This window comes from Hypanus sabinus, unplaced genomic scaffold, assembly GCF_030144855.1.
Source record: "Hypanus sabinus isolate sHypSab1 unplaced genomic scaffold, sHypSab1.hap1 scaffold_126, whole genome shotgun sequence".
Taxonomy (NCBI): Eukaryota; Metazoa; Chordata; class Chondrichthyes; order Myliobatiformes; family Dasyatidae; genus Hypanus; species Hypanus sabinus.
Window position 1 is genome coordinate 62,840 of NW_026779325.1, and position 288,358 is coordinate 351,197.

Genomic DNA, 288,358 nt, shown 5'->3' on the forward strand with positions numbered 1-288,358 from the left:
ACTCGGCAGAGGATGGTGCTCGGAGAAGCTGTGCCGGAGGGGATGGTCTTTGGCTCAGAGGTTCGACGGACTCGGCGCATTCGGTGTGCGCTGCGTCTGCGAGGCTGAGTCGGGCGGCGCCGTGGGGGCCAATAGCGGGGGTATTCCCTTCTGCCGCCGGCGTGGGATGGCGAGTCTGTCGGGACCCTGGGGACTTGTGGAAACTGTGTAGTGATTTCTTTTGAATTTACAGTCTTTTAACATCTTGGACTATTTTTACTGTGGCCATAGTCTGTTTATTTTAATCAATTATGCTATTGTTTGCAGTGTTGTAACGATGAGGTTTTGTGCAGGTCTTGTAGCTTTAGTTTTTGGTCTTGTTTTGTCTGGTGGATTTGGAGCTCCTTTCCGGGGAACGCGCTAAGATGGTAGCGCGATATTAATACACAGCAGCCGCTCCGGACTCTGGATTGGGGATTGCCAAACGTTATGTGGATTTTCTGGTGTACTCTGTTTTGTCCTGTGCTTTTGTGATATAATTCTGGAGAACATTGCCTCATTTTTTAACTGCATTGCATTTGTGGTTTCTAAATGACAATAAACAATCTGAATCTGAAGTGTGTTACGAAGGTGAAGCAACTCTGAGGGGCCGAAGGGTACAAAGTCGCCCCCTCCTTTTGGAGAATCGCAAGATCGCTATTAATTCGAGTCTGGGACCCAGGAAATGAGAGAGAGACACGCAGAATACACAGGGTTTGGAATGTGTCCTGGCCTCAGCGAAACGGAGCCACTGATAATGGCCATTGTCTCTGGGAGACGGAATTGTGTATTGAGTACTGTACTATTCTTTGAAAACACTCAGGAGACAACCAGAGTGGTCTGGTTGAGGGATTGCATCATCCCAACCTGATTGACATCTGAGACCCCGTGAGTGAGGATAAAAGAGGGTCTGGGGAACAACCCCTTTAGACGCACCAGGAGAAACGCTAGGAATCCCGTGACAGCCTTTAATAGCGACAGCCGGTGGGGCTCGTGTGCGTCCTTTCCCTTGCCTGGGATTGGCGGCCTCACCACGGAAGAACGGCTTAGCTAAAGGAGAGGCCACAAGTGAACGGCCACCCCCCAACGAGACTCCCGAAGGATCAAAATCATAAAGGTTGGAAAACCCGTAGCGGTAACTATTCCATTCTATTCGTATTTCTCTCTCTCTCCAACAAAGTGCACCACAGCGACAACCAAAAGACGACAGCTTGTGGAACTGCAGTGAACTGTATATTTCCATTGGACAAATTCGTTATCCCCTAGACAACGATAGAGCTTATTTCTTATTGATTATTAATATACCCGCACTTTTAGATTTAGTATTGACGACGTATATTATCTGTATATTTGCATTGATATTATTTTTGTGTATTTTTACTAATAAATACTGTTAAAAATAGTATCGTCAGACTTCAACAGACATCTCTATCTTTGCTGGTAAGTGACCCAGTTACGGGGTTCGTAACAAGTGCTACACCTGCCCTTACACTTCCTCCCTCACCACCACTCAGGGCCCCAGACAGTCCATCCAGGTGAGGCGACACTTCACCTGTGAGTCGGCCGGTGTGGTATACTGCGTCCGGTGCTCCCGGTGTGGCCTTTTATATATTGGTGAGACCCGATGCAGACTGGGAGACCGTTTCGCTGAACACCTACGCGCGGTCCGCCAGAAAAAGCAGCATCTCCCAGTGGCAGCACATTTTAATTCCACGTCCCATTCCCATTCTGATATGTCTATCCATGGCCTCTACTGTCAAGATGAAGCCACACTCAGGTTGGAGGAACAACACCTTATATCAGGCTGGGTAGCCCCCAACCTGATGGCATGAACATTGACTTCTCTAACTTCTGTTAATGCCCTTCCTCCCCTTCTTACCCCATCCCTGACATATTTAGTTTTTTTGCCACCCTCCTCCTTTTTTCTCTCTTTCTGCCCGTCACTCTGCCTGTTCTCCATCTCCCTCTGGTGCCCCCTCCCTCTTTCTTTCTCCCGAGGCCTCCCATCCCCTGATCCTTTCCCTTCTCCAGCTCTGTATCAATTTCGCCAATCACCTTTCCAGCTCTTGGCTTCTCCTCACACCCTCCGGTCTTCTTCTATCATTTCGCACTTTCCCCTCCCCTCGTACTTTCAAATCTCTTACTATCTTTCCTTTCCGTTAGTCCTGACGATGCGTCTCGGCCCGAAACGTCGACAGAGCTTCTCCCTGTAGATGCTGCCTGGCCTGCTGTGTGCCACCGGCATTTTGTGTGTGTGTGTGTGTTGTCTGGAGAAGGGAAGGTCTGATTGGGGAAAGAGGTAAAAAGCTGGAGAACAACACACACAAAATGCTGGTGGACGTCCTGACGAAGGGTCTCGGCCCGAAACGTTGACAGTGCTTCTCCCTGTAGATGCTGCCTGGCCTGCTGTGTTCCGCCGGCATTTTGTGTGTGCTGCAGACGCTGCGGATCCGCGGTAAAACGGGATCACGTGACGGGTGGAGGGTCTCCCACGTGACCCGGTGACTCCACTCCTCGCCCCTCACACGCTGCCCGACCTCCCCACCGCATCTCCCACATTATCCCATATTTACACCGGGTACATGTTTCACATTTTCCCTCCGTATATTCCGGTCCCATCCCTCCACCTCCCTGGGTCACTGTTATGGGTTCGAATCCCATGCCGGTCCGACTAACATTTTAGATCCAAAACAGGATTGTGCAGGTTTCATGTAAATCAGTCGATGTTTATAAACACTAATTTGTATTCACATTCCTCCGGCCTCACTGGACAGGAACACTGAAACATCAAGTGAGAAACAGCAGTAGGTGGCCATTTAGCCCCTCTAACTATCAACAAGATGGCGGCTGCTCTCCCATCTCAGACACATGTTTCTGTCCGATCCTAATTTCCTCAATCCCTTCGGTCTCCACACATGAGTCAGCCTCTGTTTTACGTGGGGACGATCACTGAGTCTTCAACAACCTCTGTGGTGGGGATTTACAGACATTCACCACCCTCGGAGTGGAGACATTTCCCCTCATCTCAGTCCCGGACAGACCACTCCTTTTTTCAGAGACTGGGATCCCTGGTTCAGCCGGTAATGATGTTGTACATTTCAATGTGTCTCAATCCTCGATTCTCTAAATGAAAGGGTTATCACATTTGATCTTTATTCATATGATGACCCCACCACCCCAGGGATCAGTCTGGTGAATCTTCATTGCACTCTCTCTAACAAATACTCTCTAACTTCTTTGTTAATCCTCTTTGGAATTACTTTCCATCTTCTTCAGCCTCGTGTTGCCCCGATCACTCACCTCCCACCCCGTCACTATTTCCACCTTCCCACCTCCCCCTCACCTGGATCCACCTCTCACTCCCCAGCTCTTGCCCCATCCCCACCCCTCACCTCTTTTCTCTGACTATTTCACGTCCACTCTCGGTCCAGAGGGAGGGTCTCGGCCCGAAATGTTGACGGTCCATTTCCCTCCACAGATGCTGCCCGACACACTGAGTTCCTCCGGCAGTCTGTTCTTTGGTCTGTATAACCCGTGTCAGTATGGGGAGCGGGATTTTACACCATATTCCAGGTACAATCCCAACAAAGCACAAATAATTGTCACTCTGCCCGGACCATTGGCCCCGCTTGCAGGGCAACAGTCTGCCGGTGTTTGTCCCCAATGTGGTGAATCCCTCTGCTCGGCACCACCGTGGGCTCAGACATTTCCACAGATGAGCCCCTCCTGTCCCCACCGGGACAAACATCCTGTCCGCCCCCTCTCTCACCATCTTCATCCTTTCAATACAATCCCTCCCTCCCCGGGGAACCGGCATCGAACCGACGGGCCGAGCGGTCTCCTCCTGCCTCTCAGCGATACATCAGACTCCGGCCGCAGGAGACGCTTCACAAACGCCCCAACTTCCCTCGGAGGGAAATGGAAATAAATCAGAAAGCGGACATTTACTTTGAGGTTTTCTCCGCTCTGAGGATGCGCTCGGCGCTTGAGCGGGGTAACGCCCACTCGGCTTGTCCGCCTCCGCGATTGGTTGTAACCAGTGACTGACATCGCTTAGCACCAATAGGAATAGCGTAGCTCCTGAATCCTCTGTTGACAGCGGTGGGGGAGGGGCTGGTCACGTGATTATTAGCCCAGCCGTTAAACCGATAAAGCTCGAGCACAGCAGCGCGTGGGTGACGTAAGACACCGCGCACGTGAGGGCAGATCCCGGTGTGGGGAGCCCATGTGTGACGTCAGGCGCGTGGGAACTGTGTCTGACGTCACCTGTGGGCGAGCGCTGGCATTCAAAAGCACCTTAATGGACTTTTCAGTGGGACAACAACATTAATGACGGGTTTCATCACTGAATCCAGTGTTGTGGGATGTAAAGTCCCCTGTTATGTGTCCGGCTGTGCCGTGTTGTTGGTGGAGTGGACAGCGTGGTGTTTGTCTCGATTCGGGTCACAACACCAGAATTGCCAGCGGGGTCCACACACAGTGTATTAGTCAACAGAATACACTGTGTGTATTCTCAAGTGAGGAGTCTGTGTGGAGATGCAGCTTCCCTGGAGGTGGACGAAAGAGGACACACCAACAGGTGGAACCAGCTGCGGGAAGACATGATTTTTCAGGTCTGATGACGAGCTGAATGTACCATAACCTTCAGACTGAATCAGAAAACCATTCTGAGGGTATTTGAAACGTCAGAAGCAGAGGAGATGTGATCCTATGTCTCCATCAGACCTCAGTGAGATGGTTCCAGTTATAACGTGCAGGGATGAAAGCACAGTGTTTGGGGTCTGATTTAATCACTGATTCTGACACAGTGAGAGGGTTAGTTTTGCTGTAAGGAAGCAACATTAATGCAAGAAGACGCAGGAACTTCATCAGTTGCCAGTTGTTTAGCAGAAGTGACCAATCTCTATGCTACTTTGACAGAAACAGATATTCCCAGAGGTGAGAAAGGGGTGCAGTCTGGTTTATTTCAGGTTGGAGAGGGGTGTGGAGTTTTGAAATCAATTCCTTGTGGTGCCACCATCGTTAATTTATCATGTCCGGAGTGGTGGATCACACAGCACGGAAACAGGCCTTTGGTCGGACATACCTGTTCTGACCATCCACTCACTGTCTACACTGGTCCCATTTATCAGCACTTGGTTCACAGCCGACTGTATCTCGGCAGTTTCAATGCTCATCCTCTTCGTAAATGTTGTGAAGGGACCACCACCTCGGGCAGTGAGTTCCAGATTTCAGCTACCCTGGTGACACCGGCTCCTCCGCTGTTCTGCGGGGTAGGGTTGTTTCCTTTGGGGGGGGGGGGGCTCGATGTTATTGTTCCCTTTTGTCCAGAGGGGTGGGGTTTGTAGATTGATGATCGGGATGCCGTTTTTTTTTAAGCTGGGGTTGGGGTGGGAGTTTGATTTTTCTCTCTGAACGACTTTCATGCTGGGACTCACAAACACAACAGCTCGTTAGTTCCGCTGTATCTGTCAGTTCACCGGCGCTTGAATGTCGCCGATCCTTGAATGTGGAGGCGGAGATGCTGGAGAAGACAGCGCCCCACTCGCGACAAGGAGAGCCCGAACACGTGACCATGTCCGTGATCTGATTGGATACATCGCCATGACGTTCCGAGCAGTGAGATATCATTCCCTGGATCTCATTTTGGAAGGGATTCAGTCGGCCATCGCAGATACACCAACAGCTTCGCACTGGGAAGCGGCCGTTCACCTGTTCCGTGTGTGCGAAGAGACTCATTCAGTTAACCCACCTTGTGATGCTCCGGTGAGTTCACAATAAATAGAGGCCACATTTCTGTCCGGAGTGAGCATAGAGTTTTACTCAACTATCCCAGATGCTGCAACACCAGCAACTTCACATCAGGGAGGAAGTTCAAATCAGCTCCGTGTTAAATGTTTAACCATCACGGTGACTGAAGGCAGCTGTGGGTTCATGAGGGACTGTTACTGTCAGATTCTGCAGTTCTTGCGGCTGCTCATCGCACCCAGGACTGAACCCTGGTCACTGAGCATTGGAGGAGTCCGTTCTGCTGATGTTAGTCTTAAACTAGACTGGTGTTTAATATTGTGGAGCTGTGATAGATAAATCAGCTCTGTATCAAATCCCGTGTCTCAGGTTCTTATCGTCTCTAACACACTCACAATGTACACTAGAGTGGCCACTCTGTCCATCTGGTCCCTGCCCATGTTTCTGTTCCATATCAGTATATTAAAATCTACCCCTGCCGTTCCCCTCTCACTCTCCCTGTGATGACAGGTTACAACTAGTCACCGCTCCGTGGGATAGGAGATTTCTCTTGAATTTCAGAGAATCATAGAAATCTACAACACATTACAGACGCTTTGGCCCACAATGTTGCGCCGACCATGTAACTTACACTAGAAACTGCTTTAAAATTACCCTACCGCATAGCCACTTATTTTCCTAAGCTCCGTGTACCTATCTAAGAGACTCTTAAAATACTCTATTGTATTCGCTTCTGCCACCATCGCTGGCAATGCATTCTACACAAACACACCACTCTTTGCTTTAAAACCTTAGCTCTGACATCTCCTCTGTACCTACTTCCAAGCAGCTTAAACCTATTCCCCCTCGTGTTAGCCGTTTCTGCCCTGGGAAAAAGCCTCTGGCTATCCACACGACCAATGCCTCTCATCATCTTAGACACCTGCATGAATTTCCTGCATGATTTTCTCCGGGCTGAACAAGACGATGAGCTCACTGTGGTTGTGACGTTGTTCAGGGCTCCGGACGAAGTTGGTTAAACTCCTTCTCCGCTCTTTTCAATGTTTTGTGTCATTTTCACCTATTTTAAAGGACTGTGCTTCAGACAGCCGGGTTGTTGCAATTGTTATGTACCAGCAGCAATAGATCACTAACGGAGTCAGGTTTCGATGTTAAAACCACTCTCTTCATTAGTATCTACTCCAAATCTAAAAGATTGAACGAAATAAACAGCAATTAACGGTGTTGTACGTATTCCAAACTATCAAACTTGGGAAACAATGCTTAAAGTCTTAAGATGGTAAAGTGGGAAAGTTCAGTAATCTACGGAACAAGTGAGTGAGAGGAGAGATTTGTAAATCCACACGAAGATGTAGAGAGAAGGCAATTACGAAGAATTCCACACACATTCCACGCTGGGTGAACGGAATAACAGTCGCCGAAGATCTTATCCGTCGATTAGTTCCGAAATACACTTAGAAATATCACCAGGTGACAGTCACAAGAATATCGTCTTCATGTGGTTACCACAAAACACCCCGATTCCGGGTAAGGGAAATCCACACATATGGATGATACGAAGTGACAGTCACACATCCGTTGTGCACTGCGTGCCGATGATCAACCCAATCTTTTGGGCATAGCAGTGACAAGCTGAAGTCTCTCTCACTCTTCCTCTCCTCCCCCCTCTGTCTCTGCTGCAGCGCCTGTGTGACGTCACAGACCCGCCTCACTCAGGCACTCAAAGCGACACTCACAGTAAACGAACCTGCGGTCTCGTAACACAACGCACCTCTAAAGTCTGACAGCAGACTAGCGAGTGAATCTTCGATGGAGCAGAGTCAGAAACCAAAGAGTTGCCAGCCTGAGTCAGGCTTTGGGGCTCCAGACAGAGATGGGGTCTGGAGTTTACGAGGAGGAGGAGGAATCAGACCAGCAGGATATGGCTACAAAGGGAAGATCAGAAAAATTTGGAAACTGGTTGACCGAAAAAAAAGATGGTTAGTTTCTGCAAAATACGAGTGGGAATCAAAAGATCAGGCAGCAATTGTGGAAAGGAATAAATAAACAACTTTTAGACCGAGCCTCTTCAGCATGCCTAGACTGTGGACTCCCCTGCTTAGTTGCTACCTGAACTGCAGAGCTCCTCCAGCATTTTGTGTGTGTGCGCGTCTCTGTATGTCCAGCCACTGCAGAATCTCTTGTGTTTTATATCCACATTTTACTTTGGCATTAAATACACGTTGATATTGAGTATATTGCTCATGTGAGCCGCTTCCTGCGTTAAAAAAGCTGCAGACTTTTTCTATATACCCGAAAAAAAATGAGATATGGACATTGAACCGGTACTTCAAGAACTGTTTAATGGCACCGGTATTACCCAAAAGGGCCTGCGCAAATAAATCTTATCAGGCGCTGAAGCACTGATGAACTGCGCAAGCGTCAGGCTGATGACATCCCCGAGTATCACGCATGCGCGCAGCACACGAGGCCTTGAAAATGTCGGTTGCAGGTAAGAGCGATTCTCCGTGTTTTTATCTTAAACACCGACTTCGGGATAATTCCTCTGAATTTCGGACACCGTGACCAGCAACCCCGGGACAGTCCTGCCCTCTTCCCTCTCTCTCAGCTCCACGATCCGTACACGGGCCCCGGGGAGCTCCCGGCTGATGAGGGAATGGGAACCGATGGATCTCTCAGACAGAGCTGAGCTCCAGCTATCTAAATGAAAGGATTAGGAACTCGGAGAAAGGGAACAAAACCCGTCTGTGGACACTCTCTGGAGGTCCAAGATTCGTATGTTACACGACCGCTGGACTAAGTGTGTAAATGTAGGAGTGGACTATGCTGAAAAATAGATGTGCTGGATTTTCTAAAATTGTCTCCTTCTACCTTAGGCCACAAACTTATCTATCACCACTTTTATTTATATATAGCAGTATAACATTAGATGATCATCACCATAAGATGAAAGTTTAAATCTTAGCCTTTGTTTTAAATTAGTACTTAGTCTTTCCTGTGATTAGAAAATAGGGATAAAGTATGGGGAGGTACAGTGCTAGTATTGTAGATTAGCAAAGATTCTACTTTGGATTGGACTTCCAGAGCACAGTTACTGGATATCCACAGGACAGTACTGTCGAAGACTAAGACAGTACTTTCAAATAGAATTGGAAAGGAAATGAGAGTGAATTTTTGAGTGATGCAGAGCAAGAGAAAAGGATTGGAATTGAGAGGATAGTTCTGGTTGATGATCTCCTTTCATGCCAACAATAATTTTATAATAATTATTCTGTGATTCTGTGTGAAGCTTTCCCTGGTCATTTGCCACCTCTTCTTGTGATTCTGCTCCTAAATGTGAAAACTTGGAGAAGTGAGTTTAAAATTATGCCATTGAACTGGTAAGAATGGATCACACCTATTGGTCCTCATTTGCTTTATTCAGAGCCTTGTCAATAGCATAAATAACTGAATAAACATTTCATTAGAACGGGGTGGATTAAACTGAATATATAGGATCTTTAAATTATACCCCTTCCCACTTATTATTTTCACTGGAAGAGAGATGTTGAAATTCTAAGTAATCCTGACTAAAGTGTAATATGGTTTTTAAAAAAAAAGCTCAAGGTCAAATAAGTGTGAACCATCTGTCGAGCATTTTATAGGAAGGGACATTAAAGACATTCATCATTCATGCTGATTTTTCCTCCCAGCACTGCTGCAAATACACAAACCACTCCACCTCCCTTCAGATCTACTCCATGCTGTGCCTGATGAACCAGCCAAGATTAGCAGTTCACCATCTGTGGGAAAACTTGAGTACAAATACCTAATAAGGTTGGGATGTGTACATTTGTCTCCCAATTTATGATGTAGGAGCATTGATATTATGCTGCTTTGTGCGTAAAATATACAATCCTCTTTGTTCAATTCTTTATTAGCTAGTGAACTTGCAAGTTTGCTTCATGGAGTTAAGCAATTTAATTTTAAACAACAGCATGAATTGATAAATGTTACCAATTTTAAATAGCAAAAAGTTTATAGTATTTTTTTCCTGGGAAAAAATAGAAGGGGGAAAAAGAAGACTTTTGGTGTGAAGTTTGAATAGTGTTATGATGTGACTGCATTTTTCGAAAGAAAAGAACAAAGATTGTAGTCATCCAAATGCAGAAAGGTTGATCCTACATTAAATGTGAATTACCATTAAGAGATCCAAGATAATGTTAATTTAATAAAATAATTTAAATCCAATTAATGCTTTAAATCTACATTATACGTTCAAGAATGCATTTTAGGTAGCTCAACACCTCATGCAGGTCAGTCAGGTATCTCTGCTCCCTTTAAACTTGCACGTTTCTGTTTCCGAGATGCCTTTGAAACTTACTTTGACCTTATTTTCTGAGCTTCTTTTAAACTTGCAGGTTATGTGGAACGCATCATTCTGTAATGTGATGTCTAAAAACAGTGATTTGGAAGTGAGGTATGATGTATTAATATGAGAACATCTAATAATACAGAAAATCTGCTGGTCCGACACCCAAGACCCAACCATGGCAGGTTCACTAAGTTTTACTGTGGTTCGTCACATGTTTGGAGGGCTGTCGCCTGAAAGTAATGATCATTAATCACCATCAATGTCACATAGTTCACACTAAAAATAAAAGCACAAGGGAGAAATCGGCCTCTGCCGCACCTTTTTTTCAGAGTGCTCAGTGGTTCATTTGAAATCAGGTCCAGAATTTTCCTGCACTTCTGATGGGAAATCTGTTGGATGTGTTTCTGACAAACATACACCCAAAAAATGTAATGAGTCAATGCACCAAGTGGATTGAACGCCAGCACTTTTGAACAGTGTGTTTCAGCCTATTCTGTTTCAATCTTTATGAAATGTGAAATAATATGAAAGGTCTAGAACAAGGGTGGGCAAACTTTTTGACATGTGGGCCACAAAGGGTTCTAAAATTTGACAGGGGGGCCAGACCAGGAGCAGATGGACGGAGTGTTTTGGTAATACACCTCATAAGAGAAAATAAAATATCATGGGATATGTAGAAAACATGTGCTTTAATTTCAATTGAAAATGAACAAATGCATTACAACAAAATATCTGTCTTTGAAGTCCCATGGTATTTAGCTATTTATTGAAATGACTTTTAAAACACTGAAAATTAAATGAATAAAATACAGCTTTTTTAAATAGTAACAGTTATTATTTTAAAGCACTGAAAATTCTGTTATCCTTCAGGATATTATCATCATCACTCTCCTCCTGACTGTCTTTATTTCAAAACCGGTAGGAGATGCAGGTCTACTTGTCCTCCTCCTTCTTATTCAATAGTCCCCTGTGCCAAAACTCAACAACGACCAGCACAAAGACAGAACAATGCCAGCGTGCCAGTATGCGGAGCGCGTTATTTGATCTGGAGCGCATTTTTTATTTTGAGAACGTACGTGCACCTGCGCACTACTCGTGTCCATCACTTAATAGCAATGACATGTAACATGTAAGGCTTATTGAAAAAAATATTTTCAAATGCATTTTTTACATAACACAACGAAGAAACTTATTTTTAATTTCAGTGGGAACAGTGTTGTTGGTCTCCCTTTTTAGCCAGCGCATCAAAGTCTGGATTTAGTTTTGTTGTGGCGATTCTCAGGATGGATCTGAGGTGTTGGTCAGTTAACTTGGATCTGTGGCTGGCTTTGTTGATGTTCATGTCGCTGAACGCCTGTTCACACAAATAGGTCGAGCTGAACAAAGAGTAAAGCGCAAATGTGGAGTAATACGCTGCACCTCAACAAAGGTCAATGTATATAGAGTGCGTCATCTATTGGGAAAACACCAGAATTGCGGGGAAAAGACGTTAACAAGGTTTATTAATATAATTTCATCAAGTTCTGCGGGCCGGATTAAAAAGCTTAACGGGCCGCATATGGCCCGTGGGCCGTAGTTTGACCATGCCTGGTCAAGAACTTGATAGAGGGCTAAAAGATTACGAGAGGCATAGACAGGGTGGATAGTCAGTACCCGTTTCCCAGGGCACCAACAGCAAACACCAGAGGGCATATGTATAAAATTAAGGGAGGGAAGTTTAGGGGAGACATCAGGGGTAAGTTTTTTTTTTTCACAGAGGGTTGTGAGTGACTGGAATGACTTGCCAGGGATGGTGGTGGAGGCTAAAACATTAGGGGTATTTAACATCCTCTTGGACAGGCACATGGATGAAAGAAAAATGGAGGGTTACGGGGTAGTGTGGGTTTAGTTCTTTTTTTTTAAGGTTTATATGGGTTGGCACAACATGGAGGGCTGAAGGGCTTGTACTGTGCTGCAGTGTTCTATTCTATGGCTCTAAAATCTTTTACATCACCAGTTGAGAAAATCATCTTTGTTCTACCTCCAATCACAAAGAGGAAATCTGCAGATGCTGGAAATCCAAGCTACACACACAAATTGCTGGAGGAATTCAGCATTAGTACTCTTTTCCATAGATACTGCCTGGCCTGCTGAGTTCCTCCAGCATTTTGTGTGTGTTGCTTGTTCTACCTCCTCTCGGTCTGCATTTTTCTACCAGTGAGAACATGTAGCCAGACAGAACCAATTCTGTCTGGCTACATAATGATATCAAACACCTTTGCCCTGGCCAACGAGTAGCTTTCACATCACAAATGCCAGACTCCAGGGAGACAGACTACCACCCTTAAAGGCAGTATTCCTTGGCATTACCATCACTGACTTCACCACTTTCAGTCACCTGGGTGAGACTTCAGGGGAAATACTTATGTACAATACTGTGTGTATTGTGGTGATGCAAGAGTTGCTGGAGAATTTTCAAGTGGGAAGAAGTGGAGTGATATTTGGAAATCTGAAATTGAAAGCATCATTTAGCAAGAAAATCACAAATAGGTGGTTTGCAAAAGCAGCGGCGAGTAAATCCTTCATTAACCTGTTACATAGGTTGTGTGAGAGTGCAGATGAACTCAATCAAGACTCAACCAGAGGAGATTAAAGTTCTTACTGACAGTGACTTGCTCGCTGTTGAAATGAATACCTCTCTATATAAAATTCAGTTTGCACATGTTGTTGTCACTGGGTAAAAATTGTACAGTACAAGGTTTTTGCACACACTGGTCATTACAAATTGGAGGGGACATTGGTGGGAAGGTGGGGAGACCTCCAGTGTCCCTGACGCCCTCACGTAGAAGGTGTATATCCAGCTGCACTTTAAGGAGTTGGAGCTGGAAATGGATGAATTGTGCATCATCCAAGCGTCAGAGGGTGTGATAGGTATGATGTGCAGAGAGGTGAGTTGTACCCAGGGTGCAGGACACAGGAAACTGGGTGAGAGTCAGGAAGGGGAATGAGGTTAAATAGCCATCGCCGAGTACTCTTGTTGCTATCCCACACAACAACAGGTGGACACTTTAGAAACTGTTGGGGGGAATTACCTGGCAGAGGAAAGTCAAAGGGGTGATAGGGGATTTGTTAGTTAGTGGAACAGAAGTAGAAAGGGACGAATATCCTAGTGGCAAGGTTTGCTAGTGCTCCCCTGTGGGGTGGGTGGTTAAACTAAAGTTGCAGGGAGGATTGGAGCCAGAATGACAGAATAGATAGTGGAGAGGGTGAATTGAATCGAATTGACTTTATTACTTACATTCTTCATACATGAGTTGCAGAAATCTTTATGTTACGTCTCTGTCTAAATGTGCAATGTGAAATTAATAATAGTTTATAATAAATAGTATGTACAACAGGACAGTCAGGATAAATAAAAGTACAATTGTATCAGCATGAATTAATCAATCAGAGGGCCTGGTGGAAGAAGCTGTCCCTGGGCCTGTTGATCCGGGCTTTCAGGCTGTGCTACCGTTTCCCAGATGGTAGCAGCTGGAACAGTTTGTGGTTGGGGTGACTCTGGTCCCCAATGATCCTTTTTACACAGTGGCCCTTTTTACACGCCTGTTTTTGTCAATGTCCTAAATAGTGAGAAGTTCACATCTACATATGCGCTGGGCTGTCTGCACCACTCTCTGCAGAGTCCTGCAACTGAGTGAAGTACAGCACCCATACCAGGCAGTCATGCAGCCAGTCAGGATGCTCTCAATTGTGCCCCTGTAGAAAGTTGTTAGTATTTGGGGCCCCGTCCCACACTTCCTGAACCGCCTGCGGTGAAAGTGGTGCTGTTGTGCCTTTTTCACCACACAGCCAGTATGTACAGACCCGGTGAGATCCTCAGTGTTGTGTGTGCCAGGGAACTTAAAGCTGTTCACCCTCTCAGCCCCAGATCCTGGGTCAGCCTGTCTCCATTTCTCCTGTAGTCTACAGCCAGCTCCTTTGTTTCAGTGACATTGAGGGCAAGGTTCTTTTTTTGACATCAAACAGATGTCATTCAGACCTCAGGACATGAAATTATGATATTGTAGTCATTACTTGGACTTGCTTGCGCCCAACAGTCTGATGGATTTCAAGGAACAAATCTGTAGAGAGATTGCGGACTATGCCAAGAAACAAAGGTTGATAAAGTGAATGATTTTAACTTTCCGTTTATTGACTGGAATCCTAGGCTGTAAAAGGACTAGATGGGGTAGAGCTTATCAAATCTACCTTAATCAGTATGTAAAATTCCCTATGTAGAAGTGTGCAATAAGCTATTGGGAAGTGATCTAGGGCTAGTGACAGAAATTAGTGTATGGGAACACTTTGTATCTACTGATCATGAGATTCCAAGTAAATACAGAAAAGCAGAGGCCTAGACCTCTCTTGAGATTCTAAATTGGAGAAAGGCCAATTTTTTTATGATATTTGCAAGGATTTGACAAGCGTTAATTGGGACAGGATGTTTTTTAGCAAAGGAGTACTTGGTAAGTGGGAGTTCTTCAGAAGTGAAATTTTAAGGGTGTAGAGTTTGTATGTGTCTGACAAAATAAAAGTTGAATGGTAACGAGTGCAGGGAATCTTGGTTTTCAAGAGATATTGAGGCCCTGGATATCTCGTTCCTCTAAATGCTGCGGACTGTTGGGTGCAACCAGAACTCATTAATGACAGCCATTTCATAATTCCACTCCCAAACTCATTTGAGTTTCCTTTAGTTGTCTTCTGTTGGATTCTAAAAGCTTCCTAATGGTCTTTTGCTCTTTTGTTTGCCCTCTCCTCTGCTTTTATGTTGGTTTTGGTTTCTCATTTAACCCACGTTGTGCCCTGCTGCCATTCCAATGCTTCCACGTCTTTGGGATGTATCGATTACTCAGCTCTCGAATTGCTCCCAGAAACTCCAGCCATTGCTGCTCCATTGTCACTCCTACCTTTTCCCTTCCAAACAAGTTTGGCCAGCTTCTCTGTCACAGAAACATGGAGAAGTTCAGTACAGAAACAGGCTATTTGGCCCATCTAGTCAATGCCAAAAACATTTAATCTCTCTAATGCAAATACCTGCACCGGGATCATCACCCTCCGTACCCCTACCATCCAGGTACCTGTCAAACTTCTCTTAATGGTGAAATCGAGCTCATATTCTCCACTAGTGCTGACATCTCATTCTGCACTCTCACGACCATTTCAGCAAAGAACTTTTCCAAATGTTCCCATTAAACTTTCACCTTCCCCACTTACCCATGACCTCTGGTTGTCATCCCACCCAACCTCAGTGGAAAAAGCTGCTTGCATTTACCCTATCTATACCCTCATAATTTTGTTTACTTCTAACAAATCCTCAGAGCAATGTAAAATTTCCTTGTTTATGTTTGGAGCCTTTTTTAGGTGTATAAGATGATGAGGGGCATTGAGTGTGTGGATAGACAGAGGTTTTTTCCCAGCATTAAGATGGCTAACAGGATGGGGCATAGTTTGAAGGTGCTTGGAAATATATGCGGAGGGGATGTCAGGGGTAGGTTTTTTACACAGAGGGTGTTGGATGTGTCGAATGCACTGCCAGCAGCGGTTGTCGAGGCGGATACAACAGGCACTTTTAACACTCTCTTAGATAGTTACATGGAGCTCAGAAAAATAGAGGACTATGCGCTAGGGAAACTCCCGGCAGCTTCTAGAGTAAGTTACATAGTCGGCACAGCACTGTGGGCCAAAGGGTCTGTAATGTGCTATAGATTTCTATCATTCTATGAAATTCAAGGGAAATCTCCAAACCCACGGAGTGGTGACTAGTAGTGAATAGTGGGGAAGTTACTGGAACTTATGTGCAGGAACCGGAAATATAAGTATTTGGCTAGATGTGGACTGATTAAGGATAGACAGCATGGCTTTTTGCATGGTAGGTCATGTCTAACCAGTCTTACAGAGTCTCTTGAGGAAGTTATCAGGAAAGTGGCTGAAGACAAGGCAGTGGATGTTGTCTACATGGACGTTAGCAAGGCACTTGACACAGTCTCATATGGGAGGTTGGTCAAGAAGGTTCAGTCACTCAGCATTCTAGGTGAGATAGTAAATTGGATGAGACACTGTCTTTGGCAGAAGCCAGAGTGTGGTAGCAGATGGTTGCCTCTCTGACTGGAGGCCTGTGACTAGTGGTTGCCACAGGGATCAGTGCTAGATCTGTTGTGGTTTGTCATCTAGATCAGTAATCTGGATGATAGTGTGGTCAACTGGATTAGCAGATTTATGACCACCAAGACTGGTGGTGTAGTGGACAGCGAGGAAGACTATCATGGCTTGCAGTGCAATCTGGACCCCCTGGGAAAATGGTTTGAGAAATGGAAAATGGAATTTAATTCAGACCAGTGTGAGCTGTTGCACTTTGGTATGACCTACCAAGGGAGGTCTTTCACAGTGACTGGTCGGGCACGGAGGAGTGTTGTAGAAGAAAGGGACCTGGGAATACAAGTCCTTAATTCACTGAAAGTGGTATCACAGTTAGATAGTGACGGAAAGAAAGATTTTAGCCCATTGGCTTTCGTGAAACAAATCCTGACAATAGATGGATATTATGTTGACTTGTAAAAGAGGCCTAATTTGGAGTATTGTGTGATGTTTTGGTCACCTACTGACAGGAAAGATTTAAAAGAGATTCAAAGATTTCAGAGAAAATTCACAAGGCTGTTGTCAAGTTTGGAGGACTTGGGTTATAAGGAAAGATTGAACAGGTCAGGACTTTATTCTTTGGAATGTAGAAGATTGAGGTGAAATTTGATTGTGGTAGAGGGGCATAGATAGTGTAAATGCAAGCTGGCTTTCTCCACTGAGATTGGGTAGGACTTCAACCAGTGGCCAGGGGTTAAGGGTGAAAGGTGAAATGTTGAGGGGAACATGAGGGGAAACTTCTGCAGACAGATTGTCATCTAGGTTTGGAATGAGCAGCCAGCACAAGTGGTGCACGCGAGCTCGATTTCAACATTTAGGAAGTTCGTGTAGGTACCTGGATTGTAGGAGTGTGGGAGAGGCAATTTAAATAGTTCAGCACAATACTAGATGGCCCAAAGGACCTGTTTCTGTGTTGTACTTTTCTACAAGAACTTGAAATATTACAAAAATTCACTCTAACCCCTTTTACCAGCTGTGCGGACCAACCAGTCATCTCAGCAGGAATTTTTTTATATGGTGTTAAAGCTGTAGCACTTTAAGTTAATAATACATAAAAGAATTCCCAGATGCACATCCACAAAGACAATTTGCGTGAGACTGTTTCAGTTACTGTGGGGCCAGGCACCCATGCAGCTCAGCAGGAACAGGGAATAATACCAACGGAGAGAGTCAGACTGAGCCAGGTCACAGATTGGAGACGGCAGAAATGCCCCATTCTTATAGAGACAGGAGGAGCTTCAGGGAATTGATGGTCATTCCAGATACCAGCACTCTGCCCAGTCAGAAGATGATTTCTCTGTCCAACTTGGGTTGAACCTCACTGTAACAGTGTGATACCAAGTCAAACCATGGCAACTCAAGTAATCTCATCTGAAATGTTGTCCTAAACCCATTGATGGATTTTGTAAATCTTTTCACAGGTTAAAAACGAGAAGGAATTTGTCGCCGGGGATCTCAAACAGAAAACGCCAGTTTTGCTGTCTCTGTCTGGATATTTAAGAAGTGGAGCAAGGGATTCAATCGACTATCCTTCCTGCTCAGACTGTGGAGAGGGATTCAATTGATCATTTGACCAAATAGCAAGCCAGTCATCTTACACAGGAGAAAGGCTGTTCACCCGCTCAGACAGTGGGAATAGATTCACTCAGTTATCACAATTGAAGGTACATCAGCAAGTTCACACTGGGCAAGGCCATTCATCTGTTCTGTGTGTGAGAAAGGATTCAGTTGGACCTGTGGACACACCAGTCAGTTCACACCACACCTGGTAGAGGCTGGTGATCTGCTGAATTTCTGGGAAAGGATTCACTCAGTCATTTGACCTTATGGCTCACCAGCGAGTTCACACTGGGGAGAAGCCATTCACCTGTTCAGTCTGTGGGAAGGGATTCACTCAGTCATCCAACCTACGGAGTCCCCAGCGAGTTCACACTGGGGAGAGGCCGTTCACCTGTTCAGAATGTGAGAAGAGATTCACTCAGTCATCCAACCTACGGAGTCCCCAGCGAGTTCACACTGGAGAGAGGCGCTTCACCTGCTCAGTCTGTGGGAAGAGATTCACTCGGTCATCCAACCTACTGGTACATCAGCGAGTTCACACTGGGGAGAAGCCATTCACCTGCTCAGAATGTGGGAAAGGATTCAGTGATTTATCCAACCTACTGGTACATCAGCGAGTTCACACTGGGGAGAAGCCATTCACCTGCTCAGAATGTGGGAAAGGATTCAGTGCTTTATCCAGCCAACTGAGACATCAGCGAGTTCACACTGGGGAGAAGCCATTCACATGCTCAGAATGTGGGAAAGGATTCAGTGAGTTATCCACCCTACTGGTACATCAGCGAATTCACACTGGGGAGAAGCCGTTCACCTGCTCAGTCTGTGGGAAGGGATTCACTCAGTCATCCCACCTACAGAGTCACCAGCGAGCTCACACTGGGGAGAGGCCATTCACCTGCTCAGAATGTGGGAAGAGATTCACTGAGTTATCCACCCTACAGAGTCACCAGCGAGCTCACACTGGGGAGAAGCCGTTCATCTGCTCAGAATGTGGGAAGAGATTCACTCAATCATCCCAACTACAGAGACACCAGCGAGCTCACACTGGGGAGAGGCCATTCACCTGCTCAGAATGTGGGAAGGGATTCACTCAGTCATCCTACCTACTGAGACATGAGAGAGCTCACACCGGTGAAAAGCCGTTCAATTGCACAGAATGTGGGAAACGGTTCACTCTGTCATCCAACCTTCTGAAACACCAGCGAGTTCACACTGGGGAGAAGCCATTCACCTGTTCAGTCTGTGGGAAGGGATTCACTCAGTCATCCAACCTACGGAGTCCCCAGCGAGTTCACACTGGGGAGAGGCCGTTCACCTGTTCAGAATGTGAGAAGAGATTCACTCAGTCATCCAACCTACGGAGTCCCCAGCGAGTTCACACTGGAGAGAGGCGCTTCACCTGCTCAGTCTGTGGGAAGAGATTCACTCGGTCATCCAACCTACTGGTACATCAGCGAGTTCACACTGGGGAGAAGCCATTCACCTGCTCAGAATGTGGGAAAGGATTCAGTGATTTATCCAACCTACTGGTACATCAGCGAGTTCACACTGGGGAGAAGCCATTCACCTGCTCAGAATGTGGGAAAGGATTCAGTGCTTTTTCCAGCCAACTGAGACATCAGCGAGTTCACACTGGGGAGAAGCCATTCACATGCTCAGAATGTGGGAAAGGATTCAGTGAGTTATCCACCCTACTGGTACATCAGCGAATTCACACTGGGGAGAAGCCGTTCACCTGCTCAGTCTGTGGGAAGGGATTCACTCAGTCATCCCACCTACAGAGTCACCAGCGAGCTCACACTGGGGAGAGGCCATTCACCTGCTCAGAATGTGGGAAGAGATTCACTGAGTTATCCACCCTACAGAGTCACCAGCGAGCTCACACTGGGGAGAAGCCGTTCATCTGCTCAGAATGTGGGAAGAGATTCACTCAATCATCCCAACTACAGAGACACCAGCGAGCTCACACTGGGGAGAGGCCATTCACCTGCTCAGAATGTGGGAAGGGATTCACTCAGTCATCCTACCTACTGAGACATGAGAGAGCTCACACCGGTGAAAAGCCGTTCAATTGCACAGAATGTGGGAAACGGTTCACTCTGTCATCCAACCTTCTGAAACACCAGCGAGTTCACACTGGGGAGAAGCCGTTCCTCTGCTCAGAATGTGGGAAGAGATTCACTCGCTCATCCGACCTGCAGAATCATCAGCGAGTTCACACTGGAGAGAAGCCATTCCCCTGCTCAGAATGTGGGAAGAGATTCAGTCACTCATCCACCCTACTGGTACATCAGCGAGTTCACACTGGGGAGAAGCCGTTCATCTGTTTAGTCTGTGGGAAGAGATTCACTGAGTCATCCAGATTGCTGGAACATCAGCGAGCTCACACTGGAGAGAGGCCATTCACCTGCTCAAAATGTGGGAAGAGATTCACTCGCTCTTCCACACTACAGAGACATCAGCGAGTTCACACTGGAGAGGAACCATTTACCTGCTGAGAATGTGGGAAAGGATTCACTCAGTCATCCCAACTACTGGCACACCAGTCAGTTGTTATGAATCCCTAGGTTTTGTTTGCTGTGGACTGTCATTTTAAGAGAGAGAGATTAGGAAGGTGAATCAGTTTGACTTGCAGCTTGTTTACATCACTCACAGCTTGTTCAGTTTTAACTGAGGACACAGACACTCAGAGTCAGACGGAGATGAAGGAGGAAAAATGGAAAGATCGATACAAGGGAAATAGGTGCCAAGGGTCACTGTTTGGAATTTTCCTATGCCCACAAGTGTGGGTTAATTATCGATTCATCATACATCGAATGTGTGGTTGTCACCTCGTTTGATCCATAGGAGTGGATCTGATTTGGGGTATCCTGTGAAGACCACTGATGTGTTACCCCTTGCCTGGGTGTGGTGTGGTAATTCACTTGAAGACAATATGCCTTGTGACAAGTCACTTTGGGTGATAATTAGTATGTGGATTTGGAAGGATGACAGATAAAATCTACAGTGACTGTTCTCTTGTTTTACCACCATGGAACCTGCGGAATTCGACATAATTGCCTTCTATCGACATTTACCCTGGATTACAAATATCTCTCTCATCAGTTATTCCGTGGTTGAACTGAACTTTCATAATTTACCATCTGAAGACTCCAAGCCTTGTTTCCCCCTAGCTCAATAGTTTTGGATTTATATTTACACACATATATACACATAACACTGTTAACTTTTGTTTATCTTGCTTAAGTTACTATATTATAAGTAGATTCTAATAAAGATAGTTTTAAGATCAAAAACAGACTCCTGGTGTAGTCTCCACGAGGAAATCTGCAGATGCTGGAAATTCAAACACATACAAAATGCTGGTGGAGCACAGCAGGCCAGGCAGCATCTATAAGGAGAAGCACTGTCAACGTTTCAGGCCGCGAACCTTCGTCAGGCAGTCTCAGGCAGTCCTGATGAATGGTCTCGGCCTGAAACGTCGACTGTGCTTCTCCTTATAGATGCTGCCTGGCCTGCTGTGTTCCACCAGTATTTTATGTGTGTTGTTCCAGGTGTAGTCTATTGGTGCTGATTCGTTTCTAAAGCTTTACGATTCATAACAAAATTGGGGCCTGCATCTGGGATATGAACAGCTATGAGGGCGTAGTCATTAATTATCGATTTCATTGGGGAAGTCCCTTCTGATTTATTTGTGTGTGGAAAATCAGCAGCGGATGCTGATTATTGTTTGGAAGCGGGAACCTCTGAGGCATTAGAGGATGCCAGACGGATTGAGTTGTTGAGTCTTGCTAGAAGGTTAAAACTTGCTATGTTGAAATTGACAATGAGGAGGGCACAGATGCAGAGGGTGACAGCTGAACATTATGTATCTGAGGGTGTGTTTAAAGTGGAGGACTTGGAGGTGTTTCCTGAAAGTAAACCTCGTGAACTTGAGCTCCAGTACGAGTCAGAAAAATTAAAGATGGAGGCTGCAGAAAGGCAGAGACAGTTTGAGGCTATAGAGGCAGAAAATCAGAGAGGAGGCAGAAAAACAGAAGGAGGAAGCAGAAAGACAGAGGCTATTCGAGCTGGAAAAGATACAGTGGTTTCAGCAAAGGGGTCTAGCTTTAGACTGGTGATAAGTTTGAGGCTAGTCAGGAAATTAAATTGGTACCTCCATTTGATCAGAAAGAGGTTGATAAATACTTACAGCATTTTGAGAAGGTTGCTTAGAATTGAAAGTGGCCAAAAGAGGGTTGGTTCTCTTACAAAGGGGGAGGCTCAGCAAGCCTATTCTGCTTTGACAGTTGATGAAGCAGCTGATAGTGACATAGTGAAACAGGCTGTGCTCAAAGCTTACGAGTTGGTCCCAGAATCATACAGGCAAAAGTTTTGAAATTTGTGGAAATCTGTGAACCGGACATATGTAATTTGCTTATGAGAAGTCTGTGTGTTTTGATCGCTGGTGCACATATATGATGATTTTAATAGCTTGAAAGAGTTAGTTTTAATTGAAGAATTCAAAAGGTGTGCTCCTGACGACATAAAGACATATTTAGATGAAAAGGATACTGCCAATTTGCAGGAGTCTGATAGAATAGCAGATGAGTTTGCTTTTACTCATAAGGTTAAGATTATCCCAAATAAGAGCTTCCAAAAGAGTGCCAGAGATCACCAGGGTAAACCAGAAATTACAGCTGGGACTAGTGACAAGAGTAAGGATGAAGGGAAGCAGTTGAAAGAGAAATATTCTGGTCTTGCTCGTTACTATTGTAAGAAAGCTGGTCATGTGATGGCTAATTGTTCTATCCTGAATAAGAAAAATGAAAAGAAGCCAGTCCCAAATGCCGGTGTTCAGTTTGTTGACGCACCTATAAACCCACAGGGTTCTGAACATTCTGTTGAGGCTCAGTTATGGACTGAGAACTCTGACTGAATTAAGAAGGCTTTTGATCATTTTATGTCAAATGGGTTTGTATTAGTAAAGGAAGGGTCAACCCAACTACCAAAAATTCTTCGAGTTACTGGGGATTCTCAGTCACTTATATTAGACAGCATTCTAAAGTTTGGTGATGAGACGAACACTGATGAAGTAAATCTTATTAAAGGCTTTGGGGGTAGCATGTTTTCTGTGCCATTGTACAAGGTAAATTTACTGTCAGGGTTGCTTTTGGGACCTGTTAAAATTGGATTATACTCCATTTTACCATTGGAAGATGTTAGTTTGCTGTTAGGGAATGACCTAAAATTGTTCCTGCAGCGCTGTTGACAACTAAGACAACCGCTGACGACCCACAGATGGATTTTAACATTTATCCTTCCTGCGCAGGAACTCAAAGTATGGCTAAAAGTATGCCGACGCAGACGAATCTGTGCAGCATGATTCTGATACCCATGATAGCCAAAATCGGGATTCAGGTTATGATGACTTGTCAGGGAATTTCTGCCTTCATTGTTTCAACAGGATTCAGTCGTAAGTCTGATGAGAAAGATTTATCCCTGTCTAGGAAGGAGTTTATAGCAGAACAGAACCGAGACCCTGAGATTGAAGCTTTAAAAGAAACAGCCCTCTCAGATGATGAGATTAAGAATGTGCCAGTAGGGTATTATCTCATGATGAAGTGTCAATGAGGAAGTGGAGGCCACCTGCTATACCAGCGAGTGAGGAATGGGAAATTGTTCACCAAGTTGTAGTTCCTAAAGTTATATGGCTGAAATTTTAACTTTGGCCCACAGTATGCCATTAGGTCGACATTTTGGAGTGAATAAAACTGTAAACAGTTATGTAATAATTCTACTGGCCTAATTTGAGGAAAGATGTTGTGACCTTTTGCAGAAGCTGTCACACTTGTCAAGTTGTGGGTAAACCGAATCAGGTCACCCCAGTGGCCCCACTCTGCCCTATAACTGCATTCGGTGAACCCTTTTTAAAATTTATAGTGAGGGGAACTTTGTCCTTGTTAAAGGAACAGTGGATTGATGGGGATGTACATGTTAACTTGTTAGACTCTGTTTAGAAGTTCAAGAATAAACTACACCAAGTCTGTAGTCTAGTGAGACAAAACTTAAAGATCTCTCAAAACAAAATGAAGTGTTGGTTTGATAAGTGGGCTTGAGAAAGAAAATACCAGGTGGGAGATAAGGTGCTTGAAATAGTCTCTCAAATTAATGATCTGAATAATGCTATTAAAACACCCGACCAACGTAAACTAACACAGGTGGTACACATAAATATAATAAAGCCGTATTTTGACAAGCAGGCACCGTCTGTGAGTGTTGTTGTCAAAACATATTGAGAATGAAACAATCGACTCGTCTGAGAATTTTCACAAGCCAAACATGGTCCCAGTTAGGCTAATGAACTCGGTTGTTCCAGAAAACATTGATAACAAGTTGGCTCATCTGCAGCCAAAGCAACAACAACAGTTGAAGGAAGTAATCCTGATGTTTAAAGATTTATTTCACGATGTTCCCAAGCAAACCACAGTCGCAGTACATGATGTAGATATTGGTCAAGCCAAACCGATTAAACAACACCCATATTGCATGAACGTCGAAAAGTGTAAATTGGCTGAGCAAGGAATTGAATATATGATGAAAATGGTATTATTAGTCCTTTGGCATCAGATTGGAGCTCACCCTGCGTTATTGTGCCTTAACCTGATGGTGGTGTTAGATTTTGCACTGATTATGGGAAGGTAAATGCAGTAACAAAAACAGAATCCTCTCTTATCCCTAGGGAGGATGATTGCATCAATAAGTCTGGAAAAGCTAAATTTCTTACAAAGATTGATCTGTTGAAAGGGTATTGGTGTGATCCATTGACGGACAGAGGTAGAGAAATTTCTGCATTTGTGACACCTTCTGGGTTGTATGAACACAATGTTTTCTCTTTTGGAAGAAAAAATGGTCCAGGATCATTCCAGAGAATGATTGATTCTGTAATTCCAGGGTTAGAACACACAGATGCCTTTATTGATGACTTAGCCACAGGGAGTGACACTTGGGAAGAGCATATCTCTGCAGCAGAGAAGCCGTTTGACAGGCTTTCTCAGGACGACCTTACAGTTAGCTAAGAGTGAATTTGGCCATGCCACTGTGACCTGTCTTGGCTATGTTGTTGGTCAAAGCAAGTTGGCTCCTGTTCGGGCAAAAGTCCAGGCAATTTCTCAAGTTCCTATTCTGACTGATAAGAAGGCTCTTAGAAGGTTTCTGGGAATGGATGGATATTTTCGTAAGAACTTTGCTGCTATCGCTCTTTCTCTGACCAATCTCCTGAAGAAGCGTGAAAAGTATGTTTGGACCGAACCTTGTCGGGAGGCATTTGATCGATTGAAAGTTATTATTTGAGGTTAGGCCAATCAATGTAGTGCTGTCAGCCAATTTCATTAGCAGGTTGAAGGTGTGGGTGGCAACACAAGTCATGGGTGCACAGAGAGTAAAGGAGGGCGCCAAAGAGACAGCCCTGTGGGTTATGTGTCCTGAGGGTCAGAGAGACAGGAGATGGAGCCCACTCTTACCACCTGCCGGCGATCTGACAGGAAGTCCACGATCCAGCTACACAAGGCAGGGTGAAGGCCTAGGTCTCTGAGCTTCTTGTCGATACTTCACGCCTTTGTATGGCTACTGCTCTGCCCATGACTGCAAGGAACTGCAGAGAACTTTGGAGAGCAGAGAACATCAGAGAAACAAGCTTCCCCTCCATGGACTCTCCGTACACTTCCTCTCCCTCAGAAAAGCAGGCCTTGTACACAAAGAACCTCATAACCTGGACATTCTTCCTGCAAACCCGCTCCCCCATCGGGGAAGAGATACAAAAGCCTTAAAGCGAACCACCCGGCTCAAGGACGGCTTCCTGTCTGCAGTTATAAGCCAAATGAATGATAAAATGGACTCGACCTCACAATGTAACTGGAAGTGACCCTGCACCATATGTCTATCTGCACTGCACTTTCTCTGCAGCCATAATGTTTGTTACAGTTATTGTTTTATCGTATATCAGCTCGATGTACCGTTGTAATGTATCGATCTGTGTGGATGGTACGTCAGGGAAGATTTTCACTGTCGTTCAGTACATGATGATAATAAACAAATTCCCCATTTTAATTGTGTGCAAATATTAGACAGACTGAGCTTCTGCTCTGGAACCACAGAAGGAAACTGAACTGTTGTCTTTCTGAGGAACGCAAATAAATAGAAAAGGCTTTAATCTCTCATTACGATCTGCGGTAAGTGGGATCAGGTGACTGGTGGTGGGTCTCCCATATCAATATCAGAATCAAGTTTAAAAGCACCGGCATATGTCATGAAATTCGTTCAGAAGTAGAACCTAATTTTTGACCATAGATTTTAACAATTGTGATTTAATATAAGAATATAACTATCACATTGTTAAATTATATAAATAGTACAAAATGAAAAAAAGATGTAATAAACTATTTTAATTGTGTGGAACTATTTGACTGACTGGGTTGTTGCTTTGGAAGTAGTGGAGTGAAGCTTAACTGAACTGCACACATTTATGAGAAGCTCAGATAATTATAAAAAGCTAAATTCTCACATAAGTGGGTCAGACACCCAGAAACATCGGCAGCACTTCAGCAGGTAAAAACAGTGGAATGAAACATGCTGAAAATATTGCAGAAAAAAAAACCATATTGTCCACCACAACGAGAGGACGTGACAGATCCGGATCTCACTGCCTTGTCTGAACGGGGAAAGATAAAGCTCCACGTATAGGTAGAGCAGTGACCCGCAGATGCTGCAGATCTGCAGAGAAACGTGAACAGGAAACGGGATCACGTGGCCGCTTTGGTCTCTCACCCCCAGACAGATGTCCGTTTACCCACTACTCTGTGGAAAGAAGCAAACGCCGCTCACATCTCCACTCACCTTAAATGTATTAGACATTTCAACCCCCAGGAAAAATATATCGTCTATCCACTCTATCTATTCCTCTCGTAATCTTATAAACGTCCATCCAGTCTCACCCCAGCCTACGCCGCTCTGGAGAAAACAACACAAGTTTGTCCAAACTCTCGTTATAGCTCATGTCCTCTAATCCAGGCAGTGTCCTGGTAAACCTCTTCTGTGCCCTCTCCAAAGACCCGACATCCTTCCGAGAATCGGGGCGACCAGAACAGTATGAAACACTCCAGATGTGGTCTAACTAGTTCTATAAAACTGTGTTCCAAACTGTGGCGTTTTAGAAACGAACCAGCAGCACTAGAGTTCACAGTGGAGTCTGGTTTTGATGTTAAAACCATTATCTTTAGTAGTATCGACTTATAATATAGTAACTTAACGAAATGAAGGGAAATTAACAGTGTTATGTGTATATGTGTGTAAATATAACCCACAGATTATCGAGCCTGAGGGAACAAAGCTTAGAGTCCTGAGATGGTAAAGTAGGAAAGTTCAGTAATCCACGGAATAAATGATGGGAGAGAGATATTTGTAATCCAGGGTGAAACGTAGAGAAACGGCCGTTACTTCAACCAACCGCCGTCGAAGTTCTTATCCGCTGAATCCGTCCACAGACGAGTTACCGTCTTCCAGGGGTTACCACACAACATACCCAGGTAAGGGTTAACACAAGATATTCCAAAACCCACTCCTATGGATTATACGAAGTGACAGCCACACACATTCGTTGTGGTTCCGTGTACCGATGATCAACCCACTCTTGTGGGCACAGGAGAGTTCCAAGCCTCAGCTGCGACTAACTGAAGCGATCAGCTTTTTTCTCTTTCTCTCTCTCTCTCTCTCTCTCACTCTCTCACTCTCTCACTCTCTCACTCTCTCTCTCACTCTCTCTCTCTCTCCCTCTCTCTCTTTAGACTGGCCGACTGCCTGTCTGCAGATCGCTCTCTCTCTCTCTCTCTCTCTTTAGACTGGCCGACTGCCTGTCTGCAGATCGCTCTCTCTCTCTCTCTCTTATGGTTCAGTCCACAGTCAGCGCTGTCAGCCTGTGACTGACGTCATAGCCCCGCCTCCTCACGCCGGCGCTCTTAAAGAAACAGTCACAGTCCGACCGCAGGCTCGTAACAGCCGCAACACAACTTCCCGACTTTTGAACTCAGTGCTTCAACTAATAAGGACAACCATGTCATTTGCCTTCTTAACCACCGGATCAATCTGTGCAGTCTCTTTCAGGGAGCGATGAACTTGGAGTCTAAGATCCCTCTGATCATCGACACTGTTCAGGGTTTTGCATTTAACAGTGTACTGTCGCATACATTCGACCTACCGAGCTGCCAAGATGATCATCACTAATCAAATCTCACTGAGATTTCTCAGGTCCTGTTGAATTTATTGCCAAGTGCTCAAGTACGGGAAGGTACAGGAACAGAGAAACACTGACTTGTGGCAGCATCACAGGCAAGTACATTCAGATAATACGCGGAACAGAAGTTATACGGTTCTCTGTCAGTAACAATCTGTAAATATGTTTTATGTCATTAACAATATTTAAAATACATTGTGTCATGATCAATACTAAAATGTGCATGTGTGTCAATAACAGACTTGGAAATGTTGAATTTGTTCCCTGTCTCCATTCCTCCTGTAATCCACAACCAGCTCCTTTGTTTTCGTTACAATGAGGGAGAGGTTGTTTTCTTGACATGACTGTGTCGGGGTGATGACTTCTTCTCTATACGCTGCCTCGTTATTATTTGGGATCCGGCGGATCAATGTACCGTGGTCAGCAAATCTAATTAGCAGATTGGAACCCGCCACTGCAGCCCCACAGTGCACTATGTACTGATTGCAAAGCTACGAAATTGCATGTGAATAGCCTCCCCTCCCTCAACTCCACTCTTTCTGCGTCACCAGCAGACTGGGGCATCTCACATCTCGCTGCCTCCGCCAGGACATTAAATTGTGAACAACTGTGGTCAGGGACTGCTCTCTGGGGTACTCCAAACGCTACCTCCTTCCAGTCTGAAAATGACCCACTCATCCAGACACACACTAACGGCAGTTTATCGATCTCCAACGAAAAAGCCTAATCACCTACTCCTGAGGGTCAATACCATTGCTGACTCGGAGTTTACAACCGTCAAATCCCGGGAGGGACATAATAATCAGAAAGTCTCTAGTCACAGCCGTGTAAATAAAATGTGATCTCAGTGGGTGTGTGGCGCATGCTCAGAATGCGAAGGAGACAGACAGACTGAGCCAAGTCACAGACTGATGAAGGGGAGGAATGATCCATTTTGATACAGAGAGGGAAGCGGAGAGTTTGATATTGTTCCTGATGCCGGAACTGTAGCCTGTTAGAAGATGAAGTCTTGTTCCTCCAACTTGTTCTGAGCTGTGACAGTTTTTTTCAGAAGGCACCATGGAGAGTAAAATTACCTGAGTTGAAATGTTGTCCTTCACCCTCCAACGTGCTTTGTAAGCTTTTAACAGTGTAGAAAAGGCAAAGGAATTGTCTATGGGACTCACAAACACGTTAGTCTGCTGTATCTGTCAGGTCACCATCGCTTGAATGCCGCCGGTCCTTGAATGTGGAGGCGGAGATGTTGGAGAAGACAGCGCCCCACTCGCGACAAGGAGAGCCCGAACACGTGTCCATGTCCGTGATCTGATTGGATACATCGCCATGACGTTATAGCACTGTGACGTCATTCACTGGCTCTCATTTTGGAAGGGATTCAGTCGGCCATCGCAGATACACCAACAGCTTCGCTCTGGGAAGCGGCCGTTCACCTGCTCCGTGTGTGTGAAGAGACTCATTCAGTTAACCCACCTTGTGATGCTCCGGTGAGTTCACAATCAATAGAGGCCACATTTCTGTCCGGAGTGAGCAAAGAGTTTTACTCAATCATCCCAGCTGCTGCAACACCAGAAACTTCACATCAGGGAGGAAGTTCAAATCAGCTCCGTGTTAAATGTTTAACCATCACGGTGACTGAAAGCAGCTGCAGGTTCATGAGGGACTGTCACTGTCAGATTCTGCAGTTTTTGCGGCTGCTCATCGCACCCAGGACTGAACCCTGGTCACTGAGCATTGGAGGAGTCCGTTCTGCTGATGGTAGCCTTAAACTAGACTGGCGTTTAATATTGTGGAGCTGTGAAAGATAAATCCCGTGAAAGATAAATCCTGTATCAAATCCCGTGTCTCGCTTGAGAGGCCACTCAGCCCAGCTGGTCCCTGCCCATGTTTCTGTTCCATATCAGTATATGAAAATCTACCCCCGCCGTTTCCCTCTCACTCTCCCTGAGATGACAGGTTGCATCTAGTCACCACTCCGTGGGATAGGAGATTTCCCTTGAATGTCATAGAATCACAGAAATCTACAACATATTATCGATACTTTGTCCCACAATGTTGTACCGACCATGTAACTTACTCTAGAAATTGCTTAGAATTACCCTACCGCATAGCCATCTATTTTCCTAAGCTCCATGTACCTATCTTAACAGACCTTTTTGTATCCGCCTCTACTACCGTCGCTGGCGGTGCATTCCACACACACGCCACTCTTTGTTTAAAAAACTTAGCTCTGACATGTCCTCTATACCTACTTCCAAGCAGCTTAAACCTATTCACCCTCGTGTTAGCCGTTTCTGCCCTGGGAAAAAGCCTCTGACTATCCACACGACCAATGCCTCTCATCATCTTATACACCTGCATGAATTTCCTGCATGATTGTCTCCGGGCTGAACAAGACGATGAGCTCACTGTGGTTGTGACGTTGTTCAGGGCTCCGGACGAAGTTGGTTAAACTCCTTCTCCGCTCTTTTCAATGTTTTGTGTCATTTTCACCTATTTTAAAGGACTGTGCCTCAGACAGCTGGGTTGTTGCAATTGTTACGTGCCAGCAGCAATAGATCACTAACGGAGTCTGGTTTCGATGTTAAAACCACTCTCTTCATTATTATAGTGACGGGGTCCTGAATTACCCTTATGAACTGTATTTTTGAAAAGAGAGAGGGAGATGTTCAACACCGGACACAGAGAGAGGGAGGGAGGGAAGGTGGACAGAGAGTGAGAGAGAGAGAGAGAGAGTTAGAGAGGAAGACTGCTCGGAGATGATGTTATGGTTTCTCTGCAAGCTTGTTGACACTTTTACAAGGACACTGTCAGCTTCTGTGTTCTTACAGAGAGAGAAGGGAGGAACTGTTTGATGGACAGCTGGGGCTCAGCACGATGAGATAAGTAGGAGGTCCGCTGATAGACCTCCAGACACATGGTTTTGGACACTGAATGAGCTTTGTTGTGTCCACAGAAAAAGTTGGGCTTTGGAAGATCGATCCGGAGCATCGATCAGTGGCTCTCGCAGTGTGAAAAGGCTGTGACCGGTGGGGAGTTATTCGTGTGTCCATCCCTCGCCTGGGTTAATAACTCCACCACTGAAGAACGGTCCCATTTATAGTGGTCACAGTCGGTGACTTCCAAAGGATTTCGGAGGACGAAGGGACTATCGACGGCGTCAGCTTACCTGAAGACTCAAAACTCTCCCTCTCTCTCTCTCCATCACTCCCCGACTCAATCCCACGAACTGAACCGAACTTCACTCATCACCGGAAGACGGTATCCATTCACCCCGAGGCGTGAAGAAGCTTGGCTTTCCTATTTACACACACACACACACACACACACACACACACACACACACACACACACACACACACACACACACACATAATCATTGCTAACCTGTTCGATATATCTGCATTTATATTGTTGTATAGCGTAGTTACTAATAAAGGGAATGTAGAGAGAAGGCAATTACGAAGAATTCCACACACATTCCACGCTGGGTAAACGAAATAACAGTCGCCGAAGATCTTATCCGTCGATTAGCTCCGAAATCCACTTAGAAATATCACCAGGTGACAGTAACAGGAATATCGTCTTCAAGTGATTACCACAGAACACCCCGATTCCAGGTAAGGGCCAACAAAAGTGATACCACAGGATACTCCAGCAAATCCACACATATGGATGATACGAAGTGACAGTCACACATCCGTTCTGCACTGCGTGTCGATGATCAGATCAACACAACCTTTTGGGCATGGAAGAGTTGCAGCCTATAGCAGTCACACGCTGAAGTTCCAACAGCTTGTCTCCCTCTCCCTCTCCCTCTCCCGCTCCCTCAGGCTGCCGCAGCCTGTGTCTGACGTCACAGCCCCGCCTCACTCAGCCACTTAAAGCGACACTCACAGTAAACGAACCTGCGGTCTCGTAACACAATGCACCTCTAAAGTCTGACAGCAGACTAACGAGTGAATCTCCGATGGTGCAGAGTCAGAAACCGAAGATTTGCCAGCCTGAGTCAGGGGCTCCAGAGAGAGATGGGGTCCAGAGGAGAAGGACGAATAAGACCAGCACGATGTGGTTAAAAGTGAAAGATTAGAAGCATTTGGAAACTGGTTGATCGAAAAAAAAAGGTGGTTAATTTCTGCAAAACACAGGTGGAAATCAACAGATAAGGCAGAAATTTTGGAGAGGAATACTTAGAAAATGTTTTCTCAGTATTTCCAGCAACTGCAGAATCTCCTATGTTTTATATCTGCATTTTACTTTGGCATTAGATACACGTTGACATTGAGTATATTGCTTATGGGAGCCGCTTTCTGCGTTAAAACAGCTGCAGATTTTTTCTATACCCAAGATAAAAAAAAATGAGGTATGGACATTGAACCGGTGCTTGCAGAAATGTTTAATGGCACCGTGATTACCCATAGGGCAATTCGTTAAGAATTTCGCCGGTGCTGAAGCGCCGATGAAATGCGCAGGCGTCAGGCTGAGGACGTCCCTGAGTTTCACGCATGCGCGCAGTGCACAGAAGGCTTTGAAAATGTCGGTTGCAGGTAAGAGCGATTAATTGTGTTTTTATCTTAAATACCGACTTCAGGATAATTCCTCTGAATTTCGGACACCGTGGGCAGCAATCCCGGGACAGTCCTGCCCTCTTCCCTCTCTCTCAGCTCCACGATCCGTACACGGGCCCCGGGGAGCTTCCGGCTGATGAGGGAATGGGAACCGATGGATCTCTCAGACAGAGCTGAGCTCCAGCTATCTAAATGCAAGGATTAGGAACTGGGAGAAAGGGAACAAAATCTTTTACATCAGCAGTTGAGAAAATCACCTTTGTTCTCCCTCCAACACAAACAAGAGAAAATCTGCAGATGCTGGAATTCCAAGCAACACACACAAAATGCCGGAGGAACTCAGCATTAGGACTCTTTTCCGTAGATGCTGCCTGGCCTGCTGAGTTCCTCCAGTATTTTGTGTGTGTTGCTTCCTCTACCTCCTCTAGTTCTGCACTTTTCTACCGGTGAGAACATGTTTTGTCCCATTCTCTCTGGGTACATTATGATATCAAACACCTTTGCCCTGGGCAACAAGTAGCTTTCACTTCACAAATGTGCCAGACTCCAGTGAGACAGACTACTGCCCTTCCCTTCATATTCATTGGGATTTCATTCACTGAGTTCACCACCGTCAGTCATTGGGGACGGGTTCAGGGGGAATATTTATGTAGAACACAGAAACTAGTGATGCCTGTTTGCATTTTGGTGATGCAAAAGTTGCTGGAGAATTTGCAAGTGGGAAGAAGTGGAGTGATATTTGGAAATCTGACTTCTTAAAGTGTAATTTAGCAAGCAAACCACATATGGACAATGTGTAAAAGCTTTGGTGAGAAACTCCTGCATTTCCTGTTACAGGCCTGCTACATAGGTTGTGTGAGAGTGCAGATGAACTCGATCAAACCCAGAGGAGATCAAAGTTCCTATTGACAGTGATTTGCTAGCCGTGAAAATGAATACCTCTCTATATAAAATTCACTGTGCACATCTTGTCACTGGGTAAAAAATACACAGTACAAGATTTATCTGCACACTGGTTATTACAAAGTAGAAGGGTATTCGAGGGAAGGAGGGGAGACCTGCAGTGTCCCTGATGCCCTCCCCTACAAGATGTGCATCCAGCTGCAACTTGTAACCCTGCACTTCAATGAGCTGCTTGAAATGGGTGAATTCCATATCATCCAGCAGTTGGAGGGGGTGATAGATATGACATGAAGGGAGGTGAGCTACTCCCAAGGTGCAGGACACAGGAAACTGGGTGAGAGTCAGGAAGGGGAATGAGGTTAAATAGGCATCGCAGAGTACTCTTGTGGCCATTTCACACAACAACAGGTGGACCACTTCAGAAGCTGTGGGGGGAATTACCTGGCAGAGGAAAGTCAAAAGACTGATAGGGGATTCGTTAGTTAGAGGAACAGAACAAGAGGGGACGAATATCCTAGTGGTAAGACTTGCTAGTGGTAGTGAGCAGGGGAGGGGGTGATGTGGTTAAAATAAGTTGTAGGGGGAATGGGAGCCAGAATGACAGAACAGATAGTGGAGAGGGTGAATTGAATTGACTTTATTAGATACATATTTCATAAACATAAGGAGTAGAAATATTTACCTTACATCATCTAAATGTGCAATGTGTAATTTATAGTAATTTATAATAGATAGTTTGTACATAGGACAGTCAATATAACATCGAAATGCAATTGTATCAGCATGAATTAATCAGTCTGATGGCCTGGTAGAAGATGATGTCCCGAAGCCTGTTGGCCCTTTTGCTGTGGTACCGTGTCCTGGATGATAGCAGCAGGAACAGTTTGTGGTTCTGGTGAATTGGGCCTTTTTGTTGCTGATATTCGTTGGGCCCTTTTTACACACCTGTCTGTGTAAATGTACTGAATCGTGGAAAGTAGATTGTGCAATGTATAATTTCCTTGTTTATATTTAGAGACATTTTTTGGTGTATAAAATGATGAGGGGTATTGAGCGTGTGAGTGGCCAGAGGAGTGTTTTTTCCCCCAGGGTTGAAATGGTTAATGCCGCTTTTCCACACTCCCAAAGACCCTTTGTCCATCTCCTGAGTTAAGAGAGATGGAAAAATATTTAAGATCTCCCCCATCTGCTTTGGTTCCACACGTGGATTGCCATTCCGGTCTTCCAGAGGACCAACTTTGTGCCTTGCAATCCTTTTGCTCTTAATCTATCACTAGAATCCCTGAGGATTATCCTTCACCTTTTCTGTGTCAGCAACCTCATGCCATCTTTTAGCCATCCTGATTGATTTCTTATGTGTTCTCTTGCATTTCTTATACTCCATAAGAAACTGACTGCCTATCCCTGTTATGCAATTCCATTTTGTGCTTTACCAGGGTCTCAATATCTCGTGCAATCCAAGTTTCCCTACAGTTTCTATCTTTACCTTTTATTCTGACATACCCGCTTACTACTTTCAAAATTTTGCTTTGAAGCCTCCCATTTACCAAGCACACCTTTGCCATAAAGCAGCCTGTCCCAATCCACAGTTGCCAGGTCCTAGTGTTGATTCTAGGTGTTGATCCATGCACTGAACTCATCCACCTTTCCTGCACTGCTCCCTGTATTGAAATATACAGGGCTCAGCATATTCACTGCACCATGCTCAACTTTTTCATTCCTGAAATTTGTCTGAGGCCTGAACAACATCTTTCTCCACAACCCCACCACCATCTGTTCTGTTATTCAGGCTCCCATTCCCCCTGCAACTTTAGTTTAACACTCCTTACCCCCACCTCCCTCCATGCAGATCTATCACCTCTTTGGCTTTCCTCTCCCAGATCAATAAAAAGGAGGTGCATACCAGGTACAGGCAGATAGGAGCAAATGGGGTACTTATGAAATACAGGAAATTCAAGTGAACACTTATGAAAGAAATAAAAGAAGGCATGAGGTTGCCCCAGCAGACAAGGTGAAGGAGAATCCTCAGGGATTCTGCAGATATGTTAAGAGCAAAAAAGATTGCAAGGGAAAAAAAATTAATCCTCTGGAAGATCAAAATGGTAATCCACATGAAGGATAGCCTAGACTTGGGGAGATTTTTTTTGCATCCGTATTTACTCAAGAGATGGACACAGAGTCTAGAGAAGTGAGGCAAAGCCGCATTAACTTCATGGACGCTGTACAGATTACAGAGGTGGAGGGGTTTGCTGTCTTGAGGCAAATTAGTGTGGATCAATCCCCAGGGCCTGACAAGTTGTTCACTTGGACCCTGCGGAAGACAAGTGCAGAAATTATTGGGGTCCAAGCACAGATATTTAAATCATCCTTAGTGACAGGTGAGGTACTGGAGGATTGGAGGACAGACAATGTTGTTCTGCTGTTCAAGAAAGGCTGTAAAATAAACTAGGAAGTTATCCATTGGTGAGCTTGACATCAGAACTGGGAAAGTTATTGGAATGTGGGTGCAGGAACCAAGTATATACTGTAAGTATTTGGATAGATGTGGACTGATAAAGGATAGACAGTATGGCTCTAGCCAATCTTTCAGAGTCTCTCGAGGAAGTTATCAGGGAAGTGGATGAAGGCAAGGCAGTAGATGTTGTCTACATGGACTTTAGCAAGGCACTTGATAAAGTCTCATATGGGAGGTTGGTCAAGAAGGTTCAGTCACTCAGCATTCTAGATGAGACAGTAGATTGGATGAGACACTGTCTTTGGGAGAAGCCACAGTGTAGTAGCAGATGGTTGCCTCTATAACTGTAATCCTGTGATTAGTTGTGTGCCAAAGGGATCAGTGCTGGATCTGTTGTTGTTTGTCATCTATATCTGTAATCTGGATGATAGTGTGGTTAACTGGATCAGAAAATTTGTGGATGACAACAAGACTGGGGGTTTAGCAGCTGCAAGAAGACTTTCATGGCTTGCAGTGTGATCTGGGCCAGGTGGGAAAATGGTTTGAGAAATGGAAAATGGAATTTAATGCAGACCAGTGTGAGTCGTGGCACTTTGGTCTGACCTACCAAGGGAGGTCTTTCACAGTGACTGATCGGGCACGGAGGAGTGTTGTAGAAGAAAGGGACCTGGGAATACAAGTCCTTATTTCACTGAAAGTGGTATCACAGTTAGATAGGGATGGAAGGAAATATTTTAGCCCATTGCCCTTCATGAACCACAGTAGTGACAACAATAGATGGATGTTATGTTGACTTGTAGAAGACATTGGTGAGGCCTTATTTGGAGTATTATGTGCAGTTTTGGTCACCTACCGACAGGAAAGATGTAAAAGAAGTTCAGAGATTTCAGAGAAAATACACAAGGATGTTGCCATGTCTGGAGGACTTGGATTATAAGGAAAGATTGAACAAATCAGGGCATTATTCTTGGGAATGTAGAAGATTGAGGGGAGATTTGATTGTGATAGAGAGGCACACATAGTGTTAATGCAAGCTGGCTTTCTCCACTGAGATTGGGTGGGACTACAACCAGAGGCCATGGGTTATGGGTGAAAGGTGAAATGTTAATGGGAGCATGAGAGGAACTTCTTCACATAGAGGGTCATCCGGCTGTGGAATGAGCAGCCAGCACAAGTGGTGCATGCGAGCTCGATTTTAACGTTTAAGAGGTTTGTGTAGATACCTGGATGGTAGGGGTGTGGGAGTGGGCTGTTTAAATAGTTCAGCACAAACTAGATGGCCCAAAGGGCCTGTTTCTGTGTTGAAATTTTCTATGATTGCGACAAGAACCTGAAATAATACAAAAATTCACTCTAAGTCCTTTTAACAGATGTGCGGCCAACCAGTCATTTCAGCAGGAATTTTTTAAATGGCGTTAAAATTGTGGCATTTTGTTAATAATACACAAGAGAAGATCCCAGCTGCATGTCAAGAAAGACAATTTGCATGAGAGTGTTTCAGTCACTGTGGGACAAGGAACACGTGCCGCTCAGCAGGAGCCAGGAATAATACCAATGGAGGGAGTCAAAATGAGCCAGGTCACAGATTGGAGACGACAGAAATGCTCCATTGTTATTGAGACAGGAAGAGTATCAGGGAATTGATGGTCATTCCAGCTTCCAGCACTCTACCCAGTCAGGAGATGATTTCTCTGTCCAACTTAGGGTGAACCTCACTGTAACCGTGTGATACCAGATCAAACCTTGGCAACTCAAGTAATCTCATCTGAAATGTTGTCCTAAACCCATTGATGGATTTTGTAAATTTTTTTACAGGTTAAAAATGAGAAGGAATTCATCTCCAGGAAGCTCAAAAACGACACGCCAGTTTTGTTGTCTCTGCCTAGATACTTAAGAAGTGGAGCAAGGGATCCAATTGTCCACCCTTCCTGCTCAGACTGTGGGGAGGAATTCACTCTGTGATTTTGACCAACTGGCACGCCCATCATTTTACACAGGAAAAAGGACATTCACCTGCCCAGACAGTGGGAATGGATTCACTCGGTCATCTCAACTAAAGGTACATCAGCAAGTTCACACTGGACAAGGCCATTCACCTGTTCTGTGTGTGAGAAGGGGTTCAGTCGGTCATCCACCCTACTGGTACATCAGCGAATTCACACTGGGGAGAAGCTGTTCACCTGCTCAGACTGTGGAAAGGGATTCACACTGTCATCCCGCCTACTGGTACATCAGCAAATTCACACTGAGGAGAAGCCGTTCACCTGCTCAGTCTGTGAGAAGAGATTTACTCAGTTATCCAACCTACAGAGTCACCAGCGAGTTCACACTGGGGAGAAGCCATTCACCTGCTCAGTCTGTGGGAAAGGATTCACTCTGTCATCCACCCTACAGAGACACCAGCGAGTTCACACTGAGGTGAAGCCATTCACCTGCTCAGTCTGTGAGAAGGGATTCACTCTGTCATCCAACCTACAGAGACACCAGCGAGTTCACACTGAGGTGAAGCCATTCACCTGCTCAGTCTGTGGGAAAGGATTCACTCAGTCATCCAACCTACAGAGACACCAGCGAGTTCACACTGGGGTGAAGCCATTCACCTGCTCAGTCTGTGGAAAAGGATTCACTGTGTCATCCATCCTACTGGTACATCAGCGAATTCACACTGGGGAGAAGCTGTTCACCTGCTCAGACTGTGGGAAGAGATTCACTGACTCTTCCACCCTACGGAGGCACCAGCGAGTTCACACTGGGGAGAAGCCGTTCACCTGCTCAGAATGTGGGAAGCGATTCACTCGGTCATCCGACCTACAGAGACACCAGCGAGTTCACAGTGGGGAGATGCCGTTCACCTGCTCAGTGTGTGGGAAAGGATTCACTGACTCTTCCACCCTGCAGAGACACCAGCGACTTCACACTGGGGAGAAGCCGTTCACCTGCTTATTCTGTCGGAAGAGATTCACTCAGTCATCCACCCTACAGAGTCATCAGCGAGTTCACACTAGAGAGAGGCTCAGAATGTGGGAAAGGATTCACTCAGTCATCCCACCTCTTGGCACACCAGTCAGTTCACAGTAAGGAGAGGCCATTGTTATGAATCCTTTGGTTTTGTTTGCTGTAGACTGTCATTTTAAGAGAGAGAGAGAGAGAGATTAAGAAGGTGAATCAGTCTGACTTGCAGCTTGTTTACATCGCTCGCAGCTTGTTTAGTTTTAACTGAGGACACAGACACTCAGAGTCAGACGGAGACAAAGGAGGAAAAATGGAAGGATCAAAACCAGGGAACTAGTGGCCAAGGGTCACTGTTTGGAACTTTCCTTCACTCACAAGGGTGGGCTAATTATCGATTCACCGTACATCGAATGTGTGGTTGTCACCTCATTTGATCCACAGGAGTGGATCTGATTTGGGATATCCTGTGGAGACATGTGTTAACCCTTGCCTGGCTGTGGCGTAGTCATTTATTTGATGATACCCCTTATGACAATTCATTTTAGGTGATAATTCGTATGTACATTTGTAAAGATGATGGATAAAATGTAGAGTGACTGTTCTCTCTTTTTACCACCATGGAACCTGTGGAATACAACATAATTGCCTTCTCTCAACATTTACCCTGGATTACAAAAATATCTCTCTCACATCACCTATTCTGTGAATGAATTGAACTTTAATACTTTAACATCTCCAGACTCCAAGCCTTGTTTCCCCTGAGCTCAGAAGTTTGGGAGTTATATTTACACACATACATACACATAACACTCACGAGGAAATCTGCAGATGCTGGAAATACAAACACAAAAAAAATGCTGATAGAACACAGCAGGCCAGGCAACATCTATAGGGAGAAGCACTGTCGACGTTGTGGGCCAAGACCCTTCGACAGTACTAACTGAAAGATAGTAAGAGATTTGAAAGTAATGGGGGGAGGGTGAAATGCAAATGATAGGAGAAGGCCTGAGGGGGTGGGGGTGAAGCTGAGAGCTGGAAAGGTGATTGGCGAAAGTGATGCAGAGCTGGTGAAGGGAAAGGATCATGGGACGGGAGGCCTTGGGAGAAAGAAAAGGGTGGGGGTGGAAGTACCAGAGGGAGGGGGAGAACAGGTAAACAACTAAATATGTCAGGGATGGGGTAAGAAGGGGAGGACGGGCATTAACAGAAGTTAGAGAAGTCAGTGTTCATGCCATCATGTTGGAGGCTACTCGGCCGGTATATAAGGTGTTGTTCCTCCAACCTGAGTTTGGATTCATTTTGACAGTAGAGGAGGCCATGGATAGACATATCAGCATGGGAATGGGATGTGGAATTAAAATGTGTGGCCACTGGGAGTAGTCTTTTGCTGTTGGTTCATTTCTAAAGCATTATGGTTTGTAACAAAATGGGGCTGTGTCTGGGATATGACAAATTTAAGGATTGATTAATTATCAATTTCACTGGGGAAATCCCTTTTGATTTACTTGTGTGCGGAAAACCAGCAGCAATGGATGTTGATAGATATCTGGAAGTGTGAACCTCTCAGGCATTAGAGGACACCAGAAGGATTGAGTTGTTGAGTATTGCTAGAATGTTAATACTTGCTAAGGTGAAATTGACAATGAGGAGGGCACAGATGCAGAAGATAATAGCTGAGCATTACGTATCTGAGGATGTGTTTAAAGTGAAGGAGTTGGAGGTGTTTCCTGAATGTAAACCTCGTGAGCTTGAGCTCCAGTAGAAGTTAGAAATATTAAAGATGGAGGCTCCAGAAAGGCAGAGGCAGTTTCAGGCTAAAGAGGCAGAAAAGCAGACAGAAAATTCTCTTACATAGTGTACTTAAGGGGAAGGCTTAGCAACCCTATTCTGCTTTGACTGTTGCTGAAGCAGCTTATTATTTACTTATTTATGCTGCCCCAATCATCGCCACTGGGCTATAAATGTGCAGGAGCTGTGTGTGGTTCAGTGTTTTGCTCAAGGACACACAAGCTGCCTCGGCTGAGGCTCGAACTCATGACCTTCAGATCGCTAGTTCAACACCTTAACCACATGGCCACGCATTATGACCACATATTATGATGTAGTGAAACAGGCTGTGCTCAAAGCTTATGGGTTGGTCCCAGAAGCAGACAGGCAAAAGTTTAGAAATTTGAAGAAATCTGTGAACCAGATATACGGAATTTGCTTATGAGAAATTTGTGTCTATTGACCACTGGTGCACATCTGAACATATAAATGATGATTTTAACAGCTTGAGAGATTTGGTTTTAATTGAAGAATTCCAAAGGTGCGTCCCTGATGACATAAAGGCGTATTTAGATGGAAATGATGCTGCCACTCCGCAGGAATCTGCTGGATTAGCAGATCAGTTTGCTTTAACTCATGAAGTTATGTTTACCCTGAATAAGAGTTTCCAAAAGGCACTTGTCAAGTTGTGGGTAAACCTAATGAGCTCACCCCAGTGGCATGTACCTGCATTCGGTGAACCCTTTTCTAAAGTTATAGTGAATTGTGTTGGCCCATTGCCAAAGTCTAAAGCTGGCCATCAGTATCTGCTAACTATTATGTGTACTACATCCAGATTCCCAGAGGCAATGCCTCTCAGAAATATTAAAGCTAAAACTGTGGTGAAGGCTCTTACCAAGATTTTCACTTTATTCGATTTGTCTAAAGAAATACAGTCTGATCAAGGATGTATTTGTATATCTGCATTATTCAAGCAGGTAGTTTATGAATTGGGAGCAAAACAGATTGCATCATTTGCATACCATCCGGAACCAGAAGGGGCTTTAGAAAGATTTCAATGATTAAGACATATTGTGTTGAAAATGGAAAAGACTGGGATGAAGGGATACTTTTGCTTTTGTCCAGATGAAGGAATACATTTGATTTTGTCCACAGAAAGAGAGTCAGTTCAGGAATCACTGGGCTTTACTCCATTTGAACTTGTATTTGGTCGCAGAGTGACCTTTGACCTTGTTAAAAGGAACCGTGGATTGATGGGGATGTACATGTTAACTCGTTAGACTATGTTTTGAATTTCAAAAATAAACTACACCAAGCCTGTAGTCTAGCGAGACAAAACTTAAAGATTTCTCAAAACAAAATGAAGTGTTGGTTTGATAACAGGGCTCGCGAAAGAAAATACCAGGTGGGAGATAAGGTGCTTGCCTTATGTTGACGAATCCACTTCAGGCGAAATTCAATAGACCGTATGAGATAGTCTCTCAAATTAATAATGTGAATTCTGTTATTAAAACACCCGACTGACGTAAACTAACACAGGTGGTGCACATAAATATGATAAAGCCTTTTTTGACAAGCAGGCACCATCTGTGAGTATTGTTGTCAAAACAAATGAATCTGGTAACCCTGAGAATGAAACAATTGACTCGTCTGAGACTTTTCACAAGCCAAACATGGTCCCAGTTAGGCTAATGAACTCGGTTGTTCTAGAAAACATTGATAACGAGTTGGCTCATCTGCAGCCAAAGCAACAACAACAGCTGAAGGAATTAATTCTGAAGTACAAAGATTTATTTCCCGATGTTCCCAAGCAAACCACGGTCGCAGTACATGATGTAGATGTTGGTCAAGCCAAACCGATTAAACAACACCCACTTCGCATGAACGTCGAAAAGTGTAAATTGGCTGACCAGGGAATTGAGTATATGCTGGAGAATGGTATTATTAGGCCTTCAAAATGAGATTGGAGTCACTCTGCATTATTGTGCCCAAACATGATGGTAGTGTTAGATTTTGCACTGATTGTAGAAAGGTAAATGCAGTAACAAAAACTGATGCCTATCCTATCCCTAGGGTGGATGATTGCATCGATAAGGTTGGAATGGCTAATATCTTACAAAGATTGATCTGTTGAAAGGGTATTGGTGTGTTCCATTGACGGACAGAGGTAGAGACATTTCTGTGTTTGTGACAGCATCTGGGTTGTATGAATACAATGTTTTGCCTTTTGGAAGGAAAAATGCTCCAGGAACATCCCAGAGAATGATTGATTTTGTAATTCGAGGGTGAGAACACACAGATACCTATATTGATGACTTAGTTACAGGGAGTGGCACTTGGGAAGAGCATATCTCTGCAGTAGAAAAGCTATTTGACAGGCTTTCCTAGGGCAACCTTACAGTTAACTTGGCTAAGAGTGAATTTGGCCATGCCAGTGTGACCTGTCTTGGCTATGTTGTAGGTCAAAGGAAGTTGGCTCCTGTTCGGGCAAAAGTCCAGGCAATTTCTCAAGTTCCTATTCTGACTGCAAAGAAGGCTGTTAGAAGGTTTCTGGGAATGGATGGATATTATCGTAAGAACTCTGCTGCTATCGCTCTTCCTCTGACCAATCTCCTGAAGAAGGGTGAAAAGTTTGTTTGGACCGAGCCTTGTCAGAAGGCATTTGATTGATTGTTATCAGTATTTCAGATTAGGCCAATCAATGTAGTGCTGTCAGCAAATTTAATTATCAGATTGGAGCTGTGGGTGGCAACACAAGTCATGGGTGCACAGAGAGTAAAGGAGGGCGCCAAAGAGACAGCCCTGTGGGGTATGTGTGCTGAGGGTCAGAGAGACAGAGGAGATGGAGCCTACTCTTACCACCTGCCGGTAATCTGACAGGAAGTCCAGGATCCAGCTACACAAGGCAGGGTGAAGGCCGAGGTCTCTGAGCTCCTTGTCGACACTTCACGCCTTCGTCTAGCTACTGCTCTGCCCATGACTGCAAGGAACTGCAGAGAACATCAGAGAAACAAGCCTCCCCTCCATGGACTCTTCCTATACTTCCCCTGCCTCGGAAAAACAGGCCACGGACTCAAAGATCCTCACAACCACAGACATTCTTGCTGCAAACCTGCTATCCCATTGGGAAGAGATACAAAAGCCTTAAAGTGCGTAACACCAGGCTGAAGGACGGCTTCCTGTCTGCAGTTATAAGCCAAATGAATGATAAAATGGACTCAACCTCACAATGTAACTGGACGTGACCCTTCACCATATGTCTATCTGCACCGCACTTTCTCTGCAGCCATAATGCTTTGTTACAGTGATTATTTTGATGTATATCAGCTCAATGTACTGTTGAAATGTATCCATCTGTCTGGATGGTACATCAGGCAAGATTTTCACTGTAGCTCAGTACATGATGATAATAAACAAATTTCCCATTTTAATTGTGTGGAAATATTAGACAGACTGAGCTTCTGCTCTGGAACCACAGAAGGAAACTGAACTGTTGTCATTTCTGTGGAAAGCAAATATATGGAAAATACTTCAATCTCACATTACGATCTGCGGTAACTGGGATCAGGTAACCGGTGGTTGGTCTCCCATATCAATATCAGAATCAGGTTTAATAGCACCGGCATGTGTCATGAAATTTGTCCCTGCGGTAGCAGCAGAACCTAATTGATAACAATAGTTTTGAAAAATTGTGATTTAAAATAAGAATATACATATATATAGTACAAAAATAGAGAAAAAAGTAATAAGCTATTTTAATTGTGTGGAGCAATTTGACTGACTGGGTGTTGTTTTGGAAATTCTGAAGTGAAGCTGAACTAAACTTTACACATTTATGAGAAGCTCAGATAAATACAAATGGCTAAATTCTCACATAAACGGGTCAGACACCCAGAAACATTGGCAGCACTTCAGCACCTCAAAACAGTGAATGAAACAACAGAAAGTATTGCAGGGAAAAAAGACATTGTCCACCCACAACGAGAGGACGTGACAGATCCGGATCTCACTGCCTTGTCTGAACGGGGAAAGATGAAGCTACACGGACACATAGAACAGTGACCCGCAGATGCTGCAGATCTGCAGAAATATGTGAACAGGAACCGGGATCAGGTGACGGGTGGAGGGACTCCCTCCTGAACTGTTGACTCTGCTCCTCGCCCCTCACATGCTGCCCGACCCATCCACCGCATTCCCCACATTATTCCATATTTACCCCAGATACATGATTATTTTTCCACACCATATCTTCCCCGATCCTTTTCCCTCCACGTCCAGGTCACAGAGTCACCGGCTCAATTCCCATCCAGGTCCAAAACATAATTCAGACGCAAAAAGGAAATGTTCACGTTTCATTTAAATCAGTTTTGTGTTTCTAAACACTAATTTCTATTCACATTCCTCCAGAGCCTTGCTGGACAGGAACACTGAAACATCAAGTGAGAAACAGCAGGAGGCAATTCAGCCCCTCTAACCATCAGCAAGATGGCGGCTGCTCACCCATCTCAGCCATGTGTTTCTGCCCGATCCTCATTTCCTCGATCCCTTCGGTCTCCACACATCTGTTTTACGTGCGGACAATCACTGAGTCTTCACCGCACTCTGTGGTGGGGATTTATAAACATTCACCACCCTCGGAATGGAGACATTTCCCCTCATTTCAGTCCCGCACAGTCTATCCCTGTTTCAGAGACTGAGATCCCTGGTTCAACCGGTAATGATGTTGTGCATTTCAGTGTGTTCACCTCTCAGTCCTCGATTCTCTAAAAGAAAGGGTTATCACATTTGATCTTTCTCCATATGATGACCCCACCACCCCAGGGATCAGTCTGGTGTATCTTCATTGCACTCTCTCTAACAAATACTCTCTAACCTCTTTGTTAATCCTCTATAGAATTAATTACCATCTTCTGCAGCCCCGTGTTGCCCCGATCACTCACCTCCCACCCGTCACTATTTCCACCTTCCCACCTCCCCCCTCACCTGGATCCACCTCTCACTCCCCGGCTCTTGCCCCATCCCCACCCCTCACCTCCTTTCTCTGACTATTTCCCGTCCACTCTCAGTCCAGACGGAGGGTCTCGGCACGAAATGTTGACGGTCCATTTCCCTCCACAGATGCTGCCCGACCCACTGAGTACCTCCAGCAGTTTGTTCTTTGGTCTGTTCAACCCGTGTTAGTATGGGGAGCGGGATTTTACATCATATTCCAGGTACAATCTCAACAAAGCACAGATAATTATCACTTTACCCGGACCATTGGCCCCGCTTGCAGGGCAACAGTCTGCCGGTGTTTGCCCCCAATGTGGTGAATCCCTCTGCTCGACACCACCGTGGGCTCAGACATTTCCACAGATGAGCCCCTCCTGTCCCCACCGGGACAAACATCCTGTCCGCCCCGTCTCTCAGCATCTTCATCCTTTCAATACAATCCCTCCCTCCCCGGGGAACCGGCATCAAACCGACGGGCCGAGCGGTCTCCTCCTACCTCTCAGCGATACATCAGACTCCGGCCGCGGGAGACGCTTCACAAACGCCCCAACTTCCCTCGGAGGGAAATGGAAATAAATCAGAGAGCGGACATTTACTTTGAGGTTTTCTCCGCTCTGAGGAGGCGGTTGGCGCTTGAGCGGGAGACGTACTCAGCGGGGTAACGCCCACTCGGCTTGTCCGCCTCCGTGACTGGTTGTAACCAGTGATTGACATCGCTTCGCACCAATGGGAATAACGTAGCTCCTGAATCCTCTGTTGACAGCGATGGGGGAATGGGCTGGTCACGTGATTATTAGCCCAGCCGTTGTACCGATGAAGCTCGTGGGTGACGTAAGACACCGCGCACGTGAGGGCAGATCCCGGTGTGGGGAGCCCATGTGTGACGTCAGGCGCGTGGGGGGGTAGGAGCTTTGTGACGTCACCTGTGGGAGAGCGCAGGCATTTAAAAGCACCTTAATGGACTTTTCAGTGGGACAACAACATTAATCACGGGTTTCATCACTGAATCCAGTGTTGTGGGATGTAAAGTCCCCTGTTATGTGTCCGGCTGTGCCGTGTTGTTGGTGGAGTGGGCAGCGTGGTGTTTGTCCCGATTCGGGTCACAACACCAGAATTGCCAGCGGGGTCCACACACAGTGTATTAGCCAACAGAAAACCTTTCGTCCCTGCAGTCTTTGTCTCCTGGTAAACTCAACAACCTGACAGTGTGGACCATAGATACCCCTTCCTCTCAGAGTAAGGGAATCATTCAGACAGCTGATCGATATATATTGGTCATTAAAATTCACCCAGATTCGTTTGGACGGATTTGACGTGGAGTTCGGGGTGTCACAATGAATGGGCCGGATGGCCGAACTCTCTCCGTTGTCCAAACATCCTTCCAGGTGAGGCGACACTTCACCTGTGAATCTTCCGGGGTCGCCCGTTGTGTCCGCTGCTCCCGATGCGGCCGCCTCTACACTGGTGACACCGGCTCCACCGCAGTTGTGCGGGGTAGGAGTGTTTTTTTTTGTGGGGGGCTCGATGTTATTGTTCCCTTTTGTGCGGAGGGGTGGGTTTTGGGGTTTGATGATTGGGATCCCGTTCTTCTTGATCCGGGGGGTGGGGTGGGAGTTTGATTTTTCTCCCTGAGCGACTTTCATGCTCTTTCTTTGTTTCGTGGTTCTATGGAGAAACAGAAACTAGTGTTATTTATGGATAGCTGCTCTAATAATAAACTAACCTTTGCACTATCCGCTCCGTGCGGGAGTTCCCGGTGTCCAAACATTTTCATTCTGATTTCCATTCCCGCTGCTACCCGGCCTGCTGTGTTCGGCCAGCGTTTTGTTTGTGTTGCTTTGGATTTCCAGAATCTACAGACTTTGTCGTGTTTGTGATTTACCTCTCCGTTGTCCTTCCGGCCCCCGACCATGGGTGGCGCTGTATAGATCTCCAGCCACTGGTGGCGCTGTGCAGATCTCCGGCCTTCGGAGACGATGTGCAGACCTCCGGCCATCGGTGGCGCTGCGGAGAAACGCCTGCTGAACGCATGCGCGGTGCCGAGTGCCGCTGTTGTTGGCGGTTCTCCGATTCGAGCAGGGGTGAGTCGGGAATGATCCCGGTGTTGTGTAACTCGGGGGCCAGTTGCATTGGGAAAGGGCCGGGCCCGAGCTCTGCCGGACGGCTGAGGAGCAGGGCTGAAGAGGTAATTTTTTAGCTGCCGAAGCTGTGGGGGGGGGGGGGGGGGTGGGTGGTGGTTTGATTGATAAGTTCGTGGCCTAAGTTGGAAGGCCTGAAGTTATACAGCGCTCGGTGCCTGCACGTGTCGTTCAACTCTTTGAGTGATTATGCAGTAAGTTTGAAGTTAATAACTTTTGTGGTATTTCTGTTTCAGATAATTGAAAATGGCTAGGTTTTGTAAAATTGATCGGTTTTGTAAAATTGACTCCTTCCACCTTAGGCCATGAACTTATCAATCACTTCCAGTTTGTGATATCCAATTTGTGTACATGCTCATTTCATTTACTGGGCAACTGCCTTGCCCCATACGTGCAATGAGCAGGTGCACAAATTGGATGTGACATATATAGGGCTTCCTATAATGGCAAGCAGTAAACCAAGGTGAAAGAAATATATGAATTCCAGAGCTCCACAGCTAAGACATTAACAAGATGACAGCCTATCATTACATTTCAGTGTTTAACTGGTAAAATTAAACATATAATACTTAATTTAATAATATGACAAAATATTGCATTGTTGCACTTAACCGATTATCATAAAATATAATTATCAAGCAAGTAAAATAACTTTGTTTGCTTAGAAGCCAAAGGGTTGTTACTGAGAAAAATTTACTTTAGGATTAGCGAGTTATCCACGGACCACCATAGATGTAGCCTTACTAATACGACTGAGTCAGAGCAGACGGCAGGGCCCGCAGCGCTTAGCAGTGTTCCTCAGAGGTATAAAAATAACAGAAATAAAGCAATTCATTTTTTACGATTTTAGCCACCTAAATTGGAACCAAGTAATCAAGTATGAAAAAATAAACTCTGATGAACTATTGCAAAAGCCACGAATATTGCTGAATGTTATTCTCAAAAGTGGTTGGTTGGCAAATCTGCCTCGTACCATTTCTCTCGCAGAAATGGTTGGACGGGAAGTGTATCTGTGAGTGTCGATACAATCTCCTCACACGTCGGGTGTTACATAGTTCAACCTTTACAGATCCTGTTTAGTCTTTAAATATATAAAAAGTTAAAGAAGTTTGAATCTTTACATAAATTATTATCGCATTTATACAAATAGAAAATATCGTTGTTTGGAAGTGAAAAATGTTAACGGGAGGACAGCAACCATTTGGGAGTTTTGGAAATGCATTTCATCTCATTCATTGCCTCACTAAATTACTCTTTTTCCTATCAACACAAAGAGAAAAAGAGCCTCTTTCCCATCAGCTACAGTTGGTGGAGCGAGGCCAAGGGGTTGATCCGCTATTAATGATAGTTGAAATGACGTAAAACTACCTTATAGCCCAGAAATGTTTTTTTTTTCCATTTAGCTTGTAAAACAAAACTAAATTTATCCAGGTGTAGAAGAGGATTTTGGATGATTAGCTTGTGTATTTGATCAAAATCAGGAAGAAGATGAGCGAGCAGTGAATTTTTCTTTCATTGTTTTCAACTTCTAAACTTGGGTTTCTATGTTCATTCCTTGCTTACTATAGCTCCTTCCTGGAATCCAATGGTACCCGTTGGAAAGAGCAGGAAAATGCTTACACTTCTGTGCAGGTATTTCCCAGCTTCCTTGGACAATGGGTCGAGCGAGAAGGAATTTCACAAATACCTAAATAAAAAACAGTCACAGCTCCAGGACTAAACCAAAAACGATCAAATATCCTAATGTTTATTAGTGGTACTTTTTCCTACCAGCCAACACCCCCACTTCCCAACCCCCTGCTTCCGTAGAATTCCCTCTATTTAATATGTGGCTGCTGTTAAATTACCCGCTTGTTTATTTTGACTTTTTTACAGAGGTATCGGAGCAGTTGTCCGGTGAGCTCTGGTAGCACTGCACCTCTGAATGTATGATCCCTTCTCCCATCTGGTTCCATCTGCTTATCTCTGCTCATCTTGTTCAATCTCTGTGCAGTCTCCTAAACCCATCTTCCTGCTTCAGTGATTTACATCTCCCATCTGGGTCATCTTCGGTCCACCCTGTATCCCACCTCCTCAATGTTATATATCAGCAAACTTTCTTCCAACCTCTGTCTTCATTGCGAAGTGTTCTTTTGAACCTTTGGCCTCGCTGAGTCATTTCCAGAATCGGCTTTTGTTAGCTGGAATGCCGGAGGGTCATCAGGTCCCAGTTCTGTTGTGCATTGGTGTGGAGGTGCTCGTTTATCAACAGTGACTGGCTGACACACTGCAGCATTTTACTGGCAGCAAAGAGTACTGGGAGAGTTGGTGCTTGGGCTCTAATCCTGTGATCGGCTTTCCAGGCAAATGGAACTGCTGGTGTTTTGGCTTTGACTTTGGTTTGAGCTTCTACAGATGGGGCTGGATGGTCATCCTGCAATGAAGCAGAAATTTCGAGCAGCTGGCCATTGGCTGTGGGGAAATCTCAGATTGCACTACCCAGTGTGAGATGTGGGGACGATGTGTGAGACTCTCAGGGTCAGTGAGTGGCAGATTCAGCTGTGTGAGTCTGTGAGGTTGGGTTCTGGGATATCATAGTTTTTGATCCAGCTAAAGTGGAATCAGGGATCGATCTGTTTGGGCTTGTGAGGTGTTGATCGAGTATTTCTGGTCTGGGATCAGATGTTTGTTTCTGGAGTTCCTTTGGAAGCAATGACTGCCAGTCTGAGGAGAGGATGAGTTCCCATTCCATCCTCACAGGGAGAGGCTGTGAGTAAATGGGCTGTTCCATGTTTACAACAGTAGAAATAGACCCTGAGTCTGGTGTTCAAACTGTGTTTGGAAATCACACAGTGGAAATCAGGCAGCTGTGCTGGAGATCTGCACTAAAAACTGAAAATGTTTGAAGTCATTCTGATGAAATGTTATTAATTGAATTGTATTGTAAGCTGTTCCTTACCTGCAGAGTGTTTCTGGTAATTCCAGTTTCTTTTTATTTCTTGGCTTATATTTCATGAAATGGACCTGTTTTAACCTGGAAATGAAAATGGGTGTGATAGTTTGTAGGCCTCTTTGAGAGTCTCTGCAGGTCTCCCCTCTCAACGCAAGCGATGTTGTCCAAGGGAAGGGCATTAGGACCCATACAGCATGGCACCGGTGTCGTCGCTCAAGGACACACAGGCAGCCTCTGCCAAGGCTCGAACTAGCAACCTTCAGATCACTAGACCAACGCCTTAACCACTTGGCCACGCGCCAGCACATGTGATAGTAGAACAGTAATGAAAGCACAACATTTCCCTGTCAATTATCCTGGTTCCAATTTTACTGTTTTTCCTGGAAATGTGTTCAGTGCAGTTGTTGCTAACATGGTTTACATGAATAATCTCAGGAACGATCGGTGTTATGTATGAGGAGCATTTGATGGTTCTGGACCTGTGCTCAATGGAGTTCAGAGGGACGGTTGGGGTGGTGGAGGGATGTATGGTTAAGTAAACCTACCGAATGCTGATAAGTCTGGATACAGTGGACATGGAGAGGATGTTTCCATTAGACAGAGTCTGTGATCTGACAGGATGGTCTCAGAATAAAGATGCTTCCCCTTAAACTCAGATGAGAAAAATTTTTTGGCCAAAAGATGTCTGATCTGTGGAATTTGTTGCCACAGAGGTTGGTTGAGGCTGCCATTTGGGTATATTTATGACAGAGATTAATATATTCATGATTGCTGAGTAGCTTCAGGGTTACAGGATGAAGGCAGGAATATGGTGTTGGAATAAAAAATCAGCCCTGATTGAATGGTGGGCAGACCAGATGGATCGAATCACCTGATTCTGTTCCTGTGTCTTGTGTCTTACCATGATTGAATGATGGCTCCTTCTTATCCCATATCATTCTGTGACATGTGAGGGACAATTAAAGATTGTTCACTGAGATCGTTAAATCTGTCTTCAGTGTTTAAATTTCAGTGAGCTTTGTTCTTAGTAACATTACGCAGAAATGTTTGGTTCTCCTTTTCATTATTAATGTGCTTCATTGTCTTTCATGTTAAAGTTAGACCTGCAGTGAGAGATTTATTGGAAGAAAAACCACGACTGAAGACGAGGGAACAGCAACAAGTGAACCAGCCCGAGGACTGAGAGCACCGACTGGAGAGAACCCATCTGACTCGGAGATTCCAGTGATTCAGTCAGGAGAAAGTTTGGTGAGTCTCATTCACTCAAACACTGGTCCTTTAGACAGTACATACCTGTACAAAGGAAGGTACATAATAGTGGGGAGTGAGACTGAATGTGCCCAGAAGGACCAGTTATGCCTCTGTCAGACCCAGTTGCAATCACTCTAGGTCTGGTAATGTGCTTCCAGCAGCCCAGCCCTTTGAAACCACTCCCATTCCCTCACAGTGGTCACTCAGTTCAAGATCTTGCATCCTCTGATGTAGCTTTTGGTCAGATCTGAGTGGGGAGAGGGAAAGAGAGGGGAGTGTTTATACTGACTGTCTTTCAAAAACAGTATTTCTTTGAACTTGCTGCAAACTCTCTCCCCATACCCTGTACTTTCTCAACCAAATTATTGACATAGATGACAAGTATGAATGGGCGTAACCTCAGAGAACGTCACTAAGCACTGGACTCGAGTCCAAGAAACAGCCTCTCACCATCACCCTCTGCCTCCTACCACCCAGCCATTCCCAGACTCTGGGGCTCTGTAACCAACTCAATGTTATCAGGAAGATTAGTCAGTGATTAAGATGATGAGAGAATTGTGGCCTCCTGAAAGGACATGCGAGCTGAGCTGTCTGATTCATTGGACCAGATCCGCCCTCGTTGACAACGTAATTTACCCCTTGCCCATCCACCCAGGTCATGTTACTTCCGATAACCCACAGTACCCCAACCACTCTCCGTCCCGCCAGTGGCCCCAGACCCTTCTGACCATTCATCCCACACCGACACATAGACAGGCCCCCTTCACCCACGTCCACCCTCCCAGCTTGGGAAACCAGAGCAAACTGATACCGCGATCTCGACACAGTGCAAAACTAAAACCAGGGATGCAAGACTGGAGAGCCCGGAGCCTCCTGCTGTCCGGCTCGGTCTCAGCCCTTTCTCACTGCAACCGGCCCTGGATTTACACAAACCTGAGATTAACACCTTCCTCACCGTCACCTGAACAGTAGAAACACCCGCATCAGCTGGGGTTGAGCTGCAGTTGGTCCCCGTATGTGTTAAAACTCCCCGCTGTCGGATATGGAGACCAGAATCGTACGCAGTAAAACCACATAACGATTACAGCACAGGAACAGGCCATCTTGGCCCTTTTAGTCCGTGCCGAATGCTTACTCTCACCCAGTCACACCAACCCGCACTCAGCCCATAACCCTCCATACCTTTCCTGTCCGTATACCTATCCAATTTTTTTAAAATGTCAAAATCGAACCTGTCTCTACCACTTCCACTGGAAGCTCGTTCCACACAGTTACCACTCTCTGAGTAAAGAAGTTACCCCTCATGTTACCCCTAAACTTTTGCCCCTTAACTCTCAACTCATGTCCTCTTGTTTGAATCTCCCCTGCACTCAATGGAAAAAGCCTATCTACGTCAACTTTATCTATCCCCCTCATAATTTTAAATACCTCTATCAAGTTCCCCCTCAACCTTCTACGCTCCAAAGAATAAAGACCTAACTTGTTCAACCTTTCTCTGTAACTTAGGTGCTGAAACCCAGGTAACATTCTAGTAAATCTCTGTTCTCTGTTGACATCTTATGTATAATTTGGTGACCAGAACTGTATACAATGCTCCAATTCTGGCCTCACCAATGCCTTGTACAATTTTAACATTACATCCCAACTTCTGTACTCAATGCTCTGATTTATAAAGGTCAGCATACCAAAAGCTTTCTTCACCACCCTATCCAAATGAGATTCCACCTTCAGGGAAATATGCACCATTATTCCTAGATTTCCTCACACTGTCTTCAAGCTTTCTCTATTTGTGAACTAACCTCCTCTCTCCCAGTCTCTTCAGTTTGATTCCCACTCCCCCCACAATCATCCTAGTTTAAAGTCTCCCCAGTAGCCTCCACAGATCTCCCCGCCAGGATATTGGTCCCACTAGGTTTCAAGTGCAACCCGTCCTTTTTGTACAGGTCACACCTGCTCCAAAAGAGGTTGGAATGATCCAGAATCTTGAATCCCTGCCCCCTGCTCCAATCTCTCAGCCACGCATTTATCCTCCACCTCATTCCATTGCTACTGTCACTGCCGTGTGGCACAAGCAGTATTCCCGAGATTACTACCTTTGCAGACCTTCTTCTCAACTCCCTTCCAAGATCCCTATATTTTCCTTTCAGGACCTCTTCCCTTTTCCTACCTATGTCATTGGTACCTATATGTACCACAACCTCTGGCTCCTCACCCTCCCACTTCAGGATATCTTGGACGCGATCAGAAGTATCCCGGACCCTGGCACCAGGGAGGCAAACTACCATCCAGATCTCCTGACTGCGTCCACAGAATCGCTTGTCTGACTCCCTAACTATCGAGTCCCCTATTACTACTGCCTTCCTCTTCCTTTCCCTCCCCTTCTGAGCCACAGGGCTGGACTCTGTGCCAGAGGCACGGCCACAGTTGCTTCCCCCAGGTAGGCTGTTCACCCCCCCCAACCCCCGCAACAGTATTCAAACAGGAGTACTTAATTGTCAAGGGGTACAGCCACTGGGGTACTCTCTAGTACCTGACTCTTCCCCTTCCCCCTCCTAACCATGACCCACCTGTCTGCCTCCCGTGGCCCCGGTGTGACCACCTGCCTGTAACTCCTCTCTATCACCTCCTCACTCTCCCTGACCAGACGAAGGTCATCGAGCTGCAGCTCCAGTTCCCTGGCACAGACCCTGAGGAACTGCAGCTCGACACACCAGGCGCAAATCTGAACGTCCGGGAGGCTAGGAGACTCCAGGACCTCCCACATCCGACACCGAGAACAGCAAGCTGCCCTCACACTCATAATTCCCAGCATGGAACCGTAATCGCATGGTGGATTTGTTCCGTGACTTGTGAACATACGTGATTAATGACCCTGCAACTGGGGACTGAGTAAATAGTTCATCTAACAATTCAGATCATACACACCAATCTCCTTGCCTTTCTCACTCACCCCTAGCTACTTACCCCATTTCCCTCACCACACCCTCCTCACAGTTCCTCTTCCTCATAGGGCCCTCTACTCCAGCCCTTCCTTCTTGCTCCCTCTCTCCCTCACCCCTTCCTTATCATCGCCCCCTCAATCATCCTTGCTTCCTCACCGCCTCTCTCCCTCCCGCTTCTTTCCCTATCCCTGTTGCACTGCTACTTGACCAGTCTCCCACTCTTTCACCCCTTTCCTCGCGCTCTCCTTTTTTGCCACTCTCTCTACCCCTCAAGTAATAAATCATACTCCTCTCTCTTGTTTCTCTTCATCTCCTCACTCTGTCATGACTCTTTTCATTTCTCTCACTCTCTCCCTCTTTCTCTCCATCTCTCCATCTATTTCTCTTACTGTTCCATTCTCTCTCCCATTCCACAATCCCTGTCCCTACCCCTATCACCCGCCATCCCACTCTCAATCTCAGTTACCCTCTGTCTTCCCCTCTCCATCTCCTCCTCTCTCACGCACCTCAATCAAACTTGTCTCTCACTCACTCACCTCCGCCACTCTGTAACCACCTCCATTTCCAGCTCTCAACCTCTCTCTCTCTCTCCCTACATCCCACCCTCTCCCCTCTCTCAAACACTCCCTGCTGTCTCCCGTATCCCACATTGTCTTCCCCTCTTTCTCATCGTCTAAATCTACCACTCACCCCACGCGTTCTCCCTCTTCGCTCCCTGTCAGTCCTCCTTCTCCTCCCCCTTTCTCCCGTCACACCCCGCACTCTCCACCCCATCCCATACAGTGGTATGCAAACGGCTGGGCACCAGTGGTCAAACTTCCTGTTACTGTGAATAGTTAAGTGAGCAGAAGGTGAACTGGTCTCCAAAAGTCAGAAAATTAAAGACAAAACATTCAACATTTTAAGCAAGATGAGTGTATTATTAAAAACACAAAATGCTGGCAGAACTCAGCAGGCCTGACAGCATCTATGGGAGGAGGTAGTGACAACGTTTCGGGCCGAAACCCTTCATCAGGAGTTTAGTGTATTATTTCTGTTTTGTACAATTTTAGAGTGGGAGAAAAAAGGGAAAGGAGCACCATGGAAAAGTTCGGGCACCCCAAGAGATTTGAGCTCTCAGTTAAATTTTACCGAGGTCTCAGATCTGAATTAGCTTGTTAGGGCTATGGCTTGTTTGCAATCATCATTAGGACAGGCCAGGCTGTACAAATTGCAAAGCCTTATAAATACCCTGACTCCTCCAACCTTGTCCCAACAATCAGCAGCCAGGGGCTCTTCTAAGCAGCCGCTGAGCACTCTGAAAGTTAAAATAAATGATGCCCACAAAGCAGGAGAAGGCTCTAAGAAGATAGCAAAGCATTTTCAGGTAGCCGTTTCCTCAGAACATAATGTAAGTAAGAACTGGCATTTAACAGGAATGGTGGAGGTCAAGTTGATGTCTGGAAGACCAAGAAAACTTTTTGGGAGAACTACTCGTAGGATTGCTAGAAAGGCAAATCAAAACCCCTGTTTGACTGTAAAAAACATTCAGGAAGATTTAGCAGACTCTGGAGTGGTGGTGCACTGTTCTACTGTGCAGTGACACCTGCACAAATATGACCTGCATGGAGAGTCATCAGAAGAAAACCTTTCCTGCATCCTCACCACAAAATTCAGCGTCAGATGTTTTCCTGACATTGAGGGACAGGTTGCTTTCTTGACACCAGACAGATGTTGTTCAGAGCTCAGATAGAGTCAGTAATCAAATGCTTCAGCCTGGTGCGATGAATGCATGGAGCTGTGGAAATCATGATGCAAGAAGCATCGCAGGAAAGCCAGATGAGCCCAGGGCATGGAATTGTGATATCGTGGGCATTACTGGGAATTGGTTGCACCCAACAGTCTGAGGGATCTAGAGGAACAAATTTTTAGAGAGTTCACAGACTATACCAAGAAACAATAGTTGATATAGTAAGTGATTTTAACTTTCCATATATTGACTGGGACTCCCATACTGTAAAAGGACTAGATGGGGTAGAGTTTGTCAAATGCTCCTTAATCAGTACGTAAAACATCCGGCGTAGAAGTGTACAATAAGCTGTTGGGAACTGATCCAGGGCTGGTGACAGAAATTAGTGAATGGGAACACTTTGTGTCTAGTGATCATAATGCCATGAGATTCCAAGTAAGTACGGAAAAACAGAGGTCTGGACCTCTCTTGAGATTCTAAATTGGAGCAACATCAATGTTTATGGTATTTGCAAGGATTTGAAAAGTGTGGACTGGGACAGGCTGTTTTCTGCAAAGGAGTACTTGGTAAGTGGGGGTTCTTCAGAAGTGAAATTTTGAGGGTGCAGAGTTTGTATGTGCCTACCAAAATAAAAGTTGAAAGGTAACTGGTGCAGGGAACCTTGGTTTTCAAGAGATATGGTGGCCCCGGATATTTTGTTCCTCTAAATTCCTCAGGCTGTTGGGTGCTACCAAGATGCATTAATGACTACAATATCATACTTCCACACCCTGAGCTCATCTGACTTGCTTTAGTTGCCTTCTGTTGGTTTCTAAAAGCTTCCCAATGTTTTTTGCTCTATTATTTGCCCTCTCTTTGGCTTTTATGTTGGCTTAGGCTTCTCAGTTCAGCCACAGTTGTGTCCTCCTGCCTTTCCAATGCTTCCACTTCTTTGGGATGTGTCTATCACTCAGCTCCCGAGTTGCTCCCAGAAACTCCAGCCATTGCTGCTCCATCGTCATTCCTACCAGATTCCCCTTCCAGTCAGGTTTGGCCAGCTTCTCTGTCACAGAAACATGGAGAAGGTCAGAACAGAAACATGCCCACTCTGGACGATCAGAATGGTAATCTGTATGGGAGACAAAATAGATGGGGGAGGTTTTAAATAGTAGTTTTACATCCTTATTTACTCAGGAGATGGACACAGAGTCGACAAAGGTGAGGCAAAGCAGCATCAACTTCAGAGACCCTGGACAGATTAGAGAGGTGGAGGTTTTGCTGCCTTAAGGCAAATTAGCATGGATAAATCCCCAGGACCTGACAAGTTGTTCCCAAGGACCCTGCGGAAGACAAGTGCAGAAATTGTCAGGGTCCAAGCAGAGATATTGAAATAATCCTTAGTGCCAGGTGAGGTACTGGAGGATTGGAGGACAGACAATGTTGTTCCACTGTTCGAGAGGGGCTGTAAGGAGAAACGAGAAAATGTTACGTTATTGAGCTTGACATCAGTTGTGGGAAAGTTATTAGAACATAAGTGCAGAAACTGGATATATAAGTATTTGGGTCGATGTGGACTGATTAAGGATAGACAGCATGGCTTTTTGCATGGTAGGTGATGTCTAACCAGTCTTACAGAGTCTCTCGAGGAAGTTATCAGGGAAGTGGATGAAGGCAAGGCAGTGGATGTTGTCTACATGGACTTTAGCAAGGCACTTGACAAAGTCTCATATGGGAGGTTTGTCAAGAAGGTTCAGTCACTCAGCATTCAAGATGAGACAGTAAATTGGATGAGACACTGTCTTTGGGAGAAGCCAGAGTTTGGTAGCAGATGGTTGCCTCTCTGACTGGAACCTGTGTCTAGTGGTTGCCACAGGGATCAGTGCTGGATCTGTTATTGTTTGTCATCTATATCAGTAATCTGGATGATCAGATGGTTTGGGATCAGCAAATTTGTGGATGAAACTGAGACTGGGGATTCAGCGGACTGTGAGAAGACTATCATGGCTTGCAGTGCGATCTGGACCAGGTGGAAATATGGCTTGAGAAATGGAAAATGGAATTCAATGCAGACAAATGCGAGGTGTTGCATGTTGGTAGGACCTACCAGGGTGGGTGTTACGCAGTGACTGGTCAGACATGGAGGAGTGTTGTTGAAGAATGGGATCTGGGAATACAGGTCGAAATTTCACTAAAACTTTTGACACATTTCGATAGGGACGGAAAGAAAGATTTTGGCACATTCGCCTTCATAATCCGAAGTACTGAATTATATGTTATGTTGACTTTGTACAAGACATTGGTGAGGCCTAATTTGGAGTATTGTGTGCAGTTTTGGTCACCAACCTACAGGAAAGATGTAAAGACTTTGAAAGCGTTTGGAGAAAATTCACAAGGATGTTGCCAGATCTGGAGGACTTGTGTTATAAGGAGAGATTGAACAGGTCAGGACTTTATTCCTTGGAATGTGGAAGATTGAGGGGAGATTTGATGGAGGTATACTACAATTATGAGGGTTAGAGATAGGGTAAAAGCAAGCTGGCTTTTACCACTGAGGTGGGGTGTGACGATAACCAGAGGCCATGGGTTAAGGGTGAAAGGTGAAACATTCAGGGGACCATGAGGGGAAACTTCTGCCAGGTGAGTTTCCAAAGAGATCACCAGCTCGTAAGTCAGCACGGATGGAAAGCGTGCAGGGGAGCCGGCCGGATTCGAACTCGGGACCTTTCGTCCCGAAGTCTGGCACTGATGCCACTATGCCACCAGCCAGGACAGGACATGGCAATGACATGGCATTGAAACTGTGGAACTTTATATTAACATTACATAAAGGGAAACCCCAGCTGCACGTCAACAAAGGCTATTTACGTGAGAGGGTTTAGTTACCGTGGGGCCAGACACCCTTTCAGCTCAGTGGGAAGAGGGACTAATTCAATAGGACAGAGTCAAACAGAGCCAAGTCACAGATTGGAGATGGCATAAGTGCCCCATTCTTATAGAGCATCAGAGAGTTTGATGGTCGTTCCAGATACCAGCACTGTGCCCAGTTAGAAGGTGATTTCTCTCTCCAACTTGTGTTGAGCTTCACTGTAACAGTGTGATGTCGGATCACACCTTGGCAACTCAAGTGATCTCATCTCAAATGTTGTCCTTCACCGACTGATGGATTTTTAAATCTTTTTGCAGGTTAAAATCGACAAGGAATTTGTCTATGTGAATTCAAACGCAACACACCAGTTGTGCTGTCGCTGTCTAGATATTTAAGGAGCAAGGGATTCAATCAGCCATCCTTCCTGTTCAGACTGTGCGGAGGGATTCGCTCGGTCATCTGACCAACTGACACGTCTGTCATTTTACACAGGGGAGAACCGTTCTCCTGCTCAGACAGTGGGAATGGATTCACTCGGTCATCTCAACTGAAGGTTCACACTGGGCAAGGCCATTCATCTATTCTGTGTGTGGGAAGGGATTCAGTTGGTCTTCCCACCTGTGGACACACCAGTCAGTTCACACTGGGCAGAGGCTGGTCATCTGCTGAATTTGTGCGGAAGGATTCACTCGGTCATCTGATCTAATGGCTCACCAGCGCGTTCACACTGAGGAACGGCCGTTCACCTGCTCGGACTGTGGGAAGGGATTCACGTTGTCAGCTCACCTACTGAGACACCAGTCAGTTCACACTGGGGAGAGGCCGTTCACCTGCTCAGACTGTGGGAAGAGATTCACTCGATCATCTGACCTGCTGGCGCACCGACGTGTTCACACTGGAGAGAGGCCATTCACCTGCTCAGACTGTGGGAAGGGATGCAGTCAGTTATCTGCACTGAAGGTACATCAGCGAGTTCACACTGGAGAGAGGCCGTTCACCTGCTCAGACTGTGGGATGGGATTTACTCAGTCATCTCACCTACTGAGACACCAGCGAGTTCACACTGGGAAGAGGCCATTCACCTGCTCAGATTGTGGGAAGAGATTTACTCAGTTATACAACCTACAGAGTCACCAGCGAGTTCACACTGGAGAGAGGCCATTCATCTGCTCAGAATGTGGGATGGGATTTGCTCAGTCATCTCACCTCCTGAGACACCAGTCAGTTCACACTGGGGAGTGGCCATTGAACTGCTCATATTGTGGGAAGGGATTCCCTCGGTTATCCCAACTACTGGGACACCAGAAAGTTCACACTGGGGACAGGCCTTTCACCTGCTCAGAATGTGGGAAGGGATTCAGTAATTCATCCCACCTACAGAGACATCTGCGAGTTCACACTGGGGAGAAGCCATTCACCTGCTCGAACTGTGGGAAGGGATTCATTCAATTATCTGATCTACAAAATCACCAGCGAGTTCACACTGGGGAGAGGCCATTCACCTGCTCAAACTGTGGGAAGGGATTCACTCAGTTATCCACCCTACACAGTCACCAACGAGTTCACACTGGGGAGAAGCCATTCACCTGCTCAGTCTGTGGGAACGGATTCAGTGATTCATCCGCCCTACACCGTCACCAACGAATTCACACTGGGGAGAAGCCATTCACCTGTTCAGAATGTGGGAGGGGATTCACACAGTTATCCAGCCTACACAGTCACCAACGAGTTCACACTGGGGAGAAGCCATTCACCTGTTCAGAATGTGGGAGGGGATTCACACAGTTATCCAGCCTACACAGTCACCAACGAGTTCACACTGGAGAGAAGCCATTCACCTGCTCAGTCTGTGGGAAGGGATTCACACAGTTATCAAGCCTACACAGTCACCAACGAGTTCACACTGGGGAGAGGCCATTCACCTGTTCAGAATGTGGGAAGGGATTCACACAGTCATCAAGCCTACACAGTCACCAACGAATTCACACTGGGGAGAAGCCGTTCACCTGCTCAGACTGTGGGAAGGGATTCACGCTGTCATCTAATCTACTGAGACACCAGCGAGTTCACACTGGGTAGAGGCTGATCACCTGCTCAGTCTTTGGTCAGAGATTTTCTCGGCCATCTCCACCAAATGTGCATGATTGTCAAGTCAAACTTGAGTTTCAGGAAGGTATCAAGGAAGAGCAAGAATTCACTGGCAGAGAGGACGGAACCTACTGCCTGAGGGCGGTTTCTGCCCAGAACATTTGGGCGGACCCCGCAGCGTCACAGTGGCAGTCCGAGAGCAGCGTCACATCGGCAGCCAGGAGCAGCGTCACAACCCGCGGTAAGATGCCGAACTTTAAATAATTGTTGAGACTGTTTCAGGGAAAGGAGCACTGCTGTCACTGCGTTTGGGTGAACTCCGCCACCGGGATCATCGCATGCAGGGAATTCTTGAAACCGGTGCGAGGCTTAAGAAGAGCTTGCGAACCTTCGAGAGAGTTCACCCAGTTTGGAACCATAACGGTCCAGTAGAGAAACAGAGGTGCAGGTCCGAAATCGTCTCCAAAGTCTGAGAGGCAGCCAGTTTTTCACCTAATCCTAATGCTAATGCTACTGCTACTGCCTTATGACTATCCTTGACTAGACTAATGACTGACTTACCGCTGATTATTTATGACTACTGACTAATAATTACCAACTGCCACACTTGCGAAAATAAAAATAAAAAAGGAAGAAGAAAGAAAGTTGTTTGGTCATTGAGTGGAATCCGGTTAAAACCTTCAGGTAGGCGTATTCTGTCCCTTTCAGGTGGGGAAGCTGCACATGGGAGCAAGAACTCCGACTTGACAGTGAAAGTACTGCTTGACAACACTGTTTGACCAGGAAAAAGAAATCTGGGAGCTTTGAGCTGGAACAGCAAGAGCAATAACCTGGAGTCCTGAAATAGGAAGGAAATCAAGTTCAGATAAAACAACATCAAAGCATCACTAAAAAGTTGTACTCTCCCCAGCAGAGGGAATCAAACATGTCTGATCAAGCTATTGGGAAATCAGTTGAGCAACTCAAGCTAGAGAGAATGACAGCAAAAAGATTGTTTTCTTGTCTGGCCAGCAGCATTACCAGGACCTATGAAGACATGTCTGAAGAGGAGCTCAGAGTGAGTTTCAATAAACTCACAATAGAAGCCGAGAAAGTCATGGAAGCCAATGACGATGTGGAGGCTGGACTCACTGCAGAATGGGAGGTGGGGCTGAACACAGAGAAAGAAGCTGTGTTAACTGAACAGCAAAAAGCTGACCTGGCAAAGACGGCAAATGAGTGTGAGTTGAAACTGAAGGAAATCAGAAGGTTGATCCGGGAGACTCTTTGGACCAACTTTGGAAATGTTGAGTTGCTCACAGTACTACAAGCAGCAGAGGATGAATGTGAAGACGTCACTGCTGTACAACCTGATGGCCACCAGGAGGCGGACGGCTTCATGCTTACCCACCTGCAAGGACTGGTAAAGACAGCGAAGGAGGTGGGAACGATGGAACCGGCCAGGGGATCGGAAGCACCTTCAGAGTCGCCTAAAGGGGCTCGAACTCCACGTCCCCAAGCTGGTTTCCAAGAAGGCCCACTTCATACAGGCAAGGAGAAAGGAGGATGCTGAAAGACTAACACTGACGGCATTGGGCTTTTCCTCCAATTTTCCCACGCCAGCCATCAGACTGAAACCGACGGCCCTTCCCAAGTTTACTGGCAGCAGACGTGATTTTCACAGGTGGAGAAAGGACTGGGAAGCAATCCAGAGGCAGCGAGAGCTGACCGGTTCAAGAGAGGTGAAAAAGATTCAACTGCTGGACAGTCTTGACGACAAAGTCAGAAGAGACCTTCGCCTCAAAACTTATAAAACTGCAGATGTCATCTTCTGTGTTCTAGAAAACCGCTATGGAAATGGAGCATGGAAATCGGAAGTGGGATAGTATTGGCGCAGCATGCGAGCAAAAATGCGGGGGTTGTGGAAACTGCCAGCCGGGCGGTAAAGGAATGACTCTTGCTGAAGAGAGGGAACTTGTATACAAATTCATATACAAAAAAAAATCAAAGCAATAGTGATAAGGGAGAAAGAAAGGCATGAATATTGACTTCTCTAACTTCCGTTAATGCCCCTCCTCCCCTTCTTACCCCATCCCTGACATGCTTAGTTGCCCATCACTCCACTTGTTCTCCATCTCCCTCTGGTGCTCCCCTCCACCTTTCTTTCTCCCTAGGCCTCCTGTCCCATGATCCTTTCCCTTCTCCAGCTCTGTATCACTTTTGCCAATCACCTTTCCAGCTTTCAGCTTCACTCCACCCGCTCCGGTCCTCTCCTATCATTTCGCATTTCCCCCTCCCCCACCTACTTTCAAATCTCTTAGTATCTTTCCTTTCTGTTAGTTCTGACGAATGGTCTCGGCCAGAGACGTTGACAGTGCTCCTCCCAAAAGATGCTGCCTGGCCTGCTGTGTTCCACCAGCATTGTGTGTGTGTTTGAATTTCCAGCATCTGCAGATTTCCTCGTGTTTGCACAATATACGAAGGATACTTCACATTATGGATCATATATACAAAAAAATAAAATCAAAGCAATAGTGATAAGCGTGGACGCTGAAAAGGCATTTGATTCGGTTAATTAGAATTTTCTTTACAGAGTTTTACATAGATTTGGTTTCCATAACAATTATTAAAACTATACAGGCACTATATGACAACCCTACCGCTGGATTAAAATCAATGGATATTTAATCAAATAGTCTTACCCTAGAAAGGGGCACAAGACAGGGTTTTGCATGGTCAGCACTACTCTTCGCATTATATCTGGAACCATTAGCTCAATACATGAGACAAAGTGGGGAATTACTAGTAAAGGGGCAGAGCATAAATTGGCTTGTTACGTGGATGACATTTTGATCTATCTAAGGCAACCAACATACTCTTTACCTGATTGATGCAATCCTTTGAACAATATGGTCAATTATCAGGATACATTATCAACATAGATAAAACCCAATTACTTTCATATTACTACAGCCCAGCAAGAGAAATTGAAAGTAGATAACCCCGGGCATGGCAAACAGAGTCTTTCAAATATTTGGGCATCATTATGCTAAAAGATTAGGCAACATTATCAGAATGTAATTATCAGCCTTTATATAAAAAGAACATTAAGGAATATATAGCAAGATGGAACCTGATTCCTTTCTTTAAGTTTCAGTTCAAGGAGTGAGTCTATTATAATGAATACACTGCCCAGACTGATATAGCTCTTTCAGACCCTACCAATAGAGATTAATCAAAATCAATTCAATGAATGGAACAAGATGTTATCAAGGTATATTTGGCAAGGTAAAAGGCCTATAGTTCATCTCAAAACTTTGCAATTAGCAAAGGAAAAGGGTGGATGCGGCCTAACTTCTCTTCGAGGTTATTATTTTGCAGCACAGTTGAGAGCTGTGATATGCTGGAGCAACCCATCGTATGACGCACAAAGGAAAAACATTGAGGAGCGGGTACTTCCCATCCCCATACAAGCAGTTTTGGCTGATAATAACTTGCAAAGGTACATAAATACTATTGATAATCCATGGGTGAAATAGACTCAATATGGAAAACTATTATAAAAGAATATAATCTCGAGGGAGATACTGCAATTCTTCAATGGTGTGCATATAACTCAGATTTTACACCAAATAAATTGGATGCTAGATTTAAGGACTGGACAGCTAAAGGAATAACAGTTCTTTGCAACATAATGAAAGAAGGAATACTGTTCAGCTTTGAAATGCTGAAAGAGAAACATTTAGAAAAACAAGATTTTTATCAGTATTTATAGATGCGACAGTATGTTAATAGGATGCTTAAAATTGTATCCAAGGCAAGCACATGCATGATAGAGCTATTTAGAAAAGCATATAATTCAGATAACGGTAGTAGAATTATCACAAGCATGCATAAGAGTTTGTCAAATCTTAAAACATATTTGACTTCAAACATTAAAACAAAATGGGAGAAGGAAGGAGGGATAATTATATCTGAGGAAGAATGGACAATAATATGGAGGTATCAATGGAAGTGTACCAGTTCTCAGAAATGGAGGGAGTTCGGATGGAAAAACTTGATAAGATATTTCATTACACCCTCCCAGAAATCCCATTATGATAGTAACATCACTGTTTGCTGGAGAAACTGTGGAAATCGAAATGCAAATCATTATTATATTTTTTGTGACTGCCCTGTTATCAAAAGCTATTGGAGGGGGATACACAATGCCCTACATGGCATCGTTAGATGTGAAATACCCTTGGGGAGTAAGACCATATATTTTGGATGTATACCTCAAGAATGGTTGAAAAAAGATAAATATTTAATGAATATATTGTTGGCAGCTGGTAAAAAGACTGTTACTAGGAAATGGTTATCACAGGAGAGCCTGTAGCGGTGTGCTACAAGCAGCGCTAAAATTACGACACGGAGTCGGTAACTGCAGTCGAAGGAAAAAACTTTATTCGAAAACTTCAGCCTCACTTTTAAGCCTCTGTCAACCGGCCCCCCATGGCGAAGAGGCTCCAAAGCTCTGTGCTCGCAAACCCCCGTAGGCTATCTAATTGTGAGTCGGTTCGCATACGCTAGGAAATGAGCCGCCACATAACCCCCCCCCCCCCCCCAGAACCGGCGATACACCCCCCAATGTCCACAGCCTGGGCCAGAACCTGCTTGGGAGGTCGGCCTCTGCGCCGAGGCGCCGGAAACTCGGCCGGTTGCGCCAGGTCCACATGGGCCGGCTTGAGGCGGTCCACCGTGAAAACCTCCTCCTTCCCCCCAACGTCCAGCACGAACGTGGACCCGTTGTTCCGGAGCACCGTAAACGGCCCCTCGTATGGCCGCTGCAGCGGTGGCCGATGCCCGCCCCTTTGTACAAACACAAACTTACAGTTCCGTAGGTCTTTGGGTACGCAGGTCGGGTGCCGCCCATGCTGTGAAGTGGGTATGGGGGCCAGGTTACCGAGCTTCTCGCGAAGTCTGCCCAGGACTGCAGCGGGTTCTTCCTCTTGCCCCCTCGGGGCTGGTAGGAACTCCCCGGGGACGGCCAGGGGCGCGCCGTATACCAACTCGGCCGACGAGGCGTGCAGGTCGTCCTTGGGCGCTGTGCGGATGCCGAGAAGGACCCAGGGAAGCTCGTCCGCCCAGTTGGCTCCTCGCAGGCGGGCCATGAGGGCCGACTTCAGGTGACGGTGGAAACGCTCCACTAGCCCGTTCGACTGTGGGTGGTAGGCAGTGGTGTGGTGCAGCTGAGTCCCCAAAAGGCTGGCCATAGCTGACCACAGGCTGGAGGTGAACTGGGCGCCTCTGTCGGAGGTAATGTGGGCTGGTACACCAAAGCGGGATATCCAGGTGGCGATCAGGGCTCGGGCGCAAGATTCGGAGGTGGTGTCGGTGAGCGGGACCGCCTCTGGCCATCTTGTGAACCGGTCCACGATAGTCAGGAGGTAACGCGCTCCGCGCGACACTGGCAGGGGGCCCACGATATCCACATGAATGTGGTCGAAACGCCGGTGGGCGGGATGGAACTGCTGCGGTGGGGCTTTGGTGTGCCGCTGAACCTTGGCCGTCTGGCAGTGCATGCACGTCCTGGCCCATTCACTGACCTGTTTGCGGAGTCCGTGCCAAACGAACCTGCTGGAAACCATCCGGACAGTTGTCCGGATGGAGGGATGCGCCAAGTTATGAATGGAGTCGAAAACACGTCGCCGCCAGGCTGCGGGGACGACCGGACGGGGCTGGCTGGTGGCGACGTCACAGAGTAGGGTCCTCTCACCTGGGCCCACGGGGAGGTCCTGGAGCTGCAAACCAGAGACTGCAGTCCTGTAACTCGGAATCTCCTCATCTACCTGCTGTGCCTCTGCCAGTGCCTCAAAGTCTACCCCTTGGGAAAGGGCATGAACGGTAGGGCGAGAGAGCGCATCCGCCACGACATTGTCCTTACCCGAGACGTGCCGGACATCCGTTGTGTATTCAGAGATGTAGGACAGGTGGCGTTGCTGGCGGGATGACCAGGGGTCGGATGCTTTCGTAAACGCAAAGGTAAGCGGTTTGTGGTCCGTGAACGCGGTGAAGGGCCGACCTTCTAGGAAGTACCTGAAATGCCGGATTGCCAGGTAGAGCGCCAACAGTTCCCGGTCAAAAGCACTGTACTTGAGCTCGGGTGGCCGCAGGTGTTTGCTGAAAAACGCCAGGGGTTGCCAGCGACCTGCGATGAGCTGCTCCAGCACCCCACCGACTGCCGTGTTTGATGCGTCCACTGTGAGGGCGGTAGGGGTGTCCATTCTGGGATGTACTAGCATTGCGGCGTCAGCCAAAGCTTCCTTCGTTTGAACGAAAGCGGCGGCGGACTCCTCGTCCCAGGTAATGTCCTTGCTCGGACCCGACATCAGGGCGAACAGGGGGCGCATGATCCGGGCAGCTGAAGGGAGGAAGCGGCGGTAGAAATTGACCATACCTACGAATTCCTGAAGGCCTTTGATCGTGGTGGGTCGGGGGAAGTGGCGGACCGCATCTACCTTAGCGGGCAGAGGGGTTGCCCCGTCTTTAGTAATCCTGTGGCCCAGGAAGTCAATGGTATCGTCCGAACTGGCATTTGGCAGGGTTGATTGTAAGACCGTACTCACTCAGTCGGGCGCAGAGTTGACGGAGGTGGGACAGATGCTCCTGACGACTGCCGCTGGCTATGAGGATGTCATCCAAATAGATGAACGCGAAGTCCAGGTCCCGTCCCACCGCGTCCATTAACCGCTGGAACGTCTGTGCGGCATTCTTCAGGCCGAACGGCATGCGGAGGAACTCGAAGAGGCCAAACGGGGTGATGAGAGCCGTCTTGGGGACGTCGTCAGGATGCATCGGGATTTGATGGTACCCTCGGACAAGGTCGACCTTGGAGAAGATCCGGGCGCCGTGCAGGTTTGCCGCAAAGTCCTGAATGTGCGGCACAGGGTAGCGGTCCGGTGTGGTAGCCTCGTTCAGCCTGCGGTAGTCGCCGCACGGTCTCCAGCCCCCCGTCGCTTTGGGCACCATGTGCAGGGGGGAAGCCCAGGGGCTGTCGGACCGCCGGATGATCCCCAATTCCTCCATTCTCTGGAACTCCTCCTTCGCCAGTCGGAGCTTGTCCGGGGGAAGCCGCCGAGCACGGGCATGGAGGGGTGGTCCCTGTGTCGGGATGTGGTGCTGTACGCCGTGCCTGGGCATGGCTGCTGTGAACTGCGGTGCCAGAACCGATGGGAACTCCGCCAGGACCCTGGTGAAGTCGTTGTCGGACAGCGTGATGGAGCCGAGGTGAGGGGCTGGCAACTGGGCCGCGCCCAGGGAGAACGTCTGAAAGGTCTCGGCGTGTACCAGTCTCTTCCTGGGCAGGTCAACCAGCAGGCTGTGAGCTCGCAAAAAATCCGCACCCAGAAGCGGTTGGGCTACGGCGGCCAGTGTGAAGTCCCACGTGAACTGGCTGGGGCCGAACAGTAGCTGCACCTGACGGGTGCCATAGGTCCTTACTGTGCTGCCATTCACGGCCCTCAGGGGGGGACCCGGTGCCCTGCTGCGGGTGTCGTAACTTGTCGGAGGTAAAACGCTGATCTCAGCCCCAGTATCGACCAAAAACCGGCGTCCCGACCTTCTATCCCACACATACAGGAGGCTATCCCGATGGCCAGCCGCCGTAGCCATCAGCGGCGGCTGGCCCTGGCGTTTCCCGGGAACTTGCAGGGTGGGCGACAACGGCGGGCTTCTGCGCCCCACCGCTGGTGGTAGAAGCACCAGTGGTCATTGGGCCGGGGGTTAGCGGGCTCTGCGGCCGGGCCTGGACTGGTTTGCTGCCGGGAGCGTGGCTGGGAGATCTGCGCGATGGACGCCCCGCTCACCTTTTTGGCATTCCACAGCAAGTCCGCCCGGGCTGCCACCTTCCGGGGGTCACTGAAATCCGCGTCGGACAGCAGCAGGCGTATGTCCTCGGGCAGCTGCTCCAGGAATGCCTGCTCAAACATGAGGCCTGTGTGTCCCTCGGCCAGAGACAACATCTCATTCATTAAAGCCGATGGAGGTCTGTCGCCCAAGCCATCCAGGTGCAGTAAACGGGCAGCCCGCTCGCGCCGTGAGAGTCCGAAAGTCCTGAGGAGCAGGGCTTTGAATTCCGTGTACTTGCCGTCTGCCGGGGGCGACTGTACGAACTCCGCGACCTGGGCAGCTGTGTCCTGGTCGAGGGAGCCCACCACGTAGTAGTAGCGGGTGTCTTCTGAGGTGATCCGGCGAACGTGGAATTGGGCTTCGGCTTGCTGGAACCATAGGTCCGGGCGCTGTGTCCAGAAACCCGGCAGTTTCAACGAAACTGCATGAACAGAGGCGGCGTCGGTCATTTCTGGTCCAAAAATCGTTTGGACCGTCGGGGTCACCAATTGTAGCGGTGTGCTACAAGCAGCGCTAAAATTACGACACGGAGTCGGTAACTGCAGTCGAAGGAAAAAACTTTATTCGAAAACTTCAGCCTCACTTTTAAGCCTCTGTCAACCGGCCCCCCATGGCGAAGAGGCTCCAAAGCTCTGTGCTCGCAAACCCCCGTAGGCTATCTAATTGTGAGTCGGTTCGCATACGCTAGGAAATGAGCCGCCACAAGCCCAACTTTAAATGCATGGATGGAAATTACAATGGACAAGATGGAGAAGATTGATTCATACTGGGAAAAATGGTTTAACTACATAATCCCTCTAGGCCTGCTTTTATTCTCACAAATCAATGAATATGTTGTAAAAAAAAGATCACTCCCTACTTGTACATAGTTTTTTTTTCCCTTTTGCTTGTTTTTTCTTTCACACTTATAGAAGTGTATACCTCAGATAAATTCTATGTGGGGATTTGTGGCATATATGATTATATGATATATATTTACAATGTCTGAAATACATCTTCTGGAAATGTTTGTTTTATGATGAACTTCAATAAAAAAAAAACAAGAAAAAACAGTCAGATAAAACTTTTAAGTATATATTTTCATCAAAAATGAACAGGATTCAGCACTCCATGTGTGTATTTGCAATCGTGATAAGAAATACAGACCAGAAAACCTAAATGATAGGCCAACTCAGAACAATCAATCATCACTCCGGAAGAAAACTTTAACCAGTGAAATGAGTATGACCCTCCATGCAAGACATCCCAACAATCTGAGTAGACTAGATGGTGACAAGGAAGCCTTGAGCACCTGACTGAGAGTTCAAGAACTCCCCCTAAAAAAACAAAGGAGTTCCTTGCAGAAATACAGGACAAGTTGTTTGACAAAAGGGGGGAAACATCAAAAATACATGAAATATTAACAAATAAGGAAGTTAGTGCAGAAAATGCCAGAGAAATCAGACACAATCCAACACATTCCAGGATCCTGCAGCAGATTTACTCAATCTGATTACTTACAAAGTTACAAAGAAATGGCAAATATCATTCACTAAAATCTTGCTTTAAAATACAAACTCATGAATGCCCTCCATCACTTCATAAAGGTACAATAAATTCAAGCCCAATACAGTTTTAGTGTCAAAATCTAGCAAATTAGATGATAATCAATACATTATTTCAGATAGGACAATCCATAAGAACCATCCAGATATAATATTACAGGATAAACAAACAGGAACACCTCCCCCAACAGATAAAACCATTCCCAACACACACGTGTTCCTCAACCAGTGGAGCACCGCACCCCAGGTGTTGTTTGTGTCATCAGTCAGACAACCAAATTATTTTCTCTGTCAATCAGCTTCCAAATGTTGCTACTCTGTCATTCATTGCCTCATTCTGCTGCTGATCCCCTTCTCATCATATGTTCTTACGACAACTATCATCCAGACCCCCAAACTCTGCCCTGTGCAGACTCGCCTCTGGTTTCTGACCCTGCTTCATTGAGCATTCAACTAATCGTTTCCCATTCTGCTTTCAGTTTTTAGAGAACAGTGGTGTTCTCTAACAACACTTTAGAAGCAGGGAAAGTGAACCATAATGTGGAAATGAGATGTGATTAAGGAGTTTAACTCCCAATGTCATTCTTCCTCATCCAGAGATTAGAGGGGTGAAGAACATCTCAGACAGAACTGCAGTCAGCTCGACTTCTTCAGTCAGCAGAAAATTCAAGGGAAACCTTTTCACCCACAGAGTGGTGACTGTTAGGAACCCATCACCACAGGGAGAGTGAGAGGGGGAAAACCGGAGGATTTACAAGGACTGTTGTGGACAGAATCACAGGGTCCAGCTGGCCCGAGTTGACTCTCTACTGTACACTAGGTGTGTTGTAAATTCACCAAGACAGAGTTTAACATAGAACTGATTTATTTGTCTTAGACCCAGAATATTAAACTCCCGTCCCATTAAAGGTGAATGTGCAGCAGAAAAAACTCCTCCCATGCCCAGTGACCAGGGTGCAGGACTGGGTGTGGTGAGCAGCAGCAATAATTGCAGAGTTCAGCACCGACAGTCAGTCTCAAACTTGCATTCAGCAATGGTGATGGACAAATATCCAGCATGCAGCCTATTGAAACTTTCTCCCCAGTGTGAAACTGGTAGTCTGTCACAAGTATAACAATGTTTAGGTTATGACTAGAGGTGACAGAGTTTTGGAGTGCGAGGCTATCCAATGAGAGAAATGTTCTTTCTTGTGAGTTTGGAAGAAAGATTTTGTGCTCTTTTGCTGGGGAGAGATGAGAAGACGTGAATGGAGAGACTGGACCCTTTTTCTTTTTTTTTTGTTTTCTTTACTAACCCTGGGGTCAAAGTAAGAATTATAAAGCTCAATCATTTAATCACATATTGTGTACTGTTTTGTATTTCAGGGTACTGATTTACTACAGGGGACACAACACACAGCATCCACCAAAACGAGATTTCTTAAGTTTGGCCGGGCTGCGGGTCTATCACCCCCTATATTAAGCTGAGGGCCAAAGCGAGAGTTACATGTGGTTAGATTAAAGAACACTGGGGCTGTCTACAAGAAGGGTCAGAGCCGTCTCTATTTCCTGAGGAGACTGAGGTCCTTTAACATCTGCCGGACGATGCTGAGGATGTTCTATGAGTCTGTGGTGCCCAGTGCTATCGTGTTTGCTGTTGCGTGCTGGGGCAGCAGGCTGAGGGTAGCAGACACCAACTGAAACAACAAACTCATTCGTAAGGCCAGTGATGTTGTGGAGGTGGAACTGGGCTCTCTGATGGTGGTGTCTGAAAAGAGGATGTTGTCCAAGTTGCATGCCATCTTGGACAATGTCTCCCATCCACTCCATAAAGTACTGGTTAGGCATAGGAGTACACTCAGCCAGAGACTCATTCCACTGAGATGTAAACCTGAGCGTCATAGGAAGTCATTCCTGCCTGTGGCCATCAAACTTTACAACTCCTCCCTCAGAGTTTCAGACACCCTGAGCCAATAGGCTGGTCTTGGACTGGTTTCCACTTAACCCTAGACATTGATAGAGCTTGTTTCTTATTATTGATTATTATTCCTACACTTCTATGTTTATTTTTGTTAACCTGCTTTATATGTGTATTTGTATTATTGATACTGTTTTGCTTATTTTACTAATAAACGCCTTTGGTTAAAATGATAGATTTCCCTTATCTGATCTGGTTGTGTGAGAAACCAGAAAGACAGGCAGCAGAAATGGATGTTGACGAGTTTCTGTTAAGTCCAGACTTTGTGGCATTAAAGAAGGCTAAAAAGTCTGAGTTTTGGGAAATGGTGGAGTCCTTGGAATTCAAGGAGGTTAAGAAAGGGACGACAATGGCAGAGATACAACGTAAGATGGCTGAACATTATCTCATGATGCAGATATTCAAGGAAGAGTTGTTAGAACACTTTCCTGTAGGGAAAAAAGTGGCTGTGAACCAGAAGTGGCCTAGAGATAAGTGGGTGGTGTTGTTACAAAGTGTACTTAAAAGGAAGGCTCAACGTGCATATGCAGCATTGTCTGTGGAGGCTGCAGAGGATTATGAGGAAGCAAAACTGGCTATCCTTCGGGCCTATGAGCTGGTACCCGAAGCCTATAGACAAGAGTTCAGGGACTTAAGGAAGCAGTGGAATCAGACGTTCACAGAGGTTACATACGACAAGTGTGTGTACTTTGACCGCTGGTGCGCTGCAGAAGGGGTTGAGGAGGATTTCTACCGCCTACGAAAGATGATCCTGATCGAAGAATTAAAAGATTGTGTTCCGGATAATGTCCGGAGATACCTGAACGAGAAGAAGAATAAGTCCATATCAGAATCTGCCAAGCTAGCAGATGAATATGCCTTAACCCATCAAATGAAATTTTCCCCAAATAAGTGCTACCACAGGAGTAGTAGGGGTGGTAGAGAAAGCCTAACGGCTAAGTCTGAGACTAAGCCAGGGTCTACCGGAAAAGACAAGGAGGAAAAGCCGTCTGGCAGGTCTCCTAGCGTTGTGTGTTATAACAGTGGGAAATCTGGCCACGTAGCATCTAAGTGCTTTGCTCCAAAGAAGGAGACGGGGAAAGGAAAGGCGACCGCGCCGACGGGCTGTGTTAAGCCGGTTGAAATGCTGTTAAAAGAGGAGCTAAACCGAGTTCAGGAGGGATGTGAGAAATCCCTTTCAACCGGGTTGGTATCTGTGAGGGAGGGGTCACCCCCAGTGCCAGTAAGAATCTAGAGAGACACTGGGGCTTTTTAGTCCTTAATCCTAAGCAGAGCATTGGAATTCAATAGTGAGGCAGATACTGGTGACGTGCACGTGATAGAAGGGGTTGGAAAAGGAACTGAGGCCATACTGTTACATAAAGTATTTCTGAAGAGTGACCTGGTATCTGGACCAGTCACGACAGGGGTACGGGCTGCACTCCCGATACCCCATGTAGATGTCTTACTCGGGAAAGACCTGGCTGGGGGGGATGTGTTCTCTGCAGTTCAGCTCATGAGTAAGCCTGCCAGGACTGAGCCCCCGCCCATAGTTTCTGAATTTAATCCCGCAGGTGCAGTCACCAGAAGAATGTCGAGGAAAGCTGTTAGGACAACCCCTGATTTAGCCGAGTCCAACCTTGATTTAGCAGAGACGTTTTTACCAGCCTTGTACCAGGAGAGGTTGGAGGGTGGTAAAACGGAGAATAGTGGGGCTAAGGAAAGTAAGGGAGACAAAGCAGAGTCAGTGTTGTCAAGGAACAGAATCTTGAAATTGGCCCGTAAGATACCCCTGGGTGGACATTTTGGAGTGAGCAAGGAATTTATGGAGGCACAGAGCCAAGATGAGGAACAGATGTGGCAGTTAGAAGGTCCAGGGTTGGACACGGATGATGTATCTGGATTGACAGAGCTGGTTGTAGTTGAAGAATTTAAGTGTGTTCTCAATAATGCAAAGGCTTTCTGAGATAATAAGGATGCCGCTACCTTGAGGGAGTCCGCTGGGTTAGCAGACGAGGTTGTTTTAGCCTGCAAGGTTGAGTTTACTCCAGATGGGAGTTGCCCAGAGAGTAACTGGGAGGATCAGGGGAACTTGGAATTTGAAACTGGGACTGGTATTGAAAGCCAAGAAGAGGCAGTTGTCCCATTGGCCTGTGTTCAGGTTACTGATCCTTGTGTGGAGACTCAGGAAAGGTCTGAAATGTCTGATTTGGTTAAAAAGGAATGCTATCCTTTTGGGTCAGATGCACTTGGTTCAGTGAAGAAAGGGTTAACCTTGGCACCAGTAGAGTGTGAGGATTCTCAGTCACTTGTATTAAAAGTCAGTGATGAGATAAAAGCTGGTGAGATGGATGTTATTGAAGATACTGAGCGAAAAAGTGTTACTCGACTTTTGAATAAAGTAAATGTAAAGTCGGGTTTGGTTCCAGGACTGTTGTGCAAAGGGAAGGGACCGTTAACTAAACAATGGTTTGTTAACAAGATGTTTGTTTTGAAATTTAAGGATAAACAACTTGGTGGTGTTGCTCAAGTATGTGATTTGGAAAGGCAGAACTTAAAGTGTTGTTTTGGCCCAGAGAGACCATCTGCTAGTGTCATCAAGGAAACTAATCAAATTAAATATCCTGAAGATAAAATTAATGACCTGCTTAAAATTAATGAGTGGTATGGAAGTTCAGAAAATGGGCTTAGTTTAGAAAACATCGGTGATAAGCTTTGTTTTTCTGGACGAAGCTTGTGAAAGTTAAAGATGATATCATAGTAGGTTGACTGAAAGTTAGGTTTAGAAGTAAAATAGAGATTACTATTTGCGCAATCTTCTGTAATGTACTACATTATAATCACACATGTAGTGGTTCACTCTTTGTGATATACACCTAAGCTAAGAACTAACTCCACTGTAGAAAAAGAATTACTGTCACTTACCCTGGCATTACAGCAATTTGAGGTCTACATTTGACCAGCATAGAAACCAGTGATAGTTTATACTGATCACAACCCCTTGGTATTTTTGACAAACATGAAGAATAAAAATAGATGGTTATTAAGTTGGAGTCTGTTGTTACAAGAATTTGATATTAAAATACAAAATGTAAAGGGAAATGACAATGTAATTGCTGATTGTTTATCCAGGTGATAATTTGAAAGTATACCTGTGTTATCCTTGTAGTTAAAGACAACTTCTGTATTAGATTAGACTCTGTAATGTGCTTTACTAGTGAATTTTCAACCCGGTGAAGATTCTTTGAAGGGTGGGGGTGTTATGTGTGCTGAACAGACCTGATGGAAATGGGGTCCAGAGCTGACCCTTTCCCCCCCCCCCCCCTTTGAGGACTATGCAGCTAATGAGAGCGAAAGAGAGATGAAGAACAGAGCTAGAGATATCTGCTACAGATAAGAGAGAGACAACTGATTTAGGTATTATGGCTGCTTCACTGATGGACAGGTAAATGAAACCTTTTGCTGCAGGGACACTTCTTTGCTCGTTAACATTCCTGAAGAGACAGCAGGAGTGGCCTAGTTCAATGGACATAGACATATTGAGTTGATGGATGGCTGATACCCCGTCAGTGGGGATAAAAGACGGGTCTGGGGAGACACTCCTCAGACACATCAGTGGACACTGACCGAGTGTTGTGCATCCACAGGAAGGTGGGGGCTTAGAGGACCAAATCAGAAGATCGGTCACAAAGGCTCAGAGTGTGACGGCAGGGCTGGTGGGGACTTGTGTGTGTGTCCAGTCATGCCAGGGTGATGAGTCCACCACTGAAGAACAGTCTAGCTGAGAACGGAGGGGTCATAACCGAATGACCACAATGGTACAACGGAATAAGAAGACAACAGAAGGTTTGCCTGCTGCAGCTGCCCAATCTCTTGGTCGCTTTCTCCCCCCCTCTCTCTCTCTCCAATTGCAGCACAGCAACAGCTACCTCAGCATGGACGAACTGAACTGAACTTTATATTCTCTTATGACTATTCATTTACCCCTAGATATTGATAGAGCTTGTTTATTATTGCTAACCTGTTTTATATGTATATTTGCATTATTGATGCTCTTTGGTTTATTTTACTAATAAACACCTTTAGTTAAAGAACCACCAGACACCAACGTATCTGCTGGTCTGTAAACCCAGTTACTGGGTACGTAACAGCACACTTTACTTAGTATTATTTAATTATTTATGGTTTCCTATTGCTATATTTCCTGTTCTTGGTTGGTGCGACTGTCACGAAACCCAATTTCCCTTGAGAACAATAAAGTATGTCTGTGTCTGATTACTGAGTTAATTGCTTACCACATTCACAGCAGGTGAACGGACACTCCCCGGTAAGAACTCAATGATGCACACTTGGTTGATTTGGCTGAGAAAATCTTTTCCCAAAGTCTGAGCAGGTGATCAGCCTCTACCCAGTGTGAATTCGCTGGTGTGCTAGTAGGTCGGATGACCGAGTGAATCCCTTCCCACAGTCTGAGCAGGTGAATGGCCGCCCCCCGGTGTGAAATCGTTGGTGTGCCAGTAGGTCGGATGACCGAGTGAATCCCTTCCCACAGTCCGAGCAGGTGAACGGCCTCTCCCCAGTGTGAACTGACTGGTGTACCTTCAGATGGGATGATTCAGTGAATCCCTTCCCACAGTCTGAGCAGGTGAACAGCCAGTCACCAGTGTGAACTGACTGGTGTCTCAGTAACTGAGATGACCGGGTGAATCCCTTCCCACAGTCTGAGCAGGTGAACGGCCTCTCCCCAGTGTGAACTGACTGGTGTACCTTCAGATGGGATGAGCAAATGAATCCTTTCCCACAGTCCGAGCAGATGAACGGCCTCTCTCCAGTGTGAACTCTCTGATGTACCTTCATTTGGGATGACCGAGTGAATCCCTTCCCACAGTCTGAGCAGGTGAATGGCCGCTCCCCGGTGTGAAATCGTTGGTGTGCCAGTAGGTCGGATGACCGAGTGAATCCCTTCCCACAGTCCGAGCAGGTGAACGGCCTCTCCCCGGTGTGAACTCGCTGATGCACCTTCAGTTGGGATAAGCAAGTGAATCCCTTCCCACAGTCTGAACAGGTGAACGGCCTCTCTCCGGTGTGAACTCGCTGATGTTCCTTCAGATGGGATGACCGAGTGAATCCCTTCCCACAGTCTGAGCAGGTGAACGGCCTCTCTCCGGTGTGAACTCGCTGATGTACCTTCAGTTGGGATGACCGAGTGAATCCCTTCCCACAGTCTGAGCAGGTGAATGGCCTTTCGCCAGTGTGAACTGACTGGTGTGTGAGTAGGTCGGATGACTGAGTGAATCCCTTCCCACAGTCTGAGCAAGTGAGTGGTCTCTCTCCAGTGTGAACTCTCTGATGTGCCTTCATTTGGAATGACCAAGTGAATCTCTTCCCACAGTCTGAGCAGGTGAATGGCCGCTCTCTGGTGTGAACTCGCTGGTGAACCATTAGGTTAGATGACAAAATGAATCTTTCCCCACAAATTCAGCAGATGAAGAGCTTCTGCCCAGTGTGATCTGACTAGTGTGTCCACAGGTGGGAAGACGACTGAATCCTTTCTCACAAACAGAACTGGTGAATGGCCTTGTCCCAGTGCGAACTTGCTGATGTACCTTCAATTGAAATGACCGAGTAAATCCCTCGCCACAGTCTGAGCAGGAAGGATAATCGAGTGAATCCCTTGCTCCACTTCTTAAATATCAAAAGAGACAGCAAAACGTGTGTGTTATGTTAGACATTCCCGTAGACAAATTCCTTGTCATTTTTAACCTGTGAAAAGATTTACAAAATCCATCATTTGGTGTAGAACAACATTTCAGCTGAGATCACTTGAGTTGTCAAGGTGTGTTCTGACATCACACTGTTACAGTGAAGTTTAACCCAATTTGGAGAGAGAAATCACCTTCTAACTGGGCACAGTGCTGGTATCTGGAATGACCATTAAACTCTCTGACGCTCTTCCTGTCTCTATAAGAATGGGTCATCTCTGCCATCTCCAATCTGTGACCTGCCTCAGTTTGACTCTCTCGATTGGTATTATTCCCTGTTCCCACTGAGCTGCATGGGTTCCTCCCCCACAGTAACTGAAACACTCTCACACAAATAGCCGGCAGTGCATTCCACGCACCCACCACTCTCTGTGTAAAAAAACTTACCCCTCACATCCCCTCGGTATATATTTCCAAGCACCTTAAAACTATGTCCCCTCGTGTTAGTGATTTCAGCCCTGGGAATAAACCTGTGGATATCCACATGATCAATACCCCTCATCAGCTTATACACCTAAAAATGCTCTAAACATAAAGAATTAAATTATACATTGCTTTGAGTATTTGTCAGAAGTATACAACATTATGAGGGTAAAGATAGGTTAAATGGAAGGAGGATTTTCCACTGAGGTTGGGTGCAATGATAACCAGAAGTCATAGGTAAGTGGAGAAGGTGAAAATTTAATGGGAACATTTGGAAAAGCTCTTTACTGAAATGGTTGTGAGAGGGTGGAATGAGATGTCAGCACAAGTGGTGAATATGAGCTCGGTTTCACCATTTAAAAGAAGTTTGGATGGGAGTGTGGATGGTAGGGGTATGGAGGGCGATGGTCCCAGTGCAGGTAGTTGCACAGCTTAAATGTTTTTTTCAGCATTGACTAGATGGGCCAAATAGCCTATTTCTCTACTGAACTTCTCCATGTTTCTGTGACAGAGAAGCTGTTGAAGCTTGTTTGGAAGGGAAAAGGGAGGAGTGACAACGGAGCAGCAATGGCTGGAGTTTCTGGGAGCATTTTGGAAGCTGAGTCATCGATGCATCCCAAAGAAGTGGAAGCATTGGAAAGGCAGGAGGACACAACCGTGGCTGAAATGAGAAGCCAAAGACAACATAAAAGCCAAAGAGAGGGGAAAACAAAAGAGCAAACATTATTTGGAAGCTTTTAGAACCTAACAGAAGACAACTAAAAAAAAGTCAGATGAGCGCAGGAAGTGGAATTATGATTTGTAGTCATTAATGAGTCTTGGCAGCACCCAACAGTCTGAGGCATTTAGAGGAACAAAATATCCGGGGCCTCAATATTTCCTGAAAATCAAGGTTCCCTGCACTGGTTACGTTTCAACTTTTATGTTTTTAGGCACATACAAACTCTACACTCTCAAAATTTCACTTCTCAATGCCTCCCACATACCAAGTACTCCTTTGCCAGGAAACAGACTGTCCCAAGCCACACTTGTCAGATCCTTCCTGATACCATCAAAATTGACTTTTCTCCATTTTGGAATCTCAACCCGTGGTCCAGACCTCTCTTTCTCTATCTTTATTTTGAATTTCATGGCATTATGATCACTAATTTCTGTCACAAGCCCTGATCATTTCCTAACAGCTTATTGCACACTTCTACGTCAGGAATTTTACATACTGATTAAGGGCACATTTGAGAAACTCTACCCCATCTACCCCTTTTACACTATTCGAGTCCCAATCAATACAGGTAGTCCCTGAGTTACAAATGTCCGACTTAAGAGCAACTTGTACTTACGAACCGAGGAAGGAGAACGCAGTCCACCATTTTAAGTCATTGCCTCTAACACTGTGTTGAGTGTTTAACTTTGTATTGGGCTTAAATCTTTCTTAGTAAGATTTACCCTGACACCACAAACCCCTCCCACCATTCCTGTCAGCTGGTGGCGCAGTCAGCTCAGCACTGGGCTAGAGAACGGAGGTTCTCAAGTTTGTTTTAGTGACAGACTGCTCCCGTGCCGGGTTGATGTCGATCCAGTGACTCCCGTACCCTCCATGCAGGGTTGATGTTGAGCTCGCGACTCAACCTTGTAAAAAAAACACTGCCACCTCCAGTTTAAATTCCCACACAGAACATTGTGGAGGATCAAATACCCAAACCGAGCACAGCCCCCACTTGTCCCATTTAACCTGACTCAGTGTACAGTTTAGGACCTGGGGAATTTAGTGTTGCAGTTCTTTGGACCCAGTGGAGCTCTGGAGCTGGCAGAGGTTAGCACCCACCGCCTGCAGTGTTTCTGTTCCACTGACAGGAAGCAATCGCACTTGAAAATAAAGTGTGAATAAGAAAGCATTTGGAAAGAGGTGAAATGCCATCCGTCACTGGAAAAGCATTAGGCTACAGTCGGTCAACTATTGTAACAATTTTAAATGATAATGGATAAAGTGAGTATAATGGAGCATGTGAAAGTCCCTGCCCTGATGAAAGCTACAATTATTACTAAGCAACATAATAGTTTAATTATTGGAATACATACTTATAAGTGTTTTATATACATAGAAAAGTAAAATATATACTATATACTAAGACAAACGTTTGACTAACTGACACTAAATAATACCGGATGTACTTGTTCCAACATACGTACAAATCTGGCTTAAAGATGGACTCAGGAACGGAACTCATATGTAACCTGGGGACTGCCTGTATATGGAAAGTCAAAATCGCTTATTGAATCAACTTTTGTTTCTTGGCATGGTCTCCAATCTGTCTACAAATTTGTTCCTCTAAATCCCTAAGACTGTTGGGTGCAAACAAACTCCAATAATGTCTACAATAACATAATTCCCTGTCCTGAGCTCATTGGGCTTTCCTACGATGCTCCTTGCATTGTGATATACACAGCTCAGCACATTCATCGCACCATACTCAACCATGACCTCAATGTTTGACTAAATGAGACTCACCAAACTTTCTCCTGACTGAATCAATGGGAACAATGAGTCAGGAGCATTCTCTCTAGTTGATGCTCTCAGTCCTCGGGCTGGTTCACTTGTTGCTGTTCCCGTCTTCAGCTGTGGTTTGCTTCCAATTGGGGTATTTCTTCCAATAGACCTTTCACTGCAGGTTGAACTTTAACCAGAGAGAAAATAAAGCACATTAACAATAAAACGGAGAAGCAAACATTTCTGCTTAATGTTACTAAGAACAAAACTCACTGAAAGTTAGAAGTTGAATGCAGATATAATGATCTCAGTAAACAATCTTTTATTGTCCCTCACACGTCACAAAATGATATGGGATAAAGAGGATCCATCATTCAGTCAGGAACAGAAGTAGATGATTCAATCCATCTGGTCTGCCCCACCATTCAACCATGGTTAATTTTTATTCAAACACAATATTCCTGCCTTCCTCCTGTAACCCTGCAGCTACTTAGCAATCTGGAATATATTAATATCTGTCATCAATATACCTCAACCAACCTCTGCTGCAACAAATTCCACAGATCAGACATCTTTTGGACAAAACGTTTTTCTCAGTTTTAAAGGGAAACATCTTTATTCTGAGTGTGCTGTGAGATCACAGACTCTCTGTCTAATGGAAACATCCTCTGCATGTCCACTGTATCCAGGCTTTTCAGCATTCAGTAGGTTTACTTAACCAAACATCCCCCACCACCCCCACCGTCCCTCTGAACTCCATTGAGCACAGGTCCAGAACCATCAAATGCTCCTCATACATAAAGCCGATCATTCCTGAGATTATTCATGTGAACCTTGTTGGCAACAACTGCACTGAACACATTTCCAGGAAAAACAGACAAATTGGTACCAGGTTAATTGATAGGGAAAGTTGTGCTTTCTTCACTGTTGTACCAGCACAGAAAGAGCCATTTTAGCACAGAAAGAGCACAGAAAGACCAGGTTAAACCAGGTCAATTTCAGGAAATATAAACCAGTCCAGGATGAATGTAATATAAAGAAGCTGGATTTACCAGAAACGCTCAGCAGGTAAGGAACAGCTGTGGGGAGAGGAACAAACTCTACAATTCAAGTTAATAACGTTTCATCAGAATGACTTCAAACGTTTTCAGTTTTTAGTGCAGATCTCCAGCAACTTGAGATTCTGCTTGACTTGCACCGAGTGGCCAACAGATGACAGTGAGTGGGGGGGATTTCTAAACACAGTTTGAACACCAAACTCGCAAGTCTATTTTTCCTGTTGTAAACACAGAACAGCCCATTTACTCATAGCCACTCCTCAGATTAGCAGTCAATGCTTCCAAAGGAACTCCAGAAACTAACATCTGATCCTACAACAGAAGTACTTGCTCAACACCCCATAAGCCCAAGCAGCTCGATTCCTGGGACCATTTTACCTGGATCAAAAACTGTAATATCCCAGGACCCAACCTCACAGATCTCACACTGGGTAGTTCAGTCCGGGATTTCCCCACAACCAATGTGCAGCTGCTCGAAATTTCTGCTTCATTGCAGAAGGAGGACCATCCAGCCCCTTCTGTAGAAGCACTAACTGAAGTCAAAGCCATCACAGGACTAGGGTCCAAGCACCAACTCTCCCAGTACTCCTTGCTGACTGTAATACAATGAAGTGTGTCAGCCAGTCACAGTTCAAAAACTAGACCCTCCATACCAATGCACAACAGAAATGGGACCTGATGACCCTCTGGCATTCCAGCTAATAAAAAGTGATTTTGGAAATAACTCAGTGAGGTCAAAGGTGTAAAAGAATAGTTCACAATGAAGACTATGTTTAGAAGGATTGCTGATATATATCACTGAAATGGTGTGATACAGGGTGGACCAAGGTTGACCCAGATAGTTGATGCATATCACTGAAGCTGGGGTCAGAGAGACTGGACAGAGGTTGAACAAGTTGGGCAGGGAATGAGCAGATGTAACCAGATGGGAGAAGAGATCAAGGACAATCACTGATGGTTCTCCAGCAATATGCAGATACTGAATTAATGGTACATACTACTGTATAAAGGATTCCAAAATGACAAAGTTAGAACAAGCAGTAAAAACATTGCCAGATATACTTTGATCCTCACCGTAGTTTTATCAACAAGCTTTCCATCCGGACACTTCATGCTTTTTATGGTCACTACTCTGCCTCTGACTGTGAGGATCTGCAGAGACTTTTGGATCCAGAACAGCACATCACAGAAACCACTCTACCCTAGACATCCCAGTCCCTCGGTAAAGCAGGCAGTGAAATCAAAGATCCCCACAACCTGGGACGTTCTCCTTTCTCACCCACCCCAGTCCGGGAGAAGACAATAGCCACAAAGCTCACGGACAAATGTGAGGAGCCTCAGCAAGCTTGGCGACTTGGGGAAAGTTAACGGGACTCAGTGGCCAACATCAGATTTCCCCAACACAACATGTGATCTTGCATCACAAACCGGAGGGCGGGAGAGTTCTGCAAGAAAAAGCCGTATGTGACCTGTCTGTGGGTCACCCATTTCAACTCTACAGAAATAGACAGCCTCGGCTCCTGGTTTGGATCGTTCAATGCAGATTAAGTGAAGGGGACACATTTTTGACCAGCCCAGATAATCGGAAAATAAATGAGTAATTGGCCCTCAGTTCGGGGCTCACGGCCCACATTGGATCTCCCCACTCGGGATCGGTCTCAGTACTCACCGATAGGACAGCAATATCTTTGGCCCACAGACTGTGATCTGACCCCTGGCTCCCCGACCCAGGAGGCGAGGACACCTTCCCCGATCCCAGACATTCCTCTTCAGTACGGAGCAGAAAGGAAAACACCGCCCACCCGGAGTCTGTGAGCATGAGCGAAGGGATTGTTACATCTGTGGTTAAATGGGAGAGGCAAACGGGATCACGTGGCTGGTGGGATCTCCTACCCCAGGCAGAGAGTCCAGCTGCCAACCACTTCTGTGGAAAGAGCCAAACTTGCCACTTACATCTCCTCTCACCTTAAGTGTATTAGACATTTCAACCCCCAGGAAAAATATATCATCTGTCCACTCAGATTCAGTTTTATTATCACTGGCGTGCATCATGAAATTTGTTAACTTTGCAGCAGCAGTTCAATGCAATACGCAATATAGAAGAAAAATAATCCTAAAAATAAATAACTAAATCAATTACAGTATCCATATATCTGGGAACATTGCTCATTGTGATTTTTATAAAATGACCTGGATGAGGAAGTGAAGGGATATGTTAGTAAATTTGCTGATGACACAAAGCTTGGGGGTGTTGTGGATAGTGCGGAAAGTGTTAGCACTTACAGCGGGCACCGAAAGCATGCAAAACCAGGCTGAGGGGTCGCAATTGGAGTTCAACCCGGATAAGTTTGAAGTTGTTCATTTTGTTTGGTCAAATGTGATGGTAGAATATAGCATTAATGGTAAGGCTCATGGCAGTGTGGAGGATCCGCGGGATCTTGGGGTCCGAGTCCATAGGACACTCAAAGCTGTGACGCAGGTTGACTCTCTGTTTAAGACGATGTATATTGCATTGACCTTTATTAATCGTGGGAATGTGTTTAGAAGCGAGAGGTAATGTTGCAGCCATACAGGACCCTGGTCACACACCACTGTGCTCAATTCTGGTCACCTTACTACAGGAAGAATGTGGAAACCTTAGAAAGAGTGCAAAGGAGGTTTACAAGGATGTTGCCTGGATTGGGGAGCATGCCTTATAAGAATAGATAGAGTGAACTCGACCATTTCTTCTTGGAGTGATGGAGGATAAGAGGTGACCTGATAGAGATGTATAAGATTATGAGAGGCATAGGTTGTGTTCAAAGGTTCAATGTCCATTTGGCAATCAGATGGCAGAGGGGAAGAAACTGTTTCTGAATCACTGAGTGTGTGCCTTCAGGCTTCTGTACCTCGCTATCTGATGGCAAAATTGAGAAAAGGGCAGCCCTGGATGCTGGAATTCCTTAACAATGGACGCTGCCTTCTGAGACACTGCTTCTAATCCTCTGGTAATCATATAAACATCTATCCAGAGAAAACAACATGAGATTGTCCAACCTCCCGTTACAGCTCATGCCCTTTAATCCAGACACTATCCTGGTAAACCTCTTCTGCGCTCTCTCCAAAGTCCCGACATCCTTCCGAGAATGGGGGCGACCAGAACTATATGAAACACTCCAGATGTGCTCTAACTAGTTTTATAAAGCTGCAACACAACTTCCCGACTTTTGAACTCAGTGCTTCAACTAATAAAGACAACCATGCCATTTGCCTTCTTAACCACCCGATCAATCTGTGCAGTCTCTTTCAGGGAGCGATGAACTTGGAGTCTAAGATCCCTCTGATCATCGACACTGTTCAGGGTTTTGCATTTTACAGTGTACTGTCATAAATTTAACCTACCGAGCTGCCAAGATGATCATCACGAATCAAATCTCACTGAGATTTCTCAGGTCCTGTTGAATCTATTGCCAAGTGCACAAGTACGGGAAGGTACAGGTACAAAGAAACACTGACTTGTGGCAGCATCACAGGCAAGTACATTCAGAAAACACACGGAACGTAAATTGTACAATTCTCTGTCAGTAACAATATGGAAGCATGTTTTACTTCATCCTGCTAATAGGACCAGAACAGGGGCTGAGCGGCGGCTCATCTCAGACGGTTCGGTGAGAAGGTCTCACAACCCGGACCGACCCCGGCAGATTCTGTGAAGGAAGCGAGGCGAGGCCGCCAGTTCGGGAAAGTTCATCCCCTCCCCCATCAGGTTGCACCGATCACCTTGTGTTTCTCTCTCCCTCCCCACCCCCACGTTTTATTCTCCAGTCCAGCCGAAGGGTTTCGGCTGCTAATGCCGACTGTATTCTTCCCCTAGATGCTGCCCGGCCTGCTGAGTTCCTCCAGCATTTTGTGCGCTTTGCTCCCATTCCCAACATCTGCAGGCTTTATCTTGCTTGAGTTCTGGAAAGTTAACTCACTACCCACCGTCAGACTTCCCCGCTCGGAACCGGCTTCAATACTCACCGAAGGAAAATTGTTGGTGTTGCCCCACAGAGAATAATCCGCCTCCGGCTCCCCGTCCAAAGGGGCGAGAACCCCCTCCCAATCCCGAACACACCGCCAACCAACTTTCACAAAGAACGAAAAATCAACACTGCCTTTCCCGGGACTGTGAGCATGCGCATTGTGCTCATTGCGTCACGGGCGTTGGGCGGAGCATCGGAATCAAACCCGCAGATGCTACCGATCTGCGGTGAAACATGATCACGTGACTCGGTGACTGTTTCTTCCCCCTTCACATATTGCCCTACCCACCGCCGCATTTCCCAAAATATTTCATTATTTCCCTATATTATTTCCATCAGACAAGTATTTAGTTTTTCCCTCCATATCTTCCCCGATCCCTTTTCAGCCACCCCCAGGTCATAGAGTTCTCAGAGTTATAATTTCGATTCCCATCCCGTCCCGACACACAATTCAGAACCACCCCGGAAATGTGCGGGTTTCATTTAAATCAGTCTATGTTCATAAACACTTATTTCTATTTACATTCCTCTGGCTTCATTCAACAGGAACACTGAAACATCAAGTGAGAAACAGCAGGATGTGGCCATTCAGCCCCTCTAACCGTCAGCAAGATGGCGGCTGCTCTTCCATCTCAGCCACATGTTTCTGCCCGATCGTCATTTCCTCGATCCCTTCGGTCTCCACACATCTGCCGGCCTCTTTTGTACGTGAGGACGATCACTGAGTCTCCACCGCTCTCTGTGGTGGGGATTGTTGTGGTTACATGATATGAACAGGAGACGCAGACAGTTCTTCGAGATGTTTAAACCTTTATTTGAAAACAAAGGCTGAGGCAATCAATGATCTTGTCACCGAAAGCCCGCCGAGCTCCGGTGTACAACATTCTTTATAGTAATTTCTTATCTCAGTTACATTTCGGTTTCATCACCATACCCAATCAATTTTTAGTTGCATATCATCTATACATGAACTAATCAAACGCTCTTGCCCAGCTCTCGGTGCGCCACCAGTATTTCTTTCCAGTTCACATCTTGTGCCTCATTCCTGGCCACGGTTGTTTCTCAGTCAGCCTCCCTTAACCTCCCTCACATTTCCTGCTCATACCATCCTCCCTGTTATCTCTTCAGAAGCCATGCTGTTGTATATATGTACATTTCTGCTCATTAGTGTTGCTAATGCGAAACAGGTGTTCTTTAACTGCCACAGTATGTAGCTAAGAGAATACAAGGTATCTAGTAAAAAATACATAGCAAAATGTGTCTAGTAAAATAATACATAGTAATATTCGGTACACAAGAGTGATTACATTGTATAGTAAATAGCTACACATAGTGATTATATTTCAGGTATATATTGTGATTATGTCAGGTATATTTCTCAATAGGATTTACAGACATTCACCACCCTCGGAGTGGAGACATCTCAGTCCCGGACAGTCCATTCCTGTTTCAGAGACTGGGATCCCTGGTTCAACCAGTAATGATGTTGTGCATTTCAATGTGTTCTCCTCTCAGACCTCGATTCTCTAAATGAAAGGGTTATCACATTTGATCTTTCTTCGTATGATGACCCCACCACTGCAGGGATCAGTCTGGTGAATCTTCATTGCCCTCTCTATAACAAATACTCTCTAACCTCTTTGTTAATCCTCTATGGAATTAATTTCCATCCGCTGCAGTCCCGTGTTGCCCCAACCCCTCACCTCCCACCCCTGTCACTATTTCCACCTTCCCACCACCCCCCTCACCTGGATCCCCCCTCACTCCCCAGCTCTTGCCCCATCCCCACCCCTCACCACTTTTCTCTGACTATTTCCCGTCCACTCTCACTTCAGAGGGAGGATCTCGGCCCGAAATGTTGACGGTCCATTTCCCTCCACAGTTGCTGTCCGACCCACTGAGTTCCTCCGGCAGTTTGTTCTTTGGTCTGTATAACCCGTGTTAGTATGGGGAGCGGGATTTTACACCATATTCCAGGTACAATCTCAACAAAGCACAAATAATTGTCACTTTGTCCTGAACATCAGCCCCGCTTGCAGGGCAACAGTCGGCTGGTGTTTGCCCCCAAGGTGGTGAATCCCTCTGCTCAACACCACCGTGGGCTCAGACATTTCAACAGATGAGCCCTCCCCGTCCGCACCGGGACAAACATCCTGTCCGCCCCCTCTCACACCATCTTCACCTTTTCAATAAAATCCCCCCCCCCTCCCTCCCTCCGCGGGATGACGTAAAACGCCGCGCACCTGAGGGCAGATCCCGCTGTGGGGAGCCCGTGTGTGACGTCAGACGCGTGTGGGGTGTGTCCGACGTCACCTGCGGAAGAGCGCTCGTATTTAAAGCACATTAATGGACGTTTCTTATGATTTCGGTGGGACAACATTAATCACGGGTTTCATCACTGAATCCAGGGTTGTGGGATGTAAAGTCCCCTGTTATGTGTCCGGCGGTGCCGTGTTGTTGGTGGAGTGGGCAGCGTGGTGTTTGTCTCGATTCGGGTCACAACACCAGAATTGCCAGCGGGGTCTACACAGAGTGTATTAGTCAACAGAAAACCTCTCGTCCCTGCAGTCTTTGTCTCCTGGTAAACTCAACACCCTGACAGTGTGGACCATAGATACCCCTTCCTCTCAGAGTCAGGGAATCACTCAGACAGCTGATCGCTGAGAGGAATTATATTTATTGGTCATTAAAGTTCGCCCAGATTCGTTTGGACGGATTTGATGTGGAGTTCGGGGTGTCACAGTGACAGGCCCGGACGGTCAAACTCTCTCCGTTGTCCAAACATCCTTCCAGGTGAGGCGACACTTCACCTGTGAATCTTCCGGGGTCGCCTGTTGTGTCCGCTGCTCCCGATGCGGCCGCCCCCACACTGGTGACACCGCATCCTCCGCAGTTGTGCGGGGTAGGGTTTTTTTATGGGGGCGGGTGATCGATGATAATATTCCCTTTTGTGCAGGAGGGGTGGGTCTGGGGGTTGATGATCGCAATGCCGTTTTTTTATGCGGGTGGTGGGGTGGGAGTGTGATTTTTCTCTCTGATAGATGCTGCCCGGCCTGCTGAGTTCCGCCAGCATTTTGTTTGTGTTGCTCTGAATTTCCAGCATCACGACTTTGTCGTGTTTGTGATTTAACTCTCCGTTGTCCCTCCCGCCTCCGGCCACGGCTGGTGCTGAAGAAGTGTCTGATTTTGGGTTTGTGGAAATCGGGGCCGGTTGGCGTGGAATTTCAACTTGGTAGGCCGAAGGGCCTGTATTGTGCTGTCGGTTTTCCATGTTTCTATGAAAAGTGTCGGGAACGAGCTCTGCCGGACGGCTGGAGGCTCCGGGCTCCCCCGATCCCGCAGCCCCGGTTTTAGCTTTGCACCCGAGTCCGGGCTGTGGGATCAGTTAGTTGTGGTTCCCGGGCTTGGAGGGGGATTGGGGTGAAGGGGATCTGTCTGTGTGTGCGTGGGTAGAGGTTGTGTGTGTACTTGGCCGTGGGGTGAGTGCATGGAAGGTGTGGGACCATAGTCGGGGACGGGGGTGGGTGGGGTTGCTGTTGTGAGAAAGTGGGATGATCGAACGTTCCGTGACCCGGATCAAATAAAGTTGTAAACAGGGGAGGATCTGCTCCGTTGTATCGGACGCTCGCGTGTCCTTTCAGGAAGCAGCAATTCTCTCTTCAAACGAATCGCTGTTTAATCTTGCTGTTAACATTGTGTTTGTTACAAAGCCCCAGTGTCTGGAAGAGCGACATGGGGGCTGTTGGTGCAGACTGGGATGGTGGTGGGGTGTCAGTGACCTCTGTATCAGAGAACAACACGGGTTTCTACATCCTCCTGTGAGATATAAATGTCCTCACAGTGGATTCGGATCAGCTGGCATATCTGGAGTTTTCTAAAGGGAAAGGGAATAGCGAAGGGGCTGAGGAGAGAGAGTTTTAATCAGCAAACCGTCGTCCACGGTGGAGGGATACAGGAGCTGTCTGATAGATCGTTTTACAGTAATTGTGTTTTTATATAATCTCACAGATAGTGACTGAGGAAGGAGCTTGTTGAGGGAGGAGACCCGGTGAGCAGGTCAGACACGGTATCAGGAGAGTGACAGAGATGTGATTTCCTATGTCACGGGTACAGACAGTCGTCTCAAGTGAGGAGTTTGTGTGGAGATGCAGCTTCCCTGGAGGTGGAGGAAAGAGGACACACCAACAGGTGGAACCAGCTGTGGGAAGACATGGTTTGTCAGGTCTGACGACGAGCTGAATGTACCATAACCTTCAGACTGAATCAGAAAACCATTCTGAGGGTATTTGAATTGCCAGAAGCAGGGGAGATGTGATCACAGCGGTTGTGTCTCCATCAGACCCACAGTGAGATGGTTCAAGGTACAATGTGCAGGGGTGAAATCACAGTGTTTGGGGCCGGATTTAATCACTGATTCTGACACAGTGAGAGGGTTAGTTTTGCTGTAAGGCTGCAACATTAATGGAAGAAGACACAGGAACTTCATCAATTGCCAGTTGTTTAGCAGAAGTGATCAATCTCGATGTTACCTTGACAGAAAAAGATACTCCCAGTGGTGACAAAGGGGTGCAGTCTGGTTTATTTCAGGTTGGAGAGGGGTGTGGAGTTTTGAAATCAATGCCTTGCGGTGCCACCATCGTTAATTTACCATGTCCGGAGCGGTGGATCACACAGCACGGAAACAGGCCTTTGGCCAGCCATACCTGTTCTGACCATCCACTCACTGTCTACACTGGTCCTATTTATCAGCACTTGGTTCACAGCCGACTGTATCTCGGCAGTTTCAATGCTCATCCACTTCGTAAATGTTGTGAAGGGACCTGCCTCCACCACCACCTCGGGCAGTGAGTTCCTGATTTCAGCTACCCTCTGAGTGAGAAATCTCCCCCTCAGATCCCTCTAAACCTCTACATCCTCTGCTTAAATCCTTGCCCTCTGATCGGTGACATCTCTGTCCCAGGATCGTGGCTGATATGGGCATCAGTGAGGCCTTTCATACGGTTCAGCATGGTAAGTTCCTGTGGAAAGTCAGATCACATGGGATCCAGGGAAGCTGGATAATTGGATGCACAGTTGTCTTGATGGTAGGAAGCAGAGAGTGATGGTGGGAGGCTGTTTATTGGACTTGAGGCCCGGGCCTAGTGAGGCGCCCCAGGGTTACACCACATTGCTCTCATTATTCATTCATATTTAATTATATTTGCATTTGCAGTTTGTTGAATTCTATGCTCCACTTGATCTTTCATTGATCCTGTTACTATTCTATAGATTTGCTAAGCATTCCAGTAGGAAAAACAATCTCAGGGTTGTACGTGGTGACATATATGTACTCTGATAAAAACATTTACTTTGAACATCAACCATTATTGTCATCTAGATCAATAATTTGGTTAAGAATGTACAGGATATGGAGAGTAGGTTTGCAGCAAGTTCAATTACTTTTTCTGAAAGATATTCAGTATAAACTCTCTGCTCTGTTTTCTTCTCTGCATTTGACCACACACTCACCTTACCGTCTTCCCTCTCTGCCCCGTCCTCCCTCTCACCCTGACACTGGACATATGTTCAGGGTGAAAGTGAATTATTTTTGGGGAATCTGAAGGGGAATTCTTCACTTAGAGGTTGGTGAGAGTGTGGAATGAGCTGCCAGTGGAAGTGGAGGATGTGGGTTTGATTTAGACACTAAAAAGGAATTTGTGTGAGGACGTGGATGGGAGGTGTATGGAGGCTCTGCTGCAGGTAGCTGGAACTGGGCAGCAACAACAAAAACAGGTCGGCATGGACTAGAAGGGCCAAGCGGCCTGTTTCTGAGCTGCTGCTCTCTGTGACTCTAATAATATTCTGATTTGTAATTTCCATAGTCAGTACTTTGCTACTTATGACTGAACCCAGACATTTACCCAAACAAGAACCGAAAGACTCTTGGCTGGCTACAGAAAGTGTTTACAAGCTGTGATACTTGCCAAAGGGGGTGTTACTCAGTACTGACAATGCAGGGCACACAAACTTTTGCTTCTGGCCTTTTTTCTTGTTTATTATTTTGAGATTGTAAAAGATGGAACTAAAAATGTAATCTTTCTTAAAATATTAAAGAAATGTGTCATCTTTAACTTTATGCCTTTTGTAATCAGGTCATCTTTTACTCGCTTAGCTATTCACAGGAATAGAAATTTTGACCGAGGTGCCCAAACTTTTGTATGCCCCTGTATATATCCTGTGCCTTCCAAATTGCTTTCAGAAATTCCAGCCATTGCTGTTCTGTTTTCGTCCCTGCCAATGTTCTTTTAAAATCAATTTTGACCAATTTTTAATCTCATGCCTCTCTAATACTCTTTATTCCATATCTGACTTTAGCTTCTCCTTCTCTAATGTCGGGGTGAATTTGATCATATTAAGAGCACTTACCCCTAAGGGTTCTTTGGACTTAAATGACCTAACTAATTCCAGTTCATTACAATAATCCAGTATATCTGATCCCCAAGCGGGCTCAACCACGAGCTGCTCTAAAAAACCATCTCGTAGGCATTCCAGGAATTCCTCCTCTTGAGACCAATACCATCCTAATTTTTGCTAATCACCTGAATGACAATCCCCCATGACTCTGGTAACATCGCCCGTATGGCACACATTTTCTATTTCCCATTGTAATTTGTGGACCTCATTCTTACTATTGTTTGGAAGTCTCTGCACAATTCCCATCAGGGTTTTTCTTAACATTTGCTGTTCCTTAATGCTACCCACAGATTCTACACCTTCCAACCCTTTACTACCTCTTGCTAATGATTTTATTTAATATTTCACCAACAGAGCCACAGAACCCCACTACTCGCTTGTTCTTGGCTTGTTCTTTCAAGAAACATAGGTATCTGGGAAACAAGAGGACCTGCAGATGCTAGAAATCTAGAGAACTACACACAAAGTGCTGGAGGAGCTCAGCATGTGAGGCAGCATCTATGGATGGGAATCAACATTTCAGGCCAAGACCCTTCACCGGGACTCTTGATACCCTCGTATCTGGAATATCAACAAGCAAAGAAAATAGAAAGTAGTGCGGAATAGGGAAAACCTTTGACAAAATTTAGTCCAAGGCTTTAAAAAAACTACCAAATAGAGCTCAATAATTAACAAATACAATACAGGCAATAAACATTTTCATCAATACCGACATTGAATTTTTTTTAATTAAAAATATCTTGGTCCCATTTCAATCAGTAAAATTTAGAATGATAAACAAGAACTTAAGAAAGAAAAGACCATTTACACTCAAACCCACTTAGATTAACACTACCTTGGACAGGGCGAGGAAGAGAAATAACACACATGAAATAAAACGAAATCACACAACAGTCAGATTAAGCTTCTAGTTATATGTATTTTCATCAAAAATGAACTGGATTCAGCACTCCATGTGTGTATATGCAATCGTGATAAGAAATACAGAGCAGAAAACTTAAATGAGAGGCCAACTCAGAAAATTGAATCATCACTCTGGAAGAAAACATGAACCAGTGGAACGAGTATGACCCTCCATGGGAGACATCCCAACGATCTGAGAAGACTCGATGGTGACAAGGAAGCACCGAGCACCTGACTGAGAGTTGGAGACCTCTTCCCAGAAACAGAGGAGTTCCTTGCGGAAATACAGTACAAGGTGTTTAAGAAAAAGAAAAAAATCTGAAATACATGCAATACAAGCAAACAAGACACTAAATGCAGAAAATGCCAAGAGAAACCAGACACAATCCAACACATTCCAGGATCCTGCAGTAGTTGAACTCAATCTGATTAATTATGCAAGTAAAATCAAGTGGCAAAAATCATTCACCAAAATCTTGCTTTAAAACACAAACTGATGAATGACCACGGTAACTTCATTAAGGCACCATGACTTCAAGCCTGATTCAGTTAAGGACATAATCTCACAAATTATATGATAATCAATACATTGTTTCAGATAGGATCATCTCAAATAACCATTCAGATATAATATTACAGGATAAACAAGCAGGAATAACTCCCTCAATAGGTATAACCATTCTCAACACACACATGTGCCTCGACCAATGGGGCCCCTCACCACAGGCATTTTTCGTCAGTCAAATAACCAAGTTATTTCGTCTGCCAATTAGCGTCCACATGTTGCTACTCTGTCATCCATTGCCACGCCCCACTGTTGAATCCTTTTTCCTCATCATACGTTCTTAGCCGATCCATCGTCCAGAGTCCCAAACTCTGCCCTGTGCAGACCCGCCTCTGGTTTCTGACCCTGCTCCTTTGAACATCCAACTTATGGGTTCCCATTCCAATTTAAGTCTTTAGAGGACAGTGGTGTTTCCAACAACAACCCTTTAAAAGCAGGGAAAATGAGTCATAATGTGGAAATAAGTTGTGATTAAGGAGGTTAACGAACAATGTCATTCTTCATCAGCCCAGAGATTAGAACTGCAGTCATCTCGACTTCCTCAGTCTGCAGAGAATTCAAGGGAAACAACATGGGGGGGGGGGGATTTAGATGGACTGATGTGGAACAGATTCACTGGCCGGGTTCAGCAGGCCTGAGTACACCAGTTGTGTTATAAATTCACTATGTACCAAATAAAAAAAAAATTTATTAGTTTTTTGAAGAACATTGATACAGTGCAAAAATAAACATACAATAATAATATGATACGAAGAAAGATAATTGAGAAAGCAGCCAAATTGAAGACATGTAAAATTAGTAACCTCCCCAAGCCCCGCAACAAAAAAAAAACTCCAGACCAACCACAACACAATATAGAGAATATAAATCAGGACAATCAAACCCCCGAACTGTGAATACACTTAGCAACAGAAGGTATTAATGCCTACTTCAAAAAAAAAGCTGAAAGCAATGGACCGAGAAAAAAACCTTAGTCAAGAGGAAGGTTATGAAAGTACTCAATAAAAGGTCCCCAGACCTTATGGAACTTCAAATCCGAATTAAGGACTAAATAATGAATTTTTTTTCAAGGTCTGCTTAGGCCATAATATCGTTAAGCCATTGAGCATGTGTGGGCGGGGCAACATCTCTCCATCTAAGGAAGATTAAACGCATAGCCAGGAGAGAGGCAAAAGATAATATTCGACACTTCATCAAACTCAGACGTAAATCTGTCTCACCCCAGAAACCAAACAAGGTAATTAAAGGGTTAGGTTCTTGGTGGTGTTTCAGAATATACGATAACGTTATGAAGACATCTTTCCAAAATTTCTCCAAGCTAGGACAAAGCCAGTACATATGAATGAGAGAGGCCTCGCCCCTTTTGCATTTATCACAAAGCGGACTAATGTTGGAGTAAAACCGAGATTATTTGGATTTAGACATATGGGCTCTATGAACAATCTTAAACTATAAAAGGCAATGGCGAGCACACAGAGAGGTTGAGTTAACCGATTTGAGAATCGAGTCCCAAGTCATCGGATAAGGAGGTACTTAAATCATGCTCCCATGCCGTTTTAATTTTATCCACAGGGGCACGTCGTAGGGCTGCTAATTTATCACGAATAAATGATATTAAACCTTTACCTAGTGGATTAATAGAAAGAAATAAGTCCATAACATTTTTCTCAGACATTTCAGGGAGGGATTAAAGGAGTAATAAAGAGTCTAATTTGGAGATATCTAAAAAAAAAATTAGCATTAGGCATATTAAAATTAGCAGAGAGCTGTTGAAAAAAGGCCAAGCGATTATCAATAAAAAGATCTTCAAAATGTCTAATGCCCTTCCTATACCAATCATGGAATGCTGAGTCATACGTAGTAGGTAAAAAAAGGTGATTATGTCAGATAGGGCTAGAAAAGGAAAAACCATGGAACCAATAAAATTTCCTAAACTGAGCCCATATACGCAAAATGTGTCTGACAAGAGGATTAACTACTAATCTGGACAAACTACTAGGGAGTACGAAGCCGAGAAGTGCAGAGATAGATAATTCTTAAGTGGAGCTCAACTCCATCGCCACCCAGTTAGGGCACTCGGGTTGGCCATGGAAAAAAGACCAAAAGGTAGCACCATGTATATTGGCTGCCCAATAATATAAACGAAAGTTAGGTAAAGCCATGCCACCTTCTTCTTTAGATTTTTGGAGATAAACTTTGTTAATTCTAAAGCAGTTATTCTTCCACAGATATGACAAAATAATAGAGTCTAAGAAATCAAACAAGGATTTAGGAATAAAAATTGGGATTGATTGAAATAAATATAAAAGTTTAGGGAGAACATACATTTTAACAACATTAATATGACCTACCAAAGAGATAAATAGAGGTGACCATTGTAACAGACTCTGTTTAATAGTATATGAAAGTGTGCTGTCTTTACGACAGTTATTTAGTTTATAATATTTTCGCTTAGTAATTCATTCAATAGTATTTTCTAGTTAGAATTAGAAGTGTTTAAAGTATATTCATTGCATGTAAAATATATCGGCATGCGATGACGTCACATCCGGTTTCGCTGCGTCTTGTGGGAAAACACCGGTTTGAAATTAGCGCGAGGGTGGGGGCTTTCCACGAGGCTCACCTGAGCAGAAGTAGTTTGCAGGCATGAGAAATCACAGTGAGAGCAACGCTGTAAGTTAATAGATAATCGATATATTGAACTAAGATGTTAATGCTGATCCTGTTAGAGGTAACGACGGTAGATAATGTTTATGCTTTCGTTAGTTAAAGAGTCGCGGATAGTTTGCATGGAAGTGTATTTAAAGTAGTCAATGGAGCAGGTAAACTCTCCCTGTATACTGCACCTTAGTGTAATGTAGTTATAGTCACCTTTGCAAGTATTTACACTTGAAATGTGATATTAAGGAAGGAACAAATACTGTATCAATCTTGTATTGTTTTATCAACAGTTTTCACCATATGTTAATGTGAAGAGTGAACAGTAAATGGTTAATCTTACTGCGATCTGGTTTGCATTGGCTGTGGTTTATCCGGACGTTAAATTCGGCGTTTCGTTACACCCGAAGGAGAACGTTACAGTGAAAAAGCGGCATTATCAGGTGTTTCAAGTGCTGCAATGTCAGCTCAATCCAGCATCAAGTCGACGCCGCCCAGCGACAAGGGCAGTAAACCGACATCAAGTAAGCCTACCCAGGCGTTATCAGGTGTTCCAAGTGCTGCAATGTCCGCTCGATCCGGGATCAAGTCGATGGCGCCCAGCGACAAGGGCAGTAGAACGACATCAAGTAAGTCCACACAGGCAAGAGCCAAGGCAGAAGCCGCCAAGGTGCGACTGCATTACGCCAAACAAGAGGCAGTTTTGAAAATGAAACTGGCCACCAAAGAAGCCGAAAGGGCCGCCAGACAAAGAGAAGAGGCTGCCAGACAAAGAGAAGAGGCTGCCAGACAAAGAGAAGAGGCTGCCAGACAAAGAGAAGAGGCTGCCAGACAAAGAGAAGAGGCTGCCAGACAAAGAGAAGAGGCCGCCAGAGAAGCCGAAACCCAGTTGGAAATGACAAAAATATCGACAGAGTTGCATGTGCTGCAGCTAGAAGGAGAAGGAGAAGCTGCCAGGGTGGAAGCAGAGTACATAGAAGAAGCTGAAGGGTCGCGTGATCTGACCGAAACAAGTTCTGCTTTGGAAAGGACCAGACTGGAACGCACGAACGACTATGTACAATATCAAGCAGACAGGCAGGCTCGTCTCCCCTCTCCATACCTATTCGATAACTTCCCCAGCTACGAGGAAGAGAATTTACCCTCGCGGCCCCGCGATGAAGTCAAGAATGAAAGAGCTGACAACCGATATACTTTGACACCAAAGTTACAAAGTTCGATGCGAAGAGACGCGGAGGTTGAATCCAGGATGGCAAATTCCATGAGAAACGTGCGTTCTCAGTCATATAGGCGCCAACGTACTTCTCCAGCCCGCATGCCGCTTGCAGCCGATCCCACGCTGCAGTATTTAGCACGACGGGATCTCGTCACTTCGGGACTGTACCAGTTTGACGATAAACCCGAAAATTACCGTGCTTGGCTCTCCACATTCACCAACGTGATTGACGGGGTCCAGCTCAGTGCAACCCAAAGGTTGGACCTTATGGCGAAATGGCTGGGAAAAGAATCACGCGACCAGGTGAGACGCATGCGTTCAGTGTACATCAACAAACCTGAGCTAGCCTTAAGCGAAGCGTGGGAGAGACTTTGGGAGAGATATGGGGCCCCCGACATTATTGAAGCGGCGCTATATCGACATCTGGAAAACTTTCCTAAGGTGTCAGCCAAAGATCACTTTAAGTTAAGAGAATTCGGAGATTTACTCATGGAGATCCAAGGCGCCAAAGAAGATGGCTATTCGGCTGGTTTAGTATTCCTAGATACTCCATCCGGGATTAGACCAATTGTGGACAAACTTCCATTTGGGCTGCAGGACAAGTGGCTGACTGTTGCCTCAGAGTACAAGGAAGACCACGATGGTCGATTTCCTCCCTTTGAGCTCCTCACTAGGTTTGTGTGCAAGGAGGCGAAGAGGCGAAACGACCCTAGCCTTGTAGGTCCAGGAAGCAGTTCGATTTACACCAAGCCAGGCAGATCCGTTTCGAATGTTTTCAACATTGATAAACCCGTGTCAGTGCTCAAGACCGAAGCCCTTACGACTAACAACGACCCTGGCAAGTATTGTCCATTGCATAACAAACCTCACCCCCTGAAAGCATGCAGAATGTTTAGGGAAAAACCCCTTGAAGAGAGGACGGCTCTTCTCAAGGAGAAAAGAATATGTTTTAGATGCTGTTCCTCAACCTCTCACCTCGCCAGAGAGTGTACGATCGCCGTGAAGTGTCCGGAATGTGGCAGCCCAGATCACGTCGAGGCCATGCATCCCGACCTGTCACCACAAACCGAGAGCGCTCCTTCACCCCCACAACAGGACTGCGGGGAGGGAGAGGCTCATTCTAGGTCAATAGCTGTCAGCACGAACTGTACAGAAGTTTGCGGTCAAGCTCAGTCAAGTCGTTCTTGTTCCAAGATCTGCCTCACTAAGGTGTACCCTAAAGGAGCCAAAGACAAGGCCATCAAAGCCTATGTGATTCTGGACGATCAGAGCAATCGTTCACTAGTCAGTCCAGAGTTCTTTAAATTGTTCAACATTGAGAGTGAGCGGTTCCCATACTACCTCAAAACTTGCTCAGGCAACATGAAAACCCAAGGAAGGAAGGCAGAAGGCATCCAGATCGAGTCCCTGGATGGTAAAGTCGTCATCTGTCTCCCTCCGCTCTTAGAGTGCAATGAAATCATGAATAACCGCGCTGGGATCCCGACACCAAGTGCGGTGCTACACCAGCCGCATCTCCACCACATCGCCAAACACATCCCAGAACTGGATCCGAAAGCGGAAATACTCCTGCTATTAGGAAGAGATGTTATCCAGGTACACAAGGTTAGGCAGCAGATCAATGGACCACTCAACGCCCCCTTCGCGCAACGTCTGGATCTGGGCTGGGTGGTGATAGGAGAGGTGTGTCTCGGTGATGTACACAAACCGATGGTTAACACACTCAAGACCAATGTGCTAGAGAGTGGCCGCCATTCAATCTTTCAACCCTGCCCGAGTGTCCCGTGCATCAAGGAAGCACAACAAGGCGTTAACAAGCGCGAGGCAAGCGACGAGTCGCTGGGCCAGTCAGTCTTCGCTCTAACGAAGTATGACGACAAACTTGCACAATCAGCTCAAGATACCATTTCTTTAAAAACCGAAGACACCAAGGTCTTCAGAGATGAAGCAAATAATGGGATTGCCCCATTGCCAATCAGAGAACCACGCCAGCGCTCACCAGATAACAAAGAGCAGGCAGTCAAACGGTTCACGTCCTTACGGAAAACCCGGAAAAGGAAACCTGAGATGCAGCAACACACCCGATTGGCTCACGAGGTACTGTGCACCCTAATGGCAGAGGTCACAGCCATTATAAACGCACAATCATTCCTACCTGTGTCTTCTGACCCAGAAAACCCCTTTATACTTTCGCCATCAACGCTCCTTACGCAGAAGGCAGGAGCACCTCCTCCACCAGGAGACTTCTCAGACAAGGATTTGTACACAAAGCAATGGAGACAAGTCCAGGCTCTGGCAAATCAGTTCTGGTCCCGCTGGAGACAGGAATATCTACCCTCGTTGCAACAGAGACGAAAGTGGACAGAACCCCGCAGGAATCTTCAAGTCGGAGACCTAGTCCTGCTCAGGGACAAGCAGATCACCCGCAACAGCTGGCCAATGGCCAGAATCACTGCTACATTCCCTAGCGAGGATGGACATGTCAGGAAGATCGAATTGAAGACTACCGACCAAGGCGATGTGAAAATTTACCAAAGGTCAGTTACAGAAGTTATTCTACTTCTACCCAATGACTGATTAAGAGACTAAGTTTTGTACTCTGCTCATTGTGACCTTACGAAGGTCAAGCGGGGAGTGTGCTGTCTTTACGACAGTTATTTAGTTTATAATATTTTCGCTTAGTAATTCATTCAATAGTATTTTCTAGTTAGAATTAGAAGTGTTTAAAGTATATTCATTGCATGTAAAATATATCGGCATGCGATGACGTCACATCCGGTTTCGCTGCGTCTTGTGGGAAAACACCGGTTTGAAATTAGCGCGAGGGTGGGGGCTTTCCACGAGGCTCACCTGAGCAGAAGTAGTTTGCAGGCATGAGAAATCACAGTGAGAGCAACGCTGTAAGTTAATAGATAATCGATATATTGAACTAAGATGTTAATGCTGATCCTGTTAGAGGTAACGACGGTAGATAATGTTTATGCTTTCGTTAGTTAAAGAGTCGCGGATAGTTTGCATGGAAGTGTATTTAAAGTAGTCAATGGAGCAGGTAAACTCTCCCTGTATACTGCACCTTAGTGTAATGTAGTTATAGTCACCTTTGCAAGTATTTACACTTGAAATGTGATATTAAGGAAGGAACAAATACTGTATCAATCTTGTATTGTTTTATCAACAGTTTTCACCATATGTTAATGTGAAGAGTGAACAGTAAATGGTTAATCTTACTGCGATCTGGTTTGCATTGGCTGTGGTTTATCCGGACGTTAAATTCGGCGTTTCGTTACACCCGAAGGAGAACGTTACAGAAAGATTGGCAAATTTTTCACGAAAGAGATCTTTAAACTTCCTTGTGACTATAATCCCAAGATAAGTAAATTGATTGTGGACTACTTTAAAGGGGAGATCACGAAATGCTAATTCTTGTGCTTCTTTATTAATTGGGAAAATTTCGTTCTTATGTAAATTAAGTTTATATCCCGAGAACTGGCTAAACTGGTCAAGAAGTGAAAACATTGGAGGCAAGGATGTAGATTTGAAAGAAAAAGTAATAAGTCATCAGCATAAAGAGAAACTTTATGCTCAACACCCCCTCTCCAAATCCCGGTCAGTTCAGGACAGTTTCGAAAAGCTATCGCCAAAGGTTCTATAGCCAAATCAAAGAGAAAGGGGCTTGAAGGTCATCCCTGACGGGTGCCACGTTTGAGGGTAAATAACTGGGATTTCTGAGAATTAGTTAAAACAGAGGCAGTCGGACACAAATACAGCAATTTGATCCAAGAGATAAAACTTTGACCGAAGTCAAATTTTTCTAAAACTGCAAAAAGGTAGTTCCACTCTATACGATCAAATGCTTTCTCCGCATCAAGGGAAATAACACATTCAGGAATCCCAGTTGGAGGTGAATATAAAATGTTAAATAAATGCCGAATGTTAAAAAAAGGAAGACGGTTTTTAATAAAACCAGTTTGATCATCAGAAATCATAGAGGGGATAACAGTTTCTAATCTATAAGCCAAATATTTGGCCAAGATTTTAACATCAACATTAAGCAATGAAATCAGCCTATACGAGGAACACTCTGTTGTGTCTTTACCCTTTTTTAATAGAAGAATAATAGAAGCCTCATTGAAAGAGGGTGGCAATTTGCTGTAGTTAAACGAGTCAGATAATACTGAAAGTAACTGAGGGGAGGGAAGTGAAGAAAATGATTTATAAACTCTACGGGGAACCCATCGGGTCCAGGAGATTTCCCTGAGGACAATGCAGAATATATTTCTTCTAATTATATAGGTGCAGTAAGTTTGGCTTTAAAATCAGATGAAAGTGAAGGAATATTCAGATTATTTAAAAAATGATCAATAGAGATATTGTCATTCAAAGATTCAGAGGAATAAAGTCGAGAAAAGAAATTTTTAAATGCGTCATTGATTTTTAAGTGATCTGGTCTCCATTCAACTTTACTATCGGATCTCCATTCTCCTTCCGGATCTTGTAATATGTTGCTTGGCTTTGGAATGCCTCAGCTGATTGGCTAGAAATTTACCAGATTTGTCACCATGAATATAAAAACGACTCTTACTTTCAAGAAGTTGGCGTTCGACAGATTGAGTGGACAGAAGATTAAATTTAGTTTGAAGTTCTACATGTTTCTTGTATAGTTCAAGATTCTTAGTTTGCGCATAGAGTTGATCCAATTCTTTAATCTGATTAATGAGGTCTAATCGATCTGCACAGGACTTTCTATTAAGATTTGCTGTATAGGAGATTATTTGACCCCTCAGATATGCTTTCATGGCATCCCAGACAATCTGGGATGACACTTCAGGTGATGTATTGGTGTTGAAATAAAAGGTTATCTGATCCTTGATAATTTTTAGAAAATCATCATCCGATAGTAAAGTTGAATCAAACCGCCAGTGTTTATTCCTCTGAGGAAGGCCAGGAAAATTTAAGGACAGAGTAATTGGGGCATGGTCAGAAATCAGTATACTCTGATAATCACAAGAATAGACAAATGGAATGAGTTGATTGTCGAGTAAGAACTAGTCAATTCTAGTAAAGGTATGGTGAACATGTGAAAAAAAAAAGAATAATCTCTCTCAGTAGGATGAAGGAAACACCATATATCAGAGATACCATAATTAGAGAGAAACGATTGAATAGCTGAGGCAGATTTAGTCAGTGGAAGACAGAGTTTAAAATAGAACTGGTTTATTTGTCTCAGATCCAGAATATTAAACTGCAGTTCCATTAAAGGTGAATGTGCAGCAGAAGAAACTCCTCCAATGCCCAGTGACCATGGTGCAGAACTGGGTGTGGTGAGCAGCAGCAATAATTGCAGGGTTCAGCACCGACAGTCACTCCCAAAATTGCATTCAGCAACGGTGATGGACTAATATCCAGCATGCAGCCTATTGAAACTTTCTCCCCAGTGTGAACCCGGTAGTGTGTCACAAGTGTAACACACTGTAAGGATTCATTGCTGATGTAATGGCCTCTCTGTAATGTTTCACTGCTGAGGTAATGGTTACTCTGCAGCAGCAATGTTTAGGTTACGACTTGAGATAACAGGGTTTTGGAGTGCAAAGCTATCTAATGACAGAAATGTTCTTCCTTGTGAGTCTGGAAGAGAGATTTTCATGGCCTTTTGCTGGGGAGAGATGAGAAGACGTGAATGGAGAGAGTGGGCCCCTTTTCATTTTTTTTTGTTTTCTTTACTGACCCTTTATTCAAAGTAAGAATTATAAATCTTAATAGTGTAATCACATATCATGTACAATTTGTTACTTCAGGTGTCACACAGGCACAAACCTATAAAACTACCAGCAACAATTGAACACACTTGGGAGTAGGGTTTTGCAGTGAAAAAACACTATTTTAGTGGTAACTACTAATAATAGTGAACTTAAACCAGATAATCCAAGGGTTAGCAATGTTATGCATATATAGGTGTAAATACAGGTTTCCCCCTGTATCTAAAGCTAGAGCGTTCCTATGAAACCATTTGTAAGCCGAAATGTCATGAAGCGAAGAAGCAATCACCATTAATTTAAATGGGAAAAGATTGTGGATGTTCCCAGGCCCAAAGAATAACCCACCAAATCATACCAAATAGCACATAAAACCTAAAATAACACTAACCTATAGTAAAAGTAGGAATGATATGATAAGTATACACACTATATAAAGTAGAAATATTGTATGTACGGTGTAGTTTCACTGAAAATCCAGAAGATAGTGAACTGAAATTGATTTGGAGAGAAAAAAAATCGGCACGTGCACGCATGCGTACACAACTGCCGCACAAGGCTTCACGGTCACGGTAGTCTTTCTCGGGGTAAACTCACGTATAAAGCAGGCATCATCTTTATCATAAAAGCGAAAATCCTATTTGGTTAGAAAAAACAGGTACTAACGTAGGTCTTTCATAACAGTGAGCTGTTGTAAATCGAACGTCCGAAAAACAGGAGCCACCTGTATATAAAATCCAAAACCTAGGTGGTAAACGATATAGTCAATAGACAATAGGAAATAGGTGCAGAAGTCGACCATTCTGCCCCTCGGGTCTGCACCGCCAGTCTTACGATGATGTGGTAGATTCAATTTAGTTCACAAGATTGGACGGGGATGGAGGGAGGGAAGGAGAGGGCGAGGGTGAGGGAGATGTAATCCAAGTAAACAGGTGTTGTCGACCTTTTCCAATGCCCATCAAATCTTCCAAGTTAGCCAGACGTGACCAACTCAAGAGCACCTTCTTCAAGAGAAAGTCTCCCAACCCAGGCAAGGGTTAGACTCACCGGTAGATCCCACAGGGTCGCTCTTACACGCACTAACAGCCACAGATCGATTCTTCTTTATCAATCCTCAAATCCCACCCTTGTGGGTACAAGAATGTCCAACTAGCAGAAACTTTCATCACTAGCCTTTGAGCGTCTGCGTGCCCTGCGAGAAAAGCAGTTACGTGTGTTTAAATACCGTTGTGCTGAACACCATCTGTCCATCACGTAGCTCCGCCCCCTCTCTCTGTAAGAAGTCGCTTGCTTGTTCTGTGTTGGTAGAGGATCATTCTGACCTTGCTTAACCACACAGAACATAAACATTAGCTGGTCACCATAGCAACCCAGCACTTCTGCAGAAATCCAACAGCGTGTCCAAAGTCAGTCTCGGTTCTCTTTGCACTTTAAAGAGACAGTTCACAGAAAGGGGACACATCACTCAGTATCCACCCAAACGAGATTCTTCAGTTTGGCCAGACTGGGGTGGGCAGGCTATAACCCCCTCTGTTAAGCTGCCAGCAGAACTGAGAGCTACATAAGATTAGATGACTGAGTGAATCGCTTCCTACATTCACAGCCGGTGAATGGCCTCTCCCCAGTGTGAACTCAGTGATGCACACTGGTTGATTTGGCTGAGAGAATCTTTTCCCAAAGTCTGAGCAGATCAGTCTCTACCCAGTGTGAAGTCGCTGGTGTGCCTTTAGGATGGATGACTGAGTGAATCCTTTCCCACAGTCTGAGCAGGTGAACGGCCCCTCACCAGTGTGAACTCGCTGATGTATCTTCAGATGGGATGATGAAGTGAATCCCTTCCCACAGTCTGAGCAGGTGAACGGCCTCTCACCAGTGTGAACTCGCTGATGTATCTTCAGATGGGATGATGAAGTGAATCCCTTCCCACAGTCTGAGCAGGTGAACGGCCTCTCCCCAGTGTGAACTCGCTGATGTATCTTCAGATGGGATGATGAAATGAATCCCTTCCCACAGTCTGAGCAGGTGAACGGCCTCTCACCAGTGTGAACTCGCTGATGTATCTTCAGATGGGATGACGAAGTGAATCCCTTTCCACAGTCCGAGCAGGTGATTGCCCACTCTCCGGTGTGAACTCCCTGGTGTGCCTTCAGTTGAGATGTCTGAGTGAATCCTTTCCCACAGTCTGAGCAGGTGAACGGCCTCTCTCCAGTGTGAACTCGCTGATGTACCTTCAGATGGGATGAGCAAGTAAATCCCTTCCCACAGTCCGAGCAGGTGATTGCCCACTCTCCGGTGTGAACTCCCTGGTGTGCCTTCAGTTGAGATGTCTGAGTGAATCCTTTCCCACAGTCTGAGCAGGTGAACGGCCTCTCTCCAGTGTGAACTCGCTGATGTATCTTCAGATGGGATGACGAAGCAAATCCCTTCCCACAGTCTGAGCAGGTGAATGGCCTCTCTCCGGTGTGAACTCGCTGATGTACCTTAAGTTGAGGTAATTCGGAGAATCCCTTCCCGCAGTATGAGCAGGTGAATGGCCACTCTCCAGTGTGAACTGACTGGTGTTTCAGTAACTTATATGACGAAGTGAATCCTTTCCCACAGTCTGAGCAGGTGAATGGCCTCTCCCCAGTGTGAACTGACTGGTGTCTCAGTAAGTGAGCTGATGAAGTGAATGCCTTGCCACAGTCCGAACAGGTGAACGGCTTCTCCCCAGTGTGAATTCTTTGGTGTACCTTCAGTTGAGATGACTGAGCGAATCCCTTCCCACAGTCTGAGCAGTTGAATGGCCTCTCTCCGGAGTGAACTCGCTGATGTATCTTCAGTCGAGATAATTCAGTGAATCGCTTCCCACAGTCTGAGCAGGTGAACAGCCACACTCCGGTGTGAACTGACTGGTGTCTCAGTAACTGATATGATGAAATGAATCCTTTCCCACAGTCTGAGCAGGTGAATGGCCGCTCCCGAGTGTGAACTCGCTGGTGAGCCATTAGGTCAGATGACCGAGTGAATCCTTCCCCACAAATTCAGCAGTTGACCAGCCTCTGCCCAGGGTGAACTGACTGGTGTGTCCACAGGTGGGAAGACCAACTGAATCCCTTCTCACTCACAGGACAGGTGAATGGCCTTGCCCAGTGTGAACTTGCTGATGTACCTTCAGTTGAGATGACCGAGTGAATTCATTCCCACTGTCTGAGAAGATGAATGGGCTCCCCTCCATGTAAACTAACGGTCATGCCAGTTGGTCAGATGATCGAATAAATCCCTCCCCACAGTCTGAGTAGGAAGGATGGTCGATTGAATCCCTCGCTCCACTTCTTAAATATCTGGACAGAGACAGCAAAACTGCTGTGTTGTGTTTGAGATTCCCGTAGTCAAATTCCTTGCCATTTTTAACCTGTAAAAAGATTTACAAAATCCATCAATGGATATAGGACAACATTTCAGATGAGATTACTTGAGTGTCAAGGTGGGAGCTGGCATCACACTGTTACAGTGAAGTTTAACCCAAGTCGGAGAGAGAATTCACCTCCTGACTGGGCAGAGTGCTGGTATCTGGAATGACCATCAAACTCTCTGATGCTCTTCCTGTCTCTATAAGAATGGGGCATTTCTGCCATCTCCAATCTGTGACCTGGCTCAGTTTGACTCTCTCTGTTGGTATTGTTCCCTGTTCCCACTGAGCTGCATGGGTTCCTGGCCCCACAGTAACTGAAACACTCTCACACAAGTAGCCTGCAATCCGTTCCATGCACCCACAACTCTCAGTGTAAATAAAGTTACCCCTGACATCCCCTCCGTATCAACTTTCAAGCACCTTAAAACTATACCCCTTCACGTTAGCCATTTGAGCCCTGGGGTAAAAACCTCCGGCTATCCACACGATCAGTGTCCCTCATCATCCTATACATCTGAAAAAGGCTCTAAACATAAACAAAGATATTATACATTTCTTTGAGGATTTGTTGGGAATAGACAACATTATGACAGTATAGGTAGGGTACAGGTAAGCAGCTTTTTCCACTGAGGATGGGTGCGATGACAACCATAGGTCATGGGTAAGTGGGGAAGTGAAAATTTAATGGGAACATTTGGAAAAGCTCTTTTCTGAAATGGTCGTGAGAGCGTGCAGTGAGATGCCAGCACAAGTGGTGAATATGAGTTCGGTTTCATCATTGAAAAGAAGTTTGGATGGGAGCCTGGATGGTAGGGGTATGGCGGGCGATGGTCCCGGTGCAGTTAGTTGCATTAGACAGTTTAAATGTTTCTTTGGCATTGACTGGATTGGGCAAATAGCCTGTTTCCATACTGAACTTCTCCATGTTTCTGTGACGGAGAAGCTGGCTAAACTTGCTTGGAAGGGAAAGATAGGAGTGACAACAGAGCAACAATGGCTGGAGTTTCTGGGAGCAATTCAGGAGCTGAGTGATGGATACATCCCAAAGAAGTGGAAGCTTTGTAAAGGTAGGAAGACACAGCTGTGGCTGAAATGAGAAGCCAAAGCCAACATAAAAGTCAAACAGAGGGCAAACAAAAGAGCAAAAACTATTGGAAGCTTTTAGAAACCAACAGAAGACGACAAAAAATAAGTCCGATGAGCTCGGGAGTGGAATTATGATACTGTTGTCATTAATGAGTCTTGGTAGCACCCAACAGTCTGAGGCATTTAGAGGAACAAAATATCGGGGGCCTCAATATCTCTTGAAAACCAAGGCTCCCTGCACCAGTTACCTTTCAGCATACGAACTCTACACTCCCAAAAATGTCTCTTCTGAAGGCCTCCCGCTTACCAAGTACTGCTTTGCCAGAAAACAGCCTATCCCAAACCACACTTGTCAGGTCCTTTTGACACCATCAAAACTGACCTTTCATCCCCTCTGTTCTGTTCTCCTAACTAATGAATCCCCTATCACCCGTTTGACTTTCCTCTGCCAGGTAATCCCTCCCTCCCCAACAGTTTGTAAAGCGGCCCACCTGGCTGTTGTGTGGGATGGCAACAAGAGTACTCCGCGATGGCTATTTAACTTCATTCCCCTTCATGTCTCTCACCTAGTTTCCTGTCTCCTGCACCTTGGGTGTAACTCACCTCTCTTCATGTCATATCTATCACCCCCTCCAACTGCTGGATGATCCAAAATTCATCCATTTTCAGCTCCAACTCCTCAAAGTGCAGCTGGGTGCACATCTTGTAGGTGAGGGTGTCAGGGACACTGGAGTTCTCCACACCAATGTCCCCTCTAATTTGTAATGACCAGTGTGCACAGAAATCTTGTACTGTGCATTATTTTACCCAGTGACGACATGTGCACTGCGAATTTTATATAGAGAGGTATTCATTTTAACAGCCAGCAAACACTGTCTGTAAGAACTGTGATCTCCTCTGGGCTCGATCCAGTTCATCTGCCCTCTCACACCATGTCACAGGCCTGTAACGGGTAATGAAGGATTTTCTCTCCAGTGCTTTTGCACTTTGTCCATAAGTGGTTTGCTTGCTAAATTACGCTTTAAAAAGTCAGATTTTCAAATATCACTCCAATTCTTCCCTCTTGTAAACTCTCCAACAACTTTTGCATCACCACAATACACACAGGTATCACCAGTTTCTGTATTGTACATAAATATTTCCCCTGAAGTCTCCCCCAATGACTGACGGTGGTGAACTCAGTGAATGAAATCCCAATGAATATGAAGGGAAGGGCAGTAGTCTGTCTCATTGGAGTCTGGCACATTTGTGATGTGAAAGCTACTTGTTGCCCAGGGCAAAGGTGTTTGATATCATTATCTTCCAGAGAGAATGGTACAAAACATGTCGTCACGGGTTGAAAAGTCCAGAACAAGAGGAGGTAGAGGAAGCAACACACACAAAATGCTGGAGGAACTCAGCAGGCCGGGCAGTATCTACGGAAAAGAGTACTAATGCTGAGTTCCTCCGGCATTTTGTGTGTGTTGCTTGGATTTCCAGCATCTGCAGATTTTCTCTTGTCAGTGATCGGAGGTAGAACAAAGGCGAATTTCTCAACTGGTGATGTAAAAGATTTTGTTCCCTTTCTCCCGAGTTCCTAATCCTTGCATTTAGATAGCTGGAGCTCAGCTGTGTCTGAGTGATCCATCGGTTCCCATTCCCTCATCAGCCGGAAGCTCCCCGGGGCCCGTGTACGGATCGTGGGGCTGAGAGAGAGGGAAGAGAGCAGGACTGTCCCGGGATTGCGGACTGTGATGTCCGGATTTCACAGGAATCGTTCTGGTCGGTGTTTCAGAGAAAAACACGGAGAATCACTCTTACCTCCATCCGACATTTTCAAGGCCTTCAGTGTACTATGCGCATGCGTGACACTCGGGGACGTCCTCAGCCTGACGCCTGCGCATTTCATCGGTGCCTCAACGACGGCGAAATTTTTAACTCATGGCCCTATGGGTAATCACGGTGCCATTAAAGATTTGAGCAGTTACCGGTTCAAGGTCCATACCTTATTTTTTTCGTGTGTATCGAAAAATCTGCAGCTGTTTTAACGCAGAAAGCGGCTCCCATAAGCAATATACTCAATATCAACGCGTATCTAATGCCAAAGTAAAATGCAGTTATAAAACACAGGAGATTCTGCAGTTGCTTGGAATACAGAGACGCACACACACAAAATGCTGGAGGAACTCTGCAGTTCAAGCAGCAACTAAGCAGCGGAGTACACAGGCTAGGCATGCTGAAAGGGCTCGGTGTAAACGTTGTCTTTTTATTCCTCTTCACAATTGCTGTCTGTTGATTTCCACCAGTATTTTGCAGAAATTAACCCACCCTTTTTTTCGATCAACTAGTTTCCAAGTGCTTCTAATCTTTCTTTTGTAGCCAATTCCAGCTGCTCTGATTCCTCCTCCTCGTAAACTCTGGACCCCATCTCTCTTTGCACCCCCAAAGCCTGACTCAATCTGGCAACTCTCTGGTTTTTGACTCTGCACCATCGAAGATTCACTCGCTAGTCTGCTGTCAGACTTCAGAGGTGCATTGTGTTACGAGACCGCAGGTTCGTTTACTGTGAGTGTCATGTTGAGTGCCTGAGTGAGGCGGGTCAGTGACGTGAAACACATAGGGGGAGGGAGGGAGGGAGGGAGAGGGGAAAGGGTAGAGGACGGAGGGGGAGGGAGAAGAGGGAGAGGAGAGATGGGGAGGAAAGGGGGGAGGGAATGTCAAAACCACAGTGAGCTCATCGTCTTATTCAGACTGGAGAAAATCATGCGGGTGTATAAGATGATGAGAGGCATTGGTCGTGTGGATAGCCAGAGGCTTTTTCCCAGGCTGAAACGGCTAACACGAGGGGGAATAGGTTTAAACTGCTTGGAAGTAGGTACAGAGGAGATATCAGAGCTAAGGTTTTTTTTTAAGCAAACAGTGGTGTATGTTTGTGTGGAATGCACTGTCAGCAATGGTGGTAGAGGCGGATACAATAGGGTCTTTTAAGAGACTCTGAGATAGGTACATGGGGCTTAGGAAAATAGATTTCTATGATTCTGTGAAATTCAACGGAAATCTCCTATTCCACGGAGTGGTGACTAGTTGCAACCTGACACCTCAGGGAGTGTGAGAGGGGAACGGCAGGGGTAGATTTTGATATCCGGATATGGAACAGAAACATGGGCAGGAACCAGATGGGCCGACTGGACTTTGTAGCGTCCATAGTGAGTGCAGTGGAGACAGTAAGTACCTGAAACAAAACTGATCTATCTTTCACAGATCCACAATATTAAACACCAGTCTAGTTTAAGGCTAACATCAGCCTTACAGACTCCTCCAAGGCTCAGTGACCAGGGTTCAGTCCTGGGTGCGATGAGCAGCCGTAAAAACTGCAGAATTTGACAGTAACAGTCCCTCGTGAACCTGCAGCTGCCTTCAGTTACTGTGATGGTTAAACATTTAACACAGATATGATTTGAACTTCCTCCCTGATGTAGGAGGGTTCATACCGAAGATGTAGGGGAGAAGGAAAACAAAAAGATAATAAAGTTGTGCGCACCATTAGGGATAAGCAGAGAGGAAGAGGTGGAGAGTTTCTTAAATGCATTTATTTTAATGCTAGGAGCATTGTAAGAAAGGTGGATGAGGTTAGAGCATGGATTGATACCTGGAAATATGATGTTGTAGCTATTAGTGAAACATGTTTGCAGAAGGGGTGTGATTGGCAACTAAATATTCCTAGATTTCGTTGCTTCAGGTGTGATAGAATCGGAGGGGCAAGAGGGGAAGGCGTTGCATTGCTTGTCCAAGAAAATATCAGGGCGGTGTTTTCACTGGATAGATTAGAGGGCTCGTCCAGGGGGACTATTTGGGAGGAATTAAGGAATGGGAAAGGTGTAGTAACACTTATATGGGTGTATTATAGACCACCTAATGGGGAGCGAGAATTGGATGAGCAAATTTGTAAGGAGATAGTAGTTATTTGTAGTAAGCACAAGGTTGTGATTGTGGCAGATTTTAATTTTCCACACATAGACTGGGAAGCCCATTCTGTAAAACGGCTGCATGGTTTTGAGTTTGTAAAATGTGTGCAGGATAGTTGTTTGCAGCAATACATAGAGATACCAACTAGAGAAGTGGCAGTGTTGGATCTCCTGCTGGGAATGAGATAGCTCAGGTGACGGAGGTATGTGTTGGGGACCACATAGTGTCCAGTGATCACAATACCATTTGTTCCAAAATAATTATGGAGAAGGATAGGACTGAAACCAGGGTTGAGATTTTTGATTGGAGAAAGGCTAACTTTCAGGAGATGCAAAAAGATTTAGGAGTGGATTGGGACAATTTGTTAATGGGAAGGATATAATAGAGAAATGGGGGTCATTTAAAGGTGAATTTTTGAGGGTACAGAATCTTTATGTTCCTATTAGGTTGAATGGAAAGGTTAAAAGTTCGAGAGGGCCATGGTTTTCAAGGGATATTGGAAACTTGGTTTGGAAAATGAGAGAGATCTATAATAAATATAGGCAGCATGGAGCAATTGTGGTGCTCGGGGAATATAAAGAATAAAAAGAATCTAATATAAAGAATGTAAAAATGTAAAAATAAATTAGAAAAGCTAAAAGAGGATATGAGGCTACTTTGGCAAGTAAGGTGAAAATGAATCCAGAGGGTTTCTACAGTTAAGTTAATAGCAAAAGGATAATGAGGGATAAAATTGGTCCCTTAGAGAATCAGAGTGGACAGCTATGTGTGTAGCCAAAAGGAGTGGGGGAGGTTTTGAAAATTTTATTTTCATCAGTATTCACTTAGGAGAATTATATTGAATTGTGTAAGGTAAGGGAAACAAGTAGGGTAGTTATGGAAACTAAGATGATTAACGAAGAGGAAGTACTAAAGCTTTTAAAGAATATAAAAGTGGACAAGTCTCCGGTCCTGATAGGATATTTCCTAGAACCTTGAGGGAAGTTAGTGTAGAAATAGCAGGGACTCTGACAAAAATATTCCTAATGTCATTTGAAAGGGGGATGGTGCCAGAGAATTGGCGTATTGTTGTTCTATTGTTTAAAAAGGTATCTCAGAGTAAACCTAGCAATGATGGGCCTGTAATTTGACATCAGTGGTGGGTAAATTAATGGAAAATATTCTTAGATATGGTATATATAACTATCTGATTAGACAGGGTCTGTTTTGGAACAGTCAACATGGATTTGTGTGTGGAAGGTCATGTTTGATAAAACATATTGAACTTTTTGAAGTGGTTACTAGGAAAGTTGACAAGGATAAAGCAGTGGATGTTGTCTATATGGACTTCAGTAAGGCCTTTGACATGATTCCACATGGAAGGTTAGTTAGGAAGGTTCAATCGTTAGGTATTAATTTTGAAGTAGTAAAATGGATTTATCAGTGGCTAGATGGGAGAGTAATGGTGGATAATTGTTTGTCCGGTTAGAGGCCGGTGACTAGTGGTGTGTCTCTGGGATCTGTACTGGGTCTAATGTTGTTTGTTATATACATTAATGATCTGGATGATGGGGCGGTAAATTGGATTAGAAAGTATGCAGATGATACTAAGATAGGTGGCGTTGTGGATAATGAAGCAGGTTTTTAAAGCTTGCAGAGAGAATTAAGCCAGTTAGAAGAGTGGACAGAAAGATGTCAGATGGAGGTTAATGCTGATGTGTGAGGTGCAACATTTTGGTAGGTCTAATCAAAATAGGACATACATAGTAAACAGTAAGACATTGAAGAATGTAGTAGAACAGAGTGATCTGTGGGGCATAGATAATAGAATGATGGTGAATAGTCCCCTGAAGGTGGAATCTCATGTGGATAGGGTTGTGAAGAAAGATTTTGGTATGCTGGCCTTTATAAATCAGAGCATTGAGTATAGCAGTTGGGATGTAATGTTAAAAATATACAAAGCATTGTTCAAGCCGAATTTAGAGTACTGTGTACAGTTCTGTTCACCGAATTATAGGAAAGGTGTCAATATAATAGAGTACAGAGAAAATTTACCAGAATGTTACGTGGGTTGCAGCACCTAAGTTACAGAGAAAGGTTGAACAAGTTAGGTCTTTATTCTTTGGAGCATAGAAGATTGAGTGGGGACTTGATAGAGGTATTTAAAAATATGACGGAGATAGATGAAGTTGATGCGGATAGACTTTTTCCATTGACAGTCGGGGAGATTCAAACAAGAGGACATGATTTGAGAGTTAGGGGGCAAAAGTTTAGAGGTAACACAAGTGGGAACTTCTTTACTCAGAGAGTGGTAGCTGTGTGGAGGAGCTTCCAGTAGAAGTGGTAGAAGCAGGTTCGATATTTTTTAAAAAATGGATAGGTACATGGACGGGAAAGGAATGGAGGGTTATGGGCTGAGTGCAGGTCGGTGGGATTAGGTGAGAGTAAGCTTTCAGCACGGACTAGAAGGGCCGAGATGGCCTGTTTCCGTGCTGTAATTATTATATGGTTATATAATAACCATCCAGAAATTATATTACAGGATGAACAAGCAGGACTAACTCCCTCAATAGTTATAACCATTCCCAACACCCACATCTCCATCGACCAATGGAGCACCTCACAACAGGTATTGTTTCTGTCATCAGTCAGACAACCCAATTATTTTCTGTCAATCAGCTTCAAAATGTTCCTATTTTGTTATTTGTTTCCACTTCCTGCTGCTGATTCCCTTCTCATAATACGTTCTTACCCCAACCATCTTCCAGAGCCACAAACTCTACCCTGTGCAGACCTGCCTCTGGCTTCTGACCATGATTCTTTGAACATCCAACTGATGGCTTCCGATTTTAATTCCAGTCTTTAAACGACACTTGTGTTTTCAACTATCCTTTGTTAGTAGGAAAAATGACCCATAAAATGGAAATGAGTCGTGATTATTGAGGTTAACTACCAATGTCATTCTTCCTCATCCAGAGATCTGAGGGGCGAAGAACATCTCAGACAGAACTGCAGTCAGCTCAACTTCTTCAGTCCACAGAGAATTCAAGGGAAACCTCTTCACCCACAGAGTGATGACTGTTTGGAACCCATCACCACAGGGAGAGTGAGAGGTGAATAACAGGGGATGATTTAAAAGGACTGTCGTGGAATTGAATCTCAGCAAAGTCCAGGCGGCCTGAGTTGACTCTCTACATTGCACTACGTGTGTTATAATTTCACTAAGTACCAGAGACAGAGTTTAAAATAGAACTGATTTATTTGTCACAGATGCAGAATATTAAACTCCAGTCCTATTAAAGGTGAATGTGCAGCAGAAGAAACTCCTCCCATGCCCATTGACCAGGATGCAGAACTGGGTGTGGTGAGCAACAGCAATAATTGCAGAGTTCAGCACCGACAGTCACTCTCGAAATTGCATTCAGCAACGGTGATTGACACACATCCAGTGAACGGTCTCTCCAGTGTGAACTCAATGATGCACATTTGGTTGATTTGACTGAGAGAATCTCTTCCCAAAGTCCGAGCAGGTGTCTGGAGTCTCCCCGGTGTGAACTGAGTAGTGTGCTCGCAGGTGGGATGACTGAGTGAATCCTTTTCCATAGTCTGAGCAGGTGAATGGCCTCTCCCCAGTGTGAACTCGCTGATGTACCTTAAGTTGAGATGACAAAGTGAATCTTTTCCCACATTCTGAGCAGGTGAACGGCCTCTCTCCAGTGTGAACTCGCTGATGTGCTTGTAGGTGGGATGACTGAGTGAATCCCTTCCCACAGTCTAAGCAGGTGAATGGCCTCTCCCCAGTGTGAACTCGCTGATGTGCTCGCAGGTGGGATGACTGAGTGAATCCTTTCCCACAGTCCGAGCAGGTGAATGGCCTCTCCCCAGTGTGAACTCGCTGATGTGCTTGTAGGTGGGATGACTGAGTGAATCCTTTCCCACAGTCTGAGCAGGTGAATGGCCTCTCCCCAGTGTGAACTCGCTGATGTGCTTGTAGGTGGGATGACTGAGTGAATCCTTTCCCACAGTCTGAGCAGGTGAACGGCCTCTCCCCAGTGTGAACTTGCTGATGAATCTCCAGTTGAGATGACGAAGTGAATCTTTTCCCACAGTCTGAGCAGGTGAATGGCCTCTCCCCCATGTGAACTCGCTGATGTACCTTACGTTTATATGATGAAGTGAATCCTTTCCCACAGTCTGAGCAGGTGAACGGCCTCTCACCAGTGTGTACTAACTGATGTCTCAGTAGGTGAGATGACAACGCAAATCCCTTCCCACAGTCTAAGCAGGAGAATGGCTTCTCCCCAGTGTGAACTCGCTGATGTACCTTAAGCTTATATGACGAAGTGAATCCTTTCCCACAGTCTGAGCAGGTGAACGGCCTCTCCCCAGTGTGAACTGACCAGTGTGCTTGTAGGGTAGCAAACTGTGTGAATGCCTTCCCACAGTCTAAGCAGGTGAATGGCCTCTCCCCAGTGTGAACTCGCTGATGTGCTTCTAGGTGGGATGACTGAGTGAATCCTTTTCCACAGTCCGAGCAGGTGAACGGCCTCTCACCAGTGTGAACTCGCTGATGTACCTTAAGTTGAGATGATAAAGTGAATCTTTTCCCACAGTCTGAGCAGGTGAACGGCCTCTCACCAGTGTGTACTAATTGATGTCTCAGTAGGTGAGATGACAACGCGAATCCCTTCCCACACTCTGAGCAGGTGAACGACCTCTCCCCAGTGTGAACTCGCTGATGTGCTTGTAGGTGGGATGACTGAGTGAATCCTTTTCCACAGTCTGAGCAGGTGAACGGCCTCTCCCCAGTGTGAACTCGCTGATGTACCTTAAGTTGAGATGACGAAGTGAATCTTTTCCCACATTCTGAGCAGGTGAACAGCCTCTCACCAGTGTGTGCTAACTGATGTCTCAGTAGGTGGGAAGACAACGCCAATCCCTTCCCACAGTCTGAGCAGGTGAACGGCCTCTCCCCAGAGTGAACTCGCTGATGTAGCTTAAGATTAGATGACAAAGAGAATCCTTTCCCACAGTCAGAGCAGGTGAATGGCCTCTCACCCGTGTGAACTGACTGATGACTCAGTAGGTGAGCTGACAACGTGAATCCCTTCCCACAGTCTGAGCAGGTGAATGGCCGCACCCCGGTGTGAACTCGCTGGTGAGCCATTAGGGTGGATGACTGAGCAGATAAATGGATTCCCCCCGTGTAAATTGACTGCATGTCAGTCGGTCAGATGATCGATGAATCTCTCCCACAGTCTGAATAGGAATAATGATTGAGTGAATCACTCCCCACAGCCTGAATAGGAATAACGATCGAGTGAAACTCTCCCCCAGTCTGAATAGGAATAATGATCGAGTGAATCACTCCCCACAGCCTGAGTAGGAATGATGATCGAGTGAATCCCTTGTTCCACTTCTTAAATATCTGGACATAGACAACAAAACAGCGTGTTGTGTTTGACCTCCCCGTAGATAATTTCCTTGTTGTTTTTAACCTGAAAAAGATTTATAGTACATCAATGGGTGAAGGACAATATGTCAGACGAGATTACTTGAGGTGTCAAGGTGTGATCTGGCATCACACTGTTACAGTGAGGTTCAACCCAAGTTGGAGAGAGAAGTCATCTTCCAGCTGGGCACAGTGCAGGTATCTGGAATGACCATCAAACTCTCTGATGATCTTCCTGTCTCTATAAGAATGGAGCATTTCTGCCGTCACCAATCTGTGACCTGGCTCAGTTTGACTCTCTCCATTGGTATTGTTCCCTGTTCCCACTGAGCTGCAAGAGTGCCTGGCCCCACAGTAACTGAAACAGACTCACACAAATACCCTTTGTTGACGTGCAGCTGGGATTTTCTTTTATCTATTGTCAATGTGAAGTGCCACAGTTTTGAAGCCATGCAAACGTTTCCTGCCCAGATGAATAGTTGGTCCGCACAGCTGTTAAAAGTTATTAAATGAATAATCATATTATTTCAGGTTCTTGTCACAATCATAGAAAAGCACAACACAGAATCAGGCCCTTTGGCCCATCTAGTTTGTGTTGAATTACTTAAACTGTCTGTTCCTGTACCCCTGCCCTCCAGGTGCCTATACAACCCTCTTAGAAGTTGAAACTGAGCTCGCATGGACCAGCTGGGTTTTCTGCTCATTCCACACCCGGATGACCGTCAGTGGAAGAAGTTTCCCCTCATGTCCCCTTAACATTTCACCTTTCACCCTAAACCCATGGCCTCTGGTTGTAGTCTCACCCAATCTCAGTGGAAAAAGCCAGCTTGCATTTACCCCATCTATAACCCTCATGATTTTGGTATGCCTCCGTCAAATCTCCTCTCAATCTTCTACATTCCAAGGAATTCCAATTTTGGGGGATATTAACATGCGAGAGGATTGGGAAAATCAGGTCAGCACTGGATTTCAAGAGAGAGAATTTGTAGAATGTCTATGAGATGGCTTTATTAGAGCCCACTCGGGGATCAGCTGTACTGGATTGGGTATTATGTGATGAAACAGAGGTAATTAGAGAGATGGAAGTGAAGGAACCCTTAGGAGGCAGTGATCACAACATGACTGCGTTCCTGTGAAATTTGAGAAAGAGAAGCTGAAATCCGATGTGTCACTATTTCAGTGGAGTAAAGGAAATTACAGTGGCATGAGAGAGGAACTGGCCAAGGTTGACTGGAAAGGGACACTAGCAGGAAGGACGGCAGAGCAGCAGTGGCTGGAGTTCATGTGAGAAGTGAGGAAGGTGCAGGACAGATATATTCCAAAGAAGAAGAAATTTTCAAATGGAAAAAGGATGCAACTGTGGCTGACAAGAGAAGTCAAAGCCAAAGTAAAAGCAGAGGGCATAGAAGGAAGCAAAAATTAGTGGGAAGACAGAGGATTGTGAAGTTTTTCAAAGCTTACAGAAGGAAACTAAGAAGGTCATTAAGAGGGAAAAGAATAACTACGAAAGGAAGCTAGCAAATAATATCAAAGAGTATACTAAAAGCTTTCTCAAGTATATAAAGAGTAAAAGACAGGTGTGAGTAGATATAGGACTAATAAAAATGATGCTGGAGAAATTGTAATGGGAGATAAGGAGATGGCGGAGGAACTGAACGAGTATTATGCATTAGTCTTCACTGAGGAAGACATCAGCAATATACCAGACATTCAAGAGTGTCAGGGAAGAGAAATGTGCGCAGTCACAATTCCGACAGAGGAAGTACTCAGGAAGCTGAATAGTCTAAGGGTAGATAGATCTCCTGGACCAGATGGAATGCACCCTCGGGTTCTGAAGCGGAGGCATTAGCAATGATCTTTCAAATGTCAATAGACTCTGGCATGGTTCCAGAGGACTGGAAGACTGCAAATGTCACACTGCTACTTAAGAAAGGGGCAAGGAAGCAAAAAGGAAATTATAGACCTGTTATCTTGACATCGGTGGTTGGGAAGTTGTTGGAGTCCATTGTCAAGGATGAGGTTACGGAGTACCTGGAGGCATATGACAAGATAGGCTGAACTCAGCATGGTTTCCTTAAAGGAAAATCCTGCCTGACAAACCTAGTGCAAATTTTTGAGGAAATCACAAGTAGGCTAGACAAGGGAGATGCAGTGGATGTTGTGTATTTGGATTTTCAGAAGGCCTTTGACAAGGTGCCACACGAGGCTGCTAAACAAGATAAGAGTCCATGGAATTAGAGGAAAGTTACATACGTGGATAGAGCGTTAGTTGATTGGCGGGAAACAGAGAGTGGGAATAAAGGAATCCCCATTGAGTCCTGACGAAGGGTCTCGGCCTGAAACGTCGACAGTACTTCTCCTTATAGATGCTGCTTGGCCTGCTGTGTTCCACCAGCATTTTGTGTGTGTTGTTTTATAAAGGCATCCCATGCTGGTTGGCTGCCAGTTATCTGTGGTGTTCCACAGGGGTCCGTGTTGGGGCCGCTTCTTTTTATGTTGTATATCAACGATTTGGATTATGGAATAGATGGCTTTGTGGCAAAGTTTGCTGATGATACAAAGATAGGTGGAGGGGCCCGTCGTGCTGAGGAAACAGAGAGTCTGCAGGGAGACTTGGATAGATTGGGGGAATGGGCAAAGAAGTGGCAATTGAATTACAATGTCGGAAAGTGTATGGTCATGCACTTCGGTAGAAGAAATAAACGGGCAGTCTGCTATTTGAATGGGGAGAGAATTCAAAGTTCTGAAATGCAATGGGACTTGGGAGTCCTCGTGCAGGATACCCTTAAGGTTAACCTCCATATTGAGTCGGTGGTGAAGAAGGCGAATGCAATATTGGCATTCATTTCTAGAGGAATAGAGTATAGCAGCAGGGATGTGATGTTGAGGCTCTGTAAGGCACTGGTAAGACGTCACTTGGAATACTGTGTGCAGTTTTGGGCTCCTTATTTATGAAAGGATGTGCTGACATTGGAGAGGGTTCAGAGAAGATTCACTAGAATGATTCTGGGAATGAGAGGGTTAACATATGAGGAATGTTTGACCGCTCTTGGACTGTACTCATTGGAGTTTAGAAGAATGCATTTAGAAGAATAGAAATATTTTGAATGCTGAAAGGCATGGACAGAGTGGATGTGGCAAAGTTGTTTCCCATGGTGGGCAAGTCCAGTACAAGAGGACATGACTTGAGGATTGCAGGGCACCCATTCAGAACGGAGATGCAAAAAAAAATTTTTAGCCAGAGGGTGGTGAATCTATGGAATTTGTTGCCACGGGCGGCAGTGGAGGCCGGGTCATCGGGTGTATTTGCATTGTATTTATAGTGCAGGTCAAGTCGTTGGGTGTATTTAAGGCAGAGATTGATAGGTATCTGAGTAGTCAGGGCATCAAAGGTTATGGTGAGACAGTGGGGGAATGGGAGTCGAGGGGAGATTGGATCAGCTCATGTTGAAATGGCGGAGCAGACTCAATGGGCTGAATGGTCGACTGCTGCTCCTTTGTCTTATGGTGATTCCTGTGTATGTACCCTGGAAGCCTCAAGAAATGATCATGATCATAAATCAGGCCCCAGATAGAAAAGAAAAACCAGCACAGTTTGCTCAGTGTGTCCACAGTACTACACAAATGTTCAACACGACCCTGCAAGATTTATTCGGTCTCTCCTGCATGATTCTCTCAGCTGATGAAGGGCAGAAATGGAAGACAGAATTGAGATCCAAACCTATCAGGAGTTACAGGTGGGAAACCATAATGAGAATGAACAGACAGACCAGATTATTCAAGCCTTGGAAAGTGCTCTCCAGCAACCTGTGAACATCACTAAAGTACCTGAATGCAAACCTGAGCCTGGGGAATCGGGACCAGACTATTGAGAGTGATTTGTGGCCTGCTACGGCACCTTCGCAGGAGACCAAGCCTTTAATGATGGGAATCTGTCCCCCCAGTTCAATGCCCTACTGCTCCAATGCTTACCAACTAAGTTAGCTAACATGATTAAAACAAATAATATGGCCTGGCCTGGGAATGACCAAAATCGAATGCGACGAGCTTTGACATATCATTAGGACCCAACTTTCGAATCCCGATCAACCCCGAAGGGAACTAATATTAAAGGTGAATATGCTCAGCGGGAAGGACGCGAGCGGGCTATATCTGAGGAACAGAAATGGGAGCAAAAACTGGCCATGGGGCAGGTGGGGACAACAACCCGTTTAGAAACTGACAAGAAGATGCTTCCAACCATGAGTTCCAACCCTCAGGAAGAGCCCAATGTAATATTGCAAGTTGCTGGAAATCCAGTTCCATTTATGATTGATATGAGGGCAACCACAACCACTCTCGATCAGGAAATAGTATCGGAAAAGGGATTCCAGCTATCAGACGCTACAATCACTCTGTCTGGGTTCGAAGGCACGGAACGTACGTATTCACGTACCCAGCCACTGCAGGTGGAATTCCAGGATAACCAGTGTGAGGTTTCATTTACAGTCACCACCAGTCGGGGGTGTAATCTCGTAGGGAGAGACGTGCTCTGTCCGTTGGAAGTCAAGATTCTATGCACAGACAAAGCTGCCTGGTTTAGAGAGTATGGAGTATGATCAGAGATTAAGGGAGCTAGGGCTTTACTCTCTGGAGAGGAGGAAGATAGAAGGAGACATGATAGAGGTATAGAAGATATTAAGAGGAATAGATAGACTGGACAGTAAGAGGCTTCCGAGGGGCACCACAGCTCAATAAAAGAGGTTGTGGCTTTTAGGTAAGGGGTGGGAGTTTCAAGGGGGATATTAGAGGAAGGTTTTTCACTCAGAGAGTGGTTGGTGCGTGGAATGCACTGCCTGAGTCAGTGGTGGGTGCAGATACACTAGTGAAATTTAAGAGAATACTAGACAGGTATATGGAGGAATTTAAGGTGGAGGGTGATATGGGAGGCAGGGTTTGAGGGTCAGCACAACATTGTTCTATGTACTTCTGGTTGGGTGGCGATGATCACAGGTTTACGTAAATCGAAGGTCGGTTGCAGTTGGAAAGGGCCAGGACTGAGCCAGACGGCTGCATAGTCTGGGCCAGGAGTATAGGTTCAGATAGTTCTGGTCCCCCAACCTGTGAGAGTGGATGTCAGTGATGTGCATCTGTTTACGTGTATGGGTGTGGAGTAAATAGTGGGGAAGGTTATGGGTCTACTGGCGGGGTGGAGGGAGGTTGGAGATGTGGGTTATCAGACACAGTCTGACCCGGGAGGATGGGTCCTAGGGCAGATTATGTTGTAAGCAAGGGAGGATCTCGTCCGGGAACAGCTCGATGGTGGGAAGCAGATGGTGATGACGGGAGGCTGTTTATTGGAGTCAAGGCCCGTGCCTCCTGGAGCTCCCCAGGGTGACACCCATTGCTACTTGTCATCGATGTCAATAATCTGGTTGAGAATGTACAGGGTATGGGTAGTGAGTTTGCAGCAAGTAATTGTAAACAATTACTTCTTTTTGCAAGATAGTAAATATGAACAACCCCCTTTCTCTCTCCACACTCAGAACGGACCAAAAGCTACTTCAGAAGATGAACGTTCTTCAAATGAGCAAACACTGAGGGAATGTGAGTGACTTTAAAGAGCTGGGACACTGACAGTACATTACCAGACCTGGAGCGATTGCAACTGGGTCTGATAGACATAACTGACAGCTCTGGGCACATTCAGTCTCACCTCAACTATTCCCTACCTTCCTTTGTACAGGTATGTAAAGTCTAATGGACCAGTGTCTGAGTAAGTGAGACTCACCAAACTTTCTCCTGACTGAATCACTGGAATCTCCGAGTCAGATTGGTTTCTCTCCAGTCGGTGCTCTCAGTCCTCGGGCTGGTTCACTTGTTGCTGTTCCCTCATCTTCAGTTGTGGTTTGCTTCCAGTTGTGGGTTTTTCTTCAAATAAATCTCTCACAGCAGGTCTAACTTTAACATGGAAGATAATGAATCACGTTATCAATACAAAGGAGAACAAAACACTTCTTTTCACTGAAACCTAAACATTGAAGACAAATGTAATGATCTCAGTGAACAAATCGGTAACTGTCCTTGACACGTCACAGAACCTGATACGGGATAGGAAGGAGTCATCGTTCAGTCATGGTCAGATATAAGATGCAGGAACAGATTTAGGGGATTCGATTCATCGAGTCTGCTCCACCACTCAACCATGACTGAGATTTATTCCAACACCATATTCCTGCCTTCCTCCTGTAACCCTGAAGCTTCTTAGCAATCATGAATATAGTAATCTCTGCCATAAATATACCCAAATGACAGCCTCAAACCAACCTCTGTGGCAACAAATTCCACAGATCAGCCATCTTTTGGCTGAAGAAATTTTTCTCATCTCAGTTTTAAAGGGAAGCATCTTTATTCTAAGACAGTGCTGTCAGATCACAGACTCTCCGTCTAATGGAAACATCCACTCCATGTCAAGTCAAGTCAACTTTTTATGTCATTTCGACCATAACTGCTGGTACAGTACATAGTAAAAATGAGACGACGTTTTTCAGGACCATGGTGTTAATTTCAAAAACTAGACTGAACTACGAAATAAAAAAACACAGAGAATGCTACACTAGACTACAGACCGACACTGGACAGCATAAAATGCACAAAAACAGTATTGGCCTTACAATAAATAATAAACAGGTCAGTCGAGCAAGGTGTCAGTCCAGGCTGCGGGTATTGAGGAGTCTGATAGCTTGTGGGGAGAAACTGTTATATAGTCTCGTCGTAAGAGCCTGAATGCTTCGGAGCCTTTTCCCAGATGGCAGGAGGGAGAAGAGATTGTATGACGTGTGCATGGTGTCCTTCATAATGCTGCTTCCTTTGCGGATGCAGCGTGTAGTGTAAATGTCCGTGATGGCGGGAAGAGAGACCCTGATGATCTTCTCAGCTGACCTCACCATCCGCTGCAGGGTTTTGCGATCCGAGACGGTGCAATTTCCGAACCAAGCAGTGATGCAGCTGCTCAGAATGCTCTCAATACAACTCCTGTAGAATGTGATGAGGATGTGGGTGGGGTGGGGGGGGAGATGGACTTTCCTCAGCCTTCGCAAAAAGCAGAAACACTGCTGGGCTTTCTTTGCTATAGAGCTGGTGTTGAGGGACCAGGTGAGATTCTCCGTCAGGTGAGCACCAAGAAACTTGGTGCTCTTTACGATCTCTACCGAGGAGCAGAGTGAGCAGCAGTGGACTGAGCACAGCCCTGGGGATTGCCCTCCCGATCCGGACTGACTGAGGTCTCCCAGTCAGGAAGTCCAGGATCCAGTTGCAGAGGGAGGTGTTCAGGCCCAGTAGGCTCAGCTTTCCAATCAGTTTCTGAGTGATGATTGTGTTGAATGCTGAACTGAAGTCTATGAACAGCATCTGAACGTATGTGTCTTTATTGTCCAGATGGGTTAGGGCCAGGTGGAGGGTGGTGGCAATGGCGTCATCTGTTGAGCGGTTGGGACGGTACACAAACTGCAGGGGGTCCAGTGAGGGGGACAGCAGGGTCTTGATATGCCTCATGACGAACCTCTCGAAGCACTTCATGATAAAGGATGTAAGTGCAACAGGATGGTAGTCATTTAGGCAGGACACTGGAGACTTCTTCGGCATGGGGACGATGGTGGCGGCCTTGAAGCACATTGGAATGGTGGCGCTGCTCAGGGAGATGTTGAAGATGTCAGTGAGAACATCTGCCAGCTGGTCTGCACATCCTCTGAGCACTCTACCAGGGATGTTGACTGGTCCAGCAGCCTTCCGTGGGTTGACCCTGCACAGGGTTCTTCTCACATTGGCCACGGAGAGTCACAGCACCGGGTCATTCGCAGGAGGGGTGGACTTCCTCACCATCACGTCATTTTCCGCCTCAAACCAAGCGTATAAGTTATTCAGCGTGTTTGGGAGGAAGGCATCACCTGCACAGTCAGGTGATGTTGTCCTGTAATTGGTGATGTCCTGGATGCCCTTCCACATGCGCCGCGCATCACCGCTGTCCTGGAAGCAATTGTGGATTAGCTGGGCATGTGCACGCTTTGCCCCTCTGATGGCTCAGGACAGATTGGCCCTTGCTGTTGTTAGAGCCGCCATGTCACCTGCTCTGAAGGCGGAGTCGCGGGACCTCAGCAGCGCACGCACCTCTGCGGTCATTCCGTGGCTTCTGATTGTCCATGTCCACTGCACCCAGGTTTTTCAGCCTTTGGTAGGTTTACTTAACCACCCCCACCCCTTTCACTCCATCGAGCACAGCCCCATAACTATCAAGTGCTCCTCATACATAAAGCCGATCAGTCCTGAGATTATTCATGTGAACCTTGTTAGCAACAACTGCACCGAACACATTCCCAAGTTTAAATCAGGAAATTTAAACCATTCCAGAGTGAATGTAATAAAAACAAACTGGAATCACCAGAATCGCTCAACAGGTAAGGAACTGCTGTGGGAAGAGCAACAAATTTAACGATTCAGGTTCACAACCTTTTATCAGAATGGATTCAGAATTTCTCATTTTTAGTGCAGATCTCCAGCAACTTGAGTTTCTGTTTGATTTCCACTGTCTAACAGACAGGTGACAGCGAGGAGGAACTTCAAAACACAGTTTGAACACTGAACCCCCTGAGTCTATTTCTACTGGTTCAAACACAGAACAGCCCATTTACTCATAGCCTCTCCTTGTGAGGGATGGAATGGGAACTCATTCCCTCCTCAGACTGGCAGTCATTGCTTCCAAAGGAACTCCAGAAACAAACATCTGATCCCAGACCAGAAATACTCGATCATCACCTCATAAACCCGGGCACATTGATCCCTGGGTCCAGTTTACTTGGATCTAACAGGGGTGCAGTGCACCTCCGGAGCTCACTGGAGCACCACTCCAGCACCTCTGTAAAAAACACTAGATCCCAGACCAGAAATACTCGCTCAACACCTCATAAACCGGGACAGCTTGATCCCCGGGTCCAGTTTACTTGGATCTAACAGGGGTGCAGTGCTGTCGGAGCTCACCGGAGCACCACTCCAGCACCTCTGTAAAACACAGTCAAAATAAACAAGCGGGGAATTTAACAGCGGCTGCATATTAAATAGAGGGAATCATACGGAAGTGGAGAGGGGAGAGGGGTTGGCAGCTGGTGGGGAAACTACCACTAATAACATTAGGATAGGTTATTTGATTGTTTTTGGTGAAATCCTGGAGCTGTGACTGTGGTGATCCGTGGATTAGTTGCTAATACAAAACTAAATTTATCTCACAAACAACCCTAAGCAAACAACGTTAACTTGCTTGATAATTATATTTTGTGATAAGTAGTGAATGCAACCGTGCGATACTTTGTCATTCATATTAGTAAATTAAATATTATATGTTTTATTGTACTAGTTATATACCGAAATGCAGTGATTGGCTATAATCTTAACTTATGTCTTAACTATCACTATATGTCTGTGGAGCTCTGGAATTCATATATATTTCTTTCATCTTGGTATAGTGCTTGACATTATAAAAAGCCATATTCTCATATGTGTGTGTGTGTGTGTGTGTGTGTGTGTGTGTGTGTGTGTGTGTGTGTGTGTGTGTGTGTGTGTGAGAGAGAGAGACACCCAATTTGTCTAACTGCTCATTACATATGTGTTACGTGAATGGGGCAAGGAAGTTGTTCAGTACATGAAATGAGCAGGTACAAAAATTGGGTGTGACATACAAGGGGTGATCGATAAGTTCGTGGTTGAAGGTGGAAGAAGTCAATTTTACAAAACCTTTCCAGCGTCTGCAGATTTCCTTGTGTTTACAAATCCTAGCTATTTTCAATTAACTGAAACAGAAATACCACAAAAGTTATTAATTTCAAACTTTCTGCATTATCACACAAAGAGTTGAACTACACGTGCAGGTACCGAGAGCTGTATAACTTCAGGCCTTCTAACTTAGGCCACGAGCTTATCAATCACCCCTCGTACAGCTCCGGCAGCAAAAACTTGGCAATGCACCACTGCTCCAGCCGCAGAGCGCAATGCAACCGGCCCAGATTCACACAATCTCGGGCTCAAATCCGACTCACCCCCGCTCGAATCGGAGAACCGCTAACAGATGCAGTGAGAAACCGCATGCCTTTAGCCGGAGGTTCTCCGCAGCGCCACCGGTGGCCGGAGGTCTTCACATCGTCGCCAGTGGCCGGAGGTACGCACAGCGCCACCGGTGGCTGTAGGTCTGCACATAGTCGCCGGTGGGCGGAGGTACACACAGCGCCACCCGTGGCCGGAGGCCCATGCAGCGCGAACAGTCTCTGGAGGTCCATGCAGAGCCACCACTGGCCGGAGGCGGGAGGGGCAACGGAGAGGTAAATCACAAACACGACGAAGTCCCCAGATGCTAGAAATTCAGAGCAACACAAACAAAATGCTGGCGGAACTCAGCAGGCCGGGCAGCATCTACCGGAAAGAATCAACAGTCGAAGTTTCCAGTTGAACCCTGCTTCAGGATTGAGATGGAATGGGGGAAAAATCTGAATAAAGTCGGGGAGGGCGCGAAATGTCCAGCAGGAAGGTGATAGGTGATGCCAGGTAGGTGGGATAGCTCAAGGACAGAAGAAAATAGAGCCTAATAGGAGAGGAGAGTGGAGAACAGGAGAAAGGGATGGAGCAGTGGACCCAGAGAGAAGAGATAAGCAGGTGAGAGGACGGGAAAAGTCTGGGAGGGAGGGGTGTGAGGGAAATTTGTTCACAGGAAGGAGAAATCGATACTTATGCTATCAAGTTGGGGAAGGGGATACCCAGACGGAATATGAGATGTGATCCTGGTTCCTGAGGGTGGCCTCATCTTGGCACAAGAGGACACGATGGGTTGACAAGTTGGAACTGGAATGGGCATCGGAATGAAAATGCTTGTACACCGGGAAGTCCTGCTTGGAGTGGAGAGTTCAACGGTTAATTTATTATCAAATCAGGTATCCATAAACAACTGCAAGTTTTTTTTTTCTTCTCCAGAGAGCCATGAAAGAACGAAAAAGCATGAAAGTCGTTCAGAGAAAAAATCAAACTCTCACCCCACCCCCGCATCAAGAAGAACAGCATCCCAATCATCAACCCCAAAAATCACCCCTACCCCGCACAACTGTGGAGGAGCCGGTGTCACCAGTGTGGAGGCGGCCGCATCGGGAGCAGCGGACACAACAGGCGACCCCGGAAGATTCACAGGTGAAGTGTCGCCTCACCTGGAAGGATGTTTGGACAGCGGAGAGAGTTCGGCCGTCCGGCCCTTTCACTGTGACACCCCGAACTCCACATCAAATCCGTCCAAACGAATCCGGGTGAACTTTAATGACCAATAAATATAATTCCCCTCAGCGATCAGCTGTCTGAATGATCCCCTGACTCTGAGAGGAAGGGGTATCTATGGTCCACACTATCAGGGTGTTGAGTTTACCAGGAGACAAAGACTGCAGGGACGAGAGGTGTTCTGTTGACTGATACTCTGTGTGTGGACCCCGCTGGCAATGCTGGTGTTGTGACCCGAATCGAGACAAACACCACGCTGCCCACTCCACCAACAACACGGCACAGCCGGACACATAACAGGGGACTTTACATCCCACAACACTGGATTCAGTGATGAAACCCGTGATTAATGTTGTTGTCCCACTGAAAAGTCCATTAAGGTGCTTTTAAATGCCAGCGCTCTCCCACAGGTGACGTCACACAGCTCCTCCCCGCACGCACCTGACGTCACACATGGGCTCCCCACACCTGGATCTGCCCTCACGTGCGCTGTCTTACGTCATCCACGCGCTGCTGTGCTCGCGCTTTATCGGTTTAACGGCTGGGCTAATAATCACGTGACTAGCCCCTCCCCCATCGCTGTCAACAAAGGATTCAGGAGCTGTGTTATTCCCATTGGTGCGAAGCGATGTCAATCACTGCTTACAACCAGTCGCGGAGGCGGACAGGCCGAGTGGGCGTTACCCCGCTGAGTTCGTCTCCCGCTCAAGCGCCAACCGCCTCCTCAGAGCGGAGAAAACCTCAAAGTAAATGTCCGCTTTCTGATTTATTTCCATTTCCCTCCGAGGGAAGTTGGGGGCGTTTGTGAAGCGTCTCCTGCGGCCGGAGTCTGATGTATCGCTGAGAGGTAGGAGGAGACCGCTCGGCCCGTCGGTTCGATGCCGGTTCCCCGGGGAGGGATTTTATTGACAGGATGAAGATGGTGAGAGAGGGGGCGGACAGGATGTTTGTCCCGGTGGGGACAGGAGGGGCTCATCCGTGGAAATATCTGAGCCCACGGTGGTGCCGAGCAGAAGGATTCACCACATTGGGGGTAAACACCAGCAGACTGTTGCCCTGCAAGCGGGGCCGATGGTCCGGGCAGAGTGACAATTATTTGTGCTTTGTTGAGATTGTACCTGGAATATGGTGTAAAATCCCGCTCCCCAAACTAACACGGGTTATACAGACCAAAGAACAAACTACCGGAGGAACTCAGCGGGTCGGGCAGCATCTGTGGAGGGAAATGGACCGTCAACATTTCGGGCCGAGACCCTCCCTCTGGACTGAGAGTGGACGGGAAATAGTCAGAGAAAAGAGGTGAGGGGTGGGGATGGGGCAAGAGCTGGGGAGTGAGAGGTGGATACAGGTGAGGGGGGAGGTGGGAAGGTGGAAATAGTGACGGGTGGGAGGTAAGTGATCGGGGCAACACGGGGCTGCAGAAGATGGAAATTAATTCCACAGAGGATTAACAAAGATGATAGAGAATGTTTGTTATTGAGAGTGCAATGAAGATTCACCAGACCGATCCCTGGGGTGGTGGGGTCATCATATGGAGAAATATCAAATGCGATAACCCTTTCATTTGGAGAATCGAGGACTGAGAGGAGAACATTGAAATGCACAACATCATGACCAGATGAACCAGGGATCACAGTCTCTGAAACAGGGGTGGACTACCCGGGACTGAGATGAGGGGAAATGTCTCCACTGCGGGGGTGGTGAATGTCTGTAAATACCCTCCACAGAGGGCAGTGAAGAGTCAGTTATCGTCCCCATGTAAAACAGAGGCCGGCAGATGAGTGGAGACCGAAGGGGTGGAGGAAACGAGGATTGGGCAGACACATGTGGCTGAGATGGTAGAGCAGCCACTACCTTGCTGATGGTTAGAGGGGCTGAATGGCCTCTTCCTGCTGCTTCTCACTTGATGTTTCAGTGTTCCTGTCCAGCAAGGCTCCGGAGGAATGTGAATAGAAATTAGTGTTTATAAACACAGAATTGATTTCAATGAAACGTGAACATTTCCTGTTTGGGTCTGAAATATGTTTTGGACCTGGATGGGAATTGAGCCGGTGACTCTGTGACCTGGAGGTGGAGGGAAAGGGATCGGGGAAGATATGGAGTGGAAAAATAAACACGTATCTGGGATAAATATGGGGAATGTGGGGAATGCGGTGGATGGGTCGGGCAGCATGTGAGGGGAGAGGAGCAGAGTCAGCGGTTCAGGAGGGAGACCCTCCACCCGTCACCTGATCCCATTCCCCGTTCATGTTTTTCTGCAGATCTGCAGCATCTGCGGGTCACTGCTCTACGTGTCCGTGTAGCTTCACCTTTCACCCGTTCAGACAAGTCAGTGAGATCCGGATCTGTCACGTCCTCTCGTTGTGGGTGGACAGTGCTTTTATCTCTGCAATAGTTTCTGCATGTTTCATTCCACTGTTTTGTGGTGCTGAAGTGCAGCCGATGTTTCTGGGTGTCTGACCCGTTTATGTGAGAATTTAGCCTTTTCTATTTCTCTGAGCTTCTCATAAATGTGTAAAGTTTAGTTCATCTTCACTTCAGAATTTCCAAAGCAACACCTAGTCAGTCAAATTGCTCCACACAATTAAAATAGCTTATTACATTTTTTTCCATTTTTGTACTATATATATGTATATTCATATTTTAAATCACAATTGTTAAAATCTATTGTTCTGAATCAGGTTCTACTGCTGCCGCAGGGACAACGAATTTCATGACACATGCCGGTGCTATTAAACCTGATTCTGATATTGATATGGGAGACCCACCACCGGTCACCTGATCCCAGTTACCGCTGATCGCAATGTGAGATTGAAGCATTTTCCATATATTTGCTTTCCACAGAAATGACAACAGTTCAGTTTCCTTCTGAGCTTCCAGAGCAGAAGCTCAGTCTGTCTAATATTTCCACACAATTAAAATGGGAAATTTGTTTATTATCATCATGTACTGAGCTACAGTGAAAATCTTGCCTGATGTACCATCCACGCAGATGGATACATTACAACAGTACATTGAGCTGATATACAACAAAATAATCACTGTAAGAAAGCATTGTGGCTGCAGAGAAAGTGCAGTGCAGGTAGACATATGGTGCAGGGTCACGTCGAGTTACATTGTGAGGTCGAGTCCATTTTATCACTCATTTGGCCTATAGCTGTAGACAGGAAGGCATACTTCAGCTTGGTGTTATGCACGTTAAGGCTTTTGTATCTCTTCCCCGATGGGGGAGTGGGTTTGCAGCAAGAATGTCCAGGTTATGAGGTTATTTGAGTAAATGGCCTGCTTTTCCAAGGGAGGGGAAGTGTAGGAAGAGTCCATGGAGTGGAGACTTGTTTCTCTGATGTTCTCTGCTCTCCAAAGTTCTCTGAAGTTCCTTGCAGTCATGGGCAGAGCAGTAGTCAGACAAAGGCGCGAAGAATCGACATGGAGCTCAGAGACCTTGGCCGTCACCCTGCCTTGTGTAGCTGGATCCTGGACTTCCTGTCAGATCACCAGCAGGAAGTAAGAGTGGGCTCCATCTCCTCTGTCTCTCTGACCCTCAGCACACATACCCCACAGGGTTGTCACTTTGGCCCTGTCTTTTCCTCTCTGTGCACCCATGACTTGTGTTGCCACCCACAGCTCCAATCTGCTAATTAAATTTGCTGACAGCACTACATTGATTGGCCTAATCTCAAATACTGATAACAATCGATCAAATGCATCCTGACAGGGCTCGGTCCAAACAAACTTTTCACGCTTCTTCAGGAGATTGGTCAGAGGAAGAGTGATAGCAGCAGAGTTCTTACGATAATATCCATCCATTCCCAGAAACCTTCTAAGAGCCTTCTTAGCAGTCAGAATAGGAACTTGAGAAATTGCTGGGAGTTTTGCCAGAACAGGAGCCAACTTGCTTTGACCTACAACATAGCCAAGACAGGTCATACTGGCATGGCCATATTCACTCTTAGCCAAGTAAACTGTAAGGCTGGCCTGGGAAAGCCTGTCAAATAGCTTTTCTACTGCAGAGATATGCTCTTCCCAAGTGCCACTCCCTGTAGCTAAGTCATCAATATAGGTATCTGTGTGTTCTCACCCTCGAATTACAAAATCAATCATTCTCTGGGATGCTCCTGGAGCATTTTTCCTTCCAAAAGGCAAAACATTGTATTCATACAACCCAGATGGTGTCACAAATGCAGAAATTTCTCTACCTCTGTCCATCAATGGAACACACCCCAATACCCTTTCAACAGATCAATCGTTGTAAGAAATTAGCTTTTCCAGCCTTATCGATGCAATCATCCACTCTAGGGATAGGATAGGTATCTGTTTTTGTTACTGCATTTACCTTTCTATAATCAGTGCAAAATCTAACACTACCATCAGGTTTGGGCACAATAATGCAGGGTGACTCCAATCTCATTTTGAAGGCCTAATAATACCATTCTCCAGCACATACTCAATTCCCTGGTCAGCCAATTTACACTTTTCTACGTTCATGCAATTTGGGTGTTGTTTAATCAGTTTAGCTTGACCAACATCTACATCATGTACTACGACCGTGGTTTGCTTGGGAACAAAGGGAAATAAATCTTTAAACTTCAAAAATAATTCCTTCAGCTGTTGTTGTTGCTTTGGCTGCAGATGAGACAACCTGTTAGCAATGTTTTCTGGAACAACCGAGTTCATTAACCTAACTGGGACCATGTTTGGCTTGATAAAAGTCTCAGACCAGTCAATTGTTTCATTCTCAGGGTTGCCAGTTTCATTTGTTTTGACAACAACACACACAGATGGTACCTACTTGTTCAAAAAAGGTTTTATCATATTTATGTGTACCACCTGTGTTAGTTTACGTCAGTCGGGTGTTTTAATTACATAATTCACATCATTAATTTGAGAGACTATCTCATACGGTCTATTGAATTTCGCCTGAAGTGGATTCGTCAACATAAGGCAAGCACCTTATCTCCCACCTGGTATTTTCTTTCTCGAGCCCTGTTATCAAACCAACACTTCATTTTGTTTTGAGAAATTTTTAAGTTTTGTCTCACTGGACTACAGGTTTTGTGTAGTTTATTTTTGAAGATCAAAACATAGTCTAACGAGTTAACATGTACATCCCCATAAATCCACTGTTTCTTTTAACAAGGTCAAAGGTCATTCTGCGACCAAATACAATTTCAAATGGAGTAAAGCCCAGTGATTCCTGTACTGACTCTCTTTCTGTGGACAAAAGCAAATGTATTCCTTCATTCCAGTCTTTTCCATTTTCAACACAGTATGTCTTAATCATTGTTTTGAGGGTAGAATGAAATCTTTCTAAAGCCCCTTGTGATTCTGTATGGTACGCAGATGATGCAATTTGTTTTGCTCCCAGTTCAGAAACTACCTGTTGGAATAATCCAGATGTAAAATTACATCCTTGAGCAGACTGGATTTCTTTAGACAAATCGAATAATGTGAAAATCTTGGTAAGAGCCCTCGCCACAGTTTTAGCTTTAATATTTCTGAGAGGCATTGCCTCTGGGAATCTGGTTGCAGTACACAGAATAGTTAGCAGATACTGATGGCCAGCTTTGGTCTTTGGCAATGGGCCAACACAATCCACTATAACTTTCGAAAAAGGGTTCACCGAATGCAGGTATAGGCCACTGGGGTGAGCTCATTAGGTTTACCCAAATCTTGACAAGTACCTTTTGGAAACTCTTATTCAGGGTAAACATAACTTTATGAGTTAAAGCAAACTGATCTGCTAATCCAGCAGATTCCTGCATAGTGGCAGCATCATTTCCATCTAAATACATCTTTCTGTCATCAGGGACACACCTTCTGAATTCTTCAATTAAAACCAACTCTTTCAAGCTGTAAAAATCATCATTTACATGTTCAGATGTGCACCAGTGGTCAAAAGACACAAATTTCTCATAAGCAAATTCTGTATGTCTGGTTCACAGATTTCTAAACTTTTGCCTGTCTGCTTCTGGGACCAACTCGTAAGCTTTCAGCACAGCCTGTTTCACTAGGTCATAATGTGTGGTGTGTGACCATGTGGTTAAGGTGTTGAACTAGCGATCTGAAAGTTCTGAGTTCGAGCCTCAGCCGAGGCAACGTGTGTGTCCTTGAGCAAAGCACTGAACCACACACTGCTCCTGCACATTTATAGCCCAGTGGCGATGACTGGGGCAGCATAAATAAGTAAATAATCAGCTGCTTCAGCTACTGTCAAAGCAGAATAGGCTTGCTAAGCCTTCCCCTTAATTACACTTTGTAAGAGAATTTTCTTACTGCTTTTCTGTCTCTCCAGCCTGAAATTGCCTCTGCCTCCATCTTTAATTTTTCTAACTTGCACTGGAGCTCAAGCTCACTAGGTTTACTTTCAGGAAACACCTCCAACTCCTCCACTTTAAACACATCCTCAGATACATAATGTTCAGCTATTATCCTCTGCATCTGTGCCCTCCTCATTGTCAATTTCACCTTAGCAAGTATTAACACTTTAGCAATACTCAATAACTCAATCCTTCTGGTGTCCTCTAATGCCTGAGAGGTTCACACTTCCAGATATCTATCAACATCCATTGCTGCTGATTTTCCACACACAAATAAATCAAAAGGGATTTATCCAATGAAATCGATATTAAATCAATCCTTAAATTTGTTCATATCCCAGACGCAGGCCCCATTTTGTTACAAACCATAACGCTTTAGAAACGAACCAGCAGCAACAGACTACTCCCAGTGGCCACACATTTTATTTCCACATCCCATTCCCATTCTGATATGTCTATCCATGGCCTCCTCTACTGTCAAAATTAATCCAAACTCAGGTTGGAGGAATAACACCTTATATACCGGCTGGGTAGCCTCCAACCTGATGGGATGAACATTGACTTCTCTAACTTCTGTTAATGCCCCTCTTCCACTTCTTACCCCATCACTGACATATTTAATTGTTTGCCTGTTTTCCATGTCTCTCTGGTGCTTCCCCCGCACCTTACTTTCTCCCGAGGCCTCCTGTCCAATTATCCTTTCCCATCTCCAGCTCTGTATCACTTTTGCCAATCACCTTTCCAGCTCTTAGCTTCATCCCACCACCTCCAGACTTCTCCTATCATTTTGCATTTCACCCTCCCCCCACTACTTTCAAATCTCTTAGTATCTTTCCTTTCAGTTAGTCCTGATGAAGGGTCTCAGCTTGAAACGTTGACATTTCTTCTCCTTATAGATGCTGCCTGGCTTGCTGGGTTCCACCAGCATTTTGTGTGTGTTGTTTGAATTTCCAGCATCTGCAGATTTCCTCATGAGTGTTATGTGTATAAATCTGTAGAAATAAATCTCCCAAACTATTGAGCTCAGGGGAAACAAGGCTTGGAGTTTTGAGATGGTAAAGTATGAAAGTTCAGTTCAACTACAGAATAGGTGATGAGAGAGAGATATTTGTAATCCAGGGTAAATGTTGAGAGAAGGCAATTATGTTGTATTCCACAGGTTTCATGGTGGTAAAACGAGACCAACAGTCACCGTAGATTTTATCTGTCATCCTTCCAAATCCACATACTAATTATCATCCGAAGTGACTTGTCATAAGGGGTATCATCTTCAAGTGAACTACCACACCACAGCCAGGCAAGGGGTAACACATAAGTGGTCTCCACAGGATATCCCAAATCAGATCCACTCCTATGGATCAAATGAGGTGACAACCACACATTCGATGTAAGGTGAATCCACCCTTGTGGGCAAAGGAAAGTTCCAAACAGTGACCCTTGGCCACTAGTTCCCTGGTTTCGACCCTTCCATTTTTCCTCCTTTGTCTCTGTCTGTCTCTGAGTGTCTGTGTCCTTGGTTAAAACTAAACAAGCTGCACACGATGTAAACAAGCTGCAAATTGGACTGATTTGTCTTTTTAATCTCTCCCTCTCTCTCTCTTAAAATGAAAGTCCACAGCAAACAAAACCTAGGGATGCATAACAATGGCCACTCCCCATTGTGAGCTGAGAGGTGTGCCAGTAGGTGGGATGACTGTGTGAATCCTTTCCCACATTCTCAGCAGGTGAACGGCCTCTCTCTAGTGTGAACTCGCTGATGTCTCTGTAGGCTGGATAAATGAGTGAATCTCTTCCCACAGACTGAGCAGGTGAACGGCCTCTCCCCAGTGTGAACTCGCTGATGTACCAGTAGGTTAGATGACAGAGTGAATCCTTTCCCACATTCTGAGCAGGTGAAAAGCCTCTCCCCAGTGTGAACTCGCTGGTGTCTCTGCAGGGTGGAAGAGTCAGCAAATCTCCTCCCACATTCTGAGCAGGTGAATGGCCTCTCCCCAGTGTGAACTCGCTGGTGTCTCTGTAGGTTGTAAGAGTGAATGAACCCCTTCCCACAGACTGAGCAGGTGAACGGCCTCTCCCCAGTGTGAACTCGCTGATGTACCAGTAGGGTAGATGACAGAGTGAATCCTTTCCCACAGACTGAGCAGGTGAATGGCCTCTCCCCAGTGTGAACTCGCTGATGTCTCTGTAGGCTGGATAAATGAGTGAATTCCTTCCCACAGACTGAGCAAGTGAATGGCCTCTCCCCAGTGTGAACTCGCAGGTGATTCTGTAGGTGGGATGACTGAGTGAATCCCTTCCCACAGACTGAGCAGGTGAACGGCTTCTCCCCGGTGTGAACTCGCTGGTGACTCTGTAGGTGGGATGACTGAGTGAATCCCTTCCCACATTCTGAGCAGGTGAACGGCCTCTCTCCACTGAGAACTCGCTGATGTCTCTGTAGGCTGGATAAATTAGTGAATCTCTTCCCACAGACTGAGCAGGTGAACGGCCTCTCCCCACTGTGAACTCGCTGATGTCTCTGCAGGTTGGACAAATGAGTGAATTCCTTCCCACAGACTGAGCAAGTGAATGGCCTCTCCCCAGTGTGAACTCGCAGGTGATTCTGTAGGTTAGCTAACTGAGTGAATCCCTTCCCACAGACTGAGCAGGTGAACGGCTTCTCCCCGGTGTGAACTTGCTGGTGACTCCGTAGGTGGGATGACTGAGTGAATCCCTTCCCACACTCTGAGCAGGTGAATGGCTTCTCCCCAGTGTGAACTCGCAGGTGTTTCTGTAGGTTAGCTAACTGAGTGAATCCCTTCCCACAGACTGAGCAGGTGAACGGCTTCTCCCCGGTGTGAACTTGCTGGTGACTCCGTAGGTGGGATGACTGAGTGAATCCCTTCCCACACTCTGAGCAGGTGAATGGCTTCTCCCCAGTGTGAAGTGGCTGGTGAGCCATTAGGTCAGATGACTGAGTGAATCCTTTCCCAGAAATTCAGCAGATGACCAGCCTCTGCCCAGTGTGGTGTGAACTGATTGGTGTGTCCACAGGTGGGATGACCAACTAAACCTTTTCTCACACACAGAACAGGTGAATGGCCTTGCCCAGTGTGAACTTGCTGATGTACCTTCAATTGTGATAACCGAGTGAATCCATTCCCACTGTCTGAGCAGGTGAAAGGCCTTTCTCCTGTGTAAAGTGACGGGCTTGCGAGTTGGTCAGATGACCGAGAGAATCCCTCCCCACAGTCTGAGCAGGAAGGATGGTCAATTGGATCCTTGCTCCACTTCTTAAATATCTAGACAGAGACAACAAAACTGTTGTGCCGTGCTTGAGCTTCCTGGAGACGAATTCCTTCTCATTTTTAACCTGTAAAAAGATTTACAAAATCCATCAATGGGTGTAGGACAACATTTCAGATGACATTACTTGAGTTGCCAAAGTTTGATCTGGTATCACACTGTTACAGTGAGGTTCTACCCAAGTTGGACAGAGAAATCATCTCCTGACTGGGCAGAGTGCTGGCATCTGGAATGACCATCAATTCCCCGATGTTCTTCCTGTCTCTATAAGAATGGGGCATTTCTGCCATCTCCAATCTGTGCCTTGGCTCAGTTTGACTCTCCCCATTGGTATAATTCCCTGTTCCCACTGAGCTGCATGGGTTCCTGGCCCCACAGTAACTGAAACACTCTCACACAAATAGTTTTTTTTGACGTGCAGCTGGGATCTTCTTTTATGTATTATTAACTTAAAGTGCCACAGTTTTAACGCCATATAAAAAATTCCTGCTGAAATGACTGGTTGGTTCACACAGCTGTCAAAATGGGTTAGAGTGAATTTTTGTATTATTTCAGGTTCTTGTCACAATCATAAAAAATTTGAACACAGAAACAGACACTTTGGGCCATCTAGTTTGTGCTGAACTATTTAAACAGCCCACTCCCACACCTCTACCATCCAGGTACCAACACAAACCTCTTAAGTTTTGAAATCGAGCTCGCATGCACCACTTGTGCTGGCTGCTCATTCCACAGCCGAATGACCGTCTGTGTGAAGAAGATTCCCCTCATGTTCCCCTTAACATTTCACCTTTCACCCTGAACCCATGGTCTCTGGTTGTTGTCCCATCCAATCTTCATGGAAAAAGCCAGCTTGCATTAACACTATCTGTGCCTCTCTATCACAATCAAATCTCACCTCAATCTTCTGCATTCCAAGGAATAAAGTCCTGATTTGTTCAATCTTTCCTTATAACTCAAATCCTCCAGACATGGCAACATCCTTGTGAAATTTCTCTGAAATCTCTGAACTTCTTTTACATCTTTCCTGTAGGTGGGTGACCAAAACTGCACACAATACTTCAAATTAGGCCTCACCAATGTTTTCTAGAAGTCAACATAACATCCATCTCTTGTTATCAGTACTTTGATTCATGAAGGGCAATGGGCTGAAATCATTCTTTCCATCCCTATCTACCTGTGATACCACTTTCAGTGAATTAAGGACTTGTATTCCCAGGTCCCTTTCTTCTACAACACTCCTCCGTGCCCGATCAGTCACTGTGAAAGACCTCCCTTGGTAGGTCAGACCAAAGTGCAACAACTCACACTGGACTGCATTAAATTCCATTTTCCATTTCTAAAACCATTTTCCCACCTGGTCCAGATGACACTGCAAGCCTTGATAGTCTTCTCGCAGTCCGCTAAACCCCCAGTCTTGTTGTCATCCACAAATTTGCTGATCCAGTTAACCACACTATCATCCAGATTACTGATATAGATGATAAACAACAACAGATCCAGCACTGATCACTGTGGTAACCACTGGTCAGAGGTCTCCAGTCAGAGAGGCAACCATCTGCTACCACACTCTGGCTTCTCCCAAATTCTCATCCAATTTACTGTCTCATCTTGAATGCTGAGTGACTGAACCTTCTTGACCAACCTCCCATATGAGACTTTGTCAAGTGCCTTGCTAAAGTCCATGTAGACAACATCCACTGCCTTGCCTTCATCCACTTTCCTGATAACTTCCTTGAGATACTCTATAAGATTGGCTAGAGCCATGCTGTCTATCCTTTATCAGTCCACACCTATCCAAATACTTACAGTATATACTTGGTTCCTGCACACACATTCCAATAACTTTCCCAGTTCTGATGTCAAGCCCACCGACGTATTATTTCCTAGTTTATTTTTACAGCCTTTCTTGAACAGCAGAACAACATTGTCTGTCCTCCAATCCTCCAGTACCTCACCTGTCACTAAGGATGATTTAAATACCTGTGCTAAGGCCCCGATAATTTCTGCACTTGTCTTCTGCAGGGTCCTAGTGATCAACTTGTCAGGCCCTGGGGATTGATCCACACTAATTTGCCTCAAACCCCTCCACCTCTGTAATCTGTACAGGGTCCATGAAGTTGATGCGGCTTTGCCTCACTTCTATAGACTCTGTGTTCATCTCTTGAGTAAATACGGATGCAAAAAAAATCTCCCCAAGTCTATGTTATCCCTTTATATGGATTACCATTCTGATCTTCCAGAGAATTAATTTTTTCCCTTTCAATCTTTTTGCTCTTAACATATCTGCAGAATCCCTGAGGATTCTCCTTCACCTTGTCTGCTGGGGCAACCTCATGCCTTTATTTCTTTCATAAGTGTTCACTTGAATTTCCTGTATTTCATAAGTACCCCATTTGTTCCTCTCTGCCTGTACCTGGTATGCACCTCCTTTTTATTGATCTGGGAGAGGAAAGCCAAAGGGGTTATAGATCTGCATGGTGGGAGGTGGGGGTAAGGAGGGTTAAACTAAAGTTGCAGGGGGAATGGGAGCCTGAATAACAGAACAGATAGTGGAGAGTTTTTGGAGACAGATGTTGTTCAGGCCTCAGACAAAGTCAGGAATGAAAAAGTTGAGCATGGTGCAGTGAATATGCTGAGCCCTGTATATTTCAATACAAGGAGCAGCATAGGAAAGGCTGATGTGTTCAGGGCATGGATCAACACCTGGAATCAACACAAGGATCTGGCAACTGTGGACTGGGACAGGCTGCTTTATGGCAAAGGTGTGCTTGGTAAATGGGAGGCTTCAAAGCGAAATTTTGAAAGTAGTAAGCGGGTATGTCAGAATAAAAGGTAAAGATAGAAACTGTAGGGAAACTTGGATTGCACGAGATATTGAGACCCTGGTAAAGCACAAAATGGAATTGCATAACAGGGATAGGCAGTCAGTTTCTTATGGAGTATAAGAAATGCAAGAGAACACATAAGAAATCAATCAGGATGGCTAAAAGATGGCATGAGGTTGCTGTCACAGAAAAGGTGAAGGATAATCCTCAGGGATTCTCGTGATAGATTAAGAGCAAAAGGATTGCAAGGCACAAAGTTGGTCCTATGGAAGACCGGAATGGCAATCCACGTGTGGAAACAAAGCAGATGGGGGAGATCTTAAATATTTTTCCATCTCTATTTACTCAGGAGATGGACAAAGGATCTATGGGAGTGTGGAAAAGCGGCATTAACCATTTCAACCCTGGGGAAAAAACACTCCTCTGGCCACTCACACGCTCAATACCCCTCATCATTTTATACACCAAAAAATCTCTCTAAATATAAACAAGGAAATTATACATTGCACAATCTACTTTCCATGATTCAGTACATTTACACAGACAGGTGTGTAAAAAGGGCCCAACGAATACCAGGGACAAACAGGCCCAATTCACCAGAACCACAAACTGTTCCTGCTGCTACCATCCAGGAAATGGTACCACAGCCAAAGGAGCAGCAGGCCCCGGGACATCATCTTCCACCAGGCCATCAGTCTGATTAATTCATGCTGATACAATTGCATTTCGATGTTATATTGACTGTCCTATGTACAAACTATCTATTATAAATTACTATAAATTACACATTGCCCATTTAGATGATGTAAGGTATATATTTCTACTCCTCATGTTTATGAAATATGTATCTAATAAAGTCAAATCAATTCACCCTCTCCACTATCTGTTCTGTCATTCTGGCTCCCATTCCCCCTACAACTTATTTTAACCACATCACCCCCTCCCCTGCTCACTATCACTAGCAAGTCTTACCACTAGGATATTCATCCCCTCTTGTTCTGTTCCTCTAACTAACGAATCCCCTATCAGTCTTTTGACTTTCCTCTGCCAGGTCATTCCCCCCACAGCTTCTGAAGTGGTCCACCTGTTGTTGTGTGAAATGGCCACAAGAGTACTCTGCGATGCCTATTTAACCTCATTCCCCTTCCTGACTCTCACCCAGTTTCCTGTGTCCTGCACCTTGGGAGTAACTCACCTCTCTTCATGTCATATCTATCACCCCTTCCAACTGCTGGATGATATGGAATTCACCCATTTCAAGCAGCTCATTGAAGTGCAGGGTTACAAGTTGCAGCTGGATGCACATCTTGTAGGGGAGGGCATCAGGGACACTACAGGTCTCCCCTCCTTCCCTCGAATAACCCTCTAATTTGTAATAACCAGTGTGCAGATAAATCTTGTACTGTGTATTTTTTACCCAGTGACAAGATGTGCACAGTGAATTTTATATAGAGAGGTATTCATTTTCACAGCTAGCAAATCACTGTCAATAGGAACTTTGATCTCCTCTGGGTTTGATCGAGTTCATCTGCACTCTCACACAACCTATGTAGCAGGCCTGTAACAGGAAATGCAGGAGTTTCTCACCAAAGCTTTTGCACATTGTCCATATGTGGTTTGCTTGCTAAATTACGCTTTAAGAAGTCAGATTTCCAAATATCACTCCACTTCTTCCCACTTGCAAATTCTCCAGCAACTTTTGCATCACCAAAATGCAAACAGGCATCACTAGTTTCTGTGTTCTACATATATATTCCCCCTGAACCCGTCCCCAATGACTGACGGTGGTGAACTCAGTGAATGAAATCCCAATGAATATGAAGGGAAGGGCAGTAGTCTGTCTCACTGGAGTCTGGCACATTTGTGAAGTGAAAGCTACTTGTTGCCCAGGGCAAAGGTGTTTGATATCATAATGTACCCAGAGAGAATGGGACAAAACATGTTCTTACCGGTAGAAAAGTCCAGAGCAAGAGGAGGTAGAGGAAGCAACACACACAAAATACTGGAGGAGCTCAGCAGGCCAGGCAGCATCTACGGAAAAGAGTACTAATGCTGAGTTCCTCCGGCATTTTGTGTGTGTTGCTTGGAATTCCAGCATCTGCAGATTTTCTCTTGTTAGTGATTGGAGGTAGAACAAAGGTGATTTTCTCAACTGCTGATGTAAAAGATTTTGTTCCCTTTCTCCGAGTTCCTAATCCTTGCATTTAGATAGCTCGAGCTCAGCTCTGTCTGAGAGATCCATCGGTTCCCATTCCCTCATCAGCCGGAAGCTCCCCGGGGCCCGTGTACGGATCGTGGGGCTGAGAGAGAGGGAAGAGGACAGGACTGTCCCGGGATTGCTGCCCACGGTGTCCGAAATTCAGAGGAATTATCCTGAAGTCGGTATTTAAGATAAAAACACGGTTAATCGCTCTTACCTGCAACCGACATTTTCAAATCCTTCTGTGCACTGCGCGCATGCGTGAAACTCAGGGACGGCCTCAGCCTGACGCCTGCGCATTTCATCGGCGCTTCAGCGCCGGCGAAATTCTGAACGAATTGCCCTATGGGTAATCACGGTGCCATTAAAGATTTCTGCAAGCACCGGTTCAATGTCCATAACTCATTTTTTTTTATCTTGGGTATAGAAAAAATCTGCAGCTGTTTTAACGCAGAAAGCGGCTCCCATAAGCAATATACTCAATATCAACGTGTATCTAATGCCAAAGTAAAATGCAGATATAAAACATAGGAGATTCTGCAGTTGCTGGAAATACTGAGAAAACATTTTCTATGTATTCCTCTCCAAAATTTCTGCCTTATCTGTTGATTTCCACCTGTGTTTTGCAGAAATTAACCACCTTTTTTTTCAATCAACCAGTTTCCAAATGCTTCTAATCTTTCACTTTTAACCCCTGACTCAGGCTGGCAAATCTTCGGTTTCTGACTCTGCACCATCGAAGATTCACTCGCTAGTCTGCTGTCAGACTTTAGAGGTGCATTGTATTTCGAGACCGCAGGTTCGTTTACTGTGAGTGTCGCTTTAAGTGGCTGAGTGAGGCGGGGCTGTGACGTCAGGAACAAGCTGCGGCAGCGGGAGCGGGAGAGGGAGACAAGCTGTTGGAACTTCAGCGTGTGACTGCTATAGGCTGCAACTCTTCCATGCCCAAAAGGTTGGGTTAATCTCATCATCGGCACGCAGTGCACAACGGATGTGTGACTGTCACTTCGTATCATCCATATGTGTGGATTTGCTGGAGTATCCTGTGATATCACTTTTGTTGGCCCTTACCTGGAATCGGGGTGTTCTGTGGTAATCACTTGAAGACGATATTCCTGTGACTGTCACCTGGTGATATTTCTAAGTGGATTTCGGAACTAATCGACGGATAAGATCTTTGGCGACTGTTATTTCGTTTACCCAGCGTGGAATGTGTGTGGAATTCTTCGTAATTGCCTTCTCTCTACATTCCCTTTATTAGTAACTACGCTATACAGCAATATAAATGCAGATATATCAAACAGGTTAGCAATAATTGTGTGTGTGTGTGTGTGTGTGTGTGTAAGTAAGTAGGAAAGTCAAGCTTCTTCACGCCTCGGGGTGAATGGATACCGTCTTACGGTGATGAGTGAAGTTCGGTTCAGTTCGTGGGATTGAGTCGAGTAGTGATGGAGAGAGAGAGGGAGAGTTTTGAGTCTTCAGGTAAGCTGACGCCGTCGATAGTCCCGTCGTCCTCCGAAATCCTTTAGAAGTCACCGACTGTGACACTACAAACGGGACCGTTCTTCTGTGGTGGAGTTATTAACCCAGGCGAGGGATGGACACACGAATAACTCCCCACCGGTCACAGCCTTTTCACACTGCGAGAGCCACTGATCGATGCTCCGGATCGATCTTCCAAAACCCACCTTTTTCTGTGGACACAACAAAGCTCATTCAGTGTCCAAAACCATGTGTCTGGAGGTCTATCAGCGGACCTCCTACTTATCTCACCGTGCTGAGCCCCAGCTGTCCATCAAACAGTTCCTCCCTTCTCTCTCTGTAAGAACACAGAAGCTGACAGTGTCCTTGTAAAAGTGTCAACAAGCTTGCAGAGAAAGCATAACACCATCTCCGAGCACTCTCTCTCTCTCTCTCTCTCTCTCTCTCTCTCTCTCTCTCTCTCTCTCTCTCTCTCTCTCTCTCTCTCTCTCTCTCTCTCTCCCTCCCTCCCTCCCTCCCTCTCTCTCTCCAACAAGGTGTTCGGTGTTGAACAACATCTCCCTCTCTCTTTTCAAAAACACAGTTCGGATGGGCAAGTCAGGACCCCGTCACAATACTAATAAAGATAGTGGTTTTAACATCGAAACCAGACTCCAATAGTGACCTATTGCTGCTGGTACGTAACAATTGTGCTGTCTGAGGCACAGTCCTTTAAAATTGGTGAAAATTACCTAAAACATTGAAAAGAGCAGGGAAGAAGGAGTTTAACCAACTTCGTCCAGAGCCCTGAACAACGTCACAGCCACAGTGAGCTCATCGTCTTGTTCAGCCGGAGAAAATCATGCAGGAAATTCATGCAGGTGTCTAAGATGATGAGAGGCATCGGTCGTGCGGATAGCCAGAGGCTTTTTCCCAGGGCAGAAACGGCTAACATGAGGGGGAATTGGTTTACGCTGCATGAGAGTAGGTACAGAGGAGATGTCAGAGCTAAGTTTTTTAAGCAAAGAGTGGTGTGAGTGTGGAACGCACCGCCAGCGACGGTGGTAGAGGCGGATACAAAAGGGTCTGTTAAGAGACTCTTGGATAGGTACATGGAGCTTAGGAAAATAGATGGCTATGCGGTAGGGTAATTTTAAGCAATTTCTAGAGTAAGTTACATGGTCGGTACAACATTGTTGTAGATTTCTGTGATTCTAGACAGTCAAGGGAAATCTCCTATCCCACGGAGTGGTGACTAGTTGCAACCTGTCATCTCAGGGAGAGTGAGAGGGGAGCGGCAGGGATAGATTTTCATATACTGATATGGAACAGAAACATGGGCAGGGACCAGCTGGGCTGAGTGGACCTCTCAAGCGAGACACGGGATTTGATACAGAACTGATTTATCATTCACAGATCCACAATATTAAACACCAGTCTAGTTTAAGGCTAACATCAGCAGAACCGACTCCTCCAATGCTCAGTGACCAGGGTTCAGTCCTGGGTGCGATGAGCAGCCGCAAGAACTGCAGAATCTGACAGTGACAGTCCCTCATGAACCTGCAGCTGCCTTCAGTCACCGTGATGGTTAAACATTTAACACGGAGCTGATTTGAACTTCCTCCCTGATATGAAGTTGCTGGTATTGCAGCAGCTGGGATGATTGAGTAAAACTCTTTGCTCACTCCGGACAGAAATGTGGCCTCTATTTATTGTGAACTCACCGGAGCATCACAAGTTGGATTAACTGAATGAGTCTCTTCGCACACACGGAGCAGGTGAACGGCCGCTCCCAGTGCGAAGCTTTTAGTGTATCTGCGATGCCCGACTGAATCCCTTCCAAAACGAAAGCCGGTGAATGACGTCACAGTGCTCTGAACGTCATGGCGATGTATCCAATCAGATCACGGACATGGACACGTGTTCGGGCTCTCCTTGTCGCGAGTGGGGCGCTGACTTCTCCAGCATCTCCGCCTCCACATTCAAGGATCGGCGGCATTCAAGCGCTGGTGAACTGACAGATACAGCGGAAATATCGTGCTGTTGTGTTTGTGATTCCCATACACAAATCCTTTGACTTTCCTACACGGCTAAAAGCTTACAAAGCACGTCGGTGGGTGAAGGACAACATTTCCACTCAGATTATTTAGTTTCCATGGTGTCTTCTGAGAAAAACACTGTCACAACTCAAAACAACTTGGGGGGACAAGACTTCATCTTCTAACTGGCCACAGTTCCGGCATCAGGAACAATATCAAACTCTCTGCCTCCCGCTCTGTATCAAAATGGATCATTCCTCCCCTTCATCAGTCTGTGACTTGGCTCAGTTTGTCTGTCTCCTTCACATTCTGAGCATGCGCCACACACCCACTGAGATCACATTTTATTTACACGGCTGTGACCAGAGACTTTCTGATTATTATGTCCCTCCCGGCATTTGACGGTGGTAAACTCAGAGTCAGCAATGGTATTGAACATCAGGAGTAGGTGATTAGGCTTTTTCGTTGGAGATCGATAAACTGCCGGTAGTGTGTGTCTGGATGAGTGGGTCGTTTTCAGACTGGAAGGAGGTAGCGTTTGGAGTAGCACAGAGATCAGTCCCTGACCACAGTTGTTCACAGTTTAATGTCCTGGCGGAGGCAGCGAGATGTGAAATGTCCCAGTCTGATGGTGAGGCAGAAAGAGTGGAGTTGGGGGAGGGGTGTCTATTCACATGCAATTTCGTAGCTTTGCAATCAGTACATAGTGCACTGTGGGGCTGCAGTGGCGGGTTCCAATCTGCTAATTAGATTTGCTGACCACACTACATTGATCCGCCGGATCCCAAATAATAACAAGGCAGCCTACAGAGAAGAAGTCATCACCCCGACACAGTGGTGTCAAGAAAACAACCTCTCCCTCATTGTGACAAAAACAAAGGAGCTGGTTGTGGATTACAGGAGGAATGGAGACAGGGACCAAACTCAACATTTTTATTGACACAAAATGCACATTTTAATATTGATCATGACACAATGTGTTTTAAATATTGTTAATGACGTAAAACATGTTTATAGATTGTTACTGACAGAGAATCGTATAATTCGTGTTCCGTGTGTTATCTGAATATACTTGCCTGTGATGCTGCCACAAGTCAGTGCTTCTCTGTCCCTGTACCTTCCCGTACGTGTGCACTTGGCAATAAATTCAACAGGACCTGAGAAATCTAAGTGAGATTTGATTAGTGATGATCATCTTGGCAGCTCGGTAGGTCGAATGTATGCGACAGTACACTGTTAAATGCAAAACCCTGAACAGTGTTGATGATCAGAGGGATCTTAGACTCCAAGTGCATCGCTCCCTGAAAGAGACTGCACAGATTGATCGGGTGGATAAGAAGGCAAATGACATGGTTGTCTTTCTTAGTTGAAGCACTGAGTTCAAAAGTCGGGAAGTTGTGTTGCGGCTGTTACGAGCCTGCGGTCGTACTGTGACTGTTTCTTTAAGAGCGCCGGCGTGAGGAGGCGGGACTATGACGTCAGTCACAGGCTGACAGCGCTGACTGAGGACTGAACCATAAGAGAGAGAGAGAAAGAGAGAGAGAGAGCGATCTGCAGACAGGCAGTCGGCCAGTCTAAAGAGAGAGAGAGAGAGAGAGAGAGAGAGATTTGCAGACAGGCAGTCGGCCAGTCTAAAGAGAGAGAGAGAGAGAGAGAGAGAGAGAGAGAGAGATCTGCAGACAGGCAGTCGGCCGGTCCAAAGAGAGAGAGAGACTGGAAAAGCTGATCGCTTCAGTTAGTCGCACCTGAGGCTTGGAACTCTCTTATGCCCACAAGAGTGGGTTGATCATCGGTACACGGAACCACAACGAATGTGTGTGCCTGTCACTTCGTATAATCCATAGGAGTGGATTGTGGAATATCTTGTGTTAACCCTTGCCTGGGCATGTTGTGTGGCAACCTCTGGAAGACGGTATTCCTGTGACAGGTCACTTTCGCTGATAACTCGTCTGTGGACGGATTCAACGGATAAGAACTTCGTCGACGGTTATTTTGAAGTAACGGCCTTTTCTCTACGTTTCACCCTGGATCACAAATATCTCTCTCCCATCATTTATTCCGTGGATTACTGAACTTTCCTACTTTACCATCTCAAGACTCAAGCTTTGTTCCCTCAGGCTCGATAGTCTGGGAGTTATATTTACACATCTATAACACTGCTAACTTTGCTTTATTTCGTCAAATTACTATGTTATAAGTAGATACTAATAAAGAGAATGGGTTTAACATCAAAACCAGACTGCACCGTGAACTCTATTGCTGGTGGTTCGTTTCTACAACGTTACAGTTCGTAACACAGTTTTATAAAACTAGTTAGACCACATCTGGAGTGTTTCATACAGTTCTGGCCGCCCCCATTCTCGGAAGGATGTCGGGGCTTTGGAGAGGGCGCAGAAGAGGATTACCAGGACACCTTTGTAAATGGTTCTATTACCGGTATCTATAACTTGTTGATTGAGTCTAGACAAGACTTCTTTGATAAAATAAAAAGAGCTTGGGAGGATGACGTAAATTGTCAGATTTCTGATGATAGATGGAATAAAATTCTTAAACGGGTTAATAAATCATCTTTCTGTGCTCGTCATTCTCTTCTACAATTTAAAGTGGTTCATAGAGCTTACGATTCTGAACAGAAGCTCTCCAGTTTTTACCCGAATGTTTCTCCACTTTGTAATAAATGCAACTCTGCTGATGCCTCTTTAATTCATATCATTTGGTTTGGCCCTACAATTGAAAAGATTTGGCGGGAAGTATTCCATACCTTTTCACAACTTTTTTGGGTCCAATTTGACCCAAATCCCCTTACTGCCTTGTTTGGTATACCTATCATTTTAACTAAATTTTTTTTCGATCAAATTGACTCTCTTATTTCTTCCTTTATTTGGAACAATAAGAGACCAAGAATTAATAAGTATAATTTACAAAGATCTAAACAAGATGGTGGACTTGCACTTCCTAATTTAAGACTGTATTATTGGGCTGTGAATATTAGACAATTATGTTTTTGGTTATATTGGCTTGATAAGAAACAAAAATCATTATGGGTTGATTTGGAATTAAAAGCTGTTAAACAATTTCATTTAACTTCAATATTAGCAGCTCCATTACCTTTACAGCTCTCCAAAATTCCAAATTTAAATCTTTACCCGGTTATTAAACTATTCCTACGGATTTGGGTTCAGTTTCGTAATTTTTTTAAATTTGAAACAATTTAGTTGTCTAGTTTTTTATATCGAAACTTTTCATTTATACCTTCAACAACTGACCCCATTTTTCTCCTATGGAACAATAAAGGGATCCATTCTTTTAGAGATTTATTTTGTGATGGTCGATTGATGACCTTTGAAGGGCTAATTGACAAAATTTCTCTCGCTCATACACATTTTTTGGAATATGTTCAGTTTCGACATTTTTTACAACAATGCTTACCTAAGTTTCCATATTTACAAGAATCTGATTTGTTAGATACCATTTTGAAATTGAATCCCTTAGAGAAAGTTTCCATTGGCAGAATGTATAACTTATTTTTGTTACAAATGAGAACATATCACTAAAGATTAAACAAGATTGGGAGAGAGAACTTCATATGATCTTTGTTAATGAAGATTGGCTTCGAGTTTTGAAAAACGGAAATTGTTCTTCTATATTCCATTGTTTAATTCAATTTAAAATTGTTCACCGTTATTATTTAACAAAGGAGAGACTATCTAAAATATTTCCTAGTATAGACAAATGCTGTGATATATATAAAACTGAAGTAGCTACTTTGTCACATATGTTCTGGCATGTTCATCATTAAAATCGTTTTGGAAGTCTTTATTTCCAACAAGATCTAAAGCTCTGAAAATGAATTTACAACCTAATAGATTGACTGTTCTATTTGGTATAGTTCCACATCATATTCAGGGTATTTCATCTTCAGATCAACATGTAATTGCATTTGTTACACTATTGACAAGAAGAGCTATTTTATTAAGATACAAAGATACTTCTTCCCTTGCATTAATTGAATGGTTTTCTCAAGGAATCTTATGTCTTATTTTGAAAAAAGTTAGGAGAACTTTTGATCCTCGATTCGATTTTGAGAGAAGATAGAGTTCTTTGCCAAATATTATCATTTAATTTGTAATATGCTATATGGTTTCCTTCCAATTTTATTTTATTATAAATATGAAATGGCGGTTGACGATTCTATTTTTATATGTAAATGATGGTTAAACGGATTGCTCCGGGGGGTTGATTCCTAATGGGTTTTTTCCCTTTTTTGTAGTTAGATGGGGTTCTTTATTTCCTTCCTTTTCCTATATATATTTTCCATTTTTATATTTTACGATTAGTTTTTTCCTTCAATATTAATTATATACATATTAATCTATTGAAGTCTTGTTTCATTCTGTAGCTGTAGAAGATTATGTACTAGTAAAAAAAATTCTAAAAATGAAAAATGAAAATGACAAGACAACAATGTAACAAAGCATTATAGCTGCAGAGAAAGTGCAGTGCAGATAGACGTATGGTGCAGGGTCACGTCGAGTTACATTGTGAGGCCGAGTCCATTTTATCATTCATTTGGCTTATAACCACAGACAGGAAACCGTCCTTGAGCCTGGTGGTTCGCGCTTTAAGGCTTTTGTATCTCTTCCCCGATGTGGGAGCGGATTTGCAGCGAGGATGTCCAGGTTGTGAGGGTCTTTGAGTACGTGGCCTGCTTTTCCGAGGGAGGGGGAGTGTAGGGAGAGTCCATGGAGTGGAGGCTTGTTTCTCTGATGTTCACTGCTCTCCAAAGTTCTCTGCAGTTCCTTGCAGTCATGGGCAGAGCAGTAGCCATACGAAGGCGTGAAGTATCGACAAGAAGCTCAGAGACCTCGGCCTTCACCCTGCCTTGTGTAGCTGGATCCTGGATTTCCTGTCAGATAGCCGGCAGGTGGTAAGTGTGGGCTCTCTCACCTCTCTCTCTGACCCTCAGCACACATACCCCACAGGGTTGTCTTCTTCCTCCCTCCTTTACTCTGTGCAACCATGAGTTGTGTCGCCACCCACAGCTCCAATCTGCTAATTAAATTTGCTGACGACACTACACTGACTGGCCTAATCTCAAATAATAGCGAGGCAGCCTACAGAGAAGAAGTCTTCACCCCGACACAGTGGTGTCAAGAAAACAACCTCTCCGTCATTGTGACAAAAACAAAGGAGCTGGTTGTGGATTACAGGAGGAATGGAGACAGGGACCGAATTCAACATTTCCATGTCTGTTATTGAGACAAAATGCACATTTTAATATTTGTCATGACACAATGTATTTTATACATCGCTAATGACTTAAAACATATTTACAGATTGTTACTGACAGAGAATCGTATAACTTATGTTCCGTGTGTTATCTGAATGTATTTGCCTGTGATGCTGCCATAAGTCAATGTTTCTCTGTACCTGTACCTTCCCGTATTGGTGCACTTGTCAATAAATTCAACAGGACCTGAGAAATCTCAGTGAGATTTGATTAGTGATGATCATCTTGGCAGCTCGGTAGGTCGAATGTATGCGACAGTACCCTGTTAAATGCAAAACCCTGAACAGTGTCGATGATCAGAGGGATCTCAGACTCCAGGGAGGCGGGACTATGACGTCAGTCACAGGCTGACAGCGCTGACTGTGGACTGAACCATAAGAGAGAGAGAGAGAGCGATCTGCAGACAGGCAGTCGGCCTGGAGAGAGAGGGAGAGAGGGAGAGAGAGAGACTGGAAAAGCTGATCGCTTCAGTTAGTCGCAGCTGAGGATTGGAACTCTCCTCTGCCCACAAGAGTGGGTTGATCATCGGTACACGGAACCACAACGAACGTCTGTGGCTGTCACTTCGTATAATCCATAGGAGTGGATTGTGGAATATCTTGTGTTAACCCTTGCCTGGGCATGTTGTGTGGCAACCCCTGGAAAACGGTATTGCTGTGACAGGTCACTTTCGCTGATAACTCGTATGTGGACGGATTCAACGGATAAGAACTTCGACGGCGATTATTTTGAAGTAATGGCCTTTTCTCTACGTTTCACCCTGGATCACAAATATCTCTGTCCCATCATTCCGTGTATTACTGAACATTCCTACTTTACCATCTCAGGAATCTAAGCTTTGTCCCCTCAGGCTCGATAGTCTGGGAATTATATTTACACATATATACACTTAACACTGTCAACTTTCCTTTATTTCATTAAGTTACTATACACTAATAAAGAGAATGGTTTTAACATCAAAACCAGACTCCGCTGTGAACTCTATTGCTGCTGGTTCGTTTCTAAAACGTTGCAGCTCGTAACACAGTTTTATAAAACTAGTTAGACCACATCTGGAGTGTTTCATACAGTTCTGGTCTCCCCCATTCTCGGAAGGATGTCGGGGCTTTGGACTGGGCGCAGAAGAGGTTTACCAGGACCCTGCCTGGATTAGAGGGCATGAGCTATAACGAGAGGCTGGACAAACGTGTTGTTTTCTCCAGAGCGGCGCAGGCTGGGGTGAGAGTGGATGGACGTTTATAAGATTACGAGAGGAATAGATAGAGTGGACAGACGATATATTTTCCTGGGGGTTGAAATGTCTAATACATTTAAGGTGAGAGGAGATGTGAGCGGCAAGTTTGCTTCTTTCCACAGACTAATGAGTAGTTGGAGTCTCTGCCTGGCGGGGGGGGGGGGGGCGGGGGGGGGTCAGCAATCCCGACACGTGATCCCGTTTGCCCCTCCCATTTAACCGCAGATGGGCAGCATCTGCGCGTCTGTTTCAGAGGCCCCGCCTCCCGATGATGTAACAATCTCTTCGCGCATGTTCACAGTCTCCGGCTGGACGGTGTTATCCTCTCCGCTCAGAGTTGAAGTAGGTCGGCTGTGTGATCGGGAAAGACTTTCGTCTCTTCCGTCGGGATCACTGTCTGCGGGCCGAAGATATCACTTTCCCATCGGTGAGTATTGAGACCGATCCCGAGCGGGGAGATCCGATGTTGGCCATGAGCCCCGAACTGAGGGCCAGGAATTCATTTGTTTCCCAACTATCTGGGCTCGTCAGAAATGTGTCAACTCCACTAAATCTGCATTGAACGATCCAAACCAGGAGCCCAGGCTGTCTGTTTCTGCAGAATTTAAATGGAAGTCCCGCCGACAGGTCACGTGAGACTGTGTGCCGCAGATTCGCCCCGCCCTCCGCTTTGTGATGCAAGGTCACGTGGTGTGATTTTGCCCACCGAGTCCCATTAACTTCCCCAACTCGCCCCGCTTCCAGAGGCTCCTCGCGTTTGTCCTGGAGCTTTATGGCTGTTGTGTCTTCTCCCGGACTGTGCTGGGTGAGAAAGGAGAACGTCCCAGGTTGTGGGGATCTTTGATTTCACTGCCTGCTTTACCGAGGACTGATCTGGATCCAAAGGACTGTGCAGATCCTCGCAGTTACCATGCAAAGCGTGAAGTGTCCGGATGGGAAATTCTCTATAGTGTGTTGATAAAAATTTGGTGAGGATCAAAGTATATATAACAAAGTGCTTGTTGTTTCTTCTATCTTTGTCATTTTTGTATAATTAATTCAGTAGCTGCGGTGTGTTCTGACGTCTCTGGACCGGCTTTTCCGTGTTTACAACAGTAGAAATAGACCCGTGAGTCTGGTGTTCAAACTGTGTGAGGGGATCCCTCACTGTCACCAGTTTGTCACTCGGTGGAAATCAGGCAGAATCTCAAGTTGCACTAAAAACTAAATGTTTGAAGTCATTCTGACGAAACGTCATTAACCTGAATTGTAAAGTTTGTTTCCCTCCCCGCAGCTGTTCCTTACCTGCTGAGTGTTTCTGGTAATTCCACTTTCTTTTTATTACATTTAACCTGGAAATGGAAATGACTCGATCTGTGAGAGTAGAACAGTAAAGAAAGCACAAATTTTCCCTATCAATTATCCTGGTACCAGTTTGTCTGTTATTGCTGGAAATGTGTTCAGTACAGTTGTTGCTAATGAGGTTCACATGAATAATCTCAGGAATGATCGGCTTTATGTATGAGGAGCATTTGATGGTTCTGGACCTGTGCTGGATGGAGTTCAGAGGGACGGTGGGGTTTGTGGAGGCGAGCTTTGGTTAAGTAAATCTACCGAATGCTGAACAGCCTGGATACAGTGGACATGGAGAGGATGTTTCCATTAGACGGAGAGTCTGTGATCTGACAGCACAGTCTCAGAATAAAGATGCTTCTCGTTAAAATTCAGTTGCAAATTTTTTTTTGCCATTAGGTGTCCGAAGTGTGGAATTTGTTTCCACAGATGTTGGTTGAGGCTGCGATTTGGGTATATTTATGACAGAATTTAATATATTCATGATTGCTAAGTGGCTTCAGGGTTACAGGAGGAAGGCAGGAATATGGTGTTGGAATAAAAATCAGCCATGGTTAAATGGTGGGACAGACCAGATGGATCAAATCACCTAATTCTGTACCTTATGTCTTACCATGACTGAATGATGGCTCCTTTTTATCCCATATTCTTTTGTATCATGTGAGGGACAATAAAAGATTCTTCACTGAGATCATTATATCTGCCTTCAACGCTTAAATTTCAGTGAGTTTTGTTCTTAGTAACATTAAGCAGAAATGTTTGGTTCTGCTTTTTATTAATGTGCTTCATTATCTTTCATGTTAACGTTAGACCTGCAGTGAGAGATTTATTGGAAGAAAACCCACGACTGAAGACGAGGGAACAGCAACATGTGAACCAGCCCGAGGATTGAGAGCACCGACTGGAGAGGACCCATCTGACTTGGAGATTCCAGTGATTCAGTCAGGAGAAAGTTGTGTGAGTCTCATTCATTCAAAAACACTGGTCCTTTAGACATTACATACCTGTACAAGAGAAGGTAGGAAACAGCTGGAGTGAGACTGAAGAACCAATTATGCCTCTGTCAGACCCAGTTGCAATCATTGCAGGTCTGGTACTGTTCTTCCAGCAGCCCAGCCGTTTGAAACCAATCCCATTCTGTGGAAGTCAAATCCGGAGAGAGTCACTCAGAGACTGTATTAGTACAAACTCTTTATTCTAAGTACCCGGGGCTTACTCAGTTAGCCACTCCAACAGGAATTCCCACCCAATCCACTAACTGACTAACAATTCCCCTTCACCACAGATATATCCATCCAGATACTCCGCACACAAGACAGGCTGGAACCAAAGTTATTTACTACATGACAGGCTGGAGCCCCTAAAGACAAATTACAAAATAGTCATAATGGCTTACACACGCAGAACAGACTAACGCTGTCCTATCTCTGCGCATGAACACACAAGGAGATAAGCATCCTGAAACCCTAGCTAGCTACCCTGAAGAAGAAATATGGCTCAGCATGGCTTAGTACATCTATTGATCATCAGCAGTTTCTTTCAGAAAAACAGGCTGCTATTTTTTAATGAAGTGTTAAACCATACTTCATCATTCCCTCCTTTTTGATCATTACATGAGCAACAAAACAGTAATTTTTTTACAGAGAAAGCAACCAAGTACAGCTTTGACTTCTCAGTGAGAAAAACTGCATTCAACAGTAACTATAACAATGATATGTACAACTATTAGGACGTAATGCAATATCATGCCCCACATATTACAAACAGGCCTTTGAAGATCACCATTTCGACCCTTCCGTGAACCCGTGTAAATCCTGCCCTACTTTCTTGATGCTGTCAATCTCCTAGGCAGTGTGCTCGGAGAGAGATGTAGTGTTATTAGACACATCAGGGATAAAGGTGCAGCATTCTGTGTCAATAATAGCACAGGTTCCCCCTTTCTCAGCTGGGATAAAATCTAAAGCCGTACGATTCTGTAGGACTGTTTGCCGGATTGCAATCATTTCAGTGGGTATTTCTGTTACTTGGGCCTGTGTTTCTGTTAGGGCCCCTGCAGTATTGTGGCCAGCTCCTCAAGTGCTGTAGCCAAATTGACTGTCTCTTGTGAATTCCCGGCCACTCCATAGGAGAGAAAAACTATCATCAAAGATCGCTCAGTTTCAGTTATTCCTCTCCGCTGCTGGGCACCTGCAAGTACAGCCACGATGCATGTTTCCCAGTGTAGGAAATTCTGTTTGGTGGGGGCCTGAGATACACCTGTCAAAACACTGTGTCTGTCAGGGCCCCTAGTTCTACCCATTTGGCATAAGTGTGACAGAGACAGAAAAATCTTAACTGGATGCTGGGGTGAGCCCTCTCAAAGACATAAACACTAACACCACTATTACGCACCGGTAATGGTTTAAATGAACCAGCAGCTGTAGACAACACCTGGAGTCTAGTTTTGATGTTAAAAGCGCTGTCTTTATTAGTATCTACTTGTATAACAACTTAAGCAAAATAATCTAAAGTTAAAAGTGATATGAGTACACATATGTGTAAATATAACTCCCAAACCACTGAGCTCAGGGAATACCAAGCTTAAAGTCTTGAGATGGTGAAGCATAAAAGTTCAGTTAAGCCATGGAGTAAATGACGAGAGGGATATTTTTAATCCAAGGTGAATGTCGAGAGAAGGCAACTACATTGAATTCCTCAAATTCCACGGTGGTAAAACAGGATAACAGTCACTGTAGGTCTTGTCCATCGTTGCTCTAAATCCACATACAAAATATCACCAAAATTAGCTTATCACAGGGATAAGTCTTCAAAGGGTATGACCACCCAAGCAAGGGTTAACGCACAGCTAGATTCCTCAAGGTACTCCCAATCCAGATCCAACACACAAAGTATTACCGACAGTGATTATCCCTTCTCACAAGTGTTTACCACAGAACACACCCAAATCCTGCTAAGGGTTAACAAAAGTGGTAGCCGCGAGATACTCCAACAAATCCCCATTTGGATTATACGAATTATCACCAGCAGTGATTGATCACAGGGGTATCCTCTTCAAGTGAATTACCACACCCAGGCAAGGGCTAGCACGAGTGGTCCTCACAGGATACTCCCAAACCAACAGATCCACTCCAAAGGATCAAACAAAGTGACAATCCCACATTCGGTATACAATGGATGAATAATCCTTGCTTCAATGAAACAAACTGGGAAGTGTAAACACGCTGCGTGGTCAAATAGTTCCAGCGTGCGTTCGTGTTCTCTCTCTCCCCCCTCTCTCTCTCCCCCCTCTCTCTCTCCCCCCTCTCTCTCTCCCCCCTCTCTCTCTCCCCCCTCTCTCTCTCCCCCCTCTCTCTCTCCCCCCTCTCTCTCTCCCCCCCAGAAAGCTGCCGGCTGACGTCACTCAGGCACTATCTCTTAAAATGACAATCCACGGCAAGAAACCTAGAGGTTCATCACTCTCCACTATCAACCAATACAATTTCCTTTAGTCTGAGAGAGTCCTTCTACTTAGTTCCTTCAGTAACATCTTTGCAGTCTCTTCAATGTATTGCCCCTCCAGTTTCACGGTCATCGGAGTGGTCAGTAACACTTCATATGGTCCTCTCCACCGAGGTCCAACTTTCCCTCAGTCCCAGTTCCTGATCAGGATAAATTCCCAGGTTCTATGGTGGGATAGTCACTCCTCTCTGCTGGGTAGTTCTCTTCCTTGTAAGCCTGTCATACCTGTGAATGTAACGCTTGGAAAATTTTGGTTAGTTGGCATATTTATTTCCCCATCTCTTCCAATATCTAATTTTGCTGGTAGGCTTTCTGGGAGCAATGGTGCACAAAGCCTTGGTCCCCAGGATATCCTCATGGGCCATCCATGAATGTTTTGAACAGGTGACAACCCCGCTTTCCCCTATGGGGTAACCCTCGTGGAATCGGGCTAACGGTAGGCCCTTCAACCAAGTGAGTCCAGCCTCCGCCGTTAGTTTGGCCGATTTACTCTTCAGAGTGTCTTTGGCTCTTTCCACTCTGCCAGCGGCCCGTGGGTGGTGTACACAGTGGAATTGTTGCTTGATAGCTAGTTCGTTACATACCCCTTCGTTTACTTTCACCACAGAGTGTGGGCCATTGGTAATTCAATAAAATCAATTTGTAGACAGAAAAACGTCCACCTGTCAAGGGACTCGTACCCGCTGTGCAGGGTGCAGGCTACCAACCATTCCCTCCTTTCCCAGGGGTGGTAAATCATGTATATAATCAGCCAATATTGGTAAAAACTGTGTAGGAACACAAACCTGTCCCGCTGGGGTAATCCAAAAAGCTAGGTCTTGGTCTTTCTGGCATCCCATCTGTGACCACAGTTTGCGCTCTTCCTCAGAGGCGTCCCCCTGAAAATTATTTACCTCCCACATGTCTGGCAAACCCATTCTGCTTTAGTCATGGAGGGTTGCTTGACGGGGAACCCGAGGAAGCTACAACTACTGAGGATAGTGCCGCACTTTTCACTGTTTGATCTGCTGGAGCATTGTGTTTAGTGACACAGTCGGACAAGCGAGTGTGGGCTGCACATTTCATAATAGCCAAAACTCGAGGTAGCTGTACAGCGGTGTGTAAGTTGTTTACAAAGGTGGCATTACTAATGGGGTGGCCAGAGGAAGTCAGGAATCTCAATGTTCCCAGAGAGCCCCGTAGTCATGTACAATCCCAAATGCATAACGGGAATCTGTGTAAACGTTCCCAGCAACAGAGCACGAGTCAGAGCAAACAGCTCAGCCTTCTGGGCGGAGTCAGATGCTTCAAAAGAAGCTTGCTGAACAATTTCACTGTCTGTCACTATCGCATAGCAAGAATATCGTTTACCTGCTGGATCTACAAAAGAGTTTCCATCCTCATAAAATTGCTTCGGGCTAGAGGGGGTATTGTGGAATGGATGGGAGAGTCTGTCCTTCTTTCACTGTGATCCGGACGGGCTAGAGGGGGTATTGCAGAATGGATGGGAGAGTCTGTCCTTCTTTCACAGTGATCTGGACAGGGGGACAGTTGGTGCGACCGACTTCATGGCCTGAATTTGCTCAGAGATGTGGTACAGCATCTTGGGATCGGTCAATATTAAAAGAATGTCTTACCAGATGTCCCGTTTTCACCTCAGACTCCTTCCAGTATCGGAGTTGGACCACAGCCAGGTCTTGCCAGTCTCCCTCGGTGCTGGAGGCTTGTTTCAGCAAGGTGTAGGCAATGAACTCTGGGCTCTTTGGCTTGAACCCAGGGCAAACACTAACAGCGGTATGGGGAACCAGCAGTTCTGTCTGTCGCCAAAGGAAATCCGGAAATTCGGCCAGTAATGCACTGCCCACTTCTCCTTTAACCTCTCCAATCACCATGACTGGGAACTTCTGTCCCTCGAGGGGTGCATAACATTGGCTTTCCTCAGCTGAGCACCCCGTAGGGTCATAGCACAGAGTCACGTAGGGGTCGACCACTGGCAGAAGGGGTTCAAATGCAGTGGAGTCCAGATTAGGTGCCCACAACAAGGGGGGTCGGAAATTGGGGAAGCTGTCAGTTGTTCACCTGTCACAGGGTGACACCATTGCCTGTGCAGGGAATCTCGACTTCCAACAGACAGAGCAAGTCTCACCCTGCTGGATTACACCCCCGACTGCGGGGTGCTGACTGTAAATGAAACCTCACAATGGTTCCCGTGGAATTCCACCTCCAGTGGCTGGTTATGTGAATACGTACATTCCATGCCTTCAAACCCAGACAGAGTGAATGTTGCGTCTGAGAACTGCAATCCCTTTTCCGATACTATTTCCCGATTGAGAGTGGTTGTAGGTGCCCCCATATGAATCATATACGGAACTGGAATAGCAGCAACTGTCAATATTACATTGGGCTCTTCCTGAGGTGTGGTACTCACGGTAGGAAGCATCCTCGCTTGTCAATTTCTAAATGGTTTGTTGTCCCCACCTGTCCTGTGGAAGGTGGTTGTTCCCATTTCTGTTCCGCAGATATAGCCTGCTCACATCCTTCTTCCCACTGAACATATTCACCTTTAATATTCTTTTCATATCTTTTTATTATTATTATTATTCAAAAATAGCACAAGAGCATTGAAGTAACAACACTTACAATGCCTCATAAAAGAGGAAATTATCTTAAGGATTGAAAATTTTGTAAATTAAAAGAAAGAAAAGTGAGGGGGAAAAAAAGAAACCCATTGGAGGTACAACCCCGGAGCCGTGCGTCATACAAAAAGCTTCTAAAAATAAACATCAAACCGCCAAAAAGAAAGAAAAGATATATCAAAAAAATTTACATTTAGATCGTGGAGGAAATCTATCAGTTAACTGAAATGATAATAATGAACAGATGAGCCCCATCTGTTCTCAAAATCAAATAAAAGTACAAAGGTTCGACTTCTAATTTTCTCCAAGACACAGCATCACCTGAGAGAGCCATTGTGACAAAGTAGGAGCTGATATATCCTTCCATTTCAACAAGGTGGCCCTCCTAGCTGTCAATGTAACAAACACCATGGATATTTTGAGGAATTATTCCAAAAAGCATAGTCAATTTATTAGGTTGTAAGTTGATTCTGAGTGCTTTAGAAATTGTCGAAAAGACTGACTTCCAAAACTGATTTAATATTGAACTTCACCAGAACACATGTGTCAGTGTGGCTATCTCATTTTTACATCTATCCCAATACTTGTCAACATTGGGAAATATTTTCGGAAGTCTCTCCTTCGTCAAATGGTAATAATGTACAATTTTAAATTGAATCAGTGAATGACTAGCACAGATCGAAGAAGAGTTAACCAGCTTCAGAATCCATGTCCAATTCTGCCATATAAAAGAGAAATTGAGTTCCTTCTCCCAGTCCCGTTTAATCTGAAGTAAAGGACGCTTATCCCTTTGTAATAATAAATTATAAATTCTTCCAACAGAACCGTTCAACGAGGGGTTCATATTCATAATAGTATCTAACAAATCAGCCTCCAATATGTAAGGAAAATTATTTAAATATTTTTGTAAAATATGTCGAACTTGAAGATATTGTAAAAAATGTGAATATAAGAGAGAATACTTATCGACAAATTGTTCAAAAGACCTCAATCTGCCTTCTTTAAATAAATCCAAAAACAAATTAATACCTTTATTTTTCCAAAGTAAAAAAAAAATTGCAACACTCCAAGAAGGTTTAAAAAAGTAATTATGATAAATTATACTACAAAGTTTAACCTTTTTAAGATTAAAAAAATTGCGGAACTGGATCCAAATTTGTAAAGAGTGCTTAACCACAGGATATAGGTTTAAATTAGCAACGTTAGCTAATTGTATAGGTAACTCCGAATAACGAAGTTAAATAAAACTGTTTCACAGCTCTCGGTTCCTGGTCTACCCATATTGGCTGTTCATTCCTATCAACTCAATGTAATCAGAAGGACATACACCGCGTTAACAGCCCAATAATACATTCATAGATTAGGCAAAGTGAGACCACCATCCTTTTTCAACTTTTGCAAATGACATTTACCAATTCTTGGTCTTTTATTATCCCAAATAAAAGATAGAATAATAGAACCAATCCGATCAAAAAAACTTCTTAGTAAACAAAAACAGGAATATTCTGAAATAAATATAAAAATTTTGTTGGGCGGAAGCAGACATTTTGCGTGCTTCTTCTGGAATAATCCCAAAAATTGCTGTAAGTGGATTAGGTTGAACATCCACATCTATAACTTTAGATAATATTCCAAACACATCCCTCCAAAAATTGTTTAAACTTGCACCTGACCAAAACATAAGAGTAGCTACTTCTTCAGTACATCTGTCACAAATAGGGCTTATATTAGAAAAAATATGAGCCAATTTATCTTTGGACATATGGGCCCTGTATACTATCTTAAACTGAATTTAGATATGGCATGTGGAGATAGGTGAATTATTGACTAAATAATAAATTTTACTCCACTGATTATCTGAAAGTGAATGTTGAAGTTGTACTTCCCAGGTGCGTTGAACCCTATCATTAGGCGACATGCGAGCATTCATTAACTGTTTATAAAGGATTACTATTAATTGTTTTTGACAAGGTTTAAACTGAAAAATAGCATAAGCCAAATTTAAAGAGCAGGCCAAGGGGTAAATTGGTTAAAAAATCACGTAAAAAATTCCCAACCTGTAAATATCTGAAAAATGTGTATTAGAGATATCATATTTGTCCATTAACTGTGAAAAAGACATTAAACAGTCTTGTAAAAACAAATCTAAAAAAATCAACTAAAGGAGGAAAATTGGCTTTATAAAGTTCCTGATATTTTTTAGTAATTATAACCCCTAAATATCTAAAAGAATCCATAACTTTAAAAGGAATATTATCATATATAGAGACAGATTCATTTAAAGGAAGTAATTCACTTCTACTAAAATTTATTTTGTATCCTGAAAGGTCTCCGATTTAGTCATATAATTTTAGCAAAGCAGGAATAGATTATTCAGGCTTGGATATCTATACCAATAGATCATCAGTGTAAAGAGAGATCTTGTGCATGGTCTCATTCACAAAAATCCCATGAATATTTTCGGCTTCACAAAGAGCAATAGCAAGGGGCTCGAATCTTAATTTACATAACAAAGGACTTAATGGACAAGCTTGGCTTGTCCCCCGTGATAGCTGAAAAAAGGAGACCTACAGTTATTAGTGATAACAACAGCAATAGGAGCTTTATATATCATTTTTATCCAATTATTAAAATTAATACCAAAACCATTTTTTTCTAAAGTATTAAATAAATATTTCCATTCGATTTAATCAAATACTTTTTCAGCATCCAAAGATATAAGGCATTGTGGAGTTTTAGAAGAAGGTGAATGTATAATGTTATATAATCTCCGAATATTTGAGAAAGAATAATGACCCTTTATAAAGCCTGTTTGATCTTTAAAAATGATTTTACCCAAAATACTCTCCAACAGATTGGCCATTATCTTTAAGTGAATATTAGTATCAACATTCAATAATGAAATAGGTCTGTATGAGGCACAATCAGAAGGATCTTTATTCTTTTTGAGAATTAAAGAAATAGAAGCTTCATAAAAAGTAGAGGGTAAATCACTTTTCAGAAAAGATTCTTTAAACATCTCCAACATATATGGAGAAAGCAATTTTCCAAATCTTTTATAAAATTCTACAGGATAACCGGCAAGTTCCGGGGCCTTACCAGACTGCCTTGAGAAAATAGCTTTATGAATTCTGGATTCAGTAATTTAGGCATCCAGAGTTTTTTGATCCTCAACAGAAATTTTAGGAAAAGCAATTGTTTGTAAAAAAACAACAACATTCATTTCAGAAGAGTCCACTGGACATTGAGATTTATAAAGTTCAGTATAAAAGTCTTGAAAAATTGTATTAATTTCTTCATAATGCCGAGCCAGGGTACCATCTTTTCTATGAATTTTCAAAATTTGCCTCTCGGCTCCAGCTGATTTTAATTGAGTTGCAAGTAGTTTATTATTTTTATCTCCAAGTGTATAAAATTGGGTCTTTAACTTAAGTAGATAACCCTCAATTGAATGAGTTAATAATAGGTTATATTATGAATGAAGTTCCACTCTTTTTTAAAATATCAATATTAGGGGAAGTCACATAGATATTATCTCAATCTTTAATTTGTTTTGAAATTTTATCTAATTTTGCTTTAGCCTGTTTTTTAAGTTTAGTTGAATAAGAAATAATCTGACCACCTAAAAATGCTTTGAATGTATCCAAAATAATTAATTTAGACATACCACTTATATCATTAAAAAGTAAAAAATTCTTTAATCTGGCTTTTGATAAAACTGATAATGTCAGAGCTTTGCAATAAAGTCTGAGACATGTGCCATGGTGGACGGCCAAAAATGTCATCATCAAATTCAAAGGACAAACTCAAAGGCGCATGTTCAGGTATAGCAATAGTGTCATAGTCACAGTTTTTAACATTAGGCAAAAGACAGGGATCAACTATAATATAATCAATCCTTGAATATATTTTATAAACATGGAAAGAAAAACAATATTCTCTGTTATCAGGGTGTAAATGCCTCCATAATTCGATCAACACAAATTTGGTCAAAAAAGAGATAATAACTGATGCAAAATGATTTGGAAGTCATTGATTAGTTGAGCTCTTATCAGTCATAGGATTTAAGCAACAGTTAAAATCCCCACCCACTAACAACATATACTCATTTAAATCTGGCAGTAAAGCAGATATTTTTTTTTTTTTAAAAAGCAGGATCATCTAAATTAGGACCATACAAATTAACCAAAACAACCTTTCTATTACAAGTCACTCCTTTAACAATTAAAAATCTACCATTAGAATCTGACCTAATGAGGACCATTATCCTCTTGAGTAAATATATTAGATTTGATAAAGATAGACGCACCCTTACTTTTGCTCTGAGAAGTAGCATGGAGCTGTTTTCCATTCCACCAGCGAAATCTATTTTGATCTCCTGCCTTGTTATGCGTCTCCTGAGCAAAAATTATATCAGTTTGGAACCGATTAATAATTTTAAGTCTTTTTTGTTTAATAGGATAATTCCAACCACGTATATTCCAAATGATTACATGAATCCATTTAACTGCCATACTATAATTTTATTCTAATTTACTTTATACATGTGCAGAACACATACCAATACAGGATTATCAAAGATGGCAGTGATGAAGAATAAAGCCAGATAGAAAACACGCATGCTCTGGAACCACCCAATGGGGAAAAAAAAACTCCTAACTTTAAACCCACCCACCCTCCCAAAAGCCTGAAAAAAAGGCAAGTGAACTAAGATAGATGCAAAGACTTGGGCCACTCTGTTGTTCTCATCTCTGCCTCCCCCCAGCCAGTACATAAAATAAATAAAATGACCTTGCAAGAAAGACAGTAAAGTCTCAACAAAGGAGAGTGTTTACATTCTATCATGTGTTAAACAGTAAAAGAACCAAAATAACATAATCTCTTATAGAGAATAGCCAGCCCCATCTTAAGTTTAGCTTTAAATCCCTAAGAAAACTTTAAATTCAGTTATAGGGCGCTATAATAAAACAGATTTAAAAAAGTTAATAGTATACTTAACTGATCTAAATTGATGGAAATATTAATTAGTAAAATCATAGTAACTTAACCCTCCCAGATAAATATATAAAAAGAAACCCTGTTGGTAGAAAAAAAAACTACCAGTTAGTAATTTAAGAAATAACAAAAAAAATCAAACCAAATATTAGATAAAAGGAACAAATCCTATTGTCCTCTTTTCTCAGTCAAATATGTAATTAACCATTTAAACAGTCAAACTTGATCCGTAAATGTTCTTTCCAAACAAAAATCCAATAGGATGTAATGATGAGCAGGTTTTCTTTTCTTCTTTTATTAATCTGTCAATGAAATATCCAAATAGCCTTCATATATCTTCTTTTCGTAGTGTGAGTAATATACAGATAAACAAACAGCTTTTCAGATAGTTCATTCAGTAGTAACGTCAGTGGTGGTGACAGGTAGAGCCTGGACAAAATCCAGCTCGACTTTTGGGTCAAAGAAAGTACATGGGGAAGAATTAGGAGGAAAACCTTTCATTCTTGTCAGGTAACTCAAAGAGGGAAATCATTTCTTATCATATGCTTGTTTCATTACCAAAGCAAATCTTGCTCTTTGTTCCATTACTTCTTTTGGATAATCTTCGTAAAAACGGAGCTCAGACTCACTGAATCTGAAAACTCTGTTTTCTTGCCTGTCGCATTATTTGATCTTTTATTTTAAAGTGATGAAAACAAGCCAAAACAGATCTTGATCTGGTTGAGTCTTTAAATTTCGAAGTGGACAGCCTGTGTGCTCTTTCAATAGCAAGCAGCTGTGATGAAATAGTCAGAAATAGATCATGAAAGAGCTTACCAAAGTAAACCATTATGTCTCCATTTTCAGCTCCTTACTGCAATCCAATGATTCGTATGTTGTTTCTGCGAGACCTAGTTTGCAAATCAATAATCTTATTAACGATTTTTTTCCAAACAGGTTATAGTTTCAGACAGTTTTTGCTTAGTTAACTTCAATTCCTCTTCATGATTAGTAACTTGAGTTTCCATATCTTTAAGTTTTCCCAGAAATAAGTTCATTTCATTATATTCTTTTCCAGTTGATCTTTAATTGCCTTATTCTGATCTTGAATTGATTTCAGTGTCCGAACAATATCTTCAGCCCATGATGGCATTTCATCAGATCTTTCCTTCGATGTCTTTCCTTTTTCATTACCTTTGTCAGTAGGTTCATGCAGATTCTTCCCACTTCTCGTAGACATAGACATGTCACTCCCCTTCAAGAATCAGCAATTAAAAATTTGAAATTCAAAATTTAAGCTGTGAGCGGGAGAGAAAACTAAGAGCAGCACAGAATTAGTGCTACTCCATCGACAGACAGAGGCAGTCTCCATTCACCTGTAATATTAGTTCCATTCGGGGTTGATAGGCATTCGAAAGCCCAGTTCCAATGATATGTCAAAGCTCGTTGCATTCGATTTTGGTCATTGTCAGGCCTATCCATATTATTTGTTAATGATGTTGGCTAACTTAGTTGGTAAGCATTGGAGCAGTAAGACATTAAATTGGGGGGGGGGGGGCAGATTCCCATCATTAAAGGCTTGGTCTCCTAAGAAAGTGCTTTAGCAGGCCACAAAACTCATACAGTGTCGATATGCCAGACATGGTGTTCGGGATTCCATGTTTCCCTATCAGTTGTAACTTTAGACTGACATTCCTGCCTTTCTCTCCTATGTAGACCGGCCTTGGTTTGCTTACGTTATTTTTCCTGCTGTCATTTTCGGCGCCCATCCATCCATCCATGCTCTGTTTGTAACGTCTCCCAAACTTTGGTGTTCCTTCTGCAGTACTTACCTCTATCCTAGTGGTCGCCAACCTGTTGATTGTGATCGACTAGTCTGCTTTTGAAATTTCCCCAGTAGATCCTGGGAAAAGGGAAGAAAGGAAGAAACTGTTGAGAGATTGTTCCCGGGTTGTGGGGTTTTAGTTCCATTTTTTCTACATGCGTGTAGCTCCCCCGCACTACACAGTATACTTCAGTGGTCCCCAACCACTGGGTCGCGAGGAAACAACATGAGTCAGCCGCACCTTTCCTCATTCCCTGTCAGCCCACTGTTGAACTTGAGTGCACGCGAGGTCATCAGTCGCCGAACCGCAGTGACACCCTCATGCCAGAGATCACCAGTTGGCCTCGGGCGGCCGGTGGGAAGTGCCGTCACTACTGGCCTGGAGTGCTGCCTCTAAACCTGTTTAGCACACTGAATGTTCGTGGGGAATCTGGTGCTAAAATATTCGCCGTCGACCTAATTCGGGCTCAGCGTTTCATAGGTATCAGAGCAGCTACCATGCTGTGATCTAATGAAACAAACTTTTGTCGGCTGATAGGTCCTACAAGGGGGGGCGGGCGCGTGCCCTGTCACACTCCTTGCTCGGTCGGTCACTCTCTCCAGACTGTGTCTACCACGGCCCCAGCACAGGGACCTCCGGCCCTGACATTGTCCTCTCAACCAACCCACGACCAACCAAACCAAGCCAAGGCATCTGGCGGAGGGCGGGCAGGAGGCTGTCCAATGAGGCAATGAAGCCCTCAAATCTGCTTCGGTACCACGAGTCCAAGCACCCTGCACTTAAATGCAAATGCGTTGAGTTTTTTCAGCGGAGAAAACGTGAGCAGCACGGGACAGAAGCTAAGTGCCGAGAGGCGCGAAAACGATATTACGGAATAGACTGAACATAAGGAACCTGCTTCGAGTATCGCTGTATCCCTATCCTGGTTCACACCCCCACCCACCCCATCCCCCGTCAGCCGGTCCGCAAGAATATTGTCAATATTAAACTGGTCTGTGGTGCAAAAAAAGGGCGGGTGCCCCAGTGTTTATACATTATTTCTACTTCCAGGTTGTGGGGTTTTATTTCCGGTCTTTTCTGCCCTCCTGCGCATGCGTGTAACTAATTGATCTGGGTCGATCTTGCATTTTAGTAAGGCCAAGGTAGCGGATCTTGGGCTTAAAATGGTTGGTGACCACTACTCTATCCCTTTATCACATGCATTATTCCTCCAACTTACTGATAATATACTGTTCCACTTTAAAGGTATGTCACATATGGAATTTATTCCAGTTAGCCAAGGAGTTCCTTCTACGCCACTGTGTGGTGTTGGGAAATCATGTACAAGGCAAGTTACAGCAGTAGTTTGCCATTGCCTTCTGCTGGGTGAGTTGTTTTGTTCACCAGCTCTAACCCAGCACAAATGAAACAGTGTAAGGGAGTCGGCTGGATTCGAACTCGGGACCTCTTGCCTCTAAGTCCAACGCTGAAGCCACTATGCCACCAGTGGCATAGCCAGCAACGTTCTGCTTTACAACTGCCTTTTCCTTCCATTCCCTTTTCAACAATTTCCACTTCTTTCCTCAGTTCTTTATCCAAATCAAATTTACTGCTTGTTCTCATGAGGTAGTAACCCAGGCTCCTGCACCCTCCCCCATCCATGGCCGCATTTTGTTCTCCAATTTCTTATTCAGCACTGCACTCAACATTCACAAATATTTTTCCTTGTCTGAAGAACTCTCATACAAATTGTGTCGGGCTGCTGCTGGCCCACTCTTATCAATCGACTGCAATTGACCAGTGGTCTCTAAGTAATTTATTGGGCACAAAGCCTCCTGCTCAATAAACAATGAGATAAATGTACCCGGCTGGCACCTCCTGCTTAATGGATGAATTTACCTGGCATGTCTGCCTCCTGGCCACTTAGTAAAATTTTGCCTACCTTATACAAATCTCCCAACAAATTCTTTCCTGATCCTGTCAAGGTATGTGATCAGCCTTGAGTGAGGCACCGTACGTCCAAAGGAACTAACGGTGAGTGACAAATACCCATTGGGCTCCCTTTCGGTCTCCGCAGTCCCCAGAGTGGTCCAGCTGCTTACTCAGCCCATCTGCTTGGCACTACCTATATTGGGATGCTGTTCATGATGCCAAATGTTAAAGTTGAATCTGAATAAAACTCAGGAGACCAGCTTCTTATCGACGCCATGGTTTATTGTGCATTCAAATGCCTGCAGGAGTTTTGAGACCCAGTTGTCAAAGGGGAGCACTGCCACCTTCTGACAAGTCGAATGATTTGGGTTACAGCCATATATTTATAAATAGTACATCCCATACATTAATATTGCAAGATGTTATTTGAACTGGCACACACACTAAGTGTGTTGATGCAAAACTTAATTACTTAGATAACAGAGTTTGGTTTTAATTATAGATGAGTGGACTGTCCAGTCCTTATCAGTTATTCCCTTTGCAAGGCCCTGACTTAATTACAAACAGATGTTCATTCCTGTCCCTATCAGTGAGTCCTCCTCCAAGGATACTCACAACAAGGATACAATGTATAATCTTATCAGCTCTCAATGTGTCTCTCTGCAAGCCACAGAGAACGGGTAATGAGTCTGTCTTAGCTAAATGCTGAAGACGGAGTTCACCAGTTCAAAATTCCTATTCACTCCCAATTATTCTTTTAGCCAGAGGTTACACAGGTTCAAAATGAATTTTTTATATACCCTTAATTCGTCAGGAGGGTTCAGTGGAAATCTTTATGCCCAATATAGAAACTGGTGTTACCTGTGTGTATTGTGGCAATGCAAGAGGTGCTGGAGAATTTGTAAGTGGGAAGAAGTGGAGTAATATTTGCAAATCTGACTTTTTAAAGCATAATTTAGCAAGCAAACCACATATGGGCAATATGCAAAAGCTTTGATGAGAAAATCCTTCATTACCCGTTACAGGCCTGCTACATAGGTTGTGTGAGAGTGCAGATGAACTCGATCAAACCCAGGGGAGATCAAAGTACTTCTCAACAGTGATTTGCTAGCTGTGAAAACAATTACCTCTCTGTATAAAATTTACTGTGCACATGTCACCGAGTTAAAAATAGTGCACGGTACAGGATTTGAGTGCACACTGGTCATTACAAATTAGAGGGGACATTGGTGGGAAGGTGGTGAGACCTCCAGTGTCCCTGATGTCCTCACCTACAAGATATGCACCCTGTACGTTAAGGAGATGGAACCTGAAATGGATGAATTCCGGATCATCTGGGAGTTGGAGAGGGTGATAGATATGACATGAAGAGAGGTGAGTTACACCCAAGGAGCAGGACACAGGAAACTGGGAGAGAGTCAGGAAGGGGAATGAGGTTAAATAGCCATTGCGGAGAACTCTTGTGCCCATCAAACACAACAAAAGGTAGACCACTTTAGAAACTGGTGGTGAAGGGGATTACCTGACAGAGAAAAGTCAAAGGGGTGATAGGGGATTCATTAGTTAGGGGAACAGAACAAGAGGGGACTGATATCCAAGTGGTAAGGCATGCTAGTGCTAGTGAGGGTGAAGCGGGAGATGTGGTTAAAATAAGCTGTAAGGGGAATGGGAGCCAGAATGACCAAACAGATAATTGAGAGGGTGAATTGAATTGAATTGACTTTATTAGATACATACTTCATAAACATGAGGAGTAGAAATCTTTATGTTATGTCTCCATCTAAATGTGCAATGTGCAATTTATGGTAATTTATGATAGATAGTTTGTACATAGGACAGTCAATATAACATCGAAATGGAATTGTATCAGCATGAATTAATCAGTCTGATGACCTGGTGGAAGATGATGTCCCGGAGCCTGTTGCTCCTTTTGCTGTGGTACCGTTTCCTGGATGGTGGCAGCAAGAACAGTTTGTGGTTTTGGTGAATTTGGTCCCTGATTTCCTTTGGGCCCTTTTTATACACCTGTCTGTGTAAAGGTACTGAATAGTGGAAAGTTCACCACTACGGATGTGCTGGGCTGTCCGCAACACTCTCTGAGGTTTCCTGCAATTAAGGAAAGTACAATTCCCATACCAGGCAGAGATGCAGCCAGTCAGGGTGCTCTCAATTGTTTCCCTGTAGAAAGTCCTCAGAATTTTGGTCCCCATCTCCAACTTTTTCAACTATCTGTGGTGACAGAGGTACTGCTGTGCTCTGTTCACAACACAGCCGGTATGCACAGACAATGTAAGGTGCTTTGTGATGTTTATGCTGAGGAACTTAAAGCTGTTCACCTTCTTAACCCCAGATCCATTGATGTCAATAGGGGTTATCCTGTCTCCATTCTTCCTGTCGTCCACAAACAACTCCTTTGTTTTTGTGACAATGATGGAGGGTTTGTTTCCTTGACACCAGTCAGATGTTCAGATCATAGATAGATTCAGCAGTTAGATGGTTGAGCCTGGTGCAATGAATGTGCTGAGCTGTGTATATCACAATGCAAGAAGCATCGTAGGAAAGCCAGATGAGCTCAGGTAGGGAATTATGATATTGTAACCAATATTGGGACTTGGTTGCAGCCAACAGTCTCAGGGATTTAGAGGAACAAATTTGTAGAGAGATTGCAGACCATGCCAATAAACAAAAAGGTTGATTCAGTAAATGATTTTAACTTTCCACATATTGACTGGGACTCCTAAACTGTAAAGGACTAGATGAGGTAGAGTTTGTCATATGTGCCCTTAATCAATACGTAGAATTCCTGATGTAGAAGTGTGCAATAAGCTGTTAGGAAATGATCAGGGCTGGTGACAGAAATTAGTGATCATAATGCCATGAGATTCAAAGTAAATATGGAAAAAGAGAGGTCTGGACCACGGGATGAGATTCTAAAATGGAGAAAGGTCAATTTTGATGGTATCAGAAAGGATCAGACAAGTGTGGTTTGGGACAGGTTGTTTCCTGGCAAAGGAGTACCTGTAAGTGGGAGGTCTTCAGATGTGAATTTTTGAGGATGCAGAGTTTGTATGTGCCTGCCAAAATGAAAGTTGAAAGGTAACTGGTCCAGGGAACCTTGGTTTTGAAGAGAAATTGAAGCCTCGTATATATTATTCCACTAAATGCCTCAGACTGTTGGGTGCTACCGAGACCCATTAATGACTACAAGTCATAATTCCACGCACTGAGCTCATCTGAATTTTTTTGTTGTCTTTTGGTTTCTCAAAGCTTCCGAATATTTGTTCTTTTGTTTGCCCTCTCTTTGACATTTATGTTGGCTCTGGCTTCTCATTTTAGCCACAGTTCTGTCCTCCTGTCTTTCTGATGCTTCCACTTCTGTGGAATCACTCAGGTCCCAAATTGCTCCAGAAACTCCAGCCACTGCTGCTCAATTGTCACTCCTACCCTTTCCCTTCCAAACAAGTTTGGCCAGCTTCTCTGCCATATAAACATGGAGAAGTTCAGTAAAGAAACAGGCTATTTGTCCCATCTAGTCAATGCCAAAAAAGCATTTAAACTTGCAGTGCGATCTGGACCAGCTGGCAAAATGGTTTGAGAAATGGAAAAAGGAATTTAATGCAGACAAGTGTGAGTTGTTGCACTTTGGTCTGACCTACCGAGGGAGGTCTTTCACAGTGACTGGTCGGGCACGGAGGAGTGTTGTAGAAGAAAGGGACCTGTTGTAGAAGAAAGTCCTTAATTCACTGAAAGTGGTATCACAGTTAGATAGAGATGGAAGGGAAGATTTTAGCCCAATGGCCTTCATGAACAAAAGTACTGACAACAATAGATGAATGTTATGTTGACTTGTAGAAAACATTGGTGAGGCCTAATTTGGAGTACTGAGTACAGTTTTGGTCACCAACCTACAGGAAAGATGTAAGGACTTTGAAAGAGTTCAGAGAAAATTCACAAGGATGTTGCCAGGTCTGGAGTACTTGGGTTATAAGGAAAGATTGAACAGGTCAGGACTTTATTCCTTGGACTGTAGGAGATTGAGGGGAGATTTGATTGTGATAGAGGGGCATAGATAGTGTAAATGCAAGCTGGCTTTTACCACTGAGATGGGGTGGGAGTACAACCAGAGGCCATGGGTTAAGGGTGAAAGGTGAAATGTTAAGGGGAATATGAGGGGAAACTTCTTCACACAGACAGTCATCGGGGTGTGGAATGAGCAGCCAGCTCAAGTGGTGCATGCGAGCTCAATTTCAACATTTCAGAGGTTCATGTAGGTACCTGGATGGTAGGGGTATGGGAGTGGGCAGTTTAAATAGTTTAGCACAGACTAGATGGCCCAAAGGGCCTGTTTCTGTGTTGTAATTTTCTACAAGAATGTGAAATATTACAAAAATTCACTCTGTCTTTTTAACAGTTGTGCGGACCAACCACTCACCTCAACAGGAATTTTTAATATGGCATTAAAACTGTGGCACTTTACGTTAATAATACATAAAAGAAAATCCTAGATGCACATCAAGAAAGACTAATTGCATGAGACTGGTTTTGTTACTGTGGGGCCAGGCACCCATGCAGCTCAGCAGGAACAGGGAATAATACCAATGGAGAGAGTCTAACTCCACCAAGGTACAAATTGGAGATGACAGAAATGCCCCATTCTTATAGAAACAGGAAGAGCATCAAAGAATTGATGGTCATTCCAGATACCAGCACTCTGCCCAGTCAGGAGATGATTTCTCTGTCCAACTTGGGTAGAACCTCACTGAAACAGTGCGATACCAGGTCAAACCTTGGTAACTCAAGTAATCTCATCTGAAATGTTGTCCTACACCCATTGATGGATTTTGTAAATCTTTTTACAGGTTAAAAACAAGAAGGAATTTGTCTCCAGGAAGTTCAAACACGGCACACCAGTTTTGTTGTCTCTGTCTAGATATTTAAGGAGCAAGGGATTCAATCGACCATCCTTCCTGCTCAACTGTGGGGAGAGATTTATTCGGTCATTTGACCAACTGGCAACCCGTCATTTTACACAGGAGAAAGGCTGTTCACCCGTTCAGACAGTGGGAATGGATTCAGTCGGTTATCACAATTGAAGGTACATCAGTAATTTCACACTGGGCAAGGCCATTCACCTGTTCTGTGTGTGAGAAGGCGTTCAGTCGGTCTTCCCACCTGTGGACACACCAGTCAGTTCACACTGGGCAGAGGCTGGTCATCTGCTGAACATCTGGGAAAGGATTCACTCTGTCATCTGACCTAATGGCTCACCAGCGTGTTCACATTGGGGAGAAGCCATTCACCTGCCCAGTCTGTGGGAAGGGATTCACTCAGCCATCCACCCTACAGAGTCACCAGCGAGTTCACACTGGAGAGAGGCCTTTCACCTGCGCAGAATGTGGGAAGGGATTCACTAAGTCATCCACCTTACTGGTACATCAGCGAGTTCACACTGGGGAGAAGCCATTCAGCTGCTCAGTCTGTGGGAAGAGATTCACTCAGTCATCCCACCTACAGAGTCATCAGCGAGTTTACACCGGGGAGGGGCCGTTCACCTGCTCAGAATGTGGGAAGAGATTCACTTATTCATCCACCCTACAGAGTCATCAGCGAGTTCACACTGGGGAGAAGCCGTTCACCTGCTCAGAATGTGGGAAGAGATTCACTTATTCATCCACCCTACAGAGTCATCAGCGAGTTCACACTGGGGAAAAGCCGTTCACCTGCTCAGTCTGTGGGAAGGGATTCACTCAGTCAACCCACTTACAGAGACACCAGCGAGTTCACACTGGGGAGAAGCCGTTTACCTGCTCAGAATGTGGGAAAAGATTCACTGATTCATCCGCACTACAGAAGCATCAGCGATTTCACACTGGGGAGAAACCGTTCACCTGCTCAGAATGTGGGAAGAGATTCACTGATTCATCCACCCTACGGAAGCATCAGCGAGTTCACACTGGGGAGAAGCCGTTTACCTGCTTAGAATGTGGGAAGAGATTCACTCAGTTATTCAATCTACAGAGACATCATCGAGTTCACACTGGGGAGAAGCCTTTCACATGCTCAGTCTGTGGGAAGAGATTCACTGATCTATCCACCCTACTGAGGCATCAGCGAGTTCACACTGGAGAGAGGCCGTTCACCTGCTCAGAGTGTGGGAAGGGATTCACTCGGTCATCCCACCTACTGGCACACCAGCAAGTTCACATTGGGGAGAAGCCGTTCACCTGCTCAGTCTGTGGGAAGGGATTTACTCAGTCATCCAATCTACAGAGACATCATCGAGTTCATACTGGGGAGAAGCCGTTCATCTGCACAGTCTGTGGGAAGCGATTCACTGATCCATCCACCCTACTGAGTCATCAGCGAGTTCACACTGGGGAGAAGCCGTTCATCTGCTCAGAATGTGGGAAGAGATTCACTGATTCATCCACCCTACGGAATCATCAGCGAGTTCACACTGGGGAGAAGCCATTCACCTGCTCAGTCTGTGGGAAGGGATTCACTCAGTCATCCCACCTACAGAGACACCAGCGAGTTCACACTGGGGAGAAGCCGTTCACCTGCTCAGAATGTGGGAAGAGATTCACTGATTCATCCGCCCTACTTTGTCATCAGCGAGTTCACACTGGGGAGAAGCCGTTCACCTGCTCAGAATGTGGGAAGAGATTCACTGATACATCCACCCTACGGAAGCATCAGCGAATTCACACTGGGGAGAAGCCGTTTAACTGTTCAGAATGTGGGAAGAGATTCACTCAGTTATCCAATCTACAGAGACATCATCGAGTTCACACTGGGGAGAAGCCGTTCACGTGCTCAGTCTGTGGGAAGAGATTCACTGATCTATCCACCCTACTGAGTTATCAGCGAGTTCACACTGGAGAGAGGCCGTTCACCTGCTCAGAGTGTGGGAAGGGATTCACTCAGTCATCCCAACTACTGGAACACGTCAATTCATAGTGGGGAGTGGCCGTTGTTATGAATCCCTAGGTTTCGTTTGCTGTGGACTGTCATTTTAAGAGAGAGAAATTAAGAAGTCTGACTTGCAGCTTGTTTACATCGCTCGCAGCTTGTTTCGTTTTAACCGAGGACACAGACACTCAGAGTCAGACAGAGACGGATGAAAAATGAAAGGATTGAAACCAGGGAAATAGTGGCCAAAGGTCACTGTTTAGAACATTCCTATGCCCACAAGGGTGGGTTAATTATCCATTCGCCGTACATCGAATGTGTGGTTGTCACCTCATTTAACCCATAGGAGTGGATCTGATTTGGGATATCCTGTTTAGACCACTTATGTGTTAACCCTTGCCTGTGTGTGATGTGGTCATTCATTTGAAGATGATACCCCTCATGACAAGTCACATTCGGTGATAATTCGTATGTAGATTTGTAAAGATGATGGATAAAATCTACAGCAACTGTTCTCTCATTTTAACACTGTGGAACCTGCAGAACAGACAGACAGACAGACGTACTTTATTGATCCTGAGGAAAATTGGGTTTCGTTACAGCCGCACCATCCAAGGTAGTGTAGAAATATAGCAATATGAAACCATCAATAATTAAATAATAATAAGTTAATCTTTGCAAGTGGAAATAAGTCCAGGACCAGCATATTGGCTCAGGGTGTCTGACACTCCGAGGGAAGATTTGAAAAGTTTGATGGCCACAGGCAGGAATGCCTTCCTGTGATGCTCAGTGTTACATCTCGGTGGAATGAGTCTCTGGCTGAATGTATTCCTGTGCCTAACCAGTACTTTATGGAGCGGATGGGAGTCATTGTCTAAGATGGCACGCAACTTGGACAGCATTCTCTTTTCTGACATCACTGTCAGAGTGTCCAGTTCCACCCCCACAACATCACTGCCCTTACGAATGAGTTTGTTGATTCTGTTGGTGTCTGCTACCCTCAACCTTCTTTCCCAGCACACAACAGCAAACATGATAGCACTGGTCACCACAGCCTCGTAGAACATCCTCACCATCGTCCGGCAGATGTCAAAGGACCTCAGTCTCCTCAGGAAATAGAGATGGCTCTGACCCTTCTTGTTAACAGCCTGAGTGTTCTCTGAGCAGTCCAGTTTATTGTCAATTCGTATCCGCAGATATTTTTAATCCTCCACCATGTCCACACTGATGCCTTGGATGGAAACAGGGGTCACCGGTGCCTTAGCCGAGGAGGTCCACCACCAGCTCCTTAGTCTTTTTCACATTAAGCTGCAGATGATTCTGCTCGTACCATCTGACAAAGATTTCCACCATAGCTCTGCACGCAGCCTCATCTCCCTTGCTGTTCGACATAACTGCCTTCTCTTGACATTTACCCTAAATTACAAATATCTCTCCCATCACCTATTTTGTGGATAAACTGAACTTTCATACTTTACAATCTCAGGACTCCAAGCCTTGTTTCCCCTGAGCTCAATAGTTTGGGAGTTAAATTTACACACATATATACACATAACACTGTTAATTTTCGTTTAACTTGCTTAAGTTACTATATTATAAGTGGATACTAATAAGCATTGTGGTTTTCACATCAAAAACAGACTCCAGTAGTAGTCTGTTGCTGCTGGTTCGTTTCTGAAGCGTTACGGTTCTCCTCATCTGGGTTATGATCAAATTTGAGGATTGATTAATTATCAATTTCATTGGGGAAAACTCTTTTGATTTATTTCTGTTTGGGAAATTTGCAGCAATGGATGTTGATCGATGTCAGGAAGCGCCAACCTCTGAGGCATTAGAGGACGCCAGATGGGTTGAGTTGTTGAGTATTGCTGAAAGGTTAAAACTTGTTAAGGTGAAATTGACAATGAGGAGGGCACAGATGCAGAGGGTGATAGCTGAACATTATGTATCTGAGGGTGTGTTTAAAGTGGAGGAGTTGGAGGTGTTTCCTGGAAGTGAACCTCGTGAGCTTGAGCTCCAGTACAAGTGAGAAAAATTAAAGATGGAGGCTGCAGAAAGGCAGAGGCAGTTTGAGGCTAGAGAGGCAGAAAAACAGACAGAAAATTGTCTCATAAAGTGTGATAAAGGGAAAGGCTTAGCATGCCTATACTGCTTTGCCAGTTGATGAAGCAGCTGATTTTTTTTTATACTGCACCAATCATCGCCACTGGGCTATAAACGTGCAGGAGCAGTGTGTGGTTCAGTGCTTTGCTCAAAAACACTCACACTGCCTCGGCTGAGGCTCGAAAACATGACCTTCAGATCACTAGTTCAACACCCTAACCAGCTGGCCACGCACCACACATTATGACCTAGTGAAGCAGGCTGTGCTCAAAGCTTATGAGTTGGTCCCAGAAGCATAAAGGCAAAAGTTTAGAAATTTGAAGAAACCTGTGAACCAGACTTATATGAAATTTGCTTATGAGTAATTTGTGTGTATTGCCCGCTGGTGCACATATAAAAATGTAAATGATGATTTTAACAGCTTGAACGAGTTGGTTTTAACTGAAGAATTCAATAAGAGTGTCCCTGATGACATAAAGACATATTTAGATGGAAATGATGCTGCCACTATGCAGGAGTCTGCTAGATTAGCAGATCAGTTTGCTTCAACTCATAAGCGTATGGTTACCCTGAATAAGAGTTTCGAAAAGAGTAGCAGGGATGACCAGGGTAAACCAGAAATTAATGCTGGGATTTGTCACACTTGTCAAGTTTTGGCTAAACCTCATCAGGTCACCCCAGTGGCCCCACTGTGGTCTATACCTGCATTCTGTGAACCCTTTTCTAAAGTTATAGAGAATTATGTTGGCCCATTGCCAAAGACTAAAGCTGGCCATCAGTATCTGCTAACTATTATGTGTACTGCGTCCAGATTCCCAGAGACAATACTGCTCAGAAATATTAAAGATAAAACTGTGTCGAAGGCTCTTACTGAGTTTTTTTTTACTTTATTTGATTTGCCTCAAGAAATCCAGTCTGATCAAGGAAGTAATTTTACATCTGGGTTATTCCAGCAGGTAGTTTATGAACTGGGAGCAAAACAAATTACATCGTCTACATACCATCCGGAATCACAAGTGGCTTTAGAAAGATTTCACTCTACCCACAAAACAATGATTAAGACATACTGTGTTGAAAATGGAAACGACTAGGATGAAGGAATACATTTGCTTTTGTTCGCAGTAAGAGAGTCGGTTCGGGAATCATTGGGCTTTACTCCATTTGAACTCGTATTTGGACGCAGAGTGAGGTGACCTTTGACCTTGTAAAAGGAGCGGTGGATTGATGGGGATGTACATGTTAACTTGTTAGACTATGTTTTAAATTTCAAAAATAAACTACACCAATTCTGTGGTCTAGCGAGACAAAACTTAAAGATTTCTCAAAACAAAATGAAGTGTTGGTTTGATAAGCAGGGTTGTGAAAGAAAATACCAGGTGTGAGATAAGGTGCTTGCCTTATGTTGACGAATCCACTTCAGGTGAAATTCAATAGACCGTATGAAATAGTCTCTCAATTTAATGATGTGAATTATGTTATTACAACACACAACCTACGTAAACTAACACACCTGGCACACATAAATATGATAAAGCCTTGTTTTGACAATCAGGCACCATCTGTGAGTGTTGTTGTCAAAATATATGAATCTGGTAACACTGAGCTTGAAACAATTGACTCGTCTGAGACTTTTCACAAGCCAAACGTGGTCCCAGTTAGGCTAATGAACTCCGTTGTTCCAGAAAATATTGATAACAAGTTGGCTCATCTGCAGCCAAAGCAACAACAGCTGAAGGAATTAATTCTGAAGTTTAAAGATTTCTTTTGCGATGTTCGCAAGCAAACCACGGTCTCATTACATGATGCAGATATTGGTCAAGCCAAACCGATTAAACAACACCCATATCGCATGAACGTAGAGAATGTAAATTGGCTGAGCAATTGTTGTAAGCGTGGAAACAGATTCAGTAGGTCTCAGGGGCACAGATTATGGGAAGGTAAATGAAGTAACAAAAACAGATGCCTATCCTATCGCTAGGATAGATGATTGCATCGATAAAGTTGGAATAGCTCATTTCTTACAAAGATTGATCTGTTGACAGGGTATTGGTGTGTTCCATTGACGGACAGACATAGAGAAATTTCTGCCTTTGCGACACCATCTAGGTTGTATGAATACAATGTTTTGCTTTTTGGAAAGAAAAATGCTCTAGGAACATCCCAGAGAATGATTAATTTTGAAATTCGAGGGTTAGAACACACAGATGCCTATATTGATGACTTAGTCACAGGGAGTGACACTTGGGAAGAGCATATCTCTGATTGGTAAGAAGGCTCTTAGAAGGTTTCTGGGAATGGATGGATATTATCGTAAGTTCTGTAAGAACTTTGCTGCTCTCGCTCTTCCTCTGACTAATCTCCTGAAGAAGGGTGAAAAGTTTGTTTGGACTGAACCTTGTCAGGGGCATTTGATCGATTGAAAGATATTATTTGAGTTTAGGCCAATCAATGTAGTATTCTCAGCAAATTTAATTAGCAGATTGGAGCTGTGGGTGGCAACACAAGTCATGGGTGCACAGAGAGTAAAGGAGAGGGCCAAAGTGACAACCCTGTGGGGTATGTGTGCTGAGGGTCAGAGAGACAGAGGAGATGAAGCCCACTCTTACCACCTGCTGGTGATCTGACAGGAAGTCCAGGATCCAGCTACACAAGGCAGGGTGAAGGCCGAGGTCTCTGAGCTCCTTGTCGATACTTCATGCCTTTGTATGGCTACTGCTCTGCCCATGACTGCAAGGAACTGCAGAGAACTTTGGAGAGCAGAGAACATCAGAGAAACAAGCCTCCACTCCATGGACTCTCCCTACACTTCCCCTCCCTCGGAAAAGCAGGCCATGTACACAAAGAACCTCATTACCTGTACATTCTTCCTGCAAACCCGCTCCCCAATCGGGGAAGAGATACAAAAGCCTTAAAGTGCGTAACACCAGGCTGAAGGATGGCTTCCTATCTGCAGTTATAAGCCAAATGAATGATAAAATGGACTCGGCCTCACAATGTAACTCGACGTGACCCTGCACCATATGTCTATCTGCACTGCACTTTCTCTGCAGCCATAATACTTTGTTACAGTTATTTTTTTTGTTGTCTATGAGCTCAATGTACTGTTGTAATGTATCGATCTGTGTGGATGGTACATCAGGCAAGATTTTCACTGTAGCTCAGTACGTGATGATAATAAACAAATACACCACTTTAATTGTGTGGAAATATTAGACAGACTGAGCTTCTGCTCCGGAACCACAGAAGGAAACTGACCAGTTGTCATTTCTGTGGAAAGCAAATATATGGAAAATGCTTCAATCTCACATTACGATCTACAGTAACTGGGATCAGGTGACCGGCGGTGGGTCTCCCATATCAATATCAGAATCAAGTTTAATAGCACCGGCATATGCCAAGAAATTCGTTGTCTCTGCGGTAGCAGTAGAACCTAATTAACAAAAGATCTTAACAATTGTGACAAAGTAAGTATATATATATATATATATATATATATATATATATAGTACAAAAATATATAAAAAAAATGTAATAAGCTATTCTAATTGTGTAAATGTAATAATCTAATTTAATTGTGTGGAGCTATTTGATCCGGATCTCACTGCGTTCTCTGAAAGGGACAAAGGTGAAGCTGCATGTACACGTCGAGCAGTGACCCGCAAATGCTGCAGATCTGCAGAAAAACGTGAACAGGAAACGGGATCAGGTGACGGGTGGAGGGTCTCCCTCCTGAACTGGTGACTCTGCTCCTCGGCCCTAACATGCTGCCCGACCCATCCGCCGCATTCCCCACATTATTCCATATTTACACCAGATACATGTCTACTTTTCCACACCATATCTACCCCGATCCCTTTCCCTCCACCCCCAGGTCACAGAGTCACTGGCTCGATTCCCATCCCCTTTTTCAGAGACTGGGATCACTGGTTCAACCGGTAATGATGTTCTGCATTTCAATGTGTTCACCTCTCAGTCCTCGATTCTCTAAATGACATTTAGAGTTACCACATTTGATCTTTCTTCAGGTTATGACCCCACCTCTCCAGGGATCAGTCAAGTGGATCTTCATTGCACTCTCTATAACAAATACTCTCTAACCTCATTGTTTATGGAATTAATTTCCATCTTCTGCAGCTCCGTGTTGCCCCAACCATTGAGCTCCCACCCCTGTCACTATTTTCACCTTCCACCTCCCCCCTCACCTGAATCCACCTCTCACTCCCCAGCTCATGCCCCATCCCTACCCCTCACCTCTTTTCTCTATTTCCCCTCCACTCTCAGTCCAGAGGGAGGGTCTCGGCCCGAAATGTTTACGGTCCATCTCCCTCCACAGATGCTGTCCGACCCACTGAGTTCCTCCGGCAGTTTGCTGTTTGGTCTGTATAACCCGTGTTAATATGGGGAGCGGGATTTTACACCATATTGCAGGGTTAGAGTTAATGGACTTTTCGGTGAGACGACAACATTAATCAGGGGTTTCATCACTGAATCCAGTGCTGTGGGATGTAAAGTCCCCTGTTATGTGTCCGGCTGTGCCGTGTTGTTGGTGGAGTGGGCAGCGTGGTGTTTGTCTCGATTCGGGTCACAACACCAGAATTGCCAGCGGGGTCCACACATAGTGTATTAGTCAACAGAAAACCTCTCGTCCCTGCAGTCTTTGTCTCCTGGTAAACTCAACACCCTGACAGTGTGGACCACAGATACCCCTTCCTCTCAGAGTCAGGGGATCACTCAGACAGCTGATCGCTGAGAGGAAATATATTTATTGTTCATTAAAGTTCGCCCAGATTCGTTTGGACGGATTTGATGTGGAGTTCGGGGTATCACAGTGACAGGCCCGGACGGCCGAACTCTCTCTGTTGTCCAAACATCCTTCCAGGTGAGGCGACACTTCACCTGTGAATCTTCCGGGGTCGCCCGTTGTGTCCGCTGCTCCCGATGCGGCCGCCTCGACACTGGTGACACCGGCTCCTCCGCAGTTTTGTCGGGTAGGACTGTTTTTTTAACGGGTGTCGATATTTTTCTTCCCTTTTGTGCGGGGAGGAGGGGTGGGTTTTGGGGGTTGATGATCGGGATGCCGTCCTTTCTGATGCGGGGGGTGGGGAGGGAGTTTCATTTTTTTCTCTCTCTGAACGACTTTCATGATTTCTTTGTTTCGTGGTTCTCTGGAGAAGGAAAAAAAACTCAGCGTTATTTATGAATTCCTGCTTTGATAATAAATTAATCTTTCAACCATCCACTCCCAGCGGGACTTCCCGGTGTCCAGACATTTCAATTCCGATTCCCAATCCCGTTCCGACGTGTCATCCCATCCCTTGCCAAGATGAGGCCACCCTCAGGGTGCGGGATCAGCAACTTGTATTCCGTCTGGGTGCCCCCACCCACCCTGATGGCATGAATATCGATTTCCCCTTCCGGTGAACAAATTTACCTCACACCCCTCCCTCCCACTCCCTCTCATCCCCTCTGTCTTTGTACGTCCTCTCACCTGCTTATCACTTCACTCTGGGTCCACTGCTCCATCCCTTTCTCAATATATTGAAGTGTACCTGTGAGTGTCGATACTCAAAATATCCTCACACGTCTGGTGTTACATGGTTCGACATTTATACATCCAGTTTAGTGTTTAAATATATAAAAAGATAAAGAAGCTAGAATCTTTACATAAATTATTATCGCAACGATACGTATATAAAATATTGTATTTTGGAAGTGACAAATGTTAACGGGAGGAGAGCAACCATTTAGGAGGTTTGGAAATGCATTTCATCTAGTTCATTTCCTCACTAAATTACTCTTTTTTCCTATCAACACAAAGAGAAAAAGAGCCTCTTTTCAATCAACTACAGTTGGGGGAGCGAGGCCAAGGAGTTGATCAGCTACTAATGATATGAAATGACGTAAAACTAGCTTGTAGCCTAGAATTTTTTTTTCCATTTGGCTTCCAAAACAAAATTAAATTTATCCAGGTGTAGAAGGGGATTTTGGATGATTAGCTTGTGTATCTGATCAAAATCAGGCCGAAGATGAGCGAGAGTGAATTTTTCTTTCATTATTTTCGACTCTTAAACATGGGTTTCGATGTTCATTCCGTGCTTAATATAGCTCCTTCCTGGAATCCAATGGTATCCATGGGAAAGAGCGGATAAATGCTTGCATTTGTGTCCAGCTATTTCCCAGCTTCCTAGGACAACGGGTTGAGCGAGAAGGAATGTCACAAATACCTAAATAAAAAACAGTCACAGCTCCAGGATTTCACCAAAAACGATCAAATATCCTAATGTTATTAGTGGTATTTTTCCCCACCAGCCAACACCCCCTCTTCCCAACCCCCGCTTCCGTAAAATTCCCTCTATTTAATATCCAGGGTTGTTAAATTCCGCACTTGCTTATTTTGACTGTTTCTCAGAGGTGTCGGAGCGGCTCTCCGGCTCCGCTCTGGTAGCACTGCACCCCTGAATGTATGAGACAGTACACTGTTAAATGCAAAACCCTGAAAGAGACTGCACAGATTGATCGAGTGGTTAAGAAGGCAAATGGCATGGTTGTCTTTATTAGTTGAAGCACTGAGTTCAAAACTCATGAAGTTGTGTTGCAGATTTGTAAAACTTGTCAGCCCACATCTGGAGTGTTTCATACAGTTCTGGTCGCCCCCATTGTCGGAAGGATGTCGGAGCCTTGGAGAGGGCGCAGAGGAGGTTTACCAGGACACTGCCTGGATTAGAGGGCATGAGCTATAACGAGAGGCTGGACAAACTTGTGTTGTTTTCTGCAGAGCGGCGCAGCTGGGGTGAGACTGGATGGACGTTTATCAGATTACGAGAGGAATAGATAGAGTGGACAGAGGGTATGTTTTTTCCTGGGGGTTTGAAATATCTGACACATTTAAGGTGAGAGGAGATGTGAGGGGCATCTGTTTATTTCAACAGAATGCTGGGAAGCTGGAGACTATGCCTGGGGTGTTAGAACCCACCGGTCACGTGATCCCATTTGTCCCTCCCATTTAACCATAGATGTAACGATCTCTTTGTGTATGTTCACAATCTCTCGATGGGTGGTCACGCATCCTCCATATTGTGTTGGGGAAATCTGATGTTGGCCACTGAGTCCCGTTAACTTCTCCCGAACTCGTCTCGCTTCCAGAGGCTCCTCGCGTTTGTCCTGGAGCTTTATGGCTGTTGTGTCTTCTCCCGGACTGGGGTGGGTGAGAAAGGAGAACGTCCCAGATTGTGGGGATCCTTGATTTCACTGCCTGCTTTACCGAGGGACTGGGAAGTCTAGGGGGGAGAATGGTTTCTGTGATGTGCTAATCTGGATCCAAAGGTCTTACCAGTTCCTCATAGTCACGGGCAGAGTAGTTACCATGCAAAGCGTGAAGTGTCTGGATGGGAAACTTTCTATGGTTGTGTTGATAAAAATCTGGTGAGGGTCAAAATACATCTGGCAAAGCTCTTGTTATTTTTGCTAATTCTGTCATTTTAGAATCTTTTGTACGATAGTATGTACTATTCATTCAGTACCTATGTGTTGCTGGAGGACCATCAGTGATCGTCCTTGATCCCTTCTCCCACCTTGTTCCATCTGCTCATCTTGTTCAACCTCTGTCCAGTCTCCTCACACCCCCCAACCCCGCTTCAGTGAAATACATTAACCATCTGGGTCATCCTCAGTCCGCCTTGTATCCCACCTCCTCAATGTTATATATCAGCAATCTTTCTTCCAATCTCTGTCTTCATTGTGAAGTGTTCTTTTGTACCTTTGGCCTCACTGAATCATTTCCAGAATCGGTTATTATTAGCTGGAATGCCGGAGGGTCATCAGGTCCCAGTTCTGTTGTGCATTGGTGTGGAGGTGCTCGTTTATGAACAGTGACGGGCAGACACACTGCAGCAAAGAGTACTGGGAGAGTTGGTGCTTGGGCTCTAATCCTGTGATCGGCATTCCAGGCAATTGGAACTGTTGGTGTTTTGGCTTTGACTTTGGTTTGAGCTTCTACAGATGGGGCTGGATGCTCGTCCTGCAATGAAGCAGAAATTTCGGGCAGCTGGACGTTGGTTGTGGGGAAATCCCAGATTGCACTACCCAGTGTGAGATGTGGGGACAATGTGTGAGACTCTCAGGGTCGGTGAGTGGCAGATTCAGCTGTGTGACTTTGAGAGGTTGGGTCCTGGGAGATCACGGTTTTTGATCCAGGTAAAGTGGACCCAGGGATCGAGCTGTTTGGGCTTGTGAGGTGTTGATCGAGTATTTCTGGTCTGGGATCAGATGTTTGTTTCTGGAGTGCCTTTGGAAGCAATGACTGCCAGTCGGAGGAGAGGATGAGTTCCCATTCCATCCTCACAGGGAGAGGCTGTGAGTAAAGGGGCTGTTCCATGTTTACAACAGTAGAAATAGACCCGTGAATTTGGTGTTCAAACTGTGTTTGGAAATCCCCCCCCCTCACTGTCACACAGTGGAAATCAGGCAGGCAGCTGTGCTGGAGATCTCCACTAAAAACTGTAAATGTTTGAAGTCATTCTGATGAAATGATATTAATTGAATTGTATTGTAAGCTGTTCCTTACTTGCTGAGTGTTACTGGTAATTCCAGTTTCTTTTTATTTCTTGGTTTATATTTCATGAAATGGACCTGTCTTCACCTGGAAATGAAAATGGCTGTGATAGTTTGTAGGCCTCTGTTAGACTCTGCAAGTCTCCCCTCTCCACGCCACCGATGTTGTCCAAGGGAAGGCCATTAGGACCCATACAGCTTGGGACCGGTGTCGTCGCTCAAGGACACACGGGCAGCCTCAGCCCAGGCTCGAACTAGCAACCTTCAGATCACTAGACCAACGCCTTAACCACTTGGCCACGCGCCAACACATGTGATAGTAGAACAGTAAAGAAAGCACAACTTTTCCCTGTCAATTATCCTGGAACCGATTTGTCTGTTATTCCTGGAAATGTGTTCAGTACAGTTGTTGCTAATGAGGTTCACATGAATAATCTCAGGAGTGATCGGCTTTCTGTGGGAGGAGCATTTGATGGTTCTGGACCTGTGCTCGATGGAGTTCAGAGGGACGGTGGGGGTGGTGGAGGGGTGTATGGTTAAGTAAACCTACCGAATGCTGAAACGCCTGGATACAGTGGACATGGAGAGGATGTTTCCATTAGACATGGAGAGTTTGTGATCTGACAGCACAGTCTCAGAATAAAGATGCTTCCCTTTAAAACTCAGATGAGAAAAATTTTTTGGCCAAAAGTTGTCTGATCTGTGGAATTTGTTACCGCAGAGGTTGGCTGAGGCTGCCATTTGGGTATATTTATGACAGAGATTAATATATTCAGGATTGCTAATTAGCTTCAGGGTTACAGGAGGAACAGGAATATGGTGTTGAAATAAAAATCAGCCATGGTTGAATGGTGTGGCAGACCAGATAGATCGAATCATCTAATTCTGTTCCTGTGTCGTATGTCTTACCATCACTGAATGATGGCTCCTTCTTATCCCATATCGCTTTGTGACATTTGAAGGACAATAAAAGATTGTTCACTGAGATCATTATATTTGCTTTCAACGTTTAAATTTCAGTGAGTTTTGTTCCTAGTAACATTAAGCAGAAATGTTTGGTCCTCCTTTTCATTGTGAACGTGCTTCATTATCTTTCACGTTAAAGTTAGACTTGCGGTGAGAGATTTATTGGAAGAAAAACCACGACTGAAGATGAGGGAACAGCAACAAGTGAACCAGCCCGAAGATTGAGAGCATCAACTGGAGAGAACCCATCTGACTCGGAGATTCCAGTGATTCAGTCAGGAGAAAGTTTGGTGAGTCTCATTTACAAACACTGGTCCTTTAGACATTACGGACCTGCACAAAGGAAGGTAGGAAATAGTTGGGAGTGAGACAAAATGTGCCCAGAAGAACCAGTTATGCTTCTGTCAGACCCAGTTGTGAAGCAGCCTTTCCCCCAATGTTCCCTTTAAACTTTTCGCCCTTCACCCTTAACCCATGTCCTCTGTTTTTTTTTTTCTCCCAGTGGATAGAGCCTGCTTGCATTCACTCCATCTGTACCCATCATAATTTTATATACCTCTATCAAGTCTACACTCATCTTCTACACTCCTAGGAATGAAGTCCTAAATTATTCAACCTTTCTCTGTATCGCAGTTTCTCAAGTCCCGGCAACATCCTCATAAACTTTCTCTGCACACTTTCAGCCTTATTAATATCCTTCCTGTAATTCGGTGACCAGGGCTGCATACAATACTCTAAATTCGGCCTCACCAATGCCTTATACAACCTCACCCTAACATTCCAATTCTTATACTCAGCACTTTGATTCATAAAGGCCAATGTATCAAAAGCTCTCTTTACTACCCTATCTACACGTGACGCCACGTTTAGGGAGTTTTGTATCAGTATACCTAGATCCCTCTGTTCTACTGCACTCCTCAGTGCCCCACCATCTACCTTATATGTTCTACATTTTTTTTTCCTTCCGAAGTGCAACACCTCACACTTGTCTGTATTTAACTCCATCTGCCATTTTTCAGCCCATTTTTGTAGCTGGTCCAGATCCCTTTGCAAGGTTTGAAAACCTTCCTCACTGTCCACTACACCTCCAATCTTTGTATCATCAGCAAATTTGCTGATCCAATTTACCAAATTATCATCCAGATCATTGATATAGTTGTCAAGTAACAATGGATCCAGCACTGATCCCTGTGGTACACCACTAGTCAAAGGCCTCCACTCAGAGAAACAATCCTCCACTACCACTCTCTGGCTTCTCCCATTGAGCCAATGTCTAATCCAATTTACTCCCTCTCCATGTATACCTAGTGACTGAATCTTCCTAACTAACCTCCCATGCAGACCTTGTCAAAGGCCTTACTGAAGTCCATGTAGACAACATCCACTGCCTTCCCTTCATCCACTTTCCTTGTAACCTCCTCGAAACACTCTAATAGATTTGTTAAACATGACCTACCACACACAAAGCCGTGTTGACTCTCCCTAATAAGACCCTGTCTATCTAAATAATTGTCAATCCTATCTCATAATACTCCTCCAATGATTTACCCACTACCGACATCAAACTTACCTGCCAATAATTTCGAGAATTACTTCTAGAACCTTTTTTAAACAACGGAACAATATGAGCTATCCTCCAATCCTCCGGCACCGTAGGTAACAACATTTTAAATATATCTGCCAGGGCCCCTGCAATTTCAACAATAGTCTCCTTCAAGGTCCGAGAGAATACCCTGTCAGGTCCTGAGGATTTATCTACTCACCTCAAGATAGCAAGCACCTCCTCCTCTTCTATCTGTATAGGTTCCATGACCTCAATACAGAGTTCCCTGTTTGCCTTATTGGTCCCAGGGACAAATAAGTCCTTGTTTGCCTTCTTTCCATTGACTCCATGCCAGTTTACTTAGTAAATACAGTCGGGAAAAAAAACATTTAAGATCTCCCCCATTTCTTTTGGTTCCATACACAGCCTACCACTCTGATCTTCAAGAGGACCAATTTTATCCCTTACTATCCTTTTGCTCTTAACATACCTGGAGAAGCTCTTTGGATTATCCTTCACCCTGACAGCCAAAGCAAACACATGTCGTCTTTTAGCCCTCCTGATTTCTCTCTTGAATAATTTCTTACACTTTTTATACTCCTCTAGTACCTTATTTGCTCCCTGTTTCTTATACATGTCATACATCTCTCTCTTCTTTATCAGAGTTCCAATATCCCTCAAGAACCAAGTTTCCTTATTCTTATTCACTTTGCCTTTAATCCTGAGACTTTGTTCCCAGGGTGTCCTCATGGGCTGTCCAGAAATGATTTCAGCTGGTGACAACCCTGTTTTCCCCTGTGGGGTAGCCCTCATATGGAATCGGGCTAAGGTCGGACCTTCAACCAAGTGAGTCCAGTCTCCACTGTTAGTCTGGCTAGTTTACTCTTCAGAGTGCCATTGGCTCTTTCGACTCTGCCAGCGGCCCGTGGGTGGTGTACACAGTGGAATTGTTGCTTGATAGCTAGTTTGTTACACACCCCTTCATTTACTTTCACCACAAAGTGTGGGCCATTGTCAGAGCTCAGCATCTTTGGCAGGCTGTACCTGGGAATTATTTCCCGTAATAATACCTTCACAACAGTCATAACTGTATTAATGGTAGTTGGAATAGCTTCAATCCATCTACTAAACACATCTATAATAACGAAGCAGTATCTATAGCATTGTACTTTAGGCAATTCAATAAAATCAACTTGTAGACACCAGAAAGATCCACCTGTCAAAGGAGTCGTACACGATGTGCAGGGTACAGGTTACCAACCATTCCCTCCTTTCCCAGGGGTGTCAAATCATGTATATGATCGACCAATATTGGTAAAAATTGTGTAGGAACACAAACTTGTCCCACTAGGTGATCAGAAACCTTAGGCCGGGAACTTTCTGGCACCCCATCTGGGACCACAGTTTTCACTCCTCCTCAGAGGCAGCCCCCTCAGAAGAACAAAACTCGAGGTAGCTGTAGAATGGTGAGTAAGTTGTTTGCAAAGGTGGCATTACTAATGGGGTGGCCAGAGGAAGTCAGGAATCCCCATGTTCCCAGAGAGCCCCGTAGTCATGTACCATTCCAAACGCATAACGGGAGTCTGTGTAAACGTTCCCACTTTAGTCTGTTGCTGGTATACAGGCACGAGTCAGAGCAAACAGCTCAGCCTTCTGCGCGGAGACAGCTGCTTCAAAAGAGGCCTGTTCAGTTACTTCACTGTCCGTCACTGTCGCATAGCCAGAACATCGTTTCCCTGCTGGATCCACAAAAGACATTCCATCCTCATAAAACGTTGCCTCAGGCTACAGGGGGTATTGCAGAATGGATGGGACTGTCCTTCTTTCACAGTGATCCAGATGGGCTAGAGGGGGTATTGCAGAATGGATGGGAGAGTCTGTCCTTCTCTCACTGTGATCCGGACGGGCTAGAGGGGGTATTGCAGAATGGATGGGAGAGTCTGTCCTTCTTTCACTGTGATCCGGACGGGCTAGAGGGGGTATTGCAGAATGGATGGGAGAGTCTGTCCTTTCACAGTGATCCAGATGGGCTAGAGGGGGTATTGCAGAATGGATGGGAGAGTCTGTCCTTCTCTCACTGTGATCCGGACGGGCTAGAGGAGGTATTGCAGAATGGATGGGAGAGTCTGTCCTTCTTTCACTGTGATCCAGATGGGCTATTGTGGGTATTGCAGAATGGATGGGAGAGTCTGTCCTTCTTTCACAGTGATCCGGACGGGCTAGAGGGGGTATTGCAGAATGGATGGTAGAGTCTGTCCTTCTTTCACAGTGATCCGGACGGGCTAGAGGGGGTATTGCAGAATGGATGGGAGAGTCTGTCTTTCTTTCACTGTGATCCAGACGGGCTAGAGGTGGTATTGCAGAATGGCTGGGAGAGTCTGTCCTTCTTTCCCAGTGATCCGGATGGGCTAGAGGGGGTATTGCAGAATGGATGGGAGAGTCTGTCCTTCTTTCACTGTGATCCAGACAGGAGGTCTGACTTCATGGACTGAAATTGCCCAGAGATGGGGTACAACGTCTTGGGTTCAGTCACTATTAAAAGAATGTCTTACCAGATGTCCCGTCTTCACCACAGACTCCTTCCAGTACCGGAGTTGGCCCGCGGCCAAGTCTTGCCAGTCTCCCTCGGTGCTGGAGGCTTGTTTCGTCAGGGTGTAGGCAAGGAGCCCTCGGCTCTTTGGCTTGAACCCAGGGCAAACCCTAACGGTGGTATTGGGAACCACCAGTCCTGTCTGTCGCCAAAAGAAATCTGGAACTTCGGCCAGAAATGCAGTGCCGTCTCTTCCTTTATCCTCTCCAATCACCATGACTGGGAACTTCTGTCCCTCGAGGGGTTTCCTCAGGTGAGCACGACGTAGGGTCATAACACAGAGTCACATGAGAGCTGGCCACCGGCAGAAGTGGTTTAAAGGTACTGGAGTCCAGATAAAGTGCCCACCACTGGGTGGTCAGAGGAAGCTATCAGTTGTTTGCAGTTCCGGCATAATATCCTTGTCCGTGTATAGAATCTCGACTTCCAACGGACAGAGCAAGTCTCTCCCTACGAGATTTCACCCCCCGTCTGGTGATGACTGTAAATGAAACCTCACACTGGTTCCCCTGGAATTCCACCTGCAGTGGCTGGGTACGTGAATAGGTACGTTCTGTGCCTTCGAACCCAGACAGAGTGATTGTAGCGTCTGATAGCTGGAATCCCTTTTGATAGTATTTCCTGATCGAGAGTGGTTTTGGTTGCTCCATATCAATCATAAACGGAATTGAAATTCCAGCAACTGTCAATATTACACTGGGCTCTTCCTGAGGGATGATACTCACAGTAGGAAACATCTTTGCTTGTCAATTTCTAAACGGGTTGTTGTCCCCACCTGTCCCTAGGTAGGTTTTTGATCCCATTTCTGATCCCAAAATATAGCCTGCTCGCATCCTTCTTCCCGCTGAACATGTTCACTTTAAATATTAGTTCCTTTCGGGGTTGATCAGGAATCGAAAATCAAGTTCCAATAATATGTCAAAGCTCGTCGCATTCGATTTCGGTCATTGTCAGACCAATCCATATTATCTGTTTTAATCATGTTGGCTTAGTTGGTAAGTTTTGGAGCAGTAGGACATTAAACTGGGGACACAGATTCCCATTATTAAAAGGCTTGGTCTCCTGTGAAAGTGCCATAGCAGGCCACAAATCACTCCCAATAGTCTGGTCCTGATTCCCCAGGTTTAGTCTTGCATTCAGGTACTTTAGTCATGTTTACAGGTTGCTGGAGAGCCCTTTCCATGGGGTTAGCCTGTCTCCATTCCTCCTGTAGTTCAGAATCAGCTCCTTTGTTTTTGTGACAACGAGGGAGAGTTTGGTTTCTTGACACCAGTCAGATGTTGTTCAGACCACACATATCGATCACTCAGCTCCTGAATTGCTCCCAGAAACTCCAGCCATTGCTGCTCTGTTGTCACTCCTATCTTTCCCTTTCAAACAAGTTTGGCCTGCTTCTCTGTCACAGAAACATGGGGGATTTCAGTACGGAAACAGGCTATTTGGCCCAGCTAGTCAATGCTAAAAAAACATTTAAGGTATCTATTGCAACTACCTGACTGGGACCATCGCCCTCCATACCCCTACCATCCAGGCTCCCATCCAAACTTCTTTCAAATTGTGAAACTGAGCTCACATGCACCCCTTGTGCTGACATCTCATGCCACGCTCTCACGACCGATTCAGTGAAGAGCTTTTCCACGTGCTCCCTTTAAATGCTCACCTTCCCCGCTTACCCATGCCCTCTAGTTGTCATCCCACACCACCTCAGTGGAAAAAGCTGCTTGCATTTACCCTATCTATACCCTCATAATTCTGTATACTTCCAACAAATCTTCAAAGCAATGTTTAATCACCTTGTTTATGTTTAGTGCATTTTTTAGGTGTATAAGAATATGAGGGGCATTGATCGTGTAGATAGCCAGAGGTTTTATTCCCAGGACTGAAATGGCTAACACGAGGGGGCATAGATTTAAGGTGCTTGGAAATAAATACTGAGGGGATGCCAGGGGTAAGTTTTTTACACAGGTAGTGGTGGGTTCGTGCAATACACTGCCGGCTATTTGTGTGAGAGTGTTTCAGTTACTGTGGGGCCAGGAACCCATCAGCTCAGTGGGAACAGGGAATAATAACAATGGAGAGAGAGTCAAACTGAGGCAGGTCACAGATTGGAGGTGGCAGAAATGCCCCATTCTTTTAAAGACAGGTAGAGCATCAGAGTGTTTGATGGTCATTCCAGCACTGTGCCCAGTTAGAAGATGATTTCTCTCTCCAACTTGGGTTGAACTTCACTGTAACTGTGTGATTCCAGATCACATCTTGCCAACTCATGTAATTTCATCTGAAATGTTCTACACCCTTTGATGGATTTTGTAAATCTTTTTACAGGTTAGAAAATGACAAGGAATTTGTCTACAGGAATCTCAAACAGAACATACCAGTTTTGCTGTCTCTATCCAGATATTTAAGAAGTGGAGCAAGGGATTCAATCGATCATCCTTCCTGCTCAGACTGTGGGGAGGGATTCACTCGGTCATCCTTCCTGCTCAGACTGTCGGGAGGGATTCACTCAATCATCTGACCAACTGGCATGCCCGTCATTTTGCACAGGGTAGATGCCATTCATCTGCTCAGACAGTGGGAATGGATTCATGCGGACATTTCAACTGAAGGTGCATCAGCAAGTTCACACTAGGACAAGGCCATTCACCTATTCTGTGTGTGAGAAGGGATTTAGTCAGTGTACCCACCTGTGGACACACCAGTCAGTTCACACTGGGCAGAAGTTGCTCATCTGTTGAATTTGTGGGGAAAGATTCACTCGATCATCTGACATAATGGCTCAAAAGCAAGTGGACACCGGGGAGCAGCCGTTCACCTGCTCAGCCTGTGGGAAGGGATTCACGTTGTCAGCTCATCTGCAGGCACACCAGTCATTACACACTGGGGAGAGGCCATTCACCTGCTCGGACTGTGGGAAAAGATTCACTTCATCATCTCAACTTAAGATACATCAGCGAGTTCACACTGGAGAGAGGCCGTTCACTTGCTCAGTCTGTGGGAAGAGATTCACTCAGTCATCCCACCTACAGAGTCATCAGCGAGTTCACACTGGGGAGAAGCCATTCACCTGCTTGGACTGTGGGAAGAGATTTACTCAGTCATCCAACCTACAAGCACATCAGCAAGTTCACACTGGGGAGAGGCCTTTCACCTGCTTGGACTGTGCGAAAGGATTCACTCAGTCATCAGCACTGAAGGTACACCAGCGAGTTCACAGTGGGGAGCGGCCGTTCACCTGCTCAAACTGCGGGAAGGGATTCAGTTGCTCATTTAAACTGAAGGTACACTAGCGAGTTCACACTGGGGAGTGGCCGTTCACCTGCTTGGACTGTGGGAAGGGATTCACTTGCTCATCTAAACTGAAGGTACATCAGCGTGTTCACACTGGAGAGAGGCCATTCACGTGCTCAGACTGTGGGAAAGCATTCACTCAGTCATCCGACGTAATGTCTCACCTGCGAGTTCACACTGGGGAGAGGCCGTTTACCTGCTCAGACTGTGGGGAATTATTCACTTGGTCATCTGAGTTAAAGGGACATCAGCAAGTTCACACTAGGGAGAGGCCGTTCACCTGCTCAGTCTGTGGGAAGGGATTCACTCGGTCATCTCAACTGAAGATACACCAGAGAGTTCACACTGGAGAAAGGCCATTCACCTGCTCAGACTGTGGGAAAGGATTCACTCGGTCATCTAAACTGAAGGTACATCAGAGAGTTCACACTGGAGAGAGGCCGTTCACCTGCTCAGACTGTGGGAAAGGATTCACACAGTCATCCTCCCTAATTGCACACCAGCGAGTTCACACTGGAGAGCGGCCGTTCACCTGCTTGGAATGTGGGAAGGGATTCACTCGGTCATTTCAACTGAAGATACATCAGCGAGTTCACACTGGGGAGAGGCCGTTTACCTGCTCAGACTGTGGGGAATTATTCACTTGGTCATCTGAGTTAAAGGGACATCAGCAAGTTCACACTAGGGAGAGGCCGTTCACCTGCTCAGTCTGTGGGAAGGGATTCACTCGGTCATCTCAACTGAAGATACACCAGAGAGTTCACACTGGAGAAAGGCCATTCACCTGCTCAGACTGTGGGAAAGGATTCACTCGGTCATCTAAACTGAAGGTACATCAGAGAGTTCACACTGGAGAGAGGCCGTTCACCTGCTCAGACTGTGGGAAAGGATTCACACAGTCATCCTCCCTAATTGCACACCAGCGAGTTCACACTGGAGAGCGGCCGTTCACCTGCTTGGAATGTGGGAAGGGATTCACTCGGTCATTTCAACTGAAGATACATCAGCGAGTTCACACTGGGAAGAGGCCGTTCACCTGCTTGGAATGTGGGAAGGGATTCACTCGGTCATTTCAACTGAAGATACATCAGCGAGTTCACACTGGAGAGAGGCCATTCACCTGTTCAGACTGTGGGAAGGGATTCACTCAATCATCCACCCTAATGTCACACCAGGCAGTTCACACTGGGGAGTGGCCGTACAACTGCTCCATCTGTGGGAAAGGATTCACTCTGTCATCTAAACTGAAGGTACATCAGAGCGTTCACACTGGAGAAAGGTCACTCACCTGTTCAGAATGCGGGAAGGGATTCACTCAATCATCCACCCTAATGGCACACCAGGCAGTTCACACTAGGGAGTGGCCATACAACTGCTCCATCTTTGGGAAAGGATTCACTCGGTCATCTCAACTGAAGATACATCAGCGAGTTCACACTGGAGAGAGGCAATTCACCTGCTCAGACTGTGGGAAGGGATTCACTCGGTCATCTCAACTGAAGATACATCAGCGAGTTCACACTCAGGAGAGGCCGTTCACCTGCTCAGACTGTGGGAAGGGTTTCACTCGGTCATCTCAACTACGGAGACACCAGCGAGTTCACACTGGGTAGAGTCTGTTCACCTGCTCGGACTTTGGGAAGAGATTCTCTCAGCCAGATCAACCAAATGCGCATCATTGAGTTCACACTGGGGAGAGGCTGTTCACTTGCTGTTAATGTGGGAAGCGATTCACTCAGCCAGCTAACCTTATGGTAACTCATTTTGGCTGGCAGCTTAACTTTGGAGTTGATAGACCCCAGCCCGGTCAAACTTAAGAAATCTCGTTTGGGTGGATGCTGTGTGATGTGTCCCCTGTTACAAATCAGTACCCTGAAATTACAAACAGTACACAATATGTGATTAACCAATTGAGCTTTATAATTCTTACTTTGACGATAGGGTTAGTAAAGTAAACAAACAAGCAAAAAGGAAAAGGGCCCACTCTCTCCATTCACGTCTTCTCATCTCTCCCCAGCAAAAGACTACAAAATCTCTCTTCCAGACTCACAAGAAAGAAGGTTTCTCTCATTGGATAGCCCTGCACTACAAAACCCTGTTTTCTCTGGTCTTAACCAAGCATTGCTGCTACAGAGAAACCATTACATCAGCAGTGAAACCTTACAGCATATTATACTTGTCACACACTGCCTTGTTCATACTGGGGAGAAAGTTTCAATAAGCTGCATGCTGGATATTTGTTGCTGAATATCACTGTTGCTGAATGCAATTTCGAGAGTTACTGTTGGAGCTGAATTACTATTGCTCACCACATCCAGTTCTGCACACTGGTCTCTGGGCATGGGAGGAGTTTCTTCTGCTGCACTTTCACCTTTAACGGGACTGGAGTTTAATATTCTGGATCTGAGACAAATAAATCAGTTTATTTTAAACTCTGTCTTTGGTACTTAAGTGAATTTGTATCACAGCTAGTGTACAGTAGAGAGTCAACACTGGCTAGCCGGACCCTGCCAGTGATTCTGTTCCATTAGATTATGAGGACACTCAGTCCTCATTTATTGTCATTTATAAATGCATGCGGGCATTATGAAATAATACAATGTTCCTCCAGAGTGATATCACACAAAAAACAGGACAAACCAAAGAGTCACACTGACAAAAAAAAAACACATAATTATAACATATCGTTACAGCAGTGCAAAGCAATACCATAATTTGATAAAAGTAGACCATGGGCACGGTTGAAGAGAAAGTCTCAAGTCCCGATTGACTCTAATAGTCCCGATATCAGGCAGCAAAAGGGAGAAACTCTCCCTGCCATAAACTCCCAGGCACCGACAAACTGATGCCTTGGAAGCATTCGACCACAGCAGACTCTGAGTCCTTCCGAAAACTTTGAGCCTGCGATACAGTCTCCCGAGTGCCATCCTCTGCCGAGCGCCTTCGTCCTGGCCACCGAAACAAGCAAAGCCGAGGTCTCAGAGGCCTTCTCCTCCGAAGATTCCGGACCGCAGCGGCAGCGAAACGGGCATTTCAGAAGTTTCTCCTGATGTTCCTGCAAGCTCTCACGTCTGTCTCCATCAAATCAGGGTACTTATTACACAACAATATTATACTTAATGTACAGATACAAATCTGTACTTAACAAGTAACAGATATCATTCTCCAGAGAGGCCGTGTGCGCTGCGTTGTGCCGCCATCTTATTCCCCACCATGACAGTTCTTTTGAATCCTCCCCTGTACGGCCAAAGTCGGCATGGTTTTCCTCAGTAGAAATCTTCCCAGACAAATCTGTTGGAATCCTTTGGTGAAATAAGAAAGGCGGTGGGTGTTGTTTGTTCGGATTTTCAGATGGTCTTGAACCAGGTACTGCAGCTGAAGCTGCTTAACAAGACCACAGCTCATGGTATTTGATGTCTCTGTGCCTGTTCCCGCTGGAGTTTAGAATTATGGGGGGGGGGGGGGTGTGTTGGTGTCGCGGGGTGGGCTTCCCGAATACTGAAAAGCCGAGGTATGGAGGTTATGGAGAGGATGTTTCCCATAATGCGGAGCCCAGGACCAGGGGTAAACCCTCAAGACTACAGGGAAATCAATTCAGAAGAGAGATGAGGAGGAACTTATGATATTATGTTTATTCAACACGGCCTTGTCTGATCTATGCTTCTGTTCCCATCCCCGTCTACCTCCACCTCAAATGTACCCACCCACCCGCCTGCACTCAGATATATAGATAGGTAGATAGACACTTTGCTGATCCTGAAGGAATTTACTTGGAAGATTTAGAATTTTAGAAATTTCTATATGTCTCCATTTAAAATGAGTGGCCCTTTTCGATCCCTGTCCGTTTCTCTCTCACTGATCAACAGAGATATCAAAGAGCCCAGCACTTTCCCTCGTATATCTCCCCCATCTCAATCCCTGGTTTCTTTCCCAGTTTGACTCCCCATCTCTCTTCCCTCCCCATTCCCTCCAATCTTTCTCCACTGTCGTTCTCTCCCACGCCTCTTTATGCCCCCTCACTCGCTCCCCGTTTATTTCTCACCCACGTCCATCTCATTTTCCGCCATCCCTCACTGATTGTCGCCACCCGTCTCTCCCCTCTGTTTCTTGCCTCCGCCACTTCCCTCAGTCTGTCTCGGTAACACTCCAGCAGCCTCTTGTTGCTCTCTCTAACTCAGTGTGTCTCTCTCAATACCACTAAGCCTGTTCTCTCTCTGTCTCTCTCTCCCACCCCCTCTGTCTCCCACTTCCCTTCTCTCCTTCTCCCTCTTCCTCTATGTTTCTGTCTCTTTCCCTCCTCTGCTTCCTCCAACTCCAAATGCCAGCAAGTTCCGATGTGCAAACAACACCAAGGCTACTTATCTTGTCGATGTCACCGTCGCACATTGAAACGGACGGGATGCTATCCTGGAGTGAACACGGGCTGAGATTCAGTGTCGGGGTGGGGGTGTGGTTTGTAGACAGAAAGGGGAGAAGAGAGGTGAGAGTGAGACAAAGTTGGGTTGAGCAGAATAAGAGAGGGAGGCGAGGAAGTGGGAGAGGGCGTATTAGGATAAGAGGGGAGAGGAGGAAAGGGAGAGTGAGAAGATGGAGGAAAGAGAAACAGTGTTTTGAGGAGTGAGGAGGGTGAAGGGTGGGGAGAAAGGGAGTGACAGATCTTGTGAGCGCACTGTGGAGAGAGGAGGGAGCAAGATTTTGAGGGAGCAGCACACACTCAGTGTTGGGGGACTTCCATTACCTGGGTCCCACTCACAGAAACTCTTCTAAGGATTTACTTTATACTTTATTTTACTTTTTTAAAATATTATTTTTTACGTTGCTGTATTTGCATCAACGAAAACCGGATTCAACACGCTGCGAGCATGTGCTATTTTGAACTGAAATGAAAGCCTAACCCAGAAAGATGAAGAAAATATCGCAATGGAACAGAGATGCCCTCTGGGGGCAGTGACGTTTCCTCAGATGGCTTTAGAAACAACAACACTCGCCGGGGGTGGGGGAGGGGCGTTCAGTATTCTTGGTGGGGCGGTAAGCTGCCTCTAACCAAAGAAGGACGTGGCACTGGGACGCGTTAAGAAGCCAAGCACTGCAGCCTTGAACATTCGTCATCACAACGCGTCTGACACTCGGCAATCTTACTAACCTAACAGACGTTGTTGGGGATGCATAAATTAGCAACCAGGGTGTTCGATATTTCCACTTGTTTCGCGGCACGAAAAGGTCTAGAATAGGTTGGGTAACACTGCTGTAGAAGAAAGAGTTAACCTGGATGAGCATAATTGTCCAGGGATGAGATCCCCACCACCTGAGCAGACCAGGTGTCAACTAGAAGCGTCTGACGCCAGGCTAAAAGTTGGAGATCTCTTCCCAGAAACTGAGTTGTTCCTTGTGGCGATACAGGACCAGGTAGCTGAAAGAAAGGTAACAGAAATGCTCATTAAAAGATCTGACAAATTCAAGACAAAGTGTATTTTCCTGTGTTGTGCCTCTCTCGGGCTGTAAAGCAGAATACAGTATGCTGTTTCAAACTATCCAACGCATTACATGATGCAAGAACGATTTACTTCAATCTGTTTCCTTACACAGTGGGAAGCATCATTCACCAGAATCTCGCTTGAAGATGCAGATTTTGGCAAGATCCTATAGATTAGTATAAGTATGCGCGTAATGCCGTTTTAAGGCGGAGTCTGACGATTATATTATGATCGATCCATTGTTTGGCAAGCAGTAAGTACATGATACCCCGTCAGGATATAATATCACAGGATAAGCATGCAAAGATAATTTACTTGATTGGTATAGTCATTCCGACACATACAACACACAAACGTCAGTGTGAATAACATATGAAATATGCCGACTTGAAAAGGAAAATGAAAGTCTGCGATATTGTCCCAATTGTAATATATACAACAGGTATAATCCCAAAGTCAGTACACTGAAACATTAGACAATTAGAGCTGCAGGACAATAATAAACACCGCTAGAACAGGCCGAAAATCCGTCGCAATTGAGAAATTAGATTTTTGTCTATGTCCAGACCTCACGTTTTACCCGTTTTAACTGAGAGAAAGGGAGGCAAAATAGACGTTTGGTTACTCCATGGAAATTCGCACAATTATGGACCAAATCCAGGAGCTCTGTAGCGTTAATCATTTCTCCATGACAGGTTTATCTAAAATTAAGGACAAGTGCAAGGTTTACTGTGAGTTCGTGCAGACTGTTGACTCGCTTTCTCATTTCATTCTGATGCAAAAGGCTAACGTAACAAATGAGATGCAATTTTGCCGATTAGGACTTGAATGCCCCCGGATCCTCTCCCGCTCCATCATTACCGAAAGGGTTGTGGCGGTGACAGGAGCCGGAATATGGTGGGGAATAAACATAAAAGATAGGGTGAGTTCAGTAATTGACAGGAGGTGGACGTCGCGGGCTGAAGGTGTGAATGTGTATTTTCCAGTGTTGTGCCTCTCTCGGCACTAAACCAGTTTTATTCTCCCCGCTGCCATGTTCTCCGATGTTAGTTCTGCAGTGTTAAGATGAAATCACCATAACCCCCTCTGAGAAGAGCTTAGATGCTTTGTTTATTGATTAGATGAATAATTGACGAGAGTGGATATTTCGCTGCGCTGATGAACTGCTCTCTGAACTTGGACTGAGTTACCCCATAAATAAACGTGTTTGTGCAGCAACTTAATAACATCAGCATGTATCCGGTATGTTGAAAAATGTATTCCGACTCATTGTAATTATCCAATCCAGAAAGGGATTCAGAAACTTTTACCGACCACAGGGTGATGAAGCTTCCGGAGATGGTGAGAAGTAAGATCACAGACCTCCTCCTGCTTTCCATCTCCGGGTCACTGCGGATCTCCGTCTTGCTCTGACCCCTCAGCCCCTTACGGACGCGACTGGTCACGACAATGTGTCTGACTGTCAGAGCGTTGAGCAGGAGTATTAACACGAACGGGAGTAATGGCGATAGAGCAGTAGTAAAACAGTCATATCCCAACCACCCGGCATCCGTAAAGTAGCTCGGCTTTGGAATACAGTCCCAGGGTATATTGTCAATCACTTTCACAGGTTGCAATATGAAGAAGTAGGGCACATTATTCAAACACAACACAACACCGGTTGTTGTCAGAACCACAGACGCAGTTTTCCCGGTGCAATACTTTGCTCTCCATTTCTGACAACAGATGGCGACAAACCGATCAAACGTAAAGCTGACGGTGAACCAGACAGAACAGTCTGTGGCTGCCTCTCCCAGGACAGAGATCGTACTGCACACGGGGGTGATGTCCAGGAAAGTCCCGGGGAAGTAATAATAACTGACCCGCCACAATATCACCGCAAACACAATGGTCAGTAGATCCGCAGTTGCCATGGCCACCAGGTAGCGAGTGGTGCAGGTGGATAGACCGCACTTTCCCCGGGACAGAATCACTATTGCCACTAAATTCACTGGGGGAGGGGGAGGTGGGGGAGAAGGAAAGCAGAAAGATTGAATGAATTACTCTCGCTGGGTCTTTGTGCCGAGATAAGCTGAAAAGAGAGAAAAATCAAACTTTGCGGGTGCTCATTACTGGGGTTTAAAAAGTTGTAAATCGGATTTTGCAGACGCCTCAAGCAGGGAGAAAGGTCACGGCACTCGGTATCGAAAGAGAAGCAGGATTTGGGAAGGAGGCATTGTCAACTAATCGCAAAGGGCTCTTTTCGGCCGATATGTAAAGTTTGAATACTTTGGCAACTTTCACGGCCATTGTGATTCCCGCGATCCCATCATCTATCTTTTGGCTGTCTTGGCATATCACCCAGCCCCGCTGCCTGACTTTGTCCATTTACAATGTTCAAAGTTCGAAGCAGATTTACTTCCTCTGTTCGCAGGCATTCATCTCTTCCTCGACTTCCCGTTTGTCACCCGTCCGCACGGGCCCAGCCTGGCTCGCTTTTGTTAAATTCCGCAGCTACCATTGGCCGCAGTTCCTTCACACTCTCTGATAGGATCGGATCTGGAAGTTCCCATTTTCATTTTTTGTTTTGCATATTCTTCCTGACCTGCTCCAAATTACAGAAGCATTATTCCAAATGGATCGATGTCCATTGTTCCAGAGCGGAGTATCCCATTTACTTTACACCGTCAGCCATCTAACAGACTGCTCTGGGTTGGCTAATCCCCACTTCACTGATAATATGGCGTGGAAACAAACCCTTGTAAACTGAAACGCACACCGACACTATTTGAATTTTCGAAACTCACGATGTTCCGAGATCGAACACACAAGTGAATCTCACCTGGGTTTCGCTTACCGCGTTCCCTTCAAACTCGCAGTATTTTTTTTTTCAAACAAATCCCTTAAATTTTAAATTAAAGCATCTTGAACTATTAATGCTGAAAAAAATCAAGTAGTCCTTAAAGGTGCCGAGCGCGCTGAATTATCGGAGTTTACTTCGAACGCGTGTTTCTATTGATAAATCAAAACAGCTTGCCATGGACCCACGATATATATCCATCGCCCCGATCTTACACTCTAAATCTGTTTCAATCTTTTCTTTTGTTGTTTTTTTTTCCCGCGCGCATTGAACAGCAAATGTTCGTTCGCGTCTGTTCTTACCAGGGACACCAATAACGGCAACAATCAAGTAATATATCTTCCTCACGCGGTAAATAATTTCAAGCATGTTGTGTGAGACTCAGCCTGTATTCCAGCTGCCCGCGATCACGCTTCAGATACTCTGAGCTAATGAATCTCCACGGCCATTCATTTATACCCGCTCCAGAACGCTAAATATACTAGGCTGACGTGTTTTCAACAGCTGGGGTAAAAATAAGCATGATTTCATTCAAATAAAATCCCAAATGTGATGAGGTATGGAGAGCTTCACAGGAAATTGCAAAATCTCACAGATGAAGAAATGACGATTGGAGAAGTCAGTGAATGTTGTTGTGAGACACTCTCAGGCTCGCCTCTCTGTTTCATGATTCTCATTGTTGATCTTGTCCATTCCCAGACTCCATAGACTTTGTCGTCATAGACCAATTCTATACTGACACTGGGTTGCTCTGTTCCACTCTGGAAATTGTCTCCGTTATAGATGTTTCAATAGAAATATACAAACGAATATATTGTTTGTGCTTTCCTGTAATATAGTGAACAGCAATAAGCTGATATCGCATCCAGGCTTACGAGGCAGGGAACGCACGCAAACTGTTAATCACAATAATCACAACACGTACAAAAAGCTGGAAGAACTCAACAGATAAGGCAGCATCTATGGAGATGAATAAAGGGTCGACTTTTCATGCCGAGACGCCTTCTTCAAATTAATTAACTCTTCGTCGAGCACCTCAGCTCCAACAACAAAAAGCCGAATTTCCCAGTGACCAACCATTTCAATTCTAATACCCATTCCCAGTCCGAAATGTCGGCCCATGCCACACGAGCCCACCCTCAGGTTGGAGGAGTAACCTGCAAATATATTCTCTCTGTGGAACCTCCAATCTTATGACATGAACACATATATCTGAAACTTCCTGTGTTTACCCCCCCCCCCTCCCCCCGTCCCTCTTCATTTCACCACTCTGGCCTCCTGCTCTTCTCCTCACCTGCCAGTCACCTCTCTCCGGTCCCCCGCTACTTCCCTTTCTCCCGTGATCCACTCTGTCCTATCAGATTCCTTCTTCTCCAGCTCTTTGCTTTTTCCCATTATCAGCCCCAGCCACATTTCGCCCCATATCCAACCTGTCTGGCTTCACCTATTAGCTTCTAGCTTGTTTTCTTTCCAGATACTCCCAACGTTCTTATTTTGGCATTTTCCCCCTTTTTACGCCATCCCGAAACTGGGTCGCAGCCCGAAAAGTCAACTGTTTATTCATTTTGATACATGCTGCCTGACCTGGTGAATTCCTCCAATATTTTGTGTCAGTATAACATTGATTGCAGACCATCACTTGGTAAACCAGGAACACGCAATGTTTGTACCGATATGATGCAAATAATTCAATCGCCCTCAAATTGGTGTGACTGCTTAAACTGACAGAGTATCTGCATTCATTACATTTGTACCAGCAATGACAACTGTTTTGCAGATGAACTGAATTGGTAGCGCTGTTAACAGTAAGGTAGAAAGTCGTAAAACCACAAGATTATAGGAGCAATAGTAGGCCATTCAACATCGAGTCTGCTCCACCTTTCAATCATCGGCTGATCCAATTCTTCCTGTCATCGTCACTCCCCTGAGCATTATGCTCACTCCCATTATGCACCCTGAGCACCTTCTCTGTCGTAATTTCCACTGCACATACTTCACCTCCCTGATACTATTCAATGTCCGGTGTACTGCATACGTCTTCCATTGTGAAGACTGATACAAAATTCGTATTCAGTTCCTTTGCCATCTCTCCGTCTCTCGTCACAATACCTCCAGCGTCATGTTCTATTAGTCCTCTATCTACCCTCAATTCACTTTTCTTCTTTATATAGTTAAAAACGTTTTCGTCTCTTCTTTGATATTAGTCACCAGCTTCCTTTCATAATTCATCTTTTCCTTCTAACGACATTTTTGGTTTCCATCTACAAGTTTTAAAGTTTCCCAATTGACTATCTTCCACTGGATTTGGCTTCCTTGTATGCCCTCTCTTTTGCTTTTGTTTTATCTCTGAATTTACTTGTCAGCCACGGTACTGTCTTTCTTCCATTCGAAAATGTCTTCTTATTTGGACTATATCTGACTTACACTTTCCTCATTTTTCGCGGAATCTCCACTGCTGTCCTTCCTGCTAGTGTCCCTTTCCAGTCCATCTCGGCCAGTTTCCCTCTCATGCCACTGAAATTTCATTTATTCCTCTGAAGTAACGACACATTGTCATTTAGTTTCTGCTTCTCAAATTTCAAAGTGAACTCGATCTTACTGTGATCACTGTTACGGGCACGTCTACCACCCTGCCGACGGATTCCGAGATGGAAATTAAACCCATGAAACTATCTCATTTTAAAAAATATGTTATTTCTGTTTTTGCACATTTTTATCTATTCAATACCCATATACTGTAAGTAATTTACTTATTTATTGAATTTTATTTCACTTTTTGTTCTATATTATCTATTGCATTGAACTGCTACTGCTAAGTTAACAAATTTCACGACTCATGCCGGTGTTAATAAAACGGGTTCTGATTCTGATATTTAATGGAATTTATGTTCGGCGGTGTTTGTATTTGACGTACCACAGACCACTTTTCCCTCACCACTTACGAAATTGCCTAATCATCAGTGATTTTAATCACAGTTATTCACTGCTAACTAATTCACAGATGAAAACCGGACACAAGCTGTTGTCCCGGGTATCGTTGTGACTATATTAAGGATTCCAGAAGCACCTTGCAATCTCAGTATGAACGGGTTGCAAATTCGATGTTCGTGTTGTGGATATGAGAATGCCAATCCAGAATATAGGTTGCAGTTGCTTTAGGATTTTTTTGCCTCAATTTGGCCTGAAGGGACACCAAGGGCAGGATGTCTCGGGATTTGCATGTGACGGAGTGTCTCACACGGCACGGCTATTTGAAGGCCCTGCTGATGGTTAAGGGAAGAGGTGTTTTCACAGCTGTTTCACCTTTATTTGTCTTTTCCAGCTATAGTTCCCCGGCCTCACCCTCGTGCCTTGTATATGCTGAATTTCAAGAGTGGACGTTATCAGGTTTTATACAATGCGGAGTCTGTTAATAACAGCCGAATCTTGTCCGTTATTGGTTAAAACAAGATAAATAAATAACAATAATAAAGTGTAACATTAACAGAGCAGGTAATGTGTATGTAAACAAAGAGGTGCAAGTCCATAAGGAGGGAGATTGTGTGGCGAAGATTTAATCTGATTGGCCTATGGAACAACTTAGTTCTCTTATCAGAAATGACAGAATTTTTTGCTGAACCTGGTGCCGGGGCTTTAATGGTTTTGTATCATCGGCCCGATGGATGGTGGCGGTGAGGGTGGTGGGAGAAAGGGAATTAGCGGCGTCGGTCGGCCTTTGATTATGGTTCCAGAGCTCTCCAGTTTTCTGTGGTCTGATCAGGGTCATAATGTGCTCCTGTAGGTGTGAAACTGAATCTCTCTGGGTGTCCCTGTTATGGAACTTTCCGTTCAGGAACATGCTCGTGAGACGCTGGGGATCTTTCTCCCGATCGTGCGTTGTCGAAAGCTGCGAATAGCGCTTCAATCGAAGCTGAAACGAGCCAAGTACATTTGTAATAACATGTCTCTGCTCTTGTACACTGTGCCTCATGAAATTAAACTGATGTGTAACCATTAAGTTTTTTTTATGCTCTTCGCAATGACCTCGTGACGATTTTAATCTCGCGCTGATTTAAGTGTGGCTCCATATGTGCATAAGACCATAAGATATAGGAGCTGAAGAAGGCTATTCGGTCTATTGCGTCTGTCCCGTCATTCAATCATGGGCTGATCCAGTTCATACGGTAATCCCCACTCATCTGCTTTTACCCCATACCCCTTGATGACCTGGCTAATCAAGAGAATATCTTCCTCTACCTTAAATACTTCCAACGACTTGGCAATAAATTCCACAGATTTACCACACTCTGACTAGAGTAACGACTCCGCATCTCTGTTCTAAATGGACGTCCTTCAACCTGAAGTCGTGCCCTCTTGTCCTAGACTCCCCTACCATGGGAAATAACTTTGCCATATCAAATCTTTTCAAGCCTTTCAACATTCGGAAAGTTTCTATGAGATCCCCCTGACGAGCCCTGACAGAGTCTCACAGTCACATCATTTTGCTCTTGTATTCTATATCACTAGAAACGAACGCCAAAGTTGCACTCGCCTACTTCCCCACCGACCCAACCTTGGAGATTAAACTTTAGGGTATCCTGCACAACCCCAAGTCCCATTTGCAGCTCTGCATTTTGAATTCTCCCCGGAGTTGTCACTCGCTAACTGGTTGCATTGGAAGCGGCGGATCCACTGATCGTTGTCCTGGACCAGATATTGAGTAGGATTCCGAATAGTTACATGCCAATCGGAATTTTCTTCTGGTCTGAGTGTACACCGGTGTTTAATGTCCAGGTTGTTCCTCCTTTTTCGATCTGGTACATCGTCTCCTTCACTTTTGATCGATCTGTGGACATTTGTTGCCAAAAAAATAATAAAACCCAATATTGCATCTCGAAAATCACGGCAATGCATCTGCGGACAGTGACAGTGGTTAGCTGGTTAAGAAACATTTACTGGTATTTTCATTTCTCACAGTATTATACAATGATGTTCACTCCATTTATTTGTTTACCTTCTGTATACTGTTTGTCCCTATCTTTCGCGATGTCAATGAACTTATTTAATTGCATCCTCACCTCTGTAAATCCCATTCCTGATGGTTCTGACGAATGGATTAACCGTCGGGCACCTTTTAGTCACCAGCAGATGGCGCAGGAGTGACCGGTGTGCTGACGTGGGGAAGGGTGCCAGAGACCAGGAGATGGAGAACCGCCGGAAACCCATCGTGCAACGAGGACCGTAAGAAATGCAAGAGAACGCTTACGACAGAAAGCAGAAGGCTCAAAAGAAGGCACGGTGATGCCGTAGCAGAAAATCTGAAGAAGATTCCTCGGGGTGATGCTGCTATGCTAAGAGCTAAGGGAAAGCTAGAGACTGACTTGGTCCTCTGGGAGATCAGAGTGGTAAACCGAGTCTGCAGCCAAAGGAATGCATTTAATTGGCATCTGTATTTACTTGGGGTACGGAGAGAGTCTATGGAGGGAAGGCAAAACGGCATCAACACCATGGACTATACAAATTACCGAGGTTTTGTTTGCTGACTTGAGGCAAACTAGGAGGATAAATCAGGGATCGTCCCCAGCTGTTTTCATCGATATTAACGATCTGAATGATAATGTGGTTAAACGCATCTGGACAGTTTCGGATGACGTCAAACGTAGAAGTGCGTTCGGCGGCGGGAATACGACAGCGGCTTGCAGCGGAACGTGGGCCAGCTGGCAAAATGACGTCACAGATCAGAAGCAAGCTGCCGGCACACAGGCCAAAGTACCGAGTACACGGGACGGGATGGTAAGCTGAGGTTGTACAGGACTCTGTCGGTGTCTAATCTGAAAGGTTGAGCACAGCTTTGGTCAGCTCCCCACAGGGAAAATGAACTCAGGTTGAAAGAGGGCAAGACGAGTTTACAAGGATTTGGCTGGCTCTGGAAAACCTGCTTTATAAGATTATTTTAGATTAAAACTGGTTCCTTAGAATATAGAAGATTCGAGAGGAGATTTTACAGTGGTATACACCGTTATGAGGGGTATAGATAAGGTAAATAAAAGCAGGATTTTCAACTAATGTTGGTAGAACCACAACCGGAGCTGATGGGTGACGGGTGAAAGGTCAAGAAATTAAAAGGGACATGAGATAAAACATTCTGACTCAGTGGGTCCTGAGAGCGTGGAACGAGCTGCCAGCACCAGTGGGGCATGCGAACTGGATTGCAACGGTTAGGAAATAGTTTTGAAGGTAGGGCTATGGTAGATACCTCTCCGGTGCAGGTCGATGGAGCAGGCAGTTTTGATAGACCTTTTCCTGTGCTGTACTTTTCTCTGTCACTTTAACGCTGTGACTCTCTGACTCCTTTGTCGCTGATTAACAACAGTCCACGGGTTGATTACACAAAGATCCGAAGTAAAAATCAGAAGTTGTATTAATCACTCCTACATTCCCCTAATATGTTCTTGGATCTGTTTTGAGGTCGTTAAAACTGCCCCGCCCACTACATCAATCGCTACCTCTCGGCAGACTGGGAAGAGGCCGGCTTACGGATTGATTCGGAAGGTTCGGGTTGTTGTTCTGAGAGACTCGGGGCTCAGGTCTGTGTGACAGCAGCGGCCTGTCCGCCCACCTTCCTCAGGACAGGGAGCGGCCTTTCTGCTGAAATCAGATCCTATCGGTTCGGCGATTCACTCTCATTCAGATGTGAAAAACAACACTTTAATATTGCAGTTAACCATTTCTGCTGCAGGGAAGAGTGATAGGATCTATAAAGTGATTCAAAGAAAACTGCCCGGGGTCTCAAACACGCAGCTTTACCAGTCATAGTTGCTGCCCTGTTTGCAGCAAGTTTCCAGCATATTATTTTTACTCCTGACTCGCGTCATCTGCAGTTTCTAATATACCGTTTTAAAAATATAAAGAAAACAAATTTTAGAAAAATTGAGTTGTAAGGAAAGTTTGAAAAGGTTCGAAGTTTATTCCTTTGAACGAAGTGGATCAAGAGGAGATATGAAAGAGATAGACAAAATTATGAGGGCGATTGAGAGGGTAAAAGCAATCAGTCGTTTTCCACTGAGGTTGGGTGGAGCTACAGCCAGAGGTCATTCGTGAAGGGTTGAAGATGAAAAGTTTCAGGGGATCATGAGGGGAATCATTTTCACTCAGAAGGTCCAGAGTGTGCGGAACGTGCTGCTGGATACACATGTTACAAGCGATTTCAACCATTGAGAGACAGTCTGGATGGCAGGGGTGTGGAGGAGTGTGGAGGGGTGCGGAGGGGTGCGGAGGGTTGTGGAGGGGTGTAGAGGGGTGTAGAGGGGTGTGGAGGACTTTGGCCCCGGTTCAGCTCGAAGGGATTAGGCAGTTTAAATGGCTGAGCCGAAAGGCCTGTTTCTATGTGACCTTGATCTCTGATTCATAACAGAGAACGGGTTAACTAAACAAAGATCAGATATAATTATCAGAATTTTAGTTTTTCACAGCTTAATTCCAAACGAGAATATTCTAACAAGGAGGATATGTTCTGAAGACTTTTCAAGCTGCCCTTGTCTCTGCCCCACGCGCTGATTTTTCGTAACCATGGTAACACACAAAATGCTGGAGGAACCCAGCAGGACCGGTCGCATCTGTGGAACGGAGAAATAAGTCGAGCTTTCGGGCCAAGGCCCTTCAGTGGAGCTAGAAAGGAAGGGTAAAGAGGGCAGATCATGGATGCGGGTGGTTGTTCTGTGAAACTCGCTCAGGGTCTCTGTGAAAGCATCGGCTGGACTCCACATTCCTCAGGACAGGGAACTGCCTTTCTGCTGGAATCAAATCCGACCGGTTCGACAATTCACTGTCATTCAGGTGTGAAAAAACTCATTTTTATAATGTATTTAACCATTTCTGCTGCAGGGAAGACCGATAGAGCCATTAATGTGTCTTTAAGAAATTTACCTGGGGTCTCGAACCCGCAACAATACCCGTTACAGTGCTGCGAGTTTCCAGCATTTCATGTTCCCCTCGGACACGCATCATCTGCAATTATTCAACGTATTTTCAGGATTCCTTCAAATAATCAGTCCGTGGCATTCCGAACCGCAACATTAACTTGGCTATGTTTATTTTTCAGTCATTTTTAAACGTTTCCTGTAATCGCGTGTGTGGGGGGTGGGGGGTGAGAGGCTGATGGAAAGGAGGAGAGTGCGATTTGAAGTGGCGAGGACATGGAGGAGGGGCAGGATGAGTGTGTGGAAGTTAGAGAGTGGGGAGATGAAGCTGCGACAGGAGCAGTCGGAGTGGGAGAGAGTTAAAAGTATGGGAGATAAACAGAAGGCGAGAGAGAGGGGGAAGACGGAGAAAGAGGGGACAATGGAGCAGCTGGAGGAAAAGGGGAGAGAAAGGAAGGGACAGATAGGGCGGAGAGAGAGGGGGAGTTTGAGAGAAAGGGTGTGAGGCATCGGGAGAGGGTAAATGAGGGAGTAGCGAGCGCGGCTGGGAAAGAAGATAAAGAGTTTGAGAGAAGGTGAGTCACGGGTAAGGAGGGGGAATAGGATAGGAGAGATAAAGGTGGGAAAAGGGGAGAAGGGAGAAAGTGGAGAAAGCGGATTCAGCAGAATGAGACAGACGATGATGGAGAGGGGTGCGAGGACCGTTGGGTGAGAGAGAGGAAGGTGTGTGCAGGAGGAGGCCAGTGGTGGTGGTGAGAGCAAGGAGGGTGAGTGACCGGGAAGTTTTGGACAGAGGAATGAGCGAGATGGGCGGCAAGGAGAGAGGAGTGTGTAGGGGAGCTCTTTGCATGTCGTGATCACAATGCCACCAGATTCAAAGGAAATAAGATAAAGTGTATCCGGGTTGAAATTAAAATATGGAAAGGACAATTTTGATAGTATCAGAAAACACCTGGCTGTTTTTTTTTCTGCGAAGAAATTCTAATAAGCGGGAGACCTTCAAAGGCCACCAGATTCAAAGGAAATATAGAACAATGCATCTGCATGGGTTGAGATTAAAATCTGGAAAACACAATTTTGTTGGTATAAGCAATGACCTGGCCACTATGGAGTGGGGCAGGCTATTTTCAGGCAAAGCCGTTCTCATATGCAGGGGATCCTTTAAGTGTGAAATTTTGAGCGTATTAAGTATGTATGTGCCTGTCAGAATGAAAGGAACGGATAACTGGTTTAAGGAACCTTGTTTTTTGGAGAGAAGTTGAGGCTCTGGTTACGAGATAAAAGGAGTCCCACAGCAGGTATAGGCAGGTCGGTAATTATTGAGTATACGGAATGCAAGGTAACACTTAGAAAGAAATCAAGTGTGCTAAATGAACGCTTTGGGTGAAGGCCAGTACTAACGGACTATACAGATCAGACAAAAGGACTGCAAGGGATAACACTGGCCCTCTGAAAGATCCGAACAATAAATCATACATGGAGCCAAAGGAGATGGGGAGAAGACGAGATGGATATTCTGCAGCTGAATTTACTCGGGAGATGGATACAGAATCTGTATAAGTACTGAGGTCCTGGATCCTCTGTGGATTGGATAGGATCCTCTGTTTCAGAAAAAGTCGAAAACTCTGTGAGACTATTATAGGCAGGTGAGTCAGATAAAAGTAGTGGGAAAGATATCGGGAGCTATTATAAGGGATAGGTTATGTGAATTATTTGCTAGACATTGACTTATTGTAGATAGTCAACATGGCATCGTACGTAGTTGGTCTTGTCTCAGCAATCTTATAGATATTTTTGAGTGTGTTACTACGGAAGTTGATGAAGACAACCAGTGGATATAGTCTTCATGGACTTTGGAAGGGAATTGCCAACGTGTCGTATGGGAGGGCAGTCAAGAAGGGCAGACACTCGGCACTCAATAAACTGGATAAGACATTGTTCTGGTGGGAGAAACCAGAAACTAGCTGTAGATGGTTACCTCTCTGACTGGAGGCCTGTGACTAGTGAAAAGCTGCAGAGATCAGTGCTGGCTCGGTTATTCTTTGTCATCGAAAGTAACAATCTACATGATAATGTGGTTAACTGGATCAGCAAATTTGCAGAGAACGCCAAGATTAGGGGTGTAGTGGATAGTGAGGAAGGTTACCATGACTTGCAGCGGGAATTGGACCAGCTGCAAAAATGGGCTAAAAACGTCAAAGGTAATTTAACGCGGACAAGTGCGAGGTGTTACACTTCGGTAGGAACAGCCAGGGTAGGACTTAAGCTGTGAACGATAGGGTACTGAGGAGTGTGGAGGTAGGAAGGGATCTGGGGTTACAGTTCCATAATTCATTGAATGTAGCGTGACGGATAGATAGGGCCGTAAAGAAAACATTTTCAAACATTCGCCTTCATAAATCTATGTATTGAGTACAGGAGGTGGGATATTATGTTGACTTCGGAGAATAGTGTGAAGGATTGGTCACCGACCTGCAGTAAAGATGTGAATATGGTTGTAGGATACTGAAAAAAATTACAAGGATGTTTCCGGGTCTGGATGAACTGAGTTATATGACAGATTGAACAGGTTGGAAGATTGAGAGGAGATTTGATCGAGGTACACTCAATTAAGAGGTACATAGGTAGGGTAAGTGCAAGCAAGATATTTTCCACTGGGACTGCAACCAGAGGTCATGAGTTATGGGTGAAAGATGAAAAGTTTAAGCGGAACATGAGCGGAATCTGCTTCGCTCAGAGGGTCGTGGAATGAGCGGCCAGCAAGAGTAGTGCATGCGAACACGGTGTCACTGTTTAAGCGATCATTTGCATGGTAGGGATATGGTGGACTGTGACCAGAGCGCAGGCCGATGACATTAGGCAGTTTAAATTCCTCGACCGAAGGGTTGTTTCTGTGCTGAACTTTTCTATGAGTCTTTGATCCGTAATACAGACAATAAGCTGTTTAAATGATGGCTCAAAATAAATATCAAAAGTTGAATTGTTCACACCTGATTCCCCAAGAGTATTCCAATAGTGTGGATGTGCTTTGAAGGCGTTTCACACTGCCTTGTCCACTGCCCGACACGCTCCCTCTCGTACCCATGGAAACACACAAGATGCTGGAGGAACTCTGCAGGCCCGGCAGCATCTATGTAACTGAATAATAAATCGAAGTTTCGGGCCGAGAGCCCACAGTGGAATTGGAAAGGAATGCGGTAGAGACCACATCATTGATTTGGACGATGCGGGTTGTTGTTCTGTTTGACTGTAAGCTCAGGTTCTGCGTGCCAGCAGCTGCTGGTCCGAGCACATACCTTAGAGCAGGGAGCGGCCTTTCTGCTGAAATCAAATCTAATCGGTTTGACAATTCGCTCTCCTTCGGCTGTGAACAAAGTCACTTTAATATTGTACTTAACCATTTCAGCTGCAGGGTAGAGTGATAGAATCTTTAACATGACTAAAAGAAAATTTCCTTGAGTCTCGAACTCATAACTTTACCAATTATAGTTGCTGCCCTGTTTGCTGCGAGTTTCCAGCATCCTGTGTTTACCTCAGACTCGTATCGTCTGCAGTTGGGTTAAAATAATCTTCAAAGACCTTTTTAAACAAATCAGTCCATGGAATTCCCAATTGCAACTTCACTTGATATGAAGAACATCACCCCAGAACTGGAACCTGCCGCGTTCCCAGATACAGATGCCTCGAATCTTTTAAATGCTGGTGAGGTGAGGGTGAGGGGCAGGAGCAGAATGAGGGGTGAACAGGATCAACAGGAAGCTGAAGATGAAGATGAGTGTCGGGGATGCAGCAGGGAGAGAGAAACACGTGGGAGGGGAGGGTTAGTGAGAAAAGTTGAGGGAGAGGGAGATAGATGGGAGAGAAAACTGGAGGGGGAGAGATAGAGGGAGGGAAATGGAGTGGGACGGTTTGTGAGTGGTTGAGTGAGAGGGGTAGAGAGGTTTGGAGACTGAAAAAGGCAGAGAGAGGAGGAGATTTAGGGGAGGGATGTGTGAGCTCAAGGGAAAGTGTGAGGGACAGGAGTGGAGACGGAGCGACGTTGTTTGAGTGAGGGAGAGGGGCTGAGGATTGTGGGGTGAGAGAGGGAGTTGGAGGAGTGTTGAGTACGTGAGGATGTTGTGGTATTGGTGACGGACAGGGCAGTGAGCATGAAGGGCTGAGTGATAGGGGAGGCGAGGAGAGAGGGATGAGTAAAATGGGTGACAAGGGCCTACGGTGTGGACTATGCAGTGAAGATGAAGGGTGACTGGGATGGGCGGCGAGGAAAAATGGGTGAGTGAGAATGCCGTCAATGAGGGAGGGGGGTGGGAGGGGTTTGAGGCAAGAATGAAGGTGTGTGTTGCAGAGAGCAAGGTGAGTACGAGAGGGTGTTGAGAAAGTAGGGGTGGGTGTGAATGGTGGTGATTTGAGAGGGAAGAGGGAGAGTAATAGAGAAGAGACCAGAGTGAAAGAGACATAGATGAGTGAGGGAGGCACTGAGACTGGTCAGAATTATTAGACTAACAATTTATTCATTCACAGAGGCAAGGATGTTAGTCATGGTTTATCACCAGTCACTGAACAATTCCACAGTGAGGTTACGGTTCCCTGTCTCACGGTTCCAAATGGGGAGTTCTGCCGAACACTGTTGCCCGTCTCCAACCCAGAGCGGGTGTTTTAACATGCACGGTTCACAATCTCCGTAACCAACATGAGGAGTATTACCAGACACGATTCCGAGTCTCTGTATCTCATTAAGCACCATTATCAATCACCATATCCCATACCGGGAGTTTTACCGTGCATGATCCCTAATGAACATATCCAACACCGGACGTTTAACTCTGCACCGTTCCCGGTCTCCGTGTCGAATTGTTAATCTGCCAACCCCATTCACCTGCTCGCCATCCCCAACCATCCATGTACTTATCCAATTTTCTCAAACAGATGTTGTTAGGACCACAGGCAAAGTCAGGAATTGCAGCCTGACCATGATGCGACAAATGTTCTGAGCTGCGCATGTTTCAATGTACGAAGTATTGAAGGAAAGGCAGATGTGCTCAGCACATGGATCAACACGTGGAATTATGACGTTCACAGCCGTTCGTGAAACCTGGTTGCAGGAGGGGCAGAACTGACTGCTCTGGGTTTCCATTGTTTTAAATAAGACAGTCCATGTGGAATTAAATAGCTAAGGCTGTCTCAGGAGGGTTAGTACTGCTCGAAACTGTCCCGACAGTGCTCAGTCAGGAAAGACTGGAGAACTTGTCTAGTGAGGCTTTATGGGCAGAACTGAGGTACCAGAAAGATAGGACCACATTAATGAGGCTATATTACAATCGACCCAACAGTCTGTGGGATTTAGCGGAACATCTGCAGAGAGGTTGCAGACTGTTGAAAGAAACATAATTTGTGATGATAGTTGATTTTAACTTCTCTCACATGGACTGGGACGTCCATACTGTAAAATGACTCGATGTAATAACGGACCCTATACAGATTAGAGAGGAGGAGTTATTTGCTGTCATAAAGCACATTAGGGACAATGACTCTCCAGGACCTGACAAGGTCCTCCCTTGGATGGTGTGGAGGCAAGTGAAGAAATTGCAGGGCCCAAGTAGAGATAGTTAAATCATCCATAGCAAAATGCGAGGTAGCGGAGGATTGGAAGATAGATAATGTTGTTCCACTGTATCAGAAAACCTCCAAAAATCAACCAGGACATCAGAGGCCGGGAATCCTGATATAAGTAGCGGGAAAGATATTGGAAGCTATTCTGAGGGAACAGATATATGACTATTTGATATATGACTATTTGACTATTTGGATAGACATTGACTGATTCAGGATGGTCAGCACGGCTTTGTGCCTGGTAAGTCATGTCTCAGCGTTCTTATAAAAGACAACACAGTGGATGTTGCCTACTTGGACTTTAGCAAGGCATTTGCCAAGGTTCCACTTGGGAGTTTAGTCAAAAAGTTTCAGTTGCTCGACATTCCAAATAAGGAAGTAATTTGAACTAGACCTTCGATTGATGGGAGAAGCTGCGATGTGGTAGCAGATGGTCACCTCCCTGACTGGAGGCCTGTGAACAGTGGAGTGCTGCAGGGATCAGTGCCGGCTCGGTTGTTCTTTGTCATCAAAACCAACAATCTGGATGATAGTGTGGTCAGCTGGATCAGCAAGTTTGTAAATAGAGCCAAGACTGGGAGTGTAGGGATCAGCATCTATGGAACTGAATAATTTCGATGGTTTAAGCAGAGACCCAGCAGGGAAAGAGGAAGAAGACAGATTATGGATTGATTTGGAAGATGCGTATTGTTATTCTGAGAAACTCACGGCTCAGGGTCTGTGTGTGAGCAGCTGCCTGTTCGCGCACATTACTCAGAACAGGGAGCGGCCCTTCTGCAGAAATCAAATCCAACCGGTTCCGAAAAAAACACATTCTCATGTAGGCGCAAAGAAAGTCACTTCAATATTGTACTTAACCCTTTCTACTGCAGGGAAAGACATGATTTAAATAAAATTACCTAGGGTCTTGAACGCGCAACACCATCAGCTGCAGTTGTGGTTATGGTCTGGTCCGGAGCCCGCCTTCCGGGTCTTGATCCGGTCAACGGACCCGGACTGCGGGTCTTGTAGCCGTCCCTCCTTTCACCCTTGAGCCCAAGTAGTCACACCTGTGGATCACCGTGGCTTGTTGGGCTCAAGGAGGCGCACCTGATGCCCATCCAAGATCTTGCCTTGCCTGAACTCTGGGATCCTCCTGCCTGCCTGAACTCTCTCGGAACCCCAGCATCACCTTGAACGTCACGTCCCTCACCCACACTAGGTTCTCCACGTCTTGTCTCTCGTTTCGTTGTTCCCGTCCTGCCCCTAGTACATCAGTGCCTGCGATCCGCACTTGGGTCCAACCTCCTGTCCCCTTATGACAGTTGCTGCCCTGTTTGCCGCAAGTTTCCAGCATCTTATGTTTATCTCAGACTCGAATCATATGCAGTTGGCTTGAAAATATTCTTCAAGGATATTTTAAATAAATCAGGCCATGAGACCTTCACTGGCAAAACATCTGGCTATTTGGAATGGCCACCGATCAATTCCACAAGTATTTCCGGCGGGGTCTGAGTCAATAACCACTGCTTCTGAAACGAAACCCGCTGCTAACCGTGGGCCGGGGGGGGGGGGGTTCCGGATCGAAATGCAATAAACTGCCAGTGTTAGAGTTAATAACTGAATGTTGATAAATTCTCCTGAATAGAGGGGCACTGAGAAAATCTTTGATCAGCTTTATTACAGTTCAGAGTGAATATATATAGTCGAAGGTGTTTGGATTAATTTCAGAAGAAAGGCGGCTCCCTGTACCTGAACAGGTAAGGGACGTTTGAGCTGAAACTGTACCTACGCCGGTCAGGCCTGTTAGACACGGGGCGGAGCTCAGACCCGCCCAGAACCCAGACTGGATCAAATCCGCAGCCTGGGACTCGCTGAGTTAATCAGAGTAACTCCGCCCCATTGGTTGCGATGAAGGAAATAGGAGAGACCTCCACGGAAATCCGGACAGAAAGGTTAACGCAGCCTGTTTGTTTTCCTCTTCAGGGTTGCTACATTGACCCCACTCCCGCCTCCTCCCGCTGTCAGACCCGTCCTGAGCCGGTGAGAGTTTGTGTGACCCGGACTGCGGCAGTCCCTCTCCACCCCGGCTCACCCGGCCCTGTCCATCTGTAATGAGTGACCACTCCCGCCTCCTCCCGCTGTCAGACCCGTCCTGAGCCGGTGAGAGTTAGTGTGACCCGGACTGCGGCAGTCCCGCTCCACCCCGGCTCACCCGGCCCTGTCCATCTGTAATGAGCGGCGGACATATCACAGCCGAGTGGCCTCGGGAGCAGCAGCTCAGACTCAACTCTCCGCACAGGGTGAGCACACCGGTGCAGGAACATTGTCGGTCACCCGAATAGTCAGTCTGTGATTTCCCGGGACCACACTGAACGCCGTCCGGTTACAACATCAGAGGTAAGTGTTGTCTATGATTCTGCACAACTATTCAGCGAGGGTTGGCGTTGTTCGGGATCGGGAGCGAATTTCATGGGAGCAGTGCATCCTGACATGTTCATGTAAAAGAGTCCATTACTGTCCAAATAGATTAAGAGAAACGAGAGTAGTTACTACTGAGTTCGAGCAGATGGCATCTTTCACCCCGGTAGTAACATCTGGAATATCCCACGGGGCAGTGACCCGTAACAGATCTCTCTGAAACAAGAGAAAATCAGCAGGTGCTGGAAATCCGAGCAACAGACACAAAATGCTGGAGGAACTCTGCAGGCCAGGCAGCGTCTACGGAAAAAATACAATCAGTTGGAGGCTACAAGTGACGTTCTTTACATTGCGCCATGTAGCAGAAAGGGTTAAATACAATATTAAACTTCCTTCACATTTGAACAACAGTGTCTTGTCAAACCGGTTTGGATTTGATTTCAGCAGAACGGCCGCTCCCTGTTCTGTGGAATGTGCCCGAACAGGCAGCCGCTTGCTCGCAGACCCTGAGCACCGAGTCTCACAGAACAACAACCTGCACCTTCCAAATCAGTCAATCATCTGCCCTCCTCCCCTTTCCATTCCAGTCCTGATGAAGGGCCTCGATACGCAACCTCGACTGTTTACATTGATCCATAGAGCTGCCTGACCTGCTGAGTTCCTCCAGCACTGTGTGTGTTGCCATGGTTACGAGAGATCCGTGTGTGGCAGTGGGTCGGGCTACTTGTAAGCAACGATATACAGTATCCGTATTCTTGGGGAATTAAGGTGAGAACATTTCAGCTTCTTATATTTCGGATCTTTATTTCCAGACAACCAGTTGTCTGTGCTTTGGATCAACGATCAAGGAGGTATTTGTTTTTTTAAGCCACTTCTGGCTCTGGTGCTTTTTGTGCTCCAACTGCATCCTGCTGGCATGATTTAAATTTTCCACAGGTATAGGAAAGACTAATAACAGCTCTAGAACAATGGCCACCTGTTTCAAAGCAAGGGTGCGGGATCTGTAAAGTAAACGTCTGTTCCCTTTTCAGAATTACTTATTTCAGACAAATACATCCATTGGTCCTGTGTTGATTGTGAGTAATTTGAACTCTTCTTCTCAATGACCAGTGGAAGCAAAGATTGTGATTCTGTTTAAGCACGGGATTCTTGATAAACAGCGGGTTACAAGTGTTACAGGGATGGGCATGGAGGAACACATAATTAAATTTTAGATCTGATGAGCCATGATTTCATGATCTGCAGCAGTTTCGACGGGCCGTGAGGTCAAGTTATGAATGTCGGGATGTTGACTAGAAAAGCTCTGACAATTTAATTAATGTAAGCTGGTATAATGACTGCATGTGAAGGGAGATAGGATTTTATTTATGTATTTGAACTGAAAACAACATTAATCATTAACGTACAGCTTTGTGCGTTAATTATGCGCCCCAGCTGCGTTAGGGGGTTGAAATTTTAACTAACTGGGAGTGGTGGACAGCACGGTGTCGGACCGACAGTCACGCTTCCTGTCAATCTCGCTGCAAACTGCCTGGGGATCTCGTGATCCAGCTCACCGCCCCGCCTCGCCCACTGCCCGATGCGCTCTCTCGCGGTGCTTGTTACTCTCGCGCTCCCCGGCTCACGCTGAGACCATGTGGGAAACCGTCATCTGCCAGACAACTACCGTCAAATGACGAGCGAGTTACTGAGCTTCATTGGTGCCGGAAAATGTCAATTTAGGCTTCATCTCAGGCTGAACTGTCCGCGCAGTTTAAGCACACAGGTCCAAGTCAACGTCCATTTCCGCTCTCACGGGAAGGCAGACTGTGGTTACCCGGGAACGGTTAGAGCATGAGATGTAAATGGCGTCTCCTATATGAAGTTCTAGGCTTTATCGGATTCCCAGCAGGATAAAGGGTTAAAGCGACTTTGGTCATTACCTAATGAGAGTGAATTGTCGGACAAATTGGATTCAATTTCATCAGAAAGGCCACTACTGTGTGAGGTATGAGCGCGGACATGCAGCTGCTGACACAGAGACGCGGGTCCCTCAGACCAACCCACGGATCCCTAATCAATCAATCATCTGGCCCTTCCCCCTTCCTTTCCAGTACTGATGAAGTTTTTCAGCCCGATACGTCGACGGTTTATTTCCATCCCCGGATGTTGCCAGGACTGCAGAGTTCTTCTCGCAATTTCTGCATTACCCTGGCTGCGAAAGGGTGAGGGACCGCGTGGGGGACAGAGTGCGGAATCAGCTGAAATTAATTGAAATTAGTTAAAAGGAACGATGGATATTGAAATCATACCCACACTGTCAGAATATTCCTGGGGGAAATAACAACAGATCCCTGCGGAGCCCATCCACCCCCCCCCCCCAGTCGTCAGTGTCCCCACATCGCCACCATTGGTCGGAAGCTGGAGGGACAACGGAGAGGACACTCCCAACACTTACATCAACTCCATCCATGCAAATCTGGGAAAAAAATAACAATCAAAAGCATAATACCTCTCAGCGATCAGCTGACTGAATGATACCCCGGCTTTTAGAGGAAGGAGTTCCTATGGTCCACATTGTCAGGGTGTTGAGTTTACAAGGACTTAAACACTGCAGGACCAAGAGTTCTAATGCACTATGTATAGAACAGGCTGGCATTTCTGGTTTGCATTAGTAAAGCAACTGTTTTTCAAAATACTGAACAACGAGACACTGCACCAATTAAAACTATGGGAAACAGGATCAGCCTATTCGAACAAGAGGACACGAGTTGAGAATTAGGGGGCAAAAGTTTAGGCGTAACAAGAGGGTGAACTTCTTTACTCAGAGTGGAGGCTGTCTGGACCGAGATTCCGGTAGAACTGGTGGAGTCAGGTTCGATATTGTCATTTAAAGAAAATTTGGATAGGTATACGGACAGGAGAGGAATGGAGGGTTATGGGCTGAGTGCAGGTTGATGGGCCTAGGTGAGAGTAATGATTCGGCATGGACTAGAAGGGGCCAGATGGCCTGTTTCCATGCTGAAATTGTTATATGTTTATACAGAAAATCCTCCCCAAAATTTTGGGATTCTTTGACCCAACTCGAGACAAACATCACGCTGCCCACTCAACAGTAACACGGCGCAGCCGGGTGGTTCCCATGATTGATTTTGTTTTCCCTCGGAAATCAAGTTAAATGTCCATTCAGGTATTTTGAAGCACGGGGCCCCCACCCCCCACACGGGGAGCTGCTCGTGCTGAGGCAGGTTAATGGCTGAAGTACTAATCACATAACTGGCACTCTCAACAGGGTATTTACAAGGCGTGTTATTCCGATTGATGCGAAGAGATGTCAGTCACTGGTTACACACAATAGCGGAGGCGGACCAGTCAAGAGGTCGTTATCCCCGCTAACCAACGTCCCCTCCCGCCACCGACTGCCCATCAAAGCGGAACAAATCTCATAGTGAATGTCCCGATTTTTGACTTCTTTTAATTTTCCTCCAAAGGAAGTTGGGGACGTTTGTGAAGCGTCTCCTGCAGCCGGAGTTCGATGTATCGCTGAGAGCTAGGAGGAGACCGCTCGGCTCGTGGGCCAGATGCTGGCTCCCCGGGGAGTTTGGAAACTCAGCAGAAGAAGGAGAGAGAGAAGGGATATTTTATTGAAAGGATGACGATGGTGTGAGATGTAGCGGACAGGATGTTTGTCCCGGCGGGGACAGATGGGACTCATCTGTGGAAACATCTGAGCCCACAGAGCAGAGGGATTCACCACTTTGGGGTAAACACCGGCAGACTGCTGACCTGCAAGCGGGAACAATGGTCCGGGAAAAGTGGTGATTGGAGTGTTGTGGAGGGGACAAGGACGGACAGGCCCAGTGTCTTATTGAAAGACAGGACAAGATAGAAGGGTCGAGTGGCCTGCTTCTGTTCCTGTTGTCCATATGTTTAAAGAGAAGGAATAACCAGATTTTCGTGGGCCTTCTGAATGTCCCAGTGGGTGTTGTAGGGACTGGTTGGAGCCCAGCTGTTTCCAAAACTGTGTCAACAATTTGGCTGTGAGAGGAAATTCAACATTTCCAAGTCTGTTATCGACACAAAATGTATATTTATATATATTTAATGACATCATACCATATTCCTACATTGCTAGTGACACAGAATTGTATAATTGCATAAATTATGCTCCATGTATTATCAGATACTGCTGCAAGTCAGTGTTTCTCTGTCCCTGTACCTTCCCGTACTTGTGCACTTGGCAATAAATTCAACAGAACCTGAGAAATTTCAGTGAGATTTGATTAATGATGATCATCTTGGCAACCCGGGAGTTCGAATGTAAATGCAAGACCCTTACCAGTGTCAATGAGCACTGGGATCAGAGTCCAAGCGCTTCGCTCTCTGAAAATGACCACACAGACTGATCGAGTGGTTAAGAATTGCATGTTTAACTTTATCATTCGAGGTATTGAATTCAAAAGTCGGGAAGTTGTGGTGCAGCTTTATAAAACTCGAGTTAGACCACATACTGGAGTGTTTCATACAGTTCTGTTCGCCCGATTCTCGGAAGGATGTTGGGGCTTTGGAGAGGGCGCAGAAGAGGTTTGCCAGATACAGCCTGGATTAGAGGGCATGAGCTATAACGAGAGGCTGGACAAACTTGAGTTGTTTTCTCTCGAGCGGTGCAGGCTGGTGTGAGATTATAAGTATTATGAGAGATATAGGTAGAGTCGACAGAGAATACCTTTTTACAATGGTAGAAATGTTTAGCACCAGAGGCTATGCATTTACGGTGGGAGGGGAAATTTTAAAAGAGATGTGAGGGTCATGTGTTTCTTGAACAGAGAGCAGTGGGTCGCTGTAATGTGCTGCCTGGGGTGGTGGTAGAGGCAAACACATTGGGGACTTTTCAGGGACGTTTCGATAGGCACAGGAATGTGAGGAAGATAGAATAACATGGACATTTTGTAGGCAGAAGGGATTTGATTGGTGAACATTTTCAATAACAAATTTACTTTGTTGGCACAGCTTTGTGGGCTGAAGGGCCTATTCCTGTGCAGTACTGTTCTGTTCTGTGTCTGTTGTCGAGAATTTTTAGCGTAACGGAAGCAAAAGGAGTGAGTAGGAACAACAGGTCAGCTGGTCCAATGTGGGAAACGTGAGATCACCCACTTCTGTAGGAGAAACAGAAACACTGGGTGTGTTTAATGATGAGGGACTGAGGTGCAGTGGGCAGGCAGGGAGGTCAAAAGTACGTTGTATTGATTATAAGACTCGCCGGGCGAATATTATTGGCGAATATTGGTTGGCACCTGATCAGTTCCAATGCTTTAGACGGGGCACAGTTTGTTAAGTGTGTCCAGGACGGATTCCTGTCACAGTATGTTGTTAGGCTGACTAGGGGGAATGCCATACTAGATCGGGTATTAGGTAACGAATCGTGACAGGTCACAGATCTCATTGGGTGAGCACCTGGGGGAGAGAGATCACCGCTTGTCTGTTCCTTTCCCTTCCCTTTCTTCTGAAGCCTTGCCTGCAACCTAGTCTGCGTCCCCGCCTGTATCGCCACTGGCCTTTAACATTATCATGGAAAAGGATAGAATCAGAGAGGACAGGAAAATGTTTAATTGGGGAAGGGCAAATTATGAGTCTATAAGGCTAGAACTTGCAGGTGTGAATTGGGATGATGTTTTTGCGGGGAGATGTACTATGGAAATGTGGTCGATGCTTAAGGATCTTTAACAGGATGTTAGGGATAAATTTGTCCCGGTGTGGAACACGAAGAATTGGTAGGGTAAAGGAACCATGGGTAACAAGTGAAGTGGAAAATCTAGTCAGCTGGAAGAAGGCAGCATACATGAGGTTTAGGGGGGAAGGATCAGATGGGGCTATTGAGGAACATAGGGTAGCAAGAAAGGAGCTTAAGGGGCTGAAGAAAGCAAGAAGGGGAAATCAGAAGGCATTGGCGAGTAGGGTAAAGGAAAACCCCAAGGCATTTTGCAATTATGTGAAAAACAAAAGGATGACAGGAGTGAAGATAGGACCGATTAGAGATAAAAGTGGGAAGATGTGCCTGGATGATCTGGAAGCGAGCGAATTCCTCAATGAATAATTCTCTTTGGTATTCACCAGTGAGAGGGAACTAGATGACGGTGAGGACAATATGAGTGAGGCTGATGTTCGGGAGCATGTTTGGAGGGGAGGTGTGGGAGTTGTTAAAGTACATTAGGACGGATAAGTCCCCGTGACCTGACGGAATATTCCCAGGCTGTTCCAGGAGGCAAGGGAAGAGATTGCTGAGCCTCTAGCTAGGATTTTTATTGTCCTTGTTTTTCACGAGAATAATACAGGAGGATTGTAGGGAGGCGAATTTTGTCCCATTGTTCAAAAGGTAGTCGAGATAGTCCGTATAATTATAGAGCAGAGAGCCTTACGTTTGTGAAAAAAGCTGTTGGAAAAGATTCTTAGAGATAGGATCTATAGGCCTTTAGATAATCATGGTCTGATCAGGGACAGTCAGCATTGCTTTGTGGGCAGATCGTGTCTAACGAGCCAGGTAGAGTTCTTTAATAGATATAGATGAGGGTAGTGCAGTGGATGAGATCTACATGGATTTTAGCAAGACATTTGACAAGGATCCACACGGTAGGTTTATTCAGAAAGTCAGAAGGCATGGGATCCGTGGAAGTTTGGCCAGGTGGATACAGAATTGGCTTTCTTGCTGAAAGCAAAGTGTCGTGGTGGAGGGAGTACATTCGGATTGGAGGGTTGTGGATAGAGGTGTCCCACAGGATCGGTTCTGGGACCTCTGCTTTTCGTGATTTTTAATAATGACCTGGATGTGGGGATAGCAGGCTGTGTTGCCAAGTTTGCAGACGATACAAAGGTTGGTGGTGTTGTGGCCGGTGTACAATATTGTCGAAGATTGCAGAGAGACATTGATAGGATGCAGAAGTGGGCTGAGAAGTGGCAGATGGAGTTCAACCTGGAGAAGTGTGAGGTGGTACACTTTGGAAGGACAAACTCCAAGGCAGAGTACAAAGTAAATAGCAGGATTCTTGGTAGTGTGGAGGAGCAGACGTATCAGGGGGTACAGGTCCGCAGATCTAAGAAAGTTTCCTCACAGGTAGCTAGAGTAGTTAAGAAAGTTTATGGAGTGTTAGCTTTCATAACTCGAGGGATAGAGTTTAAGAGTCGCGGGATAATGATGCAGCTCTATAAAACTCAGTTTAGGCCACATTTGGAGTACTGTGTCCATTTCTGGTCGTCTCACTATAGGAAGGATGTGGACGCATTGGAAATGGTACAGAGGAGATTTACCGGGATGCTGCCTGGTTTAGAGAGTATGGATTATTATCGGAGATTAAGGGAGCTAGGGCTTTACTTTTTGGCGAGAAGGAGGATGAGAGGAGACATGATAGAGGTATACAAGATATTAAGATGAATAGATAGAGTGAACAGCCAGCGTCTCTTCCTAGGGTACCACTGCTCAATGCAAGAGGACATGGCTTTAAGGAAAGGAGTGGGAAGTTCCACGGGGTTGTTAGAGGAAGGTTTTTCATTCAGAGAGTGGTTGGTGCTTGGAATGCACTGCCTGAGTCAGTGATGGAGGTAGATACACTAGTGAAATTTAAGAGCCTACTAGGTATATGGAGGAATTTAAGGTGGGGGTTATATGGGAGGCACAGTTTAAGAGTCGGCCCAACATTGTTGGCCGAAGGGCCTGTACTGTGCTGTACTATTCTATGTTGTTTTGTTCGAAGAAATGATGTACTGGCAGTGCAGAGAGTCCAGAGGAGGTTCACTGGAATGATCCTGTGATTGAATGGACTAACGCATGAGGAGTATTTGATGGTTCTGGAGGAGGATCAGCATGAAACCTATCGAATATTGAAAGCACTGCAAAGAGTGAACGTTGAGAGGAAGGTTTCCTGTCGTGGAAACTGAGGACTGAGTGTGAAGACTTCAGAATAGAGATGAAGAGGATTTTATTTAGCAAGAGAGCGGTCATTGGAATTTATTGAAGAATGTGTAGTTCAAGTCGTTGTGTATATTTATAGATGAGCTGTTGTTCCAAGTGATAAGTTTTGCAGATTCCGACAAAATAATTTACTCCGAATTCTGCAGCGACTGGAGTTATGCAGCCACTACAGGGTTTAATCCTGTCTCATTCTGACACCGCGTTTGCAACAGGAAACACACAGATTGAGGACAATGGACTGCTGACTTCATTCACGCAGGTGTCTAGTGTTGACAGCCATAGATGCAAATTCACCCCGTGAGAGGTGACAGCAGTTCCTGGAATAGGGTGCCGAGAGGTGATACAGAAATAGATGGGAGAGGAGAGGGAAGGTGAGAGGGGGGAGGGGAGAGTGAGTGCGGGAGGGAGAGAGGGAGAGGGAAGCTTCTTGGGCTGAATATTCTGTTTCTCTGCAAAACATTCCACATTATTCATCCGCTTCTGTGGGCATTACATATCTAATTGTAACTCCCCTCCAAATTAAATCTGTCCTGTTCTCTTCTCCTGTTTCCCACCAGATCCAAACAGATGGAGAACAGAGAGTTTTCACATCATAGACATGGGTAGTAGCAAAAAAAGTCACAGGTCTAAATACAAGGTATTTCTACAGTTAGGTGATGGGGGATGGGGAGAGCGAGAAAATTAAAGACAGAAGTGAGAGAGGGAGGGAGAGAGGCTCCACAGAGTCATACAATACAGAAGCAGTTGTATTCGCCCACAGAGTACGTGCCGACCATCTAACACCATTGACACGGACACTATGATAATCCCACGTCATTGTCTCCACGTTCCTCCGGAGGCAGCTTTGTGTGCTCACTTAATCTTCCGATAAGTGCATGGAATGAAAGCAGGATATCCTGCCCTAGTGCTATTTCTATCTCATTATACAAGAATACAGCACACGAGGAGAAGGTGGACAATCCTCGGCCCATCGAGCTTGGGCCCCATATAACCATATAACAATTACAGCACGGAAACAGGCCATCTCGGCTCTTCTAGTCCGTGCCGAACGCTTACATTCACCTAGTCCCACTGGCCCGCACTCAGCCCATAAGGCTCCATTCCTTTCCTGTCCATATACCTATCCATTTTCACTTTAAATGACAATACAGTACCTGCCTCTAAAATTACATGTTCTTCTTTTCACACTAGAGCCACTTCGACTGGAAGCTCATTCCATACAGCTCCTACTCTCTGAGTAAAGAAATTCTCCCTCGTGTTCCTCTTAAAATTTTGCCCCTAACTCTCAACTCATGTCCTCTTGTTTGAATCTCCCCTACTCTCAATGGAAAAAATGCCTATCGACGTCAACTCTATCTATCCCCCTCATTATTTTAAATACCTCTATCATGTTCCCCCTCAACCTTCTACGCTGCAAAGAATAAAGACCTAACTTGTTCAGCCTTTCCCTGTAACGTAGGTGCTGAAACCCAGGTATATTGTACAATTTTAACATAACATCCCAACTCCTATACTCAATGCTCTGATTTACAAAGGCCAGCATACCAAAAGTTTTCTTCACCACCCTATCCACATGAGATTCCGCCTTCAGGGAACTATGCACCGTTATTCCTAGATCACTCTGTTCTACTGCATTTCCCAATGCCCAACTCACCGGTTGGTCTGTACCAGTCCGACACTAGTTCCCAAGTATGAAAAGGCCTATAAAATGTGGCGGGCCTCCCTGCCATTGAGCCCATCTGCAAGGAGCACTGGCTGAAGAAAGCAGCATCCATTATCAAGGAACCCACCATCCAGACCTTACTGACTTCTCACTACTGCAATTGGGCAGATGTGCAGGAGGCATGTTCTTCAGCAGGTCAAGAACAGCTATTACCATTCAACCATCAGGCTGCTGAACAAGCGTGGGTAACTTCACTCATCTCACGACTAAGGGCTCCACAACCTATGTACTCACATTCAAGGACTCTACATCTCGTGTTCTGAGCATCATATAAAGTATTTATCTATCTATTTATAGTGCCTTGTAAATGTATTCAACTCCGAACCAGATAAATGAGCACTGCAACAGTGATATTAATCAATTTAACTGAAAATTACATGCTCTTCTTTTCACACTGAAGCCACAACCACCGCCCTCCCCCACTCCACAAAAAAAAAAAGAAACACAGGGAAAATATAGAGAGGGATAATATGATTATGAAGAGACAACATGACATTCCGAAAGGTAGGTCGTGCCTTACAAGCCTGATTGAATTTTTTGATGAACACATTGATGAAGGAAGAGCAGTAGATGTTAGAGTATATGGATTTCAGCAAGGCATTTGATAAGGTACACCCCGCAAGGCTTATTGAGATAGTAAGAAGGCATGGGATCTAAGGGGACATTGCTTTGTGGATTCAGTACTAGCTTGCGCACAGAGGGCAAAGAGTGGTTGTAGACCGGTTATATTCTGCATGGAGGTTGGTCACCAGTGGATTGCCTCAGGGATCTGTTCTGCGATCCTTTCTCTTCGTGATTTTTATAAATTACCTGGATGAGGAATAGGAGGGATGGGTTAGTAAATTTGCTGATCACTCGAAGTCTGGGGGTGTCGTGGAGGGCTGACCGCGATTACAACGGGACTTTGATAGGATGCAGAGCTGGACTGAGAGGTGGCAGATGGAGTTCAACCCAGAAAACTGTGAGGTTTTCCATTTTGGTAGGTCAAATATGATGGCAAAACATAGCACTAATTGTAAGACTCTTGGCAGTGGGGAGGATCAGAGGGATCTTTGGGTCCGAGTCCATACGACACTCGAAGCTGCTACCCATGTTGAAACTGTGGTTAAGAAGGCATACAGTGCATTAGCCTTCATCGATCGTGGGATTAAGTTTAAGTGCCGAAATGTAATGTTGCCGCTTCATAGGATCCTGGCCAGATCCCACTTAGACTACTGCGCTCAATTCTGGTCGTTTCAATACAAGAAGGACGTGGAAACCATGCAAAAGGTGCAGAGGAGATTTACGAGGATGTTGCCTGGATTGGGAAGCATGCCTTCTTAGAATAGATTGAGTGAAATCGCCCTTTTCTCCTGGGAGCGACGAGGCGTAAGAGGTGTACAAGATGTTGACAGGCATTGATCATGTGGACAGTCAGAGGCTTTTCCTCAGGGCTGAAATGGCTAGAATGCGGGGGCACAGTTTTAAGGTACATCGATGCAGGTACAGACGAGATATAAGGGGTACGTTTTTATGCAGAGAGTGGTGAGTGCGTGGAATGGGCTGCTGGCGGCGGTGGTGGAGGCGGCGGATACGATAGGGTCATTTAAGAGAGTCCTGGAGAGCTACATAGAGCTTAGAAAAATAGAGGGCAATGCGTAAGGATAGGTAGTTCTAAGGTAAGGATATGTTCGGCACAGCTTTGTGGGCTGAAAAGCCTGTATTATACTGTATGTTTCCTATGTTTTTATATTTCTAAAATTGTGAATCATGAAACCTTAGCATTCAAAAACGTAAATACAAACAGCTCAAAAATTCATTGCCCATGGTCAGTACTTAGTTGAACAACCTCGCTCAGATATTACAGCCAGAAGACGTTTTAGATGAGTCTTTGTTGGCTTTGTACAATGTAATGGAACAAGATTTGCACATTCGTTCACGCAGAATTGCTCAAGTTCTGGCAGGCCAGTAGGAGCGCAGCAGTAGACAGCAATCTCGAGATCTTGCCAGAGATGTGTGAATCGTTTAAGGTCTGAACTCTGACTGGACAAATCAAGGACATCAATTTACTTTATTTTGAGCCACACCGCTTTTGGGTGGTTGTCCTGCTTAAATAAGAAATTCATCCCCAATTTAAGTTTTCTGGCAGAGGCTAGTAGGTTTTTATCCAGGATCACTCTGTGTTTAGCAGCCTTAATATTCCCATGGATCCTCACCTGATTTTCGGTCCCTACTGAAAAGCATCTCCACAGAATGATATAGAAATACTCAGTATTAGATTTACGATACTTGGTGTTGAGTGCAAGATGTTGTTCCATGTCTCCGCGGTTTCTTTTAAGTGACACTTCGCAAAGTATTTACGGGCAAGGATACATTTTTTCTTTGGTCAAGGTTTCTTCCTTATCATTATTCTACAAGTACCTCTTTTGAGGAACTCAGAGATTGTGGAGCCATGAACTTCATTTCCATTTGCAGCCAGTGATTTCTGCAGTAGGCTCTGATTGAATGGTGGCCTGACAGTAACCTTTCTTGCAATTCCAGTTCTTCTTCAGTGACTAAATTCAGTGGGCGGCCTGGCCTAGCCTGTGTAGTTCCACAATGGACTGCACTGTGTTCCAAGCCTCGTTCGTTGCCTTCGATATGGTCTTGTACCTTTCCGTTGATTTGTGTTTCTCTATTAACATTACCCAGACGCCTTGAAAGATAGTTTTTCTTAATTTTGGGCTGTCTGTTGAAAATGTACCAGATTTAGAGACATTACAGAGCGAGTAGATATTTATTCTGATGAATACCCTGAAAACAGGATATCCTCCAATTTTCAACATCAACAAATTAGGTGAGTATGTGAGGTAATGATTGCACTTGAAGAATGTTAGTATGGTAATCACAAAGGGAAAAATTATCCAGCCTCAGAATTTTGTTTTTTAAGTTTTAAAAACGAACAGAGGGCAATAAAAACAAAGAGGAGGAAGGATAAAATATGAAGGTTAATTAGCCAGTAATATAAAATAACAAAAACCTTTTCAGATATACGAAGAGTAAAATAGAGGCAAGGGTGGAAAATGCCGCTTGAGAGGAAGTAATCGAGAATAAAAAAAGGGTGGATAATACATTTAAAAAGTATTTTGTGTTGGTCTTCACAGTGAAAACAACACCAGAATACAAGAATTTTGAGTGCCACGGCAGAAGTGCCTGTTATTGAAACTACTAACTAGAAGATGCTTGGGTAGCTGAAAGGTCTGAAAGTATCTGAAACGATTGTAGCGGCATTAGTAGTGATCTTTCATCAAAGACGAGATTCTGGAATGGTTTCAGAAGAGTGGAAATGTCACTCCACTCTTTATGAAGAGAGGGACTCAAATGACAGGAAGTTATAGCAACAAAGCACACAGATTGAGAACAAAGAACTATTCACGTCACTCAAACAGGTATGACGTGTTGAAAGCCACGGATGCAAATTCATACACAGACTGAAGTGAGAGGAGTTCCTGGAATAGGGTGGTGATAGGCGGAACAGAGAGGATGGGGGAGGGAAAGGAGAAAGGGAGAGGGAAGCTTGTGGGACTGAATATTCTGTTTCAGATCATAGCTGTTGCTTTCCTATGACAGTGTTTGCATATAGGTAGGCTCAATAGTGAAGAGGACTGGGCTGTATCCACTACGTTTTTGTAGGCATTGGTGTTTCTGTACTGGGCCGCGATGCTACCAATCAATAAACGCTCCACCACACATCCAGGTTTATCAAAAATTTAGATGACCTGCCGAACCTTTGCTGATTTCCAAGACAGTAGAAGTGCAGCCTTGCTTTCTTCATGATGGACATTGTGTGCCATTGCTGTTACTCTTAATTTAAATTACTATCAAGTTATTGAACATCAAATGGGGTGCGTGCGGAGTATAAGATATTCAGGAAATACTGAACAGGGAAATCAGGAGAGCTAAAAGGGGACATGAGGTTTCCCTGTCAGAAGAGGTAAAACGGAATTCCAATGGTTTCTACAGATATATGTTTGTGCTACGCTAGTGTAGAAATTGCAAGGATCCTGTTAGAGTTATTTCAAAAAGGTTTATTCCAGCGTCTGGTGCCAGAGGACTGGAGGATGGCTAGCGCTGTTCCGTTCTTCAATAAAGACGATGAAAAAGCCAGAAAATTATAGCACGGAGAGCCCAAAATCAGTGGTGGCTATATTATTAGATGGTATTTCAAAGGACGGGATATATAAGTATTGGCATAAAGAAAGCTGAATAAAGATATTCACCATTGCTTTGTGAAGGACAAGCTAAAGCCAAGGAAACTCATTGGGTTTTCTGAGTAGCTAATCAAGAGGTTGAATGAAGGAAAAGTGGTGGGTGCTGTTTAAATGGACGTTAGCAGGGTTTTAGACAAATTTCCACATGGGAGGCAGGTCAGAAGGTTAATGTGCTTTGGTTCGGTATTGATTGAGAGGGAGAGGCCAGAGAATAGTAGTGAGTTGGTTGTCTTTCTAGCTGGAGGCCTGTGACTCCTGGTTTCACAGGGATCAGTGCTGTATCCGTTGTTTGTCATCTATCCCATAACATTTTAATGCGGTAAACCAGATCAGTAACATTACCGCTAACTACAAGTAAGGCTATCAATGACTGCATCGCGATTTGGCCCACCTGAGCAAATAATCTGAGAAAGGGCAGATAGAGTTTTCTGCTGATGGGAGTGAGATGTTGAATTTGGGAGGACAAATCAGGATAAGACTTACAAAGTGAAAGTTAGAGCTCACATTAGAACCACGGAAACTGGAAATACAGATCTTTGACCAGCTTTATTACAGTTCAGAGTGATTATATATAGTCGAAGGTGTTTGGATTAATTTCAGCAAAAAGGCGGCTCCCTGTACCTGGAAAGGTGAGGGACGTTTGAGCTGAAACTGTACCTACGCCGGGCAGTCCTGTTTACACACGGGGCGGAGCTCAGACCCTCCCAGAACCCGGGCTGGAATAAATCCGCAGCCTGGGACTCGCTGAGTTAAACAGAGAAACTCCGCCTCACTGGTTGGGATGAGAGAAAAAGGAGAGATCCACACGGAAATCCGGACAGAAAGGTTAACGCAGCCTGTTTGTTTTCCTCTTTAGGGTTGCTACATTGACCCCACTCCCGCCTCCTTCCACTGTCAGACCCGTCCTGAGCCGGTGAGAGTCAGTGTGACCCGGACTGCGGCAGTCCAGTTCTAACCCAGTTCATCCGACATTTCTCAAGCACATTAGACCTGAGTGTCCTCGGGAGCAGCAGCTGAGACACAACTGTTCGTACGGTGTGAGAACACCGGTGCAGGACTCTTGTCGAGGACCTGGATAGTCAGACTATGAATTCCCGGGACCACACTGAACGCCGTCTGTTTTCAAAACATCAGAGGTAAATGTTTTTTTTTACGATTCTGTGCAATTATTCAGCGTTTACAGCGAGGCTCTGGTTTGGTCGGGATCGGGAGTGAATTTAGTGGGAGAAGGGAGTCCTGACATGTTCATGTTAACTCGTTCATTCTCTTATCCACTTGAACAATACTTGACTCGTCAATGTGCATAAGTCAACTGTTGATAAAATGGATTAGGGGAAACGTCATCGTTGACTTCAGCCATAAATATTCTCCAGGGTGGTTGCATTGACTCTGTGCAGAGTGCATCCTGTACTGATATATGAAATATCCCATGGGGTAGTGAGTCATCATCTCTCTCTCTCTCTCTCTCTCTCTCTCTCTCTCTCTCTCTCTCTCTCTCTCTCTCTCTCTCTCTCTCTCTCTCACAAGACCAACGCTTGGTTGTATTACGACATGTCCATTTTGAGAATGGTTCCGATTTTCAAGAAACGTGACAATTATATTTAACACATCTGCAGATCATGGGGTTCTGAGGTAAAATTAAAATGCCGGAAACTCGCAGTAAACAGGGTAGCAGCTGTAACTGGTAACTTTGAGGGTTCGAGACCTTCGTTGCTGTTGTTGTTTTCTTTCAGTTTCAATCCCCCTCCCATTGGTGACAGCAGATACCAATTTAGCATACCGATCGATAGGGCTTCGTCATTATGGTGTTTCCTCCCATAGACCCCACCACATGTTTCCTACCCTGACTCCCGGGAAAGATCCAATGAGCTTGTTTTTTATGTCATTCTCCCTCGCCAAGGAGTTAGCGGGGCTGCAAGGGCAACGGATTGAAGTGGGAGTAGAGGGGGTTTATATCCTCTGAACTAGCGAGGACGAAGAAGGCTTCAGTATATTTGTAGCAGACACCGGAAAAGTGTTTTCCTGCAAGTGTGGGGTGGGGGGTGGTTTTGAGAGCAAGTCACGATCTTTCTATATGACACGGTGGCTGGCTTTTGTTTGAAGTGTCTGAGTTTAAAGAACAGAGTCAACAGACCCACGATGGTCCGAGTGGGTGTTGTGGGGACAGATGGTTGGAGTATGGTTGTTCCCTGCTTGCAATAACAATTTATCTAAGGATCAAAATGCAACAATTACAAGTCTGTTATTGACTGAAAATATTTATATTTATTCTGTATTTTGTCCAATTTATGTTCAAGTTTAATAGTTATTCAAACACACATGAAAACCTATGAATATAGCCGAACAAAACAGGGTTACTTCACACCAAGCCTCCTTGTTGCAATCTGCATCTCTAAGATCCCCCAAGGTCACACACATTGTCTGGTTAACAGGATCTATCGATCATCACCTCTGTCATCCTTTCCTTTTACCTTCGGTTTCGTCTAACATGAGAGTCTTCTCCAAGGAATCCTGTCTTCTCATGATGTGGCCAAAATATTGGAGCTTTTTCAAGCTTCCCAGTGATCAGTCTGGCTGTATATCTCCAAGTATTGACGTTGGATCTTCTTGCAATCCAATTAACTCTTATCACTTTTCTCCAGCATCCAAGTTTAAAGGCGACGATGCTTTTGTATTCAGCCTTACTAATAGTCCAGCTCTCAGGCCCATACCTCACAACCAGAAATACCATATACTTTACTATAAGGATCTTCACAGACAATGTCTCTGTTCTTCAGTAATATAAATTTCTCATTGCTGCCTTCACCACCAGTAAGAGCCATTTTATTTTGTAGCTGTAGTTGCCAACTATAGAAATCTTTGAACCAAGAAAGACAAAATCCGTCACCACTTCCACTTCCTTCCATTTATTACTACGGAGTTAATAATGGGCAAAGAGCCAGCATTTGACCTTTCCTCTTTTACTTCCATTAGAAGATTCCTCAGATCCTCCTTACTTTCAGCCATTGGAGTAGTATCAACTGCATAAATGAGGTTGTAAATATTTCGCCGGCAATTTTGATTCCAGCATCCGAGTCCGCTAGACCAAAATTCCTCAGCAATCTATATGTTCAGCAAATAATTTGAACAAGCAGGGTGACAGTATGAAGCCTTGTCGTACTCCTTTTCCGATCTTGAAGCAGTTTGTTGTTCCGTGTTCAGTTCTAACTGTTGTTTCTTGATCTTCGTGCAAGTTTCTCATAAAGCAGATCGGAGGTTCTGGTAGCCCATATAACCATATAGCAATTAAAACACGGAAACAGGCAATCTCGGCCCTTCTAGTCCGTGCCGTACGCTTACTCTGGCCTAATCCCATCGAACTGCACACAGTCCATTCCTTTCCTGTCCATATATCTATGCAATTTTTTCGTAAATGAAAATATCGAACCTGCTTCTACAACTTCTACTGGTAGCTTGTTCCACACAGCTACCACTCTCTGAGTAAAGAAGATCCCCCTCGTGTTACCCCTAAACATTTGTCCCTTAACTCTCAACTCATGTCCTCTTGTTTGAATCTCCCCTACTCTCAATGGTAAAATACGATCCACGTCAAATCTATCTATCCCGCTCATAATTTTAAACGCCTCTATCAAGCGCCCCCCCGCCCCCATCTTCTACGGTCCAAGGAATAAAGACCTAACTTGTTCAACCTTTCTCTGTAACTTAGGTGCTGAAACCCAGGTAACATTTTAGTAAATCTCCTCTGTACTCTCTCTATTTTGTTGACACCTTTCCTATAATTCGGTGACCAGAACTGTACGCAATACTCCAATTTTGGCCTCACCAATGCCTTGTACAATTGTAACATTACATTCCAACTCCTACACTCAATGCTCTGATTTATAAAAGCCAGCATATCTGAAACTTTCTTCACCACCCTATCCATATGAAATTCCACCTTCAGGGAACTATGCATCATTATTCCCAGATCACTCTATCCTACTGCATTCCTCAATGCCCTACCATTTACCATGTATGTCCTATTTTGATTAGTCCTACCAAAATGTAGCACCTCACACTTATCAGCATTAAACTCCATCTGCTATCTATCAGCTAAATCTGATAAATCTCTCTGAAAGCTTTGAAAACCTACTTCATTATCCACAACACCACCTATCTTAGTATCGCCTGCATACTTACTAATCCAATTTACCACCCCATCATCCAAATCATTAATGTAAATGACAAACAACATTGGATCCAGTACAGATCCTTGAGGCACAGCAGTAGTCACCGGCCTCCAACCTGACAAACAGTTATCCACCTCTAAACTCTGGCACCTCCCATCCAGCCACTGTTGCGTCCATTTTACTACTTCAATATTAATACCCAACGATTGAACCTTCCTCACTAACCTTCCGTGCGGAACCTTGTCAAAGGCCTTACTGAAGTCTAGATAGACAACATCTACTGCTTTACCCTCGTCAACTTTCCGTCAACCTCCGAAATGGGGTCATTGCCTCTACTGTTAAAGCGACCTTGACAACTGGAAGAATTCATCAGGTCCAGCGTAGGGACCTAACAACAGGAATGATCTTCAAAAAAATTCAATAAGATTTGTCAAACATGACTTTCCACACAAAATCCCCATTTCGTTAAGGATTTCCCACACTGTCGATGCCTTTAGAGTAGTCAATAAAACATGGATTAATACCTTTCTGGAATTCCCTCGATTTCTCCATTATCCAGCGTAGGTTAGCAATTTGGTTTCTGGTACCTCTGCCTTTTCTAAAACCAACGTGTACACCTGGCAGTTCTCGTTCTATACATTACTGGTGACTGCCTTGCATGATCTTTAGCATGACTGTGTTAGCATTTAACTTTATTGAAACTGTTTTAAACATTCCTTTGCATTTACTTTCTTGGAATTGGTGTTTTAACTGATGTTTTCAAGCCTAAAGGCCATTCTTGGGGTTTCTATATCTGCTGGCAAATTGCATGCAACAACTTTTACACCATCAATTTTTAAAGTTTTAAATAATTGAACTGGACTCTGTCACATTCTGCAGCCTTCTTAATAGCAATGTTATCTATCGCCCATTCGAATTAACTTTCCAGTATGTCCAGTTCTGGATCATTTAGGGAGTCATTGCAAGCGTCTTTGCTACGGAATATTTCATGTACAATTTTTCTATGTATTCCTGCCATCGCTTGTTGATGCCTTCTGTGTCTGTGCCTTCTTTGTCTTTTCTCATACTCATTTTTGTATGAATTATTCCTTTGATTTCTCTAATCTTCTTGAATAGATCTCTCCATATAACCATATAACAATAACAGCACGGAAACAGGCCATCTCGGCCCTCCTAGTCCGTGCCGAACTCTTAATCTCACCTAGTCCCACCTTCCCGCACTCAGCCCATAACCCTCCACTCCTTTCCTGTCCATATACCTCTCCAATTTTACCTTAAATGACACAACTGAACTGGCCTCTACTACTTCTACAGGTAGCTGTTTCCACACAGTTATCACTGTCTGAGTAAAGAAATACCCACTCGTGTTTCCCTTAAACTTTTGCCCCCTAACTCTCAAATCATGTCCTCTCGTTTGAATCTCCCCTACTCTCAATGGAAACAGCCTATTCAATTCAACTCTCTCTATCCCTCTCAAAATTTTAAGTACCTAGATCAAATCCCCCCTCAACCTTCTACGCTCCAATGAATGGAGACCTAACTTGTTCAACCTTTCTCTGTAACTTAAGTGCTGAAACTCAGGTAACATCCTAGTAAATCGTCTCTGCACTCTCTCTAATTTATTGATATCTTTCCTATAATTCGGTGACCAGAACTGTACACAATATTCCAAATTTGGCCTTACCAATGCCTTGTACAATTTTAACATTACATCCCAACTTCTGTACTCAATGCTCTGATTTATAAAGACCAGCATTCCAAAAGCCTTCTTCACCACCCTATCTACATGAGACTCCACCTTCAGGGAACTATGCACTGTTATTCCTAGATTTCTCTGTTCCACTGCATTCCTCAATGCCCTACCATTTACCCTGTATGTTCTATTTGGATTATTCCTGCCAAAATGTAGAACCTCAGACTTCTCAGCATTAAAATCCATCTGCCAACGTTCAGCCCATTCTTCTAACCGGCATAAATCTCCCTGCAAGCTTTAAAAACCAACTCATTATCCACAACACCTCCTACCTTAGTATCATCGGCATACTTACTAATCCAATTTACCACACCATCATCCAGATCATTTATGTATATTACAAACAACATTGGGCCCAAAACAGATCCCTGAGGCACCCCGCTGGTCACCGGCCTCCATTCCGATAAACAATTATCCACCACTACTCTCTGGCATCTCCCATCTAGCCACTGTTGAATCCATTTTATTACTCCAGCATTAATACCTAACGACTGAACCTTCTTAACTAACCTTCCATGTGGAACTTTGTCAAAGGCCTTGTTGAAGTCCATATAGACTACATCCACTGCCTTACCCTCGTCAACATTCTTTGTAACTTCTTCAAAAAATTCAATAAGGTTTGTCAAACATGACCTTCCACGCACAAATCCATCCTGGCTACTCCTAATCAGATCCTGTCTATCCAGATAATTATAAATACTATCTCTAAGAATAATTTCCATTAATTTACCCACCACTGATGTCAAACTGATAGGTCTATAATTGCTAGGCTTACTTCTAGAACCCTTTTTAAACAATGGAACCACATGAGCAATTCGCCAATCCTCCGGCACAATCCCCATTTCTAATGACATCTGAAAGATCTCCGTCAGAGCTCCTGCTATCTCTACACAAACTTCCCTCAAGGCCCTGGGGAATATCCTGTCAGGATCCAGAGATCTATCCACTTTTAAATTTCTTAAAAGTGCCAGTACTTCCACCTCTTTTATTGTCATAGGTTCCAGAACTTCCTTACTTGTTTCCTACACCGTACACAATTCAATATCCTTCTCCTTAGTGAATACCGAAGAGAAGAAATCGTTCAAAGTCTCTCCCATCTCCCTCGGCTCCACACATAGCTGACCACCCTGATTCTCTAAGGGAACAATTTTATCCCTCACTATCCTCTTGCTTTTAATATAACTGTAGAAACCTTTCGGTATTACTTTCACCTTATTTGCCAAACCAACCTCGTATCTTCTTTTAGCGTTTCTAATTTCTTTCTTAAGATTCCTTTTACATTTTTTATATTCCTCGAGCAACTCCATCACTACATGCTGCCTATATCTATTGTAGACATCCTTCTTTTTCCGAACCAAGTTTCTAATATCCCTTGAAAACCATGGCGCTTTCAAACCTTTAACCTTTCCTTTCAACCTAACAGGAACATAATGATTCTGTACCCTCATAATTTCACCCTTAAATGACCTCCATTTCTCTATTACATCATTCCCATAAAACAACTTGACCCAATCCACTCTCTCTAAATCCCTTCGCACCTCCTCAAAGTTCGCCTTTCTCCAATCAAAAATCTCAACTCTAGGTCCAGTCCTGTCCTTCTCCATAATTATATTGAAGGTAATGCTATTGTGATCACTGGACCCGAAGTGCTCCCCAACACATACATCTGTCAGCTGACCTATCACATTCCCTAACAGGAGATCCAACACTGCCCCATCTCAAGTCCTTACTTATATGTATTGTTGCAAAAAACTACCTTGCACACATTTCACAAACTCTAAACCATCCAGCACTTTTACAGAATGCTCTTCCCAACCTATGTGTGGAAAATTAAAATCTCCCACAATCACCGTCTTGTGTTTACTACAAATATCTGCTATCTCCTTACACATTTGCTCTTCCAACTCACGCTCCCCATTAGGTGTCCTATAATACACTCCCATCAATGTTACTACACCTTTTCCATTCCTCAATTCCACCGAAATAGCCTCCCTAGAGGAACTCTCTCATCTACCCTTCCAAAGCACCGTAATAAGATTTTCTCGGACAAACAATGCAACACCTCCTCCTCTGGCCCCTCCTACTCTATCACACCTGAAGCAACTAAATCCAGGAATATTTAGTTGCCAATCACATCCTTCTTGCAACCATGTTTCACTAATAGCTACAACATCATAAAAACTCTCGTTTTACCAATTCTGTTGGTTTCATCAGCTTCTTTACAGCTCCCCTTGAAGTAAGTTGCCGTGTCTTTCCTTCCTAACTTCTTGAACGTTGTGCTCATTTGGAGATATTTGTTCCAATCTACATTGTATGTGTGTATATATATATGTGTATGTGTGTGTGTGTGTGTGTGTGTGTGTGTGTGTGTGTGTGTGTGTGTGTGTGTGAGATCAAAGCACTTTTCTATCTATGGCTCTTTTGCCTTTCTCTCTACCAGCTTTAGTCCATAAATCTGTTCTTCAACTCCATGGCATATTCTTGAGGGATGATCTCAACATTAAACTTTACTGGTACGTTGGTTTTCCTGGTGCTTTTCAGTTTCATCTTGAACATCACCACAAGCATCTCACGGTGCGAGATTTTCGGAGACCAGAGAGACCGAGGAGTATAAATGCAAAGTTCGCTCAACGTGGCGAAGCGGGATGGTGAAGAGGTGTTTACCATGCCGTCCTACAACAGTCAGGGCCTGAGTGCAGGAGTTGCGACATGATTATATATTTTTTTGAGATACAGTAAGTCTCGCCACGCTTTAAGTCCCACGATCTAATCATAGTTTAGACACAGGACAATTTACAATGACCGATTAACCAATTACCTCTTAAGACTGTGGAGGGCAACCGGATCATCTGGAAAAACCCATACGATCACAGATAACACCTGGAAACTCTTAGAGGCAGCGGCGGGAATTGCAACCGGGTTGTTCGAACTGTAAAGTCTTGCGTTGACCACCATGGTGCCATTGTATAATTTATTGGTGAGACTGTATTTGCAATGTAAAGTATAGTTCTAGCCATTATGTTTGAAAAGGTTTGGTTAAAGAGGTAAGAGTGCAGAGAAGATTTGAGAGAGTGTGTCAGGGCCAGAAGGCCTCAGTTCCGGGGAGAGGATGGGCACTCCGTCTTTACTCCACGGAATGTAGGAGACTGAGCAGCGACCTTACAGAAGTGCTTTGAATTATTCATTAAATTATTTCATTTTAAACTATGAATAACTGACTCATTCTGCTTTTTTGTGTAATTCAGATCATGGCCAGTAGGTGGTTCTTTTTTCAACCCGAAACGCGGACAAGAAGACGACAATCCAGCAAAGTTAGTCAAATTCAGAATGCACACAGGTATGTTCACTGGTATCTCTCATTAAAACTCTGTCCTGATGGTACATGTGTAGTCAAACCATCATAGGAATAAACTTGGGTGCTAAAGGGGCACTGAAAAAGTGGCATCAAATGGGGTCATTGCTCCTACTGTTAAAGCGACCTTGAGCACTGGAAGAATTCACCAGGTCCAGCGCAGGGACCTAACAACGGGAATGGTCGAATCACTCCGCTCACCTTGCAAATCTTCACCTGAGTGAAAGGAGAAGGATACGGTGGATGCGGGCGAAACTGGGCAATGTAACAGTCGAAGAAACAGACAGAATTTCTGTCAGTATCTGGTACATCCTGATATGGGAAATGCCTCCAACAGCCAATGAGAGATACAGATGTTATTTTCGGGTTTTCGAATTGATGCAGCATGGAGATACGGGGAGTTCTCCCGTGTCTGTTTTCTGTGGCGGTGTTAAAGACCGTGCTATTCTGGGAGAATAGGCCGCGTGTAGGAGACAGCGAGCAGAAGAAAAGTTAAACAGGGAATCTGAGGGGACCACTGAAGCAATGAAATGTCCTTGGCGAATAGGATAAAAATAAAACAAGATGGTAAGTAGAGAGGGCGATGCACAAAATGCTGCGAGGAGCTCAGTAGATCAGGCAGCACCTATAGAGGGAAATGGACAATCGACGTGGTGGGTTGAGCAATCTTCAGTGGAGACTTTGTACATTGATTTCAGTGTCGTCTTGGTCACATACAATAGAGTCAGGACTGGAGGAGCGTTCTTCTGGGTGATGGTCTGTGATCAGTAGTCTCCGCAAGGATCACTGGCTCATTATGTGTCGCGTGTGGGATAAATAACTTAATAATAAACTATGTGTTGTTCAAAATGATTATATATAGAATCACTTATGTGAACTGGTTCGTCGATTTACAGACTCGCGATACGTCGTGTGTGACGTATAACCATATAAAGATTACAGCACAGAAACAGGCCATCTCGGCCCTTCTAGTCCGTGCCGAACGCTTACTCTCACCTAGTCCCACTGGTCCGCACTCAGCCCATAACCCTCCATTCCTTTCCTGTCCATATACCTATCCAATGTTACTTTAAATGACAATACCGAACCTGCCTCTACCACTCCTACTGGAAGCTCATTCCACACAGCTACCACTCTCTGAGTAAAGAAGTTAATAACTTATGTAAATAAGTTAATGGTACACTATGTATTAGTCAAAATGACTAGTTGGCGGAGTTGAGTAAATTCGGGACTGTTGTCAAAGTGTTCAGCATCCAATTAGAAATATGAACATAGAGACACCAGGTACAGTTAATCCGGGCAAATGTGAGCAGTTTCACTTTGGGAGGTCAAGTTCGTGAGCGATGTGCACAGTGAATGCTGGGGCCTTTAGGAAGGCTGATGTACGGACGGGTCTTGTGATGGGTGTGCATAGATCCCTGAAAGTGGTAACACAATTGGTAGTGTGCTAACGACGAGATGATGTGTGTCTATGTATTTTTGAAAGTTGTGCTGAAGCTGCATGAACGCTGGTTAAGAGACAAGCTCAGTATTGAGCACAAATCTGGTAACCACATCACGAGAATGATCTGGCGAGGGTGCAGACGAGTTTGACCATGATTACAGAATATTGGCTTCCGGGAGAGGTCGATCAAGCTTGGATTGTTTTCTCTGGAGTGACGGAGACTGAGGCCTCAATCTTAGAGAAGTTATTGAATTCATGATAGCCATAAATGCGGTAGTCTGTGACTCTGCAAATGTTAGAGGGTAACGTTTAAAGGGGATTTAGGACGCATGTTTTCCACAGAGAGTGATCGGTGTCTGGAATAAGCTGCCGAGGGAGGGACTGGAAAAAGATGCGTTTGAACTCATGAGTCGGCCGGGAACGGAGGGATATTGACCCTGTTCCTGAATATGGGTTTGGTTTCAATTGGCATCGTGTCCGCATATGCATGATACATCTACTATTTTACAGATCTGAACTCCAGCATCTCCGCCTTCCTGTCAACTTGTGAGGATCACCACCTGTTCCAGTTGACGAGATTCTACATGGAGCGACTGGAGCAGGCGATTGAGGAGGGTGTGGAGGAAGTCGGCTCCATGTTAATGGGCGAGGATCACTTCACCGGGCAGGAGTATCACGTAAGTGGAAAGAACATAGACTGAGTGTAGATTCTACTAAGTCAATCACAGACCGACAAAACCAGTGTAACTATGAAAATCCCGCAATGCTTGTGGTCAAGATAAAAAAAAAGAGTTTTTGTTTGCAGAAACACTGAACCTTTATTCACCTCTGTCCAGTTTACTGAACACATTCATTTTTGGACAAGTTAGGGTACAGACAATGATTAACAGGTGACTTCAGTAATATCACACTTAGCGGACATTGCAAGTGGACAGGAAACCACTTTACACCACTCAGACATCACATCATGTTCCAAACGTTCAGCCTTAATGGCCATTCACCAATCTGTGTTCTCCTGATGACCCACGTTTTTTTTAACCACAGATCAAATTTATCTTATGACTTATGTCTCAGCTCAGTTCACAAGTCTGACTTCAAACCCATTTTCAACTGACCAGGCAACACTGACCATCGTCTCTCATTTGAACTGCTGACCATTTTTTGATCCATATCCCAACATGCCTCACGGTTCAGTTACCTTCTGTTCCTTGTAACTGTTCCGATTTAAGTTTGTAATTACCACAGCACATGCTGTTAGTACTGAGAAGTACAAAATTTAGTATCACTGAAAATATTCCAAGCATCTGCAGCTACACTTGTATGCCTGTCAGTACCTCCAGTTTTTGTGTGTTTTCCCCACAGCTGTCAGTCTGTGGTTTTGTGTTGCCAAGTGCTACTGTCCCCGCTCCTACTCTACTCCGGCCTCTGTATTACTGAGTACTCCGTCTCTCATCTGTTTCTCATTATTGCCCGTATCGCTGCCACCTGTGTCTCATTGTGCTCCACCTATCATCTGCCTCTCAGTTTATTGCTCAGTGTATTTCAGTCCTGTGTTTTCACCTGTTTGTTGCCAGATTCAGCCAGTGAATTTTCCTGAGCTTTTCCAGAATTCGTATCTGTACTCCGTCGGTCTGAATGTCGACTCTGCCTGATTCCCGATTCTGATTTTTGGATTTCTCTGGAGGCTTTGATCTCTGCCTTAACCTTGACGCCGAATTTGTTTGCACCTCGGGATTTGCTCCTCAATTAATATTGCTGTGTGCACAGTACTTGGTCTGCGATAGGATCCCTGCTCTGCGGTCATGACAATACCTCTATCACCTCTCGCCTGATATTGCTACATTCTGTGGAATAATGCCCTAACCTATTGAAGCTTTCCCTGTATCACCGGACCTCAGGACCGGGCAACATCATGTAAATTATTCTGCACTCTTTAAACCTTACCGCTATCCTTCCAAGAGGTCATATTGCTCCATATTAAGCCTTTGCAGCATCAATTTCCACATAACATTGCAACTTATGTATTCAATATTTTAATTTATTGGCCTATGTCCTAAAAGCAACGCCATCTACCTTCGACAACACCTGCAACAAATGTTCGATCTGTATTCCCTGATATCTTGGTTTTACTGCACTGCTGATGGTCCTTCCGTTCAATGTCTCAGTGTTATCATGGATTGTCCTCAAAAAGTGCAACACCGTAACCTGCTTTCATTAAATTCTATTTGCCAGTTTCCATTCCACGCTTTTCCATCTGTTCGAAGTCCCGCTGCAAGTCTAACAATCTTCCTGGCTGTCACTACTTGGTGTCTTCCACTGATTTGATGACCCGGTTTACCACAATATCATCCAGAGCGTTGATATATATGACAGACAACACCAGACACAGTACAGATCCCTGTCGCACACCACTAGTCATAGACCTCCAGTCAGAGAAGCAAATCTCTACTACATCTCTCAACTTCTGTCGCGAATTCAATATCAAAACCAACTTACTACCAAATCTTATTGACCAAGCTCTCATGAGGGACCTTGTCAAGTGCCTTGCTGAAGTCCATGTGCTCAACATGCACTGACTTGCTTTCATATAACCATACAACAACAGAAACAGGCCATCTCGGCCCTTCCAGTCTGTGCCGATGCTTACACCCACCTAGTGTCACCAACCCGCACTCAGCCCATAACCCTCCATTCCTTTCCTGTCCATATACCTATCCAGTGATACTTTAAATGACAATACCGAACCTGTCTCTACCACTTCTACTGGAAGCTCGTTCCACACAGCCACCACTCTCTGAGTAAAGAAGTTCCCCCTCATGTTACCCATAAACGTTTGCCCCGTAACTCGCAATTCATGTCCCCTTGTTTGAATCTCTCCTACTCTCAATGGAAAAAGCCTATCTGCGTCAACTCTATCTATCCCCCTCATAATTTAAATACCTCTATCAAGTCGCCCCTCAACCTTCTATGCTCCAAAGAATAAAGACCTAACTTAAACATAGAAACATAGAAAATAGGTGCAGGAGTAGGCCATTGTTCAATCTTTCCCTGTAACTTAGGTGCTGAAACCCAGGTAACATTCTAATAAATTTTCTCTGTATTCTCTTTATTTTGTTGACATCTTTCCTATAATTCTGTGACCAGAACTGTACATAATACTCCAAAACCAGCCTCACCAATTCCTTGTACAATTTTAACTTTGCATCCCATCTCCTATACTGAATGATCTGATTTATAAAGGACAACATACCAAAAGGTTTCTTCACCACCCTATCCACATGAGATTCCACCTTCAGGGAACTATGCACCATTATTAGAAATCACTCTTGTCTACTGCATTCTTCAATGCCCTACCATATACCTTGTGTGTCTTATTTGGATTATTCCTACCAAAATGTAGCACCTCACATTTATCAGCATTAAACTCCATCTGCCATCTTTCAGCCCACTCTTCTACCTGGCCTAAATCTCGGACTGGAGACGTCCATCGCTCACCCATTGAATGAACTTATCCAAATTGATCTTAAATGCTCAAATCGAATATACATCGACTTATTCCGATGGCAGCACGTTACATACAATCAGCAACGTCTGAGTGAACAGGTTCCCCTCATATTGCCTTTCACCTGTCATCGTTACCACATGATCTCTAATTCCCGTCCCAACCAACCTCAGTAGTAAATGCCTTTTCACATTTACTCTATCTATACCTTTTATAAACGTGTATTCCTCTATCACACCTCTCCTGGTCCACCTACACTCTATGGAGTAATGTCCTAACCTATTCACACTTTCCCTATATCTCAGGTCAAGTCCTGGGAACAATCTGTATTTTTTCTGCACTCGTTCAATCTTATTATATCCTTCTGAGAAGTAGCTTCAAATTAGCCTCTGCAACATCAATTTCGACATAATATCCCAACAATATTTTGATTTATGAAGACCCATGTCCTAAAGGCATTACAACGCCATCTACCTTCGACAACAATTTCAAGAAATTTTGGAGCTGTATTCCCTGATACCTTAGTTTTACCGCACTACTCAATGTCCTACCACTCAATGCCTTAGTGTTTTCGTGGTTTGTTCTCAAAAACTGCAACACCTCACACGTGTCTTCATTAAGTTCTATCTCCCAATCTCCATTCCAACTTTTTCCAGCTGTTCCATTTCACGCTGCAAGCTCTGATAACCTGCCTCGCTGTCAGTACCTTGGTGTCTTCCACAGATTTGATGACCCGGTTTACCACATTATCATCCAGAGCGTTGATATATATGACAGACACCATACACAGTACAGATCGCTGCCGCACACTACTAGTCATAGAACTCCAGTCAGAGAAGCAAATCTCTACCACCTCTCTTAGCTTCTCTCGCGTATCCAATATCTAAACTAACTTGCGGCCATGTCATGAATGCCAAGCGACTTAATCTTATTGACCAGGCTCCCATGAGGGACCTTGTCAAAGGCCTTGCTGAAGTTCATGTAAACATCATTCACTGACTTGTTTTCATTATTTGCTTGGTAACTTCCTCGAGAAGCTATAAGATTGGTTAAACGGGATCCACCAGGCACAAATCAGTGTTGGCCATCCCTGATCAATGCTTGTCTAGGAACATACTCATATTCAGTCCCTTAGAAATCATGCCAATAACTTTACCATCACTGGTGTTAGCCTCACCATCCTGTGATTCCCTGGTTTATTCTTACAGTCTTTTCAAACAGCAGAACAACATTAGCTACCCTTCAACACTTCCGGATCCGACCCGACGTTTTAAATACCTTTACTGGAGCACCTGCAATCTCTGAACTAGCCTCAAATGTGGTACGAAGGAAAGCCCGAGGGATTTATCCTCCCTCATCTGCATCAAGACAGTAAATATCTCCTCATCCGTACTCTGTGTGGAATCCATGATTTCATTCTTCGTTTTAAAGAATCTGTTCATCTCCTGAGTAAATATTAATGCAAAAAAAAAAAACCCAATTTAAATCTCCCCCATCATTTTAAGCTTCATGCATAAAGGCCCGCTCTGAACTTCAAGACCAATTTTGTCCATTGGTATACTTTTGTTCCAAATATATTTGATGAAGAGTTTGTGATTCTCTTTTCCCTTGTCTACTAGAGCAAACTCATGCTGTAATTTAGCACTCCTGATTTCCTCCTTTAGTAACGCTTGCACTTCTTGTACTTACCAAGCACCTCATTTGACCCTTCGAGTCCCTAAACATGTTACCCCTGCCTTTTATTCCGTCACAAACATTCAAACTCTGTACTTGTGGTCACTTATGCATTCAAACTCTGCACTCTCAAAATCTTAGTTTTGGAGGCCTCACACTTAGCAAGCACAACCTGTCCAATCCACTTTCGTCAGATCCTTTCAAATACCATTAAAATGGGCCTTTCTCCAATTTAGATTCTTAACCCGAAGACCAGACCTACCCTGTTCCATAATGATGTTTAATCTAATGGCACCAGATCCATAGTGTTTACCTGCACACGTCTGTCACTTGCACTGTCGTGTTCCCTAATAGAATTCCTGTACGCACTGACTATAGTTATGACCTCAATATATTGATTACAGAAACTACCTTGAACTCATTTGATCAGCACTGTCACATCCAGCCCTTCACAATAAGGGTGTCCCAGTCGATAAATGGGAAGTTAAAATTATCTACCGTCATAACCTTCTGTTTCTTGCAACTATCTGTGATCTCTCAACAAATTTGATCCTCTAAATCCATTGTCTGTTGGGTGCTCTATAATATAATCCCATCACTTTGTTTTAATGTTCAGTTTCACCCATGCAGTCTCAGTAGACGAGCCCTCCAGTTTGTCCTGTCTGAGCAATGCAGGGACAGTTTTCCTGACTAGTGATGCCACCTCTCCTTCTTTAATTCCTCCCGCTCCATTGAATCAGTTCTAACGCAACGGAACGCTGGAGTGCTGAAAAGCCAGACTACACCTCTTCCTACCAAATCACATCAATGGTTACAATGCTGTAATTCAATGTGCTAACCAATGCTTTAGGCTCATCTACCTTTCCTCCTTGCATTGAAATAATATGCAACTCAGAACATTAGTTTCACTATGTTTAGTGTCCTGACTCTGTAAGTTGACTTCACAACATATTTCCCAGACAGTCACTACGTTGTCCGGACTAGTTCTTCATTGCCCTGAAACTCGAGTTTAACACCACCCCATCCCGATGCCACTTACGACCCTTCCCGCAAGGTTATCAGTCCCCCACTAGTTTGGCTATGAAACGATCATGTCTCTACAGGTCCCATCTTCCTTGGAAGAGTGCCCAATCATCCAAATATCTGAAGCCCTCCATAATGCACCATCTCATCAGCCACACGTTAGTCTATATTGTCGTGCTATTTCAGGCCTCATTCGCATCTTTTATGGGTAGCAATCCTGAGAACATAGCACTAGAGTACCTGCCCTTTCAGCTTACCCCGAACTCCATGAAATCACTTTGCAGGACCTCATTACAATTCCTACTCTCGTCTTTGGTACCAACGTGAACCACGACCTCAGCAGCTCACCCTTTCCTGAAGAAAGTTTCAGACTCGATGCAAGGTATCTCTGACCTTGGCAAGACACCATGCAGAAAACTTGTTCTCATAAATAGAATCTCCAGTCTGTTCTCCGGACCATTGAATTCCCCCTGTGAGTGCAACTCACCTCTTCTCATCCCTTCTGACTCAAAAAGCGCCACTCAGAGCCAGAGGCGTAATCGCCGTGGCTGTCCTCTGCTAGGCCATATCCCAAAACTGAAATCCGTATACCTGTTACAGAAGAGTTTCCTGCAGTGGCTGCCTGCTCCCTTCCCCCTTCTTACAGTCACTCAGTTATCTGTGTCCTGTCCCTTGGGTATAGCACCCTCCCCGTACAGCCTGTTAGTCAACCTCTCAGCCTTTTGAATGATCCCGGGTTCATCCAGCTCCAGCTCCAATTCCTTAGCACAGTCTGTAAGAAGCATTCCTGAAGGTGTAGATATTGGGGACATTGAATGTCTCCCCTTGCTGCACCCTGTAGGAAGAGTATTCCACTCTCCTGCTTGGCTTTCCCACTGTTCTAACCGTGAAAAAGAGGTAAAATATTACATAAAATCTACCTAAAGCCTCTGCCTCTGCTCACCATACCCTCTCTGACACAAGACTAAGCTCCCCACTCTATCTCTGGCTTACTCACACTATGTCCGCTCCGCCTAAATCTTGCCAAATGGATAATTACCTTGCCATCCGCGGCGCTGAAAGTACCGTCTGACCCCGTTCGCTTCTTTTAAAATCTTTCCCCCGCTATGAACACTTCAATGGCTGTTAGTGATCTGTGCTGAGCTGGGTCAGTCCACGTTCAGGGTAGATTTATACCGATCCCTTCGCTCCTCAATATATTCCCCATTGTTCATTACAGAGCGTGACTGAGCTCGCGGAGAAGGGAAACCGATCGGGAGCTTCCAAACTCCTCCTGGATCTGGTGATGGAGAAGGGCTCCGGGGCCCGGAGGGTGATGTGGGAATCCTTTGTGAAACTGCATCATCATTTACCGAAGCTGAGCAGAATATTGAATGAAATACAGGAACGTGGTAGGGTAAACAATACACTGAGTGTTACAGATGTAAATGTTGATGAATTTACAGTATTACGCAGAACAGATTTCATGCAGGTTAATCTGTTTGAACAGGTGACGGCCAGTTCGCCTACATGGACACTGAGCGGGGTTTATCTGAAGTGCCCAAACATCTGAAAGGTAAGTGATGGAATGGAAATCTCAAAGTCTGTATTTCACACTGAGAGTCTGAATATGTCTCTTTAGAGGCCTGTTTAGAGACTGTCAGAGTCTGGGGGACAGGTTTTTGTTGCTATTTCACTCTGCGAGTCTGAATACGTGTCTTTAGAGGCCTGTTTAGAGGCCAACAGAGTCTGGGAGGCAGGGTCTTGTTGCTGTGACAAGAAGGTATTTGCATTTGTCACAACACCTTTTCTGTAGGGCTGAATATCTGGAGATTTGACAAAACTGAAGCCAGACCATTCCAATTGGAACATCCAACTCCAGCAAGGGAAATCTCACACCTCTGATCCAAAGTGGAGCAGAGATTTGTTGTTATTTCTGCATAAGAACATGACATGGGAGCAGAACTAGGCCATTCAGTCCATCAGTCTGCTCCGCGATTCCATCATGGCTGATCCCCGATTCCACTCAACATCATACACCTGCCTTCTCGCCATATCCTTTGATGCCCTGACCGATCAGGAACTTCTGCCTTCATTACACCCATGGACTCGGCCTCCACTGCAGTCTGAGCCAGAGCCTTACAGACTGTCATTATTCTCTGGCTCAAAGAGTCCTCCTTACCTGTTGTAAAGGATCGCCCCTCAATTTGGATGCCCTGGCCCCTAGTTCTGGATGCACCTACCACAGGAAACATCCTTTCCACATTCACCCTATCTGGTCCTTTCAACATTTTGCAAGTTTAAAAGAGATTCCCTTGCATTCCTTAAAATTCCAATGAGTACTGGCCCAAAGTTGCCAAAACACACCCCATATGTTAACCCCTTCATTCCCGGAATCATCCTCCTGAATCTCCTCGGGACTCTCTCTAATGACCACACATCTTTTCAGAGGTACTTCAGCTTTTCAGCAAAGCTGTTGACAACACACCTGCAGTGCAGCCTGACTATACAGTCCTGTAAAGGCTCAGCATTTATATTCGATTTTCTTTTTTGCCACCTTTACCACAGACTTGACCTTTAAACTAATCTTCTGTGAGTTTTGCTCGAGGCTCCGATGTCCCTCTGAAGTCGCTCTGCACCTCTGATTCTTGGACCTTCTTCCTATTTAGATAATAGTCCGCTCCTTTCACCAAAATGCATTATCATACATTTCCAACGATGTATTCCATCTGCCACCTTTTAGCCCATTTTTCCAACATGTCTCAGCCCTGTTGCAATCGCACTACAGACCCCTCCACCTATCTTTGTATCATCCGCAAACGTTGCCACAAATGCATACATTCAATTATATAAATCATTGACAAACAATCTGAAAGTCAGCGGTCCCAATACTGATCCCTGCGGATCACCACCGGTCACTGGCAGCCAACCAGAAAAGGCCCCTTTTATTCCTACTCGCTGCCTGCTGCCTGTCAGCAATTCCGCTCCACGTGCCAGTATCTTTCCTGTGACGCCATAGATTTTTATCTGGTTAAGGAGACTCATGTGTGGCAGCTTATCAAATGCCTTCTGAAAATCTAAGTAAATGGGATCCACGGACTCCTTTGTCCACCCTGCTTCTTACTTCCATAATGAATTCTACCAGAAATCATGCTAACTTATATTGTCATTAGTCTCCAAGTACCTCGAAACCCCAACCTTAATAAGAGACTCCAACTTTTTCCCGGTCGCTGTGGCTTGGCTAACTGGCCTATAATTTCCTTTCTTTTGCCTTCCTCCCTTCTTAAAGAGTAGAGTGACAATAGCAAACTTCCAGTCCTCCGGGACCATGCCAGAGTAAAGTGATTCTTCAAAGAGCATGACCAATCCATTTGTCATCACTTCAGCAACCTCTCTCAGATATCTGGGATGTAGTCCATCTGGCCCTGGTGACTTTGCACCTGAAGAGCTTTCAGTATGCTGAGATGTTTTTCCTTTGTGATAGCAATGGCACTCACTCCTACTGCCTGTCACTCGCAGAGTGCGCATTATCCAGTGTTCCAGCATGGACTCTCACCTCCCTTTTAATCTTTATATAACTGAAAAAAAGTGTTTATTATCCTGCTTTATATTATTGGCTTTTCTGCTCTCATATTTCATCTTTTCCCTACTTATAGTTTTTTTAGTTGACTATTGTTATCTTGTATGCCCTTTCCTCGGCTTTTATGCAATCCTTAACTTCCATTGTCACCCATGGTTGCCTACACATGTCACTTGAGAACTTCTTCCTCCGTGGGCCGTATCCATCCTGCAACTTGAGACCTTTACCCGGAAGCTTCAGCCATCTCCGCTCGTATCTTTCTCCAATCTACCTGGGAAAGCTTCTCTCTTGTGCCTCTGTAATTCGCTTTATTCCATTGCGATACTGATACTGTAAATTATGCTTCTCCTTCCAAAACGGTATTATGAATTCACTCAGATTATGATCACTACCTCTTAATGGTTCTTTTACATTAAGCTCACTCATAAGTTCAGGGCTATTACACAACACCCAATCAAAGACAGCCTTTCACTGAGTCGTCTCAAGCACAAGCTGCTCTGAAACTCTATCTCGTGGGAACTCGATAAATTCCCTCTCTTGCAATCTGATTCCTGACGTTTGTTTGATTTTCTTATTCCCCGTGCACATTGAAGTCCTTCATTACAACTGCGTCATTGGCTTTAACACATGCCTTTTCCAACTCCCTTTGCAATCTCAACCCCACACATTCGATATTTTCAGGCCAATATAGGATCCCCATAAAGCTTTTTTTTAACTTTTACAGTTTCCTACCTCCACCCACAAAGCTTCAACATTATCTAACCCTATGTCACCTCTTTCTGCAGATGTGATTCCACCTCGAACTAGCACAGCCACATCACCAACACGTATGCCTTCCTGCCTGTCCTTTCGATAAGATGTAAATCTTCTAACGTTAAGCTCCCAGCTATGGTCTTCTTTCAGCCACGACTCAGTGATGCCCACGACATCATACCAAACAATCTCTAATTGCACCAAAAGTTCGTCCACCTATTCTGAATGTTGCGTGCATTTAAATATAATGCGTTTAGTCCAGCATCTCCACCCTTTGTCGATGTGGTACAATTTAACAGTTTGCTCCGTCTGTATTTGAACCCAATCATTGGCTTGTCCACCCTAACATTCATGTTAAAACCATCATCTACTTGTAAAACTGCTGGTTCATCCACAGCTTTATCATCTTAGTTCCAGTCCCGGCCATTTCATGTTAAAACACCTAACAGCCCCAGTAAATCTGCCCGTAAGAATAATGATCCTTATCGGATTCACGTGCAACCCGTGCCTTTTGTACAGCCCCTACCTACCCCTGAAGTGGTCTCAATTATCCAGAAATCTGAATTCCTGCCCCCTGCTCCAAATGCTCTGCCACACATTTTTCTGCCACCTCACTCTATTCCTATTGCCACTGTCAGGTGGCACAGGCAGCAATCCTGAGATCACTACTTTTGAGTTCCTGCTCCTCAGCTTTTTTCCTAACCCCCTGTGTTCTGTTTTCCAGACCTCCTCCCTTTTCTCTTCCTATGTCGTTGCTACCAATGTTTGTTATGACTTCTGACTGCTCAACCTCCCTTCTCAGGGTATTGTGGACGCGTCCAGAAACATTTCGGACAATGGCACCTGAGAGACAAAGTACCATCGGTGTCCACAGAATCGCCTGCCTGTCCTCCTGACTTCAGAGTTCCCTGTTACCGCTGCCATCCTCTTCAGCTTCCTGCTCTTCCGCACATCATCGGGGAATTGCCTGGGTTCATGTACCAGCTCCTCGGAGAATTAGAGACTGTAGACCAGTGCGGGGTGTGTTACATCGTGACTGGCTCAGCCTGGAAAAGGAAACTGAAATTATGTTCCTTTTTTGTGACAGCTTAATCCTAAAGGACTGTCAAGAACATGGGTTCCATTGTGAGAGAAGTAAAAGTCAGTAGAGCAAGTAAATGCCCCCTTCCCCCCCCCCCCCGTTACCCTCTGTAGGGTTGCACAGTTCAGCAGAAGCTGAGCAGTGAAAGCAGTGAAACCACCCAGTCCACACAACACTCTCCTCTCCAGAATCATGTGTGCACTTGGTGCTCGCTGGAACACCGGGGAATCTGCAAACTACCAACAGAGGGGAGAGTGGAGCATTTAACAGCGGATCTGAATCAGATCAGAAATGTTTCTGGGCCGTCTTTCATCTTCTGACACTCTAATCTCTGATCTCCGAATTTCACCCAAACAATGTCTTTCACAAGAATTTTTTTTTATTTAAAGAAAATATGTTGTATGCTCCATGTACATCAGATCAGGCATTGCCAACCTATTTCTGTCCGTCCTAAGATGTTCGAAGGAAACACATGGAGACTCTGCGGGCACAAACTGAAACACTGAGAGTGAACACGATCCTGATGAGGGAGAAGGTGAAGGTTTTCCAGCTGGTTGATCGATACGCTGAGCTCACGGTCATTTCTACTGTTCGAGATCGGACACTGGTGGAACATGAGCTGCTCGCAAGAGGCAGAGATCACGAGGAGTGGAGAGAAAAAGATCTCCGTGGTAAGCTAGAAAAAATTCGGACTGATCAGTTATTCAAGAAGAGCTTTGTTCAAAAATTGCAAAGATATTTCTTTGGAAACAAATCAGGGATGTCCGCAGCAGTGGCCGGAGTCCCAGGGATCGGGAAAACAACAATGGTACAAAAGATTGTTTATGACTGGGCCACGGGGAAGATATACCAACAATTCCAGTTTGTCTTCAGTTTCAAATTCCGGGATTTAAACACCATTAACTGCAGAATAAACCTGAAAGAACTGATTCTGCATCATTACCCCTACTTTGGGAATATGCTGGGAGAGATCTGGAAACAGACAGAGGGAATGCTGTTCATATTCGATGGTTTGGATGAATTTAAGGACAAAATCAACTTTGTTGATGGTCGAAGAGACACAGAATCACAGGACACAGATCCTGAATTCAAGTGCAAGGTGTCTGACATTGTGTACCGTTTAATCCAGGGCAAGCTGCTCCCAGGGTGTTCAGTGCTGGTGACCACCCGCCCCACTGCATTACATTTATTGGAAAAGGCAGACATCAGTATCTGGGCTGAAATCCTGGGATTTGTTGGTGAGGAACGGAAGGAATATTTCATCAGACATTTTGAAGATCAGATGGTGGCGGAAGCTGTTTTCAAACATGTGAAGGAGAACGAGGTCCTGTATACCATGAGCTACAACCCCTCCTACTGCTGGATCCTTGCTCTGGCACTGGGCCCCTTTTTCACACAAAGAGTCAGAGACCCACAGCGAGTTCCCAAGACCGTCACCCAACTGTACTCCTACTATATTTACAACATCCTGAAAAACCACGGCCGTGAGATTGACAACCCCCGTGATGTGTTACTCAGGGTTGGTCAGATGGCCTTCAGAGGAGTGTACGAGAGGAAGATTGTGTTTACAGATGGAGATTTGATCAACTACAATCTGCAGCCTTCCCAGTTCCTGTCCGGGTTCCTGATGGAGCTTTTGGAGAGAGAGGATTCTGCTCGGAGCGTGGTGTACACATTCCCACACCTCACTATCCAAGAGTTTGTAGCTGCAGTCGCACAATTCCTGAATCCACATCCCGGGGATATCCTGAAATTCCTCACTGAAGCCCACAACACGACAGATGGACGATTTGAGGTATTTCTTCGTTTTGTTGCTGGTCTCTCCTCCCCAATGACAGCTCGGGGCCTGGAGGAGTTTCTGTGTCCATTTCCTCATCAAACAACCTGCCGGGTGATTGACTGGGTGAAGGAGGAGGTTCAACGCCAGAGTGGAAACACAGTGAGTGAAGCTGGTAAAAGGAGCCTCCTGAACACATTGCACTACCTGTTTGAGTCTCAGAATAGTGGACTGGCTCAGGCCGCACTGGAATCTGTGGAAACACTTTCATTCCGTGGAATGACACTGACCCCGATTGACTGCGCGGTCCTGTCTCATGTCATCGGACTCTGTGATACAATAAAACACCTGGACCTGGGGAACTGCCACATTCAGTGTGAAGGAATCCAGCGGCTGGGTCCCGGGCTGCACAAGTGCCAGGATTTGAGGTAACTTGATTTATCTCTCATTCTGAACTGTGAGAGTGTCTCATTGTGTTGTTTCAATGTAAAGGGATTTCGGTAAATTTGTAGTAAATCAGATTGTGAAAAATTTTGACAAATGCCCAGGGGATCGGTCAGTAATTCCCCAAGGACGGGAGGGTTATGAGGTTCCTAGTGAAGGGATGTTGGAGACTTCATCAGATCAGTGAACAATGGCCATTGGTTTAATGGTAGTAAATCACAGGAATGGCCGTGTTTCTCGCTGCCTGTGACACGTCCATTGACAATATTCCTTCTCACTGTTACTGACACCCAGACCGACACTGACTGCAGCAGGTGGGTCAGAGATTCACACCCCCTTCCCGGTGAGGGACAAGAGACCGTCAGCAGACTGTCCCAGTGAGAAGGAAAGAAATACCATTGTGAGATTGTCCTCACACTGCCATTCCCCGTGTGTGACTTTGCTCACTTCCAGACACGCAAAGAGCAAGGGTGCATCTCCTCTGGGCCTCTGTTCAGACCCAACACACACGTACAAAAAAATTCTGCATCCTCTCATCTTGCAGGATTATCGTTTACCCTTGGAATCCTCCTGTGGGACCTCTCATCCCAAACCCCCTTCCATTCTTTGGAATCTCGCCCCTATCCCCATTCCTCCTGTGGGTTCTCGATTACTCTTTTCTCATCCTTCTGTGGGAAGTCTTTTCCACACAACCCCCCCCCCACCGTGAAATCTCTCCTCCCCATCCTCCTTCCTCCTGTGGGATCTCTCTTCCCCATCTCCCTTCCCCGTGTGGGATCTCTCTTCCCCATCCCTCCTCCTCCTGTGGGATCTCTCTTCCCCATCCCCCATCCACCTGTGGGATCTCTCTTCCCCAACTCCCTTTCACCTCTGAGATCACTCTTCTCCATCCCCCTTCCTTCTATGGATTTCTCTTCCCCACCCCCCTTCCTCCTGTGGGTTCTCTCTCCCCCATTGACTTCTTCCTGTTGGATCTCTCTTTGGCATGCCCCATTGTCCTGTGGAATTTCTCTACCCATCCCTCTTCCCCTTGTGAGATTTCTCTTCCTAATCCCACATCCTTCTGTGGGAACTCTCTTCCACATCCCTCCTACTCCTGGCCAATCTCTCAACCCCTTCCCCCTTAATCCTGTTTAATCTCTCTCTATATCCCCCTTCCTCCCATGGGATCTCTCTTCCCATGCCTCATCCTGCTGTGGGATCTCTCTTCCCCATCCCCCTTCCTCCTGTGGGTTCTCTCTACCCCATCCCCCTTCCTCCTTTGGGATCTCTCCTCCCCATCCCCATCTCGCCTGTGGGAACTCTCCTCCCCATAGAATCATAAAATCATAGAACACTACAGCACAGAAAACAAGACATTCGGTCCTTCTAGTCTGTACCGAAACCTTATTCCGCTAGTCCCATTGACCTGCACCCAGTCCATAATCCTCCAGTCCTCTCCCATCCATGTATCTATCCAATTTATTCTTAAAGCTTAAGAGTGAGTCCCCATTTTCCACATCAGATGGCAGCTCATTCCACACTCTCACCACCCTCTGAGTGAAGAAGTCTCTCCTAATGCTCCCCCTAAACATTTGCCCTTTCACGCTGAAGCCATGTCTGCTCATATTTATCTCTCCTAATCTATGTGGAAAGAGCCTATTCGCATTTACCCTGTCTATACCCTCATAATTTTGTAAACCTCTATCAAATCTCCCCTCATTCTTCTATGCTCCAAGGAATAAAGTCCTAACCTGTTCAATCTTTCCTTGTAACTCAACTCCTGAAGACCCGGCAACATCCTAGTAAATCTTCTCTGCACTTTATCAAACTTACTGATATCCTTCCTATAGTTAGGTGATCAGAACTGCACACGATACTCCAAATTTTGCCTCACCAATGTCTCATACAACCTCACCATAATATTCCAACTCCTATACTCAGTACTTTGAGTTATGAATGCCAGGGTGGCAAAAGCCTTCTTTACAACCCTGTCTACCTGTGACGCCACTTTCAGGGAATTATGTATCTGAACCCCCAGCTCCCTTTGTTCCTCCGCACTCTTCAGTGCCCTACCGTTTATCGTGTATGTCGTACCTTGATTTGTCCTTCCAAAATGGAACACCTCACACTTGTCTGCATTAAATTCCATCTGCCATTTTCTGGCCTATTCTTCCAGTTGGTCTAGATCCCTCTGCAAGCTTTGAAAGCTTTCCTCGCTGTCCACAACGCATCTACTTAGTGTCATCCACAAACCTGTTGATGCAATTCATCACATTATCATCTACATCATTGATATAGACAACAAACAACAATGGTCCCAGTACAGATCCCTGAGACACACCACTAGTCACGGGCCTCCAGTCTGAGAAGCAATCATCCAATACCACTCTCTGTCTTCTCCCACACAGATAATTTGAATCCAGTTTACAACCTCTCCATGGATACCTAGTGTCAGGACCTTTAGAACTAACTTATTACGTGGGACCTTGTCAAAGGCCTTACAAAAGTCAATGTAGACAACAACCACAGCCTTTCCTTCATATGCATTCTTGGTAACATCCTCGAAAAACACTACAGGATTCATTAAACATGATCTACCACACACAAAGTCATGTTGACTATCTTTAATCAGCCCTTGGCTGTCCAAATCCTTGTATATCCGATCTCTCAGAAAACCTTCCAATAATTTACGTAGTACTTATGTCAGGCTCACTGGCCTGTAATTACCTGGTGTACTTTTGGAGCCTTTTTCAAACAACGGAACAACATGAGCTACCCTCCAATCCTCCGGCACTGCACCCGTGGCTGAGGATATTTTAAATATTTCTGCCAGGGCCCCTGCAATTTCTACACTAGACTTTCTCAAGGTCCGAGGAAATATCATGTCAGTTCCGGGGGATTTATCTACCTTTATCTGCTGTAAGGCAGCAAGCAGCTCCTCCTCTTTAATCTCTATATGTTCCATGACACTACTGTTTGTTTGCTTTAATTCCATATCCGCTATGCCAGTTTCCTGAGTAAACACTGACACAAAAAACTGTTTAAGATCTCCCCCATCTCGTGAGGCTCCAACATAGACGACCACTCTGATCTTCCAGGGGACCAATTTTGTCCTTTACTATCCCTTTACTCGTAATTTACTGAAGAAACCCTTTGGGTTTACCTTCATATTATCTGCCTAAACAACCTCATGTCTTCTTTTTGCTTTCCTGATTTCCTTCTTTAATATTCCCTTACATTTTCTATACACTTCAAGTACCTCATTTGTCCCTTGTTGCCTTTACCTGCTAAACGCCTGTTTAACCACATCACCAATATCCCTTGAAAACCAAGGTTCCCTCTGCCTGTTAACTTTGCCTTTAATCCTGGCAGGAACATGCAAACTCTGCACTCTCAAAATTTCACCCTTGAAGGTGTTCCACTTACTGAACACATCCTTGCCAGAAAACAACTTATCCCAATCCACTCTTCTCAGATCCTCTCTCATTTCCACAAAATTGGCCCTTCTCCATTTTAGAACCTTAACTGGTGGACCTGTCCTATCCTGATCCAAAATTATCTTGAAACTAATGACATTATGGTGACTGGACCAAAAATGTTTGCTTACAGATACTTCTATCACCAGACCAGTCTGGTTCCCGAATAGGAGATCAGGTACTGCACCCTCTCTCGTTGGTACCTCAACATATTGATTTAGAAAACTTTCCTGAACATATTTGACAAACTCCACGTCATCTGACTCTTTCTCAGAGTGGGTGTCCCCATCAATATGTGGAAAGTTAAAATCCCCTACGATTACAACTTTCTGTTTCTTACATTGGTGTGCTACCTCTCTACAGATTTGCTCCTCCAATTTTCTCTGCCTATTGGGTGGTCTATAATACAACCCTATTAGTGTGGTCACACCTTTCCCGTTCCTCAGCTATACCCATATGGCCTCTGTAGATGAACCCTCTGGGCTCTCCCGTCTATGCACAGCTGTGATATTCTCCCTGACTGGCAATGCCACTCCACCCCCTTTCATCCCTCCCCCCTATCACATCTGAAACAATGGAAACCCAGAATATGAAGCTGCCAGTCCTGCCCCTCCTGCAAAACCAAGTCTTACTAATAGCAATAATGTCAAAATTATCATGTGCCAATCCACGATCTAAACTCATCTGCCTTACCTGCAATACTCCTTGCATGGAAATAGATGCACCTGAGAACATTTCTATCACGTACAGACCTTTGATATCTGTCTATACAAGCAGTCATCGCATGACCCTTGTCCTCCTCCACTTCACTATCTGCTCTCACACTCTACCCCCTCCGCCTACAATCTAGTTTAAAACCCCCGGAGCAGAACTTGCTAAGCTACGGGCAAGGATATTAGTCCCCTCCAGTTCAGGTGCAAACTGTCCAATTCGAACTGGTCGCACCTCCCCTGGAAGAAATCCCAATTGTCCAGAAACATGAACCCCTCCCTCATGAACCATCCCCTCAGCCACGTATTCAGCTGCATTATCTTCCTATTTCTAGTCTCACTAGCACACGGCACAGTTAGCAATCCACCTGTGTGATCTCACTTTCCCAACCCCCTTTCATCCTCTGGGCTCTCTGTTCCCACTCCCCCTTCCTTCCAACTGTTGGATCTCTCCTCAGCATCCACCTTCCTCCTGTGGGATTTCTCATCACCATCCCCCTTTCTTCCGTGGGATCTCTCATTCCCATCCCCCTTCCTTCTGTGGGATCTCTCACTCCAATCCCCCTTCCTGGCGTGGAATATCTCTTTCCCATCCGTCTTCCTTCTGTGGGATCTCTCATCACCAGCTCCCTTCCCCCTGATGAATTTCTCTTCCCCATCCCCATTCCGACAGGGGAATCCCTCTTCTCCACACCCCATGCTCCTGTAGGATCTCTCTTCCGCATCCCCTTTCACCCTCTGGGGCCTCGGTTCCCATCCCACTTCCATCTGTGGGATCTCACTTCCCCATCAACTTCCTGCTGTTGGATCTCTCTTCCGCATCCCCCTTCCTCCTGTGGCATTTAACCTCCCCACCCCTTTCTTCCTGTGGGATCTCTGTTCCCTATCCCATTTCCTACTGTGGGATCTCTCTTCCCCATCCCACTTCCTCCCATAGCATTTATTTTTCCCATCCCTCTTCCTCCTATGGGATCTCTCCTACTCATCCCCCAGCCTCCTGTATGATCTCGCTTCCCCACCCACTTCCTTCTGTTTCGTCTCTCGTCCCCATCCCCATCATCCTATGGGATCTCTATTCCCCATTCCTCTTCCTTCTGTGAGATCTCTCTTCCCCATCCCACTTCCTCCTGTGGGATCTCTCTTCCACATCCCCCTTACTCCGGTGGGATTGCTTTTCCCCCTCCCCTTTCCTCCTGTGGGATCTCTCTTCCCCATCTTCCCGCCTTAGTGAACTCTACTCCCCACACCCCTTCATAGAATCATAAAATCATAAAACACCAGCGCACAGAAAACAAGCCATTCGGCCCCTGCTCTGTGCTGAAACTTTATTCCACTTGTCCCATTGACCTGTACCCAGTCCATAACCTTCCAGACCTCTCCCATCCATGTATCTATCCAATTTATTCTTAAAGCTTAAGAGTGAGTCCACATTTTCTACATCAGATGGCAGCTCGTTCCACACTCTCACCACATTCTCAGTGAAGAATTTCCCCCGATACCTTTCCCCTTTCACCCCGAAGCCAAGTCCTCTTGTAATTTATCTCTCCTAATCTTATGTGGAAAGAGCCTATTCGCATTTACCCTGACTATACCCCTCAGAGTTTTGTAAACCACTTTGAAATATTCCCACATTCTTTTATGCTCCAAGGAATAAAGTCCTAACCTGTTCAATCTTTCCCTGTAACTCAACTCCTGAAGACCCGGCAACATCCTAGTAAATCTTCTCTGCACTTGTTCAACCTTACTGATATCCTTCCGATAGTTCAGTTTTCAGAACTGCACAGAATACTCCAGATTTGGCCTTACCGATGTCCTATACAACCTCACCATAACATTCCAACTCCTATACTCAATACTTTGATTTATGAATGCCAGGATGCCAAAAGCCTTCTTTACAACCCTGTCCACCTGTGACGCCACTTTCAGGGAATTATGTATCTGAACTCCCAGATCCCTTTGACCCTCCGCACTCCTCAGTGCCCTACCAGTTACTATGTATGTCCTGCCTTGATTTGTCCTTCCGAAATGCAACACCTCACACATTTCTGCATTAAAGTGGTGAATAGTGGTGTGCCTCAGGGATCTGTACTGGGTCCAATGTTGTTTGTCATATACATTAATGTTCTGGATGAAGGAATGGTAAATTGGATTAGTAAGTATGAAGATAATACTAAGATAGGTGACGTTGTGGATAATGAAGGTTTTCAAAGCTTGTTGTTCAAAGATTTAGGCCACTGAGAAGAGTGGGCTGAAAGGTGGTAGATGGAGTTTAATGTTGATATGTGTGAGGTGATACATTTTGGTAGGAATAATCCAAAAAGGACATATATGGTAAATGGTAGGGCACTGAGGAATGCAGTAGAACAGTGATCCAGGAAAAAATGGTGCATAGTTCCCAGAAGGTGGAATCTCATGTGGATAGGTTGGTGGTGAAAACTTTTGGTATGCTGGCCTTTATAAATCAGAGCATTGAGTATAAGAGTTGGGATGTAATGTTAAAATTGTACAAGGCATTGTTAAGGCCAAATTTGGAGTATTGTGTACAGTTCTGGTCACCTAATTATAGGAAAGATGTCAACAAAACAGAGAGAGTACAGAATAAATTTACCAGAATGTTACCTAGGTTTCAGCACCTACGTTACAGGGAAAGATTGAACAAGTTAGGTCTTTATTCTTCGGAGCGTAGAAGGAAGAGGGGGGACTTGAAAGAGGTATTTAAAATTATGAGCGGGATAGATAGAGTTGACGTGGATAGTCTCTTTCCATTCAGAGTAGGGGAGAATCGAACAAGAGGGAATGAGTTGAGAGTGAAAGGGCAAAAGTTTAGGGGTAACACAAGGGAGAACTTCTTTACTCAGAGAGTGGTAGCTATGTGGAACGAGCTTCCAGTCGAAGTGGTAGAGGCAGGTTCGATTTTGTCATTTAAAAAAAATTGGATAGGTATATGGACAGGAAAGGAATGGAATGGGTGGTTATTGGCTGAGTGCAGGTAGCTGGGGCTAGGTGAGAGTGAGCATTCGGCACAGACCAGAAAGGCTGAGATGGTCTGTTTCCATGCTGTGATTGTTATATTGTTAAATGTCATACGTCATAAATTCCATCTGCCATTTTTTGGCCCATTTTTCCAGTTGGTCCAGATCCCTCTGCAAGCTTTGAAAGCCTTCCTCGCTGTCCACAACACCTCCAATCTTAGTGTCATCAGCAAACCTGCTGATCCAATTAATCACATTATCATCTAGATCATTGATATAGACAACAAACAACAATGGTCCCAGCACAGATCCCTGAGACACAACACCAGTCTGTGAAACAATCATCCACTACTACTCTCTGTCTTCTCTGACACAGCCAATTTCAAATCCAGTTTACAACCTCTCCATGGATACCTAGTGTCTGAACATTTTGAACTAACTTATTACGTGGGACCTTGTCAGAGGCCTTACAAAAGTCCAAGTAGACAACATCCACAGCCTTTCCTTCATATGCATTCTTGGTAACCTCCTGGAAAAACACTACAGGATTCATTAAACACAATCTACCACATACAAAGCCATGTTGACTATCGTTAATCAGCCCTTGGCTGTCCAAATCCTTCTATATCCGATCTCTCAGAACAACTTCTGATAATTTACCTACTACTGATGTCAGGCTCACTGGCCTGTAATTACTTGGTGTACTTTTGGAGCCTTTTTCAAACAACGGAACTACATGAGCTACCCTCCAATCCTCTGGCACTGCACCCCTGGCTGAGGACATTTTAAATATTTCTGCCAGGGCTCCTGCAATTTCTACACTAGTCTCCCTCAAGATACGAGGGAATATCATGTCAGTTCCGGGGGATTTATCTATCATTATTTACTGTGAGGCAGCATGCAGCTCCTCTTTAATCTCTATATGTTCCATGACACTACTGTTTGTTTGCCTTAATTCCATATCCACTATGCCAGTTTCCTGAGTAAACACTGACACAAAAAACTGTTTAAGATCTCCCCCATCTCGTGAGGCTCCAACATAGACGACCTCTCTGATCTTCTCGGGGACCAATTTTATCCTTTACAATCCTTTTACTCTCAATATACTTGTAGAAACCCTTCGGGTTTACCTTCACATTATCTGCCAAAGCAACCTCATGTCTTCTTTTTGCCTTCCTGATTTCCTTCTTTAGTATTCCCTTACATTTTCTATACTCTTCAAGTACCTCATTTGTTCCTTGTTACCTATACCTGCTAAACACCTACTTAACCAGATTGCCAATATCCCTTGAAAACCAAGGTTCCCTCCGCCTGTTAACTTTGCCTTTAATCCTGGCAGGAACATGCAAACTCTGCACTCTCAAAATTTCACCCTTGAAGGCGTTCCACTTACTGAACACATCCTTGCCAGAAAACAACTTATTCCAATCCACTCTTCCCAGATCCTCTCTCATTTCCACAAAATTGGCCCTTCTCCAATTCAGAACCTTAACTGGTGGACCAGTCTGATCCTTATCCATAATTATCTTGAAACTAATGACATTATGGTCACTGGACACAAAATGTTCACCTACACATACTTCTGTCACCTGACCTGTCTGGGTCCGTAATAGGAGATCAGGTACTGCACCCTCTCTTGTTGGTACCTCAACATATTGATTTAGAAAACTTTCCTGAACACATTTGACAAACTCCACACCATCTAACCCTTTCTCAGAGTGGGAGACCCCGTCAATATGTGGAAAGTTAAAATCCCCTAACGATTACAACTTCCTGTTTCTTATATTGATGTACTACCTATCTACAGATTTGCTCCTCCAATTCTGACTATAGGGCGGTCTATAATACAACCCTATTAGTGTGCTCACACATTTCCCGTTCCTCAGCTCCACCCATATGGCCTCTGTACACAATCCCTCCATCTACGCACAGCTGTCATATTCTCCGTGAATCGTCATGCCACTCCTTCCCCTTTCATCCCTACCCCCATCACCTCTGAAACAATTGAACATGAAGCTGGCCTTTTAAAAAAATATAAAAGTGGATAATTCTCCGGATCCTGACAGGATATTCCCTAGGACCATGACGGAGGTTAGTGTAGAAATAGCAGGGGCTCTGACAGAAGTATTTCAAATTTCATTAGAAACAGGGATGGTGCCGGAAGATTGGCGTATTGCTCATGTGGTTCCATTGTTCAAAACGGGTTCTAAGAGTAAACCTAGCAATTAAAGGCCTGTCAGTTTGACGTCAGTGGTTGGTAAATTAATGGAAAGTATTCTTAGAGATGGTATATATAATTATCTGGATAGACAGGGTCTGATTAAGAACAGTCAACATGGATTTGTACGTGGAACGTCATGTTTGACAAATCTGATTGAATTTTTTTAAGGGGTTACGAGGAAATTTGACGAGGGTCAAGCAGTGGATATTGTCTATATGGACTTCAGTAAGGCCTTTGACAAGGTTCTGCACAGAACGATTCAATCGTTAGGTATTAATATTGAATTAGTAAAATTGATTCAACAGTGGCTACATGGGAGATGCCAGAGAGTAGTGGTGGATAACAGTTTGTCAGTTTGGAGGCCGGTGACTAGTGATGTGCCTGAGGGATCTGTATTGGATCCAATGTTGTTTGTCATATACATTAATGATCTGGATGATGGGGTGGTAAATTGGGTTAGTATGTATGCAGATGATACTAAGGTAAGTGGTGTTGTGGATATAGAAGAAGGTTTAATAAGTTTGCAGAGAGATTTAGGTCACTTAGAAGAGTGGGCTTAAAGATGACAGATGGAGATTAATGCTGATAAGTGTGAGGTGCTACATTTTAGTAGGAATAATCCGAATAGGACATACATGGTAAATTATAGGGCATTGAAGATTGCAGTAGAACTGTGTGATCCAGGAATAATGGTGCAAAGTTCCCAGAAGGTTGAATCTCATGTGGATAGGGTGCTGAAGAAAGCTTTTGGTATGCTGGCCTTTGTAAATCAGGGCATTGAGTATAGGAGTTGAGATGTAATGTTAAAATTGTACAAGGCATTGGTAAGGCCGAATTTGGAATACTGTGTACAGTTCTGGTCACTGAATTATAGGAAAGATATCAACAAAATAGAGAGCGTATAGAGACAATTTAATTGAATGTTACCTGGGTTTCAGCAACTAAGTTACAGGGAAAGATTGAACAAGTTAGGTCTTTACACTTTGGAACGTAGAAGGTTGAGAGGGAAATTGAAAGAGGTATTTAAAATTATGAGGGGGGTAGATAGAGTTGACGTGGATAGGCTTTTTCCATTGAGAATAGGGGAGATTCAAACAAGAGAACATAAGTTGAGAGTTAGGGGGCAAACGTTTCAGGGTAACACAAGGGGGGAATTTCTTTACTCAGAGAGTGGTAGCTGTGTGGAATGAGCTTCCAGTAGAAGTGGTAGAGGCAGGTTCAGTATTGTCATTTAAAGTAAAATTGGATAGGTATATGGACAGGAAAGGAATGGAGTGTTATGGGCTGACTGCGGGCCAGTGGGACTAGGTAAGAAAATGCGTTCGGCACGGACTAGAAGGGCCAAAATGGGCTGTTACCGTGCTGTAATTGCTATATGGTTATGTAGTTATTAGTCCTGTCCCTCCTGCAACCAAGTCTTACTAATAGCAATAATGTCAAAATCATCAAGTGCCAATCCACAACCTAAACTCATCTGCCTTACACACAATACTCCTTGCATTGAAATAGATGCAACTGAGAACATTTCTATCACATACGAATAATTGATATCTGTCTATACAAGCAGTCCTGGCATGACCCTTCACCTCCTCCACATCATGATCTAATCTAACAATCTGGTTCCCGTCCCACTGCGATCTAGTATAAAACACCCGGAGCAGAACTTGCTCACCTACCGGCAAGGATGTTAGTCCCCTCCAGTTCAGGTGCAAACTATCCAATTCAAACTGGTCCCACCTCCCCTGGAAGAAAGCCCAATTGTCCAGAAACATGAACCTCTCCCTCATGCACCATCCCCTCAGCCACGTATTTAGCTGCATTATCTTCCTACTTCTAGCCTCAGTAGCACGTGGCACGGGTAGCAATCCACCTGTAGGATCTCACTTCCCCATCCCCCTTCGTCCTGTGGGATATCCCTTCCCTATCCGCCATCCTCATGTGGGATCTCTCCCACAACCCCTCCCTCCTGTGGGATCTCTCTTGCCCATCCCCCTTCCTCCTGTGGAATCTCTCTTCCCCATCATATTACTCCTGTGGGATCTCTCTTATCCATCCCCTTTCCTCCTTAGGGATCCCTCTTCCTCATCCCCTTCCACCTGCGACATCTCTCTCCTCATAACCCTTCCTCTAATGGGAGCTCTCTTCCAAATCCTCTTCCTCCTGAGGCATCTCTCTTCCCCATCTCCCTTCCTTCTCTGGGATCACTCTTCCCCATCCCCTTCCTCCTGCAGGACCTCTCTTCCCCATCCCCTTCCTTCTCTGGGATCACTCTTCCGCATCCCACATCCTCCTATGGGATCTCTATTCCCAACCCCCTTGCACCTGTGGGACCTGTCTACCCCATCCCCCTTCCTCCGGTGGGATCTCTCTTCCCCATCCTCCATTCTCCTGTAGGATCTCTCTTCCCCCATCCCACTTCCTCCGGTGGTATAACTCTCTCCCATCTCCCTCCTGGGGAACGCTCTTCGCTATCCCACTTCCGCCTTTGGGATCTGTACACAGTCCCCGTTTCTCCTTTGGGACCTCTCTTCCCCATCCCCCTTCTTCCTGTGGGATCTCTCTTCCCCATCCCCCTTCCTCCTGTGGGGTCTCTCTTCACCATTCCCCTTCCTCCTGTGGGATCTCTCTCCCACATCCCCCTTCCTCCTGTAGAGTCTCTCTCCCGCATCACCCTTCCTCCTGTGGGGTCTCTCTTCTGCATCCCCCTTCCTCCTGTGGGATCTCTCTTCCCCATTCCTCTTCCTCCTTTGGGATCTCTCTTCCCCATCCCCCTTCCTCCTGTACGATCTGTCTTCCCCATTCACCTACCTCCTGTGGGGTCTCTCTTCTCCATCCCCCTTCCTCCTGTGGCGTCTCTCTTCCGCATCCCCCTTTCTCCTGTGGGATCTCTCTTCCCCATCCCCCTTCCTCCTGCGGGATCTCTCTTCCCCATCCCCCTTCCTCTTGTGGGATCTCTCTTCCCCATCCCACTTCCTCCTGTGGGATCTCTCTTCCCCATCCCCCTTCCTCCTGTGGGATCTCTCTTCCCCATCCCCCTTCCTCCTGTGGGATCTCTCTTCCCCATCTCCCTCCCTCCTGTGGGATTTCTCTTCCTCATCCCCCTTCCCTCTGTGGGGTCTCTCTTCACCATCCCTTTAGCTCGGGGGGGGGGGGTCTATTTTACTGTGTCCCATTGACATTTCTGCATTTCTGTGTGGAACATTTTGTTGAGCCATGTGGAAATGAGAGAGAATATGTGGACTTTACAGGGTCACACCGACAGACTAAATTATTGACATTCGTCGAATACCCTGGAGCTGGGCAGTGAGGGACATTGACAGTGATGGGAATTCTGATCAGTGATTTACTGAAGAGTTTAATGTTTCCTGAAATATCCGAGTGAGTGAAATTCCCTCAGATCCACGGTTTGAATCACTTTGTTCATCAATCTGTCTGTTTGTGTTTAGACTTGGGGAGAACGACGTGGGAGATTCAGGAGTGAAACTGGTGTCTGCGGCTCTGAGGAACCCGGAGTGTAAAATACAGAAACTGGAGTAAGTACCAGACTGTGGGAGATTGTGTTAACAGTCACTGGGTGTCTGACACTGAACATTACTGTGATCAGTAGAAACAAACAAACATAGAAATCATACAGGACAATACAGGCCCTTTGGCCCACAAAGCTGTGCTGAACATGTTTCTACCTTAGAATTACCTACGTTTTACCCATAGTGCTCTATATTTCTGAGCTCCATGTAACCATCCTGGAGTTTAAAGATCCGATCGTTTCCGCCTCCACCACCGCTGCCAGCAGCCCATTCCACACACTCACCACTCTCTGTGTAAAAAACTTACCCCTGACCTCTGCTCTGTACCTACTTCCAAGCACCTTAAAACTATGCCCTCTCGTGCTAGCCATTTCAGCCCTGGAGTAAAGCCTCTGACTATCCGCACGATCAATGCCTCTCATTATCTTGTACACCTCTATCAAATCACCTCTCATCTTCCGTCACTCCAGGAGAAAAGGCCGAGTTCACTCAACCCTCTTCTCATAAGGAATGCTCCCCAATCCAGGCAAAATCCTTGTAAATCTCCTCTGCACCCTTTCTATGGCTCCCACATCCTTTCTGCAGTGAGGCGACCAGAACTGAGCACAGTACTCCAACTGGGGTCTGACCAAGGTCCTGCATAGCTGCAAAATGTAAGCATAAAACAAATACAGCATGGAAACAGGCCATCTCAGCCCTTCTAGTCTGTGTCGAATGCTTACTCTCACCTAGTCCCACCGACCTCCACTCAGCCCATAATCCTCCTTTCCTGTCCATTTACCTATCCAATTTTACTTTAAATGACAATACCGAACCTGCCTCTACCACTTCTACTGGAAGCTCATTCCATACAGCTCCCGCTCTCTGAGTAAAGAAATTCCCCCTCGTGTTACCCATTTAACTTTTGCCTCCTAACTCTCAAATCATGTCCTTCTGTTTGAATCTCTCCTACTCTCAATGGAAAAAGCCTATCCACGTCAACTCGATCTATCCCTCTTATAACCTCTCAACTCTAAAACGTTACCTCTCGACTCTTAAACAATCCTACGCCTTCTTAACCACAGAGTCAACCTGCATAGTAGCTTTGAGTCTCCTACGTACTCGGACCCCAAGATCCCTCTGATCCTCCACACTGCCAAGTCTTACCATTAATACTATATTCTGCCATCATATTTGACCTAGCAAATTGAACCACTTCACACTTATTTGGTTAGAACTCCATCTGCCACTTCTCAGCACAGTTTTGCATCCTATCAATGTCCCGTTGTAACCTCTGCCAGCCCTCCACACTATCCACAACACCCCAAACCTTTGTGTCATCATCAAATTTACTAACCCATCCCTCCACTTCCTCATTTATTGTGATTTATAAAAATCACAAAGACTTGGGGTCCCAGAACAGATCCCTGAGGCACTCCACTGGTCACCGGCCTCCATGCAGAATGTGACCCATCTACAACCACTCTTTGTCTTCTGTGGGCAAGCCAGTTCGGGATCCACAAAGCAATGTCCCCTTGGATCCCTAGCTTCCTTACTTTCTAAATATGTCTTGCATGGTGTACTTTCTCAAATGCCTTACTGAAATCAATATATACTGCATCTTCTTCCTTCATCAATGTGTTTAGTCACATCCTCAACAAAATCATTCAGACTCGGAAGGCACAACCTGCCTTTGACAAAGCCTTGCTGACTATTCCTAATCATATTTTGCCTCTCCAGATGTTCATAAATCCTATCTCTCAGGATCTTCTCATCAACTTACCAACCACTGAAGTAAGACTCCCTAGCCTATAATTTCCTGAGCTATCCCTACTCCCTTTCTTGAATATGTGAAAAACATCCGCAAACCTCCAATCCTCCGAAACCTCTCAGATCCTCAGTGATGATGCAAAGATCATCGTCAGAGGTTCAGCAATCTCCCCTCTCCCTTCCCACAGTAGCCTGGGGTACATCCCTTCATGGCCCTGTGACTTATCCAACTTGATGCTTTCCAAATGCCCCAGCACAGTTTCTTTCTTAATATCTACATTCTCAAGCTTTTCAGTCCACTGCAAGTCATCCCTACAATCGCCAAGATCCTTTTCCATCAAGAATGCTGAAGCAAATGATTCATTAAATACCTCCGCTATTTCCTCCGGTTCCATACACACTTTTCCATTGTCACACTTGTTTGGTCCCATTCTCTCACGTCTTATCCTCTTGCTCTTCGCATATTTGCAGAATGCTTTGGGGTTTTCCTTAATCCTGTCTGCCAAGGCCTTCTCATGGCCCCTTCTAGCTCTCCTGGTTTCATTCTTAAGCTCCTTCCTGCCAGCCTTATAATCTTCCAGATTCATATCATTACCGCATTTTTGAACCTTTTGTAAGCTCTTCTTGACTAGATTTACAAAGGCCTTTGTGCACCACGGATCTTGTACCCTACCATCCTTTCCATGTCTGATTGGAACGTACCTACTCAGAACCCCACGCAAATATCCCCTGAACATTTTCTACATATCTTTGGTATGTTTCCCTGAGAACATCTGTTTCCAATTTATGCTTACAAGTTCCAGCCTGATAGCCTCATAGTTCCCCTTACTCCAATTAAAGGTTTCCCTAACTTACCTAATCCTATACCTGTCTAAAGGTATGGTAAAAGAGACAGAATTGTGATCACTATCTCCAAAATGCTGTCCCACTGAGAGACATGATACCTGGCCTGTTTCATTTCCCAATACCAGATCAAGTACAGCCTCCCCTTTTGTAGGCTTATCTACATATTGCGTCACAAAACCTTACTGAACACACCTAACAAACTCCACCCTATCAAAACACCTCAATCTAGGGAGATGCCAATCAATATTTGGGAGATTAAAATCTCACACCTCAACAACCCTGTTATTGTTACTGCTTTCCAGAATTTGACTCCCTATCTGCTCCTCGATGTCCCTGTTACTGTTGGGTAGTCTATACAAAACACCCAGTAAAGTTATTCACCCCCTTCCTGTTCCTAACTGTCACCCACAAAGACTCCGTAGACAACCCCTCCATGACGTCCTCCTTTTCTGCAGCCGTAACTCTATCTCAGATTAACAGTGCCACGTCCCCACCTCTTTTGCCTCCCTCCCTGTCCTTTCTGAAACATCTAAAGCCTGGCACTTGAAGTAGCCATTCCTGCCCCTGAGCCATCCTACTCTCTGTAATGGCCACAACATCATAGCTCCAAGAGCTGATCCACACTCGAAGCTCATCCGCTTTATTCATCATACTCCTTGCATTAAAATAGACACATCTCAAATGACTGGACTGAATGTGTCCCTTCTCTATCTCCTGCCTATCCTCCCTTTCGCATTCTCTCCAAATTTTCTCTATTTGTGAGCCATCCTTCCTCTACTCCGTCACATCAGTTCATTTCCAACCCCGAGCAATTCTATTTAAAATCTCCGCAACAGCCTTAGCAAACCTTGCTGCCAGGATATTGCTCCCCCCAGGATTCAAGTGCAACCCGTCCTTTCTGTGCAGGTCACACCTGCTCCAAAAGAGGTCCCAATGATCCATTAATCTGAATCCCTCCTTCCTGCTCCAATCCCTCAGCCATGCATTTATCCTTAACCTCATCCTATTCCTATTCTCACTGTCTAGTTGCACAGTCAGTAATCCTTTTTCTGAACTTACATGCTAACGCCCTGTAGTCTGTTTTCAGGACCTCTTCCCTTTTCCTACCTATGTCACTGGTACCAATATGTACCACGACCTCTGGCTGTTCTCACTCCCACTGCAGGCTATCTTGAATGCGATCTGAAAATCCTGGACCCTGGCACCAGGGAGGCAAACTACCATCATTCATGTGTTTCATTCCTGCATCCAAAGATTCGCCTGTCTGACCTGCTAACTACAGAATCCCCTATCTCTACTGCCATCCTCTTCCTTTCCCTGCTGTTCTGAACCACAGGGCCGGACTCTGTGCCAGAGACACGTCCACTGTTGCTTCCCCACCACCCTCCCCCCCTCCCGAGGCCGTCCCTCCCTCCAGCAGCACATGATCAGGAGTACTTATTGTCAAGCGGTACAGCCACTGGGGTACTCTGTAGTATCTCCTTCTTGCTCTCCAGTGCCTGCTTGTTGCCCTTCCTTCTCCTGACTGGCACCCACTTCTTCAGTCCCCCGTGGCCCCGGTGTGACCACCTGCCTGTAACTCCTCTCTATCACCTCCTCGTTCTCCCTGACCAGACGAAGATCATCGAGCTGCATATCCAGTTCCCTAACTCGGTCCCTAAGGAGCTGCAGCTTGACACACCGGGTGCAGATGTTGCCGTCCGGGAGGCTTGGAGTCTCCAGGATCTCCCACATCTGACACCGAGCACAGAAACCCAGCCTCACACACATGCTCTCTGTATTGTAAACAGATAACCTACCTCACCTCGACCCTTTATCGCCGAAGCCCCGTTGAGCCAAAGCCTTCCTACTCTGTCTCCCGCTCCTCTGACGCTCGCTCTGTAAATCTGTCTTCCTTTTAAACTCTTCTCGCTGTTCTCACTGGCTGACCTGCACAGTCATACTGAAGAAAAAAAATCAGTAATGGTGTTACTGATAAACAGTGGGGATTTGTACCGTCTCCTGTCTCTCTGTGTCCTTCACCCTCTCTCTCTCTCATCTCCAGGCTGTGGGGTGTCGGTCTCACAGATTCTGGTGCAGAGGATCTCGCCTCCGCTCTCAGTACAAACCCATCACTGACGGAGCTGAACCTGAGTTATAATAAACTGGGAGATTCAGGAGTGAAACTGGTGTCTGCGGCTCTGAGGAACCCGGAGTGTAAAATACAGACACTGTGGTAAGTACCAGACTGTGGGAGATTGTGTTTACAGTCACTGGGTGTCTGACACTGAACATTAATGTGATCAGTAATTGTGTTACTGATAAACACTGGGGATTTGTACCGTTTCTTGTCTCTCTCTGTCCTTCACCCTCACTCTCTCTCATCTCCAGGCTGAACAATGTCGGTCTCACAGATTCTGGTGCCGAGGATCTCGTCTCCGCTCTCAGTACAAACCCATCACTGACGGAGCTGAACCTGAGTGATAATAAACTGGGAGATTCAGGAGTGAAACTGGTGTCTGCGGCTCTGAGGAACCGGGAGTGTAAAATACAGAAACTGTGGTAAGTACCAGACTGTGGGAGATCGTGTTTACAGTCACTGGGTGTCTGACACTGAATATTAATGTGATCAGTAATTGTGTTACTGATAAACACTGGGGATTTGTACTGTCCCCTGTCTTTCTATGTCCTTCACCCTCACTCTCTCTCTCATCTCCAGGCTGATCCGTGTCGGTCTCACAGATTCTGGTGCCGAGGATCTCGCCTCCGCTCTCAGTACAAACCCATCACTGACGGATCTGAGCCTGGGATCAAACTCTCTGACAGACCAATCTGTCCCCGCTCTCCGCCGCCTCATACTGACCCTCCGGAGTCTGGAGTGGATCTGGTGAGTGTTTGTGTTAATGTTCAATGTGATAAAATATCAGCGGATCCGCGGGTTTTCTGGTGATATTTGTCTGTGAGTGTTGTTGAAACATTAACCCCGGTCCCCTGTTACTGACACTGTTGTGTAATCTGTTTATTTCATCTTTATTCTCCCATCTGTTTCAGGCTGGAGGGGAATCTGTTCAGTGAGACCGGGGAGAATGAACTGAGATCTCTGCGGGGAGTCAGACCCGGACTGAGAGTGTGGATCTGAACATCTGAATGTGTGAACATCCCCGCCCGCTGGATGGGGACATTTGGCCAACTCCCCGCCCACCCCTTTAACTCCCGCCCTTACCTTTAACGGCCGCGCGCCGGGGCTGATTCCCAACGGTTTTAACGGACCCGGCTCGGGCCCCGCGCTGCGTCCCGCAGTGACGTGTTTCCGCCTGTTGTCCGCCGGAAGTGCGAGTTCGAGACTCCCACGTGACACGCCGGAGAATTACCAAGACAGGAAGAACCCCGGGGCCGGGGCTCAGTCTGGGACACCGGTGTCCCGGGGTGGGGGCGATGATCCCGGGAGAGAATCCTTTTGCCCCCTTTCTGAGGAAGGTGCATTCGGCAGCCTGGCCGATATAATGATGTTAAATGGACAAATCCCTCGGCAGTGACCCTGGATCTGCAGCGATCCCGGACACAGCCCTGAAGTGTGATTTTATAATCATCGGTTCCCCGGTGCAGAGTGACGGTGAGAAACGGGACTGATTGTTCAACCGGTCACTCCTTGTCGCCGGTCAGTTAATTGTGTGTGACTGTGAGCAGATTATTTATTCCCGCACGTCAGCAGCTCATACATTGTTTAAGTTACTTTTGTAAATTTACTCACACCCGGGACCAGCCACAGAGAGAATTGTCCTCCACACTGTCCCATCACACACTTGCAATGCCAAACACACAGTGAAGTTCCGTCTGCACCATTCCATCACTCAATGAATTCCACCCTGCAAAATCTCATTTCAAGGAAGCAGACACCATCAATTTGCGGGAGACTCCCGGAACTCCCGGGAGAAGTGGGATGTCTGCAAGAGAGTAGCTCCTTAGCGGCCAGCCAGCTAGTTTAAATAGCGTTAGCTATGCGAATGAACGAATGACACCCGTTAAACTCACCTCAACAGTGATTTAACCCCCCACGGGCAATAGAAAAGTCACTGTTGCAAACAGTGCAGCGAGCAACACTGTCATTATTCCTGACCCCTATTAGGCAGAGGTACACTTTAGTGTAGTCTGTGGTGAAGTACGTTTAGTATTTTCTTTTTTTTTAAATACTCTGCCATGGAGCGCTCTCTCCCTCTCCCTGCCCCTCTCAAAAAAATCGATTTGCGGGAGATTGTATATAATTCGCGGGCGTCAGGGAGCCGCGAACAATATGAGGGAGACTCCCGGAACTTCCGGGAGAGGTGGGATGTCCGACGCTTCACTTGAAATGGCCGCTGGGGAGGGAGTGACGGCTTTGGTAGAAGTGAGCACAAGAGAGGGAGGGACGCGCTGATTTAAAATGGGCGAATCCTTGGTTAATGTGGCCGCCAGGGATGGAGTGAGACACTGACTTACAATGGCCACTGTCACACTCAGAATCTATGGCGAAGGAACGTGCGGTGCCCATGGATACAATCCCGGAATCGAGTGTGTTATTGATTGTAATAACAGTATTTTAATTTGTGTTTTATATTGTCTTGGGCGTTGTACATATGTTTTAAGTCCAATAATTTTGTCATTGAATTAATGAATATATCTCAGATATTCACACATACACATATACATGTGGGTTTTGTTGAGGAGGGGTGAGGGGTTTGGGAGGAAGAGGAGTGATGGGACGAGGAGTGGACTGATGAAACTGTGAGCGTGGCGAAGTCACTGACTGAAAAGGGGACGGAAAGGGAAGGGGCAGAAGTTCCTGTCACAAACTGGTGGCCGACATGGAGAAGATAAAGACGGGGTGAGGAGGAGAGAAACAACAGGAAGGGAGCGGGAGTGATGGAACGGGGAGGGAGGGGATGTAATGGGACGGGAGGGAATGGTCTGATTGGACAGTGTGGGGGGAGTGACGTTTTCAATAGTGGAGGATCAATGGGTGGTGACCATTTCCTTCACAAATAAGACGAACTGCAAGAAAGGGGGCGTGTTCGGAGACAAGGGGGAGCGGGGGGTGGGGGGTGGTCGGGGACGCGGCCAGGGCTGACGAGACGGAGAGTTGAGTGTCCCAACAGAGGGAGAGAGGAGCGACTCACTCAACGACGGAGGGAAGGGAGTGGGTGAGGGAGCAGAATGATCCCAACAGAACATTTTCACCACTCAGGATGTGGTGGATGGCGGGAGAAAGGGGAAAGGATGTCAGGAGTGATGGGGTGGGTAGGGGAGTGAATCACTGGGTAAAAGAGAGCGAAAGGGGGCGATGAGGAGAGGTGAAGACAGGCATCGAAATATGGCAACCCCATCCAGCATGCGATGCAGAGCATCGAGATGGCGGGGAGAGGAGAGCGAGGGGAGGGAGGGAAGGGGATTGCGAGTGATGGGATGGGAAGGAGGGTCTGACACTGTCACAAAATGGCTGTCGGCAGAAGGTTAAATGGAGAGTCAGGAGATCGGACACCGAGGGGAAGGAGAGGAGGGATGAGGAGTTGAGATTGAATAAACAGGAAGGGAAGTGAGTGGAAGGTGAGGAAAAGGGTGTGCCCCATTCTATGATGCACGGAGAGCGGTTGTCAATGGTAACCATCACAAAATGGCCGCCAGCCAGGGTGGGATGGGCGATGATAGCGAGGGGACAGAGAGCGGAGTGTTTCAGGAGTGACGGAAGCCGAGGGTGGGACAGGGCGGCTCGTAACAAGGGAGATGGAACTGGGAGGTTCCCACGGGGGAGGAATGTGACTACGGGAAGAGGCTAACACCGTTACCCTTCCCTCCCCTCCTCAGCCTCGAAAGTCCTGCTTTGACTTTTCTTTCGGGCTGAGCCTCAGATCGCTCGGCCCGAATCGTTCAGGCTTTCCCGTGGAGTATAGGGGCGTGTCGTCACTGGGGCCCGTCAAAGGCGGGAGTGGGCGCCGGCTTGCCAGAGGAGATTGAGGCGAGGTCTGGCGGTGCGGGCTGGTTGGCGTGGATCACCACCATTTTCTGCAGGGTGGGGGAGAGGGAGTGGTCAGATTGAGGAGGGGAGAAAGAAGGTGAGGAGAGATGAGACCCACACCCTCAGCCTCTCTCAGTCCCCTCGGTCCCCTCTTCTCTCTCCGTCTCTTCCCCCACCTCTCTCTCCCCACCTATCCTCCTCTCTCCACCCCTCTACCCACCCTATCCTCTCCACCCTATCCTCCTCCCCTCTCCGCCCCCTATCCTCCTCTCTGCACCCCTCCACCCTATCCTCCTCTCCCCACCCTATCATCCTCTCTCCACCCCTCTCCACACACTTTTATTCCTTTTCTGCCTCCATCTCTCTCTACCCCTCCCGCTCTCTTGCTCCCTTCCCACGCTGTTCACCTCCCTCATCTCTTGTACCCATGCCCCGTCCCTCGCCAGCCACACACACACACACACACACACACACACACACACACACAAACCCGTGCACAGGAAGATCCCACTCACCAGCGGAGGCTGTGTGGCGCAGCACTCGAGGTCCCTGCAGTTGGCGATGGCCGTGAGGACGGACATCACCAGCGAGACCAGGCAGTTGACTAGCAAGATCACCGTGATCCCGCTGACAAACCTCTGCGAGATTCGGTGTTTGGCAGAGGGAGCATGGGAGGGGGGAGAGAGCCAGACGGAAAAAGAGGAGTGGATGGGGAGAGAGAGAGAGAAAAATAGTGTGAGAGACAGAGAGGAGAGAGAAAGAGGGAGGGAGGGGCATGAGTGGAGATGGCCGGGGAAGAGAGAGAGGGGTGACGGAGAGTGTGTATTGGGGTAGGCGGAGGTGGGGAGATCCAGACGGGGAGGAAGAGAGGGAGTGGGTGGGAGAGAGATGAGGTTAGGGAAGGGGAAGAAAGAAGAGAGGTGGCAGAGGACAGTTGATAGAGGGAGAGACATGAGAGTCAGATGGGGGAGAGAGAGGGGTGAGAGGCAGGAGATGAGAGAGGTCGGACAGGGAGGGGAGAGAAAGGTGGAAATCAGGGGGCAGAGACAAAGAGAGTGAGATGGACAGAGTGAGAGGCGGAGAGGGGTGAAAGAGGGAGAGGGGTGAGAGACGGAGAACTTTAGCCTTCGATTAACGGAACACGCCAAGTTTTGGTTTATAACCATATAACAACTACAGCAGGGAAACAAGCCATCTCGGCCCTTCTAGCCCGTGCCGAACGCTTACTCTCACCTAGTCCCACCGACCTACTCTCAATCCAAAACCCTTTCCTGTACATTTTCTTAATGACAAAATCGAACCTGCCTCTAGCACTTTTACTGGGAGCTGCTTCCACACAGCTACCACTCTCTGAGTAAAGAACTTGCCCCTCGTGTTACCCGTAAACTTTTGCCACTTAACTCTCAACTCATGTCCTCTTGTCTGAATCTCCCCTACTCTCAATGGAAGTAGCCTATCCACATCAACCCTATTTACCCCACTCATAATTTTAAATACCTCTATTAAGTCCCCCCTCAACCTTCTACGCTCCAAAGAATAACCTAACTTGTTCAACCTTTCCCTGTAACTTAGGTGCTGAAACCCAGGTAACATTCGAGTAAATCTTCTCTGTACTCTCTCTCTATATTGTTGACATCTTTCCTATAATTCGGTGACCAGAAATGTACACAATATACCAAATTTGACCTTACCAATGCCTTGTCCAATTTTAACATTACATCTCAACTTCTGTACTCAGTGCTCTGATTTAAAAAGGCCAGCATACCAAAAGCTTTCTTCCCCGCCCTATTCACATGAGATTCCACCTTCAGGGAACTATGCACCATTATTCCCAGATTCCTAGATTTATGGTTCCCTGGAAGCGGGATCACAGGCAGACGGGGCGGTGAAGGCGGCGTTTGGCATGCCCGCCATCGCCGGACAGGGCACCGTGTACCGGAGGCGGGAGCTCACGAGGAGTTACGAGAGTGTCGCCGGGACTCGAGGGGCTGAGTTATGGAGAGAGGTCGGGCAGGTAGGGACTTCCTTCCCTGGAGCGTAGGGGGGGACCTGACAGGGTGTAAAACCACGAGGGGCACAGATAGGGTGAATATGAACAGACTTTTCCCCAGGGTCGGGGAATCTTGAAACAGAGGCCACAGGTTTTAGAGATTTATTAGGGGACCCGAGGGGAAACCTTTTCGCCCAGAGGGTGGTCCGTCAATGGAAGGAACTGCCGGAGGAAGTGGTCGAGGCAGGGACATTAACAGCACTCGGACAGGGACACGGATAGGAAAGGTTTAGAGGGATACGGGTGGTCCGTCTGTGGAAGGAGCTGCCAGAGGAAGTGGTCGAGGCAGGGACATTAACAGCACTCGGACAGAGACACGGATAGGAAAGGTTCAGAGGGATACGGAACGAGATGCCAGAGGAAGTGGTCGAGGTAGAGGGGGAGGAGAGGAGAGAAGAGCCGATACAACAGAGGGGATAGGGGGTTCGGAGGAGTCTTTGCTTGGAGAGGGGGAGCGCTACCGCGAGGGGAGCAAGGAGGCGCCGGTGAAGAGGGGGAAGGCCGTGGGTACGAGGTGGGGGTGTGTGGATGACGGCTGGCTCGCTAGTGTGTGTGTGTGTGTGTGTGTGTGTTTTCGGGGGGGGGGGTGCTGGCGGAACACTCACCATCCGGCATCCGGTGTAGCAGTCGCCGATGCAGGGGAAGATGCGGACGTTCAGCGAGTACAGGAAGATGGCGGGAGTGCAGGCGAGGGCGCAGATCACATTTGCATCCAGGCAGACGATGGTCTGCCGTAGAGAAATAGAGAGAGAGATAAATTGAGGAGAGACGGGGTGGGGGAGGAGGTGAGAGAGAGAAAGAGAGATGGGGAGAGACAGAGTGAGAGAGATAAGTTTAAAAGGGACAGTGGATGTGCGAGAGAAGGGAGACGAACTGAACAGGGAAAGCAGCGAGAGGGGGAAGCGAAAGAGTGTGTGTGGAAAGGGCGCGGGAGGAGGGACAGAGAGAGAGAGAGTGGGAGAGGAATTGAAAAGGGAGGAGAGACAGAGAGGGAAGATAGAGAGTGGGTGAGAGACAGGGATGAAGAAAGAGTGGGGGACGGGTTAGAGAGACGGGGGGCGATGGAGAGAGAGAGGGAGGGGTAGAGAGCCTGAAAGTCGAAAGGAAGAAGTGATAGGAACAGGGGGGGGGGAGAGAGAAATCGGAAGGGAGGAGGGGGGTGGGGAGAAAGACCTGTTTACTATGGTGAGGGAGGTGGAGTTATCTGATGGACATGAATGTTTTTCACTGCAGCTTGTTTTGAATAGAACACTACAGCACAGTACAGGCCCTTCAGCCCTCCATTTTGTGCCGACCCAAATAATCCTTAAAAAATAGTACTAAATCCTCACTACCACGTAACCCTCCAGTTTTTCATTTCATTTCATTTTTCAATCTTTTTATTGGTCTTCCAAGAAAGAATATGCAAATCAGAGGAGGAGTTTAGCAAACAGATAATATAAAAGACATAAACAGTAACACAAATCAGAACGTATATAATGTCAAAATCAGACAGGTAAAATGTTTCGCTGTTTTATTTACAACGGTAAAAAAATTACAACTCCTCATAGCAATCATAAAAAAATTGGAACTTTTATTTGATAAAGGGAACAAAAACCGAACTAACTAAACTGAAGCAAAAAAAATGAACGAAAAAAATAAAGAAAAAGAAAGATTGGGCAGTCCAATTGAGGATAAAAATTTGAAAACGTGAGAGAAAAAAATCTTTCCAGTTATCTCCGAACATTCACGGATAAGGATTTTCCCGATAGAGAATAAAGAAAAATAAATAAATAAAAATAAATTATATCATGAAATCCATTTTTCTTTCATCCATGTGCCTGTCCAAGAAGCTCTTAAATACCCCTAATGTTTTAGCCTCCACCATCATCCCTGGCAAGTCATTCCAGGCACTCGCAACCCTCTGTGTAAAAAACCTACCCCTGATGTCTGCCCTAAACTTCCCCTCTTACTTTTGTGCTGATGCCCTCTGGTGTTTGCAGTTGGTGCCCTGGGAAACAGGGATTGATTATCCACCCTATCTCTGCCTCTCATAATCTTGTAGACATCTATCAAGTCCCCTCTCATTCTTCTACACTCCAAAGAGAAAAGTCCCAGCTCTGCTAACCTTACTTCATGTGACTTGTTCTCCAAAACCAGGCAACATCCTGGTAAATCTCCTCCGCACCCTCTCCATAGCTTCCACATCCTTCCTATAATGAGGTGACCGGAATTGAACACGATACTCTAAGTGCAGTCTCACCAGAGATTTGTAGAGTTGCAATATACAAGGACACAGTCAGAGTAGACATGGCTTCGGTTAATGAAAGACACCAGTGCGTGGGGTGGCTGGTTTAAACTTTCAGGAGTTTAAAAGGGGTGAGTGGAGATCGATCCAGAGTGTTGATAAATGACTTTCACAAGTGCTGCAGCCGGAAGAAGTTTGCAGAGAGGAGTGGAAGGTTTGAAACAGAGAAAACCTAGTGACAAAGAGATCACTGTTTGACTCTCCAAGTAGCCTGTGAGGGGTGATTTCGATTCCGTTCGAATACAGAAGTGTGATTGTCACACCGTTAATCCACAGGAGTGGGTTCTCTAGTGAGAGGGAAGCCATTGTGAATATCACTTGCGTGTTTACCCTTGTCTGGGCGAGATTGTTCACTGAAGAAGGCAAATCACTGTTGGAGTTCTTTCGTACGTCGCGGAACTGGACCAATGGCTGTTACAGTGTGGGAACTACCGGTGTGTTTAACCCAGGCATGTGCAAACTACGGCCCGCGGGCCATATTTTTTAATCCTGCCCGCAGAACTTGATGAAATTATATTAATAAGCCTTGTTAACGTTTTTTCCCCGCTATTCTGGCGTTTTCCCAATAGATGACGCACTCTATATACATTGACCTTTGTTGAGGTGCAGCGTCTTACTCCACATTTGCGCTTTACTCTTTGTTCGGCTCGAGCTATTTGTGTGAACAGGCGTTCAGCGTCATGAATATCAACAAAGCCAGCCACAGATCCAAGTTAACTGACCCACACCTCAGATCCATCCTGAGAATCGCCAAAACAAAACTAAATCCAGACTTTGATGCGCTGGCTAAAAAGGGAGACCAACAACACTGTTCCCACTGAAATTAAAAATAAGTTTCTTCGTTGTGTTATGTAAAAAATGCATTTGAAATTTTTTTTTCAATAAGCCTTACATGTTACATGTCATTTCTGTTAAGTGATGGACATGAGTAGTGCGCAGGTGCACGTACGTTCTCAAAATAAAAAATGCGCTCCAGATCAAATAACGCGCTCCGCACACTGGCGCACTGTCATTGTTCTGTCTTTGTGCTGGTCGTTGTTGAGTTTTGGCACAGGGGACAGTTGAATAAGAAGGAGCATGACAAGTAGACCTGCATCTCCTACCGTTTTTGAAATAAAGACAGTCAGGAGGAGAGTGATGATGATAATATCTTGAAGGATAACAGAATTTTCAGTGCTTTAAAATAATAACTGTTACTATTAAAAAAGCTGTACTTTATTCATTTAATTTTCAGTGTTTTAAAAGCCATTTCAATAAACAGCTAAATACCATGGGACTTCAAAGACAGATATTTTCTTGTAATGCATTTGTTCATTTTCAATTGAAATTAAAGCACATGTTTTCTACATATCCCATGGTATTTTATTTTCTCTTATGAGGTGTATTACCAAAACACTCCGTCCATCTGCTCCTGGTCCGGCTCCCCTGTCAAATTTTAGAACACTTTGTCCCACAATTCAAAAAGTTTGCCCACCCCTGACCCCTACCTTGGTCGGTCTCTTTACCACCTGAAGACGGTACCCTTGGTGAAGTCAACATTTGGCTCACCTGAAGGATCCGGAGAGCAACGGGAAGATCAGAGACATCTGTTTATTCGGATTACAAATACCTCTCTCTCTCGCCTCAGTTCTGCGGACTGAACGGAACTTCCTTACGTACCATCGTAAGCCTGTAATACCTGCCACCTGAGATTGAGAACTTTATTTATACCTCTATATATGCATAACATTGCTAACTCTTGGGCTACATCCACACTACACTGGATAATTTTGAAAACAACAGGCGTCCACATTATGCGTTCTTGAAAATATCTCTGTCCACACAGAAACGGAGATTTCGGCGAATCTCCTCCTGCTGCGCATGCGCAGGACACAGCTACCGAAAACAAGCGACATGTTTGGTGTCGAATCTCGCCGTTGAAGTGCGGGTTTGGGTAGTTACAGACTAGAAAAACTTAAAACGACTGACAGCTGTTGGCTCACGCGCAGGAGAACTTAAAACTTAAAACAACAACAACAAATACTGGAGCGTACGGCAGCAACCGACAGGGAGTTCAAGGATACATTGACACGGCTGACGACGAACATTGAAAAACTGACTAACTCTGCTGCATTAAAAAAGCCGTTTGTTAAATGTATAAAACATGTCTGCATCAGTGTTATCTTATTTTTCCATACAATGTTACATTAGGCTGTCACATCTCTATTGTCAGAGAAATACTTGCATAAATAGGTAAACCACCTTCATACGAGCAAGGACAGAAACCAGGGCAAAGTGAGTATATTCTCACGTACCCCGTGACCGGGTTACCAAACCACCAGAAATGCAATGACACGTTGGAGTCTGGTAGTACTGTAACTAAAGGTGTTTATTAGTAAACTAAGCAGTACAGTATCAAAATTGCGAATATAAAAATAAAACAGGTTAGCAATGATAAATACAGAAGCGTAGAAATAAGAATCAAAACCAAGCTCTATTGTACTCTGGGAGTAAATGAATAGTCTTAAGATAATGCAGAGTTCAGTTCAGTTCATTTTAAGTCGAGGTAGTTGTTGTTGTGACGTTGGAGAGAGTGCGTGTGAGTGAGATGTCAGCAGCTGCAGCAGGCAGACCTTCCGTTGTCTTCTTGTTCCGTTGTATCATGTGGTCATTCGATTATGACCCCTCCGTTCTCGGCTGGACCGTTCTTCCGTGGAGGACTCGTCACTCTGGTGTGAGTGGACACACACAAACACAAGCCCCCACCGGTCCTGCCGTCACACTGAGTGTGACATATCCTGATTCGGTCCTCCAAGCCCCCACCTTCCTGTGGGTGCACAACACTCTTGCAGTGTTCCGTGGCGTGTCTGCCGGTGTCTCAGCAGACCCTTCTTTTATCTCCCCTGATGGGGTATCAGCCATCCATCAACTGACCATGTCCATCAAACTGTCACTCCCTCCTGTCGAGATAGATAGATAGATATCTGATGGATAGGGGAATCAAGGGATATGGGGACAAGGCAGGGACTGGGTATTGATAGTGAATGATCAGCCATGATCTCAGAATGGCGGTACAGACTCGAGGGGCCGAATGGTCTACTTCTGCACCTATTGTCTATTGTCTACTGTCTCAGCAGACCCGTCTTTTATCTCCTCTGACGGGGTATCAGCCATCCATCAACTGAACATGTCCATCAAACTGTCACTCCCTCCTGTCCCAGCAGGCACCTGGCATCACTCTGCTGTGTCAGCAGGGATCCACACAAACAGGCCAAATGTCCTTGGCATTAAAGTCAACAATTAGCGAAGAAGTCATAATACTAAATCATCCATTTTAATCCTTGTCTCTCTCACTGCCATCTGCAAGATGATATCTCCCCCCCTTCATCTCTCTCTCTCTCGTAAAGGGGTCGGCCATTTAGAACAGAGATGTGGAAAAACTTTTTCACCCAGGGAGTGGTGGATATCTGGCATGCTCTGCCCCAAAGGGAAGTGGAGGCCAAGTCTCTGGATGCATTCAAGAGAGAGTTAGATAGAGCTCTGATAGATATAGGGGTGAAGGGATATAGGGAGAGGGCAGGAATGGGTTACTGATTGTGTATGATCAGCCATGATTACAGTGAATGGCTGTACTGGCTAGAAGGGCCGAATGGCCTACTCCTGCACCTACTGTCTATTGTCTATTGTCTACTGTTAGCAGCATAGTTCAAAGGGGGGTCGACTCTGGACCGCATCTCCAACTGTTTTTCTCATCAC

General features: G+C 45.2%; 8 protein-coding genes, 1 long non-coding RNA gene and 1 pseudogene across 20 annotated transcripts; 6 read left to right on the forward strand and 4 right to left on the reverse strand.

The window, feature by feature from the left end:
• The first annotated feature begins 8,801 nt into the window (after positions 1-8,801).
• LOC132386699 (zinc finger protein 850-like) lies at positions 8,802-39,492 on the forward strand (annotated as a pseudogene).
• Positions 32,629-61,659, forward strand: LOC132386695 (zinc finger protein 229-like). Of its 6 annotated transcripts, none has more exons than XM_059959051.1 (3): positions 32,629-32,644; positions 51,902-52,052; positions 59,889-61,659. In XM_059959051.1, exon 3 carries the CDS (start codon positions 60,277-60,279, stop codon positions 61,648-61,650), a length of 1,374 nt encoding a protein of 457 aa, XP_059815034.1. In that variant the 5' UTR covers positions 32,629-32,644; positions 51,902-52,052; positions 59,889-60,276; the 3' UTR covers positions 61,651-61,659. The 6 variants fall into 6 exon arrangements, with proteins under 6 accessions (XP_059815034.1, XP_059815030.1, XP_059815035.1 ...); XM_059959047.1 differs by lacking the exon at positions 32,629-32,644 and adding an exon at positions 47,774-47,815; XM_059959052.1 differs by lacking the exon at positions 32,629-32,644 and adding an exon at positions 47,796-47,815 and having other exon boundaries at positions 51,906-52,052.
• On the reverse strand, positions 54,366-110,627 carry LOC132386700 (zinc finger protein 850-like). Of its 2 annotated transcripts, XM_059959058.1 has the most exons (4): positions 110,569-110,627; positions 105,990-107,682; positions 77,304-78,424; positions 54,366-57,768 (listed from the first exon to the last, which is right to left on the reverse strand). In XM_059959058.1, the coding sequence occupies exons 2-3, from the start codon at positions 107,273-107,275 to the stop codon at positions 77,413-77,415; spliced, it is 2,298 nt and encodes a 765-aa protein (XP_059815041.1). In that variant the 5' UTR covers positions 107,276-107,682; positions 110,569-110,627; the 3' UTR covers positions 54,366-57,768; positions 77,304-77,412. The 2 variants fall into 2 exon arrangements, 1 of the variants encoding a protein (XP_059815041.1); XR_009509635.1 differs by lacking the exons at positions 77,304-78,424; positions 105,990-107,682; positions 110,569-110,627 and adding an exon at positions 59,735-59,877.
• A 5,343-nt stretch (positions 110,628-115,970) lies between these two features.
• LOC132386692 (gastrula zinc finger protein XlCGF57.1-like) lies at positions 115,971-123,956 on the reverse strand. Of its 2 annotated transcripts, none has more exons than XM_059959040.1 (2): positions 123,915-123,956; positions 115,971-118,190 (listed from the first exon to the last, which is right to left on the reverse strand). In XM_059959040.1, the coding sequence occupies exon 2, from the start codon at positions 117,911-117,913 to the stop codon at positions 116,165-116,167; it is 1,749 nt and encodes a 582-aa protein (XP_059815023.1). In that variant the 5' UTR covers positions 117,914-118,190; positions 123,915-123,956; the 3' UTR covers positions 115,971-116,164. The 2 variants fall into 2 exon arrangements, with proteins under 2 accessions (XP_059815023.1, XP_059815025.1); XM_059959042.1 differs by lacking the exon at positions 123,915-123,956 and adding an exon at positions 118,520-118,932.
• An 8,312-nt stretch (positions 123,957-132,268) lies between these two features.
• LOC132386696 (zinc finger protein 229-like) lies at positions 132,269-144,338 on the reverse strand. Its single transcript, XM_059959053.1, has 2 exons — positions 144,272-144,338; positions 132,269-139,093 (listed from the first exon to the last, which is right to left on the reverse strand). Exon 2 carries the CDS (start codon positions 138,680-138,682, stop codon positions 137,459-137,461), a length of 1,224 nt encoding a protein of 407 aa, XP_059815036.1. The 5' UTR covers positions 138,683-139,093; positions 144,272-144,338; the 3' UTR covers positions 132,269-137,458.
• A 10,032-nt stretch (positions 144,339-154,370) lies between these two features.
• Positions 154,371-180,817, forward strand: LOC132386693 (gastrula zinc finger protein XlCGF26.1-like). Of its 3 annotated transcripts, none has more exons than XM_059959043.1 (3): positions 154,371-154,505; positions 156,221-156,367; positions 175,094-178,406. In XM_059959043.1, the coding sequence occupies exon 3, from the start codon at positions 175,494-175,496 to the stop codon at positions 177,192-177,194; it is 1,701 nt and encodes a 566-aa protein (XP_059815026.1). In that variant the 5' UTR covers positions 154,371-154,505; positions 156,221-156,367; positions 175,094-175,493; the 3' UTR covers positions 177,195-178,406. The 3 variants fall into 3 exon arrangements, 2 of the variants coding, with proteins under 2 accessions (XP_059815026.1, XP_059815027.1); XR_009509634.1 differs by lacking the exons at positions 154,371-154,505; positions 175,094-178,406 and adding exons at positions 154,688-155,046; positions 180,203-180,817; XM_059959044.1 differs by lacking the exon at positions 154,371-154,505 and adding an exon at positions 154,707-155,046.
• A 10,318-nt stretch (positions 180,818-191,135) lies between these two features.
• Positions 191,136-196,218, forward strand: LOC132386698 (zinc finger protein 239-like). Its single transcript, XM_059959055.1, has 2 exons — positions 191,136-191,154; positions 195,224-196,218. Exon 2 carries the CDS (start codon positions 195,673-195,675, stop codon positions 196,186-196,188), a length of 516 nt encoding a protein of 171 aa, XP_059815038.1. The 5' UTR covers positions 191,136-191,154; positions 195,224-195,672; the 3' UTR covers positions 196,189-196,218.
• Positions 196,219-196,327: 109 nt separating this feature from the next.
• Positions 196,328-198,622, forward strand: LOC132386694 (zinc finger protein 229-like). The gene has a single exon (XM_059959045.1). The coding sequence runs from the start codon at positions 196,345-196,347 to the stop codon at positions 197,800-197,802; it is 1,458 nt and encodes a 485-aa protein (XP_059815028.1). The 5' UTR covers positions 196,328-196,344; the 3' UTR covers positions 197,803-198,622.
• A 351-nt stretch (positions 198,623-198,973) lies between these two features.
• Positions 198,974-204,939, reverse strand: LOC132386702 (uncharacterized). Its single transcript, XR_009509636.1, has 3 exons — positions 204,805-204,939; positions 201,333-201,599; positions 198,974-199,491 (listed from the first exon to the last, which is right to left on the reverse strand). It is a non-coding gene; the product is annotated as an uncharacterized LOC132386702 (long non-coding RNA).
• Positions 204,940-257,321: 52,382 nt separating this feature from the next.
• Positions 257,322-278,838, forward strand: LOC132386691 (NACHT, LRR and PYD domains-containing protein 3-like). Of its 3 annotated transcripts, XM_059959037.1 has the most exons (6): positions 257,322-258,819; positions 271,643-271,729; positions 276,363-276,533; positions 276,689-276,859; positions 277,017-277,184; positions 277,349-278,838. In XM_059959037.1, the coding sequence occupies exons 1-6, from the start codon at positions 257,375-257,377 to the stop codon at positions 277,434-277,436; spliced, it is 2,130 nt and encodes a 709-aa protein (XP_059815020.1). In that variant the 5' UTR covers positions 257,322-257,374; the 3' UTR covers positions 277,437-278,838. The 3 variants fall into 3 exon arrangements, with proteins under 3 accessions (XP_059815020.1, XP_059815022.1, XP_059815021.1); XM_059959039.1 differs by lacking the exon at positions 276,689-276,859; XM_059959038.1 differs by lacking the exon at positions 276,363-276,533.
• Positions 278,839-288,358: the final 9,520 nt, after the last annotated feature.

Coding starts and splice junctions, on each gene's coding strand:
- LOC132386695 (XM_059959051.1), top strand. CDS start 60,277: ATGGCTCACCAGCGCGTTCACACTGAGGAACGGCCGTTCACCTGCTCG.
- LOC132386700 (XM_059959058.1), bottom strand. CDS start 107,275: ATGGCTCACCAGCGAGTTCACACTCGGGAGCGGCCATTCACCTGCTCA. Junction 78,425..105,989: donor CACCAGCGACTTCACACTGG/GTAGAGACTGAT, acceptor AGTTCACACCAG/AGAGCGGCCATTCACCTGCT.
- LOC132386692 (XM_059959040.1), bottom strand. CDS start 117,913: ATGCAGTCAATTTACACGGGGGGAATCCATTTATCTGCTCAGTCATCC.
- LOC132386696 (XM_059959053.1), bottom strand. CDS start 138,682: ATGGCTCACCAGCCACTTCACACTGGGGAGAAGCCATTCACCTGCTCA.
- LOC132386693 (XM_059959043.1), top strand. CDS start 175,494: ATGGCTCACCAGCGTGTTCACATTGGGGAGAAGCCATTCACCTGCCCA.
- LOC132386698 (XM_059959055.1), top strand. CDS start 195,673: ATGGCTCAAAAGCAAGTGGACACCGGGGAGCAGCCGTTCACCTGCTCA.
- LOC132386694 (XM_059959045.1), top strand. CDS start 196,345: ATGTCTCACCTGCGAGTTCACACTGGGGAGAGGCCGTTTACCTGCTCA.
- LOC132386691 (XM_059959037.1), top strand. CDS start 257,375: ATGTCCGCAGCAGTGGCCGGAGTCCCAGGGATCGGGAAAACAACAATG. Junction 258,820..271,642: donor CACAAGTGCCAGGATTTGAG/GTAACTTGATTT, acceptor GTTTGTGTTTAG/ACTTGGGGAGAACGACGTGG. Junction 276,860..277,016: donor TGTAAAATACAGAAACTGTG/GTAAGTACCAGA, acceptor TCTCATCTCCAG/GCTGATCCGTGTCGGTCTCA.